This window comes from Lithobates pipiens, unplaced genomic scaffold (genome assembly GCF_037356315.1).
Source record: "Lithobates pipiens isolate NorthernLeopardFrog02 unplaced genomic scaffold, aLitPip1_a1.2 Scaffold_19, whole genome shotgun sequence".
Taxonomy (NCBI): domain Eukaryota; kingdom Metazoa; phylum Chordata; class Amphibia; order Anura; family Ranidae; genus Lithobates; species Lithobates pipiens.
In genome coordinates, this window is record NW_027507764.1 from 226783399 (window position 1) to 227038923 (window position 255525).

Sequence of the window (255525 nt, forward strand, 5' to 3'; positions counted from 1 at the left end):
CATGGCCAGCGGTCATCGCAGCTGTCGGCCACAAGCATCGCCACCCCCGCAGTGCAGAGGAAGCATGCGCGCCTGCTATCCCGCTTAAAGGAGCTACCGACCTGCTGCAGTTGGTCAGCAAGCAGTTAAAGTAGAACTTCAATTTTGTATTAATTTTCTGATTTCTCCCCCCCCCCCCCCCCATATTAAAAAAACAAAAATGTGTCAAGTGCTACATACTCTTTCCAGCACTGTCCGCAGCTTTCTTATCCATCCAATGGTGGTGGTTCTCTTTGATTTGTAAAACTGTTGACACCCCACCCCCTTCCTTGGAATGCCCTATTTGACAGTTGTCACTGGAAAAAGTGTGCTGCTTAAAGGTGGCGCTGTAAAACTTCAAAACTGTAAGAAAGGCCAGAACTCCAAAATAAAGTGTAGATGAAAAGGTTTTACTAAAGTCCCATACCAAACAATGCACCAGCATTTCACAGGAGGCACATAGTTTTCATTCTCCATCCTGAGTTAGTTGCATTTGTGTATTTTCTGGTAAGAAACTTCAATAAAAATTTTCATCTGGACTTTAATGGGGTGCTCACATTTTCTGCAGTGTGAGGCAATACACACCTGGCAGAGGCTCTAACCCCTCACTTAATGTGCTTTTTCTCCAGTATGTTTACAATATTTTTCAGATATATTAAGTCCCAAGGTATAGAACAGTCAGTATTTAAGATTTGTCCTGTTTTTTTCCTATCAAAAACCGCTACATGTTCAAAACCACATTTTCATGAAATTCCACAAGAAAGAGATTTAATGGAGAAATGGAGAAAGTCTTTTTTGGTTCATTTATTGCTTCTCTGCTTAAAGCTGAAATTCTAGCATTTATTAAAAGAGTGAGAAAAAGCTAAAATGTATTCAGGTTTTTATTTTGGTGTGTGCCCCATTTATAGAATAATGCCTCACTTCTTGTCCCCATGACACCCAATCCCTCAGAAGTTCTAAGGTGGAGGCTTTGTTGGCTCCCCCCATGCAAAGTACGCACCCAGTCTTGAAGATTTGTCCTGATCTGGTTTATGAGGGGGTACCTTGTGCTTGCTACCCTTGCCTCCCTGGCCACCCAAGCTGTTTTTTTTATTTCCTTTTACTTAGTGGAAATAAATTGTGTAGGGTCAGGTAAGGGGAAAGAGAAAGGCAACCTGCATGGGGTCCTCCTCCTCAAAACAGACCAAGCCACAGGTCACTGTTCAAGGCAGCTTGTCTTGGTTCTTGTTGAGGGGACATGAACCTCATCCCCACATCCTGTCCCCCCTAAAGGGATGTGAAGGTCTGCTTGGGGGGGGGGGAACTTATCAGAGCCTGGGTGCCATCCTTTAAAATAATTGGGCTCCCAGACATCTGCTGTCCTCCTGAAACATACCAGGGCAATGGCCTCTGTGCAGGGCACCTTGTCTTTATATTTAGGGGAGAAGAGCCTCAACCCCACATTCAGTCCCCCCAAAAGGGATATAGGGGTCTGCAGGGGGAAGTCATCCTTTAAAATGAGAGAGCCCAAAAATATCTGCCTCCCCAGGTGAATGAGTATGGGGTACATGGAGCCTCTTGTTAATTCATTCACAAAGAAAAGTGAAAAAGTAATTAACACATAGCCAAATAAATTTGAAGTATTTGGAAGAAAATGTAAATCCAGCATCAATTACATCATCCAATATAAATCATGTCACTTATAAAGACCAAAAAGCTTTGAAAAAAGCGGAGTAAAGAGTCTCTCTCGGAGAGACTTTACATAGATCGGAGTTGCGGTGTGTCAGATCGACACACCGCAACAACGATTGCCGAGATGCAGGAACACAAGATCTCCATCTTCTTCCCTGTCAAAACAGTGATCTGCCTTGTTTACATAGGCAGATTGCCATTCTGCCTCTCTGGGGAACAATCGTGGGTGCACAGCGGGTTCACCGGACCAGCTGACTGGCATCTACTGTGTCCAATTAGCGCGTGATTGCACTTCTGGTAGTGCGCACACATGTGCCACCCAGTGGCTATTGCACAAAATGATATACAGATACGTCATTTCGTGCATTAGAGCCAACCTGCCGCAGTAAATATGCTGTAGGTGGTCGGCAAGTGGTTAAATACCCAAACAAGATAAATGAACAAAAAACAATTTGCACGTGATTGGAAATTCAACATTCACTTTGCAAGGTGAACACACTCATTTAGTAAATCAAGCCTGATGCATGTTGTAGGGAGTTAACAGAAAAATAGAAAAATGTAGAAAAATTTAGAAATGCAAACCCTGGGGTTGACTTACTAAAAGAGTAGATTGGCATTTCCGGCCAATCGGCTGCTCTTCTGACAGGGGGGGGGTCTGTGCTAATTGATTATCAGCACAGCTCCCCCCTGAGGATGCCCACACTGGACCACTAGGGACTCCTCCAGGACCACCAGTGATGCCCACCACTAGACACCACCAGGTGTGCCAACCAGTGCCCACAATGGATGCTAATCAGTGCCCACAATGGGCATGACTGATTGGCAGGCATTATTGTTTGGCACTGATTGGCATCCATCAGTACCATCCATTAGTGTACATCAGTGCCCATCAGTGAAGGAGAAAACATACTTATTTACAAAGTTTTGTAACAGAAACAAAAAAGATCTTTTAAAAATGTTCAGTCTTTTTTTTGTTTAGCAGAAAATAAAAATCCCAGAGGTGATCAAATACCATCAAAAGAAAGCTCTATTCGTGGGAACAAAATGCTAAAAATTTAGCTTGGGTACAGCGTAGCATGACCGCGCAATTGTCATTCAAAGTGTGACAGCGCTGAAAGCTGAAAATTGGTCTGGGCAGGAAGGTGTATACGTGTCCTTGATTGAAATGGTTAAAGTTAACACAGCTTCATCTGTTTTACTAAGGTAAGTACAACATTCCTAAATTATAGTCCCTGTTTTATATTAAATCTGAGCAGTTTTGTGCTGCTAGCTGCATAATGTCAGATGAATAATGTCGATCTTATAGTCTAGAATCAAATGAATGTACGCTGTGGTGAGAACAATATAAAATATTGTAGCAGTGTTAGAATCAATCAGATAACTTAATTAGCATGTTTGGCCACGATTTTAGTATAAACGCTCGGAGGCATCACTCTTGATTAGGGTGTTACTCTGTCTATCACGCAGCGATCAGGGCTGATTGGACCATGACCTGGATAAAAGAACACTTCCGGTATCAATGATTACGCCCTCAGACGAAGTCGGAAGTGATGAAACGCGTCAGGGCGTAATCATACCGGAAGTGACGTGTCCAGCCAGCCGAGGAAGTAGGGAGTGAATCGCTGCTCTATGCAGCATACGTTCGTTTCTCTTCTGGCAAACAAGGACCAGGAAACCAGGCATAGTACTTTTTTAAAATGCTGTAACTTCTCTTTTATTTGGTACACATATTTGGATTGGGTTTGTTTCTTATAATAAACGGGGAAAAAACAGTATTATGCTATGTTTGGGTATTTTTCCTTCTATATGACAAACGGGATTCCCACACCAATAAGAGAGACATCTAGCGGCCAGAGAAGAAAGTTTTAATGGTATTTTGAAGGCTTATGATTTCAGGCGTTCGGTGAGTGCATCCCCAAAGGGGGATCATTTTGATCCACAAGTGGTGTATTACGTGGTGGAAGCTGTCCCTCTACCCTATATCACACTAAGAACTGGTTGATTGAACACCATCTTTTTCTGAACACCGGATTGACTATAGATGATTCACTTTGGATGAAAGTGTTTATGCGCTGCTATATATGGAAAGTGGACTTTGTCTTCAGAAAGTTGCATTTTTTATATATTTGTATACCAGGTCAATGGCCTCTGTGTAGGGCACCTTGTCTTTATATTTAGGGGAAAAGAGACTCATCCCCACATTCTGTCCCCCCAAAAGGGATATAGGGGTCTGCAGGGAGGACTTACAAGGGTCTGGAAGTCATCCTTTAAAAAGAGAGCCCAAAAATATCTGCCTCCCCCAGGTGAATGAGTATGGGGTACATAGAGACTCTTGTTAATTCATTCACAAAGAAAAGTGAAAAAGTAATTAACACATAGCCAAATAAATTTGAAGTATTTGGAAGAAAATGTAAATCCAGCATCAATCACATCATCCAGCATCAATCATGTCACTTATAAAGACCAAAAAGCTTTGAAAAAAGCGGAGTAAAGAGTCTCTCTCGGAGAGACTTTACATAGATCGGAGTTGCGGTGTGTCAGATCGACACACCACAACAACGATCGCCACAATGCAGGAACACAAGATCTCCATCTTCTTCCCTGTCAAAATAGTGATCTTCCTTGTTTACATAGGCAGATTGCCATTCTGCCTCTCTGGGGAACAATCGTGGGTGGACAGCGGGTTCACCGGACCAGCTGACTGGCATCTACTGTGTCCAATTAGCATGTGATTGCGCCTCTGGTAGTGCGCACACATGTGCCACCCAGTGGCTATTGCACAAAATGATATACAAATACGTCATTTCGTGCAATAGAGCCAACCTGCCGCAGTAAATATGCTGTAGGTGGTCGGCAAGTGGTTAAATACCCAAACAAGATAAATGAACAAAAAACAATTTGCACGTGATTCAACATTCACTTTGCAAGGTGAACACACTCATTTAGTAAATCAAGCTTGATGCATGTTGTAGGGAGGTAACATGTAGAAATGCAAACCCTGGGGTTGACTTACTAAAAGAGTAGATTGGCATTTCCGGCCAATCTGCTGCTCTTCTGACAGGGGGGGGGGTCTGTGCTGATTGATTATCAGCCCAGCTCCCCCCTGAGGATGCCCACACTGGACCACTAGGAACTCCTCCAGGACCACCAGGGATGCTAATCAGTGCCCACAATGGGCATCACTGATTGGCAGGCATTATTGTTTGGCACTGATTGGCATCCATCAGTACCATCCATTAGTGTAGATCAGTGCCCATCAGTGAAGGAGAAAACATACTTATTTACAAAGTTTTGTAACAGAAACAAAAAAAATCTTTTAAAAATTTTCAGTCTTTTTTTATTTGTTTAGCAGAAAATAAAAATCCCAGAGGTGATCAAATACAATCAAAAGAAAGCTCTATTTGTGGGAACAAAATGCTAAAAATTTAGTTTGGGTACAGCGTAGCATGACCGCGCAATTGTCATTCAAAGTGTGACAGCGCTGAAAGCTGAAAATTGGTCTGGGCAGGAAGGTGTATACGTGCCCTTGATTGAAGTGGTTAAAGTTAACACAGCTTCATCTTTTTTTACTAAGGTAAGTACAACATTCCTAAATTATAGTCCCTGTTTTATATTAAATCTGAGCAGTTTTGTGCTGCTAGCTGCATAATGTCAGATGAATAATGTCAATCTTATAGTCTAGAATCAAATGAATGTACGCTGTGGTGAGACCAATAGAGAATATTGTAGCAGTGTTAGAATCAATCAGATAACGTAATTAGCATGTTTGGCCATGACGGGTAAAACAACAGAAAACAAGCATATGTTTGTACCGTACAAGCGGTGGCTTTTGTATTTGAGAGATGCTGCAGATGACGGCTGAATGACATGCAGTGTCTCTGATTGGCCAGAGGGGAGTGGGTATGCTGGCTATATAGAGTGAGCTGCTTAACTAGAGTATCACATCTAAGAGGAGAACAGCTGAAGAGCCAGGATATTTACATTAACTGTAAGTAACATTCTCTCTTACCTAGCAGCTTTGTGCCTGTCTAATCCCAAGGAGATAAATAACTGGATTACAGCAACTCTCCACGCTCCAAGCTTTTCTGTTCACACTACATGATCAACACTGCTGATGCTCAATATCATAAGAACTAACTTAAATCTCCACTAAATTCTTTCTTTTTAAATTTCATGGGAATAACAAAATATTTATAATGAATCGGGCATGAAAACCGCAAATTCCAGGTAAATGTGTTAGTGAAAATGTTGAATTTCTTTTTAAACTGTTGTACAGGGTGTACAACCACTTTAAGGCAGGACACATGCAGCCCTGAAACCAAAAAACATAAGGTAATAGACGTATTTCTTAAATGTATTCAGGTTTAGCATGTTTAGTCCAATACGTGTCGGGTCCTGCTTGTTATGTTGGTTTACAGGGCACTGCCAGTCATCCCATATGCTATTTGCCCATTTGTTAAATGATTGCCATACACTAAAAATAGATGTAGTTGGGCTTACTCCGATCCCCTTTCACATGTGATCTTTCAAAGAGATTTTTTTTCTCCAGGCAAAATTAAATGTTTTTTTTAACAAGACATCTGACAGCCTTCGGATGTAATCTTTCAGGTGTTTTTGTACAAAAAAGGACTGACATTTTTTATTTTATAACCTAGGAATACTTAAAAAAAAAAATAATTATATATTTATTCTTGTTTATTTGTAGTTTCTTTTTAGGATTTTAAAATGCTAAAATGATGGCTTCCCTTCTATAAACATATTCTTTGAGTAACATGTAGTATACGCACATGATTTCAGAGGCTTCAATCTTTTCAGCATAAATCATTTTCCATCAAGCTGGAAGATTTTTGTGGCTTAATTCTTTTTTTTTTTTTTTTTCAGAAACATACATTTTCCCTATTTACCGCTTAACTGTTAAGATGATAGGCTTACGGCGGAGATAGTATATATTCAGGAATCAGAAAATGGCATCTTCAGTCTGTAGATTCTCACACGGGTACTGTGTACTTATGCTGCATACACACGATTGGACTTTCCAGCAGACTTGGTCTGGCGGACTGGAATCTGTCGGACAATTTGATCGTGTGTGGGCTCCAGTGGACTTTTTTTCCCCCAAAAGTCTGACGGATCAAATCTATCCGATGGACTAAAAATCGGGAAAACTGTTCATCTGTGTGCTAGTCCGAAGGACCAAATACGATGCAAGGGCAGCTATTGGCTACTGGCTATTGAACTTCCTTGTTTAGTCCCGTTTACGTCATCACGTTCAAAATTAACGGAGTTTCGAACGGACTTAGTCCAGTTATGTTTGGCCAAGTCCGTTTCGTTCAGAAAGTCAGTCGGACCTCCGGTGAAAGTCTGTCGGGTAGATCGTCGGACCTAGTCCGTCGAAAAATCCAGTCGTGTGTATGCGGCATTAGACCCCATACACACTATACAACTTTTGTTGTCTGATTTCCTTTAGGTTTATCAAAACCATGTAGTGCAAGGGCCTGCCTGCCTGACTGCATACAAATTGACCAAATACGATGCAAGGGCAGCTATTGGTTACTGGCTATTGAACTTCCTTGTTTAGTCCTGTTTAGGTCATCACGTTCAAAACGAACAGAGTTTCGAACTGACTTAGTCCGGTTGTGTTTGGCCAAGTCCGTTTCGTTCAGAAAGTCCATCGGACCTCCGCTGAAAGTCTGCCGGGAAGATCGTCGGACCTAGTCCGTCAAAAAATCCGGTCGTGTGTACGCGCCATTAGACCCCATACACACTATACAACTTTTGTTGTCTGATTTCCTTTAGGTTAATCATAACCATGTAGTGCAAGGGTCTGCCTGATTGCATACAAATTGAAACTCTTAAGGTTTGACCTCATATTATATGGTTTTGGTAAACAGGAGGAAGGAAAATATCTACAGAAAATGGTATAGTGTGTCTCAAGCTTATGTGATCAATTCCATTTAAACATGTAAGAAATTATCCTAAGAAAGTTTAGTATTGTAGTCATATACTGTAGATCCCATTGAAGGCCAGCTTATTTATTTACTTCTGTAACTGCCAAAACATATATTTTGTGAAATCCATTATTGTAACGGGATAAAATCAGTGTTAAAGTCAAAGCAAACAATTGAGTCAATATTAACCAGAATATCTGTTCTAAACAGGGCAGAAGAAAGACATGGGAAATGGCTACAGTATTTTGACACTGACAATGGGTGTCATGTACCTTAAAGGTAATCTGTCGAGAGAAATAAAATGGAGGTTATTTACTAAAGGCAAATCCACTTTGCACTACAAGTGTAAAGTGCACTTGAAATTGCACTGAAAGTGAACTTGGAAGTCGCTGTAGATCTGATGGGGGTATGCTAAGGAAGAAAAAAAAACTGCATTTTATCTTGCACATGATTGGATAATAAAACCAGCAGAGCTTCCCCTCATTTTAGATCTACCCCTCAGATTTACAGCGACTGCACTTCCAAGTGCACTTTCAGTGCAATTTCAAGTGCACTTTGCACTTGTAGTGCAAAGTGGATTTGCCTTTCGTAAATAACCCCCAATATGTCTCTACTAATCTCTTTCTGGAAATGCTGATTACATTGGGGTTTATTTACGAAAGGCAAATCCATTTTGCACTGCAAGTGCCCTTGGAAGTGCAGTTGCTCTAAATCTAAGGGGTAGATCTGAAATGAGTGGAAACTCTGCTGATTTTATCATCCAATCATGTGCAAGCTAAAATGCTGTTTTTTATTTTCCTTGCATGTCCCCCTCAGATCTACAGCGACTTTACTTCCAAGTGCACTTTCAGTGCACAGTGGATTTGCCTTTAGTAAATAACCCCCGTTGAGTTTTTGGCTTCAGCTCTGAATCACTGACCTGAAACATATTTGCCCTCCCTTCTTTTGGCTTTCCCGTTCTAGGTCAGTGACTCAAAAAGTATTTCAGAAAATAAGATTATGTTCACATAAAATGGGAGTTTCCCAGTATTTTATAGCTGTATGGCAGAAGTGCCATTAGCTGAGCTAATATGACCACACCAAAAAAACATTTATGATAATTTTACAAAAAAAATCAAAAAAATCCAAGTGAACTATTCACTGTTTATTATTATGGGCCATACAGGAAAACTTATTGTTCCACAGAAAACTTTGCCACTTTTATAACTTGACAACTTGATGGAATTAGTAGCCATATGATTTCTATCATCCAGAGGGCTTAAAATGTGACACTTTTGAGGAAAATGTTGGCAAAAAATCTGAATTTTGTAACACAGGTATATTATTACTTTCGAAAGGCACAAAAAAAAAAATTTCCACGCTGCCACTAACATCTTCCCATCTATCATCAAAATACATTTTTTGGAGTTCAAAAATATTTTTTGTATCTTAGAAATCCAAGGTTACCGTCTTTACATTTCACAAGCTCCCAAATGACCCCTACGTCAGGGCTAAAAATATGAGTGATATATATGTGGATAGTCGCATAGTGGAGCACAGGTTTGAAAATTAGGATTAACCATAAATAAAGCCATTAATACAGTTATAAAATAATAAAATAGGAAAAAATCAACTAGTCAAAAGCTACAGTACAAGAGCTAAATATCAATTTTTACATACAAAAAAATTATTGCAAAATGCTAAGAAAATATTTAGTACAGTTATGTTCATTTTGATAGAAGCAATGTATATATAAAAAGTCTATTACCCATAAAGAGAGAAAACTATCCCTGATGGCATCCTCTTTGTGGAAAAACCCATATGGAGGAGCTCTTGGATGCTGATTTTATCTTGATTTTTAATAAACTGTTTTGGATGATCTCTATGATTGAAGCATCTTTTTTCTTATATAATCTGGGGGCAATTGAGGAATATCTACTGGCACAGTCAGAGGAGTGCATTTTTGGCTGCTTCTAGCCCCATTGCTTCAGGTATACAGGTGTGCTATACACAAGTGCATACGGTCCTCCTGGGGTCTGTCTTTTATTGTAAGACTTTCATCCTTATTTGGTGGTGGCAGTTGACACTTTTAGGAGTCTTACCCATATTATTGCGCTATACACAAAAGGACTAAGGGTTTTTTTTTTGCTCGGAAAATCAGGATTTTTGCATACCCTTTTTTGTGGAAGTTTATTATAGAAAATACTGAAAGAGACTTTCATCTCAAACACTGCAGTTTTCCATCTTTTTGAATAACATTTATGTTCATAATTTAACATTTTACAATTAAATCCACTTAAAAATGGTGTACATTTTCAATGAGAGCTATGTGAATCTTGCTTGAAAACTGACTTTATGATATTTTTTAGATAGGCAACACCTATCCTCATATTGATTAGTGGTTCCAAACTACTGCAGTAGGGAACAGACACAAAAGATATGCTCAGCATCTTTCCAAATAACTGTTCTCCTCTATCATGATGCATTTGAAGGTTTTTTATACACATGATTATGTAGGTATCACATTAATATTACAATTGTACATTTATGGTAACAAGGGGCATTACATAGGCAGGCTAATTCTAATCAGGACTCGAAAAAGAATGTAAATATGTTCTGGAAACATTATAAGTATCGTGTGCACAGTGAGAGCATTCTGAAACACATATAAAATAGAATACAATTATATACAGAACTTACACATTTCCATTACATTCTCCTCACTTTTGATCAATATTTTGATCACTAACCATAACTGCTATCACCTTTAACCTGGAACCTCCACACGCTTAGGTGGAGGTAGCCCTGGCCAAAGAGGCAAAAACTCCATTGTGGAGAAAATTATAACTGAGCAGCTTTTTTCATTACAAAATGACTTTTCATTGTGAAAAACAAATGATTAATAAGACATATTTACAGTACTGGCTATACACTCCTGTTGCCAGAATGGCCTTCTAGCTTAATTGTTGGTATGCTGACTTATTAGCACATGTAAACACAGACAATTCTACATAAAATGGAAGAGGTACAAAAGACAAATATGACTTCAACATGGCTAAACTACTTTTCAAATATATATATCCCTTACAATTAAAGTAATTGAATCAAAAAGTACCCTAGACTGTTATCGCAAGAGGGAAACAAATCAAACACAGAGATGTCTTTAATTTAGTCATTTTTGCAGTGTCTGGTGTGGATCCAGGTGATTTTTCCTTCAAGTTTTGCAAAACTGTACATGAAATAGATGCTGTATTGAGTCTCCAAACATTTCCTTATATATAAATGTCTCTTAACAATCGACAAGTCACCTGGTTTTAGTTGTAGATCCTTCCAAACTTTTAGGATCTGGAATTGGGGAGAAAACACATAAATGAGTTTGTCAAAAACCTTAAAAAACCAGCAACATTCCCTGTGAGATCTGAATGGAGGACTTCAGCTACTGAGACAAAATATAAGCAAGTGAGTAACACACTCCCAAACCAAATCCCATAGGGAGAGAGTCCAACATCCCTTTAGGGGCTTGATAAAATATAATAAAACATTCAGGCAAAAGTTTTCTAGTTTCTTACTCTACTTTTTCCGCTACATTGTAGACAGTAGGGAGTGTAAAAAATAAAACCTCAAAACTTCTAATAAGGACTCTCCTATAAAAATGATTTCCTCTGTTACTCTCTATAGATTCTGCACTCTGTACTTACAAACTACTTCAGGTAACACTTTTTACTGTGGCCTTTGCAGTAGCATTTGCCACTGGACATCCAGAAAACATGTCCATACAGACAAAATGCATACTCATAAGATCCTGACTTGGGCATCTGGATATATCTTTTTGTAATATCTTTGGAAGGGATGTCCAGCTTTTGGTAACACCTTTGGTAACAGGTAAAACAAGAAGTGGTATATTATAAAAACAACTCTGGTGAACCCTGGCTCTATCCCACCCTCATTTACTAAGGCAGCCATAACTGCTTGTGACTGATGACACGGTCCATTTGTCAAGCTGGAGGGAAAAGAGTGGCTGGCAGACATAAGTGATCACCTTTTCCAAAATCATGTTTCATAAGAAGTTGCCCCCTGTGTACCACTTGTTCTTCTCCTTCTGGGGGTCCTTAAAGTTGAATTATTAATCCCAGCTATACTGGGCCAGAACTAGGGTGGAATCTGTGAGTTGCACAGACCCAGCAAGTGTCCGGGGCTGTAAATGCAGCATCCTTAGTCGTCTGGTCTGCTTCCATGTGTGAGTTTTAATGTTAGTTTGGCTACCTCAGCAAGAACCTGGAAGGCTGAAAACAGCCAATCAAATTAACTTAGCATGCTTGAACCAAAAGCTCTCTATATCTTGACTAGCTATATAAATATGTACTCTTTTTATAGCTCACAGGCTTTGCTAAAACATGCTTCCTGAGATGGGGAAAAAGGATCCAATGACTCTGAATACAGAGTATCCTTCTGGGTGATAAACTGCATACTCAGTATGGGTATTGCAATCCTCAGTATAAAACTGGGGATAACTCGAGAAAAAATGAAATACTCGGGTCTTCAGGGAGTGTGTCCTGCACTGGGCTCACAGCAGCTGATTCCTATGTCATCAATTTAACATATGTGGTTTTTCTTTGCCTCCAGCCTCCTTTAATAGAGGCAATAAGGTAGCTGGATTCAAATGTACGCATTTTTCATTGTTAGATTTGTACATAGACAAACAAAACAAATTCATATTTTAAACCTTTCATTAGACAAACATTTCGTTAGCTGTATATTTGCTGCACAGAATGTCGGACCATTAAAATGTTTATATTTGACTAAAATAATGTCTGTAACTTTGTCTAATAGCACCTTTTCATCTTTCCAAATAACTGTTCTCTTCTTTTATGACGCATTTCAAGGTTTTTTATACACATGATTACGTAGGTATCACATTAAAGGGGTTGTAAAGGTTTGTCTTTTATTTTCTAAATATGTTCCTTTAAGCTAGTGCATAGTTGGTTCACTTACCTTTTCTTTCAATTTCCCTTCTAAATGTAGGGAAAAGGTAAGTGAACCAACAATGCACTAGCTTAAAGGAACCTATTTAGAAAATAAAAAACAAACCTTTACAATCCCTTTAATATTACAATTGTACATATATGGTAACAAGGGGCGTTACATAGGCAGGCTAATTCTAATTAGGACTCGAAAGAATGTAAACATGTTCTGAAAACATTATACGTGCCTTGTGCACAGTTAGGGCAGTGTGCAATACATATAAAATGGAATACAATTATATACAGAACTTACAAATTTCAATTACAAAACACTCATAAAAAGAATGCTTTTTTTTTACCATTAATTTTTATGTATTTCTATGCATCTTTATATATTTGGAACTTATGACCTACCAGTCACTACATATTTTATCCACCTATCTACCAGAATCTTCATTACTTTATTTTTGGTAGGATTTATTTACATTTACATTTTACTAGCCTACTTATGGTGATTTTACTTTTAAATTTATCCTCCATTATGTGATAATTTTGCTAATGTATTGTTTATAGTTTTCACCCCAATAAAAGGGCATTTAATAGGGCATTTGAGAGCCCCCAAAATGCATTGGCTTGTAACCCTCGGTTTGTGTCAATAAGTACCTTTAGTCTCTATTGGTGTAGTCTAACTATTGGTGGGGTACGCCAACATTCCCAGATTTCCTCAAATGGTTCCCTTTTTGAGGTTCTTGCATGTTTAAGAGCCACCAAGCCAAAATGAGTAATTGCACTCCACACTACAGATTTCATGGAATTGTAGGTTGCACACATGCATTCAACTAACCATATTAATAATAAATAATACACAACACAATACAATTGGTATTTAAAATGGCCATGGCACCTTTATTGGTATTTAAATTGAGATTTATTAAACTTTATTAAAATAGCAATAAGTAAATTAAGTCCCCCTTGATCCAAGGATGACATAACCACATAATGGTGCCAGCGACAGGGTGGGACAGAGGGGGAGCTCGCCAAGCCAATCCAGGACAACTGCAAAGCAGTCTGTCATGCGGGGCCTTTTATAGCCTCATACACGTGCAGGAAAAACGTGTTTCCTGTCTCAAGCCCTGTGACAGGATGTCTTTTTTTTTTTATTAGAAAACTTTATTAATTAGTGTGGCAGCCACAATCCCATGTTGTGAGCTCCTAATTTGTGCCCACTTGTCATTCCACACTATGAAACCAAATATCAATTTCCTGCACTCTACACCTCACATGCAAAGAGAACACTGTAATATGTTATGGGGTTAAATTGAAGTTGGAAAGAAAAGCACATGAAATGGAAATAATTTGCGTTCATCCTGCTATTTAATGACCAGACAAGTTTAAAGTCATCAAAGTACATGCTGGCATTCAAGGACCAATTGCAGTATATAGTTATTTACATTTAACTCTTAATTCAGACCAGCCATCAATGTAGCAATAACTGACCTCATGTAGTTTATCTGCAGCTCCTTAAGCACACGTGCTTAATATTGCTCATACATGTATGTCTTCTGCAAAATATTTTCTAGTTTTGCTACTTTTTAGTTTTGCTATGTTATATAAAGGTGTGTGTGTGTGTACATTTGCAAAAGTGTGAGTTAAAATAATAAATACTATACTGTCATCTCATGTTTCATAATGACCTGGAATAACTTGTGATATACTATACTACAAATAAAAAAAAATTGCAGAAAAATTCATGTGCTTTTAGTTAGCACATTTGGTGTTACCTTTGTTTAAATGTATAATGAATTAAAGAAAAACTTTTAAAGTAATTTTTAAATACATCACATTATGTTCCTTGAAAATGTAATATCATTGGGTCTAATAGGTGTAAGCCCTATAGGTGTGAGCGTTTTGTCGGATATTCCGACTGTGTGTGGTCTGCATCGGACTGTTTCCATCTGAATATCCGTTGGACCAACTTTTCCAACTTGCCGGAAATATTTTCCGACAAAATGCTCCTATCAGACATACTCCGATCATGTGTAGCCTACTCCGACGGACAAAGTGCCACGCATGCTCAGATCAAATTCCTAGGCCAAAGCTATTGGCTACTAGCCTGAACGTAGTCCTGTCGTAACGAAATAACGTCATCACGTTATGTACAATCGGATTTTCCGACAACTTAGTCCGACCGTGTGTATGCAAAGTCACTTCCGGACCTTGTCCGGAATTAATCCGTCGGAATTTGGTTGTCGGAATCTCCGACCGTGTGTACAAGGGCTTAGACATCAACCTATAGATTGCATTCAAGATTCCTCCAAAGCTGTTATATTGTATTTCCTCAGCATTATTTTTCTCTGTATACCCCAATTTTAATACGTAATAGGTTTGCCCCCCCCCCCCCCCCAGTGAGGAGAGTTCACCCTCTCTACCTGTCATGTTTGCTGTTTTCGCTATAAGAAAATCCCAAATTTTGTGTCCTTAGAACAATAGTAAAGAGAAATGGTTCCAATAGGGGTATTAGTTCTGGTGACCTTAGTGACAAACACATATTTTTTTCTACCTTAAATAGAGACAGGCTTCGCTGCTCTTTAAAGCTAAATTCACATTTGGGGGAAAGAATAAATACATGCACATATTTTAGCAGGAAAAAAAATGTGCATTTATTATTTTTTCCTCACAGGAGCCTGCAAAGCATTGCACCTGCAATCAGCCAATCCCATTTGCAATGTCAGGCTCCTGCACACAGCTTTCTGCCTGTACCTCTGTATGGGCTTTTAGCTGGAAGTGGGAATGGACTACAAGCATGCTGATCTACAAACTGCCATGGTGGAAGACTAAACATGTCGTTTCTACATTCACAAATCTCTGTGAATAAATGATGCGGCTATAAACACACTGCTGTGCCAATTTCAATTATGGCAGGGATGGGAGGGGGGAGGAACCCCAAACGCTGTCACAGGTGAGTAAGATGAATGCTGGAACATGTTACATATTACACCCCAAATACAGGTGTAACATATAACATACTCTGAAGGTGAACTTAACCTTTAACCTGTTTTTTCCAAAGACAGAATAGCAAGGAAAATTAGCAGCCTGATCATGTGAATAATCAGACCATTAAATTAAATTAAATTAAATTGTATTTATTCTGTATCAAATGTTGGCTTTCTGAATGGACAGGATCCATAGACCAGTGGTTCTCAACCCTGTCCTCAAGTACCCCCAACAGGCCATGTTTTGGGAATTTCTCTTAGATAAAATAGCTGTGCAAAATACCAAGCCATTGAGTCTGATTTAAAACACCTGAGCAAGGTGAAGGAAAACCTACAAACATGGCCTGCTGGGGGTAATTGAGGACAGGATTGAGAACCACTGCCATAGACAATTTAACTCACCAAAAGACACAACAGTAGAATGTTGTTGAACCTGGCTTTTAGGCATATGGAAGATGTTTCCCTGATTGAAATTCAATGCCTTCTGCATTTTTGTATGGCTGGATCTAATCTGTCTAACACCATGGTGGGGCTGAGAGTGACAAAGCTGGAATCAGACTAGCTAGCAAAAAATACAGAAGGCTCAATTAAATAAAATGAAATATAAACTTTACAAACATTGAAGCTGACTGTTTTCAGCAGTGCACTTAAAGTACAGCTATAGACAAAGCTTTTTTTTTTTTTTCATTTTGAATAGAGCAAGAGAGGGTCAGAATTTTTTTCGCTATATGTGCCCCATTGCAAAGATTTCCCTTCACTTCCTGTCCCATAGCCAAACATGAAGTTAGAAGATATTCCAAATCAAGGGAATTCTATTGGCACCCACTGGTCACCAGAACTAGTGTCCTCATTGGAAGATTTCCCCTCTATTACTTTTCTGGAGACAACCCAAAATTTGGATTTTCTTTTACTTTCAATTATAATGGTAAACAAGAGAAATAGAAGGAGTGAATCTCCCTAAGCCCTTGTACACACGATCGGACATTTCGACAACCAAATCCGTCAGATTTTGTCCGTCGGATTTTGTCCGTCGGATCTTGTCCGAAACTGTTGCATACACACGGTCGGACAAAGTTGTTGAAAAATCAGATCTTTCAGAACGTGATGATGTAATTTCGTTACGATAGGACTACGTTCAGGCTAGTAGCCAATAGCTTTGATGTAGGAATTTGATCTGAGCATGCGTGGCACTTTGTCCGATCGAAATTCTCTACACATGATCGGAGTATGTCCTATCGGACCAGTTGGTCGGAAAATATTTCCAATATGTTGGAAAACTTGGTCCGACGGATATTCCGACGGAATCAGTCCGATGCATACCACACACAGTCGTATTATCCGACAACACGGTCCGATAGGACACATTCCGGCGGATTCTCCGACCGTGTGTACGGGGGCTAACAGAAATAAAAAATAAAGTAGACAGGTATTCTAATCCCTCTCCACTCTATCCAATACAAAAAAAAATTATAAAATTATGTAAAATTATAGTTTAATGCACCAAAACCCAAAGACCTCTAATAGTGCTTGGCAAACTTCTGAGATTTGTGAACAGTTTAAACTGCAATTACCGGATTTTTGTAATCCTATCCTTTAAAACACCTTCAAGTATAAGTAAAAGCAAAACTTTAAGTTTCAAAAAGAGTAGAGAAAGATTATAACACCTGTCATGTTTTGATTGCTGTCTGTGCCCCAGCAGGTTAAGTGGGAAACAAAACCTGACAGCTCAGAAGGAACCGCTGTACTAACTATCCGGCATTAGTACAGCGAACTCCCCTGCTGCCTTATTGTGTTCTGACAGGGGGAGCTGCCCCCCCCCCTCCACCAAAACACTCGGGTCAGTGCTCTGAGCCATTGGCCAAGAGTGGTGATCGAGAGCCGATCAGCAGATGTTTTCCGGGCATGCCCCTTGAACAAAACGGCCGGCTTCTGTCGGACTGACTGTAGTACACACGTGCCCAATGTTGGGCAATTTCTATTGACCCGGCCGATGCCGTCTGACATTCGGCCCGTGTGTACAAGGCTATCTGTTGAGCACACAAGCACACACCTTTGCATAATATCTATGTGCATGTCTGAGGGCCAGTGAGGTGGTAAAAACTGCGTTTAATATCGATAGTGGTATTTTCTAACATCCAACCAATAATATTTATTAATTGGTGTTTTCAAAAAACGATTATGAGATGCAAGTTTTTTTTTCCTGTGATACGCAGCTGCTACAGCTGTTATAACCACCTTCAATGGATATATATTCAACTAGAATTTGCTGGTATGATGTAATAACCAACAGCTGATTGGAAAACACAATGAACTTCTGAAACTGGTAATTCTGTAGCTAGCTTCAAATGTAGTAAATGGCTTAGTGTCTGAGCTACATATACTGTAGCAATTCTGTACATACTATAAATCACTGTTACTTGAAGCCTAATCCAGTCTAGCTTTTTTTTTCTGGATTGAGTGGGGAAGAGTTAAAATTTCTGTCAAGTTTTAATATCTGTCGGTAACCTCTTGAGAAAAAAATTCTGTAATTTCCTGTCCCTGTAAAACCCTAAAAAGAAATGGGGTCAATGGTTGTCACCAGGGTGAGCTGGGTTCAATTTGAACTTGGTTTGATCCAAGTTCGGCAGAAACCTGTGGAAATCTGTCACATGATTGCATCCCCTCCAGCCTAAATCAGCTGCGACTTGGCTGTGCTTTACCTACACAAAGGAGAGGGGGATATTTGTAAAGCCATTGATCCAATATAGCCACAATACCATTTTAGGTTAATGACATTGACTAAATATAGCCGTTTGGCCATATTAGGTCAATGATGAACATTCCTGCCTTTCACATGAAAAAATAATAAAATGCCAGCACACAGGATAATTACATAGAAGGCATGTAGATTATCAAGGATTAGTTCAATAAGTCCATAAAAAGGGGGAGTCCTGAGAGAGGTGAATAATACCTATCAGTTAGTAGATATCGAATAAAAAGCACACACTAAGGGCAAAGCTCTTCTCAACTCTGGATGAACTACATGTAAAGAAAACAGAAAAGTGCCTCTAAGTGCAGTATTTATTTAGTACAAAAGGCAAGCAGTCAAGTGAACACTGACATCAAAGTTGAGGTAAAAAAGCTCATCTTAGGATAAACACCTGGTGAGATAAGTCCTTGACACCTCCAGTCCGAGGGTATAGCAGCCGCGGTGGACAGGGAAATGCTGGCAGATCCAAGTCATTCCGGGTACAACTAGATGGAAACCAGCTGGCAGTGCAGTGCCAGTAGGCGTGTAACGTCACTAGGGTGAAGGAAAAAAACACAAAACGTTTAGAGCATGCGCAAACCTCATTGCTCACTTGAAAAAGGAGCATGCATACTCAGTATGAGCTTTGCGCATGCTCTGAAATGCGTTACAAGCCTACTGGTGTCGCGCTTCAAGCTGGTTTCCATCTAGCTGTACCTGGAATGACTTTGACCTGCCGGCATTTGCTTGTCCACTGTGGCTACCGGGGCTGGCATACCCTCAGACTGGAGGCGTCAAGGACCTATTCCAACAGGTTTTTATCCTAAGATGAGCTTTTTTATCTCAACTTTGATGTTCACTTGTCTGCTTGCCTTGTGTACTAAATAAATACTGCACTTAGATGCGCTTTTCTGGTTTCTTTACATTTTTGTTCACATGAAGCTGTAGGGTCACAGCTGCTTGAGCCAGTGGGGCAGTGATATTGGGACAGCTCCTATGGATTCTAAAATTGTCTTAAAGTGGAGGTTCACACAAAAATTTAACCTCCACTTTTCGTACCCCCTCTCCCCCTCTGGTGTCACATTTGGCACCTTTTAGGGGGTAGGGGGTGCAGATACCTGCCTAAGACAGGTATTTGCACCCACTTCTGGGCATAGACTCCCTTGGGAGTCTATACCACTTCCTGTCCCACTGCGATGTCTGCTGGGACACACATGGGTCCCAGAGACAGCAGGGACCATTCGGATTGCACAGCGTGACTCCCGCATGTGCAGTAGGGAACCGGGAAGTGAAGCAGCAAGGCTTCATTTCCTGATTCCCTTACCGAAGATGGCGGCGGGCAGGATCTGAGGATCGAGGGACGGTTCGTCCTTGGGTGCCGACATCGCGGGACCCTGGGACAGGTAAGTGTCCTTATTTTAAAAGTCAGCAGCTGCAGTATTTGTAGCTGCTGACTTTTAAAAAAAAATCTCTCCCTAAAAGCCTCAGCTGATCAGTGGGGGGACAGCAGAGGAGGGTAATATGGCGCTCGCTGGGAATCATGCTGATCAGTGGTGGGAAACAGAGAGTGCGTGGATGCTTCAGCCTCTATTTGGCAGCGGTGCAGGATCTGTGATGTGGGTGATTCTGCGCTGCCCATGCGTGTCCTCACTCTCAGGTGCTCTGCTCTCTGTTTCTCCTCAGCGCCAAGAGAAAAAATGTTCCCAGGCAATTTGACTAAAAATCCTTTCTCCACTCCTCCTACTGCACAGTGTCCTTTGGGATCTGTAGTACAAGGAGTCTATGGGTCCCATTATATGGCTGCCATCCTAAACTTTGACTCCCAGGGTTCTCAGCATGCTGCATAGAAGTCTATACCCTCGCTTGGCTTTAACTTCCCCCCTGCTGGCCAGAGGAGAATGGTGCAGCATAACATCAGTAGCTCTGTAGTGGGAGAGAAGAATTAAAAGCAATGTCTACTTCCCCATATTGCTGTAGCATGATCATAACATGATCAGTGTGGTTCATCCCCATTTCAGCCTTCATATTGAACACAATATATAGCATAAATCAGTAGATGCTGAATGCATTAAATTTTGATATATTCAGTATATATTAATAATTTTTATAAATTCAGATTAAAGTGATTGTTATATACCCAGTGAAGTGACTATCTTCAGGTGATACACAGGGATAACACAAATCCTCCTACATAAGTCATAGCTGTTTTTCTGCAGCCTTCTCTTCTCTACATCCATGCTAAATGTATAAATAAATTGTGTCTGAGTTTTTAAAAAAAAAGCAGGCGGAGAGCTGAAGTTACCCTCTGCAGAGCTCAGTAAGGAGAGCTCTGTGAGCTGATTGGAAGGAAGGTACACACCCCTCTCCACACAGCCCACAGGAACAGAGCTGAGGCTGTCACTCTGCTGGAGGTCCCTCCCCGCCCTCCTTTTTTTCCTCTTGGTGTAAGGAAAACCTGTCAGAAGTGATCCATGCTGACTGCAGAGAAATGGGGCAGCAGAAATGACACTAGTGCTGTTCATTTAGACTGAGGACTACAACCACTTTAAATGAATAAGATATTTTTCCCAAGCATCTTCCATACAGGACACAACAAGGATTGGTTCACACCAGGGGTGGACTGACAACTCATTGGGCCCCCGGGCAATCCGAGATTATGGGGCCACGTAGTATACACACACACAGTATACAATCATACAGTATACACATACATGTACACACAGTATACACGTTTCTATTGGCTGAGAAGGTACTGGAGAGGTGGGGCAGCTATAATGTTGGGATTTTTAAACCAAAAGGATGACGGTAAGGGACATTTCAGAGACAGATGTAAAAAAAACACAGATTTTTACATACTGTCCCTGGTTTTACTGAGGCTGGCAACCCTGATGGGGCCCCCTGGTGGCTCGGGGCCCTCCGGCAATGCCCGAGTGGCCCAATGGTCAGTCCGCCCCGGTTCACACCTATGGGTGTCTTTAGACATTATTTTCTGTGTTAAAAATACAGTTTGTATCTACAATATACTAAAGGCAAAAAGGCTGTTCCTTTTAAAGGGAATTTTCCCTTACAATTAAGTGAAGCTCTGACGTTTTCTTTTTTCTCTAGTACATGATTGGGTATTCATTGCAAAGTGAATTTTTACCACATTTACTAATCTCTGGGAAAATTCCTTGCAAAGTGAAAATTCCTTGCAAAGTCCCTCCGCAGCCTTTTTGCTTTTAGTGAATAAACCCCAGTATGTTTGTTTTATGCAGTTTTGAAAACTCAGTTAAGTACAACTGATACATCATAGCTGGCCAGGACTGAATTGATTCATCTCATTGCTCTATTTCTCTTTCCTATTAGGTCTATTATCTTAAAATAAAATAAAATGGAAAACATTAACACAGCTTTTTCTAGCTCCTTTTTCTATCTTCTTTGTGTAATTATTGGTACTGCACAATAACATGTGCGCAGAATCCATAATGTATAAAGAGATAATGTACTTGTATAATGCACAATGTTGACATATTGATGAAAAGTAAATATAATGCTACTCAGTGAAAAGCCACCACCTGTGCTATATAAAGGAGCTGGATACAGTAATACTCAAAATGGCTGGCATATGACTGACAGTGGAAACACAAAACAGTTAGTTTATCATTTTTAAGAATACATTTTGAAACACCAGTTATGCAGTGTTGCACTGCAACTGAAATGGATATTTCAGATATTGGTAGGCATTGGAAAGTTAAATCACCTAACAGCTTGTATTTCTTGGGGACTCTGGTGTTGACATGTCAGCACATGAGTATACACCCACCAAACTTAAGTATCACTATTGTGTGGCATGATCATTTAAAGATCCTAAATATTTGACAAAGGTAAAACATAGAAAACCTGATCTTAAAGTGGTTGTAAAGCCTTAAAGTTTTTACCTTAATGCATTCTATGCATTAAAGTGAAAAACCTTCTGTGCTGCAGCTGCCTCCCAGACCCCCTTTTCCTTACCAGAGCCCATCCGATCCAGTGATGTGCACGAGTGCCGCAGCTCTCGCCACTGTCTCTCTCCTCATTGGACAGACTGATAACAGCAGGAGCGATTGGCTCCCTCAGCTGTCAATCAAATCCGATTACATGGGACCGGGTGGGCAGGGCCAAGTCCTGTCTATGTCAATGGACACAGCAGCAGGACTTCTGGAGCGCGCATGCACGGGTGCCCCCTGGGATCACCCAATGAAGAGGAGGGGCCTGGAGCTTCGGGAGGGGGACCCCAGAAGAGTAGGATTGGAACTGCTTTGTGCAGAACCATTGCACAGAGCAGGTAAATATAGGCATGTTTGTTTTTTTATTTAAAAAAAAACAACAACGTTTTATAAACAATTTAAGCGAGCCATAGTCTGTTGTTTTTTTTCGTTCAGCTGAAAAAAAAAACAGTCTGAACAGAAAAAATGTAACCAATTCTGAACATTCTCCCCTGCTGAAGCATTATATTCTGACAGTGGAACCCACCACTACCAGAATACGCTGATTACAAAAGTCAATTTCTGTTGAGCAGGGACAGACACACTGATCAAAATTGGGCTAATCAGTGCTGAAGCGGTTGAATTTCGATCAGTAAATTACCAGCTTTACTGTCTTCTAATTGCTCTGAAACATATGAGGTAAATTGGAGTATTAGGCGCAGTTGCGTCAGAGTTGTGCATGCACCACTATGGAGTGAGGTGGCAGGCAGTATAACCTTCCAAATGTGACATGCCCTTATTTATTATTTTTTTTATGCCATGAGGTACAGCTGCATGGCCTCTACAGTGGGTATGGGACTGTCCAGTGGCATACAGTATGCATGGTTTTGACAGGTGATTGAGGTGGGTTACAAAATTGTAAATCAATTGCTTGGTTTTGGTGCCTTGCAGAGCACATGTGTAGGTGGGCTGTAGTGTGCCAGCCTTCGTCTTTGCAGCTCAGCGTGGCTTTCGTTGAGCTGCCACCCATGCGTGCTGAACCCCCACAGCACGGTCAAGCTGAGCATAATCACTTGTATGCCAGCCTGTACACGCTGTGATAGTTTGTCTGACAATTACTCAATCATGCAACATTGTACCCAAATGAGCTTAATATAATTTTTTTTATAGACAGGTAGAGATTAATATTCTTAAATTTTTTTTAAAAAAAACATTACCTGGCCAGAAATCCCTGTTGCTAGGCAGTGTTCCTAATCTGCCTTCTTCCTGTTCCTCTGTGATCTTAGTCTTCTCCCCTCCTCCGCGCTGTCTTCTGGGTAATGGGGCGTGCTGTGTTCTGGGAACTGTGTGTTCCCTAACACAGCGCGTCCCATTCACAAAGCGCAGCGCGACTCGCGCATGCGCAGTAGGAAACGGTCAGTGAAGCCGCAAGGCTCCACTGCATGTTTCCCTTAGTGAGGATGGCAGCGATGGGACCCGAGAGCCGAGGGACATGTCAGCCTCGGCGGCCGACATCGTGGGTGCCCTGGAAAGGTAAGTCTCCTTATTAAAAGTCAGCAGCTACTTTTGTTTCAGCTGCTGACTTTAAAAAAAAGAAATTTTAGGGCTGAAACACCGCTTTAATAACTGATGTTTATTTATTTATTTATATTTTTACAAAAAAAAAAAAAAAAGGACAAAGCACCATACATTTAAAAAAAAAAGTTTCCTCTACTTTTTTTATTTTATTAAAATGCCATAACTTCTTTTTGGCTGGGCTTTACATGATCTCCTGTGGCTGGGTAGAATACATGCAGTCAAAGTGAGCCTCCTGCCTAAACTCTTGCTGGTATCGGTCTCTAGATCAGACTTACTCCGTTTTACAGTAAATCCAATGTGTTGAAATTAATTTGGGGAACCAAGGGCCGTAGACTGGCATGTTCTACCCTGTTTACTCCCAGGGTGAAGGGAGGGCTTGGTGTGCCCAACTTGAATGTATAATATAAGGCAGCTCAACGAATGCAACTATCGATTGTGTACTCTGCGTGAGAGACTGTAATGGGTTCCTTCACAATCGATTACCTATTGGGTCGTCCCCCAAAATATCGACTCTTAATAAGATCACCTACCCTATCCGACTCCTTTACCTAATGGGACCATTTGCGACCCAACCCACTTCTAACCCCTGTAGTCACCCCTTTCGTACATATATTTCATAATCCTAACTTTCCCCCCCCGGTATGGACATTGGAGCATTTAAGTTGTGGACAAATAATGGCCTATATCAGTGATGGTGAACTTTGGCACCCCAGATGTTTTGGAACTGCATTTCCCATAATGCTCCACTACACTACAAAGTTCATGAGCATTGTGGCAAATTTAGTTTCCAAACATCTGGGGCGCCAAGGTTCGCCTTCACTGGCCTATATCGTATCGGTCACTTTTTCACTTATCATGGTCCCTTCACCCTCTCAACTGTCCCTCAGTTCTAGAGATGCCTATCGCAGAAAGGCTCCCATTTCTATAAAATGTTTCATTTTTTAGGCTGGATTTGGCCCCCTGGAGAACCACCATCTCTAGGTACATGCAAACAATGGTGCACTAGAGTATAGAGCACTAGAGGGGACATTTCCATGGTGTATGAGTCACTGTATTCTAAACATCTCCCTTATAGAGGCTGGACTTCAAGCATTAACCATATTTGTCCCTGTTCACCTGGCCAGGATGTATAACAAAGTTACAACGGAATGCTTTCGGGCTGTAGGTTGGAAGGTTCTATGCTTAATATCTGGTGGGAATGCCCTAAAATTAGGCATTTCTGGAATAGGGTGTTTTTGATGTTCCAAAAAGTGAAAGGACTCTCTATTGAACAACAACCACACTTGTCACCCAGGTGACCGCACCCATTGAATTGCCTGATCTTTTTTATGCTGCTGCTGGCAAAAGTCACTATAGCAGAAGCATGTAAGACACCCTCAGTATCTTTTGGAAGACTCAAACACAAAATATTGTGGACCATGATTCATGAAAAAATTGCCAGTATTATGCGACTTAGCTCTCCCTGTGTCTTGGGGATCCACTTCCCTTACTATTTCCTCTTTTTTCTCTTCTCTCCTTTCTTTTACCTTTCTCCTTTTCTCTCCTTGACAATGGTAGGTAAGATCTGCCCAAAACCTTTACTCCTTAACCTATCACCACTTACCAATACCTTGTATCCCCTTAAATAAACACACTACACCATAGGTGGGGTAAATGGCCAAGGATGGCCTTTTATTAACACAACAACTTTATTCAACATCAACAATTTCAAACAGTTACCGTCCCAATATACACCCCATCTACACTTTACCTGCCCTCTATATTCTGTAATATATATTTTGAGGTCCTTGGTGGTACCAATCTATCCTCTCTTTTAATTGTGTGTCCGAGGCACCACCTAACCGAGCTGCAACCCCAGCTGCTACTTATGCCGTCTCGGAGCCTAAACCCAGCTGACCTCAGCCATCCCAGGGTCCTTAGAATATCCAGTGACCCATTCCCACTCAAAGGACACCATACCACAGATGGTTCCCCACCACTTATCCAAAACACCAACTGCTACCACCGCCAAGGACCCCAAAATGCCACAGGTGTAAAACCTTACACCCCACGCCCCGCCCATTGTACTCCATCCTTCAAGCCTAAAAACCACAGGTCAGTGCCCACGGCGTTAAGATGAACGCCGTCCCCCCGAAGAAATTTCCAGGTCTCAGACTCCAGGTCCAAGTGATGCACTACCAACCCCCCATTCCGCACAAAAAACCTCCCCACCTCCTTGTTGACCTTGATCCAAGCCTTGTTAACCGGGTCCACCGACCTGGCACCCCTCCATGCCACACGCGCCACAATCTCCGACCAGACAAGGGTGGTGCCAGGAAAATCCAAGCGAAGCTGAAGAAAATCAAAGCGGATGTCACGGATCAGGTCCCAGGAAGGCCTCATAGCTAAATCATTGCCCCCGGCATGAATGACAAGCACATCTGGGGCCCTATCACACCTGGCAAAACGATGCACCTCGGGAACCGCCCCCTGCCAGAGCATGCCCCTCACACCAATCCAGTGCACGCAGGCCACCTCCCGGTCTAAACCTAACTGCCTGTTCCCAGGTCTAACCTCCGCCCTCCGAACACCCCAGTACACGAAAGAATCCGCAATTTTGTTACTCACTCCGGGAATGTGAACCGCATATACAAAAGCATTCAGCTGAAGGCACAACAACACCAGATGGCGCAACAAGCGCACCACCGGCGGAGAAGAGGTTGACAAATTGTTAATGGCCATCACCACCCCCAGGTTGTCACAGTGAAAACGTACCTTCCTATTCCTAAACTCCTCACCCCAAATTTCCACTGCTAACACTATCGGGAACAGTTTCAATAGTGCCAAATTCTTCAACCAACCAGCGTCCTGCCACGCCGCCGGCCAGCTGCCGGAACTCCACTTGCCCCAGAAGAAGGCACCGTACCCACCTGACCTGGTCGCATTAGTAAACAGATCCAAATCTGCATTACTGACCGGGCTCGACAACCAAAGGGACCTACCATTGTATGTGGCCAAAAATTCATCCCACACCCGCAGATCGCGACAAGCAAATGAAATGGCGCGGGCTGGAAACCCCTGCCGTCGCCAGAGACAACTGCCTGCAAAAAATCCTGCCCAGAGGAATGATCCTACAGGCAAAATGTATTTTCCCCAACAGCGGCTGCAGTTCCTTTAACCGCACCTTCTGCCTGCTTTCTTCGTCCTGCACGTCCCGCTTCCTACGTCCTGCCTGACGCAAATCAGCATTCCATGGCCACCGAATCAATAGTTATCCCCCAAAAAAACGATTCTGTCCTAGGGCCCTCCATTTTGTCGAGTGCCAAAGGAATCCCAAACCTATCAGCCACATGCTGAAGTGTCCCCAGCAAAACAGCACAATTATTGGTGTCCGGCGGCCCAATGCACAAAAAATCATCCAAATAATGGATGATAGAATTCAAGCCTGAGACACAGCCGCATCAAACGAGGTATAAGTGACCGCACTGTCCCAAGGGTCAATGCCGTAATTAACCGAAGCCCCTTTGGGGTGGGACAGGTGATATTTGCCTGGTTCAACCGATATTTGCCCAAAGAGTGGCGCTTGAGAAATTAACTTTATCTTTATATTCTCGTAGTATGTCTAGTACGTCAATACGTTCGTGTTGTTGGCCAACAATTGTTAGTATGCAAGACAAGATCCTGGCACACGCCCTTTTGACAAAAATCTGATACTCGGTTGGCCAACAATCATATCGTGTGTATAAAGCTTAAGAGTTTCAATTTGTATGCGACCAGGCAGGCCCTTGCACTACATGGTTTTGGTAAAGCTGAAGACAAGAATCTGCAGAAAATCTAATAGTGTGTATGGGGTCTAAGAGTACATTTTGTGTGGACGGCGACGGTGGACCGTAAGTTGGCAGGCCTCACTTTTTGGTTGAAGTTGCAGGGTGGGCCGGATTTTACTAAGTCAAACAACTAAGTCAACAACATTATTTGCCCTTTGAGAGCATAAAAGGGCCCACAACTGCTGCCACCAGGGTGGATGACTGTAAGACAATCAATATCAGTCAATCAGTATCAATTCCTTCCTAGATCATCCTTCAGTTTACTGCAGTGACCCCCATTTTAGGCAACCAGCATATGAAATTCTTGTATTTTGCCTGGCTGTTTTATTTTCTGTTCCAAAAGATGTTCCTAATCCTATTCGGGACCTTAAATTTGCTTGTCCTTAGGGGCCCTATGGGATGGCCTCTTTGGGGAACATTTTGAGTTAATTTATTCAACGCAGCCTTGGCAGTATGAGTGCAATTTCTTCTTAAAGCGGACCTTCACGCTCGCGCAGCACTCTCCTCAGTTCCATCCTGCCACCGCTCCGCAGCGTCAATACAGGGTTCTTTTCTTTTGTGTACTTTGTGTTTTTTTTCTGGCTTCAGAGGCTTGCCCCCCCCCCCCCCCCAGCTTCCGAGATTTGCCTAGTGGTGCCTTCTGGGATGCATGACAAGCAGTCCCATTCAGTAAGGAAGGAGGGGTGTGGGCCTAGCAGCACCTGCATCCAGAAAAGCTGGCAGCTATCACAGGCAACATGGTGGCGCCAGACCCATACAGTGGCTGCAGAGAGGAGGATACCAGCAGCTCAACGCTGGATCCACTGGCTAGCTGAGTATACTTACTGTGCAGAGGACAGTAAAAGGTAAGGAGAGAAATGACTAAAGTTCCTTTTTAATCAGAGATACTGTGTGGCAGAAAATCTCCAAATTAATGGCCGTGGGTGATGGCTGGTGGCATTGAAGAGAATAGCAGTGCACTTCCTGAAAGTGCTTGTAACTGGTTTATATAGTCAAAAGATTTTGGCTATACTGTATATACACTTTTAGGTCTATCATTTCTCATTTTTATTATTAATACTAAACATTGTAATTCCATATACCTTAGGCTAGTGGTGGTCAATTTACCTAAAATAGGGGACTTCAGTCACCAAAGAGGCGCTTATTATATTAAGTAAGTGTAATGCTACAAAAAACTGTCAGAGAGTGCAGATATTCAACTGGTCAGAGACTATAGGCATGATACAGGAGTCAGTTGGATGCTGGGGACAACTTCAGGAGACAATCATAGACTAGAAATGTAACACAGGACTTCTACACATCACCGTTATCACCTCATGTTTGCAAATTAAAGCTCCCATAGTTGTGCTCCATCACAGTGCTCCTGAAAATGACTTGTGCCACATTTGATGTTGCTTTCAGCAAAATCGATCCTATTACAGAAAAAAGCTGATAAAGAGAAAGCACGTTCCGATCAGCAGGGGATCTGCAGAGCGGAAACAGACAGAACACACTCTGCTCTATGGGTAGGAGACGGCATAAATCCGACTGCCCTCTGATCCACCTAAATGGAGGAGGGCGGATCCGCTGCCATTTTTTTTATACCGGACCGGATTGGAATGATCACACCTGCCAGACCATAGGGACGAACAGGGCTGGTGCAAGGATTTTTGACACCCTAGGCGAAACTTCATTTTGCTGCACCCCTTTGGCTCGACCACTGACTCCACCCCCTTTGTCCTGCCCATGTATACCCCACCTTTTTAATTAAATTCCCATCAAATGCAGCCTCACCAGCGCATCAATGTAGCCTACTAGTGCCCATCAATAAATGTTTGCTTGCTTCCATTCATTCGGGAGTCGGGACAGACACAGTCCTGTGCCTCTGACACTATGTGCTGCCTGCTGATGCTGAGACTTAGTTGCTTGTTGTAGAGAGAAGAGAGTAGGAACACTAGTGGCCGGGCGCCCCTAGGCAGCAGGGCACCCTAGGCGGCTGCCTAGTTTGCCTAGTGGTAGCACCGGCCCTGGGGACGAATCAACTATCCAATCAGGTCCGCCTGAAAAACTGACACAGGCGGACTTGATCGGAATGATTGTGTGAAAGTGGCTCAATGGAAGAGTATTGCACAGTTGCTTGGATAAGTGCAATACTGCTACCCAAAGCCTGCCGTGAGCAACAATAAAGCAAGAGCTTTCTGTAGCTTAGAGGCTTTAGTCGGGTAACTTTTTCTTCTAGGGTGTTTCTAAGCCGGTGAAAATTTTGTTAAAGCTCAATAGCATGCTAATCAGTTAAAAAGCACTGTGTGCCAACTAATGACTAAGCAAACTCCATCTGAGAAAACAAAGTTCACTTTACTTAAATAACACATGATAAATAGAAAACCGACAGCGTTGCAGCTATACTAAATTCCTGGACTGACAAAGCTGAATGTGCCCGGTATAAAGGTATGTTGCTTTTTAAATTAGCAAACGGAATTAAAATATGAAGCTTTTTGATTGTAACAGCTGTAGTGAGCATTATTCATTAGGCAAAGACAGTGATAGCAGCATAGCATTTAAAGGAGGAAAACTTGGATCCATTGTAATTTCAGACAAGCTGTGGTCTATTCATTCTTCTGCTTTGCTTAAATTGCAAATTGTTTGTGTAATCTGCACCACTTATATTATCATGCTTTATAAAATGTAATGTTAATCATCATCATTATATTACCTTAAATTTGACAAAGTTCATAGGTTTATTTTGTAAGTAATTGTTTGTGATTATACTGTTAATGTGAAGCTGTACTTTGCTGGATTCTGAAGTGCAAAGCCAACTTGTTTTTCTTCAGTTTTTGGATATACTGGGAATGGTTAGCATCCCTTTCAGGTCTTAATTGCTGTGTCCCTACTGTGGACTCCTACCATGCATGCCTGCAGTAACCGAATACTTATAGTGATATAGTGCTAATCTATTGCTTTACTATTTTTTTTTTGGTGGGGAACGGCAAACAGTATGCCATCGACATCCCCCCAAACAGTATGCCACCAACTTCAGTTGGTCTGTACCCCAGTACCCCATCACTTCGCCAGTGGCTTCCCCTGCTCGGCAGTGCCCTCCCATTCCCCTGCTCCACATGAGTCATCATGGCGGTGGCTTCCATTTCCTCCCTCCTCCTCGACGGCCAATCAGGAGTCTTCTCTTTTTGGCCAATCAGAAAACGGGTCTCACACCCACTTATGATTGGCCTGATTGGGGATCAGTGTTTCAGTAGTGAATATTCATTTGCTGTTTAACACCTGGGTGGGCTCATGGTGCAATGCACCATGAAGCAGGTGTGAGACCTGTTTTCTGAATGGCTGGATTGGGGATCAGTGTTTCAATAGTGAATATTCATTCGCTGTTTAACACCTGGATGGGCTCATGGTGCAATGCTCTGTGCCATGAGTCCACCCTATTTTGAAGCCTATTAGAGCCTATGGCTCTAATCAGGTGCTTAGAAGAACAACCTTGGGGCGGCCGTGGTGGTTGTGGATATATATCCATATAGTGGGATGGCGTGGATAGAGGGGGGTGGCACTAATTATTACATTACAATATCATTAATATTTTTAGCAGCACTTGATCGCTATTGCTGTGATCTGCTGCTGCAGGGGTAGGTGGTGAAGAGCCGGCTCAGCTTTATCCTGTCTTGTCACAGCAGTCAGACTCAAATGAAAAGCTAATGACATCACAGGTGACTAGAGAAAAGTGTAGCACACCACATCAATTTTTTTTTAAAGCTAGATGTTAGGCAGTTATATAAAATGACATTAAATGTAAGAAAAAAGAGAGTGCATGGAAATAAAATAACGAGCTGGCTGCACACCCCTAAATATTCTAAAAAGAATGAAAGGAATATTGTAACACAACATTTATATATTCACTTAGAATATCTTTACGTGGAACACTTATTTTATATTTTATTATATTTCATTATTTTTAGGTGTGGCCACCTAGGGTGTGCCAAGAACCTCCTCTTCTGTTCCTCTGGTTCCCCTGGATAAACTCCAGATACTGTCAATTCTTGCAAGTCAGTGATCGATGCCCCCGTGAAGTCATTTTCCTCTCCCCCCCCCCCCCCCCACCCCTTCTTTCCCCCAGTTTGGTGGGTGGATGAAGTGGGTTAGAACAGCAGGGCAGCGGTACCAGGATGACCCTTTGAGAGAAGGCACTAATTTCTTTTTCAGATTTTAATAAAAGTCGCTGGTTGAACAGTAACGGTTTGGTGGAACTGGTAAATATTACTGAAATAAGGTATAATAATTAGCTAATTTGTAGGCTAAAAAACTTTTCTATTGAAAGTCTTTTTTCTTTTGACTATTTGCAGAATATACAATATAATCACCCATTCTGCTTGGGTTTTGTCCCCCCCGAAGAAGACCCTGGAGGTCGAAATGCATTGGGGTAGCATGGGTGCTATTTGTAGCTTTTGAAATATTGATGTATTTGTAAATTTTTCCTGTAACTATCTCTGTACCAAATGTTTCATATATCCTTTACCCATCGATATGCTGTAATAACATATACTAGAGTCCTTATTTTAAATTTATGACGGCGATTAAGCCTTTGAACTAATAAAATAAATATATTTTTACAAATTTATTTCTGCTTCTTATAAAATGACATTAAACCCCCAAAAAATATAATATATTGCAGCTTGCCTTATCTCTGTGGTGGCAGCATTATTTTTGATATGTTCTATTCACTATTGATTTTTATTTTGTCTGGACTGCATTAATTTCTCTTGTGGTCCTTCATCATGTGGCAACTTTTCTGCCAAAATATCTAGAAATGTGTTTGGTCACTTGTGATTCCTTCGCTCTTGCCAATCCCTCATACAAACCATACAACCAGGTACAGACACCACTGCTCAATCTACAGCTCCACAGCTTCCTGTGCCACCCATGTCCCTGCTCTCAACCTCTTACTGGATTATGAACGAGCACCAAAACATTGATGAGGTTCCCCCTGTGCCCCCCTTCTACTGTAAACATACCTTACTATCTTACTGACCAGCTGCCACTGCCTGCAACATGTTAGGTTGACAGCAGTATGCCTACAGACCATTACCTTCACTACTAGATGTTGCCACTGCGTGCTCTGTATAAACTGTGTGTAGCCTGTGTGTAGCCTCAGCTAAATACAGTATACAGTGCTGTGTTTCAGCAGCAGGATGGGAACTCTAAGTCCCACTCTCAAGTACAAAATAGAGTCGTGCTAAGACTCAGTCATTCACAGGGAGGTTTGTATTCCATGAAAGAATACAAGGCTTCCTCTGAATGGCTGAGTCGGAGATTGTGATGTCATCTGCCCACCTCTCTGCCAGTCAGAAGAAGCTTTGTATTCCTTCATAGATTGGCTATGAATGGCTCAGCCCGACTCGATTTTTGATTTTCCCACTGCTGGAGCACAGAGCTCTATACAGTATGTAGCCGAGGCTTGGTCCAAACAGCTATTCAATCTATATTAAGGCTAAGTTCATTATAGCGTGTCGGGAATAGGGATGAGCCGAACACCCCCCAGTTCAGTTCGCACCAGAACTTTCGAACGGACCCCAAATTCGAACGAACTTTAGAACCCCATTGAAGTCTATGGGACTCGAACGTTTGACATGAAAAGTGCTAATTTTAACGGCTAATATGCAAGATACTGTCCTAAAAAGGGTTTGGGGACCTGGCTCCTGCCCCAGGGGACATGGGTCAATGCCTAAAATGTTTTTCAAAATGGCCGTTTTGGCAGGAGCACTGATTTTAATGACGATTAAAGTGAAAAAAAAAAGGTGAAATATTCCTTTAAATATGGTGCCTGGGGGGTGTCTGTAGTATGCCTGTGAAGTGCCACGTGTTTCCCGTGTTTAGAACAGTCCCTGCACAAAATGACATTAAACGGAAATAACACCATTTAAAACTGCTTGCGGTTTTAATGTTATATCTGGTTCCTGCAATATGGTTGAAAATCATTGAGAAAAATGGCATGGGTAGCCCTCCCTGCCCATTACCAGCCCCTTTAGGTCTTGTACGCATATTAAGGGGAACCCCGTACCCATTTTAAAAAAAAGGAAATGCGTGTGGCCCCCAGGCCCTATATACTCAGAACAGCAGTATACAGGCGGTGCAAACAAGACAGGGACTGTGTAGGTTTGTTGTGTTAAGTTGAATCTGTTTGTAATTTTCAACTGGTACATTTTTAAAGTGTAGCTCCAGTCAAAAAAACTATTTTTAAGCTTTTTGGAAAACATAGGGAAGGGTTATCACCCCTGTATAATTTGTTTTGTCGTCCATCTTTTTTCATCTCACTTGCTGTTGTCTCCTTCCGTTTGCAAGTAGGAGATGTTTGTAAATTGGATGTTTGAAAGTAGGGGCCTGCCCTATATGCTCTGCAGAAATGGCGGAACAAGGTGTTGGTTTTGCCACAACATTGTAAGCCCTCTTGGTGGGCGCTGGAGCGCCCTGCTGTGAACGATTATATCAAGAATTGTAATTACATGCCATTGTAGAACAGTGGTAGAAAAATTGACCTTTGGTGGTTGTGGTACTGGTGCCACAACACTATAAGTCCTCACCGTTACTCTGGGTGGGCACAGGAAGGGGCCCTCCTGTGAAATATTATATCAAGAATTGTAATTACATGTCCCTGTTAAACAGGGGCAGAAAAATTTGGCCTTAGGCACTGCTGCTGGTGCCACCACACTGCAACCTCTCCCATATGCTCTAGTTTTATTGCAGGAATTAGCCCTGCTGCAAAGCATTGCATCAAAAATTGTAATTAAACGCCCCTGTTAAACAGGGGCAGAAAAATTGGGCCTTAGGCACTGGTGCTGGTGCCACCACACTGCAACCTCTCCCATATACTCTAGTTTTATTGCAGGAATTAGCCCTGCTGCAAAGCATTGCATCAAAAATTGTAATTAAACGCCCCTGTTAAACAGGGGCAGAAAAATTGGGCCTTAGGCACTGGTACTGGTGCCACCACACTGCAACCTCTGCCATATACTCTTGTTTGATTGCAGGAATTAGCCCTGCTGCAAAGCATTGCATCAAAAATTGTACTTAAACGCCCCTGTTAAACAGGGGAAGAAAAATTGGGCCTTAGGCACTGGTGCTGGTGCCACCACACTGCAACCTCTCCCATATACTCTTGTTTGATTGCAGGAATTAGCCCTGATGCAAAGCATTGCATCAAAAATTGTACTTAAACGCCCCTGTTAAACAGGGGCAGAAAAATTGGGCTGATGGCATCAACCAGAACCAGAAATGTTCTTCCAACATATCAGCGGAGGAGGAAGAGGATAGATAATCAACATAACAGGACAGTCACTCAGCATCAGCATAGGCAGTCTTGAAGGGATGTGATATTTCAAAAAAAATTATTCTGTTACATCAGCTTCAGGTGCTTGGTAGCTGTGGGTGATCCAAGACTGATTCATCTTGATGAAGGTCAGTCGATCAACTGATTCGGTGGACAGGCGCACCCTGTGATCGGTAACAAAGCCACCAGCAGCACTGAAGGTGCGTTCTGAAAGAACGCTGGATGCAGGACAGGCCAGTAGCTCAATTGCATACTGTGCAAGCTCTGGCCAGTGATCCATCCTCAAGACCCAGTAAGCCAGAGGATTTTCGGTGGGAAAGGTGTCCAAGTCTGACCTTGCCCCTAGGTATTCCTGCACCATGTAAATCAGACGCTGGCGATGGGTGCTGGAACCGATCATACCTTGGGGCTGCGGACTAAAAAATTGAAAGCATCAGTCAGACGGCCACCTTCTCCACCGCTCCTTCTGACTGATGCCTCAGCAACACGTTGTCCAGGACCAGGAGTTTGTAACCTCCCAGTCTCTGGGAACACGTTGCACAGACCTTTCTGCAAGGCCTCCCGGAGATGTCTCATCCTCTGCTCCCTCTGCGATGGCAAGATAAGGTCGGTAACCTTACCCTTGTACCGTGGATCAAGGAGAGTGGCCAGCCAGTAATGGTCCCTCTCCTTGATCCAAAGAATACGAGGATCCTTCCACAGGCTTTGCAGGATCAGGGAGGCCATGCAACGTAGGTTAGCTGAGGCATTCGGTCCGGAGTCCTCTGGGTCACTAAGGACAATATGATCCGCAGCTACCTCCTCCCAGCCACGTACAAGTCCACGTGTTTCTTGGGACTGTAAATCATCCCTATAAGACTGCTGCTACTGCTGCTGATGCTGAGTGCCAGCCTCCACCTCCATGCTGACACAATCATCCTCCTCCTCCTCTTCCTCCTCCTCATCCTCTTCCTGTGTGGTGGGTGGCACAGCAGGAACACTGTCTGGATAAAGGGGGCCTTGAGAGGCAAGGAAGTCCTCCTCTTCCTGCCTCTGTTCTGCCTCAAGTGCCCTGTCCATTATTCCACGCAGCGTATGCTCCAAGAGGTGGACAAGAGGTACAGTGTCACTGATGCATGCACGGTCACTGCTCACCATCCTTGTGGCCTCCTCAAACGGTGACAGGACAGTGCATGCATCCCTGATCATGCCCCACTGGCGTGGTGGGAAAAAACCAAGCTCCCCTGACCCTGTCCTGGTGCCGTAGTCGCACAGGTACTCATTGATGGCCCTCTGCTGCGTGTGCAGCCGCTGCAGCATGGCCAATGTTGAGTTCCATCTGGTGGGCATGTCACATATAAGGCGGTTCTTGGGCAGGTTCAACTCCTTTTGGAGCTCAGCCAGCCGAGCACAGGCATTAAATGATCGGCGGAAATGCACACAGACTTTCCTGGCCTGCTTCAGGACATCCTGTAAGCCGGGGTACCTGCCCAAGAACCGCTGCACCACCAGGTTAAGGACGTGAGCTACACAGGGCACATGGGTCAGTTGTCCCTGTCGGAGGGCGGAGAAGAGGTTGGTGCCATTGTCACAAACCACCATTCCTGGCTTGAGCTGGTGTGGCGTCAACCACCTCTCGGCCTGCCCCTGCAGAGCTGACAAAACATCCGCCCCGGTGTGGCTCCTGTCCCCCAAACAAACCAGCACAAGCACAGCATGGCATCGTTTTGCCTGCATACTTGCGTAGCCCCTGGAACGCCTACGAAGCACCGCTGGTTCTGAGGACAGAGCACTGGAAGAGGCCATGGAGGAAGAAGAAGAGGAGGGGGTGGAGGAGAGAGGTGTGTCACAACCAATAGTAGCATTTTGGAGGCGTGGTGGCGGAACAACCTCCAACACTACTGCACCTTGTCCTGCATCCTTCCCAGCTGCCAGAAGAGTGACCCAATGGGCCGTGAAAGACAGGTAACGTCCCTGTCCATGCCTGCTGGACCATGAGTCAGCGGTAATATGCACCTTACCGCTGACCGCCCTGTCCAGCGAGGCAAGGACATTGCCTTCCACATGCCGGTAGAGAGCCGGAATCGCCTTCCGTGAGAAAAAGTGGCGTTTGGGGACCTGCCACTGAGGAACCGCACATTGTACAAACTCACGGAAGGGGGCCGAGTCTACCAACTGAAAAGACAGCAGTTGAAGTGCTAGCAATTTAGCCAAGCTAGCATTCAACCACTGGGCATGTGGATGGCTGGGAGTGAACTTCTTTCGCCGGTCCAGCAGCTGGGGCAGGGACATTTGCCTGCTATAATCGGACGTGGGTGTACCGCTAGCAGAGTTCCCGGAAGCACTTGGCTGTGACACACCTAATTCTACACCTTCATTCCTCTCAGAGCAGGTTTCAGAGTGGACTGAAGATCTAGTGGGGTTGGAGATACCAGCTGATGAGGAGCAAGGAGAGGTCCGCTTTGTTCTTTGGTGTGGGTCTTTGAGGTACGCTTGCCAACGAGCTGCATGGCAGGTCAACATATGTCTGGTCAAGCATGTGGTGCCCAAGCGGCTGATGTTTTGGCCACGTGAGATACGCTTGAGACATATGTTGCAAATAGCAGCGGTGCGATCTGATGCACTCGTCTCAAAAAAGGCCCACACCAAAGAACTTTTAGAATAACGCGCAGAGGCAGCGCTCTGCACAGGCGGAGCTCTGCGGTGTGATTCAGTCGGTGTGCTGCCCCTAAGCTGGCCCCCGGAGGGCATCCTGCCTCGTTGGACATGTGCCTCCTCCTCCTCCTCCTCCTCTCTCCTTCCAGGCACCCACGTGTCCCATGGCCACGTGCTGATGACAATGCACCGCGTCCACGACCAGCACTGTTGTCTCTAGACACAGAGCCTGCTTGCCCTCTTTTATCGGCTCGCGCCTGTCTGCCTCTCCTTGCTGGCCTTCCAGACATGGTAATGGCCTGAAGGGAGTTGGGTAAAAAAGCAGTTGGGTAGTGTATATTGTGCTAGAGGCACACAACACCCACTAACTCCTGCAGATGCCTTTATTATAGAACACCAGAGATAAAGGGGTATATACAGATGTATATTGTTCTGTGCTGGAGGCACACACAACTTCCAATAACTCTTGCAGATGGCAAGTGGGCTCAAATAGAGAACAGCTATGTAGGTGGATATAGCGGTATGTACTGGGTACAGAGCACGCAGACAGCACGCACTATCTCCTAACACTACTGACTGCAAGCTCTATTATAAAAGATAGATCACTAGCTATATAGGTGAGGTGAATATAGTGGTGTATACTGCGGTCAGGGCACGCAGACAACAACCACTACACAACAGCAAGATCGAAAATCGTCCGAAAACGATCGGTGTGTACTGTGTTGAAGGTACACAGAACACCCACTAACTCCTGCAGATGCCTTTATTATAGAACACCAGAGATAAAGGGGTATATACAGATGTATACTGTGCTGTGCTGGAGGCACACACAACTTCCAATAACTCCTGCAGATGGCAAGTGGGCTCAAATAGAGAACAGCTATGTAGGTGGATATAGCGGTATGTACTGGGTACAGAGCACGCGGACAGCACGCACTATCTCCTAACACTACTGACTGCAAGCTCTATTATAAAAGATAGATCACTAGCTATATAGGTGAGGTGAATATAGCGGTGTATGCTGCGGTCAGGGCACGCAGACAATAACCACTACACAACAGCAAGATCGAAAATCGGCCAAAAAACGATCGGTGTGTACTGTGTTGAAGGTACACAGAACACCCACTGCTTCAGACGCCAACACACTACACAAGGCCGCCGCGCTGGCGGCCTTATATAGTGTGTGGCGTGCACTACACAGCCTGAGCTATGATTGGCCACAGGCATCCTGCCTGTGGCCAATCATGGCTCTCCTCGCTGCTGGCGCTGCGATTGGCCAAGCATGCGGGGTCACAGTGCATGCTTGGCCAATCATGAGCCAGCAATGCACTGTGCCATCGTAGTGCATTGTGGGCCGTGAGCGCCACACGAATTTGGCGCGAACGGACCAAAATGTTCGGACTTCGCCGAACGGACAAACAGCCGATGTTCGAGTCGAATGTATGTTCGACTCGAACACGAAGCTCATCCCTAGTCGGGAACACGCACACAATCACCCACATTCCCAACATGCAAGAGAACTGCAGACACATGGGGGAGTGGAATTAGTTCTTGAATGGTGTCCCTATACGTTAGCAAAAGGCCTGCATTTTAATGCAGGCAAAACCGCACTGTGCAGCAGCACCATGCAGCAGCACCATGCTTTTTAAAAAGGTTCTTCCCATGTTTCTGCTGGTAGCTCAGGCCACTGAAATTAACACTCAGCCCATTAAAATTAATTACATACAGAATGCAGCCCACAGTGATGTGAATTAAGACTAGAACACGGAGACCAGCTTTAAAGCCATTGATTTTTTTCAGTACAGCTAGGCAACAAACATTTTCTGGCGAGGAGGTCAACAATGTCAGTCTACATATTTCTCTCAACAAAATTGTTTTAAAGTGGAGGGGAGAGGATACAAGAGCTGAAACATGTTACATGTTCCACCTTAAATACAGGTTGAACATGTAATATATTCCAAAGGTGAACTTATCCTTTAATTTGTTGTTTGGTAGGGAGACCTCTGTTTTTTTGTATTCCATTCCATGTCATTTATGAATAATTGCTGCTGTCTTTGTGTAACATTGAGAGCAAGAAGCAAAACCTGCATATGTAATGTGCAAACAAGGATGCCCTCAAGTACATACAGTATATAATTACAAACTATACACAGAAGCAAAGTCTTTATAGTTTACATAAAGCAAATCTTTTAAATTGTAGAAAGACAAAAACATTTAAAACCATACTTTTCCTTAAAGGACTATTCCGTCAATTTATAGCTGGGCTAAAGGGTGGAGTTTATATTTGCTTGAAGTTAGATATAGATCATCATAAAGATAATGAACAACTGATATGTAATATATACAGAATATCCCAAGCATACATGAACCTTATGTCTGGCAATTAACAATTAACTAAATTAGGTGCAATAAAGAGGGTGCAAAGTTTGTAACCAGGTCAACAGAACTACAGGAGCATGAATTTAAGGTGGTAGTAAACCCACTTGTTCATCTTTTACTTGCACTGTTTAGGAGATATTCAGAGTGCATGCAGCCGGTGATGTCACAGGTGCATACACTCTCAAGGTACTGCATGCGGTGCTGGACCTTCAGAGCCCATGCCAGAAACGGTTGCTCCTGCATGCATGCACAGGAATGATGTCATCGTACCCTGGTCACTCATGTAACCAGAGGCCGGGATCTCAGAAGGAAGACTGGATGAAGATGGACGCCCTCTCAGTAGTGACAGCACGATGCTGGAGAGTTTAACTTTAATGTAGGTCTCTCATAATGTGTTAGATTGCGATGCATATTTTAATCCTCGGAAGGTTTCTTTTGCTGCTTCATCTTAGGCAAGTAGTCTGAATGGACTTTCATGAACATAATTTCCCTACTACAATTGCACACACTCTTCTTCTGGGGTTTCACCTTTCTTTTGTGAGTATGGCCTTCACACCAAGTCTTGCTTTTTCACCTCTCACAGTTCGTTCTGATTTTCCAGAGGTCAACAAGCTTGTAGACCATTTTTCTGCAATCTGTAAATCCATGCACAAGAACCTTGTACATTCCTCTGCTGCTCAGAAATCTTCTGCTGTTGACCAATGTTCTTTTACTGCCATTTTCAAGGTTGGGGATTTTGTGTGGCTGGTTACCCGACAGCTCTCTCAATCTTCACTCTCAGAAACTTCCTTTCTTTTCATATTTCTTTATTAAAACCAGATAACTTGGATACCATATTTTTTTCTAAACCCCTGTTAGTTGTCAAAGGGCAAGAGAAGTACCAGCTAGAGACCATCCTAACATGATTTCATTTAATGTTAGCTGTAAGCAACAAACACATACTGTAGGGGAAAGATAAAAACATCTAAATTTAAGAGAGTGAATTTTCCAAGAATAAGGGCTGCTCTCCAAGACTTAGACTGGGAGCGAATATTGGCCTTGATGAACACAAAACAGAAATCTGAATTCTTCAAAGCAACTGTATGTGAACACACTACAAAGTATTTTACCATAGGTAATAAGTTTCAAAGGCTAAAAATAAAATCTATGTTACATCCAAAGTTAAAAAAGCTATAAATAATAAGCAAAGAGCTTTTAAAAATATAAAAATGAAGGAACACTATAATCGTTTAACCACTTAAGCCCCGGACCATTTTGCAGCTAAAAGACCAAGCCCCTTTTTGCGATTCTGCACTGCGTCGCTTTAACTGACAATTGCGCGGTCGTGCGACGTGGCTCCCAAACAAAATTAGCGTCCTTTTTTTCTCACAAATAGAGCTTTCATTTGGTGGTATTTGATCACCTCTGTGGTTTTTATTTTTTGCGCTATAAACAAAAATAGAGCAACAATTTTGAAAAAATGCAATATTTTTTGCTATAATAAATATCCCCAAAAAATATATAAAAAAAAGATATTTTTCCTCAGTTTAGGCCGATACGTATTCTTCTACATATTTTTGGTAAAAAAAAAATCATAATAAGTGTTTATTGATTGGTTTGCGTAAAAGTTATACGGTCTACAAAATAGGGGATGGTTTTATGGCATTTTTGTTAATATTTTTTTTTTACTAGTAATGGCGGTGATCAGCGATTTTTATTGTGACTGCGACATTATGGCGGACACGTCGGACAATTTTGACACATTTTTGGGACCATTGGCATTAATACAGTGATTAGTGCGATTAAAATTGCATTGATTACTGTAAAAGTGTCACTGGCAGTGAAGGGGTTAACACTGGGGGGCGGTCTAGGTGTTAAGTGTGACCTAATGTGTTGTTTTACTGTAGGGGCGTGGCTTGTCAAAAAGTATAACAGAATATGTTAAAAACTGATTTTAAAAGAAATTAGAACAAACCCCCAAAAATTCTTCAAATATATTAATAGTAAAAAGGTCAGGTCTGAGTGTGTAGAAGACAAATGTATTAAATACCTTATCAGCTTTGTGTATACAAAGGAGCATGGGAGAGCTCATGTCCACATTGAGGATGATATTGACACAGCCCTAAATGATTCACAATGGCTCGAAATTGATATGTTCCAGAAATATTTAGACCGAGTGAGGGTGGATAAAGCACCTGGTCCATGCACCCACGTATCCTAAAAGAATTTAACTCATGTTAAAGGCATCATTTCTCATTTTTAGGGATTCTTTAATGACTGGCATAGTACCACTGGATTGACATATGGCCAATGGGGTGCCTATATTTAAAAAGGGATCAAAGTTTTTACCAAGTAACTATACCTGATAGTTTACCTTCTACAGTTTTACAGGGAAGATACTGGCGAGTTTCATAAAAGACCACATAGATGAGTTCTTGCTAGAATTTTTTTTTTTAAGTAACAGACAGCATGAATACATGAAAGACAGAGGTTGTCAGACAAATCTGATTACGGTACTTGTTATAAGGAGGTGAGCAAAACCTTAGAAAAAGGAGTGGCAGTGGTTATTGTATATTTAGATTTTGTCAAAGCATTTGACATCGTTTCCCACACATGCTAATGCTTGAAAAAAAACAATTTGCAAATGGATAGAAAACTGGCTAAACTACTTCATTCAGAGAGTAGTGGTTAAAGGTTCATAGTCTGAATGGTCTAAGGTTATTATTGGTGTACCCCCTCCCCCCCCCACCCCCCAGGTTACGTGTTGGGACCCTTACTTTTTAATATATTTATAAATGACATAGGGTCTGGGATTAGAAGTACCATTTCAGTCTTTGCAGATGACACCAAGCTATGCAGTGGAATAACGTTCTTAAAGGATGTCTTCTACTTACAAGCTTTAATTGGGCAACTATGTGGCAGATGAGGCTAGAAACATGCATGCATCTTACATACTAGGTGGAGAACAGCTGGGGGAGTCAATGGTGGATATGGATCTGGGTGTTCTGGTAGATCATAGACTTAATAATAGCATGCAATGCCAAGCTGCAGTTTCCAACGTGAGCAACATCCATTCTTGTATTAAGAGAGGTATAGACCCCAGAGAGAGAGAGCGAAATACATCATTTTGACCCTGTACAAATCATTAGTAAGATTTAATCGGGAATATGCAGTTTAGTTAATCAAACTTCCATCTCCAAATATGGAATGGTTTCTTCACAGGTTTCTTCACAGTAAGAGCTGTGAAAATGTGGAATAGACTCCCTCAAGAGGTGGTTCTGGCCAACTCAGTAGATTGTTTTAAGAAAGGCCTGGATTCTTTCCTAGATGCACATACTGTAATATAACTGGATACTAAGTAAAGTTGATCCAGGGAACATCCGATTGCCTCTTGGGGGATCAGAAAATATTTTTTCCCCTGCTGGAACAAATTGCATCATGCTTTATTGGGGTCTTTTGCCTTCCTCTGGATCAACTTTGGGTATATGATTGTATATACACTATATTACCAAAAGTAATATACGCACATGAACTTTAATGGCATCTCAGTCTTAGCCCTTGTACACACGGTCGGAGAATCCGTCGGAATGTGTCCTATCGGACCGTGTTGTCGGATAATCTGACTGTGTGTGGTATGCATCGGACTGATTCCGTTGGAATATCCGTCGGACCCAATTTTCCAACTTGTTGGAAATATTTCCCGACCAACTGGTTCGATCGGACATACTCTGATCATGTGTAGAGAATTTTGATTGGACCAAGTGCCACGCATGCTCAGATCAAATTCCTACATCAAAGCTATTGGCTACTAGCCTGAACATAGTCCCATTGTAATGAAATTACGTCATCACGTTTTGAATAATCTGATTTTTCGACAACTTAGTCCGACCGTGTGTATGCAACAGTTTCGGACACAATCCGACGGACAAAATCCGACGGACAAAATCCTAAGGATTTGGTTGTTGAAATCTCCGACCGTGTGTACAGGGGCTTAGTCCATACGGTTCATTGAGTGGGTATGCCCTTTGCAGTTATAACAGCTTCAACTTTTCTGGCAAGGCTGTCCACAAGGTTTAAGAGTATGTCTATGGGAATGTTTGACCATTCTTCCAGAAATACATTTGTGAAGTTAGGCACTGAGGTGGATGAAAAGGCCTGGCTCTCAGATTCCACTGTAATTCATCTCAAAGGTGTTCTATGGTGTCTTTTTTCAACCAGACTAACTATGTAACTATGTAGACTCTAAAAGGATTCATAATTCTCTTCAATACCTCATCCAGTGGAAGGGTTTCAGTCTGGAATAATGTTGTTGGGTATCGACTTCATCTATGGAGTATATGGAGTATTTAATCTATTGGAGTTTTTGTTGCCGTTAAAGCAATAGACCTCCTTCTATGGGTTGGGTCCATCCTCATGAAGGGGGATATAATGTTAGGAAATCTGGACTTGCTCTCTCCTGTCCAAGAGTTATGCTTCCATACAGCCTGTGGCCACTCTCCCTTCCCAACCTAGCACCCCAGGGCTCGACGGGCAGCAGTCAGCTCAAGCCATCCTGTATCCTCACACCTGAACACCACCTACCCAAAACCTTGCCTCTGATTAAGGATTACCTACCTTCTCAGGATCATCTCCCTCTGGGGTACTGGTGGGAAGCCCAGTTCTGCGAATACAGTGCACAAAGCAAGGTCCATAAAGACATGGATGAGTGAGACTGGGGTGGAGGAACTTGACTGGCCTGCACAGAGTCCCTGCAGACTAAGTCTGGGATGCAATTAAAGTTCATGTGTGTGTAAAGGCAGGCGTTGCAATACTTTTGGAAATATATGTAGCACTGACTCCCGAAAGAGCGGCTGATTTTATATGGCTTACCGTTACCTTCTTCACCTCGTATGCGTCTAGGGGTCTCCCGAGGTAGATGGCTCAAAAACTGCAGAGACTGATGACAGATCCACTTAATGGGATATTTATTTGCGAAAAAATTGTTAACAACACAGTCTCTTGACATAGGATCAGAGGGTTTAGGTGAAAAGTCCAGGCACTCTTATTGTCAAAATCGGTATAAAGAAAGGAATCTCTTACTTTGCATAAATCCAGAGAATAGCCATTCACAGCTGGATCCTCACAGCCCGTTCACACCTGAACGTTTTGTAGCCCTACGCCTGAAGCTACAAAACGCTGGAGGGGAAAAAATCCATTATTCTCAATGGAGATGGTTCACATCTCCACTCCATGTCGCCTGAAGCCCTACGCCTGAAGCTCAAACAAGTTCCGGACCCTTTTTTGTCGCGCGAATTGGGCTGATTTGGGTGTTTTCATTCCCATAGAAACTAATGGTAATGCTCGATTCGAGCGTTTAGCGCGACAACGAGCATTTCTACGGGCGTTTTGACGCTGTATCTGCTCAAGAAAAAATAAGCAGATGAAAAATATTTTTCCTATTGGCTGAAAAAAAACGCCGAAATTAAAAAACACTCGTTGTCGCGTGTTGTAGTGTGACAAAACGCTCGTTGTAGTGTGACAAAACGCTCGTTGTAGTGTGACAAAACGCTCGTTGTCGCGCGTTGTAGTGTGACAAAACGCTCGTTGTCGCGCGACAAAACGCCGGTAAAAACGTTCAAACACGCTACGCTCAGGTGTGAATGCAGCCTAATTGGATAGTCCTTCTCTCACCAGGCCTAGCAGCCAACAGGGTACTCAAGTCAGTAATAAGTCTCTGCCACAGACTTTGCTATAGAACACGTGAGGGAAACGTTAAAACTTGTAGAACACTCGTGTGGCACCAGTATCTTGCAGCTGGTCTGGCGATACCACACGAGATTGCATTCATTTGGGTCCTTCAGCTTTTCCAGGCTCTTGTTGAGAAGCCAACTCTTACGTGGCCTTCTCCCGAAGAGTCCTCCCCTGAATAACTTCACAGTTGCTGGGCCTCTCCACTAACCAAGACTGCACCGGACCACCTCCGAATCCTTTTTTCAGTTTCCTAGTCTCCGGCTAGCCAGCCCGGACATAAAGTCAGGTGGATCCGCACCCCAGGCCATGGAAGTCCTGGGGGCTGGTCAGGAGGACTAGGACCATGCAGTCAGAACATACTTCTGGACCAGAACCCCGAAACACGTGACATCTGCACCTTAATACATCCGTACCCTCTCCCAGAAGGCACAGCAAGAGTGACACACCCACTGGGCTGATTCCGAGAGAAAGTAACCTTAATGCACCCAACTAGACTGTGTTTCCATGCCTGCCGCAAGTGACTGCGCCACCTATGGCCAGGCAGAACACCCGGCAGTCCAGTCAGACTGATGCTGAGGTCAAAATTTAGAGTAATCAAACCCAAACCAAACTGCAGTTTAAGGTTAACATTCAATTTAAAAAAACACATAGCGCATGCTCTTCAGGAGACGGGGCTACATATATATATATATATATATATATATATATATATGGATATATAGATACATATATATTGTTTTAGATATTAATATATACAGTATATATATACTGTTTTTGTTTTCTTTCATATCTCATGTATGTCACTATGACTAAAACAAAAAACAAACAAACTGAGAACTCTTACAATATATTTGGTAAGCCAATTAAATGTATGGTATTTTATGATACACTCGTGTGGGTACTGTAAAAGTGTAATGACTCGTGTGGGTACTGTAAAAGTGTAATGGACAGACAACTGCAAATAATCTTATCAGCATTATAGCAGCTGTTTTTAAATCCTGAATTCTTCATAGCTTTCTAAGTATAGATGCAAATGCATATAATCTTTTTACATATACAGTACATACTGTGATTCCTGTTTAGTAATGTGGCATAGTGATTATACTTTACTATTCTTTTTTGCCTAATTTCTCAAGGTATGTCTATAGGCTGAGAAATGTCAACAGAATTTCTTTGAAAATACTATAGTCTCAAGATAGCTTTCTAAGTATAGATGCAAATGCGTATAAACTTTTTACATATACAGTGGGTATAGAAAAGAATCACCCCTTTTAAAATAATCACATTTTGTTGCTTTGCAGCCTTAATGAAGACAGACACGGTTTTTGTTTTACCCAGCTGTATTTACTTGATGCAATTTATAACATCTAAGTGACAGATATAACACCAACATGTCAGAACAAAATCAAAAAATAAAATAAAAACATAATAAACATAAGTTGCACTGAGTACATACAGCTGGATAAAACAAAAACTGTGTCTTCATTTCAGGCTGCAAAGAAACAAAATGTGATTATTTTAAAGGAGGTGATTCTTTTCTATACCCGTTTTACATACTGTGCTTCCTGTTTAGCAACGTGTCATAGTGATTATACTTCGCCATTCATTATCACCTCATTTCTCAAGGCATGTCTATAGGCTGAGCAATGTCAACAGATGACTTATCCTATAGCTTTGTTTTGTACAGCACTTGTTTGGCAAGGATGATACAAAGGGTTGTTTAGGATTATTCACTTAGCAAAGAAAAGATAACTTAGCTTAGTAAATTCAGTAAACCTGTGTTTACGTTGAATATGCAACCATGTGCAAGAAAGGAAGGAAAGCAGGATTTTTTTTCTTGCACTTAACCACTTCAGCTCTGGAAGGTTTACCCCTTTCATGACCAGGCCATTTATTGCAATATGGCACTGCGTTATTTTAACTTACACCTGCTCGGTCGTGCGACGCTGTACCCAAATAAAATGTATGTCCTTTTTTCCCCACAAGTAGAGCTTTTTTTTGCTGGTATTTGATTACCTCTGCAGTTTCTATTTTTTGCGCTATATATAAAAAAACACTGACAATTTTGAAATAAAAACAATATATTTTACTTTCTGCTATAAAACATTCCCAATAAAAAAAAATTAATTTCTTCATCAATTTAGGCCAATATGTTTTCTGCTACATATTTTTGGTAAAAATAAAATAAAATAAGTGTATATTGATTGGTTTGCACAAAATTTACAGTGTCTACAAAATATGGTATTTTTTTTCTTTTTTCTTTTTTTTACTAGTAATGGCAGCAATCAGTGACTTATAGCAGGACTGCGATATTGCGGCAGACAAATTGGACACCTGACACTTTTGGGACCAGTGACATTAATATAGTGATCAGTGCTAAAAAATATATGCATTGGCACTGTACTAATGACACTGACAGGGAAGGAGTTAACATCATGGGGCAATCAAAGAGTTAGGTATGTTCCCTGGGAGGGATTACTAACTGTGTGTGTGTTGGGGGGGGGGGGTAGGGGTACTTTGAATGGGTGAAAGTAAAGATCCGTGTTCCTGGGGTTCACAGGATCAGCATTCTACCCCTTTAACAGAACGATGATCTGCCTTATTTACCGTTCTGCCTTTCTCCTGAATGATTGACAGCACGCACCCCAGATCTGACACAGAGCGACCTCCCTGTTGCAGTATATCTATGGTGAGCAGTCACTAAGCGGTAAATTGGATGATTGAAGTGAACCCAGCTTTATGTTATTTATTATGCTCAGTAAACATTGTTTTCTAAGAGAATACAACCTTTGGTAAATCAGCACTGTAGACTAGAGAGAACTATGATTCTGTATATATTACATCAACACTGTAAATTACACAAATTCTGCACATTTTTAAGAGAATATGAATGACAACACAAAAACATTTATTTTACTCATGGTTAGTGTTTGTCTGAAGCCATTTATTATTAATCATCAGGTGTTTACTCTTTTTAAATCATAATCACAACAGAAACTACCCGAATGAACCTGATCAAAAGTTTACATACCCTGGTGATTTTGTCCTGATAATATACACACAGGTTGACACACTGAGGTTTGAATGGCTATTAAAGGTAACCATCCTCTCCTGTGATCTGTTTGCTTGTAATTAGTGTGTGTGTATAAAAGGTCCATGAGTTTCTGGACTCCTGACAGACTCTTGCATCTCTCATCCAGTGCTGCACTGACGTTTCTGGATTCTGAGTCATGGGGAAAGCAAAAGAACTGTCTAAGGAGCTGCGGGAAAAGGCAGTTGAAATGTATAAAACAGGAAAGGGATATAAAAAGATATCCAAGGAATTGAAAATGTCAATCAGCAGTATTCTAACTTTAATCAAGAAGTGGAAAATGAGGGGTTCTGTCGAAATCAAACCATGGTCAGGTAGACCAACTAAAATGTCAGCCACAATTGCCGGGAAAACATTTTGGGATGGAAAGAAAACCCCACAAATAACTTCAGGTGAAATATAGGACTCTCTGAAAACATGTGGTGTGCATGTTTCAAGATGCACAATAAAGAGGCACTTGAAAAAAGCCATTACTATGCAAATGCCACAAAGTATCCCACTTACAATACGCCAACAGCACAGAGACAAGCCTCAAACCTTCTGGCACAAAGTCATTTGGAGTAATGAGACCAAAATTTAGCTTTTTGATCATAACTATAAACATTACATTTGGAGAGGAGTCAACAAGGCCTATGATGAAAGGTACACCATTCCTACTGAGAAACACGGAGGTGGATCACTGATGTTTTGGGGATGTGTGAGCTACAAGGGCACAGGAAATCTGGTCAAAATTGATGGCAAGATGAATGCAGTATATTATCAAAAAATACTGGAGGAACATTTGCATTCATCAGTCAGGAAGCTGTGCATGGGATGTACTTGGGCATTCCAACATAACAATGATCCAAAACACAAGGCCAAGTTGACCTGTCATTGACTACAGCAGAATAAAGTGAAGGTTCTGGAGTGGCCATCTCAGTCTCCTGACCTAAATATCATTGAGCCACTCTGGGAAGATCTCAAACATGCAGTTCATGCAAGACAGCCCAAGAATTTACAAGAACTAGAGCCTTTTTACCATGAGAAGATAAAGAGCCTCATCCACAAATACCACAAAAGACTTGATGTTACAGGGGGCAATACACGGTATTAAGAACTGGAGTATGTAAACTTTTGATCAGGGTCATTTGGGTAGTTTGTTGTGATTATGATTTAAAAAGTGTAAACACAGTTTATTGATAATAAATGGCTTTAGCCAAACACTAACCATGAGTTAAAGAAAAGTTTTTGTGTTATCATATCATTCATATTCTCTGAAAAATGGCCAAGAAATCATAAATTCTTCCAGGGTATGTAAACTTATGAGCACAACTGTATGTAAAAGCCTTTACACATGCTGTGCTAGACCTTTAAATTATACAATTCATGTGAATAATTTTGTGCACAAAATTCATATGATATTATACAAAAATACTATGTGAATGCAAATGAATAAAGCCTGTATGTTGGTGCAGTGCTAAATCCAAATACACCAATATAAGTGTAAAAACTCAAGAATCATATGTAAAGACGAAAAAAGTTGAAAAATTTGCAATATTTAATGGAAAACAAATTAAAAGTCCAGTGCACAAAAAAATAAAAATATGCCGTCCTTCTTCCAAAGTAAACGTGCAAAAAATATTTTTTAATTTGAATGATAATAATGTGCAGTCCTTCTTCCATGATAAATAGTGAGTGATTGACAAACAGATCTCAGTGTCAACAATGGCAAATTAGAGCTGAATCCCAACCAGGGCACAAATCCGCCACCGTGTGCAATGGCTGCTCACCTCAAAGATAGGATTATGTGTATCAAACTACCAAAGCAATCTCCATATGATGTCATCCGTCAGTGGTCATCACACGTGCAATAAGAAAACAGAATTACACCCCAAAACACTTTCTGCTACTCGTCCCAAGTATGAGAATAACACAAGTGCTGCACTGACACAAGGGCCATACATGCAACTTGTTCCCCCAGGGTAATGTAAGTCCCTTGTATCAGTGCAGTACTTGTGTTATTCTCATACTTGGGACTAGGGATGAGCTCAGTGTTCGACTCGAACACGGGCCATTCGCCTGTTCGGGGAATTCAGAACTTTGTGGGACGTTTGCACCATATTCGTGTGGCAGTAACGGCCCACAATGCACTACGCCATCGCAGTGCATTGCTGGCTCATGATTGGCCAAGCATGCACTGTGAACCCGCATGCTTGGCCTATCACAGCGCCGGCAGTGAGGAGAGACATTTGCTTATTGCTGGTGTTGTTCTGGTGTTGTTCTGTTTCTGTAACACAGGCATCTGCAGCATTTACAGTGGGTGTAGTGTGCCTCCTGCACAGTATACACCTGAAGATACCCCTTATTGCTGGTGCTGTTCTGTTTCTTTAACACAGGCATCTGCAGCATTTACAGTGGGTGTAGTGTGCCTCCTGCACAGTATACACCTGAAGATACCCCTTATTGCAGTTTTTGTTCTGTTTCTGTAACACATGCATCTGCAGCAATTACAGTGGGTGTTGTGTGCCTCCTGCATAGTATACACCTGAAGCTACCCCTTATTGCTGGTGTTGTTCTGTTTCTGTAACACAGGCATCTGCAGCAGTTACAGTGGGTGTAGTGTGCCTCCTGCACAGTATACACCTGAAGCTCCCCCAATTGATGGTGTTCTTCAGATCCTATACCGCAGGCAGCTGCAGTAATTACAGTTGGTGTACCGTGTCATCTGCTCAGTGTGCACCTAAAGCTACCCCAATTGCTGGTTTTCCCTTCTCCCTGCAAGCCATTAGTATGTCTGGAAGGCCAACAAGGAGAGGCAGACAGTCACGAGCCAATAAAAGAGGGCAAGCAGGCTCTGTGTCTAGAGACAACAATGCTGGTCGTGGACGCGGTGCATCGTCATCAGCACGTGGCCATGGGGCTTGTCCTTATTTTAGATAGCTGGGCGTATTGAGCCGCATCATGCCGAAGACTTGGTAGAGTGGATGACCAAGTCCTCCTCATCCTCCTCATCCTCCCTCACCCAGGTTCAGGGTACTAGGAAAGCAGCTGCCAATGCTTCCTCTTCCCTCATCTCAATGTCATCAGTCACTCCTTCCCTAGACCCACCATGTCCTCCTGACGAGTCCCCTGAACTATTTGAGGACAGTGTTGGGTACATGCTCCAGGAGGATGCCCAGCATTTTGAAGGCTCTGATGATGATACCCAGCTAGAGGAAGGCAGTAGCATGAGCACAGAGAGAGAGGGGATGCTCAAGAAGGACAGCAATCTGGCAGTCATGTTCCACCAGCTGTAGAATACTGCCAGGTTTGCTCCAGTGATGAAGAGGGAGGGGATGATGAGGTCACAGACTCCACGTGGGTGCCTTATAGGAGAGAGGAGGAGGAGGAGGCCCTCTGGGGGCCAGCTTAAGGGCAGCACTGTGCAGGGCGCTGGCTCTGCGTGTTATTCCAAAAGTTCTTTGGTGTGGGCCTTTTTTGAGACGAGTGCATCAGATCGCATCGCTGCTATTTGTAACATATGTCTCAAGCGTATCTTGCGTGGCCAAAACATCAGCCGCTTGGGCACCACATGCTTGACCAGACATATGTTGACCTGCCATGCAGTGAGTTGGCAAGCGTACCTTAACCACTCAAGCCCCGGACCAATTGTCAGCCTAAGGACCAGAGGTCTTTTTACAATTTCGCACTGCAGTGCTTTAACTGGTAGTTGCGTGGTCATGCAATGTTGTACCCAAATGAAATGTGCGTCCTTTTCTTCCCACAAATAGAGCTTTCTTTTGATGGTATTTGATTGCCTCTGTGATTTTTATTTTTTACGATATAAATGGAAAAAGACAGAAAATTTAGAGAAAAAAAAAGATATCTTCTACTTTTTGTTATAAGAGAAATCGAATAAACTCAATTTTAGTCATACATTTAGGCCAAAATGTATTCAGCCACATGTCTTTAGTAAAAACAATGTCAATAAGTATATTTATTGGTTTGCGCAAAAGTTATAGCATCTACAAACTAGAGTACATTTTCTTGAATTTGCACAGCTTTTAGTTTATGACTGCCTGTCTCATTTCTTGAGGTGCTAAAATGGCAGGGCAGTGCAAAACCCCCCCAAATGACCCCATTTTGGAAAGTAGACACCCAAAGGAAATTGCTGAGAGGCATGTTGAGCCCATTGAATATTTTTTTTTTGTCCCAAGTGATTGAATAATGACAAAAAAAAAAGTTTACAAAAAGTTGTCACTAAATGATATATTGCTCACACATGACATAGTTATATGTGGAATTGCATCCCAAAATATATTCTGCTGCTTCTCCTGAGTACGGAGATACCACATGTGTTGGACTTGTGTCACCAGTGACACTTATACAGTGATCACTGGTGAAAGGGTTAACTCTAGGGGCAATCAGGGGGTTAAAACCTTTATTAGGTAGTATATGGGGGTCCCTGACGCTATATAAAAACCTGACGGGGAACCTAAATAACTAAATAACTAACTGGCTAACCAGCGTCACCAGTGACACTTATAAGGTGATCGCTGGTGAAAGGGTTAACTCTAGGGGCAATCAGGGGGTTAAAACTTTTATTAGGTTGTATATGGGGGTACCTAACACTATAAAAACCTGGCGGTGAACCTAAAAAATAACTAGCTACCTAGCGGCACCAGTGACACTAATGCAGCGATCAGAAAAACGATCCTTTAGTGACACTGGCAAAAGGGGGTGAAAGGGTTACCTGGGGGGCAATCAAGGGGTTAAACCTTTATTGGGGGGTAGGGTGTAGGGTGGACCTAACACTAACTGCCCTGACACTTTTTACAGTCACAACTGACACTAAATGCAGTGATCAGTAAATAAATGATCACTGCAATCAGTGACACTGTGACTGGGGGGGGGGGGGGCGAGGGGTGATCGGGGGGGTGACTGGGGTTGAAAGTGTCCCTATGTGTACCTATGTGTCAGTGTAGTGTTGGTGCACTTACTATGATGTCTTCTCTCCTCGCCGTCCAGTCAAAAAGACCGCCACGAGGAGAGTGACATCACTTCCTCCTGCCTGTGTTTACACTACACAGGCAGGTGAAGCTTCTCATTCGCAAGGAGCGATCGCGAGGGGATGGCCAGAAACCAACGGCCATCCCCTCATCCCGGATCACTCCTTAAGTGAAACGGACTGCTGCAGCCAGCGGGAGGGGATCCGATCAAACCCCCCACCCGCTGGAAGGCAGGCACGTACGGGTACGTGCTTGTGCCTGTCCGTGCCATTGTGCCGACGTATAGTTACATGTGGCGGTCCTTAAGTGGTTAAAGACCCACACCAAAGAACAAAGCGGACCTCTCCTTGCTCCTCATCAGCTGGGATCTCCAACCCCACTATACCCTCCGTCCCCTCTGAAACCTGCACTGAGAGGAATGAAGGTGTAGAATTAGGTGTGTCACAGCCAAGTACTTGCGGGGAAACTCTGCTACACCGACGTCCGATTGTAGCAGGCAAATTTCCCTGCCCCAGCTGCTGGATCATCGAAAGAAGTTCACTCCCAGCCATCCACATGCCCAGCGGTTGAATGCTAGACTGGCTAAATTGCTAGCACTTCAACTGCTGCCATTTCAGTTGGTATACTTGCCCCCTTCCGTGAGTTTGTGCAATGTGCGGTTCCTCAGTGGCAGATTCCCAAACGCCACTTTTTCTCACGGAAGGCGATTCCGGCTCTCTACCGGCATGTGGAAGGCAATGTGCATGCCTCGCTGGACAGGGCGGTCAGTGGTAAGGTGCGTATTACCACTGACTCATGGTCCAGCAGGCATGGATAAGGACATTACCTATCTTTCACGGCCCATTGGGTTACTCTTCTGGCAGCTGGGAAGGCTTCAGGACAAGGTGCAGTAGTGTTGGATGTTGTTCCGCCACCATGCCTCCAAAATGCTACTACTGGTTGTGACACACCTCTCTCCTTCACCCCCTTCTCTTCTTCTTCCTCCATGGCCTCTTCCTGTGCTTTTTCCTCCGAACAAGCGTTGCTCCGTAGGCGTTCAAGGGGCTACGCAAGTACGCAGGCAAAAAGATGCCATGCCGTGCTTGCCTTGATGTGTTTGGGGAGACAGGAGCCACACTGGGGCAGATATTGTGTCAGCATGGAGGTGGAGCCTGGCACTCAGCATCAGCAGCAGCAGTCTTTTAGGGATGATTTACAGTCCCAAGAAACCCGTGAACTTGTACGTGGCTGGGAGGGGGTGGCTGCAGGTCATGTCGTCCTTAGCAACCCAGAGGACTCCGGACCGAATGCCTCAGCTAACCTACGCTGCATAGCCTCCCTGATCCTGCAAAGCCTGCGGAAGGATCCTCGTATTCTTCGGATCAAGGAGATGGACTATTACTGGCCGGCCACTCTCCTTGATCCACGGTACAAGGGTAAGGTTGCGGACCTTATCTTGCCATCTCAGAGGGAGCAGAGGAGGAGACATCTCCGGGAGGCCTTGCAGAAAGGTCTGTGCAATGCGTTCGCAGAGACTGGGAGGTTACAAACTCCTGGTCCTGGACAACGTGTTGGTGAGGCTTTGGTCAGTTACAGAAGGAGCGGTGGAGAAGGTGGCCACCTGACCAATGCGTTCAGACAATTTTTTAGTCCGCAGCCCCAAGGTATGATCGGTTCCAGCAACCATCGCCAGCGTCTGATTTAAATGGTGCAGGAATACCTAGGGGTAAGGTCAGACTTGGACACCTTTCCCACCAAAAATCCTCTGGCTTACTGGGTCTTGAGGATGGATCACTGGCCAGAGCTTGCACAGTATGCGATGGAGCTACTGGCCTGTCCTGCATCCAGCATTCTTTCAGCTGCTGGAGGCTTTGTAACCGATCACAGGGTGCGCCTGTCCACTGACTCGGTTAATTGACTGACCTTCATAAAGATGAATCAGTCTTGGATCCCCACCAGCTACCAAGCACCTGAAGCTGATGTAACCAAATTTTTTTTTTTAAGTGTCAAATCGCTATGCTGAGTGACTATCCTGTTATGTTGACTGACTATCCTCTTCCTCCTCAGTGATCTTGCTAATAGATTGGAAGAATATTTTTAGTTCTGGGTTCCGCCACCAGTGGCTAAGGCCCAATTTTTTAGCCCCTGTTTACCGGGCGTGTAATTACAATTTTTTATGCAATGCTTTGCAGCAGGGCTCATTCCTGCACTCCAACTAGAGTAGCTGGGAGAGGTTGCAGCGTTGTGGCAACAGGGCCTAAGGCCCAATTTTTCAGCCCCTGTTTAACAGGTGCATGTAATTACAATTCTTGATATAATATTTCACAGCAGGGCCTGTTCCAACGCCCACCGAGAGTAACTGTGAGGACTTACAGTGTTGTGGCACCAGCACCACCACCACCACAACCACCAAAGGCCCAATTTTTCTACCACTGTTCAACAATGGCATGTAATTACAATTCTTGTTATAATAGTTCACAGCAGGGCACTCCAGTGCCCACCAAGAGTCACTTTGAGGGCCCGGCTTACAGTGTTAACTTGTGGCAACACCAAGATTTCTGCAGAGCATATAGGGCAGGCCCCTACTTTCAAACATCCAACTTACAAATGTCTCCTACTTACAAACGGAAGGAGACAACAGGAAATGAGATGAAAAAAGAGGGCCGGACAAAAAAATTATACAGGGGTGATAACCCTTTTCTATGGTTTCCAAAAAGCTTAAAAATAGATTTTTTGACTGGAGCTACACTTTAAAAATGTACCAGTTCAAAATTACAAACAGATTATACTTGACACAACAAACCTACACAATCCCTGTCTTGTTTTGCACCGCCTGTATACTGCTGTGGGGGCCCCACGCCTTTCCTTTTTTTAATTTGGGTACGGGGTTCCCCTTAATATCCATACAAGGCCCAAAGGGGCTGGTAATGGGTGGGGGGGGGGCAACCCATGCCACTTTTCTCAATGATCTTCATCCGTATTGCCAGAACCAGGCATTACATTAAAATCGCAAGCAGTTTTAAATTTATTTTCTTCCATGAAATGTCATTTTGTGCAGGAACTGTTCTAAACACGGGAAACACGTGCCACTTCACAGGCATACTATAGACACCCCCCAGGCACGATATTTAACGGAATATTTAACTTTTTTTTTTCACTTTAATCGTCATTAAAATCAGTGTTCCCGAAAAAACAGCCATTTAAAAAAAAAAATGTTGCATTGATCCATGTCCCCTGGGGCAGGACTCGGGTCCCCAAACCCTTTTTAGGACAATATCTTGCATATTAGTCTTTAAAATGAGCACTTTTGATTTCGAACGTTCGAGTCCTATAGACTTTAATGGGGTTCTAATGTTAGTATGAATATTAGGTCCGTTCGAAGGTTCTGGTGCAAACCGAAAAGGGGGGTGTTTGGCTCTTTCCTACTTAGGACGAGTAGCAGAAACTGTTTTGGGGTGTAATTCTGTTTTCTTATTGCATGTGCGATGACCATTGACGGATGACATCATATGGAGATTGCTTTGGTAGTTTGACACACATAATCCTTAGATTTGAGATGAGAGGCCATTGCACACAGTAGCAAATCTGTGCCCTGCTTGGAATTCAGCACTTATTTACGATCGTTGACACTGGGATATGTTTGTCAATCACTCACCATTTATCCTGGAAGAAGGACTGCACATTATTGTCATTTGAATTTTTTTGCACTCACCATTTACTTTGGAAGATGGACTGCACTTTATTGTTGTTAGATTTTTTTTTTTTTTTTTGTGAACTAAACTTTAAAAAAAATTTTCCATATAATATTGTACATTTAAAAAAAAAAAATTTGTCTTTACATATGATTCTTGAGTTTTTACACTTATATTGGTGTATTTAGATTTAGAGCTGCTCCAACATACAGGCTTTATTAATATTATTGGTGTTAGTGACACTAATGCCGCGTACACATGACCGGACTTTCCGGCATATTAGGTCCGACAGGATCAGTCCGTCGGACATTCTGATCGCGTGTGGGATAATCCGATCATTTTTCTTTAAAAAAAGTCAGATGGACCTAGAAATAGAACATGTTTCAAATCTGTCCGATGGACTCAATTTCTATCGGGAAAACCGTTCATCTTTATATTGGTCCAATGGACAAAATACGACGCAAGGGCAGCTATTGGCTACTGGCTATTGAACTTCCTTTTTTAGTCCTGTCTTACGTCATCGTATTCAAAACGAACAGACTTTCGAAAGGACTTAGTCCTTTCCTGTGTGGGCAAGTCCATTGGTTTGGAAGTCCGTCGGAAACTCAGTTGAAAGTCCGTCGGGAAGACCGTCGGACCTAGTCTGCTGGAAAGTCCGGTCGTGTGCACCGCACTTTATTATTTGATTACAATTGTAATCTATACACTAAGTAGCTCATAAGTTCATTTCTGTTTGTTCACATAATGCAAATTAATAGTACTTATATGGATATATAGAATTTTAAAATTCAAATAATTCAGTCCAAACGTCCCATAAAGGACATGAACTGTAGTGAAACGATCCTTGGCCAGTTTCTAGTTAAATTGTATATGTACCCACACTTTGTAAAATAACCCATTTAGTTTAAAATATAAATGAAAGGCAAAATATTTGTGAACACCTTTTTTTGCCCCTTTTTTTTTATAAGTGACTGCATACCCTCTGTTCTCAGCTACATAAGGAGCTTAGAAAGCTGGGGGAGGAAAAAGCAGCACCACACTGATCTTCCCAACTAATGGCTGTTCGGGAGTAAGGGTGTGTCAGAATAAGTCTGATCACTGGAGGACTGCAAGCTGAGTTTCAGCACAGCTAGAGAACTCACCACACTGTGCTTTTCTGCTTAGAGTGGTCAGTTTTTAATAGGAAAGAAGAGGGACTGACAGGAACACCAGGTACAATCGCTGTGTGTTGTTATTTTGAGGAGACAGCAAGTTTACACTGTTATACAAGCTGTACACTCACTACTTTACATGGTAGCAAAGTACAATTTCTTCAATGCTGTCACGTTAAATATATTACAAAATATTTACAAAAATGTGAGGGGTGTACTCACTTTTGTGAGATACTGTATATCACACAAAGGAAGCCATACAAAGAGAATAGGATACTTTTTCATACAAGTAGATGGCACAGCATGCACATGGAGGAATAAGGAAGATGATATTTTGGGTTGAAAAACTTCTCCTGTAACATCAGCGTCACCACGGTGACAAATGAAAACTCTTAAAAGTAAACCTCAAGGCAAAATAAGTTAATTCACACTTTATATATCACATGGGTAGTGGAAGGTATAAGCTGACCATACATCCACTGTAATCTTTCAAATATTGTATGTTGCCGTATAGCAAAAATAGAACAGTGCTCCACATAGTGCAGGTAAGCACATGTAGGTGGGGTGCAGTGTGGTGCTGCAGCAATATTTTACAGTCAGGTGCAATATAAAACTTGTATTGAAGTAGTACAGTAACAGTTCACAACAAGGCTGTTCAACCGGGTACGCTCAAGGTTTCAGCAACGTGAAGGCAGCAGTTTTCAGCCAGACTGATGGAGTTTGTTGAGAGGGGCAGAATGCTGTCTGGCCTTCTGTGCCCAAGCAGGAAGTTGCTCCAAAGAGATGCGAACCTATGCTTCCGTTCCTTGCAAGGAACCTCTCACTACCACTAATACTGTCCCTAACAGGCAAAGTAATTTCCCTATGCTACCCACTTGCAGAAAGCATGCCAAGCCTGAGAGTCAATGCTTTAAAAAGGCCCTGTCTGACCCAAGATGACCACCAGAGTCACATGGGACGACAACATCCAACCGGATTGCTTGCCCAGTGACCCAGAAAACTATAGAGGAACCATTTTCTTTATGGCTTCCTCTCCAGCTGCAGGGCCGCTGTGGTTGAGCGCCACCTGAAGTGGATAAAGTGCCTACACAAGGTTACAAGGTTACATTTACAAGGTTAGGATAATGCAGGCCCAAGCAATTATCGCCACACTATCCTGTCTTTCCAATGGACATGATGATGTCTGTGCATCTGTTGTGCAAGGAAGGGACAGTGATTGTTTGTGCCTGCATTATTTAACTTTTGTAAGTTTTTCTCTAGTTTTTAAAAACTTTATTAGCTTTATTTACGTGCACTATTTGGAGCGCTCTTTTCTTTTCTATATGGCAACATACACAATTTGAGGCATTACAGTAAATGTATAGTCCGCTCGTATAGTGACTTCTGATTGGCCAGGTGTTGGCACCAAAATGTGCAAATCCCTGCCCCGCTTCTTCTTAGATAGGACAACAGCCCACTGCTGGTAGATTAAAGTCTTTTGCATATTGTGCCCAACTCCTGGCCATAGGCCCACCCACAACATTGCCAACCATTGGGCCTTTATATTCAAGGAAAAAGGAATGTGCACGTACACAATATATTTTTCTACCCTTTACTGTAGCTCTTAAAGATGGCCATGACAATTGACATCACATTGATATACTAAGAGAACTCTTCGACACACAGTGCCACACAGTGCCATATACAAGAGCAAACCTTTTGAAGCAGCCATTTAGGCTCAGAACCCCAGCACATAATTAGTAAGCCATCTTCCCCTTGCTTCTCCTTGGGAGTACCAGTGTTAGGACCAACCTCCCTGTATATTAGTGCCACAGCATTCCGCTTCTGTAACCGAGATTAAGAAGGTGCTTTTCTATAGTGTACTAGTGTCTCTATGTCTCACTCCATAGCTCTACCCAGCCAGGCACACTCCCCGATGTTACTCTTTCTCCCAGGCAGGCTTACCAACAGGCTGTAAATTTATGGAAAGCTTGTAAAAAATCGGCCAATCTACAAACTGACTGGAACTGCACATGCGGAGTTCCAAAGCTGGCTTGGGCACGGGTGGGTGGGCGGTGACGTCCGTTCATAGAGGCCCCAACTAGGAATGATGCCCTGCTGTACCTGGTAATCTCAAACAATGCAGAGCTTATTACTAATGTTCATATAAAAGAACATCTGGGTAGCAGTGACCATAACACAATTTCATTTAATATTAGCTGTAAGCAACAAAGGCATACTGGAAGGATAAAAACACTTAACTTTAAGAGAGTGAATTTACCAATAATGAGGGCTGCTCTCCAAGATTTAGACTGAGAGGGAATACTGGCATCAATGAACACAGAACAAAAATAAGAATTCTTCAAAAAGACAGTATGTGAACACACTGCAAAATATATTCTCATAGGTAATAGGTTTAAAAGGCTAAATAAAACCTATGTATCTGATGGGCAATGGTAAAAAAAAAAGCTATAAATAATAAGAAAAGTGCTTTTAAAGAATACAAAAATGAAGGAACAACATCACAGTTTAAATGTTGCAAAAAATATATAACAGAATATGTAAAAAGGATCCCAGGCCACACAAATTCAAAACGAATGACAGATTCCAGAAAATAGTAGGACTAATCCCCAAAAATGATTCAAAAATATGAATAGTACAAACGTTAAGGTCAGAGCATGTAGGCCCTTTACAAAATAATCTAGGTGACTGGAGACAAAGAGAAGGCAACTTTATGAAATACTTTCTTCAGCTCTCTGTATATAAATGAGCATGAGGAAGCTCATGTCCATAATGGGGGTGGTACTGACATCACCCCAAATGATCCACAATGGCTCAAAATTGATATGGCATACACCACACCCACAGATCCTAAAAGAATGAAAGTGGAAGGCGGTGCAAAATGTCCCCACCATCCATATATGGGACAGTGAAAAATGAAAATAAATAATAATAATTTATTTAGATAACAGTTGTACTAACCCGTGATTGGTTAAAAGTAGGGACGTTCACCAAATTTAAAACATTATGGGGCGTTCGTGGCAAATTTGAGTGCCATGGAACACCCCATAATGCAGTGCGAGATCGCAGTGCATTAATGTCCGATGATTGGCCAAAGCATCCACTGCTGTGAGAGTCATGATTGCCAAAATTGAAAAAAATGGCGTGGGGGTCCCCCTAAAATCCATATGAGGCCCTTCAGGTCTGGTATGGATTTTAAGGGGAACCCTGTGCCAAAATGTAAAAAAAAAATGTCATTAAGGCCCCCCGAAATCTATACCAGACCCTTATCTGAGCACGCAACCTGGCAGAAAAAGGGGGGATGAGAGAGTGCCCCCCCTCCTAAACCATACCGGGCCACATGTCCTCAACATGAGGAGGGTGCTTGGGGTCCCCCCAAAGGACCTTGTCCCCATGTTGATGGGGACATGGGCCTCATCCCCACAACCCTTGCCCAGTGGTTGCGGGGGTCTGCGGGCAGGAGGCTTATCGGAATCTGGAAGCCCTTTAATAAGGGCACCCCCAGATCCCGCCCCCCCATGTGAATGGGTATCAGGTACATTGTACCCCTACTCATTCACCCAAAAAAGCAAAAATGACAGGAGACAGTTTTTGACAATTCCTTTATTAAAAAAATTTAATAAAAGTGTCCCCGCAATGTGCATCCATCTTCAATCACAGCGCCGACAGACCAAAAAAGCCCCCAAAAACTGAAAAACTCTGCCTTTGATGGGAGACGTCCCACCAACTGCTAAAGGGGGTTTCCAAATTCCTCGGACCCCCACAACCACCGGGCAAGTGTTGTGGGGATGAGGCCCTTGTCCTCCCAAAGCACCCTCCCTATGTTGAGGGCATGTGGCCTGGTACGGTTCGGGGGGGCACTCTCTCACCCCCCCTTTTCTGTGGCCTGCCAGGTTGCATGCTCGGATAAGGGCCTGGCATGGATTTTGGGGGGACTCCCACACCATTTTTTTTATTTTGGCTTGGGGTTCCCCTTAAAATCCATACCAGACCTGAAGAGCCTGGCAGGGATTTTGGGGGACCATTAAACCGTTTTTTCAATGATTTTTATCTATATTTCTAGGATTCGACAATACATTACAGCCGCGAGCTGTTTTAAATGCCATTTTTTCCTTTAGAAATTAAATTTTGCTGTGGTACTGTTATGAACTTAGAAAATATGTGCTACATTACAGGCCGACTAAGAAGACACCCCAGGCACAATATTCAAAGGAATATTATTGTTTCACTTTAAACATTATTAAAATCACTGCTCCTGAAAAAACAGCCATTTTTAAAACTTTTTTTGCATTGATACTTGTCCCCTGGGGCAGTACCCTGGTCCCCATACACTTTTGTATGGCAATAACTTGCATACAAGCCTTTAAAATTAGCACTTTTGGTTTTCGCACAAATTTTTTGCCAGTTTGCATGTTCTGCTGAACTGGGGGGTGTTCGACTCATCCCTAGTTAAAAGTGGTTTCCAACGGTCCTGGCATGAGTCAGTACCTATTAAAGAAAGAAAATGCATTATTAATTGAAACAGTCAGCAGGGATTGAGGAATAAGGCACATTCCGCCCGTGTCGCAACTCGTGTTATGAGGTCTTGTCCATTTCTTGTGAAATGGGACTTTGAGTTGTAATGTTTATTAGCTTGAGCTTGTAATAGCTGAGCTAAATATGCTGTTGGTATAATTTTTAAAGATCAGTATTACATTTTATCTGCTAATAAAATTGTAATAGGACCATGGCCAAATAGATTCACAATGAAAAACTGTGTCCAGTGCTATATCTTTTAGATAAGTTAATATGATTATACAATGTAGCACCCTCTACCATAGGTAGGTGCTAGAGTGAGGATTTTTTGGTAAGGAGTTGTCAGTACAGGTAAATTTAAGCAGGCCTATGCTTAAATGTAGCAGTGGGTGTGGTCACTTGTACTTTAGTTCTGAGGCGCCTCCCCTGCTTCCAGGGAGAATGTTCTGGAAGAGGGGCAGGGCCTAGGAGTGGCAGGCAGCTCATGTGAGGAGCCCTGACCAATCTCCAACTGGGATTGGCAGAGGGCAGGCCTCCCATATAAGCTGAGGTAACAGGCCACTGGGGGGAGTTGCCGGGAGAATGGAGTACTAGACAGCAGAGGAGGCCACCCCCATCTGGGGGGTTGTGCCGTTCACAGGAGAGCTGTAAGGGACCCTTACACAGTCATGGGTGAAGTCCTCATTACACGGTCATTGAGGAGGAGTTCCTGGAGCAGAGGAGCAAGAGAAGCTGTCGGAACGTACAGTCCGGTTAAGTTTTCCATCATTGACTCGGGCCAGAAAAAGGTCAGTGAGTGTACCACAGTGGAGGGCTGGATGTGGAGACATGCCAGGAAGTCTGTGAGGGAACTTCGTCCTTACGTGGTCATGGATGAAGTCTGCATCCTTACACGGTCATTGATGAGGAGTCCTGGAACTGGAGGAGAGACTGTGGGGAATAGTGTCAAATCGATGTGGCCCGAGGGTGCAGGATTTGCAAGCTGGACTAGCTGGGAACAGTAGTCCACCATTCAGCACATGCTACTAAACTAATAGGCCTCCCGGGAGAGGTACTGCAGACCTCTGACCTAGTAGCAGCAACTAATCAGAGTCAGCATTAGAGACTATTCAGAGTGAGCTCTCTTGTATATAGGGATTCCTGGGAGCAATAGTCTGCAAAAGTTACGCAGAGGAGGAAAAATAATCTGCATGGTGATGCAGGAAAGAGACTGTAGATGTTATACATGCGCATCAGTTCTTCAAGGCTCAACCAACGTTCTAATTTATAAATAGGATGGCAAAGTAATTTGATCTATTAGCATCCCATATATCCTTTTCCCCAGCCAAGTTACATCCCCCCAATAAACAACCCCCCCCCCCAAAAAAAAACAAAGCAAATGACTGTTCATTGTCTCAGAGGTGATATATGAAGGTCTGGCAGCAGGGTAATTTGGTGGATGTTAGTTACTAGTGGCAACCCACCGCTACATATAACAAATGTAAGGAGCTGCGTTAAAAAAATTCTTATACGTGTATAACTGTGACCAAAAGAATTGATTAGTGATAACCCAATCACAATTAACAGTGCAAACAATGTGAAATATAAATATATAAATAAATAAATCCAAATTCATAGGTGATATTGCATAAAAAACCTGATAAGTGAAAATTAATAAATTAATTAAGTAATCATATAAATTAAATGCAAATTCATAAATGAATACTGTGCAAATGACACTAATATAAACAGATTCGAAATTATTAGTCCATATGAAATGCCCCATCAAAAACCAAAGAATTATTCACATTCAAAGAAATTAGCAGTAATCCAGTGTAGAATCAAACGACACACCCTTTGGAAACAGTGCTGTAAAGTTCAGAAGATGCCGTCACCATTAATAACTCTGGCCTCTTACCAGAAACATAGGCCGCTTTTATATGGGACCAAAAAGCGCATAAACTGATCGTCAGGATTGACACTTAGGATGGCAAACAGGAGAACTCTCGCCCACAGCAATGGGATGTTACACCGCAAAAAACTGTTCCATATAGTTCCATAAAGAAAGAAAGAAATGCTATTTATATTTCACATTGTTTGCACTGTTATGTGTGATTGGGTTATCACTAGTCAATTATTTTGGTCACAGTTATGCACGTATAATTTTTTTTTTAGCACAGCTCCTTATATTTGTTAATTGTTGTATGTCGTTGTATAGCGATTTGAGCTGCTTGTGACTGGGTGGGTTCAGTTAATAGCGCAGTTTTTTCTTTTTTACACCGCTACATGTTCTGCCTTCTGTCCCATTGATCTCTGTAATTTCAAAGCCATTGTTTCAAATTTTTAGGGACTCTTTAATGACTGGGAACGCATCACTAGCTTAGTGTAAGACCAATGTGGTGCCTATATTTAAAAAGGGATCAAAGTCTTTACCAAGTAACTAAAGACCTGTTAGTTTAACTTCTATAGTTAGGAAGATACCGGAGGCTTTAATAAAAGGCCACATAGATGAGTTCTTGATGGAAAAAAATATTTTAAGTAACAGACAGCATGGATTTATGAAAGACAGAAGTTATCAAAAAAAGGAGGTGAGAAAAACCTTAGCCCACGTACACATGGTCGGAGATTTTGCCAACCAAATCCGTCGGATTTTGCCCGTCGGATTTAGTCGGACGGATTGTGTCCGAAACTGTTGCATACACACGGTTGGGCCAAGTTGGCGAAAAATCCGATCTTTCAGAACGTGATGACGTAATTTCGTTACGATGGGACTACATTCAGGCTAGTAGCCAATAGCTTTGATGTAGGAATTTGATCTGAGCATGCGTGGCACTTGGTCCGATGAAAATGCTCTACACATGATCGGATTAGGTCCGTCCGGCCCAGTTGGTCGGGAAATATTTCCAACATGTTGGAAAATTGGGTCAGACGGAGATTCAGACGGAATCAGTCCGATGCATACCACACACAGTCGGATTATATGACGACATGGTCCGATAAGACTCATTCCGACAGCTTCTCCGTACAAGGGCTTAGACAAAGGAATGGCTGTGGTATATTTAGATTTTGCCAAAGCATTTGATACAGTTTCCCACACATGGCTTGGAAAAATCAGATTGTAAAAGGATAGAAAACTGGCTAAAAGACAGAATTCAGAGAGTAGGGGTTAACGATTTATACTCTGAATGGTCTAAGATTATCAGAGGTGTACCCCAAGGTTCAGTGTTGGGACCAGGGCTCGAGTCCTGCGGGAACGCGTGAGAACGCCGTCCCTGCACTATTTTCACAGCGGGAGCGCCGTTCCCTTTGCAGGACTCGAGCCTCCCGAATGAGATGTATGCAGAGTAGCGCAGGAAGCGTTTGGCTGTAGTAAGTTCTCCCTCACTTCACTCAGCGCTGTTCGCTCCCCGGCGGCCCCTCCTCTCTTCTCGTCTATGGTCTATCCCAGATGATGTCACAAGCCAATGGGGATAGACGAGAAGAGAGGAGGGGCCGCCGAGGAGCGAACAGCGCTGAGTGAAATGAGGGAGAACTTACTACAGCCAAACGCTTCCTGCGCTACTCTGCATACTGGCTAGTAAGATGACAATGTGCCCCATGCCCAAATGTGCCCCCTGATGTCCTATGTGCCCCGATGTGCCCCATGCCATAATGTGCCCCGATGTGCCCCATGCCGTAATGTGCCCCTTGCCCTGATGTCCTATGTGCCCCACTGTGCCCCATTATGTACCCTGATGTGCCCCAGGCCGTAATGTGCCCCCTGCCCTGATGTCCTATGTGCCCCACTGTGCCCCATTATGTGCCCTGATGTGCCCCATGCCGTAATGTGCCCCCTGCCCTGATGTCCTATGTGCCCCATTATGTGCCCTGATGTGCCCCATGCCGTAATGTGCCCCCTGCCCTGATGTCCTATGTGCCCCATAATGTGCCCTGATGTGCCATCTGCCCTGATGTGCCATGTGGCCTGGTGTGACCCGTACCCTTATGTGCTATTTGCCCTGATGTGCTATGTGCCCCATAATGTGCCCTGATGTGCTATGTGCCCCATAATGTGCCCTGATGTGCCATGATGTGCTATGTGACCCATAATGTGCCCTGATGTGCCATAATGTGCCCCCATGTGCCAACGTTTCCCCATGCCCTGATGTGTCATGTGACCTGATGTGCCCCATGCCTCGATGTGCCCTGTGCCCTTATGTGCTATGTGCCCTGATGTGCTATGTGCCCTATAATAAACCCTGATGTGCTATGTGCCCCATAATGTGCCATAATGTTCCCTGATGTGCCCTGTGCCCTGATGTGCCATGTGGCCTGATGTGCCCTGCACCCTTATGTGCTATGTGCCCTGATGTGCTATGTGCCCCATAATGTGCCATGATGTGCCATAATGTGCCAATTTTCCCCCATACCCTGATGTGCCATGTGGCCTGATGTGCCCCATGCCCTTATGTGCTATGTGCCCTGATGTGCTATGTGCCCCATAATGTGCCCTGATGTGCTATGTGCCCCAATGTGCCACATAATGTGCCCTGATGTGCCCCATAATGTGCCCAGATGTGCCCCATGCCCTGATGTGCCCCGTGCCCTGATGTGCCCCGTGCCCCATAATGTGCCCTGATGTGCCCCATAATGTGCCCTGATGTGCCATAATGTGCCATGTGGCCAGATGTGTCCCATACCCTGATATGCCCCATGCCCTGATGTGCCCCGATGTCCTATTTTTTTCTTTTTTTGTGCGGGAGTGGATCTTGGGTGGGAGTTCCCACACTTTTTTCCCCAGGACTTGACCCCTGGTTGGGAAACTTACTTTTTAATATATTTATAAATGATATAGGGTCTGGGATTGAAGGTACCATTTCAATCTTTGCAGATGACAACAAACTATGCAGTGGAATAACGTCCTTACAGGATGTCTTCAACTTACAAGTCGACTTCAGTACACTGTTTAATTGGGCAATTATGTGGCAAATGAGGTTTAATGTTGATAAATGTAAAGTTATGCATGTGGGAGCTAAGAATATGCATGCATCATACATATTAAGGAGAGTATACTGGGGGAACCAATAGCAGAGAAGATCTGGGGGTTCTGGTAGATCATAAGCTTAATAATGGAATGCAATGCCATGCAGTGGTTTCCAAAGCAAGCAAACTCCTTTCTTGTATTAAGAGAAGTATAGACTCCAGAGAGGGGGATATAATTTTGCCCCGTACAAATTATTAGTAAGACCTCAACTGGAATATGCAGTTCAATTTTGGGCACTAGTTCACAAAAAGGATATTGGGGAACTGGACAAAGTCCAGAGAAGAGCAACCAAACTGATCAGAGGCATTGAGGAGCTCAGCTATGAGAAAAGATTAGAGGAATTTAATTTATTATCTCTTGAGAAGAGGAGATTATGGGGGGGGGGGGGGGATTTGTGATCAACATGTAAATACATAAGTCCTCCATATAGTGAACTTGGTATTGAGTTATTTACTTTAAGGTCAACCCCTAATGTCTGGAGGAAAAGAGATTTAGGGGTTGATTTTCTAAAGGCAAAAAGACTGAGCCAGGAAGGGGGTGAAAGTGCCCAGTAGGCAAGTGGTTAAGGTCGGCTCAGTCAGTCAGCCCTTTTTGTGTGCATGAAAGCATATGCAATGGAAATGTTTAATTGTTTTACATTTATTTTATTTTTTTTATTGACATTTTCATAATAAAGTTACAAACTTTAAAATAGCAGTCAGCACTACAATGCACCAGCAACAGTGAAAAATGCACCTCCAGACCATACCAGTGACCAGTTTCATGTACAGAGGTAAATAATAGACATGTGCATTCGTTTTCGTCCGAATGCATTTTCGTCCGAATTTCAGCTATTTTCGTTTTCGTTTTGACAAACGATAACGAAAGCACAAAATCCGAAAAAGGAAAGATCCGACATAAATAAATGCTTTATTTTCGTTTTCATTGTTACAACAGTTCGATATAGAATAGGAGATTCGACATGACTCTGACAACAATGTGTCTATAGAACCTGTGGTCGAATGTGCCTAACCTTACCTCTATTAGTCCAAGATTATATAGAGAAAATATTCGACAGAGAAAAAAGATTTGACAGAGAGAAAAGATTCTGCAAGTTACTGTCCTAAAAAGTGTTTGGGGACCTGGGTCCTGCCCCAGGGGACATGTATCAATGCAAAAAAAAAGTTTTAAAAACGCCTGTTTTTTCGGGAGCAGTGATTTTAATAATGATTAAAGTGAAACAATAAAAGTGTAATATTCCTTTAAATTTCGTAGGGGGGGGGGGGTTGTCTATAGTATGCCTGTGAAGGGGCGCATGTTTCCCGTGCTTAGAACTGTCCCTGCACAAAGTGTCATTTATGCAGGAAAAAAAGTCCTTTAAAATCACTCGCAGCTATTATGAATTGTCGGCTCCGTAATACAGAGAACACTCATTGAAAGTCATTGATAAAAAATAAATAAAAAAATTAAAAAAAAAAGCGTGGGGGTCCCCCAAATTGAATTACCAGGCCCTTCAGGTCTGGTATGGATATTAAGGGGAACCCTGCCTCAAATTTAAGAAAAAATTTGACGTGGGGTTCCCCCTAAATATCCATAACCAGACCCTTCAGGTCTGGTATGGATATTAAGGGGAACCCCGCGTCAAATTTAAAAAAAAATTGACGTGGGGTTCCCCCTAAAAATCCATACCAGACCCTTTATCCGAGCACGCAACCTGGCAGGCCGCAGGAAAAGAGGGGGGGACGAGAGAGCGCCCCCCCTCCCTCCTGAACCGTACCAGGCCACATGCCCTCAACATTGGGAGGATGCTTTGGGGGTCTGTGACCCCTCAAAGCACCTTGTCCCCATGTTGATGAGGACAAGGGCCTCATCCCCACAACCCTGGCCGGTGGTTGTGGAGGTCTGCGGGCGGGGGGCTTATCAGAATCTGGAAGCCCCCTTTAACAAGGGGACCCCCAGATCCCGGCCCCCCCCTGTTTGAAATGGTAAGGGGGTACAAAAGTACCCCTACCATTTCACAAAGAAAGTGTAAAAAATGGTTAAATAAAACAAACACGCTTTTGAAAAATTCCTTTATTAAAAAAAAAAAAAAAAGATTCCAGCGGCGGTAATCCACTCTTGCTATCCAGCGACGGACGGTCATCTCTCCAGCGATGTCTCATCTCATCCAGCGCAGCGCAGCATCCTTCTTCTGTCTCCGTAGAGGAGACACTACAGGCATTCCGGCGGCTGACGTTTCTTATATACGGAGAGCGGAGCCACCCGTCACCGGACCCCGCCCCCCTCTGACGCAAGGGGAAACCCGGGGTTCCCTGTGACGTATGGGTGACCCCGCACCCCTCTGATGTAACACAGGAAGGTTTCCGTTACATCAGAGGGGGGCGGGGTCACCCATACGTCACGGGGAACCCCGGGTTTCCCCTTGCGTCAGAGGGGGGCGGGGTCAGGTGACGGGTGGCCCCGCCCTCCGTATATAAGAAACGTCAGCCGCCGGAATGCCTGTAGTGTCTCCTCCACGGAGACAGAAGAAGGATGCTGCGCTGCGCTGGATGAGATGAGACATCGCTGGAGAGATGACCGTCCGTCGCTGGACAGCAAGAGTGGATTACCGCCGCTGGAATCTTTTTTTTATTTTTTTATTTTTAATAAAGGAATTTTTCAAAAGTGTGTTTGTTTTATTTAACCATTTTTTACACTTTCTTTGTGAAATGGTAGGGGTACTTTTGTACCCCCTTACCATTTCAAACAGGGGGGGGGGCGGGATCTGGGGGTCCCCTTGTTAAAGGGGGCTTCCAGATTCTGATAAGCCCCCCGCCCGCAGACCTCCACAACCACCGGCCAGGGTTGTGGGGATGAGGCCCTTGTCCTCATCAACATGGGGACAAGGTGCTTTGAGGGGGTCACAGACCCCCAAAGCATCCTCCCAATGTTGAGGGCATGTGGCCTGGTACGGTTCAGGAGGGAGGGGGGGCCGCTCTCGTCCCCCCCTCTTTTCCTGCGGCCTGCCAGGTTGCGTGCTCGGATAAAGGGTCTGGTATGGATTTTTAGGGGGAACCCCACGTCAATTTTTTTTTAAATTTGACGCGGGGTTCCCCTTAATATCCATACCAGACCTAAAGGGTCTGGTTATGGATATTTAGGGGGAACCCCACGTCAAATTTTTTCTTAAATTTGAGGCAGGGTTCCCCTTAATATCCATACCAGACCTGAAGGGCCTTTTTTTTTTTTCAATGACTTTCAATGAGTGTTCTCTGTATTACGGAGCCGACAATTCATAATAGCTGCGAGTGATTTTAAAGGACTTTTTTTCCTGCATAAATGACACTTTGTGCAGGGACAGTTCTAAGCACGGGAAACATGCGCCCCTTCACAGGCATACTATAGACAACCCCCCCCCCCTACGAAATTTAAAGGAATATTGCACTTTTATTGTTTCACTTTAATCATTATTAAAATCACTGCTCCCGAAAAAACGGCCGTTTTTAAAACTTTTTTTTGCATTGATACATGTCCCCTGGGGCAGGACCCGGGTCCCCAAACTTTTTAGGACAGTAACTTGCAAATTAGCCTTTAAAATTAGCACTTTAGATTTTGAACGTTGGAGTCCCATAGACTTTAATAGGGTTCTAAAGTATGCTATATAGTTAGCTCCGTCGAATCTTCTTTATACATTCGACAGACACCATAAGCCTTCCAAGACAGATTCGACCGTAATTCATGTGGATTTTCGGACGAATGCAATTTTTGAACGAAAAACTAAATAAATAAAAACGAATTTCGGGAGTAACTAAATAAATTACGTTTTCGGACGAAAACGAAATTCCGAAACGAAATATTTTATTCTGCACATGTCTAGTAAATAAGGAAACTTAACCACTTGCCGACCGCCGCACGACGATGTACGTCGACAGAATGGCACGGGCAGGCATATGGGCGTACATGTACGTCCCTGCCTTCTCGGGGGTGGGGGGCCCGGTTGGGCCCCCCCCCCGGTGCCAGCGGCGGTCGGTATCCGTTCAGGCGCGATCCGGGATGAGGGGGCGGCCATTCGTTCATGGCCACCCCCTCGCGATCGCTCCTGACGAATGGAAGTGAAGCGTGACATCACTTCCTCTCCTGTAATGTAAACACAGGCAGAGGAAGTGATGTAATCTCTCCTCCGTGTCGGTATTTTTCGTTCCGGCACCGAGGAGAGAGGATCGGTGAGTTGCACCAACACTACACAATACAGTAGAACATGCTAGGCACACTCTCACCCCCCCTTCACCCCCCGATCACCCCCCCCCCCCCCCAATCACCCCTGCACCCCCAGTCACAGTGACACCAATTGCATTTTTTATTTTTTTTTGCATTGGTGTCATTTGTGACTGTAATAACTGTTAGGGCAGTTAGGGTTAGCCCCCTTTAGTTCTAGGGTACCCCTCTAACCCCCCCAATAAAGGTTTAACCCCGTGATCACCCCCCGTCGCCAGTGTCACTAATGCTGGGTTCACATTGCAGCAGTTTATGAGAACGGATGTGATTTTGCACCGCACTGCAGTGCAAATCACATCCGATCTCTGTGCGATTCGAGTTCAGCCATACAGATAGTATGGCTAAATTCGCATCGCACCCGCCGCACCCGCCGCAAACTCGCACGGGACCCTTTTTTTGGTCCGCAGCAGAATCGGATCGCATGGGTGTTCACACCATGCGATCCGATTCCTGTCCGAGTTTGCAGATCGCACTGCGATATGCGAACTGATCTGGGGGTGTCATTAACATTTCACTGACACTCCCAGCAGTTCGCATAGGGCAGTGTGATGCGGGAACCCGCCGCGGATTCGTGGCGTTCCCGCATCGCTCCAGTGTGAACCCAGCCTAATAAGCGATCGTTTTTCTGATCGCTGTATTAGTGTCACAGGTGACGCTAGTTAGGCAGGTAGGTATTTAGGTTCGCCGCAGCTTTTTATAGCGCCAGGAACCCCCATATACTACCGCATAAAGCCCCCTGATTGCCCCCTAGTTAACCCTTTCACCAGTGATCACCATATAACTGTTACAGGTGACGCTGGTTGGTTAGTTATTTTTTTATAGTTTCAGGGCACCCGCCATTTATTACCTAATAAAGGTTTAACCCCCTGATCACCCGGCGGGTGATATAAGTTTGAGGGTCAGATAAGGTCTGCGTCGCCCCAGGCAGCGTCAGGTTAGTGCCAGTACCGCTAACACCCACGCGCAAAGCATACACCTCCCTTAGTAATATAGTATCTGATCAGATCTATATTAGCGCCGCCAGCAGTTTAGGTTTCCCAAAACGCATTGTTAGCGGGATCAGCCCAGATACCTGCTAGCACCTGCGTTTAGCCCCTCCGCCAAGCCCAGCCCAGCCCACCCAAGTGCAGTATCGATCGATCGATCGATCACTGTCACTTACAAAACACAACACACAAAACTGCAGCGTTCGCAGAGTCAGGCCTGATCCCTGCGATCGCTAACAGTTTTTTTTATAGCGTTTTGATACAGTCGCTGACAGCCTAGGTGCTTTTTTACCTGTGAGTCTCACTAGTGTACCCCTAAATTTAGGGATGTCTACTTTCCAAAATGGGGTCATTTGGGGGGGGGGGTTTGTGCCATCTTGGCATTTTATGGCCTTCAAAACTGTAATAGGTAGTGAGGAGTGAAGTCAAAAATTTACGCCCTTAGAAAGCCTGAAGGCAGTGCTTGGTTTTCGGGGCCCTGTACGCGGCTAGGCTCCCAAAAAGTCCCACATATGTGGTATCCCCGTACTCAGGAGAAGCAGCAGAATTTATTTTGGGGTGTCATTTCACATATGCCCATGGCATGTGTGAGCAATATATCATTTAGTGACAACTTTGTGAAAAAAAAAAAAAGTTTGTAATATTCCCGCAACTTGTAGCAAAATATAAAATATTCCATGGACTCAACATGCCTCTCAGCAAATAGCTTGGGTGTCTTCTTTCTAAAATGGGGTCATTTGTGGGGGTTTTGTGCCATCTTGGCATTTTATGGCCTTCAAAACTGTAATAGGTAGTGAGGAGTGAAGTAAAAAATGTACGCCCTTAGAAAGCCTGAAGGCGGTGCTTGGTTTTCGGGGCCCCGTACGCGGCTAGGCTCCCAAAAAGTCCCACATATGTGGTATCCCCATACTCAGGAGAAGCAGCAGAATTTATTTTGGGGTGTCATTTCACATATGCCCATGGCATGTGTGAGCAATATGTCATTAAGGCCGCATACACACGGGCGGACTGTTCGCCCAACTTTGTCCGCTGAACAGTGTTTCAGCGGACAGTCCGCTCGTTTGTGGGCTTCAGCGGACAGTTTCAGCGGACTGTCTGACGAACAAAGTCTTACGGAATTTCCGTAAAACTGTCCGCTGAAACTTGGTTTGAGCGGACAGTCCGCCCGTGTGTGGGCCAGTCCGCTGTACTTTCGAAATGAGCGAACTGTTCCCGCCCGGAGAAAAGTCCGCTCATTTCGAGCGCGTCTCCAGGTAGGCGGGGCCCGCGAAGGAAACTTCGCGGGCCCCGCCGCCTGGTATGGACTTAAAGGGGAACCCCAACGCCGAAAAAAATCGGCGTGGGGGTCCCCCCAAAGTCCACAACAGACCCTTGTCCGAGCACGCTACCCGGCCGGCCAGGAAAGGGGGGCGAGCGAGCGCGCCACCCCTCCTGAGTCGTACCAGGCCGCGTGCCCTTAACATGGGGGGTGCCTTGGGGAAGGGGGGGCCGCGCGGCCCCCCCACCCTAAAGCACCTTGTCCCCATGTTGATGAGGACAAGGGCCTCTTCCCGACAACCCTGGCCGTTGGTTGTCGGGGTCTGCGGGCGGGGGGCTTATCGGAATCCGGGATCCCCCTTTAATAAGGGGGCCCCCGGATACCAGCCCCCCACCCTATGTGAATGAGTATGGGGTACAATGTACCCCTACCCATTCACCTGTAAAATAAAAGTACCCAAAAAAAACACAACACACGAGATAAAATATTTTATTGCACAGCTCCGGGGGTCTTCCGTCTTCGGGGGTCTTCTCGCCGGACTCCTCCGCTATCTTCTTGTAGCTCTTTTGCTAGCGGAGGAGTCCGGCTTTCTTCCTCCCCGCCGCCGGCCTCTTCTCCCAACTTCGGGGGTCTTGTCCCCCTCTTCGGTTCTTCTGCCGGGCCACCGCGCCTTCTTATAGCTCTTTTACAGGCGGTGGCCCGGTCTTCTGTCGCCGCTGTCGCCGCCGTCGCCGCCGTCGCCGCCGTCGCCGCCGTCGCCGCCGTCGCCGCCGTCGCCGCCTTCCGTTCTTCTTCTTCTTCTTCTTCTTCTTCTTCTTCTTCTCCAGGAGATGTTGACACGACGCTCTCTCGGGCCGGAATGCCAGAGCCGCGCTGTGCGGCCACTTATATAGTGACAATGGGGCGGTGTCACATGGTATATGTCACATGGGTTGGTCACATGGGTTGCTGTCACATGGGGACTATGACATCGTAATAGGGCGGGGTCACCATGTGACCAACCCATGTGACATATACCATGTGACACCGCCCCATTGTCACTATATAAGTGGCCGCACAGCGCGGCTCTGGCATAAAAGAGCTATAAGAAGGCGCGGTGGCCCGGCAGAAGAACCGAAGAGGGGAACAAGACCCCCGAAGTCGGGAGAAGAGGCCGGCGGTGGGGGAGGAAGAAAGCCGGACTCCTCCGCTAGCAAAAGAGCTACAAGAAGATAGCGGAGGAGTCCGTCGAGAAGACCCCCGAAGACGGAAGACCCCCGGAGCTGTGCAATAAAATATTTTATCTCGTGTGTTGTGTTTTTTTTTGGGTACTTTTATTTTACAGGTGAATGGGTAGGGGTACATTGTACCCCATACTCATTCACATAGGGTGGGGGGCCGGTATCCGGGGGCCCCCTTATTAAAGGGGGCTCCCGGATTCCGATAAGCCCCCCGCCCGCAGACCCCGACAACCAACGGCCAGGGTTGTCGGGAAGAGGCCCTTGTCCTCATCAACATGGGGACAAGGTGCTTTGGGGTGGGGGGGGCCACGTGGCCCCCCCTTCCCCAAGGCACCCCCCATGTTGAGGGCACGCGGCCTGGTACGGCTCAGGAGGGGGGGTGCGCTCGCTCGCCCCCGTTTCCTGGCCGGCCGGGTAGCGTGCTCGGACAAGGGTCTGTTGTGGACTTTGGGGGGACCCCCACGCCGATTTTTTTTCGGCGTTGGGGTTCCCCTTTAAGTACATTCCAGGCGGCGGAGCCCGCGACGTCTCCGTCGCGGGCCCTGCCTACCTTGACACGCGCTCGAAATGAGCGGACTGTCCTCCGCGTGTGTGGGCGAGTCCGTTCATTTCAAAAGTTGCGCGGACTTAGTACGACGAACTTAGTTTGCCGTATTAGTCCGCTCAAAAAGTGCCGTGTGTGGGCAAGTTCGTTCATTCAAAAGTTTGAGCGGACTGTTTGACGAACTTAGTTTGGGCAGACAGTCCGCCCGTGTGTACGCCGCCTTAGTGACAACTTTGTGAAAAAAAAAAAAAAGTTTGTAATATTCCCGCAACTTGTGACAAAATATAAAATATTCCATGGACTTAACATGCCTCTCAGCAAATAGCTTGGGGTGTCTACTTTCTAAAATGGGGTCATTTGTGGGGGTTTTGTGCCATCTTGGCATTTTATGGCCTTCAAAACTGTAATAGGTAGTGAGGAGTAAAGTCAAAAATTTACGCCCTTAGAAAGCCTGAAGGCGGTGCTTGGTTTTCGGGGCCCCGTACGCGGCTAGGCTCCCAAAAAGTCCCACATATGTGGTATCCCCGTACTCAGGAGAAGCAGCAAAATTTATTTTGGGGTGTCATTTCACATATGCCCATAGCATGTGTGAGCAATATATCATTTAGTGACAACTTTGTGAAAAAAATAAAAAATAAATAAAAGTTTGTAATTTTCCCGCAACTTGTGGCAAAATATAAAATATTCCATGGACTCAACATGCCTCTCAGCAAATAGCTTGGGGTGTCTACTTTCTAAAATGGGGTCATTTGTGGGTGTTTTGTGCCATCTTGGCATTTTATGGCCTTCAAAACTGTGATAGGTAGTGAGGAGTGAAATTGCAAATGTATGCCCTTAGAAATCCTGAAGGCGGTGCTTGGTTTTCGGGGCCCCGTACGCGGCTAGGCTTCCAAAAAGTCGACCACATGTGGTATCCCCGTACTCAGGAGAAGCAGCAGAATGTATTTTGGGGTACAATTCCACATATAACCATGGCATGTGTGAGCAATATATCATTTAGTGACAACTTTGTGTAAAAAAAATTTTTTTATTTTTTTGTCATTATTCAATCGCTTGAGGCAAAAAAATAAAATATTCAATGGGCTCAACATGCCTCTTATCAATTTCCTTAGGGTGTCTACTTTCCAAAATGGGGTCATTTGGGGGGTTTTATACTGCCCTGCCATTTTAGCACCTCAAGAAATGAGATAGGCAGTCATAAACTAAAAGCTGCGTAAATTCCAGAAAACGTACCTTAGTTTGTAGATGTGACAACTTTTGCGCAAACCAATAAATATACAGTTATTGACTTTTTTTTTACCAAAGACATGTGGCTGAATACATTTTGGCCTAAATGTATGACTAAAATTGAGTTTATTGGATTTTTCTAATAACAAAAAGTAGAAAATATCATTTTTTTTCAAAATTTGCGGTCTTTTTACATTTATATCGCAAAAAATAAAAATCGCAGAGTCAGTCAAATACCTTTAAAAGAAAGCTCTATTTGTGGGAAAAAAAGGACGCAAATTTTGTTTGGGTACAACATTGCATGACCGCGCAATTACCAGTTAAAGCAGCGCAGTGCCAAATTATAAAAAGACCTCTGGTCATTGACCAGCAAAATGGTCCGGTCTGAAAGTGGTTAAATGGAGGAAGCAACAGGAGGCCAGAACCTTAGCAGTATCTATAGGGCTTTAGGGAGGTCTTGGCCTCTAAGCAAAGATTCTAGATCACCAACCCGTGCATCTATGTTAGTGAGCCAAATTTGAGCAGAAAAAGCCTGACTAAACTGGAGGAAGCAAAATAAGTGCAAGTAAGGGAGCTAGTACCTGCTTTTAAGCTCCTCCAATGTCAACAGCACCTCATTACTGACTACTGAACCCACTGTCTTGATCCCATATCTCGTCCAAATAATTGGGTCCGGATAGCAGAAAAACTGAGGCAAATGAGGATTATGCCACAGTGGTGTATAAGGAGACACCACACTGTGTTGGAGTTCAGCTTTCCTGCTCAATTCCCATGCCTTAATGACAGATCACATTGACCTCATAAGGGGTTAAGGGGCCCCCCGTCCCGCAGAACACTAAATGGGACAATGCCTTGTAGGATCTTACAACTGCGGCCTCCAGTGATACTGCTGCATCATCATCAGGCTTCATCAGTGTCATCTGTGTGGAAAGACAAAGAAATTGTCCTGCTAAGAAATACCTAGTAAAATTGGGTATCGCCAACCCCCCCCCCCCCTTCTTTCCAGGGCTGCTGCAATACTTGTAATTTAAGATGGGGTGCCCCCCACCGCCCAAAAGAAAATCCAAAACTACCCTGTCAATTGCCTGGAAAATAGTCTTGGGGTTCCAAACCGGTGAGTTTCTGAAAATGTATAAGAATAGGGGGAGAAATTTCATTTTTAACAAATTAAATTTACCAATCAGGGAAAATGGCAAGTTACACCAGGCTTGTGTGTTGTGTTTGGAGATGTTTAATTTTTTTAAAATGATCTCTTGTCCAGAGGTTTATTTGTGTCTGTGAGGCTGTCAGTTAAGGTACAGTAATGAGGATTATTTTCTGAGAACAAGGACTATGTGCAGTGTATATTGCGGCTAAGCACAGATTCTGTTTAATAATCTCTTTAGGCCCCTCACACTTTTAGCCAAAATCCATACTGATTGCTACAGTGTGCTATACACACCTCAGAACTTATTTTTCTGTTTCATTCCAGGGCGCACCATGTTTTTTTATCATCCTAGTCATACTCATATTTTGTCATACTATTTAGAATTTTGCATTGTATAGCCAGCAGATTACTGAGTTAATTGGACATAGCGGGATCCAATCAGTGGGTCCGGCAGACCCAATGTTCGCCGGCACCCAGTGATCATTTCCAAGAGAGGCAGAATGGCAGCCTGTAAACAAGACAAATTACCGTTCTGTCAGACGGGAAGATGGAGATCTTGTATTTCTGCTGAGAAGGAACACGGATCTCTGTCTTCCCCCAGTCAGAGCATCCCCTACACAGCAAACATTCCCATGGAATACTTTTAAACCTTTGATCACCCCTGATGTTAACCCCTTCCCTGCCAGTGTCATTAGTACAGGGGCAGTGCATTTTTCACTGTATTAGTGTCATTGGTCCCCAAAAAGTTTCACTAAGACCCCATACACACTATTAGATTTTTTGCAGATTTTTTCTTCAGATTTACCAAAACCATATAATATGAGGTCAAACCTTAAGAGTTTAAATTTGTTTGCAATCAGGAAGGCCCTTGCACTACATGGTTTTGGGAAATTTGAAGACAAAAATGTGTGTATGGGGCCTTAGTGTCAGATTTGTAGTGTCGCAGCCCTGCTATAAATCACTGATCACTGTCATTACTAGAAAAGCAAAAAATCCATAAATCTATCCCATAGTTTGTAGGCACAATAACTTTTGCACAAACCAATCAATATAAGCTTATTGGTATTGTGTGTACCAAAAATGTAGCAGAATAGATATTGGCCTAAATTTATGAAAAAATAATTTTTTTAAAAACTGTATTGGGAATGTTTTATAGCAGAAAATAAAGAATATTGTTTTTTTTTTTCAAAATGGTTGGTCTTTATTTGTTTATAGCACAAAAAATAAAAAACGCAGAGGTGCTCAAATAGTACCTAAAGAAAGCTCTATTTGTGGGGTAAAAAGGACATTGATTTTATTTGGGTAGAGCGTTGCACGACCACGCAATTGTCAGTTAAAATAACGCAGTGCCGTATTGCAAAAAAAATGGCCTGGTCATGAAGGTGGTAAACCTTCCAGAGTTGAAGTGGTTAAAACAGCATTTTTATAGGCTTCTTGTATATACATACACATGAAAATCTGACCCAGTTAGCTACTGAAGGCATGAAAATCCTGCTGCAAAAACTTTTAGATAAAGGTAAAAACGCTAAGTTTAAGTAAGAAATTACAAACTATACATTATAGCTATTTTAAATATAAAAAGATCACCACATTTAACAAGGCATACTAAATGTTTTATAGGATAGGAGTAGGCAACATGGGGCCCTCCAGCTGTTGTGGAACTACATTTCCAAGGAGGCATTGCAAGCCTGGCAGTTACAATTACTTCCCGAGGCATGATGGGACATGCAGTTCTGCAACAGCTGGAGGGCCCCAGGTTGCCTACCCCTGCTATAGGAGAAATAAGTAACGCCCAAGACACATTTCTTTAGTTTTATGATCAATCAGTGCAGCACCTGGACCTGTCCTCTTAAAGCAAAGTGTGGCTCTCTCATAGTTATTTACATTTATTTGCCTTTGGCCTTTCCTCCTCCACCAGGTGACAATTCTGGTACCTAATGATAGTTTCCTAATGCACCACCAATGTCCTATGAAATGTGGGCTGAGTAGCCTGTTTTTTCTCTGATACTGGGAAATGGAGAAGTGCAGGGGCTCCAGCAAGTGCTGTACATATTTTTATTATACTTGGGGCTTGTGTTGGCAGACTTCAATGGGCAAATGCAGCATGCTTTTTTGAAACATTTCTGAGATCATTCAAAGTTTATTGCAGGCGCGGTTGACATGCATTTAACCTCCTTTAGCTTCTTTTGCATTGTCATAGGCTTGTACAGTATAAGGAAAGAAGCAGGTATGAAGCACACAAAAGTCCATTAACACTGGTCCAAAGTGTGCTTTGAAAGATATGGAGTCTAGTCCTAGGCTGGGCTAATTTTAGCCCTAGACTTTGATGCCTTTTAGCCCCCGCTTACACCAATGCCAACATTGAAACTGTGCGACTTTGCTTGAAATAGCACATGTCAATGCGACTTGAGGTGTGACTTGGCTGACATCTGTGCGACTTCATGCACAAATGTCTATGCAAGTTGCACCTGAAATTGGCAAAAATAGGAGAGGCACTTCTTTTTCAAATCGGTGCAGCACCACAAAGTCGGCATCGCACTATTTTGAACAGTTCTATTGTCGACAATAGGGTGTGACTGGTCATGTGATTTGAACCTGTCAAATCGCATGACAAGTCGCACAAGTGTGAATGGGGGGTTAAGGCTAGGAACTTCATCTCTGACACCTGGCTGGGAGGCTGCTTGAATAGAGGTAAAGTCTCAATGCGTGAAAAGGCTGCAGGAACCACCAGAGAGAGAGGCCACACAAAATGGAGTGTCCTGATGAAGCCAGCAAATATTTGGAACTCAAGTACTTTATTCATAGTTACATAGTTAGTAAGGTTGAATAAAGACCATCCAGTTCAACCCGAGTGAGTGTCTACAATTGTCCCTATCCTTGTACATTGCACACTCACATCAGTCCCTACCCTCAAGGAGCCCACAATCCAAGGTCCCCATTCATATTCTAGGGCCAATTTTGGACAGAAGCCAATTAACTTACCTGCCTGTCTTTGGAGTGTGGGAGGAGGCCAGGGTGCCTGGAGGAGGCCCACAGGGAGAGCATGCAAGCTCCAAGCAGGTAGTGTCGGGATTCGAACCAGCGACCCTTCTTACTGCTAGGTGAGAGTGCTAACCACTACACCACTGTGCCGCCCACATTCCTTGTCTTGCATTCAAAGTAACCTAGAAGTTGGGACTTCATGTTATTGAAGCTGAATTTCATCTAAAGCTGATAGAGTGGGGAAAATTTATAGCCTATGTCAGATTTCCATTACTAACTGTGTCCTTGTTGAGAAGATCTCCAAATGGGGAGACAGACAAACCGGGAAATTGTATACTTACCTTTCCGTAATTTTCCTTTCCTGTCGCATCTTCATGGCAGCATACACTCTGGGTTGTGACTCTGCCCCCACAACCTGATAGGACCGCATAGCTATGAGATGAAGATACACCCCCCGCCCCGGTATTCCCTGTATATATGAATCACCTTTGTGGGTGGGATATTGTATGCTGCCATGAAGATGCAACAGGAAAGGAAAATTATGGAAAGGTAAGTATACAATTTTCCGGTTTCCTGTCGCATCATGGCAGCATACACTCTGGGGATTAACTCGCAGACTGGGTGGGAGATGCAAAGGTAAGCGTTTATTAGCAAGGAATAGAAGAGTTGGCTTGAATAATGGACTTTCCAAATTCTACTGTTGATATCCGAGCTGTGTCCACCTTGTAGTGAGAGATAAAGGTGTTCCTGGAGGACCAAGTGGCCGCTCTGCAGAGGGTTTCCGCTGAAACCCTACAATATGCTGCCCAGGAGGTGGCCACTGCTCTGGTGGAATGAGCCCATTTCAGGAATTTGCAGCTCACTCAGCAAGTAGGCCTTTTTAATGATCTTCACCAACCAGGAGGCAATGGTTCGGGCTGACGCTGCTTGACCTCTCCTAAGGCTGTAGGGAATGATGGAGAGGTTCTCCAATCTTCTAAAGGATTCGGACACGGAAAGATATTTTATGATGTTGCCCCTTACATTCAGAGGATGAGGGTCGCCCTGGTCTGTGTTAAGAGCTGGCAAGTTGATTTCCTGGTTGAAGTGAAAAGAGGATGCCACCTTTGGGATAAAGTGATCCGAGGGTCTTAGAACTACCCTGTCCGGATGGATGATCAGATACGGCTCCTTAATCAGTAATGCTTGCATCTCTTAAACTCTCTTTGCTGATGTGATTGCGACCAGGAAGGCGACTTTTAGTGTCAGGTGCCAGAGGGAGATGTTTTCCAGTGGAAAAAAAGGGTTCTTTGGATAGTACCTCTAAGACGACTGATAGGTCCCATGTTGGAATTGAAGGCTTCCTAGGTGGTCTTAGTTTAAGACAGGCCTTCTAAAAATTGCATAACAAGGGGATCATGAGCCCATTTAACCCCTGTCAGGGCAGATAGAGCTGACACCTGAACTTTCAGAGTACTAGAGCTAAGACCTTTGTCTAAGCCTGATTGCAGGAACTCTAGGATCAGAGGAGCCGAAAGGGAGGACAGATTCCAGCCAAGGTCCTGAGAGAAGGCAACAAACTTCTCCCAGACCCTGCGGTAGGTGCAGTTGGTGGTAGGTTTTCTGGCCTGGAGCAGGGTATCAACTACCTTCTGGGAGCAGCCCTGACCTAGATACCTAGCCCTCTCAGCCTCCAAGCCATCAAGTGCAGCCTCCCCGGATCTGGATGTAGTAGCTGGCCCTGGGAGAGCAAGTCGGCTGACAGAGGAAGAGCAAGAGGGTCTGCCGTGCTCAGTTGTAGGAGGGTGGTGAACCATGGCCTCCTGGGCCAAAAAGGAATCACCGCTATCACCAATGCTGTTGATTTCTTGAGCCTTAAGATAAATCTCGCTATCAGGGGAGTCGGAGGGAAGATATACCCGAGATGGAAGTTCCAGGGATGCTGGAGGCAATCTATCCCTTCCGCTGAATGAAAGGGAAACCTCGACAGGAACCTTCGGCACTTGGAGTTTGCCGGAGTCACAGCAAGGTCTATGTCTGGTTGACCCCAGGTCTGGCAGATGAGGGAGAAGGCCTGAGGGCTCAGGGACCACTTGTTGTTGGAGGGGAACTCGCTGCTGAGCATGTCGGCTAAGATGTTCTCGACCCCCGGGATGTAAGTCGCCCTCAGGTCTGACAGGTTCAACTGTACCCATTCCATCACAGGGAGAACTTCCTGCATCATGGAGGGACTCCTGGTCCCCCCCTGTCTGTTTATGTAGGCGACAGCAACCTTGTTGTCCATCCTTAAGAGGACTTGCTTCCCCCTTAAAAGGGAGCTGAAAGCCAAGAGATCCTGGAGGGCCGCCCTCATCTCCAGCACGTTCGATACCGAGTCCCGTACTTCAAAAGGCCAACAGCCCTGCGCTGCATGGGTCTGGTAGTGGGCTCCTCAACCTTCCAGACTGGCGTCCATGGTCACTACCTCCTTAGGAGGGATGACTATGTGTTTGCAATTGTTTAAGTTGTGGGGACGAGTCCACCAACGCAATGAGCGCCTGACTGTCTCTGAGATCTGGATCGTCTGGGTCATGGATGAACCGTCCCACTGATGTAGGAAGGAGTTCTGCAGAGGTCTGGTGTGCCACTGAGTCCAACGGACCATAGGAATGGTCACTGATAGGGAGCCTAGAAGGCTGAGGCATACTCTGGCCGACAGGGATCTTGCTAAAATGGCCTTCTTCACCTTCCGGACCAACAGGGAAGACTTCTCCGGAGGCAGCTGCACTGTATTCAACTAGGTATCTAGTTGGGCTCCTAAGAAGATCATTCTCTGGGTGGGCCGAGTCTGGCTCTTCCCCCAGTTTATCAGCCATCCCAGATTCTTGCAGAGTGGAGACGATCTTCCGATGTTGTAGAAGCGACTCCCGGCTGTCTGAGAGGAGGAGAATATCGTCCAGATAATGTTTGACTCGCAGCCCCCTCTCCCTCAGATGCACGATACCGGGAAGAAGGACCTTTGTAAAGGTCCTGGGAGCCATAGAAATTCCAAACGGAAGACTTCGGAACTGAAAGTGTCTGTGGTTTAGCGAAAAACGGAGGAACTTTTGGAGTTCTGAATGGATAGGGATATGGAGGTAGGCGCCCTGCAGATCTATGGAGAGCATCCAGTCCCCCAGATTTATGGCCTGGAGGATAGACTGGAGGCTCTCCATTTTGAATGCTTCTACCCGGATAGAGCGGTTTAAGTTTTTTAGGTCCACGACCGGACGTAGGTCCCCTGATTTCTTTTTTACTAGAAATAGAGGGGAATAGAACCCCCGACCTCTTTGGGATAGGGGCACCTCCGTAATTGCTTCCTTTTGGAGCAGATCCTGAACGTATCAGATCAAGGCTAACCTCTTTTGCCAGGATGACGGGAGGTTTGTTGGGCAAAAATGGTCCCCAGGGGGAAGTCCCCTGAATGACCATCTGTGCCCGATTCGAACGGTGGTTAACGTCCAGGAGTCGCTTATCATTTCCGCCCAGACCAGCGTGAACTTTGAGAGTCTGGCCCCCACCACTGCTGGCTGGGCGGATGCACCTTCAAAAGGATTTCTGGTCAGTAGATGCCGGGGTCCTGGGCTTCTGAAACTTCAGGAAGGATGTTTCAAGAGCCGTCCAGTTCCTTCTGTACTCCCTACCAGGCCTGTAGGACTTGGCATTCCTGTACCTGTCCGGGAGGTTACGCTTAAAGGGAGGAGGCCTCTGAAGCTTTGGCTTTCTATCCGAGGGGATAAGCCCTGATTTTCCGCCAGTGACCTTAGAAATAGCAGAGTCCAATTTGGCACTGAAAAGGTTCTCGCCATCATACGGGATGTGGCACCAATTGGACTTGGAAGCAGGATCTGCCGCCCAGGGTTTGAGCCAGAGAGCCCGTCTGGCCATTATCGAGGACAACATAGCCCTGGATGCAGCCTTAATAGCATCCACAGACGCCTCTGCCACAAAATCCCCGGCAAGGCTTAGTTCTTACAGAGCCCTAACTATCTGGTCCTGATCAGCACCCTCAGATACAAGCTTTTCTGTGCTTGCTGACCAACTGGCAATAGCCTTACCCACAGCTGCAAGAACCACTGCTGGCCTGCATACGCCTCCTGCTGCTAGGTAAGCTCTTTTGAGATCAGTATCGATTTTCCTATCCAGGACATCCTTGAATGACACAGCATCCTCGATAGGGAGCGTAACGTGCCTGGCCAGGCGCATGAGGGATGCATCCACCACTGGCGGGGACATGAGAGATTGAATTTTAGCCTCCTTTAGAGGATATAGTTTGGCAAGCTGATTGTTGAGACTTGCTTTCTTCTCGGGTCTCTGCCACTCGTCTCAGATAAGTTCCTCCAACTCATCGATGAAGGGGAAGGCTTCGGGTTCTCTCTTCAGGTTCGGGAAATATTTTCTCCTTTTGGGTTGGGGCTTCTGGGGTTCCTCCCAACTAATGGCGTGCTTTACTGACCTCACAAAAGGCTCTATTAGGGAGAAGTCAAAGCCCGCTGAAGCCTCTAGTTTTTCCTCATCTGAAGGAGAATCATGCTCTCTGGAAGTACTTGGAGGAGCCGGCGAAGCACCCAGTGGAGATAACTCCGTGTCCAGAGCGACACGTGGGGCAGAAGACTCCATGAGCTCTCTGTGTTCTTGCCCTTTCTCTCTGGTGGCCTCTTCAAAGCACCTGAGGCATGCCAACCTGTCTGGAAGGGCTATGGTCCCACATACCCAGCAGGTATTTTCAGAAGGATGGGAGTGGCATGCTGGTGAATGGCGCCTCCGGTCAGGGGATCTTCTTCAGTGGGAATGGCTGCGCCTTGAACGAGACCTGGAGCGACTCTTCCTGCGACTCCCTTTCCCTGAGCGACTTCCTCCACACGAATGGCTCCGCCTATGGCCAGAGCGGCTTCTTCTATGCGAGGAATCTCTGCGAGATGATCTTGCGGACCTGATGGGGCTAACCATTTAGGTAGCGTTAGTGCGTCCTGCTCTCTTTTTGGATCTTCTCTACTTACCAAACTCCTCCCCTCTTATCTATTACCTATATCATACCCCTGAGATCACCAGAGTGAGGTTCTTTCCATTTAGCTTCCTTTAGAGGCTGTACCGGTAAGGACTTCCACCCAGGAGAGGCTAGAACCTGGCTGGGGCGAAGCGGTAAGAGGGTGATGATCTGTGCGGTCCCAACAGGTGAGGAAAAATAGGAGAATACCGGGGCGGGGGCGTATCTTCAACTTATAGCTATGTGGTCCTATCAGATTGTGGGGGCAGAGTCACAACCCAGAGTGTATGCTGCCATGAAGATGCGACATGAAAAATGTTTTTTGTTAAGAGAGATAGGTTAGAATATCTGGCAATGTTTTTATTGCTGTCCTTGCCTTTCTGTTCCTATGATGAATGCTCGCCTCATTTTGCTGGTACAAGCATTACAGGGATAGGTGAGCGAAGATCTTCCTAATGGGGTCACTGGTTGAAATAACTTTTTTCACACTACCCAAAACTGTCCACAAATACAATTTGCTGGAGTTGAGCTTTAACCTATTTTATCTATATTTGGTGATTGAAAAAACATTGGGGATGTTGTCGATAATTAATGACTCGCAAAAATATCTTAAAACTGCATCAAAAGTTCAACAACAATATCAGGTGTAATTCTTTCAAATCCCATTTGGATATTATCTAGTATAGTACAATGAATGATAAAACAAAATTCTGTTCAAGTTTTACGGTGTATTTATTATGTTTTGTCTACATTGTTTACATATATAGAGAATATATCAAGATGAACTCTTCAGAATTCAGGAAAAGAGGAAGAGAAATGGTTGATTACATAGCTGACTACATGGAGCAGATTGAATCGAGACAGGTTTTTCCAAGCGTGGAACCTGGATATCTAAGGCCACTGATCCCTGATTCAGCTCCCGAAGAAGGAGAGACATTTGATGAGATTATGAAAGATGTTGAAAGAGTGGTCATGCCTGGGGTAAGTGATGACTTAAAGAATCATATCAACTACTGACCACATACACACATACACACAACCTGCTTTATTTTTTTTCTGTCATCTTTGCGCTACATTATCCACAAACCTCTGATGCCTTATTTGACTCCAGTTTGAGGCTGACATTTAGAGAAGAACCCATAAGCCCACTGCTCTTTACAGTGATATAGTCCAAAGAGGACATAATACTACTGTGAACCACTTCTTCTTTGGTTTAAAGGATAGAAGTACAGGACCTGTCCTTACTGTCCAGAACTGTTATCTGATACCTAAGATGCATATTATTGTCCCAGATTAGTGACTCGCCAAGTAGTAGAAACATAAAAGAATGAAGGCAGAAAAAAAGATCAAGTGGTCCATCGAGTCTGCCCCATTTTTTAAAAATGTATACATTTATTTTTTGTTTGTCTGAGTATAGATCTATGTTTGTCCAAAGCATGCTTGAATCCACTTACCGTGTGACTGACTTCTGCTGGAAGTCTATTCCAAGCATCAACTACCCTTTCAGTAAAATAATACTAAGATTAGTTTCTAAAGAATTCTATTCACTTTTCTCACTGCCTGGCCACATTGTATGCTCATTTTGCAATCACCTGAAATAAGTATTCCTAAACCTTTTTCCTCTGTAGTGCTGGCCAACACTGTACCCCCTATGTACTCTCTCAAGGGATTCTTTCTGCCTAGGTGCATTATTTTACATTTAGAAACATTGAACTACAGTTTCAACCGCTTTGAGCAATCTTCCAGCAATGCCAAATCGTATTCCATGTTACAGACACTTCCAGGGCTATCAACCCTATTACACACCTTTGTGTCATCAGCAAAAAGACATACCTTATCCACCAACACTTTAGTTACATCACTTAAATAAAGATTAAATAGAACAGGACCTAGTACATAGCCTTGTGGTACACCACTAGTGACCGCTCTCTGTTCTGAATGAACCCCATTTACTTACAATCACACTCTGGTATCTATCCTTTAGCCAACTGCATATCCACTGAACCAAGCAAGGGTTAAGTCCTAGCTTGTGCAACTTATTTATTAAATCATTACGTGAAACTGTATCACATGCCTTGCTGAACTCAAGATAGGCTATATCCACAGCACCAACCTGGTCCAAAACATTAGTGATATAATAATAAATAAATAAATCAGATTAAGCTGACATGATCTGCCTTCAGTAAAGCCATGCTGCTTTGGGTCCAGCAAGTTATGTGTTTTTAAATGACCGATGATTTCAGTGATTCCATTGACTTGACTACAACATGTTTTAAACTCACTGGCCTGCAATTGCCAGCTTCTACCTTGCTTCCCTTTTTGAGGATAGGTACAATATTAGCTTTCTGCCAGTCATGGGGAAATTCTCCGGGTAAAAGATGTAGATTAAATATATCTGTTAATGGTCCAACAACTATACCTTGAATACCATCAGGGCCCATTGCTTTATTAAGCTTTAAATGAGTCAGTTCCTCTGTTACCTCTGTCTCCAGGAATCCTGAAAATGAACTGTCATTACTAGAACCAATATGATCCCCCAACTTATTGTTAGTACAATGTGTTTCTGAGAAGACTGAACAGAAGTACTGTATTTGCCGGCGTAGAAGGTGGCTGGGTGTATAAGACGACCCCCTAATCTTCCATTTACTCACCCTATAAGACGACCCCCTCCCGACCAGTCTGTCAGCCTGCTGGATGTGCGGTAATGCCGTATGTTGAGTAGCTTTGGTAACAGGTACCATACTGTCTCCCAGTATATATACAGTATACTGCGCTGAGCCAATCACAGCGAGCAATGTATTCTATTAATGAATACAAAGCCTGCTCAGATTGGCAGAGACTGTAACATCATCAGCCCGCGCCTCTGACTCTCAAAGCCAATTGGACAGGCTACTGCATGTAACCTGCTTGGATTGGCAGAGGTTGTTACTCCAATCCGAGCAGGCTTTGTAATCATTAATAGAATACATTGCTTGCCGGGATTGGCTCAGAGGTGTATACTGTATGTATACAGTATTACCGCACATTCAGCGAGCATCTGTAGGGCTGTCATCCATTATTTTTTTTGTGTAAAAGGTCGTCTTATTCGCCGGAAAATAAAGTAATTGTTTAAATGGTTTCCTATTCCAGGTTTCCCTCAACATAAGTTTGTGCCTGGTTTTCATATTACTGATCCCATTGTATTTTTTTCTTTCAATCGCTGATGTACCTAATAAAGGTTTTGCCTCCTTTCTTATTATATTTAGCAATTTCCTCCTCATACTGTGCTTTGGCAGCACTGATAGTGTGTTTGGCTTCCTTTTGTCTATTTTTAAACACTTCTCTGTTAGCTACAACTCCTGTTTCTTTTAATCTTCTATATGCTGATTTTTTTTTGTCTCCCTTACTATCCTACCTGCTCATTTAGTTACATAGTTACATAGTAGGTGAGGTTGAAAAAAAGACACAAGTCCATCAAGTTCAACCTGTGTGTGTGATTATATGTCAGTATTGTTTTTTTTTCTTCCGTTTACTCATTTGCCTTACATGCAATCTAGTTGCCTTCAGGATGGTAAACTTTAACAGTGGCCACTAATTTTTGACAATCTGTTAATTCATTTTTTTTAGATATACCCCCATTTCAGCAAACTTTGTAATTTTGAAATCTAAAACTCTTGTTTTTATATATGATTTTTCAGTTTTAATAAACCAAAGACATTTTATTCCACTTCAGCATCAGAAAATCAACCCCCATGTCAGTACTAGGTCTAGAATATGATTACTTCAGGTTGGCTTTTTTTTACTAACAGTTTCTGAGAAACCACATTTTGCCTCCATTACAATCCTGCTCCTGCTGGAAATGTCAGTTTGAGAATTCCAGACTGTTAATAACAGGCATGTTGAAGTATCTCATAATTAAAACCTCTCCCTTCATTTCCATTTGGGTTATCTCATCAATCAACAAGTTATCATAACCTTCAGTCTACTGAAATAGTGGTGAAATGATATCACTATGGATTATGTTTTATGATATTGGGCATCAATTTGTATGTTGATAGATATAGAAATTAACATATATTTTTTTATATCATACTGCATGAAATCTGGGTTTATATTTGTTAATTAATTTATCAAGGTGTGGGTGATTATAATTTTGATGACTTTTTTGATTTGAAATATTGCACAAGTTTATTTATTTTAGTCAATATTTAAAATAATTTATTTTCACGTATTAGCGCGACTTTTTGTATATGGATATTTTGTGAGGCGTTGTATAACGGTTTGAGCTGCTGCTTAGGGGTAGGGTTTACCAATAGCGCAGTTTTTTATTTTTTATAGATCGCTGTACTGTATTGTCAAATTGTTAGTACAGCAGCTCCCCCTGAGTCTGTAATACAAGAAGAAAATCTTGTATCACATGGCACCCCAGAGGTGGGGGGGGGGGGGGTAGTGGCATAAGATGAGACTCTTAATTGTCCCTCTTGACCCAAACTGGTTCCATCTGCAGGAGGCACTGGACAGGGAGCTAGTTGGGTTAGTAATGGTTAGTTAGCAGGCAAACTTCAGCTGTCTTGGCTAGTCCATAAAACAGGGGAACTTTATAAGCTGTCACTTCTTATAAGTGAAAGAGCAAAGATTACAGATGAAAGACACTACCAAATGACAGGTCACCCAAAGAGCCCATTAAACCTGTAGTATCTGCAGATGGTGGGCCTTCCAACCTGATTTTGCATGGTAGGATAGCGTTGGGTGATACTCATTGGGTGAACACAATTTCTGCATTTGCAAGTTATTTTTTTCATTTTTTTGGGGGCTCCAAAGATACCCCTTAGTTACAGATTATCTTCATCTGTAAGGTTAGCTCTATCAGATAGGTGACAACAAAACCAAAAACAAAAATGTAATATATTACCACATACAAGTTAATACTGTAGATGTGTTGCCTGCTTTCGTTTTTCAGGCTTTGTTTCATTATTTTTTCACCTAATAATACTGCTAATACCCATTTCCTGCCCATTGGTGGTATCTCCAATGTATCTATTAAAAGAGCCATGGTATCCATCCATGGCTGCCTTTGTCCATTTTCATTACATGTGGGGTGATGGGATTAGTTGTTTACACATGAAGGATAAGATAGTTTTTTGATTAGCATAATAAGATAAATCTAAGACAGCCAAGACATCTAGGGATTGGTAAATTGCAATACATAAAATTGTAGGTTTAGCTATACTTTAAAAATATGTAGATATAAATCATTGTTCCATTCCTGTGAATAGTGGAATAGTGGATTACTCTTTTTCACTGGGTATTTTTTATTAATGATAATAAAGATTGCTACAATGTATGTACAGTGACTGTTAAGTATGTTACTGTTGACTAAAATAGCTGACAAAAGTAAAAATAGAATTGTGTATCATCCATTCATATGGCAAAGGGCCACATTGGAGACCTCGCCACTGATGTAAATATAGGGGATGGTAGAATATATTTTAAAGGTTGTACCTTGTGTCATGTGGTATGATTTATTTGTCATAAATTATTGTTATTCTAAACAATTTCTATTTCTTAGGTAACGCATTGGCACAGTCCTTTTTTTTTTGCATATTTTCCCACTGCAAGTTCGTATCCAGCCATGCTTGCTGATATGTTGTGTGGAGCTATTGGATGCATTGGCTTTACTTGGGTAAGTTTTAAGAATGTTGCCTTTCATGTGACATGTGGCTTGGTAATATTTTTATATTAAAAAAATACAGTTCTTGCAACACACAATATAAGTGAAATCAACAAAAAAGTCCAAATAAAAATCCAAATAAATGCAACTGAAGTGTTAGTCCACAATGGAGTAGGTATAAAAAATGCTCCACAAACTTGCAGGAGTACAGTGACACCCCCTTTTGCATCCCCACTCACCAGAACAGGACAAACCCCAGCTTTGCAGTCCAGGAGTCACTTCAGGCTTGTAAATGGTATCCCACACACGTGGATTGGTGTCAAAATATCAGATGGTGGATCGGTGTAAACATTAGATGATAGATTCTAATAGGAGGCCCTCAACGGGATATACAGGCACCCTCTGTAGTGAGTAGAGCGCACAACAAGGAAGTGGACAGAATCGGAAGTAGAATCATCACCAACAACACGGAAAAACAGAGACACTGCAATCTCAGTGGTACCATGGATATGAATAATAAAGGTGAGTATGGGCATGACGGGCTCTGGTGTGAGGAATACGGAGGGAGTGGAGGTTGGGGGGGGGGGCACCGTGACCGGTGTGCAGGGTGGGAGGACTCATTTTACCCATTGATAATTCTACAGTGTTCTGTTTTTTTTTTTTTTTACAGATCCTATATACTGTATTTGCTGGCGTATAAGACTACCTTTTACACTTAAAAAAAATGCCCAAAAATTGGGGGTCGTCTTATACGCCGGGTATACAGGTATACAATGCTGCCCGGTGGCTGTCAGCCCCCAAATGTCTGCTAATACTGTATGTGGCTTCAGCAACAAACAGTATACGCCGTTGAGCCAATCCCGGCGAGCGATGTATTCTATTAATGAATACAGAGCCTGCTTGGATTGGAGTAACAACCACTGCCAATCCGAGCAGGCTACATAGAGTAGCCTGCTCGGATTGGCTTTGAGAGAGAGAGAGGCAAGGGCTGATGATGCTACAGCCTCTGCCAATCCAAGCAGGCATTGTATTCATTAAAATAATACACCGCTCACCATACTTCCCTGGGTAAATCCTTTCACTGATCTCCTACTGCTATACATCCTTCTATTTGCCTTTGAGGTCTCAGGCACCCAAGAGGGACAGGTAAATCTGGGACATATGACAGGGGGGTTATTAAATGCATTTTGGTGGACAATTCCCATAGAATGTAACCCAAAAGTGGTATAGGTTTGGTTAGTGAAAAATTCTACTTTCCAGAGTTGTGGCATTCAATAGATCTCTGTTTGTGTTATTATTGTTTGATTTACTTTATGACATAACACAGCATGGCGGATGAGTAGTTGGCATTCTTGCTTTGTATTTTTTAATCGTTCTAATGTTTTTTTTAAATGGTGTTGCCTCAGAAGGGGGGTAGTCTTATACCACGAGTATTGCCCAAAACCTATGTTTTCACTTGAAAAATAGGGGGTCGTCTTATACGCCCAGTCGTCTTATACGCCGGCAAATACGGTAATACAATTTTAGATCCACACTTCCATGTCTATTCTATTGGGTATTGACCTTGTCAGTTAGTAGGGTGTTTTTGTTTTGTCCCATGTTATTTTAATAATTTTGTAATAAAGACATTGTATTTTATAAACCACTCATGTTAGGCCTGCAAAGTCCACTTTGTTTTGATAGAGTTTTTCATAACGCATTCAATCCTTTTATATATTATATGAATTAAAGTTGAACTCTGGGATAAGATAACATTGACTAAACACAAAAGGGCATGCGTATTGCAATTATTCAGCATAAAACATTTCCTTTGTAAAGGAGCTAGCTCTCATTAAGCCCTGTTACTGCTGATCTATCTCCTTGCAGTGTGACTGGTCAAGTATTTACCCCTGTAGGTTTCTGCAGGGAGCCAAAGGCATTTGGTGCACACAAAGTAGATTTATATCCTTTGTGGCTATACATTTAAATAGAGTGTTTGTGCCCAGAGGTCAGACTTAAATAAATAAATGATTATCATGTTGACATTTAGAGTTTTTTAAAGTATTGGCTATTGGCATAAATAGAAATGACTTAGCATATAAGGCCAATGTAGCCCAAAAAAATCTGTTTCTAGGAACGAAGTACGAAAAGACAATGAGGGTTATTTACTAAAGGAAAATCCACTTTGCACTGCAAGTGCACTTGAAAGTGCACTGAACTAAAGTCAGTTCTGAGGGGTAAAGGCATTAGAAATACAACATGAGGGATTTAAGTTGAGCAAAATATAAACATACAGTATAAGGCCTCATTTGGACAGGGCCCCCCCTTCCCCAAATCACCCCCAGTGTTGGGGGCACGTAGCCTTGTACGGTTCAGTAGAGGGGCCTCTTACTCGTCCCCACCCCTTTTCCTGACTGGCCGGGCTGTGTGCTCAGATAACGGTCTGCTATGGACTTTTGGGGGGACCCCCACGCCGTTTTTTTGGCGTAGGGGTTCCCCTTCTAAATCTATACCAGGTGACGGGGCTAGCGAGGTGTCAATATCACCGATGGAGGCGGTGACATTGACTTCCTGCACTTGTTCCGTCTATTTATTTCAAAAGTCCGGCGGACTACCGCTATAGTCCGGTGGATTGTCCGCCGGACCTAGTCCACCAGAAAAGTTCAGTCGCGTGTGGGCAGGGCCGCTCGGGCAAGTCCGCCGGATAGTCCGATTGTGTGTACGCGCCATTAGAAATACAACATAAGGGATTTAAGTTGAGCAAACTATAAACATACAGTATAAGGCCTCATTTGCACAGCACTGTAGTTTTTATGCAGGATCTTGCATGACAGTGATATTTACAATGTATGCATACTTGATCAACGTCATACATGTACATGATATGTTTAAAGCCTTAGCTCATGCACACTGCAGCTCAAAAAAAAAGTTGATTTTACAGGCATTTGAGCTTTTATTTCAGCTTGAAGAAGCTTGTACTTACCATTGAGTTTAGGGACAATGAAAGTAATTGTACATACTTGTGAACAAATCTATAAATATTTTTTAGCCATCCTTTATCTGAGTGACTTAAACGTCCCTAGTAGCCAACCACACTGGACCAATAACCCCGTACAGCTCTAGTATAATGAATTTCCTGCATATGTGTGGGCACTTGAATGAAAATAGAGAACATGTAATAGTCCACTTTGATTCATTCTTTTATTTTGTTGGTCATTTGTGTAATTTAAGGCTTCAAGTCCGGCATGCACAGAGCTAGAGACAGTCATGTTGGACTGGTTGGGGAAGGCGATAGGTCTGCCAGAGCAATTCCTAGCTGGAAGTAAAGGTGAAGGCGGGGGAGTAATTCAGGTAAGAAATAACTTATTTGCACTCTGTAATTTTACACTGTTATTGCTGCCTTTGTGAGTGACAGCAATGTGTCATCTCTTTTTTTCTAAGAGTAATTTAATTTGCATTGTATGTGTGTGTGTATATATATGTATATGTATATATATATATATATATATATATATATATATATATATATATATATATATATATATATATAGGGTTCAGTTTTGAGTTGGCCCACCCTTTGTGGCTATAACAGTTTCAACTCTTCTGGTAAGGCTGTCCACAAGGTTTAGGAGTATGTTTATGGGAATGTTTGACCATAAAGGCGCTGATGTGGACAAAAAGGCCTGGCTCGCAGTCTCTGCTCTAATTCACCCCAAAAGGTGTTCTATCAGGTTGGGGTTATGACTCTGTGCAGGCCAGTCAAGTTCCTCCACCCCAAACGCGCTCATCCTTGTCTTTATGAACCTTGTTTGTGCACTAGTGCGCAGTCATGTTGGAACAGGAAGGGGCCATCCACAAAACAAACTGATCCCACTATAAACTGTACAACTCAGTTGAAAAACAAACTGAAATCTTTTGGGGGGGGAGTAAAAATAAAAAAATAAAATAATGTGGTTGCATAACTGGTGATGTAGCTGTGTTCAGAATTAAGCATACACATTTAAACTCAAGTTAAATAGTAGGGATGGGCCGAACACTCCCCATTTTGGTTCGCAGCAGAACTTGCGAACAGGTAAAAAATTTGTTCAAACGCCGTTAAAAATGTGAAAAATCAAAAGTGCTCATTTTAAAGGCTTATATGCAAGTTATTGCCATAAAAAGTGTTTGGAGACCTGGGTTCTGCCCCATGGGAGCAGTGATTTTAATAATGCTTAAAGTGAAACAATAAAAAATAAATATTCCTTTAAATATTGTGTGTGGGGGGTTGTCCTAAGTATGCCTGTAAAGTAGAGCATTTTCCCCATGTTTAGAACAATACAGCAAAATTACATTTCTAAAGGAACAATGTAATTTAAAACTACTTGCTGTAATGTATTGTCAGGTCCCGGCAATATAGATGAAAATCATTGAAAAAAATGGCATGGCCCTTTGGGTCTGGTATGGATATTAAGGGGAACCCGCATCCAAATAAAAGGGTGTGGGGGGCCCCCGGCACTATATACTCTGAACAGCAGTATATATACTATACAGCCTACTCTATATATTCTGCAGAAAATTGGGCCTTACGTGCTGTAAGCCCTCACAGTTACTTTTGGTGGGCGCAGAAATGGGCCCTTCTGTGAAATACTATATCAAAAATTTTAATCACATGCCCATGTTAAAGAGTGGCAAGAAAATTGGGCCTTCGGTAGTGGTGGTGGTACCAGAATACTGCAAGCCCTCACAGTTACTCTTAGTGGGTGCATGAATGGGCCCTGCTGTGAAATATTAATTAAAAAATTGTAAATACATGCCCCTGTTAAACCTGGGCAGGAAAATTGGGCCTTTAGTGGTGGTGGTTCCACAACACTGTAAGCCTTCACAGCTACTCTTGTTGGGCACATGAACGGGCCTTGCATTGAAATATTATATCAAAAATTGTAATTACATGCCCCTGTTAAATAGAAAAATTGGCATTGGGTGGTGGTGGTGGTGCCACAACACCATAACCCCTCACAAAAATTCTTGTTGGGTGCAGGAACGGGCCCTGCTGTGAAATATTAGATCAAAAATTGTAATGTCATGCCTCTGTTAAACAGGGGCAGAAAACTTAGGTCTTGGGTGGTGGTAGTGTTGCCCTAAACCAAAAATATTGTTGGAAGCTAACATCATCAAGATTGAGGAGGAATAGTATAGTCAGCATAGGCAGTCTTCAAGGGATCCCACATCCATAGCAAATTCAATCAGTTACATCAGCATCAGGTGCTTGATAGTTGCTGATCCAAGACTGATTCATTTTTATGAATGTGGCCTATCAACAGAGTCTGTGGACAGGCACACTCTTTGATCTGTTACAGACCCTCCAGCAGCACTGAAAGTGCGTTCAGAAAGCATGCTGGATGCAGGACAGGCCAGTAGCTCAATTGCATATTGAGCAAGCTCTGGCCAGTGGACCATCCTAAAGACTAAGCAACCCAGCGATACTCTGTTGGAAAGGTCTCCAAGTCTGCTCTTGCCCCTAGATATTCCTGCACCATGTAATGCAGACGCTGGCGATGGTTGCTTGAACTGATCAGACCTTGGCACTGAGGACTGAAAAATAGTTTAAAGGCATCGGTCAGCCAGCCAACTTCTCCACTGCTCCTCCTCTGACTGAACGAAGCCTCAGCAACACGTTGTCCAGCACCAGGAAATTGTAACCTCCCAGGGTCTGGAAATGCATTTCTTCAAGGTCTCCTGAAGATGTTTCATCCTCTGCTCCCTCTGCGAAGACAGGATGAGTTCTGCAACCTTACCCTTGTAACGTGGATGAAGAAGTGTTGCCAGCCAGTAACGATCCGTCTCCTTGATACCACAAATCATAGGCTCCTTTCTCAGGCTTTGCAGAATCAGGAAGACCATGCAGCGTAAGTTAGCAGAGGCATTTGATTCTGTGTCTTCTGGGTCACTAAGGATCACATGATCTGTAACGACCTCCTCCCAGCCACGTACAACTTGGATTTCTGGGGCCCAAAAACTATCCCTTGAAGACTGCTGCTGAGTGTTATCCTCTACATCCTTGCTGACACAATCCTCCTCCTCTTCCTCTCCTTCCTGTGTGTTTGGTGGATAAAGAGGGCCTTGAGAGGTAAGGAAGTCCTCCTCTTCCTCCCACTTTTCTGCCTCAAGTGCCCTGTCCATGATTCCATGAAGCGTGTGCTCCAACAGAAAGACTAAAGGGACAGTGTCACTGATGCATGCATTGTCACTGCTCACCATCCTTGTGGCCTCCTCAGATGGTGACAGGACAATGCATGCACCCTTGATCAGTAATCACTGTAGTGATGAAAAGAAGCCAAGCTCCCCTGACCCTGTCCTGGTGCCATACTCACACAGGTACTCATTTATGGCCCTAAAACATTGCCAACGTTGAGTTCCACCTGGTGGCCATGTCACAAATGAGGCGGTTGGTGGGCAGATTGCATTCCCTTTGAATATCAGCCAGCCAAGCACTGGCATTGTATAACCGGCGGAAATGACCACAGACTTTTCTGGCCTGCCTCAGGAGATCCTGTAAGCCTGCACCTGATCCTGTACCTGCTGAAGAACCACTTCACCAGCAAATTCAGGACGTGTGTCAAACATGAAACATGGGTTAAGTGTCCCTGTCGTGGGGTGGAGAGAAGTTTGGTGCTATTGTCGCATACAACTATTTCTGGCTGAAACTGGCATGGTGTCAACCACCCTTGAGCCTGCTCCTGCAGAGCTGACAGAATCTTTGCCTCAGTGTGGCTCCTGTTCCCTAAGCAGACCAACTCCAGCACCACATGGCATCTTTTAGCCTCACTGCTTGCACAGCCCTTACAGAACACTGCTGGTTCAGAGGACAAATCTGCAGAAGAGGCGATACAGGAAGAAGAAGAGAAGGGGTGGAGGAGAGATCTGTGAAAGAATCACCACTAGCATTTTGGAGGCGTGTTGGCAAAACAAGCTCCAACAACACTGAACCCTGTCCTGCATCCTTCCCAGCTGCCAGCAGAGTTACCCGGTGCACCGTGAAGGAAAGGTAATATCACTGCCCATGCCTGCTGGACCATGAGTCAGTGGTAATATGCACCTTGCTGCTGACCATCTTGTCCAACGAGGCCAAAACATTGCCTTCCACATGCCAGTAGAGAGCTGGAATGGCCTTCCATGAAAAGAAATTGTATTTTGGATCGTGCCACTGAGGTACAGCACATTCCACAAATTCACAAAAAGCGGCAGAATCTACCAGCTGAAAAGGCAGCAGTTGTAGTGCTAGCAATTTGGCCAAGCTAGCATTTAGACTCTGAGCATGTGGATTGCTGGGACAAAATTTATTTTTGCGGTTCAGCATCTGGGGTAGGAGAATTTGCCTTCTAAAATTAGATAGTGGTGTACTGCTAGCAGATTGTCTGCAAGTACTTGGGACACCGATTGCTATACCTTCATTCCTCTCAATGCAGGTTTTTAAGAGGACTGGAGGTATAGTAGGGTTGGAGATCCCAGATGAGGAGCAAGGAGAAGTCCGCCTTTTTTCTGTGATGTGGGTTTTTCAAGTGCTGTTGCCAACAGACTGCATGGCAGGTCATCATATGTCTGGTCAAGCATGTGGTGCCCAAGCGGCTGCTGTTCTGGCCACGCTTGATCCACTTAAGACATAGGTTGCAAACAGCAATGGTGTGATCTGCTGCACATGTGTCAAAAAAGGCCCACACCAAGGAACTTTTAAAAGTTAGCATGTGATTCAGCAGCACCCTGAACCTGCGGATCTCTGCATGTGATGCAATAGGATGGCTGCCCTTAATCTGCCCCCTAGAGGACATCCTGCCTCGTTGGAGTTGTGCCTCCTCTTCCTCCTCCTCTCTTCTCTCAGGCACTCAAGTACAGTCAGTGACATCATCATCCCCTCCCTCCTCCTCACTGGAGCAAACTTGGCAGTATGGTGCAGCTGGGGGAACATGACTGGCAGTTTCTTGTCCTTCTTGGGCATCTCTCTCTCTAGGCTCACGTTACTCCCTTCCTCAACCTGAGAACCAACTTTGAAGCCTTTCCAATCACTGTGCATCCTCCAGCTGCATGTACCCAACACTGTGGTTGAATAAATTTGGGGACTCCTCCGTGCATGATGGTGGGGCTACGGAAGGAGTGACTGTGGACAAGGAGCTGGTGGAATAGACTGCTTTGGCAGCTGTGTTGGAAGGAAAACTACTCTGAGCCTGGGTGACAGAGGATGAGGACGGCTTTGTTATCCACTCCACCAACACTTCTGCATGTTCTGGCTCAATAACACAGCCAGCAGCAGAAAAAAAGGACAAGCATGCCCTATGGCCACCTGCAGAGGAGGCACCATGTCCATGGCCAGCACTGTTGACTGCAGTTACAGAGGCTGCTTGCCCTCTTTTAGCGGCCTGTGAGCGTTTGCCTCTCCTTTGTAGCCTTTCAGACATGATGTATATTTTGTTTTGCAACACCACACTACACTGTATTAGATACTGTGCACACCACCAGAAGTGTAGTAGAAACTACACACTGTAATATATACTGTGTACACCACCTTCACTATATTAGCAACTGTACTACGGTTGCACGGTATTGTGTACTGTGTACACCACCAGAAGTGTAGTATAAACTGTACACACTGTATTAGATACTGTGTACACCGCCTGTACTGTATTAGAAACTGTACAACAGCTGCAGTATATTTTATACTGTGTACACCACCAAAAATGTAGTAGAAACTGGACACACTGTATTAGATACTGTGTACAACGCCTGCACTGTATTAGAAACTGTAACTTTGGGTGGGTTACTTCCCTTTCTTCTCTTGGTTTAACTGGAGCAATGTCAATGTGGGCTCCCAGTTTTCCACTGATATTCGATAAAAAAAATGACAAAGGGACACGTTCTCCAAATGCAAATAATCTACTGTAATCTGCAAGTCATGTAATAAGCATATACGAGACTGTATATGTATATTAATACACCCCTAAAGTGTATTAGAAACAGTACACCACCGAATGCACTGTAGATATGGGCTACACTGGATGCAGAGTATACATTTTTCACTCTTTGTTATATTGCTGCCATTTGCTAAAATCATTAAAGTTAATTTTTTCCTCATTAATGTACACACAGCACCCCATATTGACAGAAAAACACTGAATTGTTGACATTTTTGCAGATTTATTAAAAAATAAAAACTGAAATATCACATGGTCCTAAGTATTCAGACCCTTTGCTGTGACACTCATATATTTAACTCAGATGCTGTCCATTTCTTTTGATCATCCTTGAGATGGTTCTACACCTTCATTTAAAGCGGAGGTCCACCCTAAAATGGACCTCCGCTCATCGGAATCCCCCCCCCCTCCGGCGCCACAATCGGCACCTTTCAGGGGGGAGGGGGGTGCAGTTACCTGGATAATCCAGGTAACTGCACCCACTTCCGGGCTAGCTCTCTGCGGAACGGGCGTAGGTTACGCCCCCGTTCCGCAAGCGCCCGCCCCCTTCAGCAAGTGCCCCGCTGCCTGCTGGGAAACACACAGCTCCCAGAGGCAGCGGGGACCGTCCGGATTGCGCCGCGCGGCTCGCGCATGCGCAGTAGGGAACCGGGAAATGAAGCCGAAAGGCTCCATTTCCTGATTCCCATACCCAAGATGGCGGCGGGACCCGGCAGCCGAGCGAGCGATCGGCTTCGGGTGCCGACATCGCGGGCGCGCTGGACAGGTAAGTGTCACTATTTAAAAGTCAGCAGCTGCAGTATTTGTAGCTGCTGGCTTTTAAAAAAAAAAAAAAAAAACGCGGAGTCCCGGTGGACTCCCGCTTTAAGGCCAGCTGTGTTTGATTATACTGATTGGACTTGATTAGGAAAGCCCCACACCTGTCTATATAAGACCTTTCAGCTCACAGTGCATGTCAGAGCAAATGAGAATCATGAGGTCAAAGGAACTGCCTGAAGAGCTCAGAGACAGAACTGTGGCAAGGCATAGATCTGACAAAGGTTACAAAAAATTTCTGCTGCACTTAAGGTTCCTAAGAGCACTGTGGCCTCCATAATCCTTAAATGGAAGATGTTTGGGATGACCAGAACCCTTCCTAGAGCTGGCCTTCCGGCCAAACTGTGCTGTCGGGGAGAAGAGCCTTGGTGAGAGAGGTAAAGAAGAACTCAAAGATCACTGTGGCTCAGCTCCAGAGATGCAGTCAGGAGATGGGAGAAAGTTGTAGAAAGTCAACCATCACTGCAGCCCTCCACCAGTCCGGGGGTTTATGGCAGAGTGGCCCGATAGAAGCCTCTCCTCAGTGTATATGTATATATTTATATATATCAAATACACTGCCACTAACTAAATAACCTGCCTGCTTAATCTAAATCAAGCTATCTCTCTGTCCACACCAACAACACTACACACGGCTGCCATGTAAGCAGCCTTCTACAGTGTGGGGCATGGACTTGGTCCCCCTGAGCCATCATTAACCAAAGACTACCCTGATTTTGGTCAATTATTGCTCTCTTAGCAGAAGGCGCTGTGATTGGCCAAAGCACGCAGGTCAGGTGCATGCTTTGGTCAATCATCATACAGCAATTTTCTAAGCCCTTGTACACACGGTCGGAGATTCCGACAACCAAATCCGTCGGATTTTGTCCGTCGGATCTTGTCCAAAACTGTTGCATACACACGGTCGGACAAAGTTGTCGAAAAATCCGATCTGGCAAGTACTGGCTGTGTAGTCCATGTGACAACAATCTCCCATATTCTTCATATGTCTGGGCTTTGGGGCAGAGTGGCAAGACGGAAGCCTTTTCTTACGAAGAAAAACACCCAAGCCTGGCTAAACTTAGCAAAAACACATCTGAAGTCTTCCAAAAGCATTTGGAAAAATGTGTTTTTGTCTAAGGAAACCTAGGTTGAACTTTTTGGCCATATTTCCAAAGGATATGTCTGGCACAAAAACAACACTGCACATCACCAAAAGAACACCATACTCACAGTGAAGCATGGTGGTGGCAGCAGCATGCTTTGGGGCTATTTTTCTTCAGCTGGAACAGGGGCCTTAGTCAAGGTAGAGGGAATTATGAATAGTTCCAAATACCATACTGGCACAAAAACCTCAGGCTTCTGCTAGAAAGCTGAACATGAATCAACAAAGAAATGGCTTCACCAGAAGAAGATTGAAGTTTTGGAATGGCCGAGCCAGAACCCAGACCTGAATTTGTGTGAAAATCTGTGGGGTGATCTGAAGAGGGCAGTGCACAGGAGATGCCCTCGCAATCTGGTGGATTTAGAGTGTTTTTGCAAAGAAGAGTGTGCAAATATTGCAAGTCAAAATGTGCCATGCTTGTAGACTCGTAACCAAAAAGACTGAGTGCTATAATCACATCAAAAGGTGCTTCAACAAAGTATTAGTTTAAGGGTGTGCACACTCACGCAAGCATATTATTTTATTTTTACTTCCCTCCACCTAAAAGATTTTAGTTTGTTGTTCAACTAAATTGTACAGTTTATAGGTCACATTAAAGGTTGAAAAAGGTTCTGATATAATTTATCTTTGTATCATTTTTAGACTTGTGCACAGTGGAAAATCTTGTTTAGTTTCGGTTCGTTGTCGTTCGTAAAATACATCATTTTGTTCTGTTAGATTAATTAAAGTGGTAGTATGGTCATTTTTTTAACTTTTACCTACAGGAAAGCCTATAATAAGGCTTACCTGTAGGTAAAAAAAATATCTCCTAAACCTGTACGGTTTAGGAGATATTCCCCTCGGTATGCGCCGCTGACTGCAGCGGCGCATGTGCACAAGGGGGTTCTCTCCGTGAAAATCCGGCAGCGCTCGTGCGGCCGGACTGAAATCTCCCGCGCGCATGCGCGGGAGTGACGATATCGCGGCTCCGGCCACTCACAGCGCCGGAGCCGCGTTACCCGGAAGAGACGCCGAGGGAGCATGTCGGCTCCCTCGGCGTGGATCGGGCCAGATGTCGGGGCCTCGTTCTAAGGTAAGTATTTCATAATGAGCTAGTATGCGGTGCATACTAGCTCATTATGCCTTTTGCTTTGCAGGTTTAAAAAAAAAAAAAAAAACATTGCGGGTTTACTACCGCTTTAAGCTACGCTAACCTCCCTAGCGGTATGATTATTTCAGATTTTAGGTGCTGAAAGCGGTATCATTATTTTGCATGGAAATTTGGCGTTTTATATTGTAGGCCTGTAATTCTTAGAAATAATTGACTTAAATCCGTCCAAACAAGAGTCTAATAGACATCCTGGGTATGTTCAAATTTGAAATATGAAATCATAAATTATAATATAATAAATAACTATAAATAATTATAACAAATAATAATATAATAATAATAATAAAAAGTATTCAATAATGTAATCAAATCAAAAACACTAAAATGTGCTAAGTTGCAGAATTGTCATTACTTTTAGTGTTTGATGACGAATTTCCCCACGAATTACTACTGCTCAATTCTGCAAGTGATTCTAATTTATTATCTCTGTTTTGTAGCTGGTCTAAAAGCACTTTTAAAGTAAACAGACATTTTTTGGTTGCTATGGACAATCTCCAGTTTCCTGGCATAAAGAATAGTATTTATGATATAAAACTGCTTTCAAGACACTGGACAAACCATTAGGGACAAAAGGGATGTGAAATTATTTGATACAGTACTGTAATCTGTAAGATTACAGTATGCTGTATCTATACTGTGTTTTTTACTTTTTGAATTTAGCGCCAAACTCAGTCCCCAATGCTCGCAAGGAACGGAGCTCTGCACTGTGACAGATTGAGAGCGAGGCACGGCGGCTCGCTGATTACAACGGGGAGACATCGCAGGATCCAGGGGACAAGGTAAGTAAACCCCTACATGGATCCTGTGATGGGATTCCGAGTCTGGCTCGGGAATACAGCTTGGTACTGAAATCTCATCCCGAGCCAGACTTGGGAATACCGCCAGGGAGGCTACTACATTTCCGGATAATTAGTTATTTCTGTAGAGTGTTGATATTCGTTATACTGGATCTCGAATAATGTCGAATTAATTTGTTATATGCGCTATAATTTAGTTCATATTCGTTGAAATTCGAGATTTATGTACTGTATGTATATATATTTGTGATAATGATTCATAGTTTGGAAAGTCATTTGTTTATTGAATCTTTTAACACACACAATGACAATATCTCTTCTCCTCTGCTCAAATACAACACAATCCCTTCTCACTCAGTTCTCAGGAATGCACTTTGCCAGTAATCCAACCTCCAGCACAAAATTAATCAGCTGATTGGACTGTAAGATTTATTTTGAGTTGATCTTTTGTTTCATTAGATCTTTACTGAATTACCAAATCATGTTGAACTCATTCATTATATACGCTATAATTTCTTTTGTATTAATTTAAATTAATTATTTTTTTATTCGGATGCATCCGAATGTCCGAAAGATGCAAAATTCGGCCAAATTTCAATTTTTTAGGAAACGAATTGCACGAGCCTAATAATTTTTTTACATCAAGGAAACCTGACATTTTAACAGGGGTGTGTAGACTTTTTATATCCACTGTATGTATTCAAAAAAAGGGGGGAACAAGGGGAACAAGGGGGACATTGGGACTTTACATGAAGTATGTGGTAGCAAGAGAGTACAAGGTGAACTAATAGGAATTTTATTAATCGTTGCAGTTGGATTTACAAGAGATAAATACAATGACAAACAAAGTAATAAACAATACATGATAATGGTAATAGTGATAATAATATTACAACATGATAATAACATGAATATCACAAAGTATCATAATAAAACTCCAAAGTTCACCACAGCAGGATTGAGTAAAAGCAAAATATGTAGCATAATGCCTGCAGGACCAAGGTCTTTATCAATTAGGGTAATGTATAGTAACGTCAGAATCTGAATGTATTCAAAAGAAGCACGGCATATGATAGCTCTACGCACGTTTCGTGGCCTTTGTACCACTCATCAGGAGCAGAGCACGTGTTCAATCTATAATAAAGAGTAATATGCTATTCAGAAGTAAGGTAAATGAAAAATAATAATAAAAACGCATGAAAAAGGGTGGGGTAAACAATTCACCGAAACCTAATACATGCTTACTCACTTAGGTGAGTGCACTAGTAGTCTAGTAGGTGGGTGCCGCAAGCCATCCAATATACACCCCCAAATGGGAGCCGTGGTGGGTAACTCAATGGAGATAGCCACAAAGGCCGCAGCACAAGCAGGCATGGAGTCACCACGAGGCACTTCTATAGAGAGAGTGAAAAATTAGAACCATTAGGAGATTTGCAAGATGTGGAGAGAGTGAAGGATTAAGAAAGATAATTAGGGGAGCTGAATGTTAAGAAGAAAAGGAAAATATAAAAGTGAGGGCTCACCGAGCAAAAAAGTGAGAGGACCAAACATAGCTGTGAATATAGGGGTGGAATAATAAGTGAACCACCGTAAACATACACTAGGTGAAAGTAAAAAAAACAATGACGCCGGTAAATGGAAGTGTGGTGGTGCCTATTAGCGATAGGAATGCAGTGAAGGAGTGAGAGATTAAATTAAAAGACTGCATGTGATCTGGTGTATAAAAAGCCTTGAGTAACCACACCCCCCGTAGAGCCGCCCCCATGAGTATCACCACAAGTCGTCCCACCACCGTCCCGCCGCGCGGCGGGGTGGGGGGAGAAAGGCTTCCGTCAGCCGGATAGTATGTATCTCCGGTCTGGCGGCTCCGAACTACCCCCATAATGCCAGCAGTGTGTAAAACTCAATTGCAAGGATGTAGCAGCAATAAAAGGACGCTGTACATCCTGCGTGAATTGCGTGACGTTGACGCACAGTGAGACGCATCCACCCATCAGGCGTCCAATGATGCAAAGGATGGGAGGAGACTAGCAGTGTGTTTCATTAGATCTTTACTGAATTACCAAATCATGTTGAACTCATTCATTATATACGCTATAATTTCTTTTGTATTAATTTAAATTAAATTTTTTTTATTCGGATGCATCCGAATGTCCGAAAGATGCAAAATTCGGCCAAATTTCAATTTGTTAGGAAACGAATTGCACGAGCCTAATCATTTTTTTACATCAAGGAAACCTGACATTTTAACAGGGGCGTGTAGACTTTTTATATCCACTGTATGTATATGTATATATATATATATATATATATATATATATAAAACCACAGAGACTAGCGCACACATACAAAAATGCTAAAGGAGTAACTGCTTAAAAGCACCTAATCGTATTGAGTAAATACGGGGATTTAGTCACATAATATGGCCATACCATGCTTAAGTCACTGCGTGAAAGTACCCAATTTTCAATGGGTCCTACACTCTTCATACAAAAATAAATAAATAAATCCCACTTCTTTTAACGATAGGAGATACTCACCCTTTACATGGGAGTTGTGTGCTAGCTGCAGACTACACTGCTTCAACTGCTCTATAAAGTATGGTATGGGTGCTTAGGTAAGATTCTGTTTTTATTATGTATTGTAATAATTTGTCCCCGATTTTCATTCAAATCTCTTGTGATTTATGATCACTTTTTTATAGATATATTTCTTATAGATTTATGAGTAATTGATGTATTTTTAGATGTAGGTAGTTCCTGAAGAAGCTGAGAAGAGAAACTAGTCGAAATACCTCACCTGCCCCATGAATTTTCGATATGTTGGATTTTGTAATGTTTTTTATTGAAATAAACTGTATTATTATTTTTTTATGTAAAATTTGTTTTTTTCCTATGTGATGTATTTAACTCATGTGCATCGTAATAGTCCCCTCGCTCTTATCCTTCTGATACCTCTGTCTGGAGACCAGAGGTATCAAACATTCAGTTATGCACTATGAAGTATCCACTGAAAATGGTGTACTTTAACGCAGTGGCTTAAGCATGATATGGCCATATTATATGACTAAATCCCCATATTTACTTGCCTTGTAAGATTTAGAAGTTACTAATTTTGCATTTTAGTATGTGTGCACTATTCTCTGTGGTTTTATTTATATACAGGTCTTTATAGCAGCACCAACTTTAGATATTCAGGTTTATATATATACACACTGTATAAAAAAAAGCAAAGTCTTAACTTTGGCCTAAGTACGGAAAATAATACAGTTATTATTTTAATTTAAAATGCAGGGTAAGTTTATCTTTACAGAAAAATCTGTAAGGTGAACTTACACAGGACCCCCTCCTCCCCCCCCCCCCCACCCAGTCCCACTGACCTGGAATGTGGCAATGTCCCGTTATGAGCCCTGGTATAGCCACCTCACCGGTCTGGGGCTTAGAAATCCCCTTGGCTTAACCACCAAAATGTACCCCATCCAGAGGTATGTTTAGGAGCATTCTAATTGGTCCGCGCTGTCACATGGGTGGCAGACCAATCAGAACCTGCGTAGCCCATCCTGTCAGCAGGGAAGAAGAAGAGAGAAAGCCAAGGGGATTTCTAAGCCCTGGACCGGTGGGGCAGCTATACCAGGGCTCATAATGGGAGATTGACACTTTCCAGGTCAGCAGGATGGGGGGTGGGGGGAGGAGGGGCTCCTGTGTAAGTTCACCTTACAGATTTTTCTGTAAAGGTGAACTTATATTTTAAGTAAAGATAATTCATTTTGAATAGAATAAAGGAGGATTATAACCCCTGTCAGTTTTCTGCCATCTGTGTAATCTTCTATTGGGTACACTAATTCCAGTGACTCTGGTGTTCCATTGAGAAGATATCCCTTCACTTCCTGTTCCATAGCCAAAACAGAAAGTGAGGCAAATCCCTCCAATATGAGGGAATCCTTTGTTATCGCCGGGGTCACCAGAATTAATCACCCCATTGGAAGATTTCCACTCTATTCCTGTTCTGGTGACACCTCAAAGTGTAGGGTTTTCCTTTCACTCTCAGTGCTAAAGGTAAACAGGAAGGAATAAATAGGGTGAATCTCCCTATTCAGGGCACAGACAACAATAAAATCCTGAAAGGTGTTCTAATCCCTCCCCACTCTATCCAAAAGAGCGATCAAGAGTGGATAGCCTTTTAGAGAGCATTTGACAAGTGGTAAAGAGGCAGTGAGGAGAGATGTACTGAAACTGATGCACGCAAAATCTGGTGCAGCTGTGCATAGTAACCAATTGCCCTCTAGGGTTTTTTTGTCAAAGCTTAATTGAACTCAAATTAGAAATTCAACTTAACAACTGGATTAAATTACTTTGAAAATTTTGTAAGTTTATACCTGTTTTCAGAGTGCCAATCGGTGCTCACGTGATGGGCCAGTTCTCTCCTCCTCTTGACCCGACTGACGTCAGTGGGGGAATCTCGACCCTGTCTGCTGCAGCTGTCATACGGGGAGAGCAGAGAGGTGGCGGGTCACGTTAGCACTGATCGGTGCTCTGAAAACAGGAGAACCTAGCATAACGAGGCACAGAGAATTAAAGTTAGCGGGGTGGGTGGGTTAACAACCACTTTACCCCCTAGAAGCCCACACTATCACTCGCAAACCGCATGCATTGCATTCACTTAAAAGTATTTATTAATACTTTTGAAATAAGTACTTATATCCTATGATCATCTCCATCTAGTGGTCTTAATCCGTTATTTTCTTGATTCACACTATTCTTATGAATAACCTTTGACCTAAAGACAATCACCTAGTAGCATTTGATTTTTCTTGGCATTCGCACAGAATAAATGTACATACAGCTTCATAGGGTGAATGGCTCTACAAATGTGTTTTATAAACACCAGGCATTTTCCCAGTAATAAAGGGCACAGTGTATTGCAATGCGATTCCAGATCTCAACACGATGTGGTGAATGGAAATGTAATCATTCTCCCAATAAAAAAACAAATATTTCTTCCAGTATTTATTGTTCTAACAGGAGCTGCTTATTATCTATCAATTTATATGACAAAGACAGAGCTAGCACTGGCAAAACAAGTGTACCTGCAATGTGATGTTGAATGCTATAAGACATTTTGTGTTATTGATTTTCTATCTAAATCCTAAATGTTATGTGACTGAAAAAGGCTAAATGCATATTACAGAGCCAAGCTGTAATTGCCCTGTTGGTAAACTGTTGCCTGTGAAAATTGGCTTGTAATTACATTTGAAAACCTGCATCTATGTGAAGCATCATTATCCGCTGCTTCATTTGAAATGAGAGAAGAGATGAAAGAAAGCACTCCATGGATGTAGACGCCGGTCACCAATATTTTCTTTCACATCTGCTTTCCATGGAAACTGTCATTAACCAGTTCATTTCTGCGCAATTCCACAAATGTCAGTCATGGCGTGCGGATGTTGAACAAATAGCAGTGCAGTTTAACAGAGCTTTGGTTGCAAATGTTATTTCTTTACACTGCAATAACAGATTTACATAGTTTGACTGAAAAAAGAATGATGTACATTGACTTTGCCTAAATTCACACTAGGGCTGCTGCATAATCATCTTTCAGTGCTTTTTTTGTAGTGCAATTTGTACTGCGTTCAAAAGCGTTTTTACTTTTGCCAGTGACTAGCAATATCTGCTGTGACATGATTGTTGCTAGGAGGAAGACACTGAATTTTATGAAAAAAAAAAACAGATTTTTTTTAACATCAAATTGATATAACAAAAATGCTTTTAATGCTTTATTTAACAGACCAAAAGAAATGAAATAACAAAAGCTGTTATGCCCTGCATACAGGGTCGGAAATTCCAACCGAAAAGGTCCGATCGGATTATGTTGTCGGAAAATCCGATCGTGTGTGGGCTCTATTGGACTTTTTCCATTGGAAATTCAGACGGTAAAAGTTTGAGAGCTGGATTTAAAATTTTCCGCTAACAAAATCCAATCGGACTTTTTCTGATTGTTTACAGAAAATTCCAACGGACAAAATGCCACATATGCTCACAAAAAATTACGAGACGAAAGCTATTGGCTACTGGCCTCTACGTAGTCCCGTCATACGGAACGAATGCCACCTTGTTCCAAACTATCAGATTTTCTGACAACTTTGTCCGACTGTGTGTACAATACAAGTTTCGGCCAAAATCCGTCTGAAAAAATCAGACGGATTTTGTGGTCGGTATGTCCGACCGTGTGTACAGGGTTTATACTTTAAAGGGGCTGTAAAGGTTCATGTTTTTTTTTTTTTTTAAAACAAACATGTCATACTTACCTCCGCTGTGCAGTTGGTTATGCACAGAGTGGCCCCAATCCTCTTCTTCTGGGGTCCCTCAGCGGCGCTGCTGGCTCCTCCTCTTCTCAAATGTCCCATTGGAGAAGCGCTCTCCTATGGGACACCCGTGCGGGTGCGCTACCGTGTCCTGCTGCGTCTGTTGAGACAGACAGCAGGACTCGGCTCCGCCCCACCATGCCATTGGATTTGATTGACAGCAGCATAGCCAATGGCTGCACTGCTATCAATCTATCCAATCAGGACAGGCGCCACTAGGGGACGCTTGCACGCCACCGGAGGCACGCGTGCGTGCCTCCCGCTCACTCCCCGAGCCAATGCGAATGCCCAGAAGTCTCGATCACCTCCGGGCTCCCGCGATCCCTCGAGGCACACGAAGAACTGGGAGTTTTGTGTGTAAACACACAGTTTCCGGTTCTCTGAGCAGTGAACTGACAGATCGTCTGTTCATACAGAGTATGAACAGCGATCTGTTATCTTCCCTGCACAATCCCATTCCCCCTTCAGTTAGAACACTCCCTAGGATACATATTAACCCCTTCACTGTCCCCTCGTGTTAACACCTTCGCTGCCAGTGACAATTTTTACAGTAATCAATGCAATTTTAATCAAACTGATCGCTTTATTAATGCCGATGGTCCCAAAAATGTGTCAAAAGTGTCCGATGTGTCCACCATAATGTCGCAGTCATGACAAAAATCGCTGTTTGGAGCCATAACTAGTAAAAAAAAAAATATTAATAAAAATGCCGTAAAACTATCCCCTATTTTGTAGACGCTATAACTTTTGCGCAAACCAATCAATATACGCTTATTGCGTTTTTTTTTTTTTTTTTTACCAAAAATATGTAGAAGAATACATATTGGCCTAAACTGAGGAAAAAAACGTTTTAGTATATATTTTTTGGGGATATTTATTATAGCAAAAAGTTAAAAGTAATGTTTTTTTTTTTCAAAATTGTCGCTCTTTTTTAGTTTATAGCGCAAAAAATAAAAAGAGAGGTGATCAAATACCACCAAAAGAAAGCTCTATTTGTGGGGAAAAAAAATTTGTGGGGAAAGCTCTATTTGTGGGAGCCACGTCGCATTACCGCGCAATTGTCAGTTAAAGCGACGCAGTGCCGAATCGCAAAAAGTGGTCTGGTCTTTGGCCAGCCAAATGGTCCAGGGCTTAAGCAGTTAATGTATAGAATGCATTAAGGTGAAAAACACAGAGGGTTTACAACCCCTTTACGCGTGGCCATTTTGCTTGTTGTCAAAAGGCGAAATGTGTCTCTATGACAGTAAGTGAAGAGAAATCTCCCCTAAGGAACACAGACAGAAAACATACTTTCTGTAGTAGTCTAAACAATCTCTACAGAAAGAAATGTTTGGCTTTAGATATACTTTGACCACCTGCCGTCTTTAGGCCATTTACCTCTTTTAACCTCTTCAAGTGGTTGAAACAAGTTTGGTGTCTATTTTTTTTTTCAATGTGGTTAAATGTGGATGCAGCACTAATAACAGGAGTAATTGAAACAAACCAAACCAAACCAAAACTGCTGACAGAGGCTTGAAATCTTCTGTGACAACTTCTGAATTCCACCACCAACAGTAACATCAGATGCTCACCAGAAGGCAAGACCCCACATAATAAAAGGTGATACATATAAGATAACAGGGGTGGTGGGCTTCTCCACTATATATGCCACGAGTTTAGCCTCAACTTCAGACACCTACGGTATATAGGTTTTTGGGAGACTGAATTCCCTGTGCCTGGTAAGACTACCTTACGGTGGTCATCGTCAGTCGGTAAGGAGATTTATTACTCACTTGGGTGTGAAGCATCTTGGAAAAGGGATCTCTCTTCACCAATTATCTTTTTGGAATCTTATTTTTACACTTTATATGGACCTTTGTTGGTTGATTTTCTTTCATCCACGGATTTTCACTGGAATGGGACTTTAATTTGTAAAGTCTTGTAACTTGTAATTTATTCAATCTTATTAATTTTTTTTGCATTTAATTAAATTAAATGTATTATTTTTTATTATTATTATTATTATTATTATTATTATTATTATTAATTATTATAATATATAATATATATATATTATAATATATTTTTATTCTATTATTATTATTATTAATATTATTAATAATATTATAATTATTTATTATTCATTTATCATTATCATTTATTATTATTTATCGTTTATTTGTTATATCACTTACCTGTTTAAGTTTTATTAATGTCAGTGACCCTCATTTTGTATTGGGGTATCTGCTTTAGTTTTCAGTTTAAGAGGTTTTTTTTTTAACGTTGCCTTTAAAGCAATGCCTTCGTTTTTTATTTTTGTGAGTTTTTTCACCATTATTTTCAAATTTCTAATTTGTTTCAATTACTCCTGTTCACATTATTAGCGCTGCATCCACATTTAACCACATTGTATTTGAGTTGTTTGTATGCTAGCAGCTTTTACACATTTTTTCAATATTCTTTATTGTTTTTAGTGCAGCGTTAACTTTCGTTTTTTTTTTTTTTTTACACATAATCAATTTTTTTCAGCCAGCTATCATCTGTTCGATAAAAATGACGAGGTTGTCCAACGCCCCTTTCCTCCTTATCACCACCCATGGTGGTTCTTTCAGGAAGCCTGGGAATGCAGTAAATTGCTCCAGCCAGGGGCATACCTAGAGCATTTGGCACCCGGGGCGGATCCTATATCTGGCACCCCCCACCTTAAAATGTAAAAACACCCCACTGTGCCCCCTGCAAACCTCTGCATCCGTCAATATCTTTTTGTCACTACTGTGTACCCCCCTCTCCACAACTGCACCTCAGGACCCCTTTAAATTACACATCACCCTGCACCTCTGGACCCCTTTACATTACACATCACCCTGCACCTCAGGACCCCTTTATATTACACAGCACCCTGCACCTCTGGACCCCTTTACATTACACAGCATCCTGCACCTCTGGACCCATTTACATTACACAGCCCTTGTACCTCTGGACCCCTTTACATAACACAGTACCCCGAACCTCCTGACCCCTTTACATTACACAGCCCTTGTACCTCTGGACCCCTTTACATTACACAGCTCCCTGCACCTCTGGACCCCTTTACATTAGACAGCACCCTGAACCTCTGGACCCCTTTACATCACACAGCCCTTGTACCTCTGGACCCCTTTACATTACACAGCACCCTGCACCTCTGCACCCCTTTTACATTACACAGCCCCTCACAGCTCTGGACCCCCTGCATGTTACACAGACCCCCTACAGTGCAGACCTCCCTACCGTACAGGCCCTCCATCTACAGTGTAGAACCCCCTACAGTACAGACCCCCTACAGTACAGAATCCTCACCTACAGTGCAGACCCTCCTACAGTACAGACCCCTCCACCCTACAGCGCAGACCCCCCCTACAGCACAGACCCCCCTACAGTACATAATCCTCCCCTACAGTGCAAACCCTCCTACAGTACAGACCTCTCCACCCTACAGCGCAGACCCCCCTACAGTACAGACTTCCCTACAGTACAGACCTCTCCCCCCTACAGTAAGAACTCCCCTACAGTACAGACCCCCTTACAGTGCAGGTCCCTCCCCTGCAGTACAGACCCCCCCTACAGTGCAGAATCCTCCCCTACAGTACGTACAGATCCCCCCTACAGTACAGACCCCTCCCCCCTACAGTGCATACCCCCCTACACTGCAGACCACCTTACAGTGCCAAATCTTCCCCTACTGTACAGACCCCTCCCCCTATAGTGCAGACCCCCTATAATACAGACCCCCCTACAGTGCAGGACCCCCCCTACAGTGCAGGACCCCCCTACAGTGCAGACCTCCCTACAGTGCAGGACCCCTCCTACAGTGCAGGACCCCCTACAGTGCAGACCTCCCTACAGTGCAGGACCCCTCCTACAGTGCAGACCCCCCTACAGTGCAGACCCCCCTACAGTGCAGACCCCCCTACAGTGCAGGACTCCCCTACAGTGCAGGACCCCCCTACAGTGCAGGACCCCCCTACAGTGCAGACCCCCCCCCACAGTGCAGACCCCCCTACAGTAAAGAACCCCCCTACAGTGCCAAATCTTCCCCTACTGTACAGACCCCTCCCCCTATAGTGCAGACCCCCCTATAGTACAGACCCCCCTACAGTACAGGACCCCCCTACAGTGCAGGACCCCTCCTACTGTGCAGGACCCCCCTACAGTGCAGACCCCCCCCTACAGTGCAGACCCCCCCACAGTGCAGACCCCCCCCCACAGTGCACAGACCCCCCTACAGTGCTTAGACCCCCCTAACAATACAGCCCCCCCCACAGGCCCATAATGTACCTGAACACACATGAAGAGCCCAAGGCAGTGACCTTGCAGGGGGGAGGTGCAAACAGCACCCGAGTGGAGTGACACCTGAAGGTTCAGTGATCCGGGACCCGGGGCAACAATCCCCTTCTCTCTGTGGTCGTGTGACTCGCGTCGCGCCGTTCTGATCAGTCTCAGCAGCGGCTGTCACTCAGAGCCGAGCAGAGTGAAGCCGTCTCCCCCTCCTCCTTTACGTCTACACAGTGCTGTGCATGCAGGAGGAGGGGGAGGCGGCTTCACTGTGAGTGACAGCCGCTGCTGGGACTGATCAGAACGGCGCGACTTGACCACAGAGAGAAGGGGATTGTTGCGCCGGGTCCCAGATCACTAAGCCGACAGGTGTCACTCCACTCGGGTGCTGCTCGCACCTCCCCCCTGCAATGCCGCCCACTGCCAGTGCCTCGGGCTCTCTCTGTGTGGGCTGCGAACCCACGGCGCTGTCTCCTCTTCAGTTGCGGAGGGGGAGGGCGCTGGCTTGACACCCCCCCCAATGTGTGGCACCCGGGGCGGCCCGCCCCCCACTTAGTCCACCACTGGCTCCAGCTATGATGATGGGAGGAGATTGAGGCATATCTGTTTCCCAACCTCATCTGCGAGTAATGAGGCTGGCAGCATTTTGTCACTTCCGGTTTCAGTTAATTCTGGGGAAACAGATAATCAAGCATGATCTGTGCTTGATTAGCTGCAGTGGAGGGAAGGGGAGACATTCGGAGTCTAACAGACCTATGACAGACATATGATTTAAAAAATAACCCCCATGTGCGCATACATCTGAATGCAAAAAACGGCTTTGTGACACACAAGGTATTGCTGAAAATGTCTCAGTGTGAACAATAATTCTAGGACCATAAGTCTAGGTTAACTCTAAACTGATAAGCTGTAAAGGCTTTTGAAACATCACCTATGAAAATGTTTAGGTACCATAATTTTTCACCATTTTACAGGCACACACAATTTTGAGTCTTGACATATATATATGGTATCTATTTATTCAACGCAATCCCATCTTTTATATTTTAGCAAACAATAGAGAATTATACTGTGCTTGTGTGTATTAAAATTTACCTTTTTCCAGAAAATATCCTTTTTGTATACAGCCGTGCAAATATCATGCAACATAAAAAGTTTCACCTGCTACCAATTTATTCTTAAGGGCTTCTGCATTCAGAAAATATATTTTATATATATATATATATATAAAATGTTTGGCGGTTCTAAGGCCCCTTTCACACTGGGGCGGGAGCAGCATCTGCGGTAAAACTGCTCCATTTTTAGCGCCACTTTACCGCAATTTTAGCGGTAGTATTCAGCCACTAGCAGCCGGGAAAGGGTTAAAACCACCGTAAAGCACTGATGCAGCAGCGCTTTGCCGGCGGTATATAACTGCGCTGCCCCATCGATTTCAATGGGCAGGAACGGTGAAGGAGCGGTGTATACACTGCTCCTTCACTGATACAAAGATGCTGCTAGCAGAACTTTTTTTACCGTCCTGCCAGCGCACCACTCCAGTGTGAAAGCCCTCGGGGCTTTCACACTGGAAACACAGCAGTGGCTCTTTCAGAACGCTTTGCAGGCACTATTTTTAGCACTGTAGCTCCTGCAAAGCACCCCGGTGTGAAAGGGGTCTAAGTATTTTTCTAGCAAAAAATGCTGATTTGACATGTACGTGAAAAATGTGAAAATTGTCCTGGAAGTGGTAAACACTTTATCTTTTTTTTTTCTACATATATTAGCAACAGGGGTTCACATTTACCTAAGATACTGCATCTCTCTCTTGTGAAGCTTACCTTTCCTACTTTTATTCAGAGGAAGGGGTGCACAGGAAGCGTTGTGATGTGGCTATAAAGTAATGGAAAATTCTGTCATTGTGGAGCTTGACATAAGCAGTCATGTATTACAATATGCAGTTTAAAGCTATACAGATACATATGTGGATAAAAAAGCCAGCGTTTACTCCCCACCCTTAGCCAGAGCTGAAGCTCCCGTACATCGCTCCGGGACATCAACTCCCAGTTCACCGTCACCATGATCATCTACAAGTGTGTCATCAGCAATGATGAAATGTTCGCGGACATCTATCCAACAAAAGAAGTCTGCAATGGGCTGTGTATTGAAGTTGAAGGAAAGACCATCACTCGAAGAGAAGGTGACATTGATGACGCTCTTATTGGTGGAAACGCATCTGCTGAAGGCCTGGATGAGGGGGGTGAGGGTGTATCAGTATCAGGAGTTGACATTGTGATGAACCATAAACTTCAGGAAACTGGCTTCACAAAGGATGCATTTAAACGATATATTAAAGACTTTATGGAAGCCATTAAAAGTCATCTAGAAAAGAATAAACCTGCAAGAGTGCAAAAAATCAAAGAAATTCTTGGAAACTTCAAGAACTTGCAGTTTTTTACAGGAGAGTCAATGGACCCAGAGGGTATGGTGAGCTTTTTGGATTACCGTGAGGATGGTATAACCTCCTTCATGACTTTCTTCTTAGATGGCTTGGAACTTGAAAAATGTTAACCATTTGGATTGTTTGATGCAACCAACTGCTGCTGATTTCCATTCATACCACACCAGGATTAAAGTCTTATGACCGACTCAAACAGGACTGTTATCATCGAGCTTCATTTATTTAAAACCTAAATTATTGAAGTGTAGACATTATTTTAAAACTTTTGTCATCTAGTGCAAATAAAATGATCATACTCCACTCTAAATAATTTTTTTTTTAAAATACTACTTTTTTTAAAGTACTAATGTGGTACTCCATGTTATAAAAATCTGTTTTATTGATGTCAATGTCTGCCCCAATATACTGATACTGCAGGTGGCTGCAGTGTGTCTCCCCTGCCCTATGCCTTAGGTGTAAACATGAGTAGCTGCCTACGGTAGCCATTTCTATTTAGGGAAATGTCCACTACAATAAATTCCTAAGGTCGTTCGTATTGCTTCGGGACACCCAAGACCCAGCTACTGGAACCAGAAACATTGAGCTTATAAACGGTTTAAAAATAGATTTTTAGAACAAAAAGCAGGCAATAGAACCAATAGACAATGACGCAACCACCAGTCTTCTGCTGCCTGTGATCAGATTTACAGCCAAAATGTTCATTTAAACATATCCTCAATAACCTCAGTGTTGTCGGTTCCACCTGCTGATATCACAGCAATTTAATTTCCTCTGTTTTATAAGGATCCGAGTTATCTCCTCAAGCCTTGCACACCAAATAAACAAGTTCCATTAAAGCATGGCAGAAAGACACACAAAGACTATTGTTTTGTGCTTTTCAGTGTTGTATGCTTAACGTTAAATTAATTAATTAGTTATCGGCTATTTGATGTGTACAAGTGCATTGTTAAGAGAAATTGTGATAATTGTCTTTTAGCAAATGTCTCAAATCCTCCCCTGCTGTCGTCAGCAGCCATTAGATTATCAAGGTTTAGATGACAGTGGTTGATAAAACTCAAACTAATATCCGTAAAGAGGGTGATCTGAATTTTACATTCTCAATATGTTTTAAGAGATTGTTCTTTAGAAGGATAGTGCAGGACAATAAGATTTACTTCTCTTCAACTCAGGTTGTGGTATATTAGATGTCAGAGCCAGAGGGCTTCATTCTGTTTTTTGATGCTAAGAGTGATGGCCTAATAGAATGCCACACCTAACAATAACTTTGCTAGTTATCCTAACACTTGCCCCTAGCATTTTTATAATCCTAACACCCCAAGTAGTCCATCTAGTAACCCTAACACTAACGCCAATACCCCTTGACTCCAATACTCACACTACCCTTTTTTGCAGTCCTTATACTCACACTAACCGCCCATTTACACCTAACACTCATACTGAGCATTCCTGTAACACTAGCACTACGCCCCCTTATATCTCTATTACTGTCACAGTGGCTGCATTTGATGGGCACAGTGAGGCTGCAATTGATGTTTTTTTTTTCTGAATTGATTTTCAGATTTTTTTTGTTGCATTGATCCCCTGGGCAAGGACCTAGGTCCCAAAACACTTTTTATGACAATACCATGCATATAAGTCTTTAAAATTAGCACTTTTGATTTCTCCCATAGATTTTTAAAGGGTGTTCCGCGGCTTTCGAATTTACTGCGAGCACCCACAATTGTTCGCTGTTTGGCGAACAGCCAATGTTTGAGTCAAACCCATGTTCGACTCTAACATAAAGCCCATCCCTAGGCCTGATATATATACAGGTGTGAGGGGGCTGACATATATACAGGTGTGTGGCTGTGGAGGGTCTGGGCTTACATATATACAGGTGGGAGGGGGGCTGACAAATATACAGGTGTGAGGGGGGCTGATATATAAAGGTGTGTGGGTGGGCTGGCATATATAAAGGTGTGTGGGGGCTGACATATATACAGGATTGAGGGGGCTTGGTGCGTACAGGTGGGGTGGTTCAGTAGGATGGGCCGAGGGCAAGCCCTGGGCAAGCCCTGGGGAATGTTGGTGGTCAGGCTTGGGGGGGGGGGGCAGGCTTAAAGCTGTGTAAGGGGCCCAAACATTTCTGATGGCTGCCCTGCCTGTCTGTACTGATCATTAGTACAGATCTTCTGTTTTTATGTATGCTGTGTCCATTGGCATACTTGCTTTTTTGGCTTCAGTCATGGCAAACTACTGAAAAGCAGCCTCAATTTTAGATTTCTGATTTACCAGGAAGCTGCCATCTTCTTAACGCTGTACGTTAATTCCTAGGTAATTTGCCACATCTCCAAGATCTTCAGTCTCAAAATGCTGGTTAATAATTGCAGTCAACTTTGCAACTTCCTTATCTTTTTTGTGAGCAACAATCAAGTCATCCACATAGAGAAAAATATACATATATTTAGAATCTACACATAGACATGGGTTATTTCTGCTTCTTATGAATCCTTTGTCTACCAAGACTTTGTTTAATTTTAAATTTCATGCTTGAGCTGATTGCTTACGTCCGTAAAGAGATTTCTGCAACACACAAGTTGCTCTTCTCTATTTTTCATGTATCTTTCTGGTTGTGTGCTATATATTTCCTCTTCAATATCACCATTATGAAAGGCTGTTGTGATACATGGTGCTTCACGATCATTTTCCAAGAAGCTGACACTTTTAACAGTGTTCAGAGAGTACTCTGTTTTGCAACTGGAGCAAACGTAGCATTGTGACCCTTACCAAATGTTTTTGAGTACCCTTTTGCCACTAGCTGTGCTTTTGTACCTACAGACCTTGCCTTCAGAGTTGCATTTGGCCTTAAAAACCCATTTGCAGCTGATTGCACGCTTACCATAAGGTAGCTCTAAGGCCCCTTTCCCATGTGCAGACCGTATGTCTGTATTTCATCCATCCATTTTCGGATGAAATACAGACATACATGCATCCCTATGGGATAGCGGGTGTCAGCGGATGAACACCCGATATCATCCGTCTCTGCTATGGTCCGATTCTGCAGACAGAGGGAAATCCTATTTTTCTATACGTCTGCAGAGGGGATCGGATGAAAATGGACAGACGGTCCGTGTTCATCTGATCCCCCATAGAGGAGAGCGGAGATCTGACAGGGCGGTCCCTGTTATCCACCAGCTCAGCAGGGATCAACAGAGCGATCACCGCTGAGCAAGCGGATGTTCACGGGGCGGATCATCACGGATTTTTATTATGCGGTCATAATTGCCTCCCTCCAGTATGGGGTTGGCATATCTGCATCAAACAGTATGGCTCTTTCATGGTTCATTCTTTCTGAAACCCCATTTTGTTCTAACCTCTATGGTACAGTAATTTAAAATATTATGCCTTTCTGAGAATCACCTGTGTGTTAACACCTGTATATTCAGTTCCATTGTCTGTGCACAATACACTCTGCATTTTGCCAAATGTGTTGCTTAATTCAGCCAAATACTGTTCAAGTTTCTCTAGGACTTCACTTTTGTTGTGTAACAGATATAGGGGGTTATTTACTAAAGCAAAATACACTTTGCACTGCAAATGCACTTGGAAGTAAAGTCGCTGTAGATCAGAGGGGGACATGCAAGGAAAATTTAAAAAAAAAACTGCATTTTAGCGTGCACATGATTGGATGAAAAAATCTGCAGAGCTTCCCTTCATTTCAGATCTACCCCTTAGATTTAGAGCGACTGCACTTCCAAGTGCACTTTCAGTGCACTTTTAGTGCAAAGTAGATTTGCCATTCGTAAATAACCCCCATAGTGTAGTATACTTTGAGTAATCATCTATAAAAGGGAGAAAATACCTCTTCTTTCCTGGAGTAAATTTTTCTATTGGACCGCAAAGATTTGTGTAGCCATGGTGTTAGCACTAGTGACAAACAATCCGCCAAATCACCCCACTGCCGGACTTCATACATCCTTTCCAGAGACAATGAACAGTCTTTTGCAACCTTTGTTTTTGTTATTTTATTGGGGAGGTACAACTTGGATAGGGATAGGGATATGGGATGCCCATTGAATTAATCATTGCTATCATATTTAAAGAATTCAATACACTTTGAACAAAGTTAGAGCCTGAAAATTGAATGTGCATGTTTGACTAAGTATAAATATTCTCCTGCAGCTCCCTGCAGACTGTTGCTCCCTGCATCTCCATGCAGACTGTTACTCCCTCTGCATCCCCATGCAGACTACTGTTCCTAAGAGTTCTCCATCCATCACTGTGCGAAGGAGAGAAACATCACTTTTGACCATGTAAAAGCAATGCTCTTAGATCTTTTCACCTCCTGCCCAAACTTGCTTCCTCCTGTACAGACTTGATTCCTCCTGCACAAACTTGCAGTTGCTAATTGAAGTATGACACATCCTCTTATATTGGGTAGTATTATCTCACTCTGAATAAGCCCCTCTACTGGCTCTGGTGACTCGCTGCTACTAGACCTGAGGCCTGCAGAACCTCTCCCCGGAGGCCTATTAGGTTAAAGTCTATCTTCCAGGAAATGGACTACTGCTCCCAGCCATGAAAACCATGTGCCAGCCAGCCACACTGATTTGACACAGGTCCCCACAGTTTCTTCTCTGATGCAGGATTCTTTACCATCCACTGTGTGCATGATAAAGACTCTACTAGTGACCATGTAGAAGCAGAGTTCCCTCACAGATTCCCTGGTACCTCCAGCCACCCACTGTGGTAACACTCACCGACCTTCCAGCCCGAGACCTTGATGAGGAACTTGTCCGGACCATGCGTTCTGACAGCTTCTCCTGCCCCTCTTCTCCAGGAGTTCCATGCCACCAACCGTGTGGTGACAGAGACATTGCCAATGACTTTGTAGAGGAAATGTTCCCTCACAGTTCTTCCTGGGCCTCCTCCTGCGATCGATACACCCCCCAGATGGGGGTGTTCTCCTGCGTTGGTCTAGCATATCATTTCTCACTTCACCCAACCGTCTACTCCTCCCCAGCAGAATGGGACCTCAGTTCATATAGGAGGCCCGCCCCTTGCCAACACCAGTTAGGGATTGGTCAGGGCTCCCACATGTGCTGCCTGCCACTCCAGCTCTAGGCCCAGTCTCTCCTCCAGAACATTCTCCCTAGAAACAGGGGAGGCACCTCAGAAATGAAGTACAGGTGATCACATTCACTGCTACTCTGACCACTCCCAGCCCCCAGATCAAAACAGACAAGCCTTGCTTGCAGCATAGGCCTGCCTAAATTTGCCTGTGCTGAAATAACCTAGTAAAATAATCCTTACTAGCATCTACCTTCTGGAAGAGGGTGCTACATTTGAATTAAGTCCAGAGGTTTCTTAGCTCTTTTCTTGTCATTTTTCCTTTTTATATTTTATGCAGCTGGTGCATTTCATTGTTTGATCACATGGACTAATGTTTATTGCACTTGCATAGTCATTCTCAGTTCATTTCTTTATTATGTCAGGACTTCTGTGCCCAAGGCACCTGTGCCATGTGTCAATGCAATTTGAATGTTTTTTCCTCCTTGGCAGTATTAACCACCTCATTGCAGTTCAGCTGATACAGTTCATCTGTAATTTTTGCCTTTTCAAGTAAGATATCCCCTTTTGGGGATACAGTGGGTAAGAGTTAAAAATGTTTCCCTTTCTATCACACGGAGTAAAAAAAAAATGTCTACCCATTGAATCCATCAAGGCCAGTTTACTCTGGAAGGGTTTATCCGTGCACATATGGGTTTTGTGCATTCCCACATGACTCCTTTCTGCATGCAAAAAGTGCGGTACCATGTTTGCCAGATGCGTGGGGGGTGCCATTAAGAATTAAACATCCTAGCTGGAACACAGATGTGAGTAACCAACAAACCAATGCCCAATAGTGATCAACTTTAATAGCATAGGGGGCCTCAAGGACGACCCCTGTAAGTCAGCAAAGGGCTGCATATAATATTTAGTGAATGTATAGGCACAAAAACATGTAAAAGACTGCAGAGTTACAACAGTAGATAGTCAAAGACTGCAGGCATGCTACAGGAAATGATCAGAGATGTTGGACATGCCGCAGGAGTTGTTGGAAAGTGGGAACATGCTTGAGGAGACAGTCATATACTGGAGATATATATAATAAGACCGCTAGAGATCACTGCTTTTGTAGCTCCCAATCAGTGCTCCCTACAACCTCATTAAAAAATTGAATTGCTGCCACATTTGATATTCCTCCAATATAAATTACCCAAGGAAAAAAACAGATGGAAGGGATGGATAGTAGATGAAAATAATAATAACTATTTACTACTAAATACATAGAAACTGAAAAATAAATATCAACATTTTACCGGTGACAGTCATTAAAAACTTTATTCTGAATACCACAATTATAACAAATAGGCTGATCTCCACATGACACAGCCAGTAATAATCTGTTTCTCAGAGAAATTTTAGATTGCCCTCACTGACAAATGAAAGAGACTTTTACACTATAATGTAGAGAGTAAGCATTGTCACCTGAAGTAAAATAGTAAGGTATCACACCAGGCAGGACCTCAGTGATGCAGGTTTATTAACAGCTGGGAACATACAGGGTTACGTTCAAAGTATTAAAAGATGCAGGTCTAATTTATACAGTTTCTTACAATGCAAGCATATTAGGTACAACATGATTGGTTGCTACGATCTACGTCAATGTAACTAACCATAAATCTGACACCTGTTCTATAACCAGATAAACTTAATTATTCACAGAATGAAAGTGATTTATAACTGATTTTATCCAATTAAAAACACCTGTGTAGAGACAGTATGGCACCCAGCTGTGTTATCAAACTCTCCTCATCTTGATAAGATTTAACTTAACTTCAAGGATTACCAATGTACGATTTTGAGAGAATGAACTTTCAATAACCCCACCAGATGTGTTATATGTCTCACTATATGTATGTATTTTAACAGTTTTAATGAGGGCACAAACAGACCTTTGTTTGACCCTGTCAAACTTAATGTACTGTACATAACTTTCCCTTACTCCACATAATTAGTTTAAACCACCTGTTTCACTTATATTTGACGGTGCTTATCTTATCAGCTATATTTCAACTGCTGTCAAAAGTTCTCTCTTCTTCTAATTTGTAAATTTAAAAACTATGAAGTATCCTAATGAACTTTCACCCAGTAAACTATCTTATAAAAAATATCAGAAAGAATCAGAAAGGTCATCTAAAGTTCAACATTTAAAATTTTCTCTATATTTATACAATAATAAAGATCAATAATTATTGTTTTACTATTTAACAATAGCATTGATAAGACCACTACTATATAATAATAATAATAATAATAATAATAATAACAATAATTATATTATCAATAAAACATATGCAATCAATATGAATAATATGAAATACAATGGCTAATATGAGAGTCTACAACACACCCTAGGACAGGACATTTGTTACTGGCAGGATCTCGAGGTGATAGAAACAAAAAGTTTTAAAAAATGAATGCGGCCATTACTTGGGGAGGATTTGTAAGCTAAAATATATTACACTTTCTTTCTTGGGTAGAGATAGATAAACTGTAAAGTACTATAAATACAGTCTAGTGAATTATACAGACAGAGTGGATTGCATTCCACTGTATGTTTAGTATACATAATAATTTTCTTGCCAGGCAAATGGTACAGGTGTTCTTTAATGTTATAAGATGCTTTTGTTCACTAATAAAAGAGAGATATTTAATTTCCTCACTTAGGGTACGGCAAGTGAAGCAACGCTAATGGCTCTGCTTGCTGCAAGGACCAAAGTTACCAAACGACTTCAGAAGGAAACCCCAGACTTAAGTGAAGCAGAGATCATTGGTCGCATGGTGGCCTATTCTTCAGACCAGGTTTGTTTCAGCTTTCTTATGACACAATTACTTTGGTTTTATTTATTTTTTTACTTTTTAACTTTTGTATCTTTAATTTGTAGTGTACACATTTGTTAACATTATATTATATTATTCTTATAATAATATTATATATATAAATATGTGGCAGGGCAAGCCTATGTCACTGTTTAATATGGTGGTTTAAAACCATATTTTGTAGGAAGCAAGCACACTAACGGTGTGTGCTGGCTTCATATGAGAGCCAGAGTTAGAGCTTAGATCCCCACCCGAAAGGGTTAGTGTATAAAGGGAGCAGTGAGAGGTGCATGTCGAACCACACTGACCAGGTCAGAACAAAGTCCCGAACCAGTGAGAGATGTAGCAGCAGGTTTTTGTGGGACAAGAAGTCAAGCATACAAAGGTACAGCATTTGTGCACGAGCACTGGGACTGTGTGTTAGATGGTCTGGAGGACCTAGGCATGAGGCCTGAGCAGTAGAGCTGTAAAAAGAGCAGCAAGGCTAAATATTATTTATTTGTCGTATTGATGGTGAGAACCCCCTGTGTGGGAAGACCTTCATTTGTGTACTTTTTCTTTCTTTTCAATAAAAGTGGGCATAAAATGGACTGAAATGTATTTCTGGCATTGAGAAAACTCACAGGTTTGTACTACCAATGAGCTACAAAACCCCCAACCTGTCACAATATACAGTACAGTGCCTTGAAAAAGTATTCCTACCCCTTGACATTTTCCACAATTTGTCATGTTACAACCAAAAATGTATATGTATTTTATTGGGATTTTATGTGATAGACCAACACAAAGTGGCACATAATTGTGATAATTTTTTCTCCAATATAAATGATTCACAATATAAGACAACCCCCCTTCCGAGGATTCATATTTCCTTCTTCTTGCTGGAGCTGGAGCCATACCATGCATAGCCACTTGCAGCAAGCAATGTAATCTATTAATGAATACAAAGCCTGCTCGGATTGGCAGAGGCTGTAACATCATCAGCCAGCGCCTCTCTTACTCTCAAAGCCAATTCGAGCAGGCTACTGTATGTAGCCGGCTCGGATTGGCAGAGGTTGTTACTCCAATCCAAGCAGGCTCTGTATTCATTAATAGATTACATCGCTCACTGAGATTGGCTCAGCTACGTATACTGTATGTAGCCGAAGCTACATACAGTATTATTGCACATCCATCATCCAGCGGTCTGACATTCAGCAGGCGGCATGTTGTACGTGGCGTATAAGAGGACCCTCGCTTTTTGGCCATTTTTTTAAGTGTAAAAGGTTGTCTTATACAATGAAAATATGGTATATATACCCACCATCTTCCTTCCTGTATATAGTCCCCCCCAAAGCACCTTGTCCCCATGATGGGCCTCATTCCCACAACCCTTGCCCAATGGTTGTGGGGGTCTGCAGGCAGAAGGCTTATCAGAATCTGGAAGTTCCCTTTAACAAGGGGGCCCCCAGATCACGCCCCCCCAATGTACCCCTACCCATTCACCCAAAAAAAGTGTCAAAAGTAAAAACCACAATACACAGTTTTTGATAAATCCTTTATTAAAAAAGAAAACAGTGTCCCGCAATGTCCATCCATCTTCAATCACGCCGCTCCCCGGACCCGAAAACTAGAAAAAAAAAAGCTTTGCCTCAATGGGAGGTGTCCCGCTGACTGCTGTCTCGTGGCTGTGGCAGCTGTTATATATTCAAGGGAGGAGCCAACTGGTGATGTAACCAAGTGACCCCACCTCTTTTGACGTCATATGCCGTCAGATGGGGTGCAGGATCACCCAGTTGCGTCAGCAGGTGGCCCCACCCTTGCCTATATAACAGCTGTCACAGCAAAAAGACAGCAGTATTTTCATTTTTTTTCTATTTTACGGGTCCGTCAGGTGTTGTGAATTGACGATGGATGTACAGCGCGGGACACTGTTTTTTTTTCCTTTTCTTTTTTAATAAAGGAATTATCAAAAACTTTCTTTTTTGTGGTTTTTACTTTTTGAAACACGTTCGTGTGCCATAGACTTTAACGGTGTTCGGCACAATTTTTTTGCCTGTTTGCATGTTCTGGTGTGAACCGGGTCTTTTCGACTCATCCCTAGTCTGCAGCAGTGACAGGGCGTGCACCCCATCTGATGCCTGGTTTATCCATCTGCCACCTAGCAGTTCACACCTGGAGTAGTTATCTCGTTTTGGATCTACAGTGAGTTTCTTATAGACTACAGACTCAAATATTTATTACATTATCTTCTTCTCATAATAGGTAATAGGTTTTGCAATGTAGGAAACCTACTTTGGCTGGGTGTTTGATAGTAAAATCTTTTGTTTTTGATACAGGTCAGTAACTAATTGCTCCGTATCTTGATTCATCGGTCTAATGAACATGTCAGCTGCTGTCTATGTAGTAGGAGAAACAAATTTACTCTTAAGCTTCGTACACACAATCAGATTTTTCGCAGACAAAACCTCAGACTTTTGTCCCGAAGGCATGTGCCTGGATTTTATCTTGCATACAAACAGCTAGGAATTGTCGGCCAACAAACATGAATGTAGTGACGTACTATGTTTTTTTCAGCTCTTCAGCGTCACCTGTTGGGCTCCTTCTGCTAATTTCGTGTTAGTAGAAGTTTGGTGAGTGTTGATTCATGCTTTTCATTTTGTGCTTTTCAGTTAGTTTCTGAGCGGCCGCTCGTCAACCAGACATGTTGCGGAATCGGAGGAGATAATATGTTATTTATTATTTGCCTTGGAGTTATTGCTTTGACCCAAGTCCAGTCCAGGAACAGGAGGATCTCTTGGACCAAAAATTGGTTGCTTGCATGAGGCTTTTATTTTAATTTTTGTTGAATAATAATGATTTGATTTGTTATATTTTCTATATTTTTGGATGCATAGAATGCATTTTTTTAGTTAAGTTCTATTAGCTGTTAGCATGTCTAATTTTATTTGTTTTCTTTTTTTAATGCACAATAACATTTGTGGAGAATAATACATTTTTTTTGTTTTTTACTTCAAATGACAGTTTGGGAGTAGGCAGTTACATTTAAAAAAAATACAATGCAAAATTAACAACACCAACATAGTTGTATCTTTGATCTTAAAAACTACTGCATAATGATGTTGTGGTAACTGGCACCAAAAAAGTAACAAGCATATTAATATTATTCTTGACATCACTAGAAAAAAAAAAGCATTTACATTTTTTTTGCAAAGCAACTTCAATAATATCCCATTAAAGAAGAAGAGAATGTGCCCTACACTTTGAGATTTCCTAATTCGCCACATCACGAATGTTAATTCTCCATTACGAACGCTAGTTTACAAGACCCACCGCTTCTGGCTCATCCTTGCTTCCAAGCATGCGTGTTTGTACTTTGGACTTTTGTCCAACAGACTAGTGTACACACGCTCAGAAAATCCGACAACAGACATTTGTCCGCAGAAAATGTTAAAGCCTATTATCCAAAATTTGTCCATGGAAAATTGACAACAATTGCTCGATGGAGCATACAAACGGTAGGATTTCTGCCAACAGCCTGTCATCACACATTTCCCATCAGAAAATGTAATCGTATGTACACAGCTCCTAATGACTGACTGCTTAATGGTCTCTCTATAGTATGAGTTACATATAGTTTTAAAACATAGTAGATATTAGATTTAATATTTCTGTAAAGTCTATACAGGACCTGAGTCATGGTAACTTTAGAACTAAAACCCAACTCTTAATACCTCATTAGTAGTCATTGTGCTCAAAGAAAGAATCACTACTATGTTGATATCTGTTGTTATTGAGCAAACCCTCTGAGGCCATCGACTCTAGAGCACTGCATCGGTGGAGTCTTCCTGTGCCTTATCTCTGGGTTTGCTCCAATAGCTCCTGGAAGCTTGTCTCCGGCAGGTCAGCTGTCTTGTGCCTAAAAACAAAACACTCCCTGCAGAAGAAAAGATACAAGACTTTCAGGTGAAAGAGGAGGAACTCATTGTATAACAGGATGTCCAGCGGGTATCTTGTGTACTGGTCCAGCTAAATACCTGCTTTTACTGGTAGTCTTCATTATCATGATCATGTTTGCTATCCTGTATCTCTAAGACGAGGTCTTGCCTGTAAACGCTTCTCTTTTAGAGAGCTGGACCCCGGGATCCAGTACTTATGGTAGTAAGGCCATAAAGTTTTACTGGCGGTGGTGCTATTACAGGTCCAGGCTTGTGGGTTTCCTGAAGGTTTAATGGAACCCACCGTGAAGGGTGAAGATTGGGTCTGTTGGTTTTACCACAGAAAACCCTGCAGCGGGAAAGGTCAGTGGAGTTTTCTAAGACATTTTTGAAATTTTCTTATGAATGTGTCCTTTAAATTTAGTGAATGTTGTCATGCCTATGTGTCACCACTGGGGGCCATATAGAGCACTTACCGTCTCATGCTTCTCTGAGAGCCCATGATGTGTCCGGGAACAGCAGTTTCCTTTCCTCCAGCCAGCAGTGGACCTCCGGTAAGTCTGAGGGGGGGTTTTCCTCCCCATCAAATGCCTCCCTGAGCTGTTTTTCTCTCTCTCTTCTTGGGCGAAGCACCACAAAAAAAAGCGCAAACAGCATGCTGCCTTACTCTGAAGCTTCCAAGCCCCCCTTCGCCATTTTCTTTCCCTTCACTGCTGATCCCATAGGATCGGAAGCCCACGCTCATGTGACAAAGGCTCTTTTTCAAAAGGAAAGGAGAGGGGCTGTAGTATTTAAAAGGCACCATTGTTACTGCTGCAAGCTTCGGAAGGACACAAGAGAAAAGGTGTCATGAAAGAGGTTTGGTGACACAGGCATTCCTTTTTTACACATTTACTACTGCATCAGGCTGAGCACTGATAGCAGCGATAGGGCTGGACTATTGCTCAAGCAGTGGATGGATTTCTTCTGGTAGTACCTCTGCTTTGTGAATTGGGCTATGGTCGGAAGGGGGGTAAAAACACCTCAAAAAAGGGCTCTAGCAAGTCTTCTACAGTGACATGGAAGCCTAGAACCATCTAAAAAAAGATGGCATCCTCCCCCGAGAGTAATATGGCTGTTTAGAGGGAGCCACCAGGAGTGACGAGTGTTGCCGCTGCGGTGAACGGTTATTTGGAGACCATCTGGATAAATACATCCAAAGAATTTCTAATGGGAAAAGTTCCCTTTTACCGGTTTTTCTTTTAGATGAGCTTCTTCTCCAGTGCCAGGAGCATCAGCCTCCAAGCAGTCAGGATGGCTTCCACCGTCAGGTTCAAGAGGTAAACATCAGGGTCAGTCCCAGGGTCAAAAGAGGCCCTGGGGAGGAAACCCACAAAACAAAAATACTAAAACCTCCTTCTGAAGGGGCACCCCAATTCGCTTGAGTGGGAGGAAGACTTCTGCAGTTTTCAAGGGTCTGGCAGGAACAATGTCAAGACATGTGAGTGGCTTCCTCAATATCTCTAGGTCACAATCTAGAGTTCCAAGAATTCCCGTCTCCTTTTTTTCTCAGATCAAATGTTCCCAGAGATCCAGTAAAAAATAAGTCTCTCTTTCTAGCTTTAGATCATCTCTTGTTTCAAAGATTGATATCAGTGGTCCCCTTGGAAGAGGGTTTTATTCAAACCTTTTCAGAGTACCAAAACCAAATGGGGATGTCATACCCATTTAAGATCTAAACCAGTTTTTGAATATCCGCTCTTTTCGCATGGAGTCTATCCAATCAGAAGTCTCCATCCTACAAGGCGGAGAACTTCTGGCGTCAATCGACATCAAGGATGCTTATCTCCATGTGCCGATTTTCCCTGTTCACCAGAAATATTTATGCTTCGAGGTTGAAAATCTTCATTTTCAGTTCGTAGCTCTGCCCTTCAGTCTAGCTACTGCACCTCAAGTGTTTACAAAGGTCCTGGCTCCTCCTTTAGCCAGATTAAGGGCTCAAGGTATAACAATACTAGCCTACTTGGACGATCTACTCTTGATAGGTAGCCCGCCTAAACCAAAGTTTGGTCACCGCAGTCAGCTACCTGGAATACCTAGGTTGGATTCTCAACCTAGAGAAATTCTCCTTAAAACCATCAAGGAGATTGCAGTACTTGGGGCTGATCATGTTTTTGCCCCAGGAAAGGATCAATTGTATAAGGGAACTGATTCAGTTGGTCAAAGCAAAGAAGAATCCTTCTATTCGACTCTGTATGAAATTGTTGGGAAAGATGGTGGCTTCTTTCGAGGCTGTTCCTTATGCGCATTTTCATTCAAGAATGCTGCAAAACAATATCCTGTCAACTTGGAACAAGAAGGTCCATACTCTCGACTTCCCAATGCGTTTATCCCCCAAAGTGCCTCAGAGCCTCAATTGGTGGTTTATATCCAAGAATCCTTTCTATCAGTTACCTAGAAGGTGGTAACTACAGATGCTAGCCTTCTGGGCTGGGGTGCAGTCCTGGAAGAAGCGTCTGTCCAAGGGAAATGGTCCAAATGGCCCATCAATATTTTAGAGATTTGGGCAGTACGCCTGGCCCTGAAGGCCTGGACGCTCAGACTACGGAATTGTCCTGTCATAATCCAATCCAACAATGCCACAGCATTGGCCTATATCAATCACCAAGGGGGCACGAGAAGTCGTGCGGCCCAAAGAGAGGTGAATCATATTCTGTCTTGGGCAGAAGACAACATTCCCTGTCTGTCAGCAGTCTTCATTCCAGGGAAAGAGAATTGGCAGGTGGACTATTTGAGTCACAAACAGTTATTCCCGGGAGAATGGTCTCTTCACCCTGACATCTTTCGGTCAATATGTCAAAGATGGGGAATTCTGGACGTGGATCTGTTTGCGTCCAGGTTCAACAACAAGATCAACAACTTTGTGTCAAGGACAAGGGATCCGATGGCATGTGGAACAGATGCCTTGGTTTTTACGTGGGATCAGTTTTCACTGATTTATTCGCTCCTTCCTGTTCTGCTGCTTTCAAGCCTTCTTTGCAGGATCAAGCAGGAAGGAAAGGATGTGATTCTTGTGGCCCAGGAGATCTTAGTTTGCAGAGATTAAATTAAAGGTCTGGCTATCGAGAACCACATTCTGAAAGACCGTGTGCTGTCAGCTTCAGTAGTTTCTACTTTGGTTAATGCTAGGAAGCCTGCCTCCAGAGTCATATACTAAAGAGTCTGGAAAGCATATGTCTCCAGGAGTGAATCCAGGGGTTGGCACCCCAGGAAATATGTCATGGGTAGGATCCTTAAATTTCTGCAGATGGGATTGGAAATGAAGCTGGCCTTGAGTACTATCAAAGGCCGGGTGTCGGCCTTATCAGTGTTTTATCAATGACCAATTGCTTCACACTCTCTGGTTCGTAACTTTATTCAGGGGGTAATGCGGATTAAACCTCTAGTTAGGTCACCCCTGAACCCCTAGGACTTGAATTTAGTCCTGTCTGCATTACAGAAACAGCCTTTTGAGCCAATATGAGATAATCCCTTGGTCCTCTTCACGATAAAAATAATTTTCTTGGTTGCCATATCTTCTGCAAGAAGAGTATCAGAGTTGGCTGCTCTTTCTTGTAAATAACCATATTTGATTATTCATAAGGATAAGGTTGTATTGCGGCCTCATCCTAATTTCCTAGCGAAGGTAGTGTCAGGTTTTCATTTAAATCAGGATATTGTTCTGCCTCCTTTTTTTTTTTTTTCAGAACCTCGTTCTGCGGAAGAAAGGTCACTACATTCTCTTGATGTGGTGAGAGAGGTCAAGGTCTATTTGAGGGTGACCACTCAGATTCGTAAAACAGATGTTTTGTTTGTGTTGCCAGACTACCATTTCTAAATGGATTAGTCAAGTGATTGTTCAAGCTTATGGTTTAAAAAGGAAAATTCCACCTTTTCATATTAAAGAGCACTCCACCAGGGCTTTTAGTACTTCTGGGGCAGTGCATCACCAAGCCTCCATGGCTCAGATCTGCAAAGCCGCAACTTGGCCTTTAGTCCATACATTTACCAGATTCAATCAATTAGATGTAAAAGGTCATGAGTAGGGATGAGCCGAACAACCCCCGGTTTGGTTCGCACCAGAACTTTCGAACGGAACGAAAATTAGTGCGAACTTTAGAACCCCATTGAAATTTATGGGACTCGAACGTTCAAAATAAAAATTTTAATGGCTAATATGCAAGATATTGTCCTAAAAAGGGTTTGGGGACCTGGCTTCTGCCCCAGGGGACATGGGTCAATGCCTAAAATGTTTTTAAAAACAGCCGTTTTTTCGGGAGCACTGATTTTAATGACGATTAAAGTGAAAAAAAAGTGAAATATCCCTTTAAATATTGTGCCTGGGGGGTGTCTATAGTATGCCTGTGAAGTGCCACATGTTTTCCGTGTTTAGAACAGTCCCTGCACAAAATTACATTTAACGGATAAAAGTCATTTAAAACTGCTTGCGGTTTTAATGTAATATCTGGTTCCAGCAATACGGATGAAAATCATTGAGAAAAATGGCATAGGTAGCCCCCCCTGCCCATTACCAGCCCCTTTGTGTCTTGTACAGATATTGAGAGGAACCCCGTACCCATATTAAAAAAAGGAAAGTCGTGGGGCCCCCAGGCCCTACATACTCAGAACAGGAGTATACAGGCGGTGCAAACAAGACAGGGATTGTGTAGGTTTGTTGTGTTAAGTAGAATCTGTTTGTAATTTTGAACTGGTACATTTTTAAAGTGTAGCTCCAGTCAAAAAATCTATTTTTAAGCTTTTAGGAAAACATAGGGAAGGGTTTTTACCCCTGTATAATTTGTTTAGCCGTCCGTCTTTTTTCCTCTCACTTCCTGTTGTCTCCTTCCGTTTGCAAGTAGGAGACGTTTTTAAGGTGGATGTTTGAAAGTAGGGGCCTGCCCTATATGCTCTGCAGAAATGGGGGCCTAAGGTGTTGGTGTTGCCACAACACTGTTAGCCCTCAAAGTAACTCTTGCTGGAGCGCCCTGCTGTGAACGATTATATCAAGAATTGTAATTACATGCCATTGTTGAACAGTGGTAGAAAAATTGGGCCTTTGGTGGTTGTGGTGGTGGTGCTGGTGCCACAACACTACAAGTCCTCACAGTTACTCTCAGTGGGCACAAGAATGGGCCCTGCTGTGAAATATTATATCAAGAATTGTAATTATATGCCCCTGTTAAACAGGGACTGAAAAATTGGGCCTTAGGCACTGCTTGCTGGTGCCACAACACTGCAACCTCTCCCAGATACTCTAGTTGGAGTGCAGGAATGAGCCCTGCTGCAAACCATTGCATCAAAAATTGTATTACATGCCCCTGTTAAACAGGGGCTGAAAAATTGTGCCTATACACTGCAACCTCTACCATATACTCTAGTTGGATTGCAGGAATATAGAGGAACTGGAGAAAGTGGAACTGGAGAAAGTGCAGGGCAACCAAACTGTTAAGAAGCATGGAGGAGCTCAGCTATGAGGAGAGATTAGAGGAACTAAATGTATTCACTCTTGAGAAGAGGAGAATAAGGGGGGATATGATCAACATGTTCAAATATATTAGGGGTCCATATAGTGAACTTGGTGTTGAGTTATTCTCTGTACGGTCAACCTAGAGGACACGGGGGCACTCTTTACGTCTAGAGGAAAAGAGATTTCATCTTCAAGTACGGAAAGGTTTCTTCACAGTTAGAGCTGTGAAAATGTGGACTAGACTCCCGCCAGAGGTGGTTCTGGCCAGCTCAGTAGATTGCTTTAAGAAAGGCCTGGATACTCCTGAATGTACATAATATAACTGGGTACTAACATAGGTAAAGTTGATCCAGGGAAAATCCGATTGCCTCTTGGGGGATCAGGAAGGATTTTTTTTTCCCCTGCTGTAGAAAATTGGAGCATGCTCTGCTGGGGTTTATTTCGCCTTCCTCTGGATCAATTGTGGGCATAAAATTGGGTATATTGGATTGTACGATTATTTTTTATTTTATTTATTTGTTTTTAAGGTTGAACTGGATGGACTTGCGTCTTTTTTCAACCTGACTAACTATGTAACTATGTAACTATGAATGAGCCCTGCTGCAAAGCATTGCATCAAAAATTGTATTTACATGCCCCTGTTAAGCAGGGGCTGAAAAAATGGACCTTAGGCACTGGTGCTGGTGCCACGATACTGCAACCTCTCCCATATACTATATTTGGAGTGCAGGAATGAGCCCTGCTGCAAAGCATTGCATCAGAAATTGTAATTACATGCCCCTGTTAAACAGGGGATGAAAATTGGGCCTTAGGCACTGGTGTCACTACACTGCAACCTCTCCCATATACTCTATTTGGAGTGCAGGAATGAGCCCTGCTGCAAAGCATTGCATAAAAAATTGTAATTACATGCCCCTGTTAAACAGGGGCTGAAAAATGGGGCCTTAGGCACTAGTGCTGGTGCCATGACACTGCAATCTCTCCCATATACTCTAGTTGGATTGCAGGAATGAGCCCTGCTGCAAAGCATTGCATCAAAGATTGTAATTACACGCCCCTGTTAAACAGGGGCTGAAAAATTGGGCTGGTGGCATCACTCTGCCTGTGTACTTGCGTAGCCCCTTGAACGCCTACGGAGCACCACTGGTTCCAAGGACAGAGCACTGGAAGAGGCCATGGAGGAAGAAGAAGAGGAGGGGGTGGAGGAGAGAGGTGTGTCACAACCAGTAGTAGCATTTTGGAGGCGTGGTGGCGGAACAACCTCCAACACTACCGCACCTTGTCCTGAAGCCTTCCCAGCTGCCAGAAGAGTGACCCAATGGGCTGTGAAAGACAGATAACGTCCCTGTCCATGCCTGCTGGACCATGAGTCAGTGGTAATATGCACCTTACCGCTGACTGCCCTGTCCAGCGAGGCAAGGACATTGCCTTCCACATGCCGGTAGAGAGCCGGAATCACCTTCCGTGAGAAAAAGTGGCGTTTGGGGACCTGCCACTGAGGAACCGCACATTGCACAAACTCACGGGAAAGGGGCAGAGTCTACCGAGTCTACCACTGAAAAGGCAGCAGTTGAAGTGCTAACAATTTAGCCAAGCTAGCATTTAACCGCTGGGCATGTGGATGGCTGGGAGTGAACTTCTTTCTATGGTCCAGCAGCTGGGGCAGGGAAATTTGCCTTCTACAATCGGACGTTGGTTTACTGCTGGCAGAGTGCCCGCAAGCACTTGGCTGTGACACACCTAATTCTACACCTTCATTCCTCTCAGCACAGGTTTCAGAGAGGACTGAAGGTCTAATAGGGTTGGAGATCCCAGCTAATGAGGAGCAAGGAGAGATCCGCTTTGTTCTTTGGTGTGGGTCTTTGAGGTACGCTTGCCAATGAGCTGCATGGCAGGTCAACATATGTCTGGTCAAGCATGTGGTGCCCAAGCAGCTGGTGTTTTGGCCACGCGAGATACGCTTGAGACATATGTTGCAAATAGCAGCGGTATGATCTGATGCACTCGTCTCAAAAAAGGCCCACACCAAAGAACTTTTAGAATAACGCGCAGAGGCAGCGCCCTGCACAGGCGGAGCACTGCGGTTTGATTCAGTCGCATGCTACCCTTAAGCTGTCCCCCGGAGGGCATCCTGCCTCGTTGGAGATGTGCCTCCTCCTCCTCCCCCTCTCGTCTACCAGGCACCCACGTGGAGTCAGTGCCCTCATCATCCCCTCCCTCTTCATCACTGGAGCAAACCTGGCAGTATGCTGCAGCTTGTGGAACATGACTGCCAGATTGCTGTCCTTCTTGATGGCAGTTTTGCTGTCTGCAGTGAGAAGATTTGGTTGCAGCCTGGAAGTCTCCATAATCTGACTTTATTCCTACTGGCCTTTTTGTTCCATGATCTCGGAAGAGGGTGGAGTTCTGGAGGACTGAGGAGCATGTGTAGCATGATCTGATCCTTTGATGTGCGAATAATTTTTTGACATCTGGTAAGGAGCCAATCTTGATATTGGTGGTGGTACACTACGTCATGTCTCACGGTTTATGAAGCAAAGAATCAGAAATTTTGGACACTATAACCAACACGTGGTGTTTTATTTGTCTATAATTGACTTCACGAGTCAGATTTGTTTTGAGGACTATTATATGAGGATATACTCAGTTATTAAGGAGGACTTTTTTTTTTTTTTTATCAATTTCTTATGCATTTTTTTTCATTTTTTAGTCTTTGGATTAATAATATGCAAGTTTATATGTGATTCACAATTGTATTTATGGGTTAGTGATAATCATGTTCACTATGATCATTTAAAAACACCTGTGCACTTTATTTTCACATATATATTTTTTATATTTTATTAACACGGTCAATCTGTTGGAATATTGGTATCACGTGGGAAGTGTGTGTATTTAGAGAGCGCGGTTAGAGAACAGCAATAAAGGTAGATACGGGTGTATACTGCGCTGGAAGCACACAACACCCGCTAACTCCTGCAGATGGCTCTATTAGAGAACAGCAATAACGGTAGATACAGGTGTATACTGCGCTGGAGGCACAGAACACCCACTAACTCCTGCAGATGGCTCTATTAGAGAACAGCAATAAACATAGATACAGGTGTATACTGCTCTGGAGGCACACAACACCCACTAACTCCTGCAGATGGCTCAATTAGAGAACAGCAATAAAGGGTAGATACAGGTGTATACTGCGCTGAAGGCACACAACACCCACTCACTCCTGCAGACGCCGGAACACTACATAAGGCCACCGCGTTGGTGGCCTTATATAGTGTGGGGCGTGTACTAAATAGCCTGAACCAATTATGGCTCTCCTCGCTGCCAGCGCTGTGATTGGCCAAGCATGCGGGGTCACAGTGCATGCTTGGCCAATCATGAGCCAGCAATGCACTGCGCTGGTACGTCACACACCCATAGTGTTCGGTATTCGCCGAACGTGCGAACATCAAGCTCATCCCTTGTCATGAGGATATCGCCTTTGGGCACAGTGTACTGCAGGCTGCAGTATAAGCCCTCTAGTCTCTTATTGCCCTACTTTTGTTGTGTCTCCCTCCCTTCAGTTGGCATTGCTATGGGACATCCCACATAGTAACTACTATGGCTTTGTGTCCCTTGATGTACGATAAGAAAATAGGATTTTTAAAACTGCTTACCTGTACAATTTCTTTGAAGTACATCACGGACGGAGGTCCCTCCCTTTTTTGGTATACACGTGTATTGCTTTGCTATGAAACTGAGGTACTCCCAGTGGTGGGAGGGGTCATATAGGGAGTGCATTTTTTTGTCTTAGGGCGTGGCAGTGTCCATCACCTGAAGGTGGCCTATAACCCGCATAATAACTACTATGGCTCTGTGCCACGTGATTTACTTCAAAGAAAATGATTTTACAGGTAAGCTGTTTTAAAATCCTATTATAACTGCGTATTAGCGAGTTTTGCTCATGCCTGCTCTTTCTCAAGCTGAATAAGCAATATATATGGCGCAAACATTTAACAGAGCCTCAAGAGGTGAGCAGGAGTTCACCTGGGCAGAGAACACATAAAAGAACAAGGATTTATTTGGCTTGGAGTGTAAATGAAATAATTATGCTGTAAAAGAACACTTGTAATATCTTTGCTAAACAGTCATGTAATCAGTAAAGTATAAAAATATTGCTTTATGAGCAGTTTTAATCAGAAGAAAAAACCCTTGGTAGCTTGTTACAGTATAAAACAAATATAATAGATACCTGTATTAACCTGTAACCACTTCAGGACTTACAGTAATTTCCCCTTTATATACAATATATATATATATATATATATATATATATATATATATATATATATATACGATATTGCAGATGCAGGCCCACTGGTATGCCAAAAACATTTTTACTTGTGTTAATGAAGAAAAGAGTGCATTGAGACTGACCAGAAATAATCTTAAAAAAAGCTAAGCTGTTAAAGTTAAAGTGGAGGTCCACCCTAAAGTGGACCTTCCGCTCATTGGAATCCTCCCCCCCCCCCTCGGCGCCACAATTGGCACCTTTCAGGGGGGAGGGGGTGCAGGTACAGGTACAGTACAGGTATCTGCACCCACTTCCGGGATAGGTCTCTGCGGAAAGGGGCGTTGATTACGCCCCTTTCCGAAAGTCCCCCGCTGCCTGCTGGGAAACACACAGATCCCAGAGGCAGCGGGTCCATCCTTATTGCGCAGCGCGACTCCCGCATGTGCAGTAGGGAACCGGGAAATGAAGCCGAAAGGCTCCACTTCCTGATTCCCATACTCAAGATGGCGGCGGCAGCACCCGAGAGACGATCAAGAGATCGGCTTCGGGTGCCGACATCGCGGGCGCGCTGGACAGTTAAGTGTCACTATTTTAAATGTCAGCAGCTGCAGTATTTGTAGCTGCTGGCTTTTAAAAAAAAAAAAATGCGGACTCCCGGCGGACTCCCGCTTTAAGTTGCAACGGGCTACAACAGTGTTAGATGGTTACAATAAATGATGGTTCCAGGGAGCCTTGGAACAAAAGCCATCTTGATATGCTCTGCCTGCCAGGCCACAATAGTGTGCAATTATTAGATATAAATTTAACTCTATCAGTATTAATTACCACAGGACTGCAAATTCAGTTATAGTAAATCACATTAAGTGGCACTATTAGATCATTGTGATGTTGTAGAATTGCCTAGAGCCACATTGCTAAATTCAGCTGAAACAAAGTTGACCACTTATAAGATTTCCATTGATAATGTAAAGTGCACATTTGAAATGAGCTCTATAGCAAACTCCTCTCCATTCCCATCTCTACACAAACAGATACTTTGTTCTCTTAAACACTTTATCAGCTGATTCTTATGTGTCAGTTGTGCTGTTTGCTTTCTGAATAAGGAAGTGTTCATATGCCATATTTGAAGTCCTGTGTGCATGTGCATACATAAAGATTGATCTAGTTTGCATTGGCATTGCATAGGATTATTTGGAGTTTATAGATCACCATGATTATATTCCTAGCTGTAGGTCCCCTCTGGAAAAAGATGATGCAACTTCTTTTTCCCCGGTGTGGATATATTAGCACAGAATCTGCGTTATATCCAGGGATGGACTTCACTTTGAGTTAACATGCATGCAATACTACACACTTTTGTGTAGTAATGCATGCATGTTACACACTTGCATGCTTGGCTCCATAGAATGTGCAGTGCTTAGTTGAGGAACCGGTTTAACAGTGGTGGTCGCCACCCTAATTCATGCGTCGGCCCCTAATCTACATGAAGGGTGCCGGACGCATGGATTTCAATGGATTTTTTTTAACCCGTTATTAGAGCCTGAGGCTCTAATTGGCTTTGAAAAAAGGGTGGGCTCGGGGCGCAGAGTACTGTGCCCTAAGCCCACCCAGTTGTGTGACAATAGCTATTGTCTTCCTGCTTCTCCTCCCAGCCAATCAGGAAGTGGGCCTTAAGACCCGATTGATGGAGAGGAGAAGCTATCATATTGGCTGGGAGCAGGGGGGAGGTGCCAAAGAGGAGATGCAGGGGGAAGCCGCCAAAGCTACCCATGGCCTGGATGGGGTAAGTGCGGGGCTGATGGGCAGATAGACGGATAGACGGGTGAGTGATGGGGGTCACCCAAACCGCACTGCTGCTCTGTGTTCATTCAGACACAGAGCCGCAGCTTTGCCCCACCTCCTCTCTCCTCATTGGCTCACTGACTTTGACAGCAGCGGGAGCAAAATAGTATCCACTGCTGTGTCTTAGCCAAACAGTATGGGGAGTCCCAGACAGCCGAGGCACTTGTGCAACATCGCTGGATTGAGAGGGGGCTCAGGTAACTATGAGGGGGGCTGCTGCACACAGAAGGTTTTTTATCTTAATACATAGAATGCATTAAGATGAAAAACATTCTGCCTTGAGAACCACTTTAAGGCTTCATGTACACTTGAACTACTATGACTGCTGTCCGCAGGAAAATGCCAAACGTGGCAAAATCACACCACAATTTTGCTGCGATTTTGTGGCCAGCAGTCAAAACATTTCTATCCTAAATGCGATTCTTCCGCATTCAGGAGAGGGAGGTTAGGGGAGGTTAAACCTCCCCTTACCACAGCAGCTCCTAAGAGATCCTAAAAGCCTACGTGCACATGGCTTTTATGGCATTGAATTTAGGAGCTTTGGCAAAAAAAACGCTAAAAGCTCCTAAACTCAATTTTAAGCATTGCTAGTGTAAATGAAGTAAAAGCCAGCAGTGTTTTTGTTGAAAAAATGCCTGATGCTTGTAAGTGTCTAAAGCTTTTAAAGCGTTTAGGAGCTTTTACAGGTGTTAAGCTTTTGGGTGTTAATTCATTTCATTGGCCAGAATGAATAATTTATTCTGATCATTGAAATTAATTAATGCTCAAACACCAATGTTTAGGCACATTTAGCAGCTTTTAGTAGCTTCAAGCTCACTGGCAGTGGAGTTTTTTCCTGCCTCTAAAAGCTCCTGCCACTAAACGCTGCGAAAAAAAAACTGTGTGTGCATACACATTGGCTAACATGGAGGGGGGTTTAGAGGAAGGAAAATAAAACGTTAGATGCCCCTAGAAGCAGCTGTGAAAACACCCTGTGTGCATGAGGCCTACAAAAACTGCAGCTGTTCGGGGCTTTGCCCGTGTCATTCATTCACTGAGTTATGTGAATGGGAGAACTACACCTACATCCATTGCAGCTGATGGCTTGTAGTTCTCAATTAACTTCCAGGGTACTGATGAGCACTCTTGGTATTGCATTGATCCTTCCTGTCATTCAGTAACTGCCTACGGGGTAAAGGCAAACAGCTACACAGAAAGTTTGCAGGAGCTTATTTTTTTTTTTAAAGGTGAACTTATCCTTTAAGCTTTGACAGCAAAACCTAGAACCTAATTGGTTACACATAGTTACAGAATAGGTGAGGTTGAAAAGACACAAGTCCATCAAGTCCAACCTATGTGTGTGTGATTATATGTCAGCATTACATTGTATATCCCTGTATGTTGTGGTCGTTTAGGTGTTAAACCTATTGAAACTACTGATGCTCCTCCCTGAGACCACCGCCTGTGGAAGGGAATTCCACATCCTTGCCACTCTTATCGTAAAGTACCCTCTGCATAATTTAAGGTTAAACCTCTTTTCTTCTAATTTTAATAAATGGCCACATGTCTTGTTAAACTCCCTTCCATGAAAAAGTTTTATCCCTATTGTGGGGTCACCAGTATGGTACTTGTAAATTGAAATCATATCCCCTCTTAAGCGTCTCTTCTCCAGAGAGAATAAGTTCAGTGCTTGCAACCTTTCTTCATAACTAATATCCTCCAGACCCTTTATTAGCTTTGCTGCCCTTCTTTGTACTCACTCCATTTCCAGTACATCTTTCCTAAGGACTGGTGCCCAGAACTGGACAGCATACTCTAGGTGCGGCTGGACCAGAGTCTTGTAAAGTGGAAGAATTATCATTTTATCTCTTGAGTTGATCCCCTTTTTAATGCATGCCCATATTCTGTTTGCTTTGTTAGCAGCAGCTTGGCATTGCATGCCATTGCTGAGCCTATCATCTACTAGGACCCCCAGGTCCTTTTCCATCTTAAATTTCCCCAGAGGTCATACCCCAGTGTATAGATTGCATTCATATTTTTGCCACCCAAATGCGTTATTTTATATTTTTCTACATTAAAAACCATTTTCCATGTAGTTGCCTACCCCCTTAATTTGTTCAGATCTTTTTGCAAGGTTTCCACATACTGTGGAGAAGTTATTTCCTTGCTTAGCTTAGTATCGTCCGCAAATACAGAGATTGAACTGTTTACCCCATCCTCCAGGTCATTTATGAACAAATTAAATAGGATTAGTCCCAGCACAGAATCCTAGGGGACCCCACTACCCACCCCTGACCATTTCAAGTACTCCCCATTTATCACCACCCTCGGAAATTGCCCTTGTAGCCAGTTTTCAATCCATGTACTCACCCTATGGTCCATGCCAATGGACCTTATTTTTTTCAATAAACTTGAGGGACTGTGTCAAATGCTTTTGCAAAATCTAGTTACACCACATCTATGGGCTTTCCTTTATCTAGATGGCAACTCACCTCCTCATATAAGGTTAATAGATGGTTTGGCAAGAACGATTCTTCATGAATCCATGCCGAATAATGCTAATGATACCGTTCTCATTACTAAAATCTTGTATATAGTCCCTTATCGTCCCCTCCAAGAGCTTGCATACTATTAATGTAAGGCTAACTGGTCTGTAATACCCAGGGATGTATTTTGGGCCCTTTTTAAATATTGGTGCTACATTGACTTTTCTCCAAGTCTAATTTTAAGTCTGTCCTCTGTTAACCATGGAGGTGCTTCCTGTGATGTGTCATGAGGATAAACACTGCAATTGTGGTTACTGAAGCCCCCCCCCCATTCCCTCGTGAAGACTGAGAAGAATAAATTCAATACCTTCACCATCTCCCCATCCTTTGTAATCAGCTGTCCTTCCTCATTCTTAATGGGGCCAATATGGTCTGTCCTCCCTTATTTACTGTTTACATACTTAAAGAATTTCTTGGGATTTTTTTTGCCCTGCTCTGCTATGTGTCTTTCGTGTTCTATCTTAGCCGCCCTATTTGCACCCTTACATTTCTTGTTGCATTCTTTATAAAGTCTGAATGCTGGTGATGATCCCTTAACCTTGTATTTTTTGAAGGCCTGGTTACTATGCACAGCTGCACCAAATTCTGTGTGCTCCAGTTTTAGTAAATCCCCCAATGTTTAATAACTCTTTAAAGCTCACTACATACCATATCACAAACCTAATTAACATATATACTGTTGTCCAAAATAATGTGTACATATGTTAATTAGACTTGCAAGATCCAGTAAGCTTTTAGGCATGTCGTTTTTTTTTGGGGGGGGGGGGTTGCACTTTGCTGGCCTCAAAGAAACAGTGTCTATGAATTATTCCAGCGTTGAGTCTCTACTTCAGGGATTCTCAACCAGGGTTCCTCCAGAAGTTGCTAGGGGTTCCTTCAGCATTGGGACATTTCTGCCTCTCAGATAAGTTCCCACTCACACCATTGATCTTTTTAGCTATCTGTAAAAAGGTAATTTTTCCCAATGACCACAAGTGTAAGGACAATTTTTCCCCCTGACCATCACACTAATTTATCATGAGTTGTAGATTTCTAATTTTTAGCAGGGGTTCCCCAAAACCAAAGAACTATTTCACTGTTGAAAAGGTTGAGAAAGGCTGCTCCACTTCCACTTACATGTACGCCAATATGCCTGCCCGTGCCATTCTGTCGACGTACATCGTCGTGCGCTGGTCGGGAAGTGGTTAAGAAACAACAAAAAAAGACACCCTGCAAGGCAAAGGCATAATGAGCTAGTATGCGTGGGATACTAGCCCATTATGAATTACTTACCTGAGATCGAAGCCTCTGCAGCAGTCCTCGGTCACCACCTCTGTCGACGCCATGATACCCGGAGTGACTTCCAGGTATCATGGCTCCCGCGATGTGACTGACCAGAGCCATGATGACGTCACTCCCGCGCATGTGCGCTGGTGCAGCCGCTAAAGGCATGATCACCGTTAGAAACGGCACGCTCAGTGCACCTGCGCCCGATGTCTACGGCGCATGTGCCGAAGACATTGGTGCCACTATTCTTGCAAATATCTCCTAAACCTTTTAGGTTTGGGAGATATTTCTCTCACCTACAGGTAAGCCTTAATCTAGGTTTACCTGTAGGTTAAAGTGGTTTTAAGGGGTTTACAACCACTTTAACTGAGCAAGATGAAGATAAGAGCTGATTGCCACACACAGATGCTCCATATCCTGTCTGTCGCAGCTTGTGCATGATTTTTGAAAACACAGCCCAATACATAGCCTTTGCATCTGTGTGTTGTGGTGCTTTCTAACGCAAGTACTATGCAGTGCACTGCAGGTGTGCTTTTGGGTGCAATTGACAATGGATAGAAAGCACCACAATACACTTATACAGTAACAAGGGCAATAACAAATGCTGTGCTGCCCTTAGCCAATCCCTTAAGAATCTCACAAGCTACATATAAAGTGCATTTCTATAATAAAATAAAATAATTCCAGAATAGGTATTTTGTTATGGCTGCACTAGGTTTCAAGAGGTTGAAAAGAACTTAATTGATTTTTTAGAATTCTTGCTAAATTTACTAATATCCCTATAATAGGAAATATATATGAATACATATTTTACCCTTTTTTTTCTGATTGTTACATTAGATTGTGACTGTGTGTTAAAATATAGCTGAACTGTTTTTGATTCTTCTCAATAAAAACTTATTGAAATGCAAATTAATGTTTGTCACAGTTCAGAAGGGTATAATTGGGAATAAAAACAGTTATTTATGGTGTAAGGGGGCAGGATGAACTGGTTTTGGCAGTGGTAAACCAAGCATTATACAGGGACGCCCAGGCACAGTCCAAGTAAGTTTGTCCTGTACTTTTATTCAGCAAGCCAGCAAACAAACAGTTTTAAAGCAGGAGTGCATTGTACAGCAAATCCATAGAACAAAACACCTGCTTGTCCAAGCTACTAATGAAACCTAGGTCAGTTCCTAACTAACAGCCCCCTAAGGGATTCCCCAAAACAAACAGGCAGAAGTTGTAAAGTTTTAGTGTTCTGTCTGCAGTCAGCCTTTTCACCCAGCAGAAGGCTAACACAGTAGAGAGAGCCCTGAGTATCAATCAGCTTGCACATATAAATGCCTGTGGACAGCTGAGACTAATAGAGGTCTGGCTACCAGGTAAGGTGTGAACGTAGTAATGGAGGGCTTTAACCAACCAAAGCGTTACAAAGAACCCAGAACAGAATTTAAGATTTCAAGAAAGCAAAATGGTTGCTTTTCCCATAACAGTGATTAAACCTGGATCCCCTTACCTATGTGTATGTGAGAAACCTTGGCAACATATATCGACTGTCCACAATCCTGGTAGCCAATGCCTCACAATGGTTAAACCAAAGCATTGAAAAAAAGAAAACGAAAATTCTTGTGGGGGTTACTCTGCAACTCATGCATGGACATAGATTTGTTCATAAAATATGCATTAATACACTAGAACAAAATTGTATACAATGTTGAACACATATAGTAAATCAGGAAGCTGAAAATATTATTGTGGCGTTTCAATTTCTGTAACAAAAGAAGAGAAAATAGTATAATTCTATGAAATGTTATTTTAGTTAATCTACAGGTTATCAGAAATGCAAGCAGTAAGTCGAAATGTATTGTATTGACACAGGTCAAATATTAAACATATGAAGTAAGGATAAAGTCGAGTGCACTTCCTCCTGAATTAAGAAGCAGGATTAAGCAGGGTATATTTACACTGCCTCCGGCTAAACAGGCAAGAGAGATTGCTTTGGTTTTAATTTCTGAAAGGGCAGCTGCCTTGTGCCTTCTCCTTCCAGCTATTATAGAGCACTGGAGAAAGAGTTGGTCTTTGTGTATAGACTCTGATAAGAGATGAAAAATGACAACTAAAACTGACAGTAGAAGGTCAGGGGGATTTGTACCTTATATGCTGTCTCCCATTAACATTATGATAACATTTAAGGGTCAAACACCATCCAAGGCACTAAGAAACACTGATCTATAACTGTCTTTTTAGTTTAATAAGTTGACTGTTATTTTTAAAAGAAAACACTAGTAAGAGTCGTATTAGCATACTAGTTTTCCACTGAAGGAAGTACATACCATTGTAAAAAAAAAAAAAACTGCAGCTCCTTGATATCTATCTGTATGTGTGTTTAGTTGACAATCTGTGACAGCTGGAAGAAGTACAGGCGCAATAAATTGAGTCAGATGATCTGTCCATAATAGCCACTTTGGGTTATAAGGGTTTCTATAGCTACAAACAGACTATAATTCCTGTGAGTATTAGGAGAAAGCAAGTTAAGCTAGCCACAGATGGTGCGATTTTCTTTTCTGCAACCACAGGTTGCAGGAAAGAAAGTTACTCGGTTCCCCCCATCAATACAGTCAGCGTTGATGGGGGAATCCCTCCGGCATAGCTATTGTGTTCTCCCAGTGGGGGGGGGGGGGAAGCCATCCCTGCTAGGAGAACACACAATGATTATTGCTAGAGGCTATAGCCGTTGGCAATAATCAAATGAAAAATCTGACAGGCTGACTGCACCCAAGTTGATCGATAGATTATCTTGGGTACAATCACTCTGCCCATTCATGGCTTGAATCTCAGCCAGTCCCTGCAGAATCGACCGAGATTCGAACCATCTATGGCCAGCTTTACATACCAAAGCGCTGAGATATAAATTAAACAATATACAAATTGTTTTCCATTAAAGTGGTTTCAAAGCATCATCAATCATCCAACCATTGCTAAAGTGCACTCGTTCAATCTACTATATCCAATGCAAAGTTATTTTGGCCTTTCCTTCTGCAATCTAGAGATTCCCAAGTCGGTCTATTTGAATTCTCTGCAGAGGTTTTACAATCTGGATCATTTACAGAGAAATAATTAATGCCAAGCTCAACAGAAACAGAAAAATGATGGCATAAAAAAGAACAAGTAGCACATCAAGTCTGACCCATTTTTATTTATTTTTTATTTTTTTCTATTGTAAAATGTAAAAGTAAATGTGCCCAAGTTCTTAAAAAAATAAAGCAGCTTTTGTTGCAATACTTTCTCTATGGCACTGTCCTCCGCAGACACTCTGCTCAGTTGTCAAGAGTAAGTTCCTGAAGTTTTAATCCAAGCTACAACTGCAGAAACCCCCCTATAGTTTAACTTGGATAAATGTAAATTTGCACTTTTTATTCTCCCTCTTTGTAAATATGGTACAAATATCTGGAATACAACCCAATGGCGTTCAATTCCAGAGAACTCTAGTAATTTAGCAACGGACCTCCAGATGCTCTTTTCACTCAACGTGCGTATTTACTATTGAATGCATTTTGAGTTTACTCATCTCTCTCTTATGAAAAAAGAATAATGGACATACAAGTACAATTGCTAGTGATGTCAGCTCTGTGCTTATTCTGTAATTATCTCCATTTATTAAAGCTGGCTAGTTTTACAGAGAGACCCATTAATATTATAATGCACTAGACACACTTGTTAATCATTGTTTTTTTTATTTAGTTTGTTTATAAAACCTTATCTTTCTTACTATGTAACCTATATTGATCAAAACTTGTATCCCTATGAAATTTTAGGCTCACTCATCGGTGGAAAGGGCTGGACTAATCAGTGGGGTAAGAATGAAGAAAATCCCGTCAGATGAAAACTTTACTATGCGTGGAAAGAATCTCAAAAATGCTTTAGCAGAAGACCAAGCAGAAGGACTTATCCCAGTGTTTGTAAGTTTTCATAGGGTTCATAAATGTATAATTCAGAGAAAATTTTTATATTCTCAGCACAAAATGAATTTGCCTGTCTGATATACATAAAGTAAAAAACAAGAGAAAAGTATGAGTTTTAAAATTTAAAATGTGCCAGTTGATTAACTGTTGAATACATATTTTTTAAAATTATTTGTTTTAAACCTTAATTTTACAAAAAACATTTTATGAAGGGTTCATCCATAAAAGTTAACAGTCATTGTGGGCTTTCTAATATGACAGAAATGTTTAAAGCCTAAGTTTAGGTAAAATTACAAAAACACAAAGGAAGGTACTTCTACATTTAATCTGAAGTGTCCCTTATGCTGATGACAGATGTCATAGCTAAAATCCTTTGCACCCCTCCCATACCCATTAGCTGTAATCTTCCGGTGCTGCAGGAGTTAATAGAGTCAAGGGACTCATTATGGGCACTAATCAAGGCTGCCAACTATGTCTGCCCTTTCGGGCCCCTCCTTGATTCATAGACACTGTACTATAGCTTCCATGAATGAAAAGTGCTAGGGGCAGACTTTTAATTATTCGGCCCATTCTCCATCCATAGATATCTTTTAATTCATGGAAGTTATAGTACAGTTTCAACAAATGGAGGAAAGTGCAGATAGGGCAAGCACTTTTAATTAGTGCCTGTGACAGGTCCCTTGACTTTATCAACCACCATTGCACCAACATATTACAGCTGAGGGATATGGAGGGGAAACGTTTAGGTCTGGGCATGTAGGCCCTTTACTAAAACATTTTGATTTTGTTACTGGGGACTAGGGATGAGCCGAACACCCCCGCCCCCGGTTCAGTTCGCACCAGAACTTTCGAACGGACCGAAAATTCCTGCGAACTTTAGAACCCCATTGAAGTCTATGGGACTGGAACATTCGAAATAAAAAGTGCTAATTTGAATGGCTAATATGCAAGATATTGTCCTAAAAATGGTTTGGGGACATGGGTCAATGCCTAAAATGTTTTTAAAAATGGCAGTTTTTTTCGGGAGGGGTTGTGTGCCTCCAGCACAGCACAGTATACACCTGTATCTGCCCTTTATTGCTGGTGTTCTATAATAAAGGCATCTGCAGGAGTTAGTGGGTGTTGTGTGCCTCCAGCACAATATATACTACCCAATTGCTGGTTTTCCCATCTCCCTGCAGGCCATTACCATGTCTGGAAGGCCAACAAGGAGAGGCAGACAGGCACGAGCCAATAAAAGAGGGCAAGCAGGCTCTGTGTCTAGAGACACCAGTGCTGGTCAAGGACACGGTGCATCGTCATCAGCACATGGCCATGGGACACGCTTGTCCTTATTTTCGGCAGCTAGACGTGTTGAGCCGCATCATGCCGAAGACTTGGTAAAGTGGATGTCTAAGCCCTCTTCATCCTCCTCATCCTCTCTCACCCAGGCTCAGGGTACTAGCAAAGCAGCTGCCAACGCATCCTCTTCCCTCGTCTCAATGTCATCATCAGTGACTCCTTCACTAGACCCACCACGTCCTCCTGAGGAGTCCCCTGAACATGAGCCCCCAGACGTGAGCCACACAGACAACACCCAGTCGCCAACTAACTCCTGCAGATGGCAGATGGCTCAATTAGAGAACAGCAACAATGGATAGATACAGGTGTATTCTGAGGTTCAGGCACACAGACAACACCCAATCGCCCACTAACTCCTGCAGATGGCTCAATTAGAGGACAGCAATAATGGGTAGATACAGGTGCATTCTGCGGTGCAGGCACACAGACAACACCCAATCGCCCACTAACTCCTGCAGATGGCAGATGGCTCAATTCGAGAACAGCAACAATGGGTAGATACAGGTGTATTCTGTGGTGCTCGCAAACAGACAACACCCAATTGCCCACTAACTCCTGCAGATGGCAGATGGCTCAATTAGAGAACAGCAATGAAGGGTAGATACGTGTGTATTCTGCGGTGCAGGCAAACAGACAACACCCAATCGCCCACTAACTCCTGCAGATGGAAGATGGCTCAATTAGAGAACAGCAACAATGGGTAGATACAGGTGTATTCTGCGGTGCAGGCACACAGACAACACCCAGTCACCCACTAACTCCTGCAGATGGCTCAATTAGAGAACAGCAACAATGGGTAGATACAGGTGTATTCTGCAGTGCAGGCACACAGACAACACCCAATTGCCCACTAACTCCTGCAGATGGCAGATTGCTCAATTAGAGAACAGCAAAAATGGGTAGATACAGGTGTATTCTGTGGTGCAGGCACACAGACAACACCCAATCGCCCACTTACTCCTGCAGATGGCAGATGGCTCAATTAGAGAACAGCAACATTGGGTAGATACAGGTGTATTTTGCGGTGCAGGCACACAGACAACACCCAATCGCCCACTAACTCCTGCAGATGGCAGATGGCTCAATTAGAGAACAGCAACAATGGGTAGATACAGGTGTATTCTGCGGTGCAGGCACACAGACAACACCCAGTCGCCCACTAACTCCTGCAGATGGCAGATGGCTCAATTAGAGAACAGCAACAATGGGTAGATACAGGTGTATTCTGCGGTGCAGGCACACAGACAACACCCAGTCACCCACTAACTCCTGCAGATGGCAGATGGCTCAATTAGAGAACACTCAGAACAGCAATGAACGGTAGATACAGATGTATTGTGCGGTGAACGCACACACACAACATCCACTAACTCCTGCAGACGCCGGAACACTACACAGGGCCGCCGCATCCTGTCTGTGGCCAATCATGGCTCTCCTCGCTGCCGGCGCTGTGATTGGCCAAGCATGTGGGGTCACAGTGCATGCTTGGCCAATCATGAGCCAGCAATGCACTGCGATGGCGTAGTGCATTGTGGGCTGAGAGCGCCACACGAATTTGTCGCGAATGGCCCATAACGTTAGGTATTCACCGAACGTGCGAACAGCCGATGTTCGAGTCGAACGTATGTTCGACTCGAACACCAAGCTCATCCCTACTGGGGACATAAAGAAGGCAAAATGTATTATCGTATATAGTAATACCTTCTGCAGTTCTGTGCATACAAAGGGAAATTAGGAAGCTTGAAAAAGATAACTCTGAAGAGTAAATGAAATGAAGGCATTTTCACTGTTGTACTTACACATTAGTTAACGATCTGCACTAAGCATGAAAATTTTTTTTAAAGCTTGTTCTTTAATGAGGACAAAATACTTTGAAAATTCAAGGTTTTCAAAATCTATGTAAATAAAGTTGAAAAATTAAGATTTGGTTGTGCACATATTTTATGCATGTGGCGCAGTATTCAGTATATTGAAGAGTTATATTCTACACATGCACAGACTATATAGTAAATATATGTTCCTGTTCTTCCCTTCTTTTTATCTCTAGCATAACTATTTTGCTGCATCATGTTAAACAGTCAAATATGCAATCTATTCCTGTTTGTACATTCTGGTTACTTTATTTCCTCTCAATCAATCACTTTCTTATAGGTCTGCGCTACACTAGGAACAACATCATCCTGTTCATTTGACAATTTGATGGAAATTGGGCCTATTTGTAAGTAATATAATTGGCTGTTTTTGTGGCATTGTCTGTTCCCATTGCTGTTTTAATGCGTATGTTCTAAACTGTTTGAATAATTCCTAGATTTGAAAAAATGTTTTATCACAGAGTCTGTTCTTAAAATTCTAGTTTCTGGGAGATCACCCACATGGCAGATGCTTAGGGCTCTGTGTGTGTCTGAGGGGCACAAAAACATGGGAAAGCTGTCTAATATTATCACTTCTGCCTGCCAGTGGCCCCTCTGTGAATGCATCAGCTACTTCAGGATTAAATTTAGAAGGGAATTTGAAAATTACAGTTTCACAAGCTCCTCTGTTTAGGCTCCACCCAGCTGCCATCGCTTTTCCTTGTCAGAGATATTGTAATCCCAGAGCATTGGCAGGTTAAGCGGCACATCAGAGACTCTGTGGGGTTTATTTACTGAAGACTAATAAGCTGTTGCACTTTGTAAGAATTTTCCCCAGATAGAATGCAGTACAATTATAGTTTACAAAAATGCCCAAATCTCATGCATAAAAAAAACTCTATTTTTTGCATGCATGTAAATGGATAATGGTAGTCAGCAGAGCTTCCCATTCAATCTTGTAAAGTTCAACTTTGCATGGAAAGGTGAACTGTCTATTTTCCTTTAGTAAATCAACCCAGTGGCTCTGCAGGAGCATCAGGCGTCTATGAGGATACTATTAGATCCTTGTTTCTTTATAAACTGTGGCCTCTGAAGACATCCTCTTGTAACTAAACATGTTGAGCGGAAGCCTCAATATCATTGCCCATGCTGGTGGATGGTGTTTGGCTAATACATTCTGTAGTTTGTCTTCCCCATGTGCGTGCCCTTAGGAGTTGTTTTACAATAAATCTTGTATAAAAGTATTGCGCTATGAGTCTGTTCTCTTCATCTTCCTATGGGCTCATACACAATGCTTTGAGGAGATGTGATGCCTGTTTGTTAGGGTTCATCTGACAATTGCCTTGGATAGACATCATGTATTTATGACCTTCATTCAGATTAGGGATGAGCCGAACACCCCCCAGTTCAGTTCGCACCAGAACCTGCGAACAGACCGAAAATTTCTACAAACTTTATAACCCCATTAAAGTCTATGGGACTCCAACGTTCGAAATCAAAAGTGCTAATTTTAAAGGCTAATATGCAAGTTATTGTCCTAAAAAAGGTTTAGGGACCTGGCTCCTGCCCCAGGGGACATGTATCAATGCAAAAAACCTTTTAAAAACTGCAGTTTTTTCAAGAGCACTCATTTTAATGACGCTTAAAGTGGAAAAAAAAGTGAAACATTCCTTTAAATATTGTGCCTGGGGGGTGTCTATAGTATGCCTGTGAAGTGGCACATGTTTCCCGTGTTTAGAACAGTCCCTGCACAAAATGACATTTCTAACAGAAAAAAGTCATTTAAAACTGCTTGCGGTTTTAATGTAATGTCTGGTTCCGGCAATAAGGATGAAAATCATTGAGAAAAATGGCATGGGTAGCCCCCCTGCCCATTACCAGCCCCTTTGGGTCTTGTACAGATATTAAGGGGAACCCCGTACCAAATTAAAAAAAGGAAAGGCGTGAGGCCCCCAGGCCCTATATACTCAGAACAGCAGTATACAGGCAGTGCAAAGACAGGAACTGTGTAGGTTTGTTGTGTTAAGTAGAATCTGTTTGTAATTTTGAACTGGTACATTTTTAAAGTGTAGCTCCAGTAAAAAATCTATTTTTAAGCTTTTAGGAAAACATAGCGAAGGGTTATCATCCCTGTATAATTTTTTTTGCCGTCCGTCTTTTTTCATCTCACTTCCTGTTGTCTCCTTCCATTTGCATGTAGGAGACATTTGTAAGTTGGATGTATGAAAGTAGGGGTCTGCCCTATATGCTCTGCAGAAATTTGGGCCTAAGGTGTTGGTGTTGCCACAACACTGTAAGCCCTCAAAGTGACTCTTGGTGGGCGCTGGAACACCCTGCTGTGTATTATATCAAGAATTGTAATTACATGCCATTGTTGAACAGTGGTAGAAAAATTGGGCCTTTGGTGGTGGTGCTGGTGGTGCCACAACACTGTAAGTCCTCACAGTTACTTGTGAAATATTATATCAAGAATTGTAATTACATGCACCTGTTAAACAGGGTCTGAAAAATTGGGACTTAGGCACTGGTGCCACAACACTGCAACACCTCACAGAAACTCTATTTGGAGAGCAGGAATGAGCCCTGCTGCAAAGTATTGCATCAAAAATGGTAATTACATGCCACTGTTAAACAGGGGCTGAAAAATTGGGCCTTAGGCACTGGTGCTGGTGCCACAACACTGCAACCACTCGCAGATACTCTAGTTGGAGTGCAGGAATGAGCCCTGCTGCAAAGTATTGCATCAAAAATTTGTTAAACAGGGGCTGAAAAATTGGGCCTTAGCCACTGGTGGCGGCATCCAGAACCAAAAATGTTCTTCCAAGCTATCAGCAGGATCATTGAGGAGGAAGAGGATAGTCAGTCAACATAACAGGATAGTCACTCAGTATCAGCATAGGCAGTCTTGAAGGGATGTGACATTTCAAAAAAATATATTCGGTTACATCAGCTGGTGGTGATCCAAGACTGATTCATCTTTATGAAGATCAGTCGATCAACCGAGTCGGTGGACAGGCGCACCCTGTGATCAGTCACAAAGCCTCCAGCAGCACTGAAGAATGCTGGATGCAGGACAGGCCAGTAGCTCAATTGCATACTGTGCAAGTGTCAGAAACCATGAAACAGACTGAGACAGAAGTACAATCAAATCACACTTGTTTATTAATAATAAAAAGGTAAATAGAAAAAAGCATATTCAAGCATAGCCAGAGTCCAGTAGCCAGATCGGGTAGTCAGCCAGTCCAAAGTTCATAAACCAGATCGGGTAATCAGCCAGTCCAGAAGTCAGGGATCCAAGGAGAGCAACTGCAAGCAGGATAAGAAGCCAGGAGGGATGTCAGCAAGCCAGTCTTGAAACAAACAGCAGGCAATGGTTCCTTGTGATGTGACCAAACGTGAAGGCAATGGAGAAATTAGCTGGAAGGCTTTAAATGGGCAGGTCAGATGAGCATAATCGGGAACAGCTGGTAACTGTGGAGAGAGAAGAGAGCTGGCAATTAGCCGACAGCTGAGCGGCCAGCCCAGAGGAGGAAGGGCTAAGCCAGCCCTGACAGCAAGCTTTGGCCAGTGATCCATCCTCAAGACCCAGTAAGCCAGAGGATTTTCAATGGCCCCTAGGTATTCCTGCACCATGTAAATCAGATGCTGGCGATGGTTTCTGGAACTGATCATACCTTGGAGTTGCGGCCAAAAAAATTGTCTGAACGCATAGGTGAGACAGCCACCTTCTCCACCGCTCCTTCTGTGACTGACCGAAGCCTCAGCAACACGTTGTCCAGGACCAGGAATTTGTAACCTCCCAGTCTCTGGGAACGCATTGCACAGACCTTTCTGCAAGGCCTCCCGGAGATGTCTCATCCTCTGCTCCCTCGTGACGGCAAGATAAGGTCTGCAACCTTACCCTTGTACCGTGGATCAAGGAGAGTTGCCAGGCAGTAATGTTCCCTCTCCTTGAACCGCTGAATACGAGGATCCTTCCGCTTTGCAGGATCAAGGAGGCCATGCAGCATAGGTTAGCTGAGGCATTCTGTCCGGAGTCCTCTGGGTCACTAAGGACGACATGATCCACAGCCACCTCCTCCCAGCCACGTACAAGTCCACGGGTTTCTTGGGACTGTAAAAAATCCCAAAAGACTGCTGCTGCTGATGCTGAGTGCCAGGCTCCACCTCCATAGTGACACAATCCTCCTCCTCCTCCTCCTCCTCCTCCTCTTCCTGTGTGATCGGCGGGTCAGCAGGAACACTGTATGGATAAAGGGGGCCTGCAGAGGCAAGGAAGTCCTCCTCTTCCTGCCTCTGTTCTGGCTCAAGTGCCCTGTCCATTATTCCACGCAGTGTGTTCTCCAACAGGTGGACAAGAGGTACAGTGTCACTGATGCATGCACTGTCACTGCTCACCATCCTCGTGGCCTCCTCATATGGTGACAGGACAGTGCATGCATCCCTGATCATGGCCCACTGGCGTGGGGAAAAAACCTGAGCTCCCCTGACCCTGTTCTGGTGGCGTAGTCGCACAGGTACTCATTGATGGCCCTCTGCTGCGTGTGCAGCCACTGCAGCATGGCCAACGTTGAGTTCCACCTGGTGGGCATGTCACAGATAAGGTGGTTCTTGGGCAGGTTCAACTCATTTTGGATCTCAGCCACGCGAGCACTGGCATTATATGACTGGCAGAAATTAACACAGACTTTCCTGGCCTTCCTCAGGACATCCTGTAAACCCGGGTACCTGCCCAAGAACCGCTGCACCACCAAGTTAAGCATGTGAGCCACACAGGGCACATGAGTCAGTTGTCCCTGTCGGAGGGCGGAGAGGAGGTTTGTGCCATTGTCGCAAACCACAATTCCTGGCTTAAGCTAGCGTGGTGTCAAATACCTCTCAGCCTGCCCCTGCAGAGCTGACAGCATATCTGCCAAGTGTGGCTCCTGTCCCCTAATCACACCAGCGCAAGCACGGCATGGCATCTTTTTGCCTGTGTACTTGCATAGCCCCTTGAATGCCTATGGAGCACCGCTGGTTCCGAGGACAAAGCACAAGAGGAGGGGGTGGAGGAGAGAGGCGTGTCACAACCAGTAGTAGCATTTTGGAGGCGTGGTGGTGGAACAACCTCCAACACTACTGCACCTTGTCCTGCATTCTTCCCAGCTGCCAGAAAAGTGACCCAATGCGCCGAGAAAGATAGGTAATGTCCCTGTCCATGCCTGCTGGGCCATGAGTCAGCGGTAATATGCATCTTACCACTGACCGCCCTGTCCAGCGAGGCATGGACATTGCCTTCCACATGCCGGTAGAGAGCTGGAATCGCCTTCTGTGAGAAAGAGTGGCATTTGGGAACCTGCCACTGAGGAACTGCATATTGCACAAACTCACGGAAGGGGGCCGAGTCTACCAACTGAAAAGGCAGCAGTTGAAGTGCTAGCAATTTAGCCAAGCTAGCATTCAACCACTGGGCATGTGGATGGCTGGGAGTGAACTTCTTTGGATGGTCCAGCAACTGGGGCATGGAAATTTTCCTGGTACAATCGGACATTGGTGTACTGCTAGCAGAGTGCCCGCAAGTACTTGGCTGTGACACACCTAATTCTACACCTTCATTCCTCTCAGTGCAGGTTTCAGAGAGGACTGAAGGTATAGTGGGGTTGGAGATCCCAGCTGATGAAGAGCAAGGAGAGGTCCGCTTTGTTCTTTGGTGTGGGTCTTTAAGGTACGCTTGCCAACTAACTGCATGGCAGGTCAACATATGTCTGGTCAAGCATGTGGTGCCCAAGCGGCTGATGTTTTGGCCACGCGAGATACATATGTTGCAAATAGCAGCGGTGCGATCTGATGCACTCGTCTCAAAAAAGGCCCACACCAAAGAACTTTTGGAATAACCCGCAGAGGCAGTGCCCTGCATAGGCGGAGCTCTGCGGTGTGATTCAGTCGGTGTGCTGCCCTTAAGTTGGCCCCTGAAGGGCATACTGCCTCGTTGGAGATGTGCCTCCTCCTCCTCTCTCCTATCAGGCACCCACGTGGAGTCAGTGACCCCATCATCCCCTCCCTCTTCATCACTGGAGCAAACCTGGCAGTATGCTGCAGCTTGTGGAACATGACTGCTAGATCGCTGTCCTTCTTGAGCATCCCCTCTCTCTGCGCTCATGCTACTGCCTTCCTCTAGCTGGTGACACAGTACACAGACTGTAATTACTGCAGCTGCTTGCGGTATAGGATCAGCAGGACACCAGCAATTGGGGTAGCTTTAGGTGCACACCGTGCAGATGACACAGTACACCAACTGTAATTACTGCAGCTGCCTGCCTGTTTTATAGGATCTGAAGAACACAAGCAATTGGGGTAGCTTCAAGTGTACACTGTGCAGGTGGCACAATACATAGACTGTAGCTGCTGTGGTTGCCGGTGGTATAGGACCAGAACAACACCAGCAATTGGGGAAGCTTCAGGTAAACACTGTGCACAATACACCTACTGTAATTGCGCTAGGTTCACAAGAAATTAAGACACTGTCCCTGCCTATCTGTCTCTCTATGAATGCCGAAAACACACTACACAAGGCCGCCTTATATAAGGTGGGGCATGTACTAAACCGGGCCCTGAGCTATAATTGACCACAGGCATGCTGCCTGTGGCCAATTATGGCTCTCCTCGCTTCCGGCGCTGTGATTGCCCAAGCATGCGGGTTGCAGTGCATGCTTGGCCAATCATCAGCCAGCAATGCACTGCGATGCCGCAGTGCATTGTGGGCTGTGAGCACCACACGAATATGGCGCGAACGGCCCACAAGGTTCTGGCTTCGCCGAACGGGTGAAAATCCCGTGTTCGAGTCAAACATGCTTTCGACTCGAACACCGAAAATTAAGTATTGAGGTTTAGCACAATTTGATTCTTTACTGCCCTATGTTGATACACATATATTTAAAGGGGAAGCAAAACATGATTTATGTTTATATACTTTTGATGTCTTTTATAGAGATGGGAAGGCCTGGCAAAAATGGAAAAATTGGGGGAAAAAAAGTCGATTTACTAAGTCGTTTTTTTGTTTATTTCTAGAAAAATTTGAAAAAGAAAAAATGTTGAATATGTTCTTTAACAATTATAAATAATTTATCTATGACATGGTATTCAAAACATACAACATGTAGACCTTCATGAAAGATTTCTGAAACTTTATGTAAAGTCTTAAGTTATTGCAATGTCTCTCAGCTGAAGACAAGCAAATTCTAAACCCAATTAGCACTTAAAATTAACAAGTAATACTATACTTTTCAGAGCAGTTCTTAAACAATGCATTTCTGCCATTAGGGGGAACTGCGGGAGAAAGGCTCACGTTTAGTTTGCTTGTGGGCTCCATCTTGTACCTCCTACAGTTGGGTAATTGTTGGGATACAGTAGATAGTTGCTGTTCTCTCTGGTCTTAATTGGCAGGTAGAATGGTGAATTTGTCTGACAAATTTGTTTATCTTTTTTAACCTTTAAATGCTTCCTATTAATGTTCTCCACCATCACAGAATAATGTTTACCAATAGTCTGGTCAGTAAATATTTTTTTTCTTTTCCTCCTCTCAGTAAAATGGTAAGACCAACATTAACAGTTTGGGTGGGATCCATGAGGTAGCGGTGATACGCTGCACAGGCGGAGAGAGCAAAGGTTCTGCATGTCCCTCGTAAATGCACAAGTGACCGTGGTGGTGTACTGTATATTACATCAAGATATTTTATAGATTTTTTTTTATTGTTACATATTTGTTTGGATATTAAGTATTGAGATTTTAGCACAATGTGTTTCTTTACTGCCCTTTGCTGATACCTATATTTAAAGGGGAAGAAAAACATGTTTTATGTTTATGTACTTTTGATGTCTTGTATAGAGACACAGTTCCCCACACACATCTAATGTGTAAGGTAAAGTCTACAGGCTTCGAAAAATCAGTTTGTAAATGGGTAGAAAAATGGCTAAAAGATCATATTCAGAGAACAGTCATTAATGATTCATACTCTGAATGATCTAAGGTTATTAGTGGGGTACCCCAAGGTTCAGTGTTGGGACCCTTACTTTTAAATATATTTATAAATAATATAGGGTCTGGGATTAAAAATACAATTTCAGTGTTTGTGGATGACACCATGCTATGCAGTGGACTACCATCCTTACAAGATGTCTCCAACTTACAAGCCAACCTCTATGCACTATTTCATTGGGCAACTGTATAGAAAATTAGGTTTAATGTTGATAAATGTAAAGATATGCACATGGGGGCTAGAAACATGCACACATCTTACATACTAGGAAGAGAACAGCTGTGGGAGTCAATGGTGGAAAAGGATCTGGGTGTTCTGATAGATTATAAACTTAATAATAGTATGCAACACCAAGCTGCAGTTCCCCAAGTGATAAAATCCTTTCTTGTATTAAGAGAGGCATGGACTGAACTCTGGCATACTCAAGGGGTAATTTTTGTGCTCCCACTACACGAACGATGGTTTGGTACAATGTAAATTATAAGGGGGAAGATTACACTCTCCCCCGAAAGATATTTGTCAGTCAGATATTTCAGGATAATATGTCATGGCTAGATCTCATGTGGTTGTAATGTGCGGGGCCTAGGTAGCGGGGTGAAAAGGTTGGCTGTAACACATGGGGCTAAGTGTTTACGGGCCTCCATACTTTATCTACAAGAAATGCATATGCATAATGAGCAATCTGTACAATTCTCGGCTCGTATGCTCAGCCAGCAGTTTCACTCTGCCTAATCCTTGTTCTCGTGGGGGGTGAGTATACTGATCCTCCAGGGGACTCCCTTTACTTGCTTACTCTCAGTAATATACGACAATGGGAGATATATTTTTCTTAGATGTAACCTGGAAGGACTAGAATGTATTTTAGCCAATACCTCCTCCCTTCTCCGCAGAAGTCCTTAACATTTTCACAGTTTTTTTGGCCCACCATCCCAATGTCACAGCCATCATTGTGGGCAATTTTAATAACTACCTAAACTTCCAGCTAGATAAATTTATGATGGCTTCGTCCAAACGACTGCCCCACACCATTTGCCAATCTTCTAGCGGAGATGGGACTTCATGATGTTTGTCACCTAAGAAACTCTCAGACTAAGACTTACTCCTGCCCCTCTGCATCACACAGTGGCCTCTCCAGAATTGACCTTGGTCTTTGTAATGAGGAAATGCTAGCTATTATTGTTGATGCTCAGTATGAACCGAGGATGGTTTCTGACCACTCGCCATACTTGGACATGATAACTACCGCTGGCCCCAGCAAGAGGAAACAATGGAAAATAAATCCATTCTGGCTCTCCTTATTTCCTACGCCAGACCCAGTAATTACCGCTCTTTCGGATTTTGTCACTATTAATAAAAACACAGCATCCTCAGGTATGTGCTGGGGTGCCCTTAAGGCCTTTCTCAGAGGCCAGTTAATCAAAACAATTTCCTCCATAAAGACTAAGACCAAGGCCTGGGCATTATCTGTTATCCTACAGAAACTAAGAGAGGCGGGGTCAAGGTTCACTACAAACCCAACTGACCATACCGAACGGAAATGGTCAGAAGCACAAAAGCTGGCCAAGCTCATGACAATATCGAAAGCGGAAAACAAATGATTATTTTTGCAACAAAAATACTATGAGGAGGGGGAGAACACCGGAAACATGCCGGCCATGTCTGGTAGAGGTCCCTCCTTCATGTAAAGGACACTTCAGGCCAAGTGGTGACTACTCACACATTCCTAGATGTACTCCTCCAAGGCCTCCTCCGCTCCCACTGATATCCGGGACTTTCTCTCCGGGTGCACTCTGCCGTGCCTCGATTGGTCTGATAGGGACATGTTAAATGCCCCCCTTATAACCAACAAATTACTAGAGGCTCTGGCCCTCTGCCTTCCTGGTAAATTTCCAGGGGCGGATGGGCTGCCAGCAGAGGTTTACAAAAAATATTCTGACACCTTACTACCAAAATTAAAGCAGACCTTAACCGAGGCCCTAGAACTAGGTCAATTGCCCCCATCTATGATGGAGGCTACTATAATTCTATTACTCAAGCCAGGTAAAGATCCCCTCCTCCCAGTATCCTACAGGCCCATCTCCCTTCTAATGATGGACTTGAAACTTCTGGCCAGAGTATTGGCCGCTCATCTAGCGTCTGTCATAGAAAAGCTCATTCACAGGGATCAGTCAGGGTTCATTCCTTCCAGATCCATGGCACTAAACATGAGACGATTGTTCCTCAATCTGGAGGCTCCAGTAGACAACCCTGGTAATAGGGCAGTACTATCCCTCGACGCTGTCAAAGCTTTTGACAGCGTCAGGTGGCCATACTTGTGGGAGGTCCTGGAAAGGTTTGGATTGGGAAATAACTTCATTACATGGGTCCAGCTGCTCTACAAGAACCCCACGGCCAGATTACAAATTAATGGTGATCTCTCTAACCCTTTCTGTCTTCACAGAGGCACAAGGCAGGGGTGCCCATTGTCGCCCCTGTTGTTTGCTTTAGCCCTGGAACCATTGGCGGAGACAGTGAGAGCATCACCATTGATATCCAGATTTGTGAGCGTCCCTACGGCTGATAAAATATCGCTATATGCACTCTCCTATATTTACATACATCGACCTCACTGAAAAACGTGATGTCCCTAATCACGAAGTTTGGCACCTTTTCTGGCTTCTCCATATGTAAGTAAGTCAGCCCCCCTACCCTTGGATGAGCTCCCAGCACCATTGCCGGACTGTGCTCAGTCTCTTCAGGTTGTTTCCTCCTTTAAGTATTTGGGGGTTCAGGTTACCCCGGACACCTCCAAATACCTGACAATTAACTTACTCCCTATCATCACTAAGCTACAAGTCAAATGCAGTGCCTGGTGCAAGCTACCCATATCAATCACTGGCAGGGCCAATCTTATAAAGATGGTGTGGGCACCTCAGTTATTATACATTCTGCATAACTCCCCACGATGGATCCCACGTAGATGGTTTACATGAGACTTTACTTTCTAGCCTCACAGCTTCAGCATCTGGCTGGCTGGGGAGAGGTAGATACCATGGATGCCAAAGAACACGTCTCTTTGGCGACTGAACGCAACCCTTCTTAACAACTCCAGATACAAGGAACAGATCAAACAAGAACTAACCTTTCTTTCAGCTGAATGTAATTGAAGACATAGAAGTTTGTGCTATGGAATTCACACAAGGCATTCATGAGAGGCCTCTTGATAAAATAGGACAAAATATTATAGCGCACACATGTAAAACAGACATTTACCTCCTGCAAGGCTATTTAACCACTTAACAACTGGCCCATAGCCGAATGACGGCTACAGGGCGGTTGCTTAACTCTGGGAGGGCATACAGTGACGTCCTCCCAGAATTACGCTGTAGCGTGCCCCCTGGGGAGCTCACCTGAGAACATCTGTGACCGCCGGGTCCAGATGCGGCGCGATCACTTGTAAACAAACCGGCGTTATTGTCACAATGCCGGTTCCTCCCTCCCCTCTCTGTACAGATCAGTACAGTGTAAGAGGGGAGAGATCGGTGGCAGCAGCTCTGTGGGCTAGATCTATAGTGCCCACAGCGCTGCTCCGTAGCAATTGACTCTCCAATACCCTGCCAATATTCTGCAATACTCTGCAATACCCAGCAAAACCCTGCTAATACTCTGCAATACCCTGCCAATACCCAGTAACAACCTGCCAATACCCTGCCAATACTCTGCAATACCCTGCAATACTCAGCAATACCCTGCCAATACTCTGCAATACCCAGCAATACCCTGCCAATACTCTTAAATACCCTGCCAATACCCTGCAATACTCTGCAATACCCTGCCAATACTCTGCTATACCTTGCAATACTCTGCTATACCCAGCAATACCCTGCCATACCCAGCAATACCCTGCCATACTCTGCAATACCCAGTCATACTCAGTGATACCCTGCAATACCCAGCCATACTCGGTGATACCCTGCAATACCCAGCCATACTCCGCAATACCCAGCCATACTCTGCAATACTCTGTGATACCCAGCCATACTCTGCAATACTCTGTGATACCCAGCCATACTCTGCAATACTCAGCCATACTCTGCAATACCCAGCCATACTCGGCCATGCTCATCCATGCTCGTACTCTGCCTCTGTATGTGGCCAGGCTGTGGAAGTCACACACATGTGGTATTGCCATACTCAGGAGGAGTAGGAGAATCTATTTTGGGATGTCATTTTTGGTATGTACATGCTATGTGTTAGAAATATTGTATAAATGGACAACTTTGTGTTAAAAAAAAATACATTTTAACCACTTCCCGCCCGCCGGCCGTCATATGACGTCCTTGAATTTGTACGGTGATATCTGAATGATGCCTGCAGCTACAGGCATCATTCAGATATCAGCTTTTTCAGCCGGCGATTCCCTACACCATAAGAATGATCATAGTGGCTGTTCCACTGCTTGATCGTTCTTATGGGAAGCAAGAGGGGACATTCCCCCCACCTCCCGCCTCCCTCCGGTGCTTCTACTGACTCACTGCTACGATCGAAGCCAGGATCGTTTTTTTATTTTTTTTATTTCAGGCTTCCCAGCCTAGAGGTGAGATGTGGGCTCTTATTGACCCCTTATTTCCCTGTAAATGTCATGCCATATTCCTATTACAAGGGATGCTTATTATATTCCTTGTAATAGGAATAAAAGTGATCAAAAAAATTATTTTGGGAAAAAAGTGTCAAACTAAAATAAATAAAGTAAAAGAAACAATAAAAAAAAAATTTAAGCACCCCTGTCCCCGTGTGCTCGCATGCAGAAGCGAATGCATACGTAAGTCCCGCCCACATATGAAAACAGTGTTCAACCCACACAAATGAGGTATAGCTGTGAACATTAGAGCGAGAGCAATAATTTTCGCCCTAGATCTCCTCTGTAACTGAAAACATGTAACCAGTAAAAAAAATGTAAAGTGTTACCTATGGGGATTTTTAAGTAATGAAGTTTGGGGCCATTCCATGAGTGTGTGAAATTTTGATGGGTGATATGTTAGGTATCTTTTTACTTGGCATAACTTCATCTTTCATATTATGCAAAAACATTGGGCTAACTTTACTGTTTTGGTTTTTTAAAGCACAAAACTCTTTTTTTCCAAAAAAAGCGCATTCGAAATATTGCTGCGCAAATACTGTGTGAGATAAAAAGTTGCAACGACTGCTATTGTATTCTCTAGGGTCTTTGCTAAAAAAAACATATATAATGTTTTGGGGTTCTATGTAATTTTCTAGCAAATAAATTATGAATTTTACATGTAGGAGAGAAATGTCAGAATTGGCCTGGGTGCTCCAAAACGCCTGATGGTGCTCCCTGCATGTTGGGCCTCTGTATGTGGCCACGCTGTGAAAAAGTCTCACACATGGTATCGTCATACTCGGGAGTAATAGCAGAATGTGTTTTGGGGTGTAATTTGTGGTATGCATATGCTGTGTGTGAGAATTAACCTGATAATATGAACATTTTGTGAAGAAAAAAAAAGGAAAAAAAATCTTGATTTTGCAAAGAATTATGGGAAAAAATTACAACTTCAAAAAACTCACCATGCCTCTTACTAAATACCTTGGAATGTCTTCTTTCCAAAAAGGGGTCATTTGGGGGGTATTTGTACTTTTCTGGCATGTTAGGGTCTCAAGAAATGAGATAGGCCGTCAGTACTCCAGGTGTGATCAATTTTCAGATATTGGCACCATAGCTTGTGGACTCTATAACTTTCACACAGACCAAATAATATACACCAATTTGTACTTATCTTTACCAAAGATATGTAGTAGTATAAATTTTGTCCAAAATTTATGAAGAAAAATTACTAATTTGCTAAATTTTATAACAGAAACAAAGAAAATTTCATTTTTTTACAGAATTTTCGGTCCTTTTTCTTTTATAGCGCAAAAAATAAAAAACCCAGGGGTGATTAAATACCACCAAAAGAAAGCTCTATTTGTGTGAAAAAAAGGGCCAAAAATTTCATATAGGTACAGTGTTGCATGACTGAGTAATTGTTATTCAAAATGTGAGAGCACCGAAAGCTGAAAATTGGTCTGGTTAGGAAGGGGGTTTAAGTGCCCAGTGGTCAAGTGGTTAAAACACCTAAACATTTTCAAAAAACATTTTAAAAAAAATGGGGATTCGGTCACACCATATTGCTATATGGTGCTTAAGCCCACTTACTGCAACAAAGTACTCCATAATTAGTCAGTCCTATGCTATCCATAGAATGGGAGATCCTGCTTCTCTGAACCATGGGAGACATACACTCCTCTATATGGGAGAACTAAAGGACTCCACCTATGACACAGGTGGACACTAATGAGAGGCAATGATGAGGGAGTGGGGTGCTCCAGGGGTACTTTTTCGTAGTAAGTGGGCTTAAGCACCATATCGCAATATGGTGTGACCAAATCCCCATAGTTTTTTTTAAATGTTTTTGAAAATGTTGTACATATACGATTGCATATTTTTTTTCCTTTTATTGGTTGAACTAGATGTACTTGTATCTTTTTTTAACCAAACTAACTATATAACGATGAGAGAGTTTATTAGAGTTCAGTCATCTGTTACAGTAAAGGTATCCTATGTGTAAGGCAGTGATGCTTTTCAAAGTTCCTAGCAAAGCCCAGAAAGAACCCACCTCAGGGTAGGCCTCTCATGTTACCCTTGCTTGGTGCCCATCAGGGTGGGGAACATGGAGCACGTGAGGATTACCACATGGGAAGTGTGCGTGATACACGAACACCACTCGCCTGTGTGGAAACTGCAGCACCATGTGTCTATATATATATACACACACAAGTCATTTTTTTATCACGGTTTTCACCAACGGACTATAGTAGAACCTCCCACTCAGAGGACACCCAGACCAGCCCAGAGGTAATCCAATGTTAGGACTCCAGTACAAACTAACCATACAGATCATAATAATAGATATAGTACCAGGAGGGGTTACCGAGGTTATATACCGAGGACACCAAGAACTCCCAGGGGACTTATTGACACTTACAAAAGGTTTTAACCATTAAGATATACAGATACAAACAAACTTGTCAGAAACCATGAATCAGGCCGAGACAGAAGTACAGTTAAATCACACTTGTTTAATAATGAAAGTAAATAGAACAAACGTTGTCAAAACATAGCCAAAGTTCAGTAACCGGAATGGATAGTCAGACAAACCAGTAAGTCAGGAAGCCAGGAATCAGCATTGTGGAACAGCAAGCAGGATCTGGAGCCAGAAGGAATGTCAGTCAAGCAAGTCTTTAACAGGAGCGCAGGAGAGAGTCTCTGTGATGTTGACCAAGGCAAAGGCAGAGAACATCTGGGCTGGACAGCTTAAAGCGGGATTCCACCCTAAAGTGGAACCTCCACTGATCGGAACTCCCCCCCCTCTGGTGTCACAATTGACACCTTTCAGGGGGGAGGGGGGTGGAGATACCTGTCAAAGACAGGTATTTTCACCCACTTCCGGGCATAGATTCCCACGGGAGTCTACGCCATTTCCTGCCCTGCCACGCTGTCTGCTGGGACACACACGGGTCCCAGTGACAGCGCGGAGATCTCCTATTGCACGGCGCGGCTCGCGCATGCGCAGTAGGGAACCGGGAAGTGAAGCCGATTCGCTTTACTTCCTGATTCCCTCACTTCGAATGGCGGCGGCAGCAGCCGAGGCCCGAGCGGTCGATCGACCTCGGCTGCCGGCATCGCTGGAACCCGGGACAGGTGAGTGTCCATTTATTAAAAGTCAGCAGCTGTAGTATTTATAGCTGCTGGCTTTTAATATATTTTTTTTGGGCGGAATCCCTCTTTAAGTAAGCAGGACTGATGAGCAGGATATCATCAACAGGTGAGTCACTGTGGATAGATAGGAGGAGGCAATTAGCCAACAGCTAAGCAGCCAGTTTAGAGAAGGAAGAGCTGAGCCCGGCCCTGACAAAACCATAGAGAACCCCAATACAGAGGGGATTTTTTTACCCAGGGGACACAGAGGAAGACCACCCAGGAACCATGGAGGTTATGGGCCACCCAGGCATTACCGAGGGTGGAAATCAAGGATGGCAGAATACATGGCCACCCCAGAGATCCTTTTACCAAATACAAAGAGAAGTTACATGGGAACAACAGGGGACCGGGGCAAATGAGGGGGGACACAGAAAAAGAAGAGAATATTAGGTGCAGGGATTTTTTGCTTGAGCAGTGTGATTTTTATTTAGGATGAAATGAAAATTTTAGATCTGGGACTCAAATATACTCCAAATAAAAACGTAGATAAGTTTGAGATCTACATTGATCTACAGAAATTTGTAAGAAAGCTGAATATTAAAAAGTTATTTTTTAATGACGAAAGTGAATAAAACCACCCCAACACAAAGAATGTATGAACATACGAAGTTAAGGAATAACTCTACTTTCAATCCAAAAAATCCAGGAAATAATAGCCTAGAAGTGTTTAAGAAAATGGTAGAGGAGGACATTAAGGAATTAAAAATTAACAAATCCAAAGAGAATGATGTTTGAAATACTATTTGGGATATAGAAAAGAAAAAAGAAGTGATTATCTGACCAGCCAATAAAGGTGGGGGACTGGGGATTCTGAATAAAATTGACTATAAGAATGAAATGAAGAAAGTAAAGAGGACACATACAAAAGGTTAAATTATAATCCAAGAAAGAAATATGATAAAAAAATTAAAAGCCTATGTCAATAAGGGGAATTAAAAAGACATTCTGAATAAAAAGGAGGCTAAATATTTGGTACCTGAGGCTGCAAAAACAACAGTCATATACTACCTACCTAATGTTCACAAAAATCAGGAAAAAATCCACCAGGGAGACTGAATATAAGTGGTATAAACTCCCTTTTCTCCAGACTGGGTGAATACTTGGATGAATATCTACAACCGCTGGTATCTAAGGGAAAATCATATCTGAGAGATGGTAAACAACTCATTTCAGAAATTAAGGATATACAGATAACAAATGAGGATTTTCTAGTCACTATTGATGTGAACTCACTATGCACCAACATAGTGCAGAAGGATGGTCTCGAAAGAGCAAAATGGGCACTACACAAATTTACAGATTTAAAACATGATCAGATAGTCATTTCCAAACCTTCTGCTAGAAATCCTATGAACAGCAATTACTTCTGGTATAATAAAGATTATGTTTAAACAAAAGGAGTCATAATGGGGGCAAAATACATCCCAAGCGTGGCTAATTTATTTATGAATAAATGGGAAGAGGAACAAATTTACAGTAAAGAGAGACCAAATCTTATTTTTTACAGACGTTATATTGGCAATATTGTCATGATTTGGAGGGGCAATAAGACATCTTTGGAGAGATTTTTTGAGATTAACTTCAACCAGTATGGGATGTTCTTTTCAGGAAATTGAAGACAATAAAGCATTGACTATCTAGATTTACAAATATATAAAGAAGGAAGTAGACTAGGCACAAGAACTTTCTTTAAACAAACTGATCGTAATGCGTATATCCCTGCCAGAAGCTGCCACCACCCGAAGTGGTTAGAAAGTGTCCCTAAAGGACAACTCACGAGGATTCAGAGGAATGGCAACGAAAAAGACTTTGAAGAACAATCAGAAGCTCTGATAAAGAGGTTTATAGACAAAGGTTACAAAAGAAGGGAATTGGAAGGATTAAAGAACATCAAAAATATGAATAGAGAATCAGTCCTAAGGGATAAACAAGGAAAATAATCCAAGAATATGGAATTTGCTTTTCACATTGGTTTTAATCAACAATACAAGAAAATAGAGGGCATAGTGAGTAAATATTGGCCCGTTTTGAAATCTGATAAGATACTAAAGAAACTCCTTCAACAAAGACCAAACTTTATTTAGTTTAGTCGAGCACCTACGCTGAGAAATAAGCTGGTGCATAATGCCCTTGATCCACCTAGAAACATTAGCTTGTTCCCCAGCCTGAAAGATGTCAGAAATGTCTACCATGTAGGAAAAAAAAAACAACCTGATAGAAAGGAATCATTCAGTTCTACTGTTTCGACAGGGAATACAAGATAAAGGAACTAATAACATGCACAAATACCTATGTCACTGGCGTGGAGATAATAAGAAGATGAGTCTCCCAAAATTAAACTAAATGGATCTATATATTGAATTCTCTCCAGCCAGAAGGTTTAAATATTGATATAGACCTTAATTGTTTTATATCGAATTATTGAATTTATACTCCGACTTACGTTTACCGTATATACTCGAGTATAGGCCGACCCGAATATAAGCCGAGGCCCCCAATTTACCCCCAAAAAAACTGGCAAACTTATTGACTCGTGTATAAGCCGAGGGTGAGACATGCCTGTCCATCCCTGTGTGTGTGTCCGTCCATCCCTGTGTGTCCGTCCATCCCTGTGTGTCCGTCCATCCCTGTGTGTCCGTCCATCCATCCCTGTGTGTGTGTGTGTCCATCCATCCATCCATCCCTGTGTGTGTGTGTCTCCATCCATCCATCCATCCATCCCTGTGTGTGTGTGTCTCCATCCATCCATCCCTGTGTGTGTGTGTCTCCATCCATGTGTGTGTGTGTGTGTGTGTGTGTCTCCATCCATGTGTGTGTGTGTGTGTGTGTGTGTGTGTGTGTGTGTGTGTGTGTGTGTGTGTGTGTGTGTGTGTGTGTGTCCAGCCTACCTGTGTCCCGAGCCTTTGTCCCGAGCCTCCGTCCCGTGCCTTGCCTCCTTGCCTCCGTCCCGTGCCGTGCCTTGCCGCCGTGCCTTGCCTCCGTCCCGTGTCGTGCCTTGCCTTGCCTCCGTCCCGTCCCGTCCCGTCCCGTGCCGTGCCTTGCCTTGCCTCCGTCCCGTGCCCTCTTCGTCGGCGGCCATTGTAAAATTCAAAAGCCTCCGCCTTCGCCTGTGATAGGCGGAACACTGAATTTCCCAGCAGCCTGTGTTCCGCCTATCACGGACATCGTATCATCCTCGTCCGTAGTACGAGGATGATACGATGTTCGTGATAGGCGGAACACAGGCTGCTGGGAAATTCAGTGTTCCGCCTATCACAGGCGAAGGCGGAGCCGGAGGCGCGGCTTTTGAATGATAGAATGGCCGCTGTCTGTCTGCTCGACACGCTGATCGAGCGGGCAGACAGCGATGACTCGAGTATAAGCCGAGGGGGGCACTTTCAGCCTCAAAAAAGAGGCTGAAAATCTCGGCTTATACTCGAGTATATACGGTAATATGTTTATGTTCCTAGATGTGGAGTGAAAATATGCGTGTGTCCATTTAAAGTCCCTATTTTCTTGATATTCATTTTATTGATTATATATATTTTTTTGGTCTGAGATATCTGTTCCCTTAAATCAATTTCACATTTTTGGTTACTAGTTTCACCTCTGTTAATAAGAGTTTACCTACTTTGGTTAATAATATATTGGGTCATTTTATAGTCCCTATTTTCCCATAGTAGCCATTTTTGGTTTGAGTAGACCTGTCTCCTATATATATATATATATATATATATATTGTGACAGAGCGAGGCTCTGTCCCTATGAAATTAGAGGTAAAGGAGACACAGAGTTTGCATATCTGCGGACTGCAGGACTACAGAGTGTAGAGTTTAAATGGAGAAAACTGCTCTGTCAGTTTTCTCCAGGTTTTGCTAGCTCCAGATGGGATTCTGTAGTTTGGAGATCCCTGAGAGTTATGGGTGGGACGGTATCTCCAACCCTGTGTCCGGGTCTTGAGGCTAGCGAGCAGGGTGTGTGCCCAGCTGCACACAGCCCATATAACGAGGAGATTTGTGTAGGATGGTGGTGTGTGAGCAGCTTGCTGCTTGAAGCTGTGCATGTCCAAAGCTGTGTGAAGGACTCAAAGCTGTGTGCGTCCAAGGAGCCGTGTGCTGTGTGTCGAAGGGTTGGAAGCTGTGTGCGTCCAAGCAGTTTGTTGGACGGGGCAAGTAGCCAGGTGGGCTAGCATTTTCGTTCTGATTTTGCTGTATTTAATTTAAGCTTGGACCCCTGCGTGGGATTACTGGATGGACTAATATTTTGTTTTCTTCTAATAAACGTGGGCTACCAGGCCCTTAACCCTACATGCCTGACTGATGTGGACTAAAAAAATGCATCTACCAATTGAGCTAATCACCCCAATGTCACAAGTGGTGCTCGAATGCGGGCATGTAGACGGTGGAATCCGGCTCCTTGCTCCATGGTGAGTCGCATCAGGAACTACTGCTAGCTGTGTGTGGCAGCCAGGCGAACAGCATTGCGTATACGTTTATTTGATGGACTGTGTTGCATGCAGGTTGTGTACCTGTGAAGGAAGAATCAAACATCAGATTTTTTATTTTTTTTTCTTTCTCTGCTGAGAACTGTTATAAGCTGCTGTGTGCATGTGATTGCAAGGATGAGGCAGTCAAAAAGCAAGAAGTTTATGTTTAATCAAGTTAAAGAGGACGTGAGCTCAGCATGGCCTGAGAAGATGTCTCCACCTTGTAGGGCCAGTCAAAAGGGGATTGTAGGGCCAGTGACGTGTGAGACAGCAAATGAATGGTTCAAGCGGAATCGCAAAGAGTCGGGTGCACTGCAAGGGGCTGAGATCTTGGCCTCTGACTATGTGCAACCCATGCTGCCTACAGAGGAGGTGGGAGACTTCCTTGTAAGATTTGAAAAAGTTGCTGTAAAGAGAAAATGGCCTAGGGACCGGTGGCCAAAACTGCTGCAAACCTTATTGCGGATAGAGTTCCGGTCGGTTTACCATTTGATGGATGGGGACCAGGATGACTACAGCAAGTTTAAAGAGGAAATCCTTCTTAGAGGAGAGTTCCATTGTATCACGGGCCGCCAGCAATGCTCCAGGATGGGAGAAGTGTCGCCGGAAGACCTAGGATTTGGAAATCCAGAGAAACGTAAAGTTTTCTGTCATGGCCGCTTAGGCAAAGGGGTCAGTCCCGAAAGGAGAGTACATCAGCTTGAATCCTGCATAAGTTATAGCCAACCAGCTTTGGAGCGCAAGTCTGCAGTTACCCCTAGCAACAAGGATCTTGTGTTACCTACAGGGGGCATCAGTGGGTTCAGAAAGGCTGCAGTTTTGCTCCATGGCCACATGGGGGAGTCAGCCTATAGAGACACCACACCAGTGAGACAACGCACTCAAGTGAAGGCTATGACATCAGCTGCAGGAACTGGTAAGACTGTTTCAGTTTATGATGCTGAACCCAGTGAAGTGGGAGTATGTCCAGTGGGGAGATCCGCAGTACAAATGGACATAGACTTTCTGCATTGTGCTACCCAGAGCAGTGGGGAGGCGCAGCGTAAAGCCCAACTAGACGCAGGGCTAAAGACTGAAAAGGACATGGGGACTCTGCATATGCCTGCTATGATCCAGCAGATGGCTGGGAAAATTGAGCTAGGGGTGACCAAAACAGTGCTGGTACCATGTTCCCTAGTGACAGCTGCTGCAGGGTTGCCCAGGGAAACTTCCAAGGAGCTTGCAGTGTTGGAGCAGAGAGTTTCCCAGGTCAGCTATGGAGCTGCCCAAATAGGCAAAAGTGCCCCTTTACAGAGAGCGGGTGCTGTGAAGAGTTGCTCAGAGGTTATGGTGGCTCATAGACAACCCACAAAAGCAGTAGCTATGTCAACACATAATGAGAATATTGATGGTCATGCTGACAATAGTGTTGGCCAATGTGATGTGATTGGTGATTATAATGCTGAAAAATGTGTTTCCTGTAATGTTACGACTGAGCCACACAGTGAGAGAGTGTGGGCGCAGCCCCACAACCCTACGTGTAGCCCAGTAGGCAAGGGGTTAATTCAGCCTGCAAAAGTTGAGGGTACAAAGCTGAATGTGTCTGTAGTGCCACCAGAAAAAGGTGTTCAAAATGGTGTGCTGCACCAAGCTTTAGGTGAAGCATCACCCCAATGCAACGTTGATAAAAGTGTGGTGTTACAAAATGATGTATATAGAAGTGAGGAATGTGCAGTTAAAGCTAATGAATCCCAGGTTTCTGTGCGGCTTTCTACAGCAGGTGATGCAACGCTGTGGAACACCCATGGTGGAACCACAATGGACTGGGACAGCTGGGCCAAACAATTGCTAGCCATGCTGGGTAAGGCTAACTTAAGTAACAAGGGTGTAGACACAACTGCTATGCCAGACAGGGGGATCACAGAGCCGCCGGTGGTTGAGGGCGTCTTGGTCCCTGCAAAGGTTGCTGCCCTCCACTCTGAAGAAACAGTTCAGGGCACTGGCATCGCAGATGTGTTGTCCACAGCCCCACAGCAAAATGATATTGAGTATCAAAGTGATAGAGTGACTTGTAATGACCTGCAGAGGCTCACCAACACTGGTGCAGAAGGCATAAGTGTGAGACATGTGTCTGACAGCTCTCCAGGGGAGCAACAGGCCGTGATGATGAGTACCTCCAAGGAGGATGAGGTCTCTTCAAATGTCTCACCCTCTCAACCTGCAGTCGCTGAGCCCCTCCATGTCTTGGACAGAGTAGAAGACCCTAGAAAGTTCTGGTGTTTAGACATGGGATGTTTAGAGATGACCGAAACCTTACTGGAAATGCTAGAGTTGGTAAAAATGAACTCGCTGTATACTTGGGTATCTCCACCGCAGTTGGACCAGGTGGTGCTGCGTAGCACCAATGGGTGGAGCCAGGTGGTACAGGCAGTGCTGGGAAACCATGACCAACAGTGGAATTGGTGGGACCAATGGTTAACCATTTGGCACAGGATCTCCAGATTCTCTGTGAGCGTACTTCTAGTTATTGATTGGTATGGAAGGCACGCGAGAGAACTGCTTGAGATATCAGAGGTCTCTCCGTCTGGGGCGGTGACTAGAAAAATCTCTGCTGGTGTGGTCCGAGGTGCGGCGGAGCAGTGGTCAGTAGAGGGCGCAGATACTGCCTTACCTGCTAGGCCTCATGAGAAGGAAGGGCCCAGAATGGACTCAAGATTACAAGTTAAGGTGCCCGGAGACACTATGGGAGAAAGTGTTAATGTTGGTTGCCGTAACAATGTAATGTGTAAACCTGGAAAAAATGGTTTATGCTTGGGTCAGGGTAGTTTGTTAGAACAGGTACCCATGGAGTGTTTGACAATGGGTGAGGTGGAGCTGTGCTATGGTCCCGTCGGACGTAGTCCCTCCTCGGGTCTTCTTCTAACAAACACTGAATTGGAAAGCACTGATGATATGGAAAGCTGTGATCTGTTAAGAGTTCGTTCTGTAAACAATGATTTGGTTGCAGTGGGTACCAAGAAAAACTGTTTTGAACCTGAAATACCGATGGTGAAGGGTAAAATGGGTATTTGTAAGTTGAAAGGAGGGCTCAAGGAAGGCAGAGTTCCCCCAAGAAAAGTGAATAAGCCCAGGGACCCCAAAAGAAGAGGAAGTCTGAGTATAGGACAATATAGGAACCTGTTAAGATCCAGGGGGGAATGTTCCTGGAAGCGCACCCGGAAAAAGGGTTGGGCCTACGTGGCTGACAGCCAGCACAGAGGTGTCCCAACCATCATGATGGGTGCTGGTGTTCCTCCCTCCGGATCGAAACAAAGGGGGGGGATATGTGACAGAGCGAGGCTCTGTCCCTATGAAATTAGAGGTAAAGGAGACACAGAGTTTGCATATCTGCGGACTGCAGGACTACAGAGTGTAGAGTTTAAATGGAGAAAACTGCTCTGTCAGTTTTCTCCAGGTTTTGCTAGCTCCAGATGGGATTCTGTAGTTTGGAGATCCCTGAGAGTTATGGGTGGGACGGTATCTCCAACCCTGTGTCCGGGTCTTGAGGCTAGCGAGCAGGGTGTGTGCCCAGCTGCACACAGCCCATATAACGAGGGGATTTGTGTAGGATGGTGGTGTGTGAGCAGCTTGCTGCTTGAAGCTGTGCATGTCCAAAGCTGTGTGAAGGACTCAAAGTTGTGTGCGTCCAAGGAGCCGTGTGCTGTGTGTCGAAGGGTTGGAAGCTGTGTGCGTCCAAGCAGTTTGTTGGACGGGGCAAGTAGCCAGGTGGGCTAGCATTTTCGTTCTGATTTTGCTGTATTTAATTTAAGCTTGGACCCCTGCGTGGGATTACTGGATGGACTAATATTTTGTTTTCTTCTAATAAACGTGGGCTACCAGGCCCTTAACCCTACACGCCTGACTGATGTGGACTAAAAAAATGCATCTACCAATTGAGCTAATCACCCCAATGTCACAATATATATATATATATATATATATATATATATATATATATATATATTTTATATATTATTTCTTTTTTTTAATATATTTTATAATTAGAATTAAATTTAATCAATATAAACATTCTTTCCCATTAGGCCAATTTAATTAAGATCTTGTCCTCTCCACAATAATTTTGCCCCTATTGGTCATATTTTAATATATATTTTATTATTTTTTCCTGTGTTTGTAATTTCTTTTAGTAACTATTTATTAAAGGTTATAGAGAGTATTATAGAGTGTTTTTAACTGATTGTGCATAGGTGACACCAGTTTATGTTAACCGGAGATCCCTGCATTAATGCCCCCCGTAGGTGTGAGTTTTAGCTTCGGATGTCCCTCATTTGAGTACCAAGTTGGCCGCTGGCCATGTGACTCCAAGTTGCCAGGTTACCATATAATATAAATATGGTATGAAATAGTAAGATAGCATCCCGCTTCTGCTGACGTCTTGATGATGAAACATGTGAGGTGGAGCTAGGAGTGTCATTATGTCACATCCGGTTTTGGTCCTTGGAGCACAGCGAGCCCCGGTCTTCCTGGTTTGGGGGAGAGCACTAGTGATACACACGAATACTGATAACTGTGGAAACTGCAGCACCTTGTGCCTACTTACCAGAATTAAAGACTTTATGTGTATATATATATATATATATATATATATATATATATATATATATATATATATATATAATATATATTTTATAGTCACATTTTTTATCACTGTTTTCACCAATAGACTTTATGAATCTATTTATTTTTGCATGTCTTATATGAATTTATATAATTGGCTAGCATGGTGGAACAATTTATTATTTACTTGGTATATTTAGGTTCATACCGGTTCATGTGCACTGTATTTTGCTATTTGCACAATTTTTATAATTGTTGTTAGAGGTTTATGTACTTATTGCATTTTACACAATTTATGGAAAATGTATAACTTTTGACTTTGCACGATTATACATATCACTTATCCATTAGCAGCGCCATTACCACTTTTAAATTCCTTTTTCCTCTACCACATGACCTGCCTACCACGGACCACCCCACCCTACTTCCTTACAAGTTTATTTAATGAATAAGAAGTATTTTTGTTTCAAGCATAATAGTTTTATATATATATATATATGGGATGAAGCAGCAGACAGTGTTTTGCCAGGTAAGAAAGCAGTGGCTATGGTAGTGGTAACCCATGATCCACAATTGTGTCAGGCAATGAGAAAAGCCAGAGAGTTTAGAGTACATTTTTCACTGTTAGACCTTGTGAGGGATAGAATAGTCTGAGTATAAGCTAGTCCTAGTGACCTGGAAAATATTTACCACTGGAGAAAAATAGGAGAGGGTATTTTCAGGTTAATCAAGATGGGTTGTATAACCGGATTAAATACATTTTCAGAATGGATGGGTCCAGACATGGAACCTTTTACGTCTGCTCTGTGCTCTAAACTGATGAAGTCTGCTACATTTAATCTCGGTGCTCCTTTATTGTCCTTGCTGGGAGGCCTGGGATTAAACAGCAAGATTCATGATGCCACTACCCTTTTATGCCAGTTTGGGGAGTTAGAGGAGACTAAAACAGAACCTGTCAGGGCAGAAGATAAGGTCAAGGCCAGACAGGAAGAATACAAGCAGAACAGAGAACAAAGGGAATGGGGTTGAGAAGACAGGAGGTGAAGAGAAAACCAGGCTAGTTATCTCTAGGAAAGAAATGTGGGTGGAAATAAAGTACTCTTAGTACCTAAAGATGAAATATATGGGATTTCTACTGCAGAAATGCTGAAAAGGTTGAAACAATTAGTGGGGAAAACTGTCAGGGTTAGAAACACTACTCCTAGTGAAGATAGCATCAGCCTAGATTTAGAGAAAACAGAATAGACCTCTCCTGTTAGCCCCAAAACAATTCCCAAAACCGAACATGAACCCAAACTCAAATCCCTTTATCATGGGGAGGAGTTGGAGAGAATCAGAAAAAGGGATTGGGAGGTTCCTTAGCCTTTATGAAGGTAAGGTAAATCTCCTGCAATAGGAGTGAGGGCAGTGACAGCAGGAGACCAACACCCATATGCACCTGTCACTGTATGGTGGGGAAAGTCATCTTATCCTACACATGTAATGGCTTTAGCTGATAGCAGATGGGAAGCATTGCAAGGAAATCTTTCCCATCAAAATTTGATTTATGTAGAAGGTGTGGGAGGGCAAACCATATCAGCAGTTAGGATATGGGTGAAATTGTTTATTGGCAAGGGATTAAGTTTCATGACAAATGTTTTGGTATCAGAGTTACCAGAAAATATTCTTGGGATGGATGAACTTCAAGATCAATCAATTCAGATGGAAAGGAGTACATTCAGATTTGGGTACCCTGATAAAGCATATCTGGTTAGGGCTGTGAAGGCTGTGGTCAGAGGTCATGCGAAATGGACCTCTGTCTACATTCCTCCACCAGAGAAGCCAGTCTGTCTCAAGCAGTATAGACTTCCAAGAGACCACAAAGAAATTGGGGAGAGTATTCAAGAATGATTGAGAGTAGGGATCCTTAGACCTGCTGTAAGTCCTTTCTCCTCTCCGGTGTTCCCAGTAAAGAAACCTAATGAGACATATAGCATGACTGTGGATTACAGAGGTCTAAATAAACTGGCTCCTCCATTGAAGTCAGCTGTACCTGATATGATCTCAATTGTTGAGAAAATTGCTAAAGAGGCAGGAGAATATCATGCTGTGATAGACCTGGCTAATGCTTTATTTTAGATTTTGACTCAGAGTGTCAAGACCAGTTTGCTATGGTGTGGGACAGCTGCCAGTACACTTTCACCATGCTTTCTGAAGATTATGTTCATTCTCCAATGATTTGTCATGAACTGATTGACCGAGATTTAAGTACCCTGAGTTTAAAAGTTGCTGTATTTCACTACATGTAACTGAAGCACTGCACTTGCTGCTACAGCACATGGAGACCAGAGGGTGGGCTATCGACAAAAACAAAGTTCAAGAACCTGCCACAGAAGTGAAATTCCTGGGAATGATGTGGACTGGGCCACAGTGGAAAAATGACAGAGACAGTTGTGCAAACTATCCAGGCGCTGTCGCCCCTTACTACCAAAGAGGAGGCACAGAAGTTAATTGAAGTTGTGGGGTTCTGGAGATCGTTCATCCCATATCTTGGACTGATTCAGAGGCCTATATATAATGTCACCAGAAAAAAGACTGAGTTCTCAGGGGGTTCAGAGCAGCGGACTGCATTCTTGGTTTCTAAAGAAGCTATTTTGCAGCATCAGGGATTAGGGCCCCTGAGAGAAGGAGTACCATTTCATTTGGATGTAGTGGAGCAGAATGGTACCATATCTTGGAGTACTCTTCAGGAGGGTCCTTCTTCCCATGTCACTATCTACACTGACAGCTGGGCGGTTTTTAAAGGACTGACAACTTGGATGCCCACGTGAAAGTCCAATGAACGGATTATTCATGGAAAGGTGGTGTGGGGAGGTAAGGAAGTCTGGGACTACACCTGGAAGGAAGCTCACTCCATAATGGTGGGGCATGTTAATGCACATTTGCCCCTAGATCCTTTGAGAACTATAACAGAGTTGCAGATTAAATCGGCAAAGGGAAGAAGGTGTGCTAATTGATCCTGTTTTGATGAACTTGGACACCTATACAGGACTTATGCATGTTCATTCTTGCAAATGTACAGATCAAGCCTGCAACGCTTCAACTGCTCCATTAACTTTTTCATTGCAACACCGGATCAACAGTACAGTGGTGGGCCAAAGATGTGTACTGGTTGTGCCACATCCCATACCATCCACAGGCAGCTGGTTTGATTTAAAGATACAACGGGCTATTGAAGGACCAGATACGCAATCTTACACCCACACATACACTAAGGGGGTGGGATTGGGTCCTCACACAGGCAGTCATGTTGTTAAATTCTAGGCCAATAGCCAAAAGCACGCCATATGAGGATGGTAGGAGCTGGGGAACAGGGCTTTACAGATACCATGTTACTGCTTCCCATGATATAGAAACCAAGAGTGACATATCTGAAGCTGACGCCTATCTAGGAATGAGAGGGAATCTGGCAGGAAGGTTTGAAGTTATATTTGCATTGCCATATGAGCTTTAGACAGTGGCTGGGACTCTGACTGGTTAGTGGATACTTTTCAGCAAGAGTGACAAGTGAGGCTACATAACATCAAACCTTCCAAAATAAACAGCAGTGGTCTTCTGGGAAATATCAGTATATTTCCCTTCCTCCCTATTGATGTTCTTTGAGAGGGTCAGAAGTGGATACCGGCAGGTGGCAAAGTGTTGGTCAGAGATCCAGGCAAGAAGCTAGTTAGAGGAGAGACTGTAACTGAAGGGCTGGGGTCTACTGTTTATGTATTATTAGAAGGAACAGATAATCTGTTTCCACTCCACAGGCTGTCTTTGATTTGATCCATAGGAAGACCAGAGAAAAGTGGTTACATGATGGACAGAATGGTGGAAGACCACAAGAGCTGTGGAGAGCAAGGCCTTTGATGTATCACAAGCCTGGACTTGTTTCTAAAAAAATATATAATGGACTGTCTAATGAACTTTTAGCCAAAGACTGAAACACCTTCTCAGTGACAGAAATATGGGAGAGGTTGCATTCAGAAAAGAATTGATTGATAATCAATCTAAACAACTGATGTTTAGAATTCGTTTTATTAGTAATGAAGTGATTTTCTGTATGAGGTCTGAAAGGAAAAATAATCAAGGGCAGAATGTGTTGCGTTTGTTAAAATATGTTTTTTTTATATTAATCAGACATAAAATGACATGGGACGATATTACAATAATAGTTGGTCATAGAAATCAGATTACTGTCAGGTTTTGACTTGAGAAGATATCTCTCAAACAAATGTTGTTGGATACAATGGGAATGTAGATACCATTGTTGTATTCAATTGACAGATTGAATAGGCTATTGTCTCTATAGCTACAGTAAACAGGTAAGAGAGGATCTCTCAAACTGAAAGAATGACTGTTAGCCGGTTGTTATGGAAAACAATTTATAACTATGGTAAACAAAAGCCCAAAAAAAGGAGCAGTAGAGACTGATAGTGGAGCCCACTTCATCATGCTTTAACACCAGAAGCCACTCATCATGGATTAACACCAGAGCAGGAGGAAGAATCTGTAATAAACAAGATCTCCAGGAGCAACAGAGATCATGATTACACAGTATCCGGAGTTAAGTAACTTTTAAGTGTATTTCTACTGTTACAGACCATAGGCTGTTTATTTGCTAGGCATTTTGCTTGTTATAGATATCTGTCAGTCTTGTATTGTATTCCTAATATTGTAATAGTTTTGTATGTACAGCATCTTTGTATAGTAAAAGCACATTTACACACTGCAGAGGTCTCAGCTTCCTTGCTTATACCACAAAGTAACCTTGCTAGATAGACACAAGCAAAACAAATGTGTAAGGGGATATGTCTATTTCCCCCACTCAGGTCTCAGATTACCCTCAGCCCTCTGCTGACATCATATTCCCACTCTCTGCCTCCTGCAAGCTGAGAAATAACCTTTGATGTGTGAACTTTGAATGACTGTAGATAAGATATAACTGCAGATAAACAGGTACAGCTTATGTAGGAGGATTTTTTTTCACCACTGTGTCCATATGTACTGTGTACATATACCCATTGAAGCTAATCACTTCACTTCGGTGGGTATATGTAGAAGTTTACAACCATTTTAAAGTCAAATAAAACCTATGGATTTACTTTTTTTTGCCAGAACAGTTGTATTCAAGGCATGTCTCTAGGGACACCTGTTAGGGCTTGTTCACCAGCAGCCATGGTAAATGCATAGCCACTGGTGTGTGGTGGGAGGAACAGTGCTAATGCAGCAATTGCACATTGTATTGTTTACTTTTTAATTACACTAACTGTATTGAAATGTCACAAAGTAACATTTCAATACGTTCTATTGGCCAGTGTATGGTGTGCATTGCACCAAGCTGCTCTGAAAGAAATTGCCTAACGCTGTATCGTTTTTCAGCAGCACCACTTCAATCCATTGGGGTGAACTGGATCATAGGGTGCAAGGCTTTTTGCCTTTTCTTGAGGTAGGATTGCCCTGGGCAAGACTGATGTGCAGTCCCATTACCATTTTACTATGTCAGATCTCAACTAAACAACCAAGCCCTCAAATGGCCTATGTCCTAGCTGATCACATGTACAGCACCATGGCAACTAAAAAGTTAAATAGATAGTAAGATGACACTGTTTTCATCTGTAAAGGGATAGAAGGGTTTAGTTCCATTTTAATATACTGTATTGATAAGCTAAGGCATGGGTTTACACGTCTCTAATTTAAGGTGTATGGAGTTTCCAATAAAATCAATGGAAATGCATAAAAACTCATACACTTACATATATTTTAGTTCATGCTTAAACTCACATGATAATGCACATCAATACACAATGAAATTCATTTTAATGGAATTGCAATGCATTTTGACATGCATTGAAGCTGTTTTACTGAAGCTTGGTGTTTGAGGGCAGAGTCAATATTGAAACACTTAGTTTAATCTTGACAGTAACAGAAATTGTGCCATACAGATTAAATAAACTCAATCTATCCTGTTGCATAATGTTTTCACAGTATGTGTGCAAGTCTTGGTCCTTTACAGTTACATTGCCACTTCAATCTAACCTTTGTTCTGTGCAGTCTTACTCAAATCTATAAGAATATGCCCTTGTACACACGGTCGGAGTTTCCGGCAGAATGTTTCCGATCGGAACGTTTTGTCGGATATTCCGACTGTGTGTGGTCTGCATCGGACTGTTTCGGTCCGAATATCCATCGGACCAACTTTTCCAACTTGCCGGAAATATTTTCCGACAAAATGCTCCGATCAGATATACTCCGATCATGTGTAGCCTACTCCGATGGACAAAGTGCCACGCATGCTCAGATCAAATTCCTAGACCAAAGCTATTGGCTACAAGCCTGAACATAGTCCCGTCGTAACGAAATAACGTCATCACGTTTAAACAATCGGATTTTCCGACAACTTGGTCCGACCGTGTGTATGCAACATCACTTCCGGACCTCGTCCGGAATTAATCCGTCGGAATAACTCCAACGGATTTAGTCGTCGGAATCTCCGACCGTGTGTACAAGGGCTTAGAGAGTATTGATAGTGGGACATCTAATATTGTGGGACACCATATAAATCATATTTTTACTGTGTTGTTATATAGATTTCCGGCATGTTGTTTTTTTTTTGCATAACTGCTCAAACTTAGTGTACCATGTAAACATAGAAATGGTTTATTTTTTGCAGGCAATGATGAAAATATATGGTTACACATTGATGCAGCATATGCAGGAAGTGCCTTTATTTGTCCTGAATTTAGATACCTTATGAAAGGTGTGGAGGTATGTAAAGAATATAGATGATTGGTTATTTCATGGAAACATTCTTAGAACAATTTTTTAGTATAATAGATGATTTTTATCAAATATATATATATTTCAGGTATTATTCTAAAATTAATATTTGCACTGAACGCACCTTGCATTTATCTGCAAAGCATATCGTTGGGCAGAAGTCTCGCTGAGAGAGGCATCTGTCCATGATCAAACATGTACTTGGACCACTGGGATACACCATAAGCAAAGAACACCTGTGCCTTGAAAATGTCTTTTCTTTTTCTCCCAAAAAATGTGAATTATTCATGTTTGCTCCTACAGAGATTTTCCAATGCACTGGGAAATCTCTGCAGCAAAATCGCAAAAAAAAATAAAAAATCCCTCAGAAATGCTTGTGATTGCCCTGTAAGTAAGAACTATGTAGACTAATTTGTACCCGATTGTCACTGAAGAAAATTGGAACTGGTAAATTTATTTATATAGATATATATATCTATATATCTACAGTATATATCTATATATCTACAGTATCTATCTATCTATCTATCTATCTATATATGTATATATATATATATATATATATATATATATATATATATATATATATATATATATATATATATATATTAGCAATAACTATTAATTTTTGGACAATACTTCTTTCTCTAAATAAAATACTGTAGTCAATTGAGTGCTAAATTGTCTCCATATAGGCTACCTATTCTGTCAGTATTTCATAGGTTCTTTCCTTACTTCTTTCTGATACTATAATATTTCTAATGAGAGATTTTCACTTTATTCGACTCATCGTTTATCTTTTTTTTCAATAACTAGGGAAATCTCTTGCTCTCTATCCTTCTTTTACTGCTTTTATAAACAAGTAGAATACCTTCCCGAAAAATAGACACATCTGCCAATTCTTTTATATCATATTACTCACATGTTCCGATTCCTCATTTGCCAAAAGATAAATTATCCAAAAAATGTCATACATACACCCAACATGTTTCACCAATACCATGACTTTGGAGAAATTCCCAGTCATGTGTTTGATACAACAAAAAATATGCAAAGGCTTTCTCTTATGTAAGTTCTTTATAGATGATGCTCCACCCACTCTATATATGCACATTAGCTCCTGACATACAGTACATCAGCATTTGTATATAATAAAATTGCCCATTAATTTGATTTCTGGAGGATGACATGCACAGAACACCTTCAATACACAATTTGCATTTAATGCCATATTGTAGTTGTTGAAGTCTTTCATATATTTATTTCCTGACTCTTTATATACAAATTTTCCCCTCATATTTCAGCTGGATTTTGGATGTTTAATCGTGGATAAAAGGAAGTTAGGGGAACCTTCATTTAAACCATTTGGGTTTCTAAATTTGAAATAAAAAATTGATTAATAAGTTCTTAATACTGTGTATTGCTGCCTTTAACATCAATGACAGTTTGAAGTCTTTTGTGGTATTTGTGAATGAGGCTCTTTATCTTTTCAGATGGTAAAGCTGCTCTTGGCAAAAAGCCTCCAGTTCCTGTAAATTCTTGGGCTGTCTTGCATGCACTGCACGTTTGAGAGCCCACCTTACACCAGGGTCCCCAGAGAGCCCCCCTCTTAGATCAGGGTCCACAAAGAGCTCCTCCATACATCAGGATCCCCAAAGAGCCCCCCTTACATCAGGGTCCCCAGAGAGTCAGGAAATAAATATATGAAAGACTTCAACAACTACAATATGGCATTAAATCAGGGTCCCCTGAGAGCTAGTATGCAGATGAGAGAGAGAGAGAGAGAGAGGGGGGAGAGAGTGAGAGAAAGCAATAGTAAGAAAAATAATACTGGAAGAGTGAATAAGAGAGCGGCAGGAGGACAGCGATACTGTATGAATGATAAGAAGAGTAAATAGAATGCAGAGAGAGAGAGATTTTCCAGCAGCACCTTAATTCTTCCACCACGGCCGTCTCCTGCTGCTGCCCTCAGGAATAATCTGACTCTGCAGGGCAGGCACCAGATAGTGGATGGTGCCGGCCAGATGCAAAGCAAAATCCAGCACTACAGTGTGTGGCTGGTCTGCTGCTGCTGGCTTCAGGTATATTACTCAGTTTCCACAGGTAACAGTGCAGTGGGCGGTGGCATACCAGCCGGATCGAAGAGAAGGTATCGCATTGCATCAGAAAATGCAGTTTCTGCCACTGCTGACTAGCAGGGACTGAGGACAGGCTGCCTACAGACACGGGGCTATGGGCTCCAGATTCAGGGCTATAGCCCCAGTAGCCACCCCCTAGCAACGCAACTGACCTTGAGAATTTTCTTATCAAAGCACCTTTTTTTAGCCCTATATAATTCCCTAGCCACCCGAAAATCCAAACATCCAAGATTCCTTGATTTAACAGGATGAGCTTTTAGTTTCTCCCTATTTTTATATACCAGGGACATGCAGTCAGGGGAGGCAAAATAAAAAATAAATAAATCAAGGGTCATAGTTCGGTGAACCGAGGTCACAGAGACTATTTGGGTGGTAGGTAGCCTAAGTCCTACGCCCCCAACCCCCCCCCCCCCCCCACCGCTGGCAAAAAATTGGGGCTCCTACGACCTGTGGTTCCTGAGATACGGGGCTCCTTGAGTAGCCTGTCAGAAGCTACATACAGAGCGGCAAGTTTAAATACAAGCTGGTACACTCTGCAGCAGACTGAGAGGTTGAGTTCACAGTGCCTCTCCTCACTTCTTGTCAGAGGCACTGAGTTCAAAGGACAGCTTGGAGTCTTGGACCAATGGTAAAGTACCATTAGCCCCAGCTGTCCAATAAAAATGCTGCAGTGGAGGCACGCCTTTCATTGCAGTGTCATAGAAGGGGCATGTGTCTTAAAGACAAATGCTCCCTTCCAGCCCAGCCCTCTTAAAGAGGAAGTAAACCCTGATGAGTTTACTTCCTCTTTCATTCCCTGCAAAGGCAAAGCATAATGGACTACTATGCATCGCATAGTAGCCCATTATGTGTCACTTACCTGACACAGGAGCCAGCGAAGTCGCCGCTGTCCCCTGTAGTCCGCCGCATCCATCTTGTTGGTGGAGTCTCGCAGCTCCGCCGCTGTCATTCGGCGAAGCCGCGATGACGTCACTCCCGCGCATGCGCACAGGAGCTGACACGCACGGCAGCTCCGTCGCTGAGAATGGCCCGCTCAGACAGCGGTGCCTGTTTTCGGGCAAATATCTCCTAAACCATATAGGTTTAGGAGACATTGCTTGGACCTACAGGTAAGCCTTAATCTAGGCTTACCTGTAGGTCAAAGTGGTTTGTAAGGGTTTACAACCACTCTAACTATAAGGAAATAACATGGGTTTATGGGTATAAGATTTACCCACAATCCCATGTTTTTCTCACACAGTTAAGAGGGAGAATGAGAATCCGCTGCTGTTGAAAAGGTACTGTTATAATCAAGCAAAATCGTATTATTATGCTATAGGTTATAATATCATTTATTATTTATCTATTTACTGTGAAATTCTGGTTTGAAGTTATAACGTCAAGCTTCAGTAATTTGTCCTTTAGGCTACCTGCTTGAGTACAGCTTTTAAAAATAAAGTAAATTACCTTAAAAACAATATATAATAATTGTTTGTATATTACGTATGGTAATTAACCCCTTGCCACCCAGGCCAATTCTGACACTTCTCTCCTACATTTTTTTGCTATATAATTACTCAGAACCCCCAAACGTTATATATATTGTTTTAGCAGACACCCTAGGGCAGTGATGGCGAACCTTGGCACCCCAGATGTTTTGGAACTACATTTCCCATGATGCTCTGGCACTCTGCGGTGTAGTGGAGCATCATGGGAAATGTAGTTCCAAAACATCTGGGGTGCCAAGGTTCGCCATCACTGCCCTAGGGAATAAAATGTTGGTTGTTGCAACTTTTAATGTTACACGATATTTGCGCAGCAAATTTTCAAACGTGTTTTTTTGGGAAAAAAACTGTTTCATGAATAATAAAAAAAACCACTAAAGATAACCCGATTTTTTTGTATAATGTGAAAGATGATGTAATGCAAAGTAAATAGATACCTAAAGTCTTACGTTTTAAACTTGCGCACACTCGTGGAATGGCGCCAAACTTCAGTACTTAAAAATCTCCATAGGCGATGCGTTAACATTTTTTACAGATTACATGTTTAGAGTTACAGAGGTCTAGTGCTAGAATTATTACTCTCGCTCTAACGATTGTGGCGTATGTAACCTGTGTGTATCTGGCTCTGATACTAGCCTCACCAGCCACTGACCTTACTGCATGTCCCTGTTATATACGTATATTTTTTACATGTTTCAATACTGTGCATTGGAACTATCTGGTCATTATTCCAAAATACATGAGCTAGCTAAAACAGTATGCTATATAAATTACCCCTACAATGCTACAGTTATAAAAATATATTTATGCCTGTTGTTTCACTAGCTAGGGTTTGTGAAATTTCTTTCACAGTAGGAACAAAGAGGCATGCTTTGCTTCTTCCAAGTTTCTTTTATCGGTCCACCTTTCTGCTTTTCCATGTGGCTGCGCATGAAGAGATATTCCTGTTCCCCATTCTGTACATCCCACTAGGTTTATTTGGTAGCATTTCTCTCAAATCTTTATCATATATTGCTTGCTATCAGACAGTTTTTTCACAGAATGTTTAACCCCTTCATGCTGACCGTACGCAAATTTGCGTTCATGGCTTGAAGGGGTTATACTGGGATGATGCCTGCATCACCCCGGTACTGTTTTTTAGAGTGGGCGGTTGGCTCTTTAGTGATAAAGTCCCATGCGGGCTAAAAGCCAATTGCCTGTTATCGTAAAGGAGCAGAGAGGACGTTCCCCGCCACATTTTGCCGCTCTTCCCGGGCCTCCTGTCCCACCAGAAGACCCGAGCCACCAGCTAGCATGTCTGCCGGCTAGGCTGAGACCCGAATGAAGTCAGATTCAGCTCTGATCGGGTCACCAGGGTAAAATCCCGGAAAGCGAAGTCACAACATCACTTGCGGTTTACTCGTCTGTCAACGGCACAGATTTTAAAAAAGTTACAATATTCAGAATCGCCAATTTTGCCGAACTGAATAATTTTTTAAGTGCAAAATAGAGATTTGTTTTTTTTGGACCAACGATCCCTCCATAAAGAGTACCTATCACTACCTATTACTGTCATTAGGGGTGTTTACATTCCTTTTGACAGCAATAAAAGTGATCAGATTTTTTTTTAAAAGGGACAATGTAAAAAATAAATAAAGAAAAAAATTATAATTTTAAAGCTCCCCCATTCCTGCATGCTCAAGCAACAAAGAAAACACAGACGTAAGTCATGTCCACAAATGTAAACGGTGTTCAAATCACACATGTGAGGTATCGCCCCGATCGACCGAGTGAGAGCAATATTTCTTGCACCTCCTCCCTAAAGACCTCCTCTGTAACTCTAACCTGGTAACCATAAAAAAATTTGAAAGCGTCGCCTATATGGATTTGTAGGGCCATTCTGCAAGTGTGCACAATTTTAAAGCATGAGATGTTAGGTATATATTTGATATATATATATATATATATATATATATATATAGATAGATATATATATATATATATATATATATATAGATATATATATATATATATCTATATATATAGATATATATATATATATAATGTTTGGGGGTTCTAAGTAATTTTCTAGCAAAAAATACTGATTTTTTACTTGTAAGCAACAAATGTCAGAAATGGGCTTAGGCGTGAAAGGGTTAAAATCTGTCCTGATTGAGTAGTTGCCAACCACCCTAATAATACTGTCTTCTTTCTTATATTATTCTTTTAATAGGGATATGCAGGTCCATGTATTGGACCAAGTATTGTATTTTTGTATCTGTGATTTTTTCTCTTTGACATAGGGTATCTATGGTTCTCAAATCTTTCATTAAAGGGGTTGTAAAGGTAATCATTTTTTTACCTTAATGCATTCTATGCATTAAGGGTCCGTTCACACAGGGGCAACTCAGATCCGACTTCAGGTCGCCCCTAGTCGGACATTTACAAATCAATGTAAGTGAACGAGAGCCATCTTAATGCACACTACTGAAGTCGCTCCGACGTCAGAAAAGGTTCCTGTACTACTTGAATCCGACTTGTAGGCGACCGGTACCCATTGATTTCAATGGAGGTCGACTCCAAGTCAGATCTCCGTCTATACGGAGGCGACTCTGACAGAATTATAAGCTCTCAAGAGGGAACTCCACACCAAATTTATGAAAAAAAATTGGTGTGGGTTCCCCCTCCGAGAGCATACCAGGCCCTTAGGTCTGGTATGGATATTAACCTCCCTGGCGGTGTGATTCAGTCTGGAATTAGGTGCTGAAAGTGGTACAATTATTTTGCACGGAAATCTGGCTTTTATTTTGTAGTCCTGTAATTCTTAGGAATAACGCTCTTAAATCTGTTCAAACCAGAGTCTAGCAGACATCCCGGGTATGATAAAGTTTATAATATAATAAAGAATAATAAAAATTATTCAATAATGTAATCAAATCCAAAAACACTGAAAAATTGACACTTTTTGGTTGCTATGGACAATCTCCAAATTCCAGGCAGTAAAAAACTGTATTTATAATATAAAAGTGCATGCAGGGCACTGCACAGACCACTAGGGACAAAGGGTGTGTGTATTTTTTAATACAGCACTGTAATCTGTAAGATTACAGTGCTGTGCGTGTGTTGTGTGTTTTTACTTTTTTGAATTTGCCGCCGTTCTCCGCTCCCGTGCGCCGTAACGCAGCAGGGAACGGAGCTCGGCGGCATTCGGCACTGTGAATCGAGCGGAGGATGGCTCGATCACACAGCGCGGCGGACATCGCTGGATCCAGGGGACAAGGTAAGTAACTCTCCCTGTGTCCTCCCCTGCATCGAGCGAAGCCATCCCGAGTCTGGCTCAGGGTTACCGCTCCTATCAGTATATTCCTACCCCGAGCCAGACTCAGGATTACCGCTAGGGGGGTTAAGGGGAACCCCCTACGCCGAAAAAACGGCATGGAGATCCCCCCAGATCCATACCAGACCCTTATCCGAGCACGCTACCCAGCCGGCAAGGAAAGGGGGTGGGGACGAGCGTGTGCCCCCCCTCCTGAGCCGTACCAGGCCACGTGCCCTCAACATGGGGGGGTGCCTTGGGGAAGGGGGGCCACACGGTGCACCCACCCCAAAGCACCTTGTCCCCATGTTGATGAGGACAAGGGCCTCTTCCCAACAACCCTGGCCGTTGGTTGTCGGGGTCTGCGGGCAGGGGGCTTATCGGAATCCGGGAGCCCCCTTTAATAAGGGGGCCCCCGGATACCGGCCCCCCACCCTATGTGAATGAGTATGGGGTACACCTGGAAAAAAAAACACAACACAGGGTTAAAATAGTTTATTGCACAGCTCCGGGGGTCTTCCGTCTTCGGGGTCTTCTCACCGGACTTCTGCTAGCTCTTTTGCTAGCGGAGGAGCCCGGCTTTCTTCTTCCTCGCCGCCCTCTTCTTCCAACTTCGGGGGTCTTGTCCCCCTCTTCGGTTCTTCTTGCCGGGCCACCGCTTCTTCTTTCAGCTCTTTTACTAGCGGTGGCCCGGTCTTCTGTCGCCGCCATCGCCGCCGCCGCCTTACGTTCTTCTTTTTTTCTTCTTCTCCTGGAGATGTTGACTCGACGCTCTCTCCGGCCGCAATGTCAGGGATGCGGTGCACGGCGACTTATATAGGGACAAGGGGCGGGGTCGCCGGTTGATGTCACAGTCCCAGCATCCTCCAGGACTGTGACATCGTGACACCATGTGACATCAACCGGCGACCCCGCCCTTTGTCCCTATATAAGTCGCCGCGCACCGCGTCCCTGACATTGAGGCCGGAGAGAGCCAACATCTCCAGAAGAAGAAGAAGAAGAAGAACGGAAGGCGGCGGCGGCGGCGACAGACCGGGCCACCGCTAGTAAAAGAGCTGGAAGAAGAAGCGGTGGCCCGGCAGAAGAACCGAAGAGGGGGACAAGACTCCCGAAGTCAGAAGAAGAGGACGGCGGCAAAGAAGAAAGCCGGGCTCCTCCGCTAGTAAAAGAGCTAGAAGAAGATAGTGGAGGAGTCCGGCGAGAAGACCCCTGGAGCTGTGCAATAAACTATTTTAACCCTTGTGTGTTTTTTTTTTACTTTTTTATTTACAGGTGAATGGGTAGGGGTACGTTGTACCCCATACTCATTCACATAGGGTGGGGGGCCGGTATCCAGGGCCCCTTATTATAGGGGGCTCCCGGATTCCGATAAGCCCCCCGCCCGCAGACCCCGACAACCAACGGCCAGGGTTGTCGGGAAGAGGCCCTTGTCCTCGTCAACATGGGGACAAGGTGCTTTGGGGTGGGGGGGCCACATGGCCCCCCCTTCCCCAAGGCACCTCCTATGTTGAGGGCACATGGCCTGGTACGGCTCAGGAGGGGGGGCGCACGCTCGCGGCCACCCCCTTTCCTGGCCGGCCGGGTAGCGTGCTCAGATAAGGGTCTGGTATGGATTTGGGGGGACCCCCATGCCATTTTTTTGGCGTAGGGGGTTCCCCTTAAAATCCATACCAGACCTAAGGGCCTGGTATGCTCTCGGATGGGGAACCCACGCCAAATTTTTTTCATAAATTTGGTGTGGAGTTTCCCCTTGAGAGCTCATTCTCTGATTGGCCGCGGCAAAAGTCGCCTGGCCTGGGGTGACTTAAAGTCGTGTTGTAATTTGCCCCAAGTCGTGTTCTGATGTTGGACGAGAAGGCCTGGCTCGCAGTCTCTGCTCTAATTTATCCCAAAGGTTTTCTCTCGAGCTGAGGTCAGGACTCTTAGCAGGCCAGTCAAGTTCCTCCACCCCAAAAAAGTCCATGTCTTTATGGACAATGCTTTGTGCACTGGTCCAAATCATTTGGTGGAGGGGGGATTATGGTGTGTGGTTGTTTTTCAGGGGTTGGGCTTGACCCCTTATTTCCAGTGAAAGAAACTCTTAAGGTGTCAGCATTCCGAGACATTTTGGACAATTTCATGCTCCCAACTTTGTGGGAACAGTTTGGGGATGGCCCCTTTCTGTTCCAACATGACTGAACACCAGTGGACAAAGCAAGGCCCATAAAGACATGGATGAGCAAGTTTGCGGTGGAGGAACTTGACTGGCCTGCACAGAGTCCTGACCTCAACCCCCATAGAACACCTTTGAGATGAATTAGAGTGGAGAATGCGAGCCAGGCCTTTTGGTCCAACATCAGTGCCTGACCTCACAAATGCGCTTCTGGAAGAATGGTCAAATATTCTGATAGACATACTCCTAAACCTTGTGGACAGCCTTCCCAGAAGAGTTGAAGCTGTTATAGCTGCAAAGGGTGGGCCAACACAATATTGAATTGGGATGCCTGGGATGCCATTAAATTCGATGTGCGTGTAAAGGCAGGTGCCCCAATACTTTTGACAATATAGTGTATCTGTTGACATAAGATGACATATCCATTATTATTCACCTTGTCAGTGGGTTTATAATAATTGTGTTATTCTCCTGTAATTTTCATAAAAATCTCCTCTGATTGCACATCTGTTCACACACATATGTTGGACTTGATGGACTTGTGTCTTTTTTCAACCTCACCTACTATGTTACTATGGGGGTTATTTACTAAAGGAAAATCCACTTTGCACTGCAAGTGCACTTGGAAGTAAAGTCGCTGTAGAACCGAGGGGGACATGCAAGGAAAATAAAAAACAGCATTTTAGCTTGCACATGATTGGATGATAAAATCAGCAGAGCCTCCACTAATTTCAGATCTACCCCTTAGATTTAGAGCGACTGCACTTCCAAGTGCGCTTTCAGTGCAAAGTGGATTTGCCTTTCTTAAATAACCCCCTATGTTTCTTAGATGTTTTAGGTAGGTCTATGAAACTGAATATTGTCCCTATTTATATGGTGTGGGTATGAATATGTTAATTGGGGAAAACAGTCCATAAATACACCCTGTTTGGCAGTGGAAGACACCAAGGCATTGATTTGGGGAAGAACAATTTGGAAGTTTGACCCCTTGTAAGGTTGAAGAGCAGATGTGGGATGCCTACTATCGCCAGTAAGAAATAGCGTAGTACCTCATGCATTACCTGATGACATCATTGCACAGGCATACTGAATTACATAGGCTGCTGGTGCATGTCTATGGAGTGAGCAGAGCATCATCTATAATGAGCTGGTGTTCCTCAGAATGGAGGCAACACTGTATACAATTTTTTTTATATTAACAAACGTAGGGTAGTCCAGATTTCAGCTTTAAATAGAAGAATAGCCACCCATTAAAACAAATAAGATGCATTAGGTGGACTTCACTGTTAGGACCAATGGGTATTTGTAAGACTTTGCAAAGAAAATGACTGCTTTTATTGTCGTGTAAACATTTGTTAAATGTTAACGAAGGAGTACAGAGGTATTATAAAAACATTTTATTGCCCTGACCTAGTGTAAAAAATATGTCTGTGCTGGACATTCCAACTACACTTCAAATTGTAGTTGCATGTTCATAAACCAACTGCTTATTAATCTCCATTTCCGCCACCTAACATATATATATATATATATATATATATATATATATATATATATATATATATATATATATATATATATATATATATATACATTAAATATCCTACAAATATGTATGTTTATGTACAGAAGAGTCTCCAGACACCACCTCTCAAGGATAAAGTAGAATATATCTACTCCAATATTTAGCTGGCTATATGCTTGTACGTTTTTAAACAAACGGTTGTATGAATATTTGTATGAAAATTCATTCAAAAATTCTGATTGCCTTTAATGACTTTATGACTGTTGTTCAAAAGTACTTCAGCATTTTGTTCGCATTTACCATTCACTTTTGGAATGAATTCACCTCCCCAAATGAAAACCACATACATATTAGAAATGAGTTTGTTGAAGAAAAATTTCCATGCTGCTTTCTCAATATTGCTCATCACTGCAGTTGAGATTGACCCTATTTAGGATTATAAAATCCAACCCACATTCTTAAAACCAAAGATTTTGAGTGGAATTATATTAGTGTACGGCCAGCTTAAAGTTTATGGAACTCCAAAAATGTGAGAATCTTTTGGAATTCGTTTTCCAGGATCAGATGACAATCATCTATTATCTATTGGCCGCTGTAGCCTTAATTTACTTATCCGCATACGAAAAATAACAGCAGTGATTTGGTTGACTGTGAGCAAGAAACATGTTTCTACCCTTAATTTTTTAGAAATTTCCCTCATTTCTTATTATTTTGGCATGGTAGTTGTGATAAATGCAATGATTTGATTTCTATCTTCCCTTTCTTTCATATATTTTACATCACTGGCCATCATGTACTTTCATTTCCTATCTCTCATTTGTTGTCAAGATAAGTCCTGGTGCCTTATGGCAATATAAATAAGTCTATGAATGAAGGGACCTTAAGCAGACAGTAACAGATGATATGGCCACAGAAAATGTATGAAAACAACAGCATAACCTAATAAAAAGTGACCCCAAAGGCTTGAGCCAGTAACAATTTCCTGTTCATTCTTTCTCTTAATTATACGTATTGGTTACTGAAGGAAATGAATGAGAGCTGATGCTGGAAATAGATCATCTGTCAGCATGGGAACAATTGAAAAGCTGTACAGCCTCTATTACTTTCTGTTTGCTCTTGTCTACTGTTGTATCCAGCTAGCTCTCGTAAAAGAAAGAAAAAGGAAAACAGAGAAAAAGAGTGACAAGAGAACAAATGTGTCTAATTTCATCCCCAAAGAAAACAACCTGTATACAGGCATACCCCACTTTTAAGTACACAATGGGGTTTATTTACTAAAGTTGGAAAGTGCAAAATTAGTCTCACTTCTACATAGAAACCAATGAGTTTCCAGGTTTTATTACCAAAGCTTAATTGAACAAGCTGGGGTTAGAAGCTCATTGGTTTCTATGCAGAAGCGAGCCTGATTTTGCACTTTCCAGCTTTAGTAAATAAACCCCATTGCGTACTTAAAAGTGGGGTATGCCTGTATAAACTACAGAATATTTCAGAAAACCCCAAAATCAAAATGGAACTGTTGTTAACCTTCAAAACTTTTACCTTTATTACAGTTTGCAGACTCGTTCAATTTTAACCCACATAAATGGCTGTTAGTGAACTTTGACTGCTCTGCATTTTGGTAAGTAAAATAATAAAAAAAAGGTTATAATTATATTTTCTATATAAATAATGTATAATTATTTAAACAAAGTAATTAGATTTTTTTTTAACCGTGTTTTAAAATTGCAGTCCTCTATCTTACTTAGTCCTTCTCAGCCTCTTTGCCTCCCGAATGGGAAGGGAAGTGACAGCGCAAACATTTAGCATGGTAGGACTGAGAGAAACCAAAATAATCGATAGAATTTACCCTTTCTTAGAGATTTGAGTGTATTTAAATGTGATTTCAAATTGAGAAAACCCCTATTCTATGTGCGTCATGCATTCCCATTCAAACATTACTGACAGAGAGATGAGTTTGCCATTGTGCTGCAGTTAAAAACGTTCTTGGGGGGAGGTCTAAGAGGATAAAAACTGAGAAAATCCAAACCACAAAAGATAGATAGGCCTATTGTTTTCACTGATTTATTAGGAATAAATGTGCGAAAAGAACATCATTGTGAATGCAAAAATCTTCGTAGGAGAAAAGTAACTGTGCTAAAAAAAAGTCTTAACAGAACCCCTGGGTAGTCCCATTCTTTGTCCCCTGGCTTTAACAAAAGTTTACTCCTCCTATAATCACCCACACCCATGTGCACCCTCTACCCTGATCTTGGGTCTTTCACCACTTTTTCTCCCCCACCAAGAGGGAACATTCTTTCCCCCATGCCCCCTCCCACCCGACCTCTCCTTTCTTCCTTAACCCCCCTTCACCCTTCCCTGACTTTCTGCTCTCTGGCTCTCTGCCCTACCTGTACTCTTTTAGTCCCTATCTTTTCCTCCACAGCCTCTTCAGTGGAGACCTCCCATTGGGACAACTCCTTGGATTTCCCTCATTGCCGCCCACCCCTATCCGCAGTCTCCGAGTACTCTTTAGTACCCCTTGTAGGAGTGCTACCTTTGTGTCATCCTGTACATAGATAAGAGTCTTCTCACCTATATACCCATCCCTAACTATTCTTTGTCACCATATTGACTATGCACAGACTTTCAGCCTACTTCTACACGTCTATTTGGAGGACTGTCCTCCTGCACCACTTGTTATGTATCCTTTAATTTCTACATATTTTCTACATATTTCTATATTATTTTCATTTCCGTGTTCCATCCATGTTGAGTTGAAACCACTGTCTACATGTACCTGTTGTACTATGTCCTGTACCTCTGTACTGGAACCCTTTAAAAAAATTACATACAGCTGTGTGCAATCTCATTGCACCTCAAAAGTCCCTGTGAATTTTTTATTTTTTTGAATTTAGGATTTTATTTAGGGATGTAGTGCTTAGACCTGTTTCTCAACCCTGCATACATAATATTTTCTCATGTATTGGGTATTTTATAACAAAATGAGAAGTGAGAAGACAAATAAAAGTTTTATCTGTAAAACCCTACATAATTCATTTTAATAGATCAGTTTGAAAAATCTGCAGTATTTTCAGGTTTCTTTTCTGTTTATGCACTTGGTAAGGGTATATAACTACAGTGAGCTAAGATATTTTGAAGAAGTAAACAGCTTACTTATCCTCAGTAAGGTTCTCATAATGGCAATTATAGACAGTATGTAGACTTTAAAAAATCTATAAAAAAAATTTGAAATAGGTTTTGTTATTTAGCTTGAAAAACTATGTATGTCCATCAAATTTAAAGTAGGAGTAAACTCTCATAGAGGATTTTTACGTATAGGTAAGCCTATAGTAAGGTGCACCGTTTAGGAGATATTTCCTACTGAAGCCGTTGTTAACAACACCGGTGCATGCGCTCTGTTTTCTTTTTTTTTATTAAGCCATAAACACACACATTCCTTAATGCACAAAAGCATTATTATTTATATATTCTTTGCACACTGCAAATCGGGACAAGTTTACTACATCAGATGAAAACAAAAATAATGTGGCACTCCAAATAATAACAAAATATAAAAACTGGGAAAGACAAGTGAATATACTGGAACCAGCAATATCATATAAATGAATATAACAATATATGTTGCATATAAACAAATAGAAACTCAAAGTGAATGTTCCAGGGATGAATAAATAAAAAATAAAAAATAAAAAATCCTTGAGGGAAGGGACTGATGTGAAAGTTCAATATATGTATAGCTCTGTATAAGCTGATGGTGCTATATAAGTACCTCTAATAAATGAAAAAAATATATATATATGCTCTTGCATGGTGCAGTAGTGCTCATAAAATTGAATGTGTACTTCATGTAGCCAGCAGTGGCATAACAGAAGTTGGCAACATAAAGTATTCTTCGGATTTTATGAGTACTGATTAATCCCATGGGAGGGTACAAAGAACCATATAAGAGAAGTGAGGCAGTTTTCACTGGAAAGGTTGGGTTACTCATACAAATTTTGAACAGGCAGCCATGTAGTTTAAGCTTGGTCTTGACTATCATTTATTATAGCATGCAGATTTTTAATGTATGATTGTTAAATAATTAAGCAATCATAAATTTACAATGCTGAGCTATATTTAAAATATATTTTAATAACACAATTTACAGATTTTTAGTGAAATTAGTTCTGTTTATCCTAGTGCAAAGGTATGCAACCAATAAGTAGGAGGACCATATGGGGTTCCAGAATACATGTACAGATGAGATTCATTGCACTTTGTTACCTAGAAAATAAACAGAATACCAACACTTGGTGCTTTCCAAAAATGACAATGCTGTGTTACCCTAAAATAATTTTTAAACCACTGGTATTTTTTTAAACACCTGTCAGGTTTTCATTGTTATCTGGTGTCCCATAATATCCACATAGGAAGATGTCCTTTCTATCTCTGTTTTAGTAACAACTCAATATGTTGGATTTACACATCCCTTTCAGTCCCGTTGATAGTGGTCACTAGGACAAAAAGAGAAGGTAATTCTCTCCAGCAAGGACAAAGATAGCAACATAATAATAATCATAATAGTAATCATCTGACAGGGATGGTAAGCTTTACTAGTCTATTCAAAACTAAAAAAGTATACAAATTATATTTTTATAGCTTTCTTAACCAGCATATTTTAATTTATCACACAGGGTAAAAAAAAGATCTGACCTAATAGGTGCCTTCAAACTCGACCCTGTCTACCTTCAACATGACCATCAAGAATCAGGTTAGTCTATTAATTTGTGGTAAATGCTAGCAAAGATATTCTTACATATGTAGGCAAAGATCTATTCTCTCCATGAGTAGAATTCTAAAATAATTACCGTATATCTTCATTAAAATTAAGATCCTAATTAATTCTATACTCCTTCAATTTGAATGTAATGAAAATTAAGTTTAATGTACAGTTATGAAGTAGATGGAGCTGCTGATCATGGGAAATAAGTATGAGGCCATCATGCAGTAATTTTCTTTTTTCACCCTATTCATATAAACAAAGAACATCTGACTGGGAGAGAAAGAGCTTAGTAACATTCAATTTTGCCAGCATTCACACAAAACAAATATAAGTAATTTCACAGGATAAATAGCTCTGAGAAATTGTTATAGATACACCCTAATGCCCTGTACACACGACCGGCCTTTTCGATGGACTAGGTCCACCGGTCTTCCCGACAGGCGGTCTGATGGACTTTCCGAACAAACGGACTTGGCCACACACAAACGGACTAAGTCCGTTCGAAAGTCCATTCGGTTTGAACGTGAAGACGTAAGACGGGACTAAACAAGGAAGTTCAATAGCCAGTAGCCAAAAGCTGTCCTTGCGTTGTATTTGGTCCATCGGACTAGCACACAGGCGAAAGTTTTCCCTGATTTTTAGTTCGTTGGAATTGAGTCCGTCATTTGAAATTTGAAACCTGTTTTATTTCTAGGTCCGTCAGGATTTTTTTTCTGAAAAACGATCAGACTAGCCCATGCACGATCAGATTGTCCGACGGACTGATCCCATCGGACCTAGTCTGCTGGAAAGTCCAGTCGTGTTTAGGCGGCAATAATGCCGCCTACACACGACCAGACATTCCGTCAGAATAAACTCTGACGGTCTTTCTCCTGGAGTTCCGCTGAAGCGGACTTACCTACACACGATCACACCAAAGTTTGTTCGTTTAGAATGCGATGACATACGACGGAACTAGAAAAGGAAGTTCAATAGCCAGTAGCCAATAGCTGCCCTTGCATTGTTTTTGGTCATACAGGCAAACAGTTTTCCCCAATAGGAATTGATTCCATTGGAAAGATTTAAAACATGTTCTATTTCTAGGTCCATCAGAATAAAAAATAAAAAAAGTCAGATGAAGCGCACACACGATCGGAATATCCGATGAAATAATTTTGTCTGACCTTTACTGCTGGAAAATCCGGTCGTGTGTATGCGGCATTATAAGTGTGTGTACTTGTGGAACAGGCCTGTTAGGGCTAGTACACATGGGCCGAATGTCGGGCAACATCGACAGGTTCAATAAAAAACTGCCCGACACTTGGCCTGTGTGTATGGCAGTCGGTCTGATCAAAGCGATTGCAGTGTCATTATATGTATGTACCCCAATAGTGTGCATGCCAGTTTTCAAGTAAGGGATGTCTTGCTTTTAAAAAAAATTATTTAATAATTGGAAAGGGGAGGTATTCAGAGTACAGATACATTTTTTTTTTTTAAACTGTACCAGTCACTGCCATCTTAACACAATTATTACCCATGAGGAAGGTTATATGTGAACTTAATAATAGACACATCATCTCACCACTCTACTGCAAAAGGGAACAGTTGGTCAGCATATATTTTCTGTTGATGAATACACATGTCAGTTCAGATTTCCAGAGACAGCATATACAGCCTCCGCACATCATCGTTACAGTTACAGTATGCACGCTCATTGTTTCTCCCTGCAGCAAACAAAGGGATGTGCAGTATAAAAAGAACAGCAGCATCTTGTGATGATACTTGTCTGTCAGATGTTCAAGAAAAACAAATACAAATGTATTAGCATTATGAGACACGGGATGAAAAGAAGCTTTAGGGCTTGTACAGAAGTAGCCTTATTTTACTTTTCAGAACGATATTTACTTGTATATAAATTATAAATACAAAATGTATACTTTTTTTTATTATTTTTATATATAAATTATATAAATGCACTTTTTTTGAACAAAGCTGAAAGTCCTATTTTATGACAAAGGCGTCACTTGGTGTCCTATGGAAGAGCCAATAAAAAGATATACATTATAAAAAATAACAGCATCATGTCATACATATTGGTCAAATGTTCAAGAAAAACAAATATACATTTATTATCATCATAAGAGGGTGCAAAAAAGCTTTAAGGCTATACTTGCACTAAAGCAGGTTTATTTTACCTTTCAGGAATATATTTACGATAATTTTTAATACAATAATAACATATGATAGTATATCTAAATTTTACAGCTTACATTTACATCTACTGTATGTACAAAAAAAGAACCATTTTGTGATCTAACATGGTACTTCATTTTATACCATTGTTAATAAAGTACAGGAAAAAGTAAAAACTTAACCCATGAACATAGAAATTTGGATGCTGCTGTAACTTACTTGCTTCTAAAGTGCAATCTATGAAGTTGTCATCCAGATCCTGGATCCCGTGTTCAGTAACTAGTGAGCCACTGACCTGGAACAAGCAAGTAGTATAGGAATTAGTATAGATATGGTCAGGATGAAACCCCCGGAGCTTACACCTTTAACCCTTTCAGTGACCGGGGCTCACTGATGCGTGGTTGCACAGACCACAGAGCAGCCTGAATATGCCTCAGTTAACTTGTAATTAACTCTATTTGCCTTTTTTCAGTTGTTTAAAGACCCAGATTTGGAACAATGTTTTAATAAATACACTACTCAGATTTATTATTATAGGTTGATAAATTGTTCCAAAAAAAAATAAGGCCTTTGTACATTTGTTGATTTTCATGCACAAAAAATTATGCACTTTGCTATATGAAAATGCATTTAAACTAGAGATCTGACTCTTTCCTATGTGGTGGAAAGTGAGAGGAATTTTTATGGGCCTATTTACACCATTTTCTGAAGCAGTATAGCACTTTGTAAAGGTAAATTTTTACTTATTTTAGTGTATGTATCGGGTGCCACATTTCTTTTTAAATAAACAAACGTCATACTTACCTGTTCTGTGCAGTAGTTTTGCACAGAGCAGCCGATTCTCCTCTTCTCAGGTCCCCCACCAGTGCTCTTGGCCCTCCCTTCTACCAAATGCCCCCAATAGCAAGCAGCTTGCTTTGGGGGCATCCGCTCGATTCTGAGCAACTGCATTGTGTGTTCATTCACACACGGAGTGTGGCTCAGCCCCGCTCTCTCCTCATTGGCTCACTGGCTGTCATTGACAATAGCGGGAGCCAATGGCTCCAGCTGCTGTATCAGTCAATGAGGAAGAAGACACCAGGGAGAGCTGCTGCTCTTGAGCACATCGCTGGATCAAGATGGGGCCCAGCTAAGTATTAGGGCGGGCTTTGGGGAGCTGCTGCTGCACACAGAAGGTTTTTAATCTTCATGCATAGAATGCATGAAAGTAAAAAACCTTCAGCCTTCACAACCATTTTAATTGCTGACTGTAAAGGACAAATGTACTGAACTGCTTTGTGAACACAGTTTGTAGATTAACATCTCTCAGGGAAATTTCCCATTCTGAGGGAATGTTAATCTACGTTCCCCTTCATTGATAGGTATTTGCGGTCCTAGATGTGAGAGACTGCTTTTGCTTTCTCTACTGACAATCTGGAACCAGAGTCTAGTTTGTAAACAAACCTATATTGCCCATACTGTCTGTTTTCTTTTTTTTTTTTTTTTTGCTTTCTCTACACATTCACTGTGATGACAGTGAGACTGATTTACTAAAGGAGTATAGAATATTCACGTATATTAGCACAAATTCACCCCATTCACTGAACTAAGTAAAAGTTCCCTTTATTTAGTGAATAAGGTGACATTGTATTGATATATCCAGTCATGTGTGAGCATAGCTCCTTTTGTTTTAATTTCCTTTATAAGTAAAAATTCACTTTCCAAAGAGAAAATTCTCAACTCCTTTAGTAAATCAGGGTCAGTGTCGTTACTGAGAGGGAAAAGAGAAAATCAGGTAGCTTGAGCAATAGAGGTTTGTTTACAACCTAGTAACACACCTTATGTGATCACAATATCAGAGCTGACACTCTGGACCCAGATCATTAGTATCATCAGGGAGCCGTCAGTGATAGCGCAGTCTCATATCTAAAAGCACTGAAAAAAAAAGCACTAGTATCTGTGAAATGTATCTGAGAATGGAGAAACTCGATAAAAACTTTAATCTGCAAATTCTGGTCACAAACCAGTTAAAAAAACAGCTTCTTTAAAATCTGCAATGAAAGCTTCCATATTTTTATCTTTACAAGTCTTCTTTAAATGTGGATTTTACGGCACCCATAACAGCTTCCTACAGCATTTCCCAGACAGGAAATCATGCCAATTTTCAATGGTCAAACACAGCTGTAGACACAAAGGTTATAATCACTGCTATATAAATACACACAAAGTCAAGAGTATGCCTCGCTGTAAAAAAAAAAGAGAGTATAAGAACATAAGAGTCATTAGTGGCTACTGATTTACATACCATTTAATTAGAGCGCATCATAAGCCCCCAACCTATTCTAATCTGAATTTAGAGTATAATTGAGATGATTGCAGGCTAGTCATTGAAAATTACTGCACTTTAATTAGGAAGTATAAAATATAAGTGCACGCATTTCATTTATATTCACCATTTTTGCTATAAGTGTAGCTTATGCCTATAAATTTAGGTTTATAGTATTTATTTAGCTAGAGGACAAGGCTCTATTCTAGCCTGTAATGACGTTTTCAATGCAGACATTTCTTGTTCGAATAGTGAACCATTCCAAATCACTTATAGTGCTTTTCTTTCTTTTTTCTTTTTTCTCCTTGAATTTAATTGTCCTCAATAAAAGTTACTGTTCTCAATAAAATTCTCCCGATATGACAGCTTACATTATTATGTAGTGATCAGGTACTGCCAATTTCCCAGGAAAGATTTCAAAGAAGAAAAATCTGCAAGTTCCATAATAAGTACTGTGAACTGTGTAAATGTAGCCAATATAATAGTTTTAGCACAGCAGAGATGAGAGAATGGGCAGCCCAGTCCGCCAAGGTGATGAATTTTGCATTTTTTTTTTTTTGTCAAAGCTTAATTGAACAAGCTGAAATTAGAAGGCAATCGGCTACCATGCACAGCGGCACCAGATTTTGTGCACTCCGGTTTTAGTAGATCAACGCCAAAGTGTAGGGAGCAGGAGTACACACAGTGCAGGATTCAGGAATGCATAATGCACAAAGTGCAGTGGTCAGAAGTGTGTAGTGTACAGTGTGCAGGGGTCAGAAAAAGTAACACACAGAGTGCAGAGGTCAGGGTGTAGGTAACACACAGGGTACAGGGGTCAGGAGTAAGTAATGCACAGAGTGCAGTGGTCAAGAGTAAAGCTGGCCATAGATGAGTCAGCTTTTTAATTCAACCAGAGGGTTGAGAGAAATAAAAATGACCTGATTACCCCATCCACACATTGGAGATGGATGGGGCAATCCTTCTCGCTGTGTCTTTGTATTCTGTGGAGACTTGATAGCCTGCATCACCAATCAACCAAAACTTTTCCAACAGGGCAGTTGTATAGTACTTATAGAACAGTATCGACTTATGTTCAACCACAGTACCCATACATAGATCAAAAATTCAGCAGGCCATCTGAATTTCTATCCATGTATGGTCAGTTTAAATAATGCACATAGTGCCTTCTCTCCTCCAAATACAATACCCCATACCCCAGGAGAAAACCTCCTCCAGCACAAAATCACCTCTCCCTCTCCCTGAAGTTTCCTCACCAGAGCTTGGCACTGTTAGGGTTATTTACCAAAACTGGAGAGTGCAAAATCTGGTGCAGCTCTGTATAGAAATCAGTCAGCTTCCAGGTTCTATCACCAAAGTTTAACTGAACATGCTGAGTTTAGAAGTTGACACCACCATTCATAGCTGCACCAGTTTTAGTAAATCTGGCCTAGGATAGTGCTCTGAAACTCCTTGGCTCAGTGCTCTGTGTTATAGGTCTGACAGGTACTGGACAGCATAAATGCCATGTTAAAGAAAAAAGAAAATGCAAGCATGGCAGAGTGCCATGTCTGTATTGAATTTTTTAGCTTAAAGCGGAGGTCCACCCTAAAGTGGACCTTCTGCTCATTGGAATCCTCCCCCCCTCCGGCGCCACAGGGGGGTGGGGTGCAGGTACCTGTACAGTACAGGTATCTGCACCCACTTCCGGCATAGCTATCTGCGGAAAGGGGCGTCGATTCTTAAGAATCTACGCCCCTTTCCGAAAGTCCCCCGCTGCCTGCTGGGAAACACACAGATCCCAGAGGCAGCGGGACCATCCTTATTGCGCAGCGCGACTCGCGCATGCGCAGTAGGGTACCGGGAAATGAAGCCGAAAGGCTCCACTTCCTGATTCCCATACCCAAGATGGCGGCGGCAGCACCCGAGAGACGATCGAGAGATCGGCTTCGGGTGCCGACATCGCGGGCGCGCTGGGCGGGTAAGTGTCCTTATTTTAAAAGTCAGCAGCTGCAGTATTTTAGCTGCTGGCTTTTAAAAAAAAAAAACGGCGGAACTCCCGCTTTAATACCAAGCTAGTGTACTCCCATTAGATACTCATGTGTACAATGCCTTAATAGAAGAATGCCTTTTATGTGTTGTATCATGTATTTTATTAGTGATTCACTTCATGCAGTCAACCCTTTTTTGGTTGAGCACAGAAAAGTACACAGTAGCAATATAACTGTTTTCAGTAGACTAAAATTTTAAATGATTGTTTTATTGATAAAAGTCATTTTCTCTTATATGTTTCAGGTCTTGTGACAGACTACAGGGTAAGTTCATGTGTCTGACTTGTTTCCTTCAGCAATTAATGTAGAAGCATAGTTATATTGTCAAAACTGAAAATAAATTTTCGATGCAGTTTTTATTTTTAAATGTTTTCAAAAAGTTCTCCACTCATCAATTATGCAGATTATAATCATGTATGGTCTTCTAATCAACACTACAATTCCACTTTTTCCCCTTTCTAATTGCTGAATACCAACCTTTGATGAGACAAGAAAGGGCTTGAATAATTTTACAGTGCATGCTTTACTAATTACTTTAATAATGCATTACACACTGATAGATATTAACATTTTTAATGGTCCGTTTGCAAATTTCCTTTGTTGCATTATGTTCTTGCTAAGACATCCACAGACATTACAACTGTTTGGACCTACCTAAGCAACCTATTACAATTACAGTATCTCATAAAAGTGATTGCACCCCTCACATTTTTGTAAATATTTTATTCTATCTTTTCATGTGACAACACTGAAGAAATGATACTTTGCTACAATGTAAAGTAGTGAGTGTACAGCTTATATAACAGTGTAAATTTGCTATCCCCGCAAAATAACTCAATACACAGCTATTAATGTCTAAACTGTTGGCAACAAAAGTGAGTACACCCCTAAGTGAAAATTTCCATATTGGGCCCAAAGTGTCAATATTTTGTGTAGCCACCATTATTTTCCAGCACTGCTTTAACCTTCTTGGGCATGGAGTTCACCGGAGCTTCACAGGTTGCTACTGGAGTCCTCTTCCACTCCTCCGTGATGACATCTCAGAGCTGGTGGATGTTAGAGACCTTGTGCTCCCCCACCTTCTGTTTGAGGATGCCCCACAGATGCTTAATAAGGTTTAGGTCTGGAGACGTGCTTGGCCAGTGCATCACTTTTACCCTCATATTCTTTAGCAAGGCAGTGGTCATCTTGAGGGCATGTGTTTGGGGTCGTTATCATGTTGCAATACTGTCCTGCGGCCCAGTCTCTAAAGGGAGTGGATCATGCTCTACAGTACATGTTGGCATTCATGGTTCCCTCAATGAACTGTAGCTCCCCAGTGCTGGCAGCACTCATGCCGCCCCAGACGATGACACTCCCACCACCATGCTTGACTGTAAGCAAGACACACTTGTCTTTGTACTCCCCATCTGGTTGCCGCCACACACACTTGACACCATCTGAACCAAATAAGTTTATCTTGGTCTCATCAGACCAAAAGATATGGTTCCAGTAATCCATGTCCTCAGTCTGCTTGCCTTCAGCAAAACTGACATTTCTAAAGAAAAAAAGACATTAAAATTTCTGGCAATTAAAATTTCCACCAATAGAATACCATTGCCGGCAATAGAAAAATTAGGGGAAAAAACAGTGTGGGGGCCCCCCTCCAATCGGATCCCATGCCAAAATTTGAAAAAAAAAAAATAGCGTGGGGTCCCACCCACAAACCATAAAAGACCCTTATTTGCGCATGCAGCCTGGTAGGCCAGGAAAGGGGGGGGGGGAATGAGCAGACCCACACAATCACCACCCAGGGTTGTCAGGAAGAGGCCCCTGTCCCCATCAACATGGGGACAAGGTGCTTTGGGGTTGGGGGGCTGCCCTAAAGCACCCCCTATGTTAAGGACATGTGGCCCGCATGATTCAGGGGGGGCATTTGCTCGCCCCCCTCTCCTGGCCTGCCAGGCTGCGTACTCGGATAAGGGTTGGGTATGGATTTTGGGAAGGGGGGGGGGCCACATCGTTTTTTTTTTTTTCATTTTGGCATGGGGTTCCCTTTAAAATCCATATCAGACTTGAAGGAGCACAGAATTGGACATTTTCTCTGAGTTAAGTTTCTGTGGCCACATTCATTTTGATTTCAATTGTAGCGCTTGATCTTTGGAGCGTTGTATATTAATTTCAAACTTTCCTTCCCAACAGCACTGGCAGATCCCACTTGGAAGGCGGTTTCGTTCTCTAAAGCTGTGGTTTGTATTAAGAATGTATGGTGTGAAAGGACTTCAGGAATATATCCGTAAGGTAAATAGAACTGTGCACAAAGATGTATATGGCAAGTAAATCCACATTTTAAATGTATTTTTATTACATTGCTAGGCTGCATGGAGAGGCTTGTCCATGTCCTTGCAATAAAACACATGCAATTTACTATACATATGCTTACACATGGAAGCTAGGTTGCTTCTACAACATGTACTACAGCTCAGTAGGACTTAGAGCATGTTAGTACATTAAAGTGGTTGTAAACCTCAGACATGAAAGATTAACATCGCAAATCCCTCTATAGTGCGTACTTGTCTCAATTAAAAGCCTTAAAGAATTGATTTACTAAAACTTGGGAGTGCAAAATCTGGTGCAGCTGTGCATGGTAGCCAGTCAGCTTCTAACTTCAGCTTGTTTAATTAAGCTTTGACAAAAAAAAATGGTTTCTTTGCAGAGCTGCACCAAATTTTGCACTTTCCAGTTTTAGTAATAACCCCTAATTGTAGTCAAATGTGATAACCCTCCAGCAGGAACTGACTGAAGACCGGGGATGAGTAGTATCCGAGGGCCCCTTTATTTTTGAAGGAGGCTTCTAGGTTTCATTAAGCCCTCTGCCTTATCAATATCAGGATAGGTGCTGTGCCAGGGCAGGAAGAGGGGTCCTTTCTGCCTGTGACCTGGTATGGTTCGGGGGGGGGGGGGGGTGGAGGGGACACGCTCACTATCCTTTCCTGGTTGGCTGGGCAGCATGCTCTGAACTGAGTCTGGTATGGAATTTAGAGGACCTTTAAACCAATACCTGACTTAAAAGGTCTGGTAAACATTTTGGGCGAGCCCATAACATTTTATTAAAACTATCCCTGCTCTCATATGTAAGATGGGAATCCCCTAACAACCACGATCCCCGAGCAGGAAGCTGTCACATTATACAGTGGTAGCATTACAGCTGCTAAACGTTTCACGTCACACTGCAGCTGGAGTTTTTTTTAAATGTAAAAAGACCGAATTTAAAAAAAACATTTTCATTGATGTACGCTGATGAGGTGGCACTCATGAGCACCTATAGGTGGCAGTAATGGGCACTGATGGGTGGCAGTGATGGGCACTGATCGATTACACTGATAGGCAGCACTTCTAGATGGCACAGATTGGCACCACTGGTGGGCATTGATAGGTGGCACTTGTGGGCATTGATAGGTGGCACTTGTGGGCACTGTTATTCTATAAATGAGGCATAATTGCCTCTTCCTTTTCGGGACCAATGTCCCTTTAAGATAAGAAGGGGATCGGCTTTTTTTTCTCCTCCGCTGTCAGCGTGAGGAGATAAAAAAAAACGATCACTAAGCTTTTGTTTACATCATGTGATCAGCTGTCATTGGCTGACAGCTGATCACATGGTAAGGGGCCGGGACCGGCCCCTTACTCGGATCGGTGATCACCCGAGTCTCAGTGACTCTGTGATCACAGCACGCGCAGGGAGCGTGCACAGGGGAGGCCGTCATATGACAGTCTCCCGGGAATTCACATCCGCTCTGTGGCCGTCATTTGGCCATAGCGCAGATGTCAGGTGGTTAATAGTGTTAAACGTTTTTTTCTGCTGGTGAGTTTTTTTTTAACTACTATGGCCAAATGTTTTTTTGGCTGTTTACCCTTAGGACTGGATGATGATAGAATGTTACATTCACTTGGCGAAAGACAACGTGTAGAAAATGGCATTACACACATATTACAAATTCTTACTTTTGCATGAATGTCGAGACATTCGCAAAACTTTTTTTTTTTATACATAGACCTCTAAGGGTTACAACATGTTACACTCTTACCATGCCGTCCTTGTACAGTCAACCTTAGATTTACCAAAACTATGTAATATGAGGTCCAACCTAATCTTTATAATCAATATGTATGCAACCAAGCAGGACCTTGCACTACATAATTGTTGATAGATCCAAAAATCAAAAGGAAATTGTACAGTCAGATTGCATAGTGTGTAGTGAACTTAAAGTGTTACTAAACCCACAAGAGTAAAATCAGTATGTACTGTATATGCAGTAAAGCATGCCTGTTATACTCCCTGTAGAACCTAAGGGGTTAATTCTCTGCATTGGGTAAAAAGGCTGTTTGATCCTATATCCTCCGATCCTCCCCTTCTTCCACTGTCCCCTGATAATTTCCTGATAACACAGGATCCATGGAGTCAGGCTGCACATGCTCAGTTTGGTGTGTATTGGTAGAGAGGTTTTTCTTTTTTCTTGGGAGGATGCATGTGGTCAGCACAGGGCCAATCAGCACTGTCCAGACAGAGGGTCAGGAGTCCTGCAGCCTGATAGGACATTCATAATACTCCTCCTGCAAGCTTTGACCAGTGCTTAGCTGGACACTGATAGAAATCACAAGACTGCTTTAACTGCTGATGAGAAAAGCTATTTAGCAGTTTAGCAGTTAATATTTACTAAAATAATTGCATTCCCATGTTCTGTGTACTGCGGGAGAACAGATATAGTGACTGCAGGGTTCTTGGTTTAGTAACACTTTAAAAGAAACATTCCTTTTTGTGTTTGTTTTCAAGTGGTTGAATGCTAATCGCCTGCAACCCATTGGCTTTTAGCATTAGCAAGCTCATTCAATGCTACTAAGTGGCCATTTTTGCACCAGGAATTGGTCTAAGTGCTGAATTGTACATTAGCTAGTTGTCACACTGCTTTGTATTGGACTAAGTCTAAGTGCTTACAAATCTTGAGCTGTCTTCAAAATACATAAAAAGTATAAAGTTAAAACTCAAGCAATAACAAAAAAAGACTCGTAGGGGATTGAGGTCAGACATGGTCTATCATTCTAATGCAAATTTTCTAAAATAAGGATTAAAGTTGCTATGAAACATTTTTTTTTAACCATGGACTTTCTAGTTGAAATCCTTTTCTAGGTACGTGTTTCCCTCTAGTGTTTATGTGGATAACTGCAGGCAATTCATGTTTAAAACCAAACGCACAATAGTCCTGTCATATTGCACAGTAAATGTGGTCATCCAAGTATGCACTGCAGTACACCGTGTGCACACAGCAATAAAATCAAAGTATAAGACACATGATTCATCTAATCAGCATGCATTAGTATAGCAGATTCTAATCAGTTCAATGATGAACCCACAATTTTTCTCATACACCACTAAAATGCATATTGTAACACACACTGGGGGAGATTTACTAAAGCCGAAGCAGTCAGAATCAAATGCAGCTGTGCATAGAAGCCAATCAGCTTCTAACTTCAGCTTGTTAAATTATTGACAATAAAACCTGGAAGCTGATTGGTTTCTGCTCACAGGAGATTTTGCACTGTCCGGTTTTAGTAAATCTCCCCCTCCAGTGCATCTATTTTAATCCTAAAATGCTGTCTAACACTGTGTATGAAAGCCTATATTTAACAGAGTATATAATGGACTTGAACTTGAGTTATGGACATGCTGTAAGCATCAGTTTTTCGTCACTAATAAGTTTGCCTGGTCCAACACATTTCTCAATTCTAGGAATTAAACATAAGCTTTTCATCCTGACTTTTGTTTAAAATAACATGAAGATTTGACACAGACAATCAAAATTAAAGTTACTGTTCTTTTGTGCATGACAGAATAGTTGCATCTGAAAACATGCCGATTGGATTTTCATGATGTAACACGTTGGTTCATGCGAGACAGGCCTATTCCCCTTTATAGTGAACATAAAATCTAAGTATATACAGGATAGCTCGCAAACTTCACAGAAGGGTAAGTAACTGTTGAAATGCATTACAGACTTCTCTTTAGCATGGTAGAATGTAGCAGTGCACTAAAGAAGTGGTCCTCAACCTCAGTCCTCAAGTACCCCAACGGGCCATGTTTTGTGAACTTCCCTTGGATAAAATAGCTCTGATCAATACCATGTCTTTACTATTGATTTAAAGCAGCTGTGCAAAGTAAAGGAAAACCTGAAAACATGGCTGTTGGTGGTACTTGAGGACTGAGGTTGAGAACCACTGCACTAAGGTATATAGTGTACTGAGCATTGAACTTTCACTAATTGCTTTATGCCTTTTAAAAATATAATCTCATGCAAATGAGAGACTTTTATAATGAATTTATCATTCTTTGACAGCATGTTCGACTGGCTCAGGAGTTTCTGGAGTTTGTTAAACAAGACGACCGTTTTGAAATCTGCGGAAAAGTTGTTTTGGGTCTTGTATGCTTTCGTTTAAAGGTAAAGAGTTACATAGTTACATAGTAGGTAAGGCTGAAAAAAGACAATAGTCCATCCAGTTCAACCTGTGTGGGTGCATGTGTATCAGTGCCTATGCTTTGCCATATTCCTGTATGTTGTGTCCTTTAAGATGTACATCTAAAAGTCTTTTAAAGATATCCATACTCCCTGAAGTCACCACCACTTGGGGGAGAGAGTTCCATAACCTTATTGCCCTAACAGCAAAGAACCCCCTACGCAGTTTAAGGTTGAACAACTTCTTCTCCAGTCTCATTGTGTGGCCCCGTATCCTTTTACAACCCCTATGACTGAATCATTTATTTCCTATGCCGGGATCCCCATTGAGATATTTGTAGATCGCTATTATCTCCTCTCAAGTATCTTTTATCCATTCTCCAGTGAGAATAAATTTAGCGTCCCCTTATTAATTTTGTTGCCCTTTTTTTGGACTCTCTGCAGTTCCAGCACATCCCTTCAGAGGACTGGTAACCAAAACTGGACTGAAAACTCCAGATGAGGCCTGACCAGAGATTTATAAAGTGGCAGGATTATAGTTTTGTCCCTGGAGTATATCTGTTTTTTTTATGCATGCTAATATTCTGCTGGCATTGGCAGCTGCAGCTTGGCACTGCATGCTGTTTATCTACTAGTACCCCTAGATCCTTCTCCATCTTTGACTCCCCCAGCTGTACTCCACCTAGTGAATATTTTACATGTATGTTTTTTGACCCCAAGTGCATTACTTCACATTTCTCCAAATTAAACCTCATTTGCCATTTGTCTGCCCACTCCTTTATTTTATTCAGGTCATTCTGCAAAATTTCCATGTCCTGATAAGAGTTTATTACTCTGTTTAACTTTGTGTCATCCGCAAAAACTGAGACTGAAATATTTATCCCATCCTCTATGTCGTTTATGAATATGTTGAATAGAATTGGTCCCAAGACAGAACCTTGTGGTACCCCACTCACTACTCCAGACCAGTCTGAGTACATGTTATTTATCACAAGAGTGATATTGTTGTAATGATGTACTCAAGACCCATTGAACACAATAAAATGTGTTATTCTTAAAGAGTTGGATGTACTAGTTCGTGGAAGGAACATTCTGTTATCTTGTACCAAGCGTATTGGCTTTTAGCTTGGGCTGAGAATGTTCTACTACTTTCATGGTCACATGTGGGAAGAGATTGTCACATGAAATGACCACAAGAATATAATAATCTTACTATGGGGTTGATTTACTAAAACTGGAGAAAATCGATGCAAAATCTGGTGCAGCTCTGCATAAAAACCAATCAACTTCCATTTTTGTTTTCTGGTTAGAAGCTGATTGGCTCCCATGTACAGCTGCAGTAGATTTTGCACTCTCCAGTTTTAGTAAATAAACCTTTATGAGTTGATAATAAAAAAAACATATTGCAGACCAAGGTCTGCATCACAAGAGATCTGATTGGGGCTTCCATTTTTTTTGTTTGTATCTGCTAATAAAGGGAGTGAAGATGCTCAAAGATGAAGCATGGTCAGATATACAGGCAAAATCACACAGCCCTTGGATGTCCCCTAAACAAGTTTTTTTGAGGGGTGGACTTTCTAAAAAAAAATAGACTGTGCATTTTGCAATTACAGTTGCTTAGTAAATGCGGCAAAGCTTCATTTGCAAAGAATACCCAATCAGGTGCAAGGAAAATTTGAAAAAATTGTATTTTCACTTGCACGCGATTAAATGATGGAAAGCGGAAGAGCTTCACCACATTTGCTAAGCTATGGGGAAAATCAGTGCAACTGCATTTGCAAAATGCACAGTCTATTTGCCTTTAGTAAATCTACTACATTACATGCTAGAGAGAAGGATGTGAGAAGTTTTTCAGACAACCGCTAACACTAACTTTTAGGGCTCATTCACACCAGCAACTGCATATCACATTGCGGTAACATGTACATTACTTCACACACAGTTACACAGTAGGCAAGGTTGAAAAAGGAGACAAGTCCAACCTATGTGTGTGATTATATGTCAGTATTACCTTGTATATTCCTATATGTTGTGGTCGTTCAGGTGCATATCTAATATTTTTTTTTAATTATTGATGCTCCCCGCTGAAACCACTGCCTGTGGAAGAGAATTCCATATCCTAAAAGCTCTTACAGTAATAAAAAAAAACCTCTACGCAGTTTGACGTTAAATCAATTTTGTTCTAGTTTTAGTGAATGGCCACGCGTCTTATTAAACTCAGTTTTGTGGAAAAGTTTTATCCTTATTGTGGGGTCACCAGTACGGTATTTGTACATTGAAATCATATCCCCTCTTGAGCGTCTATTCTCCGGAAAGTTTAGTGCTCATAACCTATCCTTATAACTAAGGTCCTCCAGTCCCTTTGTTGCCCTTCTCTGGACTCTTTTCAGTTCCAGCACATCCTTCCTGAGGACTGGTGCCCAGAACTGGACAGCATACTCCAGGTGCGGCCAGATCAGAGTCTTGTAGATTGGGAGAATTATTGTTTTATCTCTGGAGTTAATCCCCTTTTTAATGAATGCCAATATTCTGTTTACTTTACTTGCAGCAGCTTGGCGTTGCATGCCATTGCTGAGCCTGTCGTCTACTAGGTCCCCCAGGTCCTTTTCCATCCTAGATTCCCCCAGATTTTCTCCCCCTAGTGAGTAGATTGCATTTATATTTTGCCACCCAAAGGCATTGTTTTACATTTTTCTACATTACACCTTAGTTGCCCACTGAATTAATTTGTTCAGACTATCTTGCAAGGTTTCCACATCCTGCAGAGAAGTTATTGCCCTGCTTAGCTTAGCATTGTTCGCAAATACAGAGATTGAGCTGTTTATCCCATCCTCCAGCTCGTTTATGAATAAATTAAATAGGATTGGTCCCAGGACAGAACCCTGGGGGACCCCGCTTTCCACCCCGGACCATTCCAAGTGCTCCTCATTTATCACTACCCTATGAACATGCCCCTGTAGCCAGTTTTCAATCCATGTACTCACCCTATGCTCCATGCCAACGGACCTTACTTTGTACAGTAAATGTTTATGGGGGACTGTATCAAATGCTTTTGCAAAATCCAGATATACCATGTCTATGGGCCTTCCTTTATCTAGATGGCAGCTCACCTCCTCTTGGAAGATTAATAGTTGGTTTAGCAAGAACGATTCTTAATGAATCCATATCCATGCTGATTACAGCTAATGATACCATTCTCATTACTAAAATCTTGTATATAGTCCCTTATCATCCCCTCCAAGAGTTTACACTATATTGATGTTAGGCTAACTGGTCTGTAATTCCCAGGGATGGAACGTGGCCCTTTTTTAAATACGGATACTGGATTGGCTTTTCCCCATCAGCTGGTACCATTCCAGTCAGTAGACTGTTCGTAAAAATTAGGAACAATGGTCTGTCAATTACTTGACTGAGTTCCTTAACCCCCCTGACGGTCTTCCCGAGTCTGGCTCGGGGTGGAATTTTTGTACCATTAGCGGTAACCCCGAGCCAGACTCGGGACCGCATCCCTGGATCCAGGAGGAGGTTTACTTACCTTCTCCCTTGGATCCAGCGTTGTCTCCCCGCTGTACGAGCGAGCCGTGCCTCGCTCAATCTATCACGGAGCCGATCTCCGTGCCCTGCGAGCGTTACGACGCACGGGGACGGAGATCGGTGCCAAATTAAAAAAGTGAAACACACAGTATACATACAGTATAATGTAGTCTTACAGATTACATTGCTGTATGTAAATATTTCACATCCCCTTTGTCCCTAGTGGTCTGCCCAGTGCCCTGCATGCAGTTTTATATAATAAAAACTGTTCCTTATGCCTGGAAACTGGAGATTGTCCATAGCAACCAAACTGTCATTGTACATCAAAAATGGTTTTAGACCAGCTAGAAAACAGCGATAATAAATTAGAATCACTCGCAGAATTGAGCGATAGCGATTTGTGGAGAGATCTGTCATCAAATACTGAAAAGTAATGACAGTGACAATTCTGCAACTGAGCAAATTTCAGTGTTTTTGATTTGATTACATTATTGAATCATTTTTATTATTGTTATATTATTATTTGGTACAATTATTTATAGTTATTTATTATATTATAATTTATGATTTCATTTTTCAAACTTTATCATACCCGGGATGTCTGCTAGACTCTGGTTTGGACAGATTTAAGAGAGTTATTCCTAAGAATTACAGGACTACAATATAAAACGCCAAATTTTCATGCAAAATAATGGTACCGCTTTTAGCACCTAAAATCCAAAATAATCGTACCGCCAGGGAGGTTAAGAACCCTCGGGTGGAAGACATCTGGTCCCGGTGACTTATTAATGTTAAGTTTTCCAAGTCTAATTCTAACACTTTCCTGTAATGTGCAGCAAAATACATTAAATGTGTTTGTGCATTTCAGTGCCATTTAATTATACTGATGGGCACCCCAATGCAACTTGTGATGAATGTTTCATTGAACCAAAACAATGATGTGTTGTGCTGCATTGCTAAAAATGCTGCATCTTGCCTTCATATGTAATGTGCATTACGGTAAAATTGTGTTACTGCAACACAATAGTGTGAATGGGCCCTTAAGCAAGAAACCACAGTAGTTAAAATGGTATTTATGCCTCTTACCTTTGAGAGCTGCCTTCTAGTGGTGTCTACAGGACACATAAAGAACAGAGATTTTTGTTGCAAACATTTGTAAAAACGTTTCCTTTCAAAACACTTCTGTAAAGCGTGTACCCAACTTAAAGTCGAAATTCTCAACTATGAGACAAATAAAGCAATGCATAAATTAAATCAATTCTCCAGCCTCATCCCCCCTCCCCCCTCCCATTTTTTAAACCTCTGCATACCTTATGATGGGTACTGAATGTTTCAGGTACTCACGCGCCCAGTCATCCAGTGGTGTCTTGCAGAATCCTGTCAGCACTCTGGCCCCATTCGGTTCCGTTCCGCCATCTTTTGTGATGTCATCTCGAGGCCCGCTAGCTCTTTCGGATTTAGCCTACAGACCTTAGGATGACACGCCACTAAGCCCACCCCCCTTCTTCTTTCTCTATAACGCAATATGCCTCCTGGGATATGTGACGTGCATATCTCATGAGCTATAGCAGGCAAAATGTCTATAATTCCCCTAGCTAAATTATGGGAATTAGGCCCCTTTCACACTTGTGCAGCTTGTCTGGCGACTTGGGACTGCAAAGTTGCATGACTAGTCATACCCCATTATTTCCAATCCATCCATATCTGTGTGACTTCAAAGTAGTCCCTGCACTACTTTGGTCTGTCTTTGATGCAACCTTGAGGTCCATAGACCTCAAGATTGCACAGGCATTGCTTCAAGTCATGGCAAAAATCGTGGCAAAGTCACACAAGTGTGAAAGGGGACAGAACTCTAAAAAAAAAGTAAACAAACAAAAAAGTATGCTTTACGTGGGGAGAAGGGGAGGAGGAGTTTAGAGGAGGGAACTTCACAATAAGGGTGACATTCCACTTTAAGAACAAACTTACCTGCTTATATATACATAGTTGCATAGCAAAGTGTATACATAGATGTATTATTTTTACCTACTATCCTGGGAAGGGGTCAGCAGTTCAAATATGTAATATAAAAAATAGCAGCTTTTGAGTACCAGCCACCTTGGACAACCATGGTCTGTCCCCAGGACTCCACAAATGACTTGATGACTCATCAACTTTTTCTTTCCTGGTTTGGAGCCATTGAGAACTTAAATCTGGTAGAGTATGGCATGGCAAATCACAGATAGCAAGCAATTGAGCTGCAAGTTTGAAAATGACTTGCAAAGCTATTGCTAGACTTACTGGGCTTCACAAGTTTTTGCACAATTGCAGCAAATCTGCATTGCATGACTCCAGATCAACTTTCTTCTGCAAGTCTGCTGAAAGTTCTGGTTCAGTTATGTTGTGCAATAGTAATTTCACTACAGGGGTCACTGTGACTTGCAGAGCTCTTGCTGAAGACTCACCACTGCAACTTTGCTCTTGCTGGAGTCTTGCCACGCAAATTTGTTACAATTTGGAAAAGTGTCAACTAGAACTTGTGCTTCAAGTGCTCTGCAAGTGTTCAACTTGCCAGTGAAAATGTGCAGCAAATTAACAAGACTTACAGTTCAACACTGCCACTAATTTGTGGCAAGTTATTTTTGCTATCTGGGATGTACAGTATCTCACAAAAGTGAGTACTCCCCTCACATTTTTGTAAATATTTTATTATATCTTTTCATGTGACAACACGGAAGAAATGATACTTTGCTTCAATGTAAAGTAGTGAGTATACAGCTTGTATAACAGTGGAAATTTGCTGTCCCCTCAAAATAACTCAACACACAGCCATTAATGTCTAAACCGCTGGCAACAAAAGTGAGTACGCCCCTAAGTGAAAATGTCCAAATTGGGCCCAAAGTGTAAAAGTTTTGTGTGGCCACCATTATTTTCCAGCACTGCCTTAACCCTCTTGGGCATGGAGTTCATCAGAGCTTCACAGGTTACCACTGGAGTCCTCTTCCACTCCTCCATGACAACATCACAGAGCTGGTGGGTGTTAAAGACCTTGTGCCCCTCCACCTTCTATTTGAGGAGGCCTGACAGATGCTAAGGAGGGTTTAGGTCTGGAGACATGCTTGGCCAGTCCATCTCCTTTATCCTCAGCTTCTTTAGCAAGGCAGTGGTCATCTTGGTGGTGTGTCTGGGGTTGTTATCATATTGGAATACTGTACTGTGACATACATGCTCTGCTTCAGTATGTCACAGTACATGTTGGCATTCATGGTTCCCTCAATGAACTGTAGGTCCACAGTGCCGGCAGCACTCATGCAGCCCCAGACTATGACATTCCCACCACCATGCTTGACTGTAGGCAAGACACACTTGTCGTTGTACTCCTCACCTGGTTCCCGCCACACACAATCTGAACCAAATATGTTTATCTTGGTCTCATCAGATCACAGGACATGGTTCCAGTAATACATGTCCTTAGTCTGCTTGTCTTCAGCAAACTGTTTGCGGGTTTTCTTGTGCATCATTTTTAGAAGAGGCTTCCTTATGGGACGACAGCCATGCAGACCAATTTGATGCAGTGTGCAGTGTATGGTCTGAGCACTGACAGTATGAGTGAGTGAGAGCAATAACACCAAATTGAACACACCTGCTTTCCATTCCCCTTGTAACACTAACGAGTCACATGACACCAAGGAGGGAAAATGGTTAATTGGGCCCAATTTGGACATTTTCATTTAGGGGTGTACTCACTTTTGTTGCCAGTGGTTTAGACATTAATGGCTGTGCGTTGAATTATTTTGAGGGGACAGCAAATTTACACTGTTATACAAGGTGTACACTCACTACTTTATATTGTAGCAAAGTGTGATTTCTTTAGTTTTGTCACATAAAAAGATATAATAAAATATTTACAAAAATGTGAGGGGTGTAGTCACTTTTGAGAGATACTGTATGTCAAATGCTCATGTAAACTAGCCATTAGACAACCATAGCCGTTTACAAATTTAAAAAGAAAGGTAACAAGATAATACAAGTTGAGATTTACTTTAAATAAAATTCAAGGAAAATTAAAATGCTTTATTAATGTAAGGATCTGTTTGGCGGCATTTTAAATTCCATACTTAGGGTAGTTGCAGTAATTGCAGAACACCGTTTAAGTCACTTGTAAATATCAGGTAATAAATATGTTACTTCATGTGTTTTATCCTCCCAAGAAATTAAAGTTTAGTCAGGAGACTTCCTTTCAGAATTGCCAACTAAGTCCCCCTTTCTCATATGGCCATATATAAATACAATTGGGGCAATGTAATGTAGAAACTGCATTTGTTCATTGTTTTCTCAGCATTTATATATACAGATGCCAGATAGGGACCATGGGATTGATTGAGGAGTTTGTCTAATCCTACCCCTAGAGAGTGCTGGAATCATAATCATATAAGAATCAGATTCTTAAAAACTGTAATGTCATTCCAGCATGGTACTAAATCGAATTCTTGATAAACCAAATAAACATAGAACCACATTAAATCACCCACCTAAATGAGACAAGAAATTGGCTATTATACTCTTTCATCACAATTTAGTGGATGTCCAAAGGGAACTTCATCCAACCAAGAGGGACTATACCCATACCGCCCAACTTTTTAGGATGGGAAAGAGGGACACTTCTTAGCAAAAGTATGTAGGCATAGAACACACCCTTGCCACACACCCTTACAAGGAGAAATAATACACAAAAAATGATTGGCTAAAACCACAAGTGCTTTTTTTTAATCACTATTATTTATTTATATTGGCTTTTAAAACTAAATTTGATACAAGGTTTAGACGTTTAAAATATTTTTTGATAGATAGAAAAATGCGTTTTTTATACAGATATATACATCAGACCAAAATGAGTAACAAACAGATAAGAAAGACTGTTCCTCCAAATTATAGATAGTTGGGAGCTACGTAAATCCACTACTCTCACATTCACTTGACATAATCTAGGACTGATCACATTCTCAATTCCTCTTCATGCATCTCTTTGTTTATAATAACAAAAAATGACTGAAGACCATTTACCAGCAGTTACACTTTTATCCAGTCTCAGAAGACAAGACACTTCCTTCTCTTGGAGACGTTCCTCAGTAATCCTTCAAAATGCTTTGGTAATGCAACATCATCTAATAAAACATATTGATTTAAGTATTTCATTTGAAACTTTCCCTATCATTTACTGCACCACTAACAAGGCCAAAATCAAGGAAACCTTCAAACCAAAAAAACGCTAAAATGATTTAAGGAACAGAAAAAAAATGTGCATAAGGAGCAAAATAGATTAAATTAGACTGAGACCTAATAAATGCCTTACAACAAAAGCTAAAAAAAGTGGACAAACTATTGTTATATTTAAGCTGACTATCCAGGCACATTCCTTGCAGGGAAACCATACAAGTCCTACAATTAGTAAATCTGATGGTTCCCTCACTTAAAATCCCCAAGCTGTAATTAAAGAATTATACTTATATAATTCCAATCTTCATACAATACCTAACTAGGTCTAGATAAACAGCATAGAAACATTTTTGAAGACCTCACGATTCGACCTCGTTCACATGCCCATTGGCAGTTTTGCCATCAAACACCCTAATTCATCCAAATGTCTGGCCCTGAAGGCTTAAGTGCACTATATTACAGAAAAATGTGTAACACAACTGGTGCCACGACTAGTTAAATACTTCAATGTGCTTCTACAGGGTTAACCTTTAGATAGAAACTCCAACAGGGCTCACAATAGCATGACTTCTAACACTCATAGAGGCTCATGCAAAGTTTCAAACTATAGACTGATATCCTTAATCAACTATGATCTAAAATTCTTTACAGAAATATTTGCCAAAGGACTTTGGCTGGCTGAATTCTTAAAACAATATAACCACATAGATTGAAAGGGTTTGGTTCCCTATAGACACACATCATACCAAATTAGAAAGATGAATGATCTTATCTACCTATTAACATTGGGTTGGGATGATGTAAGACAGGCAGAGAATGTTACTTTTCCTGGACCTGCATAAAGCTTTTCCACATGTCGTCCTGGAATTACCTTTTTTTTTTTTTTTTTTATCTTGACTAGGCTGAACTTGGTCCTCAATATATAATCATGTTGAATTTCCGCTATTCAACCTCTATTATATCTATTATCATGGTGAAAGGATTTAAATTTTATATTAGCATTAGCATGGGACCCAAGACAGGGGTACCTTTTTGTCATATCTCCTATAGCCATAGAAATGATAGCTATATCCATTCATATGCACCCAAATATTTGGGCCATTATTAATGGAGACATTGCAACATAAATGCACTCTCTTTGCAGATAGCTTTAATTGCGTGTCACTTTCCCAGTTACAATACTACCCAAGATGTTTAAGATCTTACAGATTGATGGGGAGAACTGGAGTATATGGACCATAGAAAAATCATAGAGCTACATATGACCCTTGTAAAGGCTAACTATAGCTCACTGGTACTTAGTACTCATTAGATGTGTAAAGATTTTCCCTAATGTTTCTCTGACCTGTTTCATAAGACTTGAATGAATGGGAATATTCCACATTAGGTGGACTAGGTGTTTCTGAACAGATCATTGATTTATTCTGTAACCAACATTAATATTCCCAAAAAAGCATAATGAACCTGCTGCTGATATTTCCCGGATAAAAAATCTGGAAATAATCCATGGTTAAAGATACATTCCGGGTTTGGTATATTTTTTACATAGTTACATAGGTCCAGCTTTGACCTATGTAACTATGTACAGTATGTATTATACCTGAACTACGCCCTTTGATGTTGGAAATTACTGAAGTAGACACTGCTACTCCAGTGGTCTCCATTTGCTTCTGTGTCCCATGCGGAGATGTTGCCCATTCTCTGACTGGACAAGATGGAGAGTGGGACAACACTGTCCTGCATCTCTAACTTGTCCAATCAGAGAAGAAGTTGCATTCATTCAGAAAATGTGCTGAACAGCCAAATGTTTGTGTTTAGAGTGCGTGAGGCCAGCTTCTCAGCATGGTATCCAGCAGCAAGTGGAGATCACTACAGTAGTGATGTTTACTTCAGTGATTTCCAGCTTCAAGGGACATCGGCCAGGTATGGTATATACTGTACATCATTACATTGGTCCAAACTGGACCAGTGAAACGATGTATAAAATATCAGTACCTAGAATTCCTCTTTATTATTACTACAAGAACTAATATTTCCTAGATAGTGCTCCAGCAGGCAGTTTAAAAGATAAACAAGATAGTTGCAAATGTCTGGAAACAGATACCCTATATACAATCTCCTAACTAAATTCTGTAGCACAGAATGGAAGGAGGGTTAGGTGTGGTGAAACCCTACCTTTGCCATACTTGCATATTCTTACATGGTCAACCAAGATTGGGTGGGTAATTACATTTTTTAAGAAGGCAGTGCATATGAAATAAATCCTACCTTGATATTACAAAGCCCAAAAAAAAAAATCTCACCCTGCAGAAAGTAAACCCAAATGCATGTCAGGCTCTTTTAAATTTGAAGGCATCTTAAACAATACCAATTTCATCCATTGAAGTAGGGCTTTGAAGTTCAGAGAATTGCGTGTGATCGTGTTTATTTATTTTATTCCAGTATGATTATGAACAGACTTCTTCCCACTTAGTCAATTTGATGCCCCAGTTATCATAGTTATGATGTTGCCAGTTGCTGAATACATTAATATGCCCCATACAAAGGGTTACACGGGATGCTACTGTGTTGACTAAGAGGGAACTGATTTTCTTTGTGTTTGTGCCACATTTAAGACCGATCCCCTGCTGTGGTAAAAAGCAGCTGTGAGCTGAGTTTTCAGATGCTCTACAAATCTGTTTAATATTTACACTGTACACAAGGACTGCATGTAGCGAAATTAAGATATTTATTCATGGGAAAACCCCTGCTTTCAGTAAAAGACATACATGCCAAATCTCACCTTACATTTGTGCAATGTAGAAATTATTGATAAAAATGTACCTTTCCAAATTGTTAAAGCTAGCGCAAAAATGGAATGTCTAGTAGTTTTACTCACATTTTCTTTGTATATTGTGGTTAGAACTAAAAATTGCATGTACTTTTTGTCCGAAAAAAAAAGATATTAATATTTTGTATTTGTTTTAGTAAGTAGGTTAGGCTTTCAGATTTTATTTATAGACTCTCCTGGTACCTTTAATGCTGCGTACACATGACCGGACTTTCTGGCAGACTAGGTCCGATGGGATCAGTCCGTTGGACAATCCGATTGAGTGTGGGCTAATCCGATCGTTTTTCATTATAAAAATCCAACAGACCTAGAACTAGAACATGTTTCAAATCTGTTCGGCAGACTTAATTCCTATCGGGAAAACTGTTCGTCTGTGTGCTAGTCCAACGGACCAAATACGACGCAAAGAAAGCTATTGGCTACTGGCTATTGAATTTCCTTTTTAAGTCCCGTCTTATGTCATCACGTTCAAAACGAACGGACTTAGTCCGTTTGTGTGTGGCCAAGTCCGTTTGTTCGGAAGTCTGCCGGAACTCCGCTGAAAAGTCAGTCGGGAAGACCGTCAGCTCTAGTCTGCCGGAAAGTCCAGTCGTGTGTACGTGGCATTATAGAAAAAGAACCTGTTTACAGAGCTTAGCAGCACAAGGTGTAGTTTATATACTATACATATACACACATGTGTACACATACAGTATGCAATTATCCTTCCTTTGTTTAACAGCTCTATTAATGGTTTAAATTAAACAAATCATTCCTCTGGGCTAAGAGCTATTGTTGTGTTTTCCTCTTAGCTAAACACTGGTGCTCTGGTGACTTTATCATGTATTAACTGATTATTTGTAAAGGAGGAAAAGATTACCTTATTTTCTCAGATAGAAATAGAGGGGAAACAGTGTAATGTTATCATTGCATGAGATTTTAACCACTTGCCTACTGAGCACTTAAACCCCCTTCCCGCCGAGGCCAATTTTCAGCTTTCAGTACTGTCGCATTTTGAATGACAATTGCGCGGTCATGCTACACTGCACCCATATGAAATGTTTATCTTTTTTTTTTCACACAAATAGAGCTTTTTTTGGTGGTATTTAATCACTACTGGGATTTTTATTTTTTGCTAAACAAACAAAAAAAAACAAAAATTTTGCAAACAGGTAATTTTTCTCCTTCAATGATGTGCACTGGTAGGCTGTAATTATAGGTACTGAGAAGGTGGCACTGATAGGTGGCCCTTATGGGTGGCAATGATGGGCGGCACTGAATGGCACTATGTGGCATTGAATGGCACTGGTAGGTGACACTGATAGCCAGCACTGATGATGAGGCACTGATTGGCAGCACTGATCAGCACTAATAGGTGAGCACTGGTAGGAAGCACTGTTTTGCATTGGTAGGTGTCACTGGCGGGCACAGTTGAATTAGCGGTGGCTCTCTGTTTGGGAACAATGACCCTCTGACAGATGCATAAACAAAGATAGTACCCCTGAGTGGACTTTAAATGCATTAATATCAATGCAAAAAGTATTAGAGTGATTGAGGTGTAGCAAAAGTATATATTTAAAGAGGAAGTAAACCCTGATGGGTTTACTTCCTCTTTTTTCCCCTGCAAAGGTAAAGCATAATGGACTACTATGCATCGCATAGTAGCTCATTATGTGTCACTTACCTGACACAGGAGCCAGCGAAGTCGCCGCTGTCCCCTGCAGTCCGCCGCATCCATCTTGCTGGTGGCGTCTCGCAGCTCCGACGAATCACAGCGGCGAAGCCGCGATGACGTCACTCCCGCGCATGCGCACGGGAGTCGCGTCTCGCAGCTCCGCCGCTGTCATTCGGCGAAGCCGCGATGACGTCACTCCCGCGCATGCGCACGGGAGTCGACAAATTAGGCAAATCCATTCTTGGACTTGCCGCATTTAGTGCGCCTGCGCGCCGCTGTCTACGGCGCATGCGCCGTAGACAGCGGTGCCCATTTTCGGGCAAATATCTCCTAAACCATATAGGTTTAGGAGATATTGCTTGGACCTACAGGTAAGCCTTAATCTAGGCTTACCTGTAGGTCAAAGTGGTTTGAAAGGGTTTACTTCCTCTTTAACAAGATATATTAAAAATATGATGATTTAAGACAAGAGGTTGTTGGAATGTATACAAATTATGGAGACACAAATATTAGAGCATACAATCAAATGTGATCCTTCACCCCACACATTTCAATTGAATGCTTTGTTCAGGGGTTTTCTTAAGAAACACACGTGCATCTATAACGTTATGAGAGATATGCAATGTCAATAAACAGTATTTCAAAAAGTACATATATTGTTATAAGATATATAATTCTCTGTTTTTAATTCACTTACATGTGCTATGATGGTGTCACAGATAAAATTCCATAATTCTATTTAAAAGCAAAGAAAACAAAAAAAGAGATATGTCTCATGGAAGAAGCTTAATAACCCTGCAAAGGTAATCTCCTCTGTGTTGAAGACTGGATTAAGAAGCCAGAAGTGACGGCCCCTCCCCTCCCAAAAATCTCCAGGAGAGGGCAGACAAGAGCACTGAGGCCACAAAAACTGGAAGGACAGCCTAAAAGTAAAAATAAAGAATAATTAGGAAATATGCATGCCCTATTCGTTAGGACTAAAATATAGGTGATAGCATAAAGCTGCTACCTGAGTAATAAGTTGGTCTGACAGATGCAGGTGATCAGGTTTTATTTCTTCTTCTCACGCTGTCAGCATGAAGATAAAAAAAGCTGATTACCATCTCTGTTTATATCACTTGATCAGCTGTCATTGGCTGACCGCTGATCATGTGGTAAGGGCCCTTACTCCGATCTATGATCAGCTGAGTCTTGTAGACTCGCTGATCACAGAGCATGCCATGCACACCGCACCCCGCAGGGGGGCGCGCAGGCAGCGCATGCATATGATGATGTACCTGGACACTCTCCCAGCAATTAAAGCCCATGCTGTAGCCATCTTTTGTCACTAGCTCTGGCGTGAAGGAGTTAATTATCCAGATATTGACTGGACAAATGGTATTGCACACTCAGCTAAGGGTTGCCAGTTCTTGATCATACTGAAAGACAATTTCATAGCTCAACTGGTAGAAGCCCCACTAGAATAAAATGCTCTGCTAGATCTGTGCATTTTAAATAGCATAGAGCTCACTGCTGAGGCGCAAACTAGGGACAACTTAGGCAATATTGGTCACTGTTTGATTGCGCTTCACGTAAGTTACAGAAAAGAGAAACTTTTGGGTACCACAAGAACTTTAATCTTCAGGAAAATCAACTTTAACCACTTGCTGCCCACCCACCCTAAAATGACAGTGGGGCGACATGGCTCTCGTTCTGGGACGCCGTCATAACGGAAGGCGATTGTGGCCACGCCGTGATGCTAGGACATGGCACAACCCTGATCTCTGTAAAGTGTCCACGGCTCTTTAACCATGTGATCGGCTGTGTCCAATCACAGCTGGTAACATGCAAACACGGCACAGTTAGAAGCTGAGCCAGAAAACAGTGAATGTGAGTGGCGGATAACTTATACAATCTGATACTGATACAATCTTCACCTCAGCCAATCAGATGAAACTCACTATTCATTGATAAACGACAAGGCTTCCTGTGAATGGTTGGGCAGCGCTCAACCCAACCCAATTTTGTACTGGGAATGGAACATTCACGCTTTCGGAACATAGTGCTGTATATTCTGTGTTGCCAATGCTATATACTGTTAATATGGCACTAACAGCGGGTTCATCTGTTAGTAAAGGAAATAGTTCATTTGGGCCAGCTTGGCTCAAATTAGTTACATAGTTAGTAAGGTTGAATAAAGACACCAGTCCATTCTGAGTGAGTGTCTACAATTGTCCCTATCCCTGTACATTGTAACATTGCACACTCACATTGGTCACTGCCCTCAAGGAACCCACAATCCAAGGTCCCCATTCATATACTAGGCCCAATTTTGGACCGAGGCCAATTAGCGTACCTGCATGTCTTTGGGGTGGGGTGCCCGGGGGAGCCCCACACTGGCACGGGGAGAGCATGCAGGCTCCAGGTGGGTGGTGTCATGGTTAGGATTTGAACCAGTGACCATTTTTACTGCTAGGTGAGAGTGCTAACCATTACACCACTGTGCTGCCTCACAATTACCTATTTAAATTCACCATAAACATGAAGTTAGCCTTTAGCCCTCCCATTGCGCTTTGGGGATAGTCTAGTCTGCTTTTCCACCCCAATCCCCCTACAGGATTGGCCATCAGGAGATGGACTGCTGAGCCAAAGAACCATGTGAATGTCATGTTTGAGAGGGAGACCCAGAGCATTGCTGGCTACTTCTCACTTAGTTAGGAGTAGGACAGATTATGTGAGATTGATCTCCATCAGGAACCTTGATGAGGTGAGAGGCCTTTGGCCACCATTTGATTCATACTTGTTTGCTGTCGCAGGGATTTTCTTCTGCCAGTAATGTTCTATGGAGCATGCATATTCTAGGCTTTAAATGACACCCCCATTATTTATGCTATATTGTACAACAGATGATGGCTGCCTAATAGTCACTATTAATGAAGTTCTTCTTCAAGGTAACTGTGTGCAGAAAAACATATGTAATGGTAGACTTTCATATTTTACAAATCAACGTGTTGAGGTTTGCATATGTCTGTCTGTTATGCCATGTACACACGACCAGACTTTTCAACATCAAAAGTCCGACGGAACAATTCCTCAGACCATTCGATCGTGTGTGGGCTGCAGCGGACTTTTGATTTGCAAAAGTCTGACAGACTTTAGAAATGGAACATGTTTCAAATTTTTCCGCCAGAACTCCGCCGGACCCAGTTCCTACCGAGAAATCCGCTCGTGTGTATGCTAGTCTGACGGACAAAAACCGACGCGAGGGCAGCTATTGGCTACTGGCTGTGAACTTCCTTATTCTAGTCCAGTTGTACGTCATCACGTTCGAATCCGTCGGACTTTGGTGTGATTGTGTGTGGCCAAGTCCGTTCATTCGGAAAGTCCGTCAGAACTCTGTCGGACTCTGTCAGAACTCCGTCAGAACTCCGTCGAAAGTCTGTCGGACCTAAGTCCGGTCGTGTGTATGCGGCATTAGACTCTTGCTCACAGCTCAGTAAATACAGCATATTTTTCTGGGTACAAGGACTGTGGCATATGTTACCATGAACAAAATAGGGTTGCTTTACTAAAAACAAACAGACTGTGCAGATTGCTAGTGCAGTAGCGCTAGAGATTAGTGAATGAAGGGAAGCTTGACTTTACAAAGAATATCCAATGACATGCAAGGAAAATAAAAAACAGCATTTTTGCTTGCACGATTGATAATGAAAGTCAGCAGAGCCTCCCCTAATTTACAAAGCTCTAGAGCAACTGCAGTTGCAAAGCGCACCATCTATTTACCTTTAGTAATCCCAATGAGTGGTGTCAAGTTTAAAGCCCCTCCCACTGTTTGAACAATTTTACTACACAAGTTTGCCTTATCAATGATCCTAATATGTGGGGGTATGAATATTCTTAGAAAGCTCAAACGGAAACACACACACGAATGGACCCCTTATCTATCTATTATGTAAAGATTATGTACATATAATAAAAACCAATATCAAACATTAAAAAATATACAAACTTAAAATAACTAAATAAAATCAACCAAAATCCTTTGAATTTCCCTATAAAGGAGATCTACTGTCCATGTAAAAAAGATCTTGCAAATGTTAACTCCTTTGCTAGGCTGGAAATGCTGCTAAAATCCGTGCCGGTCGGGACCCCCGTGAGCCCGGTCGCGGGTCCTGCGGACTCGATCACCACAGGCATACCCGTGATTGTCTCACGGGGCGGCTGAACTAGGAGATGCCGTTGTAAACAGCATCTCCCAGTTCTGCCTAGCAACAAGTGACGCTGATCTCTGCTCCACGTGATTGGAGCAGAGATCGGTGTTCACTAAAAGAAAGCCTAGCCCCCAACAGTTAGTAACACGCCCCTACAAACACTTAACGCCTACACTGCCACCCACTGGTTAACCCCTTCACTGCCAGTGTCATTTACACAGGAATCACTGCATTTGTATAGCAGTGATTGCTGTATAAATGACAATGGTCCCAAAAATGTGTCAAAAATGTCTGATGTGTCCGCCATAATGTCGCAGTCATAATAACAATCACTGATCACCGCCATTACTAGTAAAAAAAAATATTAATAAAAATGGCATAAAACTATCCCCTATTTTGTAAACGCTATAACTTTTGCGCAAACCAATCAATAATCGCTTATTGCGATTTTTTTTACCAAAAATATGTAGAAGAATATGTATCGGCCTAAACTGAGGGGAAAATTTTTTTTTAGATATTTTTGGGGGATATTTATTATAACAAAAAGTAAAAAATAATGCGTTTTTTTTTTCAAAATTGTCGCTCTATTTTTGTTTATAGCGCAAAAAATAAAAAACGCAAATACCACCAAAATAAAGCTCTATTTGTGGGAAAAAAAGGATGTCAATTTTGTTTGGGAGCCACATCGCACGACCGCGCAATTGTCAGTTAAAGCGACACAGTGCCGAATCGCAAAAAGTGGTCTGGTCTTAAGCCAGCAAAATGGTCCGGGGCTGAAGTAGTTAAACCTGTGAGTCTTGGAATCAGGGTCAGAGTTATTAGAGTTCAGGACAGCATGATTCATACTGACAGCTCTCTTGCTCCTCCCCCTGGTTCTAGAATGTTGAAAAATGTTCTAGAAACTAGCAGGCGGGGGCTAGGAGGGGCTGTTCTGTATATTTAGGGGCCCTTAGCCAATACCCAGAAAGTGGACCTGGCAGAGGACTAAGTGAGCCCTTATATAGACATGAGTCATGCTAGGAGGGGAGTCAGGTGGATGATGGAGATGCAGTGCTGAGGAAGCTGTCATTGGCTCTTGAGGCAAACCCCCTCTAATCTGGGGGGCAGGGTACTCTGCCTTGGGCCAGGGCTCGGTTGCTGGCCTGGGAGGATCCTGACAACAGGAGAATCTTAGAGAGTCAGTCGGGTAGACTGGTGAAGAGAGTCAGTCGGGTAGACTGGTGAAGAAGCAGCCAAGTGGGCTGGTGAAGAGGCAGCCAGTGGGCTAGCATTTCCTGCGGTGGTAGAGCTAGGATCAGTGTCTACAAAGGAGTTGGAGGTTCTTCAGGATGCAGTTCACAACACATTGTGCTACTTTCTAAAGGGACTGAGAGTTCCTAGCATGTAAGGGGCTGTTGCTGATCTAACAGAGACTGTTAGCTTGTACAGCGGAATCAATTGGAGCTGTACAGAGGATGAAGTGGAGCTGTATACAGGGAGGAAGTTTTCCCTGGTTTAGTCACTATCAAGTTGGGCATCCCATAATTCCCATGTCCATTCAAGCTATTACCCCCTAATAAAAACACAAAACAAAGCTCAAGGACTATTCACTGTGTCTGGATGAAAGCTGAAAATGTTACGTGCCTGGCTGTGCAGCAGTGGGGAGCTCTGTAACTTGCAACCCCTACATGGGTAGTGCTACACCTATAACAATGCAGGTTAGGTACTAAATAAATTTGCACCAATACAGTTTTTTAATCGGCGAGTATGAGTACCGATACTTTTGGTCAAGTAATTGCCGATACCGAGTACCGATACTTTGGGGTGCGATTTGCGGCAATACAAAAAAATCGCAATACAATTTCCCCCACTGCTACTGTGTGCCTGTGTGTGTGTGTCTAAAAGGGAAAAGCACCATCTAGTGGGCAGTTTAAAAAATGTTAGAACTCATAGGACATATCTGGCCACATGCAAAATAATCTAAATAGGTGTCCCGATCTGCAGATGATAGCAAGTCAGGACTACTGGAGGTGCTCACAGGGCTGGAAGAGAAGTTCCAGAACCCCGTGGGTATAGGGTGGAAGTGATGCCAACTTGGGGGTGGAATGCCTCTACATCTCTCCAAGAAATTCCTTATATATATATATATATATATATATATATATATATATATATATATACACACACACACACATAGGACAAAGGGAGAGGTTAAATCGGGTGCATGGGCAGCAATACAAACTGGCAGGTGTTTTAATCCCTCTGCACTCTGTCCAAAACAAAACAAAAAAAATTTTGCCTTTAGTTATACTTTAAAGTAGGGTGCCCCCTAAAAAAAAAAAAAATTAAAAGTCAGCAGCTACAAATACTGCAGCTGCTGACTTTTAATAATCGGACACTTACCTGTCCCAGGGTCCAGCGATGGAACGAAGCCTCCCCCTCATTCCCCGCTCTGCTCTCAGCGACGGCATTCTTACTGTGGGCACCCGGCTGTGGCATCACAGCCAGGCACCCACTGCGCATGCGCAAGTGGCGCCGGGCGCCGTGATACGCTGCACAGTCATCTAGGACATGTGAAAGATCCCAGATGACAGTGCGGCGCGAGGGGAAGTGATGTCACCAGCCCGGGCATTGAAGAAGGCAGACTACGAGGGACCCCCTAGCAACAGGCATTTAAAGGTGAGTAAAAAAAATATTTTTTTCCAATTTTTTTTAATGAATTTTGAGCTATTGTTTTTTTTATGGTGGCAACACCACTTTAAGGTAGGCCAGTCATTTTGGATGGGCTGTCATAACACCGAAATTAACCAAAAAAGGACATGCAGCATTTTTTCTGTTGCATCATCCCATCCCATTATGCTTTACTCTATATTCTCTGAATGCAGGTGTATAAGTCAGATGACTTATTTAAAAGAATGCACTGACTGTGAGTGATATCTAAGTCCATCCTACTTTTTATTTTAATTAAAAAAATGAGGGGCAATCATGTAGCAATTTTGAAAGTAAAAATAATAATTACATTCCCATTGAAAGCTGAATGTAAAAAAAAAAAAAAAAATTGTGAAAAAAAGCCACGTGGGGTCCCCCCCCCAGGTCCATACCAGGAATGAGCGAGCCCCCCCCTTGTGAACCATACCAGGCCACATTCCCTCAAAATGGGGGGAATGGGTGCTTTGGGGGGCTTGCCCCATGTTGATGAGGACAAGGGCCTCTTCCCGACAACAAATTGGCCAGTGGTTTCAGGGTCTGTGGGCGGGGGCTTATCAGAATCGGGAAGCCCTTTTTAACAAGGGGGCCCCTAGGTCCAGCCCCCCCATGTGAATCGATAATGGGTACCCCCCACTTCCTGTTTCTTGTCTGGAAAAAAAGCCTAGGCTTATGACATCAAGCACAGCTCTCTCTCTCACTCTCACGAGAATTTTCCAGGAAGGGAGGGGGGGTGAGTCATAAGAATGCCAAAGAGCGCTGCAGAGCTGGAGGTGCGTTTTTTTTCAAATCCAGGAAGTGAACAGGCAGCAGCTTCAGCTGCCCACAGTTAAAATGTTTGCAGCCAGGATCAGTGGAGTGAGATTTCTGCAGCATATTTGGCAAGTACAGAATCACAGTATATATAAAATATGCAAAGTGGTTGGAGGGAAGCTTCAGAATGGCAAAGATGTTTTTATTAAAAATTCCGTGAGCAGACTGCAGTTCCTCTTCAACACTTGAGATAATTTATTTTTATTTTTTTTCATTATAGGCATCCAATGAAGTAAATAAAGCACTTCTACACAAGATAAATAATGTGAAGAAAATCCATATTGTGCCATGCTGCTTAGAAGATAAATTTATTTTACGTTTTGCTGTTTGTGCTCGAACTGTTGAATCTAAACACATTACATTTGCCTGGAAACATATTGAAGAACTGGCCACTAAAGTCCTAATGGAAAAAGGAGAACACAAGTAATATAATATAATGTGAAAGGTGAGAATCTACTTTTTGTACCCCCCATCCCCTTTCCCCCTAGTTTATTCACTTTTGGATTTCCAATTTCACTTCTTTGATTTTTTGGTGGGTTGCTTTACTGAAGGCACAGAATTATCCCCAGAGTTTAGTGAATGTGGTGACATTTCGTTTTGCAAAATATACCCAATCATGTGCATAGAAATAATAAAAAAAAATCTGTATTTTAGTTTGCACTCGATTGGATGATGGCACTCAGCAGAGCTTCTCCTCATTCACTAAACTCTGGATAAAATCCCTTTGCAAAGTGCCTTTTGCAACGTTCTATTTGCCTTTAGTAAACCGACCTTTTGATCTCCTAGGAATCAAATGACATATCAGTTGAAAAACAATATCGATCACACGCAGATGAAAACAATTAGCTCCTATAACTGAGACAAAGAACCTAATGTAGAGGATCTCTGCTTTCAGAAAATATATAAGGTTTTGGGGGTCTTAATAAATCTCCAGGCCTAAAATGTGTATTTTAACCAGTTCCCGCCCAGCCTATAGCAATTTGACAGCTGAGTGGGACTGTTGTCAATCTGGGTGAACGTCATATGATGTCCTCCCACGCATGGCCATGCTGCGGGTACAATTAAGTCACCGGCTGTGCCCACCGGACACAGCCGATGACTGATTAGTGTACTGACCTCCTGCTGGTACCATGTGATCGCTGTGACAAATCACAGCCGATCACATGAAAGTTGTAAACAATGAATGGCTTCCTTTCATGCCATTCATTGTTACAATTGTGTTAGCTGTGATTGCTCACAGTGATCATGTGGCACAGACAGGGCAAATCACAGCTCATCTGTATCATATGATTAGCTGTGACTAATCACAAACAAACTGAATGAATCAATTTAATTCCATAAAATACTTGCTTATAGCAATGAAATTCACTGCTATAAGCAATCATAATGTGTAAAAAAAAAAAAAAAAAGAAAAAAAAACCCTCATCACTTACCTAGTTTAGTAAAATGGTCACATTATATTGCTCTGGTCATGATGTGTTAAAAAGAAAATCATTAAAAAAAAGAGAAACAAATGTAATAAAAAAAAAATACATATTTTTGTTTTTGTACTCACACCAGTCAGTGTCCCTGATCACCACCAGTTATATGATGTACTTCACTGGTGACAGTTTGTAAAAAAAAAAAAATAAATAAAAATAAAAGTGTGAACATTTTTGTTTTAATTTTTAAATTTCCAAAAAATTATGACAAAAAATGACAACTTCAAAACTTGCTATGCCTCTTACTAAATAACTTTGTCTACTTTCCAAAAAGGGGTCATTTGGGTTATGTCTGTACTGTCCTGACATTTTTGGACCCCAAGAAATGAGATGTCCGCCAGTGCATCAGGATTGATGAATTTTCATATATATATATACACACACACACTCTATAACTTTCCTACAGACTAAATAATATACACAAATGTGGGTTATTTTCACCAAAAAATGTAGCAGAATACATTTTGACCTAAATTTATGAAAAAACATTTGCAAAATGTTATAACAAAAACAAAGAAAATGTATTTTTTTTCAAAATGTTTGGTCTTTTTTCATTTATTTATCAAAGAATTTTAAACTCAGTGGTGATTAAATAACATCAAAAGAAAGCTCTAGTTGTGTGAACAAAATTATTAAAATATAGTTTGGGTACAGTGTTATAAGCCTGTGAAATTGGCGTCTAAGGTGTGACAGTGTCAAAAGATAAAAAAATTGGCATGGGCAGGAAGGGGCTAAAAGTGCTGGGTATTAAATTGGTAAAAGCGGAGTTCTGCTTAAAAGTCAGCAGCTACAAATACTGCATCTGATGACTTTTAATAATCGGGCACTTACCTGTCCCAGGGTCCAGCTATGCGGGGGAATGAAGCCTTGCTTGTTTCCCCTCCTGTCTGTGTTGCCAGAATTGTCACTGTGGGTGCACGGCAGTGGCTTCACAGCCGGGCACGCACTGCGCATGAGTGAGCCGGGCACGCACTGAGACACGGCGTGTCCCAGATGATTGCCGGGAAGGGAGGTGGGAGAGGAGAACTAACTTCCAGCTCCGCGGAGCCCCGGGAGGAAGTGGGAGCTGGAACCCTCTTTTTAGTTTTTTCGCCCCCCCAAAAAAATGACATGCCAAATGTGGCATGTCAGGGGGTCTTTCTCTTAAAGCAGAAGTTCCATTTTTGGGTGGAACTCTGCTTTAATATATGTGCAAAAAATTAAAAAAATTACTCTGGCAGCAAAACGGTTAATAAATGCCATGCTCAATTTTCTTAATATAGGCAGACAAATGTAGAAATAAAATGGAGTTTTTATTTTATTATGATTATTTTAAAACTGTACTGTCTTCTTAGTGACCCTATGCTCAGGAAGTACACTGGTTGGTTCTTGATAGTTCCTCTTCCCAGGTAGCCGTCAGTGACAAAGAATCTTTGATTCGCGGGATGGCATGTGCAAATGCTTCAGATAGATTGCGTCTCTCATAAGGGGCATAGCAGTCCTTCTCTGCAGACTAATAGTGGGGGACAGGCTGTTTAAGGGGAGAGCTGGAGTTATTTTATTATTAATAATTAATAATATTTGGACATTTATTTTTGATTCACTCTGAATTCATTTACATCATTTGATAGGAAGGTTTCAATTAAGCTTTAATGGTTCTTCTGCACAGGTGTTGTGCAAGGAAATGTTAATGTACAGATTGTTGATGCAAAGGGTTTTTAAAGGCTAAGTTCACCTTTTGACTAAAACAGCCAATGCAGTTAAAATACTATTTAGTAAAATATAGTTTAATGTGCTTGGCATACCTGTAGGCCCCTGCTGGCACCGTTGAACCTGTCAGATTTGCTATTATATTTAGACATCCCAAGTCTCCTGCGAGTCTCCTGAATTTGGCTGCGGGCTCACAGACGCCTGTGAGCGCCAGCGATCTCCCGGCTGGGCCTGTCACTCAGCCACAGACAGGAGACAGAGCAGCTGATTAGAGTACGGCCGCTCGGGCTGCTCTGTCTTCTGTCTGTGGCTTTGTGACAGGCAGATATGATGACGCCCCCGTCTGTGCGAGATGGAGTACTGTAACAAAGTCCCACCCTCCTAGATAGATGGAACACTGATCTTATGGTACATTGAATCAGTGTGACGTGAACCATAGGAGGCGGGAATTTGTTACAGTTGCCACCAGGATAGTCAAATCTGTTTCAGAGCACTGTGTGGACAGGCTGTATTTCATGGACACTGGTAAGGCTGTATTCCATGGGCACTGGTATGGCTGTATTCCATGGGCACTAGCAAGGCTGTATTCCATGGGCACTGGTAAGGCTTTTTTTTCTTCATGGGCACTGGTAAGGCTGCATTCCATGGGCATTGGAAAGTATGCAATGGGCAATGGAAAGGCTGCATTCCATGGGCACTGGTAAGGCTGTATTTCATGGGCACTGGTATAGCTGCATTTAATTAGCACTGGTAAGGCTGTATTTAATTGGGGGGGGGGGGGGGCAGCAGATGTTGGGCACTTGTTCCCAGAGTCACAGCAGCACACTTCTTTTTCTCAAAACCCATGCATGTGCAGTGCACTCCCTTTATCTTTATCCCAGCAACAATGAGCTGGAAACAAGCACCCAACATCTGTAGTGCCCTGGAAGGTATCCAAAAAAAATAATAATTACATTGGGGCTGTAGAAAATACAGATTGTATCTGCTATTCTTTTTTTTTTTATTTAATACAATTAATGCACATAACCAGAAAACTGACACAAAATTATTATTTTTTTTTTAAAGGACTGGACGATAACTTTCAATGAGCACACTGAAAAAAAAATGATATCTTTTTAACATATACAGTATTTTAATGGAAATATATATCTACTTTTTTTGTTGTCCAAAATAATGTTATTGAAATGATGATCAGATGAAATAAATGTCAAGATGTGATGTAAAACAAAGTGCCTTGTCTTCATTGTGATCAGAAATGCTGCATTACCAATAAAAATAAACAAATGAACATATTGTCAATTCTTTTCCCGGATTTGGACTAACAGGTATGAGGGCTCACAATCCTTCGGCAAGTACATGGTGCTAATTGCTAGTGATGCCTAATGAGAATGGACAATGAGCAGTTTAGGATGAAGGTTTCATCTGCCCATGTATGCCAAGTGGGTTACTCTCTAGTGAAGGAATAAAGTGGCTGTAAATGCAGAAGGTTTTGTATCTTAATGCATTCTATGCATTAAGATACAAAATCTTCAGTGTGCAGCAGCCCCCCTAATACTTACCTCGATCCAGCGATGTTGCACTAGAGACTCGGCTGTCTAAGACTCTCCCTCCTCATTGGCTGAGACACACAATGGGCTCCATTGGCTCCCACTGCTGTCAAAGTCAGTAAGCCAATGAGGAGGGAGAGGGGGCGGAGCCAAACCATGGCTCAATGTCTGAATGGACAAACAGAGCAGCGGCTCAGCTTGGGTGCCCCAATAGAAAGCTGTGCAGAGCTGTGCTATGACAAGACAAACTCTCTGATAATCTATTTATAGCACCCACCTTAACACAAATGTCAGGCTGATTTTATCTTGTCGGAGAACTTGTCAGAAGTTATCATGCATGTTATCAAGTTCTTTGGAAGACGCTTCTGCAGCTGTTAACCATTTCAGCTTATAATCAGCTATTTGGCCAGAGCTCTGTGTGTGCTGCACAGACTGATGTTTTTTTTTTGAGGATTTACTTCTGGATCAGGATAGAAGCTTCACAGACCCATTAACTGGTTACTGTCCATCACTAATCCTGACCAGTTCACTGTTTGTAAGAAAATTAGTATTTTGGAAATTGGATGTGATGCTGTCTTCTGTCACTTGGTTGTACTTTCAAAGGAAAATCACTGACTTGATCTTGCAGAGCTGGTTTAAATAGAGTGGATCAGCCATGTGATACTATATACTTGTACACTGGGTTCAGCCATAAACACAGTCTCTGACCATCTCCTGAATAAATAATGTCTGCGATCCCTAACCGTCTCCTGTACTATGTATGCAATTTCTGATTATCTCCTGTAGTATGTATCAGTCTCTGATCATTTCCTGTACTATGTATGCAATCTCCGATCATCTCCTGTAGTATGTATCCAGTCTCTGATCATCTCCTGTACTATGTATGCCACCTCTGATCATCTCCTGTAGTATGTATCCAGTCTCTGATCATCTCCTGTACTATGTATGCAATCTCCGATCATCTCCTGTAGTATGTATTCAGTCTCTGATCATCTCCTGTACTATGTATGCAATCTCTGATCATCTCCTGTAGTATGTATCCAGTCTCTGATCATCTCCTGTACTATGTATGCAATCTCCGATCATCTCCTGTAGTATGTATCCAGTCTCTGCCCATCTCCTGTACTGTCTGCAGTCTCTGATCATCTCCTGTACTATGTCTGCATTCCCTGACCTTCTCCTGTACTATGTCTGCAGTCCCTGACCATCTCCTGTAGTATTTCTGCAGTCCCAGTCCCTAACACAATTGAGCATAATGCAATAGATAACATGATTTGGTAAAACATAGATAATACAGAATACAGATAAACATGACAAATGCATCATATAGTAAACATTATTGCACATGGTATCAGCATATAATCTCCTGTACTACGTCTCCAGTCTCTGACCATCTCCTGTAGTATGTCTGCAGTCTCTGACCATCTCCTGTAGTATGTCTGCAGTCTCTGACTATCTCCTGAATCAATCATGTCTGCGATCCCTAACCATCTCCTATACTATGTCTGCAGTCCCTGACCATCTCCTGTAGTATGTCTGCGATCCCTAACCGTCTCCTGTACTATGTCTGCAGTCTCTGACCATCTCCTGTAGTATGTAAAGGAGGGGAGAAGGGGGAATAAGGTCAAATGGGACTTTATATGAAACACAACACTTGGGTAGGTTGAATCACTCAAATATTATAGTAAACGTATTTATTAATAACACAATTGAGCATAATGCAAAAGATAACATGATTTGGTAAAACATAGATAATACAGAATACAGATAAACATGACAAATGCATCATATAGTAAACATTATTGCACATGGTATCAGCATATAATCTCCTGTACTACGTCTGCAGTCTCTGACCATCTCCTGTACTATGTCTGCAGTCTCTGGCTATCTCCTGTACTATGTCTGCAGTCTCTGGCCATCTCCTGTACTATGTCTGCAGTCTCTGACCATCTCCTGTACTATGTCTGCAGTCTCTGACCATCTCCTGCACTATGTCTGCAGTCTCTGACCATCTCCTGTAGTATGTCTGCAGTCTCTGACCATCTCCTGTACTATGTCTGCAGTCTCTGACCATCTCCTGTACTATGTCTGCAGTCTCTGACCATCTCCTGTACTATGTCTGTAGTCTCTAACTGTCTGGGGAGGGGCCAGGGGTGGGGCTGAAGGAGGGACCAGGGGCAGGACCAGGGTGGAGCTGAAGGGGGCCCCGTCAGGTAGGCTGTATGGGGCCCCATGATTTCTATCAGCGGCCCTGGGCGTATACTTGCATTGGTCTAAGCTGGACACTAACTATGCAATAAAATGCATACCGAGTCCAGGTTTAACTGCATTCTATGTTTGTGTTGTCACTAAGGCTGTGATGTATGATGCAGCACCCTGATGTTTAGGCAGGGTTGCTATTAAATTTGCCAAATGATAGTTTCCTTGGCCAATTGATAGGAGGTCAACTGCTTTCACCCTAATTATGGAATTGCCGCACTTCTCTCTTCTGTCACTAGATGGCCGTTTATCTGGTGGCATGGGACAGCAGGCAGGAATGTTCTTATCCACAAAACAAATTTAATTTAAATGAAACGCATACATGAGTTGGATATAAAAGGACGGCCCTGTTTATTGTTGGTTTCAAAGCAGTATTACTTTTACATATAAAGACTAATTAAATAAACTTTAAGCAACCTAGCCACTACGACCTACGCTTTCCAAAAGACAGGTGGTTTATAACCACCTGTCCACAGAACCCCACACCGCGGCCATTTCGACACAGGAACTCAGATCAGTATTGAAAATATCCAAACCGATGTTAGATAAATGGATTGCATCCTTTCTGTACAAACCTTTCAATCCACCTTCTAAAACTACATGTCTGAAAGATACAATACCTGACCTTATTAGCAACTTGGACACTGCTCTATTCACCCTTTTTCAATTTTTTTCCAAAGGGCGCATTGCGGGAGGATAAAGCAAACGAAGCCTTTGCACTATTTCAGAAAAAAACGATAACAGAATGAGGAAAAGATGACTGTATTCTGAGTAAATCATCGCTGATTCTATAGATGATATCCAAAGTCTTTTGTTTTCCAATATCATTCCCTCCAAGATGTATAATCAATACATCCAGTGGGAGGAAGTGCTGAATAAGCTTTCTTAATTCGATATTTAAATCTGCCCACCGCATACCCTTCCTACCATTCCAAAAGACCCAAAATGAATTTGGATCCATGCCCAGGCTTTCAGTATATATTATCTCGAGCTCTTAGTTGTGCCCAAAAAATGTAAATGTCCAATAATCCAAATCACTCGGTATTTACCTGCAATGAATCAAAATTTTATTAGGACAATATATATAACAAATAGCTTTAAGATTTCCATCTACCTACTTTCTTAATCAGTTTATCCTCTAACCCCAAACTGGAAGCCTCCGTAGCTGAACCAATTTTAAATGAATGAGACGTGAGCAGAGAATCTTGCAAATGTAACTTTTTTAAACATAGTGTGCAAACGAATTGATATTAAGGAAGAGGGGAACCTGACTTGTAAATGAAAAAACTTGACCCCCCTAATGGTCTAAATAGAAAATAATTGTGTAATAATGTAACTAACTGGACAGACGGGAGAACCCTTACAAGCGTATAAATTGATCCAAGTACCTTTTCCTAATTGATCCGTTTTTGACCTCCCAATAAAAATTGTAACATTTGTATTAGAAATAATAATGTCAGAAAAATGTATTGAAATTAACTCCAAAACTCTAAGAGCAGTAAAAAAAGGTGACTGAGCAAATTTTTTCCCAAAACCTTTGGGGTAATAGGTTAACGTGAATCCGTTTTAAAATTAGCCTTTTTATATCCTTTATTTATAAAACCTGTTTAACAGAAAAAACTGCATACAAGAAGGTAAATTATTGATTTTAAGAAAAAAAATGAGACTCCAGACAATATTTTTTGAACATAGGACCATGAATATGTTTAGTTAATAAAAAATTCAAAAATAGCAACACTAAACCTTCCGAAAAAGAACCATTAGATTATTGTATCAAATTTAAATGAGAGTCATAATGACCAGGCCGATTTATATCCAGCCCAGGTCGAAGGTGCCACGGAATTCTTAATACTTTCATAAACTGGCCTTAAACAAGGTTCCATAAATTGTGTGGACACTTCACTCCCACTTGGTCTGCTTCCGGAAACAGCTGCAAGAAACGCTCCATCTGTAGACGAGATAAAGAATCCACCAAGTCATTGTCCTTTCCAGCAACATGAATTGGTTTTAAACAAATTAATTAGGAAGGTCTGCGCTTAGGACGTGTGTGAAGGTTGCAGCCTCCCCAACCCCCCCGTAAGAGGGTTCTAGGATATAGAAATAAAGAAGATGTGAAGGGGCAAGTAGCGCTACCTATATGTCAAATAGTGCTCTAGCAAATCACTCTAGTGACTGAGTGTTAAAAGACACAGTGTTATTGTGGAATAAATTATAACAAAACAGTTACCATAGAGGTGATAGTGTAGTAGTTATCACACCCCACCTACCAGAGTAGGTGAGTACTAAACCCTCTAGGTGTGAACACCAATCCTACACAGGAGAAGTTATCACCAAAGATATAATGGCTTACAAATTAGTGTATAAAACATCCAGACATGAATATAGTGATCATCTGCTTGTAACAGTGCGTATAGTGTCCAAACCCAAAATAGAGCATGTGAGTGAACCCAAAGACCAAATCCAAATAAAGATGCAAAGAATCGCACCAAAAAACAAAAAAGTTGTAAAAAAAAGTCGCACCAGAATGTAGTTATCACACCATATAAAAAAATATAAGTATGTACATATAGTGTCCCAATAAATATAGATAAATAAATAATAATAAATAAATAAATATATGTATGTACATATAGTGTCCACCATAAATCAAGGTGCCTCAGGTTCTGCCTCCAGCCGTGACCACGGCTGAAGATTGCAGCCTGCCTCCTGTAACTTGGACAGGATCCGGGAATGCCCATCTACTCCTTCCATTCTGCGACGAATGAGGCATTTAGAGGGAGTGTCTTTGGAGCAGGACGCACCTCCTCTTCACTGTTTCATCCACCATGGCAGGGTTGGCGCCTTCTCTTCTCCTCTGATACCGAACCTCTTCCTGAAGATCCCGAAGAAGCCTGGATCTCGGCGGCTGTTGTGTCTCCCACCGGAGCCTCTTAACCAGCCGATCTAGGTAGGCACAGGCACTGCCGAATCCAGGCTTCTCCTCCTTCTACCACCCGCTCTATTAGCTGCTGCATCAGGCTTGTCTTCTGGCCACAGAAGACACTGTTTTTTCAATGGAGGATACCTCCTTGAACACCACAGCTATGTCTTCTGTGGCGATTGAGCCTGACTGGACAGAACCCCCTTTATATAGCCCTTTTATAGGCCAGATAAATCCAGGTTTAACCAGGGATTTTCTTGGGCCCCTTGGCCTGCTGGGAGAGCTTATTTATTTTGGTGGAGTCAGATGATTGGGGTTCTGTGCCACCTGGATGGCTGTCTGGGTGGACGTGTGTTGCTAGGCCCTAAGCCTCGGACCTATCCTGGGGACATCTGGCTGCTAGGCTATCTGAGGGCCTATCCAGAAGCAAGAGGGCAGTGTGGGGTGTGCAACTTGCAGTCCAACCAGAGGCAACAGCTCTGCCAGCCAGAGAACCAGCTGTGGTCAGAGGTAGAGGGGGAAGCTGTCGCCACTATAGGACCATCCACTTTGCTACCAGAGATCACTGTGATTAGCTGAAGCAAGTACCTGGGAAGTATTCTCACCAGCCGGGGATGGTGAAGAATTGGGAAAACTTAAGCAGGTGCCATGCCAGGGACCCAGCCAGTGGAAGTGACGCTTGTGGAGCATTATTGTGTGCCAAGCCAGGGACCAAGCAGGCCAGTGGGGTGACACTTGAGGAGTATCTGTGTCAAGCTAGGGACCCAGCAGAAATGCGGGGGTGATGCTTGAGGAAGATACTGAGTGAGAAAATTGGAAGAGCTCAAGAGATCCGATGGCTAGTGGATCTGTTAGTCTAGTGAAAGACTGGGAGCTCAGCTGAGTGAAGTTCTACAATAGGAGGTTGTAGAAAAAGTGGAGGAGTTCATTGCAACCATGTTAGAGATTGTTACAAGCTTGTTGCCATAAGGGACAGCGGTCCTACTCATGCAAACGTGGTGTCTAGCTGGATGCCTTTCTCTGCATGGCTGCTTGCCTATAGAGTCTGCCAATTAACATTGCATCTACTAAAGGGTGTTCTGACCCTAACCCTCTCTCTCCCACAGTTCTGTTTAAGAGACAGTAAATCTCTTTGCATTCAAGAAGTGTCTGGCGCCCATCAATCTACCTTGCATTAAATCCACCATGCCTTGTAACCCACTCTACATAGAAAGGATGTCAGCTGTCCCTAACTCTGGAGGCCACCATTGGGCCTCAGGGGGCCGGGGACTTGGCTACAATTATAAATGCTGTCTTCCCTCATTGAGAGTCAAGTGTGTTGATCATTAAAGGCCATGGGGATGTGTGTTTCTATTTGTACACAAGGTGTAGGAAGACACTAATTTAGTCCCTAAATGCAAGGGTGGCTCCATAGGACCACCACAAAACAGGAAACCCAGGGGAAGTGATAATGGCACCAACATAAGTTGGAACATAGGCAATGATTAAAAGATGAAGGATACTTCCGGTTCCGGCGCCACATGAGGAGGAGGTGATCGCCATTAGCTCCCGCGTCCCTCCTCGCCTAATCTGCCTAAAACGCCGGCTCAGGCACCGGGGAGACTCACCGTAACCTCGGAGGACGGGTGAGCCATCATGGATCGCTATGTGGAGCGGTCGTATGCCAAGGCGGCTTCGGCGGGCATCCCTTCAGCGGCGGAGACACACGCTGCCAACATGGCGGCCGGACCGCCCTCACACGAGCAGGCCTCACAGATTCAGGGATCCCTGACTCCACCAGCGCCCACCCAAGCTGACCCTACATCCCCGGAGGGGATAGCACAAGCTGTGGTTCTCTTGTTGGGACCCACACTCACAGCTACCGTGGACGCTGCGGTACACAGAGGGCTGGAACAGCTTCATCTGGAAGTGCGGGCCCAGGGACAAAGGCTGCAACATACGGAAGAACGTATCTCAGCGCTCGAGGATGAAACGGCCGGATCTTCGGCAATGATTGCCAGGATCCTCCACACGCATAAAGAGATGTGGGAAAAGATCGACGATTTGGAAAACCGATCGAGAAGAAATAACGTTCGTATCATTGGTCTCCCAGAATCGGTAAACACCGCTCAACTCCCCACTATCTGTGCCAAGCTAATCCCCGAACAGTTGGGCCTCCGCACGCCTTGCACGATCGAACGGGCCCATCGTATTGGCCAACCGTCGGATACACGTGCCAAACCTCGACATGTCATAGTTAAGTACTTGAACTATGCTGACAAAACTGCCATTATGCAGAAATATCGCAGCTCTCGTTCCCTGACAGTAGATGGGGCAAAGCTACTGTTATTTGCTGACTACTCGGTGGAGGTAATGAACCGACGCAAAGCCTTCTCTCCAGTCTGCACAGCACTCTACAATACTCACATTAAATTCTCCTTGTCCTACCCGGCCACACTGCGCCTCCAAGCACCGACTGGGGAACAGCTCACTTTTACTACACCAGAGGAAGCAGAAAAATTTGTTGATTCCTTGGGCACGGACATGGAACACTCTCACGCGGCTGACAGCGCATCTCCTCACTCTGCAAATAGAGCTGCTGTACCTCCTAAACATCAACGCAGCCCCACTAACCCACCATCTAAACGCATCAGAGTTACACCCAAGGACGATCGCTCAGGACACCGCTGATTCATCATGGTGTACTTACCTTGGTTGAGTTTGTCAGGGAATGAGGGGCAGCAGTTTTCATTTTCTTTTACATTTCCCTCCTTCTCCCTCCAGCTTCCTTGGGATCGGATGACCTACCATGGTACTGCTGGTAGCTGATAGTTTGACTGTACATGTCCCGTTGTGATCCGTTGGGCCTGCCCTTCTGGTACACTTTGTAGCTATTAACTGTTACGTAAGGTTTTCGTATTAGTTCTTTATAATTTGTTACTTGAGGTTAATATTGCCTTGGCTACGGCCTTCAACTCGGCTTTCATACCCTGTTTTTTTTTTTTTCTCACCGTGTTGGACGTCTAACACTGATACATGGGACCTCACTGGAACCGGGGATGCTATTACTCGTCCCACTATTGGTTTCATTATCTCCTCGATGGGATACTTGGTTCTACCCGTCCTCACATACTCTCTTTTTTTATTTTATTTTTTTGCCTCACCCTTTGGCCCACCATCAGCCTATAGGGGAGGGGCGGGACAGGGCTGATAGCCGAGACTGAAGTCTGTGCCTCATGTGGAAAAAAGGAAAGTCCCTAATTGTGGACATATTGTTTCTTATGTTATGTACTTTAGTTGTGTTAAGATTTGTAGCCTATATGACCATATACCAGTTACTGTTCTTCTTCAGTATAGTAGTTGTAGCATCCTTGGGGATTGCAGTCTCTATTAGGGAGCACTGTTGCATGCGAACCTTGCATCACAACAGGGTCACTCCTATTACACCCACAATGATTTACATTTCTCTAACTTTTAAATGGCTTCTGCAGGTAGTGGGCGTCACTTAAACGTTATCTCCTGGAATGTCAAGGGGCTTAGATCGCCATGTAAACGTATGGCTGTTCTGAGACACCTGAAACGCCTCTGAGCAGACGTAGCTCTGTTGCAGGAGACGCACCTCACGGCCGATGATCTGCAAAGATTGCGTAAGTTGTGGGTGGGTGCGGTATATGGCTCCCCAGCGGTTGGACGCAAGGCTGGAGTTGCCATATTATTGCATAAAACCTTACACCATGAATTTACGGCGGTAAAAGCGGACAATGAGGGCCGAATGGTGACTATACAGATGATAGTAGACTCTAACCCCATGGCCATCACTAAAGTTTATGCCCCCAATTCGCCGGGTACCCCCTTCTTTCAAGATATGATCCGTTGGATACTCGCAGCCCCTGAATCTAGGCACCTGGTCGGGGGGGACTTTAATAACTGATCGTTCTAAGACTAGTTCTCACTGCGCGCCACCCTGCACTACCTCAACCCCCAAACCCACCCCACTGGCTCAAGCCATGTCGTCCATTCATTTTACTGATGTGTGGAGGTTACAACACCCGACTGGCCAGGAATACACCTTTTTCTCCCCGCCGCATCAATCATTTTCACGTATAGATTACTTCTTTGCTTCCCCCTCCTTGATACCCTCTCTACCTGACTCGGAAATCCTAGATGCTAGGATCTCGGACCACAGCCCTATAGTGATCCATCTAACACGGACAATGTCCCCATCTGCACCAAAGACATGGAGGTTTCCTTCCTACCTGGCTGACAACCCTGACTTTCAAGACATGTTGCGGACTGCCTGGACTGACTATGCCACCACTAATAATGCCCATATCTCTAATCCTACCTTGTTTTGGGAAACGGGTAAAGCATTTTTGTGAGGAAAGATTATTTCTTATACTACACAACTGAGAAAACACCATAGGAGCCAATATACTAATGCCAGCCATGCGCTTCGTATGGCCCACGAGCGTTTGCTTGTGAGTCGTACAACCAAAAACATCCGAAGCTGGACTCAAGCTAAGAGGGCGTTTGACCTCTGGGCAGAGCAACAAGAAACGGCACGACTGGCCTATTCTAAGCTATATTTCCATAGGTTCGGAAATAAAGCGGGCAAACTTTTGGCTAAACTATGCGCTGGGCCTAGACGACCCACTCGCATTCTTACTATGAGAGACTCGGATGGATCCGTGACCTCTGACAAAGACAAGATCAATGCCATTCTCACCACTTATTATAAGACTCTATATGACGCTGACCCCACTGACGTTACTAAAGCGGACGCTTTCTTATCTAAGATGCAACTACCAACACTACGGGAGGAACAACTTACAATGCTTAATGCCCCCATTACCCTAGATGATGTTAAACGTACCATCACATTGCTGTCCACCGCTAAAGCACCGGGACCGGATGGTTATACTGCGGAATTTTATAAATCCACATTAGATTACATACCAGACACTCTTCACCTTGTTTATGCAGACATGTGGAAGGGGGGACCCTATATGCCTACGGGTTCACAAGCCTTCATAAAACTTATTTCAAAGAAAGGTAAGGATCCCACTATGCCGGGTTCCTATCGCCCTATTTCCCTAATCAATGTGGACTCTAAAATTTTATCTAAAATAATTGCTTCTAGATTGGCCACGATACTCCCCGCCATGCTCCACCCCGCACAATCAGGCTTTGTCACTGGGCGCTCAGCTACACTTAATATACGTAAAGTACTCCTAGCCCTTCACTATGCCAAAACCCACCCCACCCAAGATGTAGCAATAATTTCCTTAGACGCAGAAAAAGCCTTCGATAATGTGAGTTTATCTTGGCTGTTTAGAGTATTGGCACAGTTTGGCTTTCAAGGCCCCTTTTTACAATTTCTCAAACAGATGTACCTGTCTCCCACAGCTCGCTTGGTTACACCTGATTTTATTTCAGACTCGATACCCTTATCTAAAGGGACTAGGCAGGGCTGTCCGCTCTCGCCCTTATTATTCAACCTGGCGATCGAACCCCTCTCCAGGCTGCTGAATTCGCGAGATGGGATCAGTGGCTTACTGATAGGACCGCAGACTTTACGTTCAGCGTTATTTGCGGACGACATATTGTTGTTTACCACTGACCCCATGTCCGACTTTACCAAGTTGCAGGAAATTTTTAACGCCTTTCACGGGTGCTCAGGTTTTCGGATAAACTTTGACAAAAGTGAGATCCTATCTTTGAATCCTAGATTGGTTCCCAAATGGATACACCGGTCCCCATTCACATTGGCCAAAAGCCATATCACGTATCTAGGGATACACATAGGTCGTGAACCAGCTTCATTGTATGGGCTTAACTACTAGACATGTGCAGACTAGAATATTTCGTTTCGTTTTTTCGTTTTCGTCCGTAAATTTTATTTATTTAGTTACTCCCGAAATTCGTTTTTATTTATTTCGTTTTTCGTGCAAAAATTGCATTCGTCCGAAAATCCACATGAATTACGGTCGAATCTGTCTTGGAAGGCTTATGGTATCTGTCGAATGGATAAAGAAGATTCGATGGAGCTGCTAAACTATATAGCCTATAGGCGGAGCATTCGATTGCCGAAATGTACGATTGCAGTGTCGTATAGTTGCGACGATCCCGTCGAATATTATTATAAACGTGCAACGATCCCGTCGAATATTATTATAAACGTGCAACGATCCCGTCGAATATTATTATAAACGTGCAACGATCCCGTCGAATATTATCATTATTTTTTTTTTATTTACTTCCCCCACCCAATTCCAGTATCGTTTCTCTCTGTCGATTCTGTTCTCTCTATGTCGAATATTTACTCTCTGTCGAAGCTTTTCTATATAATAGGACTAATAGAGGTAAACGAAACTTAGGCACATTCGACCACAGGTTCAATAGACATATGGAGTCACGTCGAATCTCCTATTCTATATCGAACGGTCACTTCGAATCTCCTATTCTATATCGAACTGTTGTAACAACGAAAACGAAAAAAAGCATTTATTTATGTCGGATCTTTCGTTTTTCGGAATCTGCACTTTCGTTATCGTTTGTCAAAACGAAAACGAAAATACCTGAAATTCGGACGAAAATGCATTCGGACGAAAACGAATGCACATGTCTATTAACTACCCCCCGCTTTTGTCTAGGATTGTTAGGGAACTGGAACTGTGGGCGACCCTGCCTATCTCACTCTTCGGGAGATGCCATTTGTTTAAAATGATATCTTTTGCCAGACTCTTATACCCTTTGCAGACCATACCCCTCCTGCTAAAACACGCAGATATCCAGAAACTATACAGGGCACTGTCTACCTTTATATGGTCGGGTAAGAGAGCGCGCATAGCTTTACCTAAATTATGCCTCCCGAAGGCTGAGGGGGGTGCGGGTTTGCCCAATGTTCGTTTTTATAACCTTGCATGTTTGTTAAGGCAGGGTCTAGACTGGCTTTCGGGCACCTCTAGGTATTGTGATGTACATTTGGAGGGGGCTATGGCTTCTCCTTACACATTGGCAGCAGTCCTTCACTCCAACCTACATACTCTGAAGCCTCATCTTAAATCTAATTTGCTTATCAGAGACACCAACATTGCATGGAGAGAAATACGCAAATTATTAGGACTTCCAACAACCATCTCGAGTTTTCTGCCCATTCAAGGAAACCCTATGTTCATCCCTTCCACTTTGCACGGCACATACTCACAATGGAAACTCAAGGGACTCATCTCCACGAAAGCTTTATACCAAGCAGATCATCGTGAGTTTAAGTCATTTGAGACCCTGTCTCAGGAATTCTCGCTACCTCAGACTCATGTTTTCTACTATAACCAGCTAATTGACTACTTGAGCTCGCAATATGGACCCCAGACGAATCCTTTCCAGCAGTCCTTCATTGACACTGTGTTGAACTCGGGGGAATATTCCATTTCCAACCTTTACTCTTGCCTCCTTCAATACCATTCGGATAAATACCATCTTACACCTTTCCAGAAATGGGCGACCATACTAGGGGATGACGATCTCCCTACTAAAATTATGGATGGCTATCGGCAAATACGTAAACTCACACTCTCCGAAACGTGGCGTGAAACACAATTTAAGATAATTCACAGGGCCTATTACCCCATGTACAATGATAACAGCAATATGAACTTGAAAATATGTCCATGGTGCTCTTCACCTCGCCCCACTCTGCTCCATCGTCTATGGGACTGCCCTGCCATAGCAAGCTACTGGGACACAGTAACTACCTACGTTGAATCTGTTTCTAAACAGCGGATTCCGAAAGATGTTATGCTTTGCGTATTTGGATGGGCACCTCAAACTCCCCCAGCGGGAGACGGGATTCCGACGTCTGTTTCTCACTGGGCACAACTGGCACTTCTTGTTGCTCGTAGGATGATTCTGCAATCTTGGATATCCAAACATCCCCCCACGTTGCTAGCGGTACAAAAGGCTATCGAATCCCTTTTCTATATGGAACGTCTGGACGCCATCACCAGAACTCCTCGTCCTACACACCGTTTCTTTGCGAGATGGCGTAACTATATGGAGGTCACTTTAACTCACGCTGACATTCAGACAGCAATGCATCCATTCCGATTTACGGCTTGGTATCTCCAAAAGGATCTGGCTGGCTCTTTGGGTAGACTTAAACTATCTCCCCGGGGAGACCCTGCGGCCTATAGGCCACCTTGACATTCTGACCCTAAGATGTGCATTTCTCATCATAACTGTGTGTTTCATCGTCTTTTCTTTATTCTAGAGGTTGTGACCCTGAGGCTACCGATTTTATTCATATCTCTGGTGTACTCGGATTATATAGGCTATTGAGACCCACTCGGGTCTGCTTGCCCCGACCCTGGGGCTATATTACCATTGGTTCTTTTTACTCACTACATACATGGTTATATCTGTCTACTTTTATTCTGTACAGTTATCTGTTGTAACCTTTTATTTGTAAAACCAAATAAAAAAATTTCAAAAAAAAAAAAAAAGATGAAGAAGTTGCATACTTAATAAGTGATTATATCAGCAGCTGAAAGTACATAAAGAGTTTAATATAATTTTAATTACTTGCTGACTGCCACTCATATATAGTATTCATTTTATTCAATAACTCAATGAACACAAGAACACTTTACAACATTTTGACAAAACTGAGTTGTCTACAACATTTGTTTAGCTCATTACATTAAATTAAGTTTAATAATATAACTTAGATTACAAAATCTTCAATTTTACATTTAAATGCCAAAATGAATATAACAACAAAAACTACTGCATCTAGTATTTTGTATGACCCCCATGATTTGTAAGGACAGCACTAAGTCTTCTAGGCACAGAATGAACAAGTTGATGATATATTACAATATCTATCGTTTTCCATTCTTTAAGAACAAATTCTTTTAGAGCCTGGATGATGGATGGAGAGTGATGCTCAACTTGCCTCTACAGAATTCCCCATTACTGTTCGTAAAAAACACAGAGGTAAACAAATACCACCAAAAGAAAGCTCTATTTGTGGGGAAAAAAAGTATGTTAATTTTGTTTGGGTACAACATCGCACGACTGTGCAATTGTCAGTTAAAGCGACGCAATGCCATATTGCAAAAAATGGGCTGGTCATTGAGCAGCAAATTCTATCGGGGCTAAAGTGGTTAAACAGGTGTCCAGCAGACAGTTTTTATTTTTTACGCTATAAACAAAAACAAAGTGACAATTTTGAAAAAAAAAAACCAATATTTTGTACTTTTTGCTATAATAATAATATATATATATTTTTTTTAATCAAATTTTTTCCTCAGTTTAGGCCGATATGTATTCTTCTACAAATTATTGGTAATAAAAATCACAATAAGCGCATATTGATTGGTTATAAAAGTTATATCGTCTACAAAATAGGGGATAGATTTATGTAATTTTTATTATTATTTTTTTTTTCTAGTAATGGAGGTGAACAGTGATTTTTATCAGGACTGCAACATTATGGCGGACAGATGAGACACTTGACAGATTTTTGGGACCATTGCAATTATGCAGCGATCAGTGCTATAAAATTGCACTGATTACTGTGTAAATGTCACTGACAGGGAAGGGGTTAACACTAGGGGGAGATCAAGGGGTTCACTGTGTTCCCTATGTGTGTGTTCTAACTGTAGGGAGGATGGGAGTGACTGGAGGAAATGACAGATCGTTGTTCAACAACTACCGGGCTGCAAGAACTTCTAGCCCATTATTGGTATTCTGTTTTTGGTGACAACGCTGAAAAATCTGTTCTAACATATTGTTTATGTGCTTTTTATATATGTTTTGTACTTTCATATTAAATAAATATATCTTTTTCATTATACTGTCTGTGCCTTAAGTCCACCACCATGGGATTGTTCTTGTTTCCTAGCAGTATAATGACGGCAGCTGGTGGACAAACAGTTAATGAATAATTAGACTCACAGGTAGTTAAATTCTTGTTAATTAGGATTTTGTTGTCTAAAATTTAGCTGTGCTCCTACACATGGTCAGATTGTTGTACAACTGAGCATCTGATTTGAACGAAATCATTTCCGCAGCTCAGTGTGAACCTGGGCTAAAGAAGATGATAATGTGCGCTGCATTTCGACATTTCATCAATTGCCGCTTCCCGAATGTTAATTCTAGATTATGAACGGTAGTTTACAAGACCCAACTCTTTCAGCTCTTTCCTTGATTCCAATAATGCGTGTTTCTACTTTCGACTTTTGTGTGACGATTTCTGTAATGACCATCCGAAAAATTGGACGTTGACCTGTCGTTTGTCAAAAATTTACTAGTCTGCTCATCCAGCTTTTGTCTTATGAAAAATCGGATGTCGAAAAGAGCATACTAACAGTAAGAATTTTGAATGACAATTCCCTTCCGAAATTCGCATTGTGTGTGCAGGCCTTAAGACCCTGTTCACACTGGGGCGCTTTGCAGGCGCTACAGCGCTAAAAATAGCGCCTGCAAAGCGCCCTAAAACAGCCGCTGCTTTGTCTCTAATGTGAAAGCCCTGGAGCGGTGTGCTAGCAGGACGGTAAAAAAAAAGTTCCACTAGCAGCATCTTTGGAGCGGTGAAAGAGCGGTGTATATATCGCTCCTTCACCGCTCCTGCCCATTGAAATCAATTGGACACTGTGGCTATACCACCGGCAAAGTGCCTGTGCAGGGGCACTTTGCTGTTGTTTTTAATCCTTTCATTCAAGACAATATTTCAAAAATATATACACCCCAATGAAAGTCTTAGGCCCCTTTCACTGGGGCGGGAGGTGCATCGGCGGTAAAGCGTGACTATTTAGCGGCGCTTTACTGTCGGATTTGCGGCGCTATTCAGCTGCTAGCAGGGCGATTTTACCCCCAGCTAGCAGCCGAATAGTGCTGCAAATCTGACGGTAAAGCTCCGCTAAAAATAGCAGTGCTTTACCGCCAACGCCGATCCCGCCCCTGTGTGAAAGGGGCCTAAGACTTTCATTGGGGTGTATTCATTTTAGCAATATTGTCTTGAATTAATTTGTTAGGAAAAAATATTCTTGTTTGTGTGCAAATTAACAAATCTTGGTTGCAATCAATGGCACGCATTTGTGGGAGTATTTTGTGGTATAGTGTCTCTTAGAAAATGATGATTCTAAAAGGAAAGTAAAGGTTTTCTGACAAATATGTTGGGGTGTACAGTGTACTCAGTTATGTGCAGTACTGTATATACAGCTTGTAAGCAAGTGGTTACACCAAGATCATGACTGTAGCCTCAGGCATGATCTTGGAGTATTTTTTTACAGCTAGCAATGGGTTGTTTAGCAAACATGATCCAGGTGGCTCTACAGCGGACAGATCACTTTTACATTGCTAAGAAGGGCTGATCCCCCTCCTGCTGCCAGCTGCAGCTTTTTTCAGACTCTCCTTCCCTCTAGGAAGCAAGGTCACTTGCCAGGACTTCAATAAACGGCCGGGATGGGGGAAACACAGAGCAGATGGGGGAACATCCATTCACTGATCTCCTCTGTGGTGAATAAAGCAAAATTAATTTGTCACTTCCGGTTTCATAGGTGTCAATTCCTTGGCTGTTACAGCAGGGAAGCATAATCTGTGCTTGATTAGCTGCTTTGGAGGGCAAGGGATCTAATTGACCCCTGACCCTCCATAAAGAGGACCTGTCACCTGCCCATAATATCACATAAGGGACTACTTAGGTCCCTTGTGATCTCAATAGAGTTAAATGAAAACAAAAAAAGTGTAAAAAAAAATTACATTTGTAATACTTGCCGATGTATTGAGTGATTGCATCACATAGGCGAGGTTATCACTGCGAACATCTGAGTAAGAGCAAGAATTTAGGGGTCATCATTAACTCTACATTGATAACCTGTAAAGACTTTTAAACCATCCCCCATGAAAAATGTGCCGTACTATAGGTGTAGTTTGCTAATATTTCTTTGGTTCTTAATATGTTTGGTATCTATTTACTCTACACAACATCATCTTTTATATTTTACGAAAAAAGGCTATATTATTGTGTTTGTGTGCACTAAAACTGATTTTAGTGTATTCAGCCCTGAAAATGTGTATTTGAAAAGGGCCTGAGCAAATATCATGTGATTAAAAAAAAAAAAATTACAACTACCACACTTTTATTCTCCAGGGCCTCTGTTTTTAGAAAA

The 255525-nt window shown here is 42.7% G+C and overlaps 2 protein-coding genes across 4 annotated transcripts; both read left to right on the top strand.

Moving 5' to 3' along the window:
- The first annotated feature begins 5569 nt into the window (after positions 1-5569).
- Positions 5570-237935, top strand: DDC (dopa decarboxylase). 3 transcript variants are annotated; one of them, XM_077491761.1, is made up of 15 exons: positions 5570-5677; positions 87400-87613; positions 92181-92294; positions 95493-95612; positions 125954-126088; positions 149215-149358; positions 152854-152920; positions 184121-184215; positions 196372-196439; positions 199495-199571; positions 206335-206354; positions 208272-208370; positions 212459-212560; positions 233698-233922; positions 237713-237935. In XM_077491761.1, the coding sequence occupies exons 2-14, from the start codon at positions 87413-87415 to the stop codon at positions 233902-233904; spliced, it is 1449 nt and encodes a 482-aa protein (XP_077347887.1). In that variant the 5' UTR covers positions 5570-5677; positions 87400-87412; the 3' UTR covers positions 233905-233922; positions 237713-237935. The 3 variants fall into 3 exon arrangements, with proteins under 3 accessions (XP_077347887.1, XP_077347888.1, XP_077347886.1); XM_077491762.1 differs by lacking the exon at positions 5570-5677 and adding an exon at positions 29913-30050; XM_077491760.1 differs by lacking the exon at positions 5570-5677 and adding an exon at positions 40136-40321.
- LOC143996609 (translationally-controlled tumor protein homolog) lies at positions 117750-118394 on the top strand. The gene has a single exon (XM_077491763.1). The coding sequence runs from the start codon at positions 117820-117822 to the stop codon at positions 118309-118311; it is 492 nt and encodes a 163-aa protein (XP_077347889.1). The 5' UTR covers positions 117750-117819; the 3' UTR covers positions 118312-118394.
- Positions 237936-255525: the final 17590 nt, after the last annotated feature.

Coding starts and splice junctions, on each gene's coding strand:
- DDC (XM_077491760.1), top strand. CDS start 40,299: ATGCTGGAGAGTTTAACTTTAAT. Junction 92,295..95,492: donor GATGCATTGGCTTTACTTGG/GTAAGTTTTAAG, acceptor GTGTAATTTAAG/GCTTCAAGTCCGGCATGCAC. Junction 208,371..212,458: donor TTCAGGAATATATCCGTAAG/GTAAATAGAACT, acceptor ATTCTTTGACAG/CATGTTCGACTGGCTCAGGA.
- LOC143996609 (XM_077491763.1), top strand. CDS start 117,820: ATGATCATCTACAAGTGTGTCATCAGCAATGATGAAATGTTCGCGGAC.